The 288358-nt window shown below is 40.2% G+C and overlaps 6 protein-coding genes and 2 long non-coding RNA genes across 19 annotated transcripts in view; 3 read left to right on the top strand and 5 right to left on the bottom strand.

Annotated features, from left to right (window-relative positions):
- The window catches only part of ANXA5 (annexin A5), a 24489-nt gene extending 11469 nt beyond the window's left edge, over window positions 1-13020 (bottom strand). The window contains exons 1-5 of the mRNA XM_064450522.1: window positions 12865-13020; window positions 12730-12779; window positions 4323-4407; window positions 3138-3232; window positions 2207-2320 (exon numbers count right to left, since the gene is read on the bottom strand). Coding sequence (XP_064306592.1) covers window positions 2207-2320; window positions 3138-3232; window positions 4323-4407; window positions 12730-12738 — 303 coding nt within the window. The 5' untranslated portion in view covers window positions 12739-12779; window positions 12865-13020. The remainder of the gene's footprint in view (window positions 1-2206; window positions 2321-3137; window positions 3233-4322; window positions 4408-12729; window positions 12780-12864) is intronic.
- Window positions 13021-35527: 22507 nt separating this feature from the next.
- LOC135313179 (uncharacterized) lies at window positions 35528-42582 on the bottom strand. Its single transcript, XR_010372805.1, has 2 exons — window positions 42036-42582; window positions 35528-36320 (listed from the first exon to the last, which is right to left on the bottom strand). It is a non-coding gene; the product is annotated as an uncharacterized LOC135313179 (long non-coding RNA).
- EXOSC9 (exosome component 9) lies at window positions 42550-48138 on the top strand. Its single transcript, XM_064450520.1, has 12 exons — window positions 42550-42684; window positions 42886-42980; window positions 43625-43744; window positions 43857-43959; window positions 44421-44558; window positions 45022-45104; window positions 45424-45556; window positions 46012-46100; window positions 46280-46426; window positions 46759-46949; window positions 47272-47350; window positions 47886-48138. Exons 1-12 carry the CDS (start codon window positions 42619-42621, stop codon window positions 47965-47967), a joined length of 1326 nt encoding a protein of 441 aa, XP_064306590.1. The 5' UTR covers window positions 42550-42618; the 3' UTR covers window positions 47968-48138.
- A 459-nt stretch (window positions 48139-48597) lies between these two features.
- Window positions 48598-56837, bottom strand: CCNA2 (cyclin A2). The gene is made up of 8 exons (XM_064450521.1): window positions 56557-56837; window positions 56199-56448; window positions 55113-55228; window positions 54534-54757; window positions 53777-53981; window positions 52814-52927; window positions 52146-52279; window positions 48598-51682 (listed from the first exon to the last, which is right to left on the bottom strand). Exons 1-8 carry the CDS (start codon window positions 56683-56685, stop codon window positions 51631-51633), a joined length of 1224 nt encoding a protein of 407 aa, XP_064306591.1. The 5' UTR covers window positions 56686-56837; the 3' UTR covers window positions 48598-51630.
- Window positions 56838-57126: 289 nt separating this feature from the next.
- BBS7 (Bardet-Biedl syndrome 7) lies at window positions 57127-81402 on the bottom strand. The gene is made up of 19 exons (XM_064450519.1): window positions 81297-81402; window positions 80939-81004; window positions 80203-80265; window positions 79174-79349; window positions 78363-78549; window positions 77601-77673; window positions 76540-76656; window positions 74758-74888; window positions 73959-74043; window positions 72163-72265; window positions 71394-71586; window positions 69782-69856; window positions 68821-68886; window positions 66586-66725; window positions 65419-65583; window positions 64187-64296; window positions 63974-64077; window positions 62375-62498; window positions 57127-61358 (listed from the first exon to the last, which is right to left on the bottom strand). Exons 1-19 carry the CDS (start codon window positions 81330-81332, stop codon window positions 61222-61224), a joined length of 2151 nt encoding a protein of 716 aa, XP_064306589.1. The 5' UTR covers window positions 81333-81402; the 3' UTR covers window positions 57127-61221.
- Window positions 81403-81687: 285 nt separating this feature from the next.
- On the bottom strand, window positions 81688-127072 carry TRPC3 (transient receptor potential cation channel subfamily C member 3). Of its 3 annotated transcripts, XM_064450516.1 has the most exons (13): window positions 126448-127072; window positions 116228-116999; window positions 105179-105364; window positions 98012-98176; window positions 94975-95191; window positions 92984-93217; window positions 91355-91619; window positions 89120-89315; window positions 87043-87252; window positions 86388-86471; window positions 85262-85337; window positions 83096-83131; window positions 82530-82666 (listed from the first exon to the last, which is right to left on the bottom strand). In XM_064450516.1, the coding sequence occupies exons 1-12, from the start codon at window positions 126675-126677 to the stop codon at window positions 83121-83123; spliced, it is 2646 nt and encodes an 881-aa protein (XP_064306586.1). In that variant the 5' UTR covers window positions 126678-127072; the 3' UTR covers window positions 82530-82666; window positions 83096-83120. The 3 variants fall into 3 exon arrangements, with proteins under 3 accessions (XP_064306585.1, XP_064306587.1, XP_064306586.1); XM_064450515.1 differs by lacking the exon at window positions 83096-83131 and having other exon boundaries at window positions 81688-82666; XM_064450517.1 differs by lacking the exons at window positions 83096-83131; window positions 98012-98176 and having other exon boundaries at window positions 81688-82666.
- A 30012-nt stretch (window positions 127073-157084) lies between these two features.
- On the top strand, window positions 157085-162307 carry LOC135313299 (uncharacterized). The gene is made up of 3 exons (XR_010372917.1): window positions 157085-159072; window positions 160591-160675; window positions 160827-162307. It is a non-coding gene; the product is annotated as an uncharacterized LOC135313299 (long non-coding RNA).
- Window positions 162308-163964: 1657 nt separating this feature from the next.
- BLTP1 (bridge-like lipid transfer protein family member 1) lies at window positions 163965-287672 on the top strand. 10 transcript variants are annotated; one of them, XM_064450506.1, is made up of 87 exons: window positions 163965-164066; window positions 171937-172066; window positions 175649-175765; window positions 177609-177687; window positions 178357-178421; window positions 182663-182849; window positions 184045-184126; window positions 184783-184976; window positions 188996-189075; window positions 190236-190386; window positions 192213-192369; window positions 193172-193250; window positions 194045-194136; window positions 195000-195117; window positions 196233-196388; window positions 196743-196840; window positions 197875-198053; window positions 198206-198312; window positions 200887-201095; window positions 204087-204314; window positions 204892-205029; window positions 207049-207225; window positions 209614-209742; window positions 210587-210706; window positions 212819-213096; window positions 213853-214103; window positions 214553-214811; window positions 215232-216075; window positions 216913-216983; window positions 217436-217609; window positions 217961-218081; window positions 218961-219107; window positions 219488-219615; window positions 220043-220245; window positions 222275-222472; window positions 223152-223363; window positions 223697-223848; window positions 224752-224902; window positions 226044-226196; window positions 227406-227646; window positions 229538-229686; window positions 231594-231813; window positions 232725-232883; window positions 234623-234759; window positions 235299-235474; window positions 236097-236803; window positions 238131-238370; window positions 238813-238906; window positions 240395-240445; window positions 243992-244198; window positions 244351-244589; window positions 245176-245420; window positions 246825-246930; window positions 250432-250529; window positions 250818-251003; window positions 252004-252172; window positions 252689-252900; window positions 254985-255183; window positions 255771-255830; window positions 257071-257297; window positions 257807-258007; window positions 258211-258341; window positions 259804-259927; window positions 260905-261014; window positions 263333-263423; window positions 263976-264038; window positions 265679-265923; window positions 266569-266784; window positions 268119-268299; window positions 268983-269175; window positions 271366-271527; window positions 271646-271785; window positions 272619-272820; window positions 273227-273430; window positions 273546-273725; window positions 275015-275152; window positions 275515-275775; window positions 276928-277078; window positions 277728-277885; window positions 278424-278616; window positions 278851-279068; window positions 279704-279955; window positions 280517-280720; window positions 282158-282352; window positions 283220-283354; window positions 285961-286126; window positions 286977-287672. In XM_064450506.1, exons 2-87 carry the CDS (start codon window positions 171970-171972, stop codon window positions 287191-287193), a joined length of 15234 nt encoding a protein of 5077 aa, XP_064306576.1. In that variant the 5' UTR covers window positions 163965-164066; window positions 171937-171969; the 3' UTR covers window positions 287194-287672. The 10 variants fall into 10 exon arrangements, with proteins under 10 accessions (XP_064306576.1, XP_064306581.1, XP_064306580.1 ...); XM_064450511.1 differs by having other exon boundaries at window positions 234584-234759; window positions 265820-265923; XM_064450510.1 differs by having other exon boundaries at window positions 234584-234759; window positions 268983-269079.
- Window positions 287673-288358: the final 686 nt, after the last annotated feature.

The following is a 288358-nucleotide window of genomic DNA, read 5'->3' as shown; positions in this document are numbered from 1 at the left end:
CCCTTCCATGTTCAAGCACAACCAGATATGCCTCAGTTCTTCAGCTTTACAGCCAATGATATTGGGGTAAGTGAACGGAGTAACAGTTTCCTTCTTAGCTCTACCTCATATACTGTCTTTCACCAGCTAGTACACAGATAAGCGTAGAGCCACCCAGCAATGATCTTTACCCTTCCATGACCTGTGCTATGTTAAACCCACCCTCTCTTCCACTGCAAACACACACATTTTACTACAGAACCGCTAACCCAGATAGTTCAAGCTGCTGTACTCTAATTACAGCAGGCACAACAGGCACTCTTCACTTTTACAGAGATAAATTTTACAAAAGCCAAGCCAATATCTTGTTTCCACAAGTCTGAGTCTACTTTGCCTGTAAGAATAAGCCACTGCTCTTCATGCTTCCAAAGGAATCATTTCACAAAAGCAATGCTGACATATAATACTGTGAATTTTTTTGCTTCAGCGTGTTATTTACAGCCTTTCCTGCAAGGAAAATCTGAATACTAACTGCATACAGAGATACCTAACTGTATACACACACATCCAAAATACAAATCTGCCAGGTTACATGTAATGAGTTTCAAAATACAGACTGTTTCAAAATACAGACTGTTTCAAGACCGTGCCTACCAAACAAGTGATAGAGGCACAGTTATATTAGTTCTAATCTAAGTAACATCAGTGAAAATTGATAGGGTGATCTTCAACACAGACTTGATGCTCTTTGCCAAGTTGTTATCTTGCACTCAAGCCTCTGCTATCACATCTTCTTTACTGTTGTATCCACCTTAGCTGAACCGCAGCTCGTATCGACATCTTCTCCTGTGCAGACACGTTCTCTGAAATCCTGTGATCTTGTGTTTAATATCACTTTTTGTAAGTGACAAGAACAAAACCACTCTTGTTTCACTACCTCTATTTTCCCTCCTACACCCATCTGCTCTGTCATTCCCCTGTCAGTCTTTGACTCCCAAGTCAACAAGAGGAGCTTGGGAATACATTTTTTCCTTTCAGTCAACAAGGCCTTTATCAGCTTCTTTGCCAGATGCCATCTCCCCTTCCCCCACTGCATATAAAAGACATTACAGAAAATTTCCAGGATTAAAGTTTCTGTTTGCTGGGTCATGGGTTCATGAGCACTAGCTTGCAGACTAAAGCCTACATATTAACCAGACAGTCATCAGGGATCTTGGAAGTTTCCATGTAAGCGTCACCTAACCAAGCACTACCTGACACTAGTCAAGTTCAACGTCCTCTGCTTTAATCAACAGGTTCTGTGAACAATCCAGGGACATTTAACTCCTGAATTTGTACAGGCTAATATCAGCCAGGTGTGACAGAGGGGGGAAAAAAAAAAATAGGACCACATGGAAGAAAACACACTAAAGCATCTACACATACAGATTGTATATTGTTTCCCTGGCCTTCCCAAAAAGGCACTAAATGCCTTTTAATGCTAAAGGGAGATAGTAGACAAGTAACACTGACAGGGCTATCAACGTTTCCCTCTGTGTTACTGAAGGCAGCCTTTAGGACATGTTCAACAATACAGATAATACCCACTCATGATTTTGGTGGACACCAGTTTACACAAGTACGCTAGCCCATCAATTTTGAGGTCACACTGTAATCCATCAGGGGCAAAACACTCTCTAGGTTAAAAAACAGTCAAGAAGAATCATACAAATAACATCACACTTCAGTGAAATGCCTTGAACTAATTTGCAGCCTATGTGTACAGCTGTAAAACCTAGGCTGCTCACAGCAGAAAAATCTAGTGTCCATGGACTTCTGCACTGCACTTCAGCAACAAAAAGAATTTAAAAGCAACATGTGCATCTGCTTATTGCATTTCAATCAGAAGGAAAAAGTCTTATGCTATGTCGATTTTAATCTGCATGTACAGCAACATCGTTCTCTTAAGATTACACAGCTTCTTATTAAAATAATCTCACAGAAAACATTATATAGACTACATTTCTAAACTACCTTTAATGAGTTATTAGAATGAATAAGAAACCAGGCAAAACCATGGCATTAGCAATAAAAGCGGGTATTAGCATAACACTCCTAATTTAAAAATAGAAAAAAGCTCCTTCTATTAGCATTCCCCTTACGAACCGAGAGTTCATTCCTAAAAAACAACAAAAGAACAAAAAACATTTCATATAATGTATTACTTCCCTTCCCTCATTCCTCTTACCTTGATGGCATGCTTCAGTGCATGAGCATCAAAAATGTAAGTTGGTCTCATCAAAGATACCATTAACGTTTCAAATTTGCCAGTAAGTTCCGACTTCAGGTCATCTACAAGATCCTAATGCAGAACAAACAGTGCTGTAATGAACAAGGACTAACCATTTTAGATGATGGCTGCATGTGTGTCTGCAAGCTAGAAGACTCTGGAGACACATGAAAATGTGCAAGGGACAGGGGTGTGTCTGTTTTACTTGGTACCCAAACTGAAATAAGTGTAGCCAAATAAAGCAGAAGAGGATACATGGGCATTTGGAAAACCTGAAACATATTGCAATTTTTTTTTTCAATACAGAAATTCTTTAAACCCTAGTTGTTCCCTGCACTTGCTGTTTGAAACAAAGGTTACCCAGCCAGAATATTAAAGGATTGAACAATGCTGGAAGAAAGAAACAAGCTGACTTTGCCTGGAACTTACTTATGGCTTTATCTACCACTATATTTGTTTTTTTTTCTCTCCTATGATATTAGGCTGCTTTATTTCTGTCACATTTTGTAGCCATAGAAAATTCTTTTCCTGCTGTCACCTTGGGTCAAAATATTTGATAACTCCTTCCATACCAAGAATGAGGTCAGTACTAGAAGTATACTAACAGGGAACTATAGGAGCTTTTGCACAAAAACCCATCTAAGATATATTGGACCAAAACACAGAGGGGAAAAAAAAAAGGTAACTTCTTTCTGCTAACCTAAAAGGAACAGTCTAACCTAGCCAGCAATTAAGGATATGGTAGGGCAGGGGAGAGGCGGAGACAGAAGCAAAACTAGATTTTCTTTGCATGAAACTTTTACAGGGAGCATGATGAATGTGCCTGACAGTTTCAAATAATCATTGTAGGTCATATTCAGCTCATTTCTAGAGGTATTTTTCTTCTCACCCTGCCAAACAAGGTTTTAAAGGCAGATGCAATTTCTTGACGCTGAGCATTGTTTCTGCTGGTAAGGATCTTCAGAACAGTTTCTTCATCAGTCCCTGAAGTCAGAAAGAACAGAGAGTTACAAACATGCTCTAAAAAACAAACAGCAGTGGCACAAACTCAAAAGGCAATGAAAGATGCTTTGAAAACAACAGTCTACTGACAAACAGCACAAGCATTTAAATAACACGTGTCACCATACCCCAAGCCGAGCTGCCGTGTTTGGTATTCTGCTGTCGCAAAAATATGGCTGGAGGACCTACATGTTGTTTGTTCTCCACCAGCGCTCTGTTACAAATACTGCTCCCAGCACCCCAGGCATCAGCTACAACATTTAGTCGCACTCTATTCTGCCTTTGGGCTCACCAAGCGATTTACTTTAGAATAAACAATCTGCCGATTCCCAGCAAAACTCGGTCCAGTAACCCCAAACACCCCAGAGTACAGAAGTGCGGAGCTATTATCCATTTTATATACAATGGTTTGCAAGGTAGCCCTCAGCACAGCATCTTACTAGCCCTGCTGAATTTCTCAGAAGGCTGAGGTGTATCACACTTCCCTTCTTCCCTTCCTTCTGCTTCCTCCCGCAGGCAGCTTCAAAAAGAGCAGCAAATTAGGTTTTGCTCTCACAGGGAAGTTTGGGGGCAAAAAGCTATAGCGTGAGTTTACAGACAACTTGTTAGTCTGCATTCATGCTGTGTGCTTGTATTCTTTGCTCAGAGTAACTGTAATGTGCTTACGCAGTTCCAGATCGCGGGAGCTGTTGCACATTTTCCTAGCACAGAGCTTTTACTATAATGTCACAAATCTCCACAGTTGTTGCCTGTAAACCCACAGTCTAGCTTACTGTGCAGTAAAAAGCTCTGTGTGCAGACAAGCCTCGAGTATCAATTTTTAATGGAGAACGTGCAAACTGCCTTCTTTTTTCCCTTATACTAAACTAAAAAAAAAAACCACCAAACTATCCTTGAGAGCAGCACAGTCAAAACTAGGACACACCCAGACTCCTACAGTTCTGAGGTTGTCATTCCATGGCATGTAGACACATGCTCTATCCTCATCTGCTAATACAAAAAAAAGAGTTCAGAAAGGATGTTTCCAAAGGAGCGAGAGCCCTTTCCTTTTCATAAAATAAATTATTCTTACCCATTCCCTTCATGGCCTTACGAAGAGCTTCTGCGTCAGCTCTGGCATCAAAAGGAGAGAAGGCTGACACGGTGCCTCTTGTGTACTAGAGGGGAAACGGGGAAAAAAAAAATTAAAAAATCGATAAAATAGAAGATAGCACCTTTCACTTTCATACATGAGCTCAGACTAAATTTGAATCCACAGTCCGAGAGACTATAGTATTATTTTTGCAATTGTCTGACTAAATAGCAGTCTGTGGGTATTTAAACACAGCTCTCACTTAAAAGGTACCACCACAGCTTTACTCAGGAGTACACGAGCTAAGTTCAAGTATATTTACATAATGGTGGTTTGCAGGATCAGTATTTACAACACTGAAGCCTGAATGAAGGAAATTACTAAGAAATTATCATTTGTTAAAGTAATTTGGGAAATTAATTGCACAAATCATGTATGCTAGAGAAGTTACACGTAGATCCAAGACAAATTTGGAAAAAAGAATTTCCTCTCCTCAAGGAAAAACTACTGGAGCTCTCAACCAGTATCACACATTTTTTCCATCACATTGCAAATGAGATCTTCTGAACTCTGCTATGACTTTCAATTTTTCATTGTTTTTCTTTTGGCACAAGCAACTTTTTACTCAAGTGATTCAGCTACATTTCTCATAGTAGTTTACAGCTGAAAAGAAGTAACAGTTCAAACATGAGGATAAAAGATCAGCCCATCCAAACACAAAAATAATTCCACTAGGTTTCCATGGAACATGGCTCTTCAGGGACCTTGCAGAGAAGTCTTGCCTTTATTTAACCATAACAGTTCAAGAACCTATATGTGTATAGCTGATTAGTTAATTTATAAACCATAGAAGTTGAGCAATGGCCAAAAGGGGAAACAGCTGGGTTTGGGGAATAGGGAGATTTTTCTAGCAGCTGAAGAAGGGGAATTTCCTGTAAGCACCACTGTACAGAAGTAGCAATCAGTACAGGCAGGGCACTTGTCCATTCTTAAGAGCGAGCATGAAGGGAAGTGTCGAGACACCTACCGAGACTGGCACCAGATTGTTTCACAGGCAGCACAGCCATCTGGCCTCTGCGATGCAGCCTTTCCCTCAAGTAAGCAATTTCAGCCACACAGTGCTTTGGTTTCAAGTCAATGTACTCATCTAAGACAGGTCAGCCAGAAGAGTACAGAGAGGAAAGAGCTGGTGGCTAACCAGAAACTGCCCTGAAGCACCGCTACCTCTCAGGCCACTGTGTGCTATTGCCATCAGAGACTCCCTACCCCTCCCACTGCACAAGCAGTAATGAGTTGCATTTTCTTCCACTGCATTTCAGCAAATCAGAACACAAAGTATCATGGTGTTTAATAGTAACAACGAATTCTTTCTGGTAGATGCTTTCTGATATCCAGCATACTTCCAAGGCATGGCAATTCCCCTGAAGCATTCTGCTTTTCCCATTACAAGCAAGCTTTTAGGCAGTGCTTCAAGCTTAGGTACAGCAGTATGTACTTACTGTCCTTTAGCTAGCTAATTCTAAAGGCTGTCATGAAAAAAAATCTCAAGGATTTGGGACTCAATTTTATAAATCAAATTTGATTTGGTAAAACAGATAAACACTGAAAAACCTTTGTTTTTCTCCTCTTCCCTTATTACCACGCCAGCCAGCATGGGGTGATTTAAAATTGTATTTTCTGCTGGTTTCTTTCATATTGTCTTAACATAATTAATACTACAGAACTACCACAATTCTCCCTTGGACATGACCAATGGTCAACCGGTCTCAGAGGAAACAGTTATTTTTCTTTAAGTTAGAGTTTTCCTTTGCTTATCTCGTTATAAGCAAGTGGAATTCCCCTTCAAAATTCCTAAATCTTGTGACAACAGCCCAACATTCCTCTGTGGCTGTTTGAGACAACGTATGTGTGAGCACTACATGCTAGATGAAATCTGTCTCTGCACCATTCTTCTCATTTTGTTAACTAAGAATAATCCCTTCCATACTCTCCCTTCCAAAGCAGTGTGGAAAGCCTCAACATACACTAAGCTTGATGAACCGTTCCTGAAATTCTTCCGGTGCACCTGTAGTCTGAGTTTCCTTGACATCTGGGCACCATTTGCATTCCAGGCATTCCCTTCTGACACACAGTATTTACTGGATTTTAGTTAACTACCTGCCACAGTACTTGAGCTGCACCTCGCTTGCAAACCAGGAATATTGCTGCAGCTCTGCCATCCAGCATAATAAAAATCCACATCACTTGAGTACCACCACAACAGCAGCTGTAATGGCAGAATCTCCAGCTACATCTGCTGTCCTTCATTCTATATGCTGGTGCAAACAGAGCACAACCACAGCAGGGCCTGTTAGTATAAGACAGGCTTGGATACAGCTTTGTGGGCCTGAGTCCACCCTACAGTCTAACTGCCTTCAGAAACCACATGTGGGCAGATGCAATGCAGATGATAATTGGCCCATCATTGGGACGGTGTCAAGCCATCCCTAACTTTCACATCAGAAACCTACTCACCTAGCTTTTTAGGACACTGCAGAGTGGCCCAGCAATCACAGCATGGAACAAAATACTCAGGCGCACCATGTTTAACAGACACAAATCCACCTAAAACACCCTACGGTCCAGAATCAGAATGGCGGGGGTTGGAAGTGACCTCTGGAGATCATCTTGTCCAACCCCCTGCTTGAGCAGGCACACCCAGAGCAGGGGGCACAGGAACACGTCCAGGTGAGGTTTGAATATCTCCACAGCCTCTTTGGGCAGCCTGTGCCCCTGCTCTGGCACCCGCACAGGAACGGGGTTTTTTGTCATATTCAGGTGGAAATTCCCATGTTCCAACTTGTGCCTGTTGCCCCTTGGCCTGGAACTGGCCGCCACTGGAAAAAGTCTGACCCCACCCTCTTGACACCCGCTCTTCAGATATTTATAAGCATTGAGAAGATCCCCCCTCAGTCTTCTCCAGGCTGAACAATCCCAAGCCTCTCAGCCTTTGCTTATAAGAGAGAACCTCCAATCCCCTGATCATCTTTGTAGCTCCCTGCTGAACTCTCTCCAGGAGTTCCCTGTCTTTCTTGAACTGGGGAGCCCACAACTAGACGCAGTACTCTAGATGGGGCCTCATTTGGTGATGACTATATTAACAGGACTTGATCCAGCACAGACCCCTGGGGAACACCGCTAGTTATGAAGCCTCCAACCAGACCCTGCCCCATTGATCACGACCCTCTGAGCTCTGTTGTTCAGCCACTTCTCAATCCACCTTACTGTCCTCTCATCTAGCCCACGCTCCCTAAGCTTACGTATGGGATGTTATGGGAGACAGTGTCAAAAGCCTTGCTGAAGTCAAGATTGACAATATCCACTGCTCTCCCTTTGCCGACCCAGCCAGTCATGCCAGCATAGAAGGCTGTCAGGTTGGTCAAGCATGATCTCCCTTTGGTGAACCCACATTGACTATTTCTAATAACCTCCTTTTCTTCTACATGCCCAGAGATGATGTCCAGGATGAACTGTTCCATCACCTTTCTGGGTATGAAGGTGAGGCTGACTGGCCTGTAGTTTCCCAAGTCCTCCTCCTTGCCTATTTTGAAGACTGGAGTCACACTGGCTACCCTCCAGTCCTCAGGCACCTCTTCTGTCCTCCATGACCTTTCAAAGATGATGGAGAGTGGCTTAATGACAGCATCTGCCAGCTCCCTCAGAAGCACCCTTATCAGTTATTCAGGTCCCCATCTCTCAGTTGCAAATTCAATGGACAACGGCAGAAAGCCCTGCAGTGCTAACAAAGTTAGTCAACGGAGGGATGAGCTGTCTCCTCCTTCCCAAACATGGCACCTTTTGGCTGGAGAAAGAGAGGGCAAGCACCTTTCTAAACCACCATCACTGCCTACACAACTGAAGTCAGCTTTCAGTCACAGAGAATCTGATATAGGAGCTATGAACCAGACATTTCTAACAACATAACAGATCCATACAGAAGAGTTTCTGACACAAGCCAGGCACTCATTTACAGTTTCAACTACAACTCACCTACAGTTTCGACAAGAGGTAGAGTTTAAGCTTTATTGAAACAAACTGGTTCTTGCAGATGGATCATGGCATCACAACTGCTACACCATCCTGACTTAACATAAAAACAACTATGTAACATTTATTTACAAACTTCATAACTTTTTATAGAGGTAAACAAACTACCTTATTTTTAGTATGTCTAAGAATGTTCCTTACCATTTATGCACACAGATACACAACACTACAGCCTCATAGGTCCATTTTATTTTGGTTAGTAAGTTTCCCATCCAGTAGAACACAAAGCACATCAGTGGAAAGAAGAACACAAGTAGCCTTTGATATAAATGCTTCTGTAATCTGGAGTGATCCCCTACTAAATAGCAACACCCTATACTGGGCAGTACAATATACAGAGAAGAACAGCACACAAGACCTCAACACAAAGAATATCACAAGATTGTAACGCCCCAAACCTATCTACATTCAAAAGAAAACTTTCTACATTCTGCAAGACACTGACTGTTAAGTGATGTTTAGTGCAAGTGCAGTTTGTGATTATACACTAGAAATAAACAGCAGCTTCCGTTTTCTCCAGACACCTACCAATGATGCCACTGAAGCCCCTAGATACACAAAATCAGCATGAGGAGGAAAGGTGGAGGAAAAAAAAAAAAAAAAAGGAAAAAGACAAAGACATGATCTTGCTTTAGAATTTATGCCCCTCCAAACAAGGAAGTTCACATTCTCTGGGTTGTTTTATTTTTGTTTATTCTGCTCTAGCAAAAGTTTGAAGAAGAAGATACAATCACATCAGGCAAGGGGTTTCTAACCAGCACCTCAGAGCTAAACTTCTCCCAAGAGACAACTTTGCCTTAACAATTTTATGTCAGGTGGCCACATATCCTGGCAACAGCATTATCCGCAAGATCAACAATAGCCACTTAACGAGGCTCCTTTTAACTTTTCCCTTCCAAGCACACAAAATATTTCCCACCCACAACATCCCTTGTTTAGCCACTGTTAAATACAAAGCGTTCCTTATCGGCAAACAAAAGACCACACTTGAACTGATTCACGCTTCTTCCCGGCTACCCTTGCTCTGTACCCACTCACAGCAAGTTCTTACCAGTCAGATTTCCTATAGTTCAAGAGCTACCCCCTTTCACGATGCTGCTCTGTAGCAACAAAAGTAGGGTCTCATCAATTTGCCACTGGAAAGCCCAGTGCCTAGCACAGAAAAGGAGGTATGTGGCTTTTTTTAAAGCACCCAACTGTTTACAAGATGGCACAGGAAAACCATGGAGTGGTAAGAATGGAAATGGAGAATGTTCTTCCAGTGCAGGGGTTGACAAACAGAGAAGATATGCTATTTTCAAAAGACAGAAGAGAACCCAGAAAGTCACATGCTAGAATAAATGAAAGGCTGCCTTAGGATTTCTTACACAAGAATAAACGTCTTGCAGATAAAGCACAACACAGCATTCACCAGTAAATCAAAAACCTTTACGGCTATTGAAGACCACAAAGAAATCCCTTTTCAAATTGTGCTTTAAAACTAACACCATGTAAGAAATACATAATTATTTCATTACATCCTTACCAACATTTCAAGGTCAGTAGGATGTAAATTACATTGTGAGTAGGTGAACAGAGGCACAGAGCTGGTGCAAACGCAAAAGATGCGTCTACAAAACACCTAAGTTTCATAATGCTTCAGATTGTCCACTTAAATGGAAGGAGTAAGATCTGGTCAGCAGACTAGATTCACATCTGCCCCACTAAATTTAAACTCCTGACAAAAAACCAAATTACACAACTTCTGTGTTGAACTCTGAGTCAGTACACCATGGAGATACCAAAGATAGGCAGTAGAGAAAGGAAAAAAAAAAAAAAAAAAAAGCGAGAGAGGGGGCAGGAGAGAGGGAGCGAAGAGCAGCAAGCAACAGCAATGTAGGAACCAATACAGGAACACATGCAAAAACACTCGAAGAAGCTGTCATCGCAAGGAATCTCAATAAAGCCAAAGAGCTGCTTAGGACCTGATTCTGAAAAAGCATTTGTACTTTGGAATGTGAGAGAGAATCCCCTGAAGCACTACTGGTGTTGGTGATACTATTCCTGTGCTCCGAGTCACACAAGTGCATTGGCACAACAGGAACTCCAGATATAGCGCACAGCAGCCACACCTTCACTGGCAGCAACCAATCCTTTCCTGCCCTTTTACAAATGGGTACACAAAATACTCCAAACTTCATTCAGGGAAAAATTTGGGAGTAGCAGACCAAAACACAACTGTCCACAGCATGCAAGCAGAAAATATTCTTGCTGCTTTCTTGACAGCTTTCTGATTAGCAAACATGGGGTAGCATTTTCAAGGCTGTTCATTCATCGAGCAGGAAGAGATTGCACCATGTGCATCTATGCATTAACAAAGACCACTACACATACAGATGTGTGAGAAAAGGCAGCTCGTTAGGAGAGCAGTGTTCCTCCAAAGAAAGCAGATAAATACGGGCATGAAGAGACCGGTCTGCACAGCACATTACAGCGTGCTGTAGTTTTCCCACTAAATGAATGAACCTTTTTATCCTGGAGATGGAACACACAAAATCCCTCAGGTCTTTGGGGGAAAAAAAAAAAGTTATTTGCATAACTGAGCAAGAACAAATATTTCAGTGACCAAGACTCCAAAGATAACTTACCTTCTTCAAAGGTTTTATTATTCAGTGATGTAACTAGACTAAAACGGACTTCAGTACACTGTACTGTGCAGCCTTTGTAAACTCTGAAGCTATGAATAACTACTCTCAATTGACACTCGGCATTTCATGACTGATGGGCATTTTCAGTTCTTACCATCACTTCACAATGCAACAAAATTTAGAACAGACACCTGCCACAAGAGCAGAGCTTACCCTTCAGCTTTTTATTTTTATAAAACGAATTACAGACTACAAAACTTTAACACTCCCAGTCTTTTATAGCTGCATAACCGCACAGGCAAAGAATACCAGTGAAGTGGAAAGCAGCCCTCTGAAGGCTGAAATTGGAGGACAAGACCTACTGAGGACAAGACCTCATCATTCCAATGACTTCATCCTATGACCATCCACGATAGTAACCCAGCCCCAAGTGTCACCTCAGGCAGTAGAAAATTCTACTATATGAAGACAAGAGTAACTAGTTTGCACTAGTGAAGAATGAAATTTTTCTTTTACGTAGATCAAGTATTAAAGTGATGTCCCTGTGGAATAGACAAAAGAATTACAAATTTCCATGCTATTACTAAAAAGAAGTTACCCTCGAACCTATAAGCAATGCTACATGTACCGTAATAAAAGGCTGTCCAAGTAGATCCATCTGGTCAGATGCCCGGCACTGGCATGGGTGAGGGCCCCTGTTTTCCTAAGATGGATCCTACAAACCAAGTTTGATGCTAAAGAAATAAAAATCCCCTCTTTGTCCCTCAAAAAAAAAAAAACCCCACAGGACTTTAAGGATGTAGTAGAACAGTGTTGTAACTTTTTTTTTTTTTTAAGTGAAGTACCCTTTCTTTCTTTTAAAGCTAAACTCAGAAATAATATGAGTAAATGTTTACAGGAGTGATAAAACACCACTAATCATGCTATTCATTAAGTTGAAATAATGAAACTACTACTGCATCACCATACAATTACCCTGACCTTTGTGAAGGTACGCGTACACCTTGATGGCTTTCACTTTCAACAGCAGTACAAAACCCACAAATATGCCATTAAACTCTTATTTTCCTTTCCAGAGCATATGCATTTGATGCAACTATAGAAACAAACACTGGAATCGCCCTGTTTCCCAAGCCTTCATCCAGGCTCAAACGTAAGAGCAGCAACACAAGGGCTGCAAAGAAAAAAAAAAAAAACAACAACAAAAAACAAACCCACACCAGATGAAGGTCTGTGTGATAGCTGCAAGGCTTCCAAAAGAAATTAAGTTAGATTCGGGAAAGCTGGGGATAGGAGTACCGAGCCTGAGCCACCGCAGGGCAGAGCCACAGCAGTATTTTTTCTCCTTCCTCCTCCAGTGGAAGGAGCCTCCACCCAGGCGGAATATAAACACAGTACCGAAAACTTGGCCAAACTAGTGGAAAGTGGAGGAAAAAACGTTGTGCCTGACGTGTGCCTCACATGATGAGCTGCTTTCCCCGTCCACCCCCCCCCCCCCCCACCCCCGCCTCTCCCCAGGCTTGGGGATGGGCTGATTTAGGGGAGACGGAAAAGAAACGGGCGAGGAGTAAAAGTGAGGGTAAGACGACAGATAAGGCGAGAAAGAGAAGGTGACAGATGAGACGAGGATGCCCGGGGCCGGCCGCGGCGGATCGAGCCCGCCGAGGGGCCGCGGTGACCGCCGCCCGCCTCACCTTCGCCATCTCTGGGGTCCGCCGGGCCGGGGCCGAGTGCGAGTCCGAGTCTGCAAAGGGAGATGCGACAGGGAGTGAGGGGGGGAAGGAGTAACGGCCCGTCCCGCCGCCCTCGCCCCGGGGCAGCGCCCTCACCACAAGCCGGTCCGCCCGCCCGCCGAGCCGAGGTGCCGGGAGCGCCGAGTGAGGCAGGCGGGAGGGCGGCCCCGCCGCTTGCCTCAGCCGGGCCCCACCCGGGGCGGGCGGCGAGCCAGGGCCGCCTCTCCGGGGCCGGCGGGAGCCGCGCCCGGCGGTGCCCCGCTGCTCATGCGGGACACCCTGCGTTCCGGTGCCCTGCAATTCTGCAATACAGGCGGCTGGCGCGGAAGGAGCAGAGAGACAGCCTTTCCTCGGGCTCGACCCTGTTAGATAATCGCTTTCTCCTCCATCTCTGTTACGCCATGCTAGGGTGTAGTCAGTGCTTTGCTTAGTAATAAGAAACCTTTTAAAAGAAAAATGACATTTGCAGATAGCCTCCATCAGGTACTCAAGGCCCCTCCTGAGGAAATTTGTATAAAAAATAAACCCGAGGAGGATCCTATCCCATCACTAAAAGACAAGTCTGTACTGAATTTTAAAGCAGGCGTTTTATTAGCTGACCTAGGTTAACTTCCAAGCCAGCTAGTTTAGCAAAATAAACACAATGCTGGAACGGAACATAAAGGCTGTACTTTTAGACTATCAGTATGCTAAGCATTTTGGGTGATGATACTCTTCTCAACATCTTAAGAGCAGGACCATTTCACTGACCCAAGCACAGAAAAGATTCATCTGGTTTGGGAGAGCAATGAGGATACAGCCTGCGTGGCTCTTCAGTGAGCATTTCCACCTAAAGCTGAGGACTTGCTCCCTCACCCATACAAATGCAATCCAGCTGTGTGTCAGATGAAAGAAAGAAAAGAGACTGCAAAACAAATGGAATTTGGTGTCTTTGCCAAAATGAAATATGAGCATAATCTCACTATGTGAGCATTTTAACATGTAAAGGGGAATTCTGCCTTAAAGTGAGTTGTGTTTACCTCAGAAAACACCATCACAAATGCAGATCGTAATGTAAATTTAAATATTTTGTACATCATTTTTTGTTGTCCCAGAAATGCATGTACAGTTCAGCGAAAACACGAGATCCACCCAGCTGGCTTCCTTTGCAGGACCAAGGATCGAACAGTTTGATAAAATAGCCCAATTTACTTTTTCAAGTCTAATTTGAATCTAATCCACTGAAGTGGCATGCTCAAAGATGCACGAAGGGAATCATGAACTGCTCATAATACACATGTGGAAATGCACATATGGATTAGATGTAGAATAACAATACTTCAGAAAACATTATGGGTTATGAAATGGTTTAAAAACTCGTGGTTGACGTTCAAACAGGTTGCTTTTAGTTTAAGCACAACCTTGCTTACACACCCCCACCTCTTTCAGCAGAAGTTAAGGCTTTTTGTCCTTACACATTATATCCAGAGCAGATACAGGCTGTGCTACAATAATGTTTCAGGCTTTACCATCTAGAAAATGCACAGATGCACACACAAAGAAATGCAGTGGGATCTAAATCTGCCCCCTTTAGCACGCTCCAAAATCCTGTCAATCAGATTGAAGCACACAAACACAGCAGCAACTGTGCACCTAGTGACACAGGTGTGAGCACAGCCAAATGGAATGCAAACCTCATTAGTGACTCAGCTGTGCGATAAGGAAAAGTTTTGGGCTAACACGGCGGTTAAAAAAAAGGCTCTGTGTCATGTGAACTGTTAATAAGGTCTCTAGAAACTGATAAAGCTGTAGTCCTCACTTTTAAATATGTTACTAGCATCTCTCTACTATAGGAAATGGCGTACACAAAGATTGGTATATTTGAGACTAATATATCTATTAAACTTCACAAATAAAACAAACCTTTGAATAATTTTGAGAAAGGCGTATATTTGTCCAACAAATTATTTCGCAGTTAGCATCTGACCACCTGGAAGACAGCAGTCCCTCCTCTCCTCTCCTCTCCCTCTCCTCTCCTCGCAATACAAGTGGTGAATTTTTGGTTTCCTGTAATGCCACCTCCCCACCTATTCTCATACCTTCTGATTTAGGAGGATGGATTTTTCTGGATTACAAGATTTCTGTTTCCTGTGTCTTATTTAGTATCCTTACTAATTTATAGAAATTCTCAAATTTAAGGGAATTGTCAGATGCCTTTAATTCCATTTTTCTCTTTAAACTTGGTGTTGCAGGTTGTATTTAGAATCAAACTAACACATGCCTTTTGTTCTGCAGTAAGTGTCTCTGCGTACACTTGGCTTCTCATTTCTAGTAGAGAAAGTCTACCTTCTTTCATTTCAAGGTATTTAAAATGGTTTTCCATTCTTCTACCTTTGAGCAGCTTACACACAATAGCGTATTTATTCTAATCTACATGCCCAGTCTGACCCTCAGCCAAACATGAGGTAATGATCAGTCAAATCAAAGGCAACCTCTGGATTTCTAATCAGTGAAGGACAGGGAAAAGAATCTTGGATGTGAGAACACAGAATATTATCCTGCTCTGGAGGGGGTCTGAAATACATGATCCAAGATGAACTGCAATGGTAGGAAAAAGTGAAAACAGAGGCAAAGAGAACCATCTTGCCAACAGACGAAGTTACGAGCAAACTCTATTCTAGTCAATCTAAAATGTCATCAATATTTGTTTAAGCAAGCAAATATTTGCATAACTTCATGATGCAAGGAGGCCTGGGGGAGCAGGGGGAAATGTTAGAGCAAAACCTTATGAAAGATTTGCCAGTCCATTTGGCAAAAGCAGACGTTCAAAAAACAAATCTCCTGATCAACGCAGAATCTCAATCTTAGCATCGATTTGAACTCAAAGGGAAGAGGCAGAAATAGCTATACCAGCAGATCCAGAACAAACCTGAAGACGTGAACATAGCACTGGAGGGAAATGCATAGTGCGCTGACTGCCTTCAGTTGAAACAATTTAAGTTGGGCTAAAACAGTGACAGATGACGACTCATAAGCATCAGACGCAAGACCTTCATGGTCACCACAGGCAAGTATTTAACCTGACTGTGGCTTTCTAGATTTAGTCTCATTCTTTTAATCTTTTTGTTGTTTTTTTTTTTTTTAAAAAAATGAAGCCAAATTTTCACACAAGGAAGAGCAACGCATTAGGTGAAAGCAGTGTTTCCCCCTTCCAAGCCCCTCCCTGATCTTTGCACTTTCAAACACTAGTGGAATCGTACCAGGACGTAACAGTCTGTTTCCTAGTGCTTCCGCTGGCACTATGCACTTCCAGTCCTTCCTTAAACAGAGCTGCAAACACCTGGAACAATAAAAAGCAATAAAATATGATGAGAAATAGAGTGGCAGTGCCTTAATGACATATTTTGCTCTGGCACAGAGTGCAACTTTGCAAGCAGGGCCCTGTCGGTTCCCAGTCAGCTTCAAAGCACAGATCTTGTCCATACAGGGTGAAATTTGGGGGTTGGTCTCAAAGTCACACTGTCAAAGGGAAGCGAAATGCTGAAATACCACATTGAGGCCGAATGTGCCTTGATTAAGCAACCAAAGTGTTCTGCAGCCAGGAAGCCAAAGTAACCTCAGAAGCACACATTATATTAGCAACCTTGCATTTCCTTGGGAGGCAAAGATAGTGTATCCCCAAATGGATGCAATCCTCTTTGGGCAGTTTTTTGCTCTGGAGGTATGTTGGCTAGTGCTGCTGTGTCAGAGCTTGCCACTTCCTTCACCTAAGCTCTTAAAAAGGAATTTTTAAAGCTACACATTAATCCAGATCTGCACAATGACAAAAAAAATCAGATTATTAATCCACATCAGGGCTTGCTCGCTGTGCATTTCTGTTCCTCCCAACAAGGTGAGGACCTGAGAGACACGTGGCTAGCCTGAAACCCTATTTATGGGACTTCACGGCATCTTTTCGCAGAGGAGGTGTCGGGAGAGAAGAAAGGAAGCCTATCATGGGGACCATCTTCATTTGTCAAACACTCTTCTCCTTTCGGGAAAACGTGGGTTTTGTTGCTTCCCAAAGAAGTGCTCCAAAAGCCACCTTTTGTTCTTCAAAGCTATTGCTCTGTATATTGTTTCCCTTTTGAAGAAGAAAAAAAAACACAAACTCTCAGCATAACCTGTACCTCCTGGCCTAAGTTCAAGAGCCTGTAGGCAGGACTGCACATTAATGTAGGACAGAACCAGTATGCACACGCTACCCAAAGAAGCATGATCTCACTAAACCTTCTCACTTCTGTATGAAATTCAGATACACAAGTAGGTCTAGGCATATTTCTTCAAAATAAATAAGCACGCAAATTTTCCTTGAGCACTGACCGCAGTTTGAAGTTCAAAATTGCCATTACACCATGGTTTCACAATAGAGTCATCACAGTTGTAGAAGGGAGGCAAAGATTGCATATAAGAGTCATCAGATATGTGAAATAATTAACTTGATATGGGGTTTCTAAAAGGGGCTGGAAAATCTTTTCAAAGTCTGGTTGTACCACTAAAACGCATCTGCATGTTTTTCCAGAAGCAATGGAAAAGTCTTGGAGGATGAAAAGTTAGCACAAAAACAGTTAATTTCAAAAGCATGTCCTCCTGCAGCTGCTGTCAAGAGCAGGTTGCTAGATCATGGGAAGACCAGCAACATCAATTTTTTAAAAAAGTAAATAAATAGAAAGATAGATGGTTTGGTGTATCAAGACAGTCTTCCAGTGGGTGTCCTCATCTCCTGCCCAAAAGCACCATATATCATTTTGCTACCAATAGTATTTCTGAGCTATTACATGACACTACACAGCTGTTTTTAAGTGCATCACAGAAGAGAAAAAAAGAGCAAGGCCCATATGAAAGGAAAGTTTGCTTCTGCTATGTATCTGATGGCAGCTGAAAAGGGAAAGATCCTTCAATATATCTAACAGAGTTGGAGCACAGTAATCACATTAGCACCGTATTCACATGACACAGAAAGGTCAAGGACAGTTAGTGTCCAAGGTAAAATATTCTCGCTTAAAAAAAAAAATCCCATTGCAAAATATTTAGAAAGCCTCCTGTAGAGGCTGAAGTGCAATAGGCTTACCAAGGGAGATTTTCAGGCTTGGGAAATTTCATGGAGCAGACAGTTTCCTTATGAAATTATAACTGAAGATCAATCTTAAATGCTTTTACCCACTTTAATGTCTCTCTGGAATTGAAACAGTCAAAACTGCTTGATGAAGTTTTGAAGCAAAGCAGAAGCAAAGGTGAGGGAGGAAAAAAAGAGCAATTTCAAGTTCATGCTTTGATTAATACTGACTGAGAAGAAATGGTTCTGTCCCAGACTGGGTGCCAGTGAATGGCAATTTCTCAGTCCCTTGCTTCCCTCCGCTCTTACACAAGGGGAGCACACAGTTCAACTGTTAGCACAAATGTAGAGAGTTTTGTGCTGCACTCTAGCACCTTGGATGCAAGGTATGAGGTGAACACTAAGAGTAATGCTATTAAAATAAGGGAGAGGAGGGGAGGGTGAGACTAGTTTACAGGCAGGGTAAAAAGTTTATAAAATTCTTTCCATGTTGCATGTGACGGCATCAGGGGCTGCTGAAGGACAGGCTAAGAGTACAAAGCAGAAGTTTTTGGGTTTTGTTGGGTTTTTTGGGTTTTGTTGCTTTTTAAAAAGCACTTTGAGACTTGCTTTGGAGACTAAACATTGGCTTATATTCCATCAAAGACAACTTCCTGTAAGTGATTCATTACTTCTAATCCACAACCCATTACAGAGCAGTGCTCTGTCAGATTCTTGATTTCTCTCGGGACACCAGTACAATTTGAAAAGGTTAATAGGAGCTAAGAGCATTCATACTAGTTACAGCATCAGGCAGCTGAATTCATCTTACTGGAAAAATATTGTATTTTCTTTTAGTCAGAGGAGGTGCAGGTTTCTTTGAAATTGTCTTTAGAGAAAGAAACATCACAAGGATGTCATCAACACAATAATCTCAATTCAAGCAAAGATAAATCACTTGTGCCAGATTCCAGTACTTGTCTCAGGCCCTGGATGCTAATTTTGATTACTAGGACAGGTCCGCAGCACTGCGCTAAGGCAGGACTTGATCTCCAGGCTGCCTAAGTCTTCCTAAGAAAGAGAATTTCCATCCCGGATGACTAGTGGTATGGAATCCTCCTCTGGGGCAAAGGGAGAGAAAAGGAGCCAGGTGCTTAGGTTGTACGTCTGTATTTCCAGCTGTTCTGCACTACGGTTTACCTTGAGCAGATCACTAATGCTTTGTGCTCTACCACTTCCACACACCAATGGCGTATGAGGGGACAGCCCATCGGTAACAGCAGAACACTTGTTTTGTCCCCTATCCAGGAACTTGAAGCATTGTGTGAAGAATTTAAGAGCCATCACAAACCTTTGAGATAGCACTAAGTAACTATCAAAAGCAACCAGTGCAGGTTCAGAAAGATATTTCTCTTAACCAGGTAAGTAACTAGCTCTACTTAGGGCAGAGGAGCAAAGAGAAAAATAACTCAGTTGCATTAGCTTAATGGAAATTTGAAAGATCTGAGGATAGAAAATAAAAATCATCCATGAGTGGTTGTCTCCCTCTCTGTGGGGAAGAGAAATAAGTATCAATTTAGCTGAAATGAAGTGGCATAATGTCACTAAACAAGTTTGCATTTATTATTCCCAAATAGTTCTAACGGAGGTCCTGTAACAAGACCTCTTTCTCATCAAGGGACCTACCATTAGCACCCCCATGACAGCCTTGAGATACAGGTGCACTATTATCCTCATTTCAAATGGAGAATAAAGATAAGCTAAGGCTCGGTGATTTCCCCAAGGTCACAGCCGGTGACTGGTAATCCAACCCAGGTTTCGAGTCACAAGCTACCAACTTTGCACTGCTCTGTTCTTTCTCTCTTTCCTTTGCTGAAGGGCCTTGGTGTCACTGAAAACTGCCTTCTTGGTTTACGTATTCACCGATGAAGGAGAAAAGAATCCATAAATTATTCTAAAGGTGCCAGGATAAGAAGCACCTTCCTACCTCCACACTCTACAAAGCTGTTCTCACCTGAAATAGAATAAGCCTTGATTCCCATAAGTAAGAGCAGAATCAGGCCCACAAAACTTTAGTGTGATTATGAGGAAATAAGTCTGGAGGCAAAACCAAACAAAGCCACATCCACTTGTTTTCTCCTCAGCCTTTCATTAAGTTCCTAAAACATGTTGATCTCAATCTTCCAAGCCACTATTAATCAAACCCCCAAGTAACAGAGTGCTTCAGTTGCAGACTGCGTGAAGCCCACACCACTGGCTAGATAACCCAGCAGTTTTATCAGGAGGTACTAGTGCCTTACAGAGCTTTAACCTGGAAGTCTGGAACTTCACTTACTTCCATTCTTTCTTTCCATAACTTTTCATATATTCCCCTGACACTGGATGTTTAGTGCTCCTGTAAACAAGGAACATTTTTAGCCATGATACATTTTGACACCTGAACTAGGACAAATCTACTTAAACTGCCAGCACATATGTGAAATCTGTTTTAATTGCTCCTGATAAGTCACTGCCAATCCATACTGACACAGACACTCTAGATGAAAAATGCTTAATTTCTTTACTTAATTTTGAAACTCTAAAAGATGAGCAAGTCACTCAAAGGTTTATGCATGGACAAAGCCACGCAAACACAAGACTTCAGGTGTAGCCCTGTATAGGAGAAAATTCTATAAACCTTCCCTCACTTGCTCTCATACAAGGTTGAAGGGCCTGCCGCAGCCAAAATCCCAACCTTCCCCTCAAGAAAAAAAAAATCAGACACTTTTAAACAGCATTTCTTAGCATTCTCCTGTTCCCACCTTGCTCATTGCCAGGCACAAGGGCTTTTTGCCCTCCGTGGATCACTGGATCAACAGAAATAGGAGTAGGTTTCAAGTAGTAGGATATGCATTTTTTTCATAATTCTCTCTGGATCATGTTGTCAATCCCTTTCTCTATAACAACAAATGCTGGTATTTTAGGGGGCAGGCAGGCGTGTGTTTGTTTTAATGTAAGGTGAGATTTCCAGGTGATAATATGATGCAAGGAATCCAAGCTTTAGCAAAGCAAGGCAGCAAATATAATGGACTTCTGATAATTTGTATGTGTAGTCAACATTACCAGTAGTTTAAACTTCTCACCCTCATCATGTTTTTAAGAGCTGTCTGTATGACAGAATATTTCTATTCTTCCTAAACTAGCTGTGTGTGTGAAAATAAACTGTTAGTTTGGGAGGAATGCCTGTGGTAACATTCCTCTAAAAAGCCTCAGTGCCTCTGCATCTCCTCTTTTGGTAGAGCTTTGTTACCTTAATTTGCATTTTGAAGCATAGAACAATTAATACAGCACACCAACAACTTCCAGTAGCAGTAACCACAGCAGAGCTTTAGATAAACTAGAGACAGGTTAGGGGCCAGGAACACAAATTACATCCTGATGCAAACTGCAGTTCTGTTTACTGAAAGGAGTTCCATTCCCACCCCAGCAAGAACATATATTTACCTATTATTCAGGTGTTCCTAAGGGCAAACCTGGTTTTCTTGATCATACTGACAGCTTTTTGTAATGCTAATTCTTCCAGAGTAGGAGGATGAATTGGAAGTCAGGGGCTTTGAGACCTCAAGTGTCTTTTCCTAGGAATTATATTGTTAAAATAATATTTATTCTTCATAAAAGCACCTTGATGGAAATCTCTACACAACAACTAATAACAGGCACTGAATCCTAAACTACATATTAGCATTGGTTTTGCAGTGTGCATGTAGCTACCGCCACGTATCCTGATCCATTTCCAGACCAAAAACCAGACTGGGTTTTGGCATTCAGATGCAACAGGATGAGCACATTTGCAAGGGGAAGCACAGACTGCCTTATGTTAGATGCCCCTCTTGCCTCCTCCTTGTACATCTGGAGCTCTTCGTTTTGTTACATCTATTTCCAATCAGTGGTTTGAATGTCTTCTCATGGGTTGCCTGCAACACCGCTTGCTTGCCCATGTCGCAGGTAATCAAAACCCTACAAATAAAATTGCTATTACCTTTCAGGTCTGGAGGTCATTGCTCAAAAAAAGCAAACACCCAGATACAGCATGGAGCTAAGAAGGAACGAGATGTCATGACTGACCCAGCCAAATCATCTTCCCATAATGAGAAAAGAGGAGTATCCAGACCTCACTATCCCTTTGCATATTTGCCTGCACTCGCAGCAGCAGATCAGTGAAAATGAGGTTAAAGAGCACTTAAGTTTTGGCACACAGCTTTTCTAAATGTGCTAAATCCTGCTCCTGTATAACTGGTCCCCTCCCAGCTCTGGACTGGTGAGACCGAGGAAAAGGGGAGAAATTCCTGCCCTGATACCTCCAACACTCTTAAAACCCTCAGGCCTTGGAGTTCCACTGCCAGAGGCAGGATCCACAGCAGCAAGCCATGAGCTGTGGAAAAAGGTGGTGCATTCACACCTGTGCAATGGCACTAGGCAAATCAGCATGTTTAAACTTTGCACTCAAACTACCAAACATGAGCAGATGCATTTTATTCTTTTAATACCCAACTTATTTGCCTCCTGGTGTTATATTATTTGCTGAAGACAGCTGCAGACATAAATTACCTTTTTTCCTTCAGCCAAAATAAATAAGTATTTATGGCTAAATAGGACTTCCCTTTCTCTGTTGTGAGCATTCACCTGGCTGAAACACTGCAATAAGAGGCAATGCAGTGAGGCTGAGCTGAGCAAAGTGAGCAGCTGTGTGTCCCACAAATGGGTAGCAGCTGCTGCGCCTCTAACCACAGGAAGAAACCAGTAAACACACAAGCTTCATAGCAACACCAGCCTCCATCTGCACAGTCCCTAAGGGCAAGCAACACCCCTCCTGCCCCACATTGTGGCTCTGTGGGTCAGAGCTGCAGACAGCTTCAGCACTCACTATGAGGGGTTTTGGGACAAACTTCCAGGGTCTTACAGCAAGAGGATCAAGAAACACTCCTTTGGGATCTAGAGGCCAGAAGCCTGTATTGGTTGTGCCTGCCTAGTTCTGGAGCCCTAGCATATATAATCTGCATGAAGGCAGTGGTGACTGTCACTATCTGAATGTGCACTGGTAGTATTTAACGGTATAATTAATATACTGCTGCGCAGAGGCACAAGCCTTCTGCTGAGGCCTGCACCAGAGGTGCAACACATAGCGTGATTCATGCATAGCTCTGCCTCAAAATTATTTTTGAATCAAAGGAAACCACAAAAAAAGAACTGTATGCCAAACACCTCCCAATGTTAGTAGCTACAGAGCCAAGGACTTCATTAAGATGGATAACCCAGTGTAGCAGTGCTGCAATTCAAACCCAAGTTATCACAAGTTATTCTGCTGAACACAGTGACAAAGAAGGATGCCTGAATTCTGTCAGACCCACATTCCCACTCCCAACCGCTGTAGGAATTTTAGTTAATCCACGCACGTTAAAGCACTCCTAGCAGCAAATTTTTCAAAAATAGCTATGGTAATAGTCAAAGCAGAAGTGAAAACACGAATAATGTAAATGCTGACTTGCTGAAATCCCTACCCATATTTCAAACACAAAATAATACCAGTGATTTTGAAAGCAGCTTAAACTTTATAGAAAACGGGACATCTAGTGGTACTACATGGGAATTGCGGCATGGAGGAGAGAGGGTGTCTCCTCAAGCCCTCTTCCACGAAGACTGACAAAGTAGGCTAATAACAGTGATGGCACATCATAAGAGTCCTCCAAAATCCTAACACGTGGCAAAATTTTATTCCAGGAGTTCATGCAACAATTTCCCTTTCTAAGTAATTAAAAAAAAAATACCGCCAAGTGATCAGGCATTCCACTCAATGGGTTGTTCTTGTATCACACACATGCTCTTTGCTTCCCTTTCTCCCCCCAAAATAGTCAAAAGGTTTACATGATGCCATCCCGCTGCATCTGAGTTATGAATTCACACTTCAAAATACAATGTTTTTGCCATTTTTGTAATAAATTAAAGCTCTGGTGCTGGAGAAAAAGAAAGGCTTTGTTTACCTATTCTATCCCCTACACATCCTAATATTTGACCCCAGAATACTTTTGTTTATTCAGCATTCCCAGCAGCTGCAGGCAGATCCCCCGCTAACTCTGCTCTTTCAGTTTGAAACCATGAGCAGGTTTCTGTAAGTAAAATGCTCTATACTGATGGATAATCTCATGCCGAGTTTGTCTTTAACACAGGCAAAATAATTTCTGAGCTGGAAATGGGCCCAAAACAGATGCAGTAGGGTCAATGGAGGAAAAAAGAAAAGGTCCCAAGATTTTTTAATTTTTTGTAATCCAAACTTAAATGCAAAATCTTATTAAGGACTGATGACGTGTTACACATTGAAGAAATGGATTTCATGCCTGAGAAACTGCATATTAGCAAATCCCACAGTAGTGATAAACAAATAAGGAGGAAACAGTAAAGCCTATAGATCAGTGAGGTTACTTCAGTACAGACTGCAACCAAAACCATCACAGTTCATAAAAGCATTTCATTTCTTTCTCCGCACTAGCAATGAATAGAGTTTCAGTACTTCCTAACATTCCAATAACTTCCTTCAAAGGAAAGCTGAAGGGGGAAGGATTTTCACGACAGTGAACCGTCTGTAGAGTCCAGTCATATTTCAGTCAAGCAAACCTTTTTTTAATTTGATATTCGTAAAAGATGTCAAGCAAAATGGCTTTCAAATGGTAAATGAGAAATTCAGTCAAGCATTGGCTATGCTCAAAGGACTAGACGGGAGATACCAGATTTAAAAAATAGAAAAAGACTACTACTAATTTAATTTCTCTTTAAACTAACATCACAGTTCCAGGAATATGCATTTACTTTAGAAGTTGAAGTATTTCTACAGAAGGTCCCAGGTAATATTTCAGTTCACAGAGCTGCAAGCTGAGACAAGCAAACAGATTTGTTTGTTACATGTCTTCTCACATCAAACACACTGCTCTGTCACAAGCATTTGTTGATGCTTCAGGTCTCTTACTTCCTAAAACGTTGTCACCTTTGGGTTTTCCATGGAGCCTGCCATTACTTACAGTGCTGGCAGCAGAAAGGAGAGGTTGAAAATGAAATTTGTTTGGGGACTCAGCACTACCAGTAAAAGCCACCAACTCGCTACCAGAGGGGAACTTTTGTGGGTTCATTAAGCAGGTTTCCTCAATCCATCTTCTAGTAACCAGCCACCCACAAGGCAAGCAAGCTTGACTCGAGGTAAAGGGCTCCTTTCCCCCTAAGCAGTTTCACCTGCCTTTCACACAGCAAAAGAACAAGGGGGAAAAATGCTGGGTTTCTTCCTGAACTGAAGGCCAAATTGCAAGTTTTGATTACCTGGCATTATAACAGACTTTCTGGCAGTCTTTCAGGTTTCTGACCAGCATTTAAGTTGCAGATAACAGGGCACACAGGCATAGCTCTGAGCCCATTTGGATTTGGCTCCAGGGACCCAAAATTTTGGCTTCGGCCAGAAAGGGGCTCAAGGCAGGTGGGTCACCTCAGCCCATGCTCAGATTTTGGGAGGCATATGAGGGGATCACTAGTGATCCCCAACAGAGACTTGTGTTGTATCCCAGCCAGTAACTGTGACTGTCTGTGCATGCTCAGAGCCAGTTTATGACTCAGTTTCCCCATCTAAGAATTAGGGTAGCAGGGCTTTGCCAAACACAGCGCAAGGATAAGACGAGCGGTGTACACGCAGACCAGGTGTGGCACATTTCCCTCCCAGCATTTTTAGCCATCTACAGGGTGATTGAATTCAGCTGTGTTTGAATGAGTTACCTGAATACTGGGCTGGTATAAAGCAGAGATGATTCATCTTTTCCTCCATGCTTACTCTTTGCACAATAATGTATTGCAGACCTCTAATTCCTCTGCTAAACATCCATAATCTTCTGACAGCTGAAGAGTCTCCAGTGATTTCATATTTGAATCAGGACAACAGACACAGACAGGTCAGTTAAAGCAGATTTCAGTAAGTCAGAGTTACAAAATTTAAAGACTTCTATTTAAACCAAACTCTGCATTTTAACATGTAAGTGGCTTACATCACTTCACTACTGACAAATTACCATAAGTCACTCTTAATGAGATTGTCTCGTTAGGGGCTTATGAAAAGACCATGAAGATATACACTTTTTTCCCCTAACTTTAAAGTAAAAGAGGGCACCTCACCCTAAGGTGAGACACACCTCCCTCTGGCAGGAAGGTGCTAACCTATGTTTGCAGACAAAAAAACCCTCTGTGCAGGCACTGAAACCCCCATAGAAGTGCTAAGGAGTGTGTTAACAGGCCCCTCCATATCTCCACATGTGCTGGCTTAGGGCTCCCCTGGTAGACACAGGGGTGCCAAGGGCCTCCCCTCCCATTCCTGGCCCAAGGTGGCTGATTCCTCTTCAAGGGTCCAGAGGTGAAGGCAACAAGACTCCTGCACAGCCCCAGTGGCTTCCTCAAGCCCAGATTTGACAAAGCATGAGAGGTCTCATTTAACACTTTGTAAAATCTCACTATTTTCCTGAATATTATTTGGCTAAAGAAAACAAAAAAAAAAACCCACAAACACATTTCCCTTCCCTCCATCGACGTACTTCACCATACAGCACCTCTTCTCTTTCCTATACATCAGAAACCAAGTATAGCAAAATATATATACATGGCATCTGCTTTTCCTGGATCTCACCTGCCCTGGACCCCTCCATCTCCCTGCATCCTTACCTGCTTCTCTTGACAGACACCCACCAAGCGGCTCCAGAGGGCATTGCTACTGCCCAGGTCAGCAGGCAAGCCCTGGAACACACCTCCCCAGCTCACACCTCTCTCCAGAAAACCTACCCAGGTGCCTGTCCCACTCCTCTTAATCTCTCTGTTTCCACCCTCCCCTGCAAGTAAACAAGCCAGCTCCCCTTTCTACTGGTAACACCTGTAGTTCATGCTGCTCCCTTCCACCTCCTGACCACCCCTCACTCCCCACACGGCTCCCTCTGGCTGGCAGCATCCTGGAGGGCTCACAGAAGCAGCCCTGGCCTATCCCAAAGAGTCAGCAAGCCAGTGATACTGTCATAATATGAACGTCTAAGCTGAGTTTTGGGAGGCTTTTATCAATTTCAGCACGGGAATACCGAGTATTCATCACATGTCTGATGTTACATGGCATTCACGTCATGTAGAAAGGACCGGTTTGAGTATATCAATCACCCTAAAGAAAGATAAAACAAAAGAGGAAAGGTATACACCAGCAATCCTTTCTCGCCAAGCAGAATAACTAAACTTATCTTCAGCAATCAATCAAGGCTCCAGCAAAATCTGTTCTACTAAAGATAGACGATCTTTTGTGAAAGAACGGATACCTCTGAAAACTTCATTACCATTCGTTAAGACAAAGAGGTGCCTCATGATACTCTCCTTAATGCAGCATAAATTTTAATAAGGCATGCACAAACAACCAGCTACAGTGCGGCTCACAGACTCTGCTGAGCTTTAAGGAAACAATTCTCTACGGCTCCTTTTCATGTCCTGCCCTGGTATTGCGGAAAATCTCTCCTGCTAATCACACACGGGAGAAATAGCAGCATGCATGTACAGGCTCTGGGTCTGGTTTTAAGTTTCCACCTATCATGCTCTTTCTAGTAATCACTTGTCTCACATCAGCTGCTACAAAGTCGCTTAGACAATCCAAATTGTTTCTTTGAATCACCAACTGGGTGCCCAAAACACTATGAAAAGGATTAAGGTCATTGACCTAAGCTTCCTAGGTCAATACACAGACATTGCAGCCAAGCCATGGAATTCATTTTTAGCATTATATTTGTCTTTTTTTTTTAGTCTTGGTGTATTTTGTGTTTGATATAGCTGATATGCCTCCAAATTTTCTACAAATATTAGCACTATACTAATTGTAAAATTAGGACTTGTACTATATTATCAGGCACATTGATTATTAAATTCTGATATCTTGATGTGTTGATAAAGAAACAGCTCACAGTAACATTAATCTGTATGAAGGATACCCAGGCATATGAAGGCTCACTTCATTTGGAAGGAAAGCACAATAAAGTCCAAGTTCAAAATGAAAAACAGAGATGTAAGGGTGTGAGTAACAGAGAGGTCTCACCTTAGTGCTAGAGTTTCCCCTGGATTCAGCCTCCACCGCTGCCTTACACTAACACAGTTCGTGTTTAACAACCCAAAATAAGGTTCATTCCTTTCAGACACTGTGGGCTGGAGGACTGCCTGTACCTGGGAAGGTCATTAAGCAGCCTCTGGATGACCACCGAGGTAGCAGGAGAAAGTGGCCTCCCAACAATGGGAGGTACGGAACCATGTGGCACACACCTTCCACCCCAATCCAGCAGTTCGTGCCATTTCAGTATATACAGGGCTCCAGTCTGAACAGGGCAGACTTGTGCCCCAGCTCAGACACAGTCTGGGGTCACAAAAAGCAAAAGGTGAGAGAAAAAACCCTTGGATGAGACCTGTCCAAAGCACCAAGCAGGTGGTGGGAAACAGGCAATGAAAGGAGTCCTCATGTTTGCTGTTAGCATCTGTTAACAACCTTATCAGTTCATATTCTGCCTCCTGGCTGCACTATTGAAATCAAAGGCAGGCAACTGAGTACTTTTTACTCTACATCCATTTATCTTAAACAGAGCATCCCTCACTGGCAGGGGAACACACCAAGCTTGTGACCACCCCACCGCAGCAGTCTAGAGAGAGAGGTTGTGTTAGGAGGTATTTCACTAACTGCTTTAGAAAATATAAGCACAAGGAAAATAATATTTACAGGAAGGAATGAGAGATTTAGTGTTCAGCAGGAGATGCGTGCTAGCGCACACCAATTCCCAGGTGTTAAATAGGTGTGAGTATGCCTTGGTGATCACAGCAGACTCGCAGCTAATTCAGCATTTAAAGATATTGAAAACATTATATTGAATCTTCTTGGAGGAGCAGAAGTGCCATTTACTAACACAGAGATTAAGTAAAGCCTTGTCTACAAAGACTGGAATGAAAAGTAGTTTGTTTTTCTCTATCATCTGATACCTTCAGCAAGCACAGACTCAGACTTTTAACCCTGTTTGCCGAGTGCTGTTTCTGTCAAGACAGGTTCAGAAAAAGAGTAAAAAATTAATTTCTAGAAAACATCCATAAAGACAGAAATAATAAACTAAGCAGACTGAGGACATACATTTTATCCTTGATTACTAAAAAAAAAATCCAGAAAAAATGGAATATAATTTGAAGACCAATGTTATTGATGTGCTCTGGTCTGAAGAAGTTTGTTTTTCTGAAATCAAAAATAAAGTACATGGACTTTCAAAGAGAAGTCACCTGAAGCGTATGCTGCTGAATTTCACTAAAAGTCACACTGAAAATGTATAACATTTGGAGTTGTGAGGCTTTCCTTAAACAATTCCTCCAGTTATTGTCTAGGTCTCTCATAGAACTGAATCATACTTCCATTTTTTGTAACTACATCAAGTAACATATTCCCCGTTTTCTAACACTGTCAGTCATTACCCTGAGGGAAGCTAAACTATCAATCTAACAAAAAAAAATTGTCTTCTATAAGCCCAAATCAGATGGACTGTCATACTCTGTACTGAAAGCTTTGTGCATTCAGAGTCCTTTCCAGTTATCTGAAAAAAAAAGGATCATGTCTTTTCTGCTCACAGAGTAAGATGCAACCGCAAGACCTTGACTGACGACCTTCTTCCCTTTCAAACTTCTTCCTTACATCATGGGATCTAGAGAGCTTTCTGAAAATGGAAACAGATTTGTATCCACCCACCCGAGGCCAGGAGCTGGGACTCTCAAACCCAGTCTTCTGAGTGTGACACAAACCGCAGGAGCAGGTGGCTCATCTCAGACATACCAGTACGCCTGAATGGAAAACCTGTTTGTCTGAAGTCCCACCAAGGCACCTCAAAACAGGTCTTAAATGAGGGTTGGAGTTTTGATAGCCCTCCACAGAGGTGAATTTTCAAAGTAAATTTTGAAAGACGCGACAACATTTGAAGGAAAGCAAAAGAATAAAGAGTTTCTTGGGAATGCCAAGAAATTAACACTACTGAGCAAGTCTTGCACAGCTGTGACTGTGAGTAGAGCTATGCTACATGTCCCTGTGAAAATACTCATAACCAGATTAACCATCAGGAAAAGAAATAGGTCATTGTACTTGTTTTAGAGTATTTGCAAATGCCCAAAGTAGGACATTTCTGGCATAATTCTTCAGTCCTCACCGGAAATTATTTTGGTCCACTGAGCCTTTGTATCTGTTAATCTAGATGGGAAAAGAGGTGATTACATAGTCCACACCTCTTCATAAAAGCATAGCTTTATTCCTTTTTGTGCACCATATAGTTTTCAACATACAAACATTGCGCTCTGTGTGTTTTCCTTGGGAGAATATTTCTTGACTTAACACACCTTATCATTGAGTACTTTCTCCTGCTATTAGTTTTACCAGTCCCTATCTGTACTCTGTGTTGTTATGCCTAGTTATGGATTATGCTAAATAATTCATCTTCTTCCTCAGTGTTTACATCTTTCACGTATTTGCAGATGATCGTGTTCCCCTATAGCTGTCAGCTAACAAAAGCATACATATTTAACTACTTTATTCTTTCTTTCTAAATTCCCCAAAGGCTTTTCATTGCTCTTAGCTGAATTCCCTTGGGTTGTCAACAACAGTCTAGTAATGAGGTGTCCTGACAGCACCTGCACGTTAGGGCTGAATGGAAAGGACACCTCACCCCCTCGGAGGGCAGGATTCCTATGCCTATGCAGTTCAGCAACACACAAGATGCTTTTGTTGCTTTGCAAACTCAGGATTAATTTGCTACTAATGATCACACCTTGTATTTCTCTTGCCCTGCAGTTTATTTGTTTACATCTTCCCAAGATGATTCATCTGCCTAATCTTTTAGAGCATTCAGCTTACTTCTGACTCTTATCACTGATTAAAGAAAATGATGCACGTGAAGTTTGACACTGGGAATTTAGAAACTTCCCAGAAGAGCTCTGGACCGTGGGACAGGCACTCTTTGCACAAGGGGTGGCCTGTCCTCTTCTCTGAGCAAAAGGACAAGGGGAAGCATCCATCTCCATTTGCAAAAATAATCAGATACAACATCAGTGCAGAAAAGCTTGGACTCCGTTCATCTTTCTGCCCTGTGACCATACCACAAGAGGGGAAGGTGTTGCCTCCACAGCTGTGCCCTAAAAATCCCTATCAAGAAATGGAAATTTATTTGAATGGTGCTGATGTTTGATGCCCTTGGGTGTGTGATGTCAGACAACTCCCCTGGTTGTCCTTCCAAATTACACTGCGGGTGACAGCATTGAGGTATGGAGATTACTTTCAAAGAGCGCTTGTCTTACTCTCATTGTAAGTCTGGGGTGTTTATTCCTACACTGCAGGTATTTGTGAAATTAGGACATTTGAGATGCAGTACTGATACCACAACAAGACAAAATGAAGAACTGATAATCCTCCAACTTCTAAATGTTTAACTGAGTAAGTCCCCCAAACTTTTCTATTGCATTGCATTGGTGTAAAGTGCATATATCTCAGAGGAAAATCATCTATTAGTTCCCATTTTCCAAATAAAGGTAACTCAGCCTGTGCCCTGTTAGTCACACTTGTGAAGCCTCATTACAAAAATCAGATTACCTCTGTTTCATGCAATAGAGTAAGTATGAAGTGCTTCTGCAAACCAAGTTATTAAAAGCGCCCCAACCATTTGCATTACTTGAAATACTTCAATACCCTTGCACTCTCTACAGGCTCTTCCCCACATGCCAGTCACTCAGGTGTGAGCCGGAAAGGAGGGCTCAGACTCACTGCAGCAAGGGCTGGGGAGCCAGAATATTGTATGGACACTGTGGACTCTAACAGTGGCCTCATCCTCACAGAACACTGCCTTGCAACAGAGAAATGCACGGCAGGCGTGAATAAGGCAGACCACGTACGCGAGGCACTTGTTTGAATTAGCAGCATTCTGCCCTGTAAAATACACCCCACGGCAATACCTGCCTGCTCTTCCACAGCCAGACCACTCCCAATAGCTGCTATCTAATGTGACCTAAAAAAGAACCCCCAAACCCCATGCATTTAAATAAGAACACACCAGCTGTGTAGTACTTCTCAAGTATTTTCCTTTTGCTGAGTTTACCGCACAGCTGTTAACACCTACCTGTAACTCCTCGATGTGTGATAGAATCATTAAGGTTGGAAAAGACCTCTAAGATCATCGAGTCCTTCCTTTCAGGACAAATCTGTGTCCACCCTTTGCTGTGGTGCAGGAACTCACTTGAGAGTTTTACCTCATTGCCCTGCATAAGTGCAAAGTGGTTCACTTTGGTGTCTTACAATTGCCACCCGATTGCTCAGTAACCTCAAACCTAACGTAGTGCATTACCAAGCAGTCTCCCTTTGCCTCGCGGACCCAGCAGGTATGTATGTGCCATTCCATCTACCAAGTCATTCCCAAATCCCCCTCTCATAGAGTTTTATACTGATGAACATGGGCATGGTGAGAGGCTCTGTAAATAAATGACTGGATCAAAACTTGTGTCAGGGCGCAGGCCATACACAACCACAGAACTCACACTTGCTTGAGCTCCCTCTCTGAAAGCCACTATGATACAGAGAGCTAGCAAAAACAATGCTGTAAGAGGGCAACTAAAGGTCTGCCTCAAGCACAAGTTTCCTAAAGGCCCGGCGGCTATGTTCATTCCTTCGTGCCCCCCCCATGCCCAGCAGAGGGTGGGGGCAGCCAGCAGGAGGGTGCACCATGCCCCAGGGATCCCTGGCCAAACCAAATGGACACCAGCGGTCCCTGGGGACATCTGGGGTGGGGAGAGGTGGGATGTTGCCAGGTCTGTCCTTACCTACAGCGGGTGAAGCCTACTTAGCTTTTTAGTCATATGAGGGAAGAACTCCTGTGGAATAAAAGGAGGAAAAATGGGTTAGGTGTGGTTAAAGTAAAAAAAAAAAAAAAAAAAAAGTCATTTAAAATGGTGAGCGTCCTCTTCTGCATTGGAAAACACTAAATTTAAAAATACTCTAATCGGGTCAAATTCAGATCTCCGTATGCCGAAGTAAAGCCAACAGAACCTCTCCCGCAAAGAGGCCCCGCTCCGGCGGGGGCAGAGCGGGAGCGCGGACCGCGCCCGGCCGGAGCCTTCCCGGGGGACGCGGGGAAGGGGAGGCGGCCCCGGGGGCAGCCCCCCCGCCTCGTCCCTCCCTGCTTCTCGCCGCCCGGAGAAGCGTCGGACTCACCTGCGGGGCGGCCCGAGGCGAGGGCAACGGGCGGCTCACAGCTCCCGGGAGGCACCCCAGGGCTGCCGCGGCGGCGGGCGGCGGCGCGGGGGGGCGCCGGGGGCGCTGCCCGCCGAGCCCCGCAGCTGCCGGAGGAGCAGGCAGAGCAGCAGCAACAGCAGCAGCAGCAGCAGCAGGAAGAGCGCCAGGTAAAGGAGCAGGTTGAGCTCCCACTCCATGCCGCCCGCGGCACGGCTCGGCTCCCCGGCCAGCCGCCCGGTGCCGGTCGAGCCGCCGCTCCTCTCGCCGCCCGGAGCCTCCTCCCCTGCGGCAGGGCGGAGAGGGGCACCGGGGCCCCCGCGGAGTCGGTCCTTGCCTTCAACCCCCGCCTCTGCGGCACCTCCCCGCCCGGGCAGGGCAGCACCGGGCAGCAGGAGGGCACCGGTGCCCTCTGCACCCACCACCCCGCACCCACCTCGGCAGCTGTGACTTGTAGGACCTCGGGCGCGGGTCCCCTCTTAGAGAAATGATGCTCCGAGACCACCCCTCGCCACCCAGAGAAGCTCGCTGGGGTGACGCGCTTCCAAACTGAGCCTCCCGTTCAAACTGAAATGCCCACGTAGTGGTGGTACCTGCCAGCAGCATCCATCCTCCCCACCTGCCCAGCCTGCATTTCACACTCGTCCACCAGCACAGGCCAACCAGTTCTCAACTTAGTGGGTATCAGAAAATGTCCCTCTCCTTGAAGACAGCTGAGAACCGTTCCCTTGGCCAGGAGCGAAAACACTTGTCAGATATTGCCATGTGAATAGAAAAGTTACTTAAGATTTTTGGCCACTTGACTCAGATTTGTATTGCTAACCTCTGGCTGTCAGTCAGGTAATGCAGCCACTGCCCTTAGAGCCAAGGGACACACCAGGGACACACATCTGGCATGACCTAGCAGCTCCTGCACCTGCTTTCACAAACGCTCTGCTCAGTGCTTGAGCCTCCAGACTTAAAAAAGACAGGTTAGTGAGGAACACAATTGCAGGAGCAGCTCGCTGGCCCCTTCGAGACAGTGGCACCCGTTGGAACAAAAAAATCAGACTTGTTTCACACTCTTAAACTATTGTATCGGATCTCCCTCTACTCCTCCCACTCCTCAAAGACCACTAGTGCACCCAGGCTGCCGGAGAGCAGATGAGGTGAATGGGGTGGAGGGATGTGAGCTTGCTGTGATCCTTGCAGAAAACCCTACCTCACTTTTTGGCTACCACCTGTCTGCTTGCCGACAGGATTTATCTCAGCCCAAGTCACATCCCCAGTGCTTCCATGGATTTATAAGCATTGGAACTGAAATTTCACAGGGTGAACATAAGCACTGCGGCATATATTGCAAATTTTGTCAGGGCCATAGAAAGTGTATTAATTCCTGAATAAATACATCAAAAATTTGCATAAATTCTACTTCATAAAGCCTCCCAAATTCTTAATTTAAGTATAGCATTATGGCAAGTTTGAGCTAAGGAGCTAACTACGTATTGGGTCACCATTTTACACCGGATCTTCTATCCTTATTTGACCTCTAGAATAATACTTCATAATAATGCTCAATAAACAATTTGAAGCAAATTGGAAAATGATCATTCACCTTTTGCTGAAGCAGTGAAAGTTCATTCTGACATCTTCATCAATACTGCAGAAAACATTATCTGGCAGAGGCGGAAAGGCCACCACCCATCATTCTCCAGCGCTCACACATCTTGCCTTTGTGTTCTCCTCAGGCACAATAAGTACCACTTTCCCACTTCACTTGTGTTATTAGTGAGGAATTGAACTACTCAAAACACAGTTTTCTTATCAGTGTTTCTTCGCAAGGAATTAAGAATTAGGATGTTTGGGAAATATGGCAAGATTAACTCATTTGATACGCACAGAGTGTTGATCAGAAGCTCCATGAAAGACAATCTGCGCTTGTGCAAGAGGTACTGATGATACAATGGCTGTTGTACACGAGAGTGGCACTTCTAAACCACGCTTCTAACCCTCAGCAGTGACTGCGTTTTAAGATACAATTGTAAAATCAAGGTTGTATTTAAAACCAGTTGAATCAACAAATATATACATTGTTTAGAGGTTTTATGGCCAAAACAGAATTCTGAAATGTCTTAAAGCTGGAAGAGAAATATGTATGTAGTATGGAAGAGAAATAGTTCATCTTCTTTCACTATTGAAATGGTTTATAATCCTATAACTAAATAATGCAGGCTGTTTCTTATAGTCTGTAAAGGAAAGTATAACACACAACCTGAATAAGCAGGAATGCTAGCGTTCCTCCCCAATCCTTACTCCTCATATAAAGAAGCAGTAAGGCTCTACAGAACAACGGCAACAGAATTCCTTAGAAGAGGCATGTGCATATATTTTCTAAAATGTATCTCCCAATACAAAAGAAAAAGTCTCACTTCAAGATTTATTAGTCTCAGAAGAGGTCATCCATATATATATGTATGTATATAGAAAAACAAAAATGCTTCGAAAAGACTATGACTTTCAGCCTTTCAAGGCAGCAAGCAGGCAAGATTAATTTCTGGTGTGTAACATATACTTGGAAGCTGAATAAGCAGGAGAAATAATTGAAAAGACCTGTTCTGATTTAATGGTTTAACTTGATCACTTATTATTTATCCCGCTTATCCTTGGGCTGATACCACCTTTTCTGTAATTGCATCAAGACATGCTGTTCTAACATGGTTACCGCTGGCAATGCAGCATGTGCACAGTCAGATTTTCTCATCTCATGTTTGTAACCAAATGTACGTATTCATTCAGTTACCCCTGAGTCACAACGGCGCTTTGGAGAATCCAGGAACGGGGATGATACTGGTTTGTCAGAGCTGCAAACCTGGGCAGATTCAATTCTTAGGCAGCAGAAATCCAGGTCACATTATCTCAGCGCTTCATAGATACTTCTTCCACCAGTACACCAGCAGCAGCGTGATGAAGACTAGCAGAACTGTGGACTGCGAGATGGGTAGCACAACACTGAACCGAATTATTCAAAATAATCCAGGTTTCAAAAGAGAAAATTATCCCTCAATTTTATGAAATGGGCTATCATCTCTTACAGATCAGATGTGACCTATAAGCTTTTCAGTACTCTGGATTTCCTCTGCGTTGTAGGAGTCTCAATATATGGGATGAGATCACATGTATATAGTAGCAGTAAACATTTTCTGTCTTCTTTTCCAACTGAAAAAAAATGTTTCCAAATCAGTACTCACTTCAGTTTCACACTCCTGAGTTCTTGTATCAAGCCAGCATTTAACCTGCCTGATGAGTAATATTTAAGACCAGAATATGAAAGTGCTTTTTTCCCCCACAATTTTTATTTATTTTTGCCTACTCTATATGAAAGCAAACTACAGTTTCTACTTTAATATAAACATTTGTTACTTTTAAAGATAATTTGAAGATGCTTCTGAAAGGTTTGAAAATCTTAAACACCACTAAAATCTTAATCCAGACATTGGTTTCGTATATTCAGAGCCTTCAACTCTAGCTGTAGCAATTTTGACTTAACGTGACGCTTAACTCAGCAACTGTTTTTTCACCTGAATCAATAAAAATCATGAACACAGTTTGTCTGAAGACAGAGAAATTGCAGGACGTGGCGACGGCAGACCTCTTGGTATTTAGCTATTGTGCTGAGACTCAAAGCTGCAGATTAATTAATTGTACTCACACGGTGGCAGTACAGCACTTCGCCCATTTCAGTAGCTCTTTGGAAGATCACAGAGCGGAACAGGCTGCAGCAGCAAAAAAAGAAGGGGTTAATTTATTTTCTCCTAACTTTGTTGCTTGTCTAGAATCCAGCCTTGCGACTACTTCCCACTTTCCTGAAAGGATCACTGAGAGCTGGGAAGTGCTGAATGTAGCACTGTCTACAGGATCAGAACTTTTGGTGGGATTCTTTGGTGCAAAAAACTTCTATCATGAGAATAATAAAACCCAGGAGATTATGTGAAGGCTAAGTATGGGTGGCAACTGCAAGAATATTTTGGGGGTTACTCAGAAATCTAGCCTATGAAAGATGATCAAGCAAATACCAAGCAAGTAGATGAAGCAGAAGTTATTACCAACTTGCTTTAAGCCGGTGTTTGGATGATTCGCTGACAGTTCCGGGTTGCTTTTCTGGAATATAATTACTTTAGCATATATATTAGGAAACTACTTTCCTAAATTTTAGCCGTGCAACCTGTGACACCTTCCTTCCAATAAGGGACAAATGTGCTTCCGGCTGTGCTTCAGATGAAAAGCTTGTTTAAGCGCTTCTCTGGACGAGGGCCAGAATACCCTGCACCTCACTGCACCAAGCCAGTATGCAAGCTGTACTGTTCGTGCTTGATTTCTGCTGGCTGCATTGCTTGCAGTGATTACCTATCCTCCCACCCGCATGGAACTCTTATCTGTTTCAAAGCCTCAGAGGCTCTCATAAAAACAAATTAAAAATTATATTATTACATCTATGCAGAGCCTTTCTTTCCAAATAATCTTGTAAGCTGAAATACTGTATACATCACGTTGTGCATACAGTTGTAAATGCGTATAGTGGAGGCACCGGAGAGCAGGACTTGCAGCTAACTAGCAAAGGCACATTACAGTTAAGGCTACCATGAAAAGAGAAGATAAATTTTTTATTTACTTTTATTAGGCCATAAAACATGGTTGCTGGAAGCTTGCTGTCAAGATGCTGAGATTCTGATGCGGTTTGTTTTTTTCTTCAGTCCTCAAATATGATTTTCCCTCATAGCTCAGTTCGGTAAGATAATCCAATTCAAGCATTTCAGCCTACAGAGCATTCATCTCAAATGAAGAAACGCTTCTACGTGGGCACAATAGATCATTAGGCTCTTCTTTCCGACAATTCCTGCTTTAGCCTAAGTGCCTGTGATTTATTCACTCACTTTTTCACTCTGCAGTGTAAAACACTCATTCCTTTTCTTTCTGGTTTCAGACACCCAGAGTACTTCTATTACTTGATTACACTTGTAACACTGCCTTCCACTGTACAGAAATGCAGTAATTGCTCAACTTCTATCTCATTAACCTATTTTATTGACCTTATTTTCCATGTAGCCTGCTTCAGATTTCCAGCACTGTGATTTTATGCCTCCTTAATTTATGCATGAAATTCTTTACCCTTCCTAGCACATGTGCGCCCACAAAATCTGCAAAGTAGACTTTGTGCAAAGAAGATGCCATAAATCAAAGGACATAGCTGATTTCCAGCCCCACGCCCCTACTCGGTTCCCCTGGAACCGCATTCAGCTCCTCCTGAAGTTCACCATCAAGCTCTCTGTGTGCTAATCCTGAATAGGACCAGAGTCAGAAGAATCCACTACGACCCCCCAGCAATAAAGGTATAATTAGTACTTCTGGAAATGTTTCTGACAGAATATGTATTAGGGCAAGAAAACCTGATGCAAATGACTGACAACACTGTTGAATGTTCTGGTTTAGTGTAAAAAATGTGACTCCTTTGAAAATACTATTTCATCAAAGCTGTTATAAAACTTCTGCAACAAAGCTGTTGCTGTGATTTGCTAAGCAATAAGACTGCAACTCCTCACCAGCCCAAACACTCAGTAACTCACTTATGTCAAAAGGAGTGATCCCAAAGGGCATGCTGCCACCAGCCTGACAGATCAAGGCATGTGACTGTTCACCGGGAGAGCTGGGACAGGAATTTTTCTCACTCTAGCCCCAAGCACAAATCTCAGAATATGCCCAAACTGACATTTTTGAAATTGATGGAGAGTAACATAGTTTAGAAGGCTCCTACAAATGATATAAACCCTTCCAAGGTTGTTGATAGAAACTGAAAAGTTTCACAAAAAATTGTTTCATTTTGAAATGAAAACGACTGCCATGTTTCATAAAACTAGTTTTTGTTTGACTGCTCTATTGAGCAACCACTTAGAGTAAAAATTCCACTGTCTATATTCCTTGTGAGATTAGTACATTTTAACCTATATGAATGATTTGTTGAGTAATGCATCTATTTCCAGATTTCAATTCTCTTTCTCAAGGGGTAGGCAAGATAAACATTTTTTGGGGAGTATCAAAGTGATTTTAAGTGTTACCATTCTCTTGCAAAGCCTGCAAATGAAAACATAACAAAACCATGCTAGTGAATGAGAACCAAGTAAAATTGATTCATTTATCGTTACCAAGATAAGCAAAATGCTGACTAAATAACACAGTGAAAGCTAAGCTACTCAGTGAGGCCCTTTTCTGATCAATATCTGAACTGCTGAAGAGTGCAGAATGCCCCGTTTAAGTGTGAAATTCAACCCCATCACCTCTTCTATAGAAGCTATCAGAACCCAGCTAAGCTGAAAAATGCTTAAATTCAATTGCTGGCCCACAATGATGGAACCGAATACAAATACTCATGTTCCAGTTTTCTCGCTTGGAGCGCAAAACCCAGTGATTCCAAATGGAGCTGATAGTAAGCAAATAGGCTTTGAGCCTATGCTCCTTTAAACCATTGCAAATAAGAAGAAACTATCCTGAAATTCTTGCAAATCAAGGATATGGAAACAAAGCTCAGGTCTTGGGAGTTCATCTCTTCTTAAAAAAGTAGATGGTCTCACATTTTCAAATAATTGCTAATTTATTCATGATAGTGATTGCCAACATTACACTTATCCACTTATCCAGTGAGTTGTACTTTTAACCCCAAAAGAAAACCAGAGGAAAAGGCAGAAATAAATAGTAAGGCAAATTGGATTTAATGTGGGTTACTGCAACAGAGGTGGAGACAATTCATTGAGAGAAGTGCTTACATCAATGTCCCTCACATTGTAAAAAAACACGATCAACTTCTGAGAAAGACTGCCCTGGTTGCAAATTTAGCCTTACTGTGCCTGCTATTCAACAGACATTCGTTTTTTCAATGGAGAAAAAAAAAGATGGTATTGTTTTCAGTGTGCATTACGTCTTACCATAAGTTGATAAAACAGCACAGTACAGCACTATATCCCACCACCTTTCATATGAAACGTTCCACAAAGACACTTCCTCCTGCTTGGAAGCTGCCAGCTTTCCAAACCAAGTTAAGCTTCTGCAGTTCAAACAGGGATCTCTCTGTGCTGTGCACCATCACCACTAATAATCTGGCTGCCTGCCAGATCAGGTATCTAGTGAAACTGATGCACCCTCACCCATTTTGTGGGTTTATTGGATAGCCCTTTAATCTGAATTTAGAAACAAACAACAGCAAGGAAATCATCTAGTTCACTTCCATTCAGCCACTCGAGCTGTGCATGCCTGATAAAATACTTAGAACTGCTCCTACCACTAACGTCAATACCTTTGAATACACACAGGACTCTCATCCTGAGGAATGAGATATCTAATTTAAATAAAGCCCAACAACTTTGCAGCATTGCACAAACAGCTTAAGTTCCTCATGGGAGAATGTAACCATCCCGATATCTGCTGAAAAGGCAGACCGTGTTTACCAAGCAAATTCCATTCATTGAGATGTTAAATGATTTCAGATCTCTTTTAATAATATAAAATGACTGAATTTTTTTCACAATACTGCTTCCAGCAAATACTATGACATGGGTGAAAACGGGCTCCTAATAAGTATACAGACAACTACAAAACGACAGCACACAAGAGATGTAATAAGTACTCAGAGTGGTAATTTATGGCTTTAGCTTGCATTTCCTTTAACATGCAAACAATTGTAGTACTTCTTCAATGCAACTGAAGTGTCTGAAATTTGTAGTGAGTTTCTGTGAAAGCAACATGAAGACTTCAGCACAACAAACGAAATACATCTGTGTGATAGGAAAGGGTCTACAGTAACATACCAGGCAAAATGTTTAAATTAGACATTGAGAATGCAAAGCTTATGGTTACATCCCACTTCTTTCAGAAATCTGCCTTTTCTATTATACAACTTACATATTTGCAAAATATTTCCACAAGTGTTTCCCAAGCTTTATTTTACACATCATATCTGTCGGCTAACAATAAACTCAAAATATACTTGTTTTCTGTAATTTAGAAACACTGTTTAACAGTTTACCCAACTGCACATAACTTGGAAATTAGCTCTGTAATTAAAATTATCACTTAGAAAATAATTTCCTTTGTATCAAATCTTAAGTGGTTGCAAGTCACTAGTACCTAACCTTCACTTTTCAAGTAAAAAGCTGCACCAAGCAAAGCACAGCAGGACTTAGGGCTACTAATACAGAGCAAACTTGGTCCCAGTGGAAGCATTTTTTCTCAGTGACTGCAAAGCATCCAGAATTTAACCCCAAGCCTTCACTAATGATTATTATCACTGAATTGAAACAGTAAAAAAAGCAAAACCAGACAGAATTTCTACCTAAAGACTGCCAGTTAAACTCCAAGGAAAATATCCAATCAACCATGTAGCTGGGATGAGAGAGAACCTTACTGCAAATGGTATCATATTTGTGGTTAGAGAAAAAGTTGGAAGTGTTGCATCATTTTTGTCCCTGATTGTTGCTTCACATTTAGTGCCATTTGGAAGAGCTATTTGCTTATTTTTGTCCCTGCAGAAAGAGGATCTTTCTGAAATCTCATCAACATTCTTTTACACTTAATATTTGTGACAATATTAATTTAGCCTAACCTGAAAATATAAAACCAGCATGGAAAAATCAGACAGCACTTGTCTTAACTCGCACAAACTTGGAAGCTTCTGGAATGTGACCCTCTCTTCAGTTTGCACTAGAATTTCATGGTGTTAACAAGGTTTAAAAAGGCAGTATAACTACGATATTTCAACAATTTTGTGTGAGAAAGGTCAGAGCGTCTGGGATTTAACATTGGTGGGAAGATAGAGCAATCAATTTTCTCGTTTCAACTCAAACTAAGCATAAAAGCCACTTGTAAGGGCCTTGAGTTTTTACTTACAGGCAACACTTGAGAACAAGAGGAAAGGATGTCCTTCTGACAAATTTTGGAGCTTTTGCCGCATTACTGACTACAGCACTAACTGCCTTCCTCGCGTTACCAGCTTGGCTGTTTTCTAAGGACTGCAGGAACACGCACATCTTGAAGACCAGACACTACAACAGCGTTAATCACTCATAACGTCTGGGGACGCGGTTTTTTAAATCCGGGCGGTTTCCCCGACGACCGGCCCTTTGCCACAGGCCCCGCGGTCTCCGTCCCTTCGGCCGCTGAAGGCGAGATGGAGGCGGATTAATGCCACAGCCCCGTCCCGGGCCCCGCTCGGGGCGGCGGACCTCAGAGCGCGGCTAAAGCTGTGGTGAAGCCCATCGTTCAGGAACGGACCGACAGACAACGACCAACGGACACCCTGGCTGGGACGCCTTGAGAGAAACTCCCAGCGAGCGGGTCCGGCGGCGGGAGCTCCGCGCCTGCGCACTGGCACCCAACGGCCGCCGCGCGCTGATGACGCGCGCGCAGGGTGGGGCGGGGCGGGCGGCGGAGCCGTCGGGGTCCAGCGCGCGCCTTTACCTCAGGATCCGCCATGAAGGCGACGCCGCTCTCCAACTGCGAGCGGCGCTTCCTTCTCCGCGCCATCGAGGAGAAGAAGGTGCGGCGCCGGGTTCCCCTTCTTTCCTTCCTTCCTTCCTCCCTTCCTTCCCTGACCTCTTCCCCATCTCGGGGGGCTGGCTGTCCTCCTCTGCCGCCGCCCTCCGGTAGGCCATAGCCGCCCCCCTGCCCCTCCTCAGCCCGGGGATGGAGCATTAACCCGGGGTGTGCGTGTTTATGTGTGTTTTGTGTCTCTCTGCAGCGCCTGGACGGGCGGCAGTGCTATGACTACCGGAACATACGCATCTCCTTCGGAGCCGACTACGGCTGCTGCATCGTGGAGCTGGGGAAGACCAGGTGGGTGCCGCGGGGGGAGCGGGGACTCAGCAAGCTTTCCAGGCGCCGCTGTCCCTCGTCCTTTAAAGTAAACGGAGTGTATACCCTTGAATGTTGGGCGCCTGAGGGCCCGCTGAGATCACAGTAAACAGATTTTAAGGGCTGAAGCCTAAAATTCGTAGTATTTCTAGGATGGGACCGTAGAGAAGTGGGAAGGGAAGGAAGCTGGAAGGGGTGGGGTTTCCACGATGAGTCTAGATTACAAATAATTTATAAAACCCAAAAAGATCATAAGTTTTCATCCTTTTATTCATTGATCTCACATTACCCTTTACGTTCTTCCACAAATCAAATGGCCCCTTTTTGTATGTGGAAAAGCAGAATATATGCACTTACATAAACATTTAGTTATAGATTCCCATGCGTTGGGGTCTTATTTTTAATCCTAACAGACAGGAGAATGCCTTAACTTCTACATTTGATTCTTGCGATTGTTGACCAGAGTTTAAATACATATGACAGGCGTTGAATGACAAACTGTCATGAGTGAGAAATAGAAACCAAAAGCCTAAACGTGTCCTTCTTCAAAGTATGTATTTGGTTCCTAGTGATAGGATTTTTTCCCAGATAAATTCTAGGACTTAGTGGTTTCCTTACCTTTGCAGAGTTCTTGCACAAGTCTCGTGTGAACTTGTTCCCCCCAAGCTCAGTCGGCCTACAGAAGGTGTACTTTTCTTTAATCTTGAGCTGTCACCGATGGCTGCACCTGGCTTTGAGCCTGGCAGGTATGTAGCTTTCTTGGAAAGACTAACCAAGGATGACATAAGAGCCGCTGTTTTGAAAGATGTAGGTATATAGTGTAATCATATTCAATTTGGATTAATTTTGTTTTAACAGGCAACCTGAGTTACTGGTGCAACTGAACAGAATAATAGAACGATGCCTGAGAAATTCCAAATGTGTAGACACTGAATCTCTCTGTGTTGTTGCTGGTGAAAAGGTATGAAAGTCTAGTAGCTTCAAGTGGTTTTAAACTAAAGGGTACGTATGGTCTGTTTTTAAGGTCTTAAGGTTTTTAAGTCTGTGGTTTGCTTTGGAAACTAGCAGTTCTGAATTTAGGTTAAGGTAAGGATCCACACATCCGACTTTACAATTATCTTTACATATCTACGTAGGCTTTCTGAAGTAGTTGGGACCCTGCAAGCTTAAATACTTCTTTGTAGAACAAAGTTTAAATTGTACTTAAATGTTACGTGTTTTGTCATAATTAACCGGGTCTTAAATCTAGTGTGCTGGGTGTCTTGGAATATATTGAGATCTTAAGTCTTCTTAAGCAAAGACCTGAAGAATACATGCTGTTTCTTTTCATTATTCAAAAAACGAAATTGTTTTGAAAAATGATAACTTCCATCTTAGAATCATGTCACAAATGACCGAGCAGTTTTGTGTGCTTTTTCTCAGGTTTGGCAAATTCGTCTGGACCTGCACCTGTTAAATCACGACGGTAACATTATTGATGCCGCTAGCATAGCAGGAATTGTAGCGCTGTGTCATTTTCGCAGGCCAGATGTATCTGTGCAAGGAGAGGAAGTAACTGTGGTAAGTTGTACCAGATCATAATAAATGTTGTGGCATCGCAGGTAGCTGTTTCTGTCTAAAAGGGAGAATAAAATGTTTATGTAAGCAGATAAAGTCCAAGATACTTAAGTTTTAGGATAGATGTGTTGCTATTCAGAATGTGAAAGGATAGTAAGGAAACCTGCTGAATACAGACTTCTGTCGACCTCAGTTTATGGGAATATTAGTTGTAAAAGATAAGTATTTTACAGTATTTTGACAAAATCAAGCATCAGGCCGATAAATGTGCTGTATTCACCTACTTAGGTAGTAAATGGTAAAAATTGCTTGAGAAGAATAAAAATAATTCTTTTAGTATCTAGATGACTAAACACAGCCTTTTTTCCTTTGTTTTTTTCTTTCTTTAAATATCTTTGTACAGTATATAATTTTAAAACTGAATGTGTTTTGTAAATAATCGTCTTTTGGCCAATTCTTTTCAAAGTACACTCCTGAGGAACGTGATCCAGTCCCCTTGAGTATCCACCACATGCCTATTTGTGTCAGTTTTGCCTTCTTCCAGCAAGGGTAAGACTTTTTTTAAAGTCTTTTGACAGAAACAGCTTATTGTCAATGCTGCAGAATTGATTTTAAACACAGAAGAGCCCTAAAAATATTTATATCTACAAGCCGATTTCTTAAAACATTTTACGTGATGTGAGAGGCCGTGGGGAGATGTTTGTGTTCTGCACAGTGTAACTAACCGGCAGCTTTCCAGATGATGTACAAAAACTTCCTGGGGGGAGTATGTCCGTAATTACTACTATGTAATTAAAGGAATCTGTTTAATTGTTTTAAGGGTAGTAACTCGCTCCAAACTTTTACTCTTTTAAAAACTTGATTCTAGGACCTATTTATTGGTGGACCCAAGTGAACGCGAGGAACGTGTGATGGATGGCCTCCTTGTAATAGCCATGAATAAACACCATGAAATTTGTACCATCCAGTCCAGCGGAGGCATTATGCTCGTAAAGGATCAGGTAAATCTTCACCTTGACCGGTCTTTCTTCCTGTGCTATAATCTTGATATCAAAATATCCTTGACATTTGGAAGCTAAGAAATCGATTACCTGTCTGATTTCATTGGAAAAGATCACATATTATTGGTGCTAGTGGAAGAGCATGGTACTGCGTTTGGTCATGCTGAATGAGAGAGGTAGGAAAGGTGTCTTGTGTGGTCAGATGCGCATCTTTTGTTTTTTAACCTGTGGTTTGGCCGAGGGAGTCGGTAAATAAATTCAGCCTGTAAATTAATGCACCCTCATGAATAGCTAGAGGCTGTTGTGCAACCCTTCTGCATCAACTCAAAGCGTATCCAGTCCTTCATACAAAGATGTCTTGTTTTAAGTGTTTGGGACCTCTTTGATGTTCCTACAATTTTTAATTAAAGCCATCTTGCTTTCATGATCGTAACCTGTTGTTGTATGTATAACAGGTTCTGAGATGCAGTAAAATAACAGCTGTTAAGGTCGCAGAAATAACAGAACTAATTCAGAAAGCCTTGGAGAACGACCAGAAAGGCAGGTAAGTGTTTTGGGAAGGAAGGGAAATGGGTATTTGTAAGAGACATACTAAAAAGTAATGTCAACCTGAAGTCTGAACAGCAAATTGGTTTCGCTTGTATTTGTGTATTTGAACTTGAAAAGAGAAAGCATTTTTAAGTGTGAAGCATCCTGAAATCATGTCTGTCGCTGATTGACTAGGAAAGAAGGTGGGAAGTTCGGCTTTGCAGAATCTATACCGAACCAAAAGATCACCGCCTTCAAAATGGAAAGCGCTGCTGTTGATACTAACAATGTGGAAGAACAAGCAGAAGAAATTATCACTAAAGCTGAGCCTCCTTCAGAAGTGTATCTTTTCTGTTGTATTATTCAGGGGAAAACCAGGCTTCTCGTCCCCTCCATTAGCGCTACGAGAAGCCAAATGCACATCCACGATTCCTTGCAGCATAGCTAGCCTTGTAGTCTCCAGAGGAAACGTCAGCTTTGTATGGGTTTTAGGTCTAACGTCTATTAGGTAACTTAATTCCCAGCATGAAGTGCAAAACCCTCTCTCAACTCCCCTTTAAGGATGTTCTCCCCTGGGGAGGAAAGATAAAGCTTAAAAAACAACTGGTTTGGTTTTGCTCAGAGAATACAAAGAATTTACCAGCAAACACCAAGATTTTTCTTAACTACTTCAGTTTTGCCAAACCTATATTGCACACTGTGGGGACAGCCCAAATTGGGGAAGGGATAGAGAACTCCTGGGGAGACCTTGAAGAATCTGAGAGGGAAGAAGCAGCAGAAGAGGAAGGTGAAAGTGAGGCTACTGCTTTTGAATGTCAGAAAATGGAAACTGAAGATACAAGTACGACGAGGGAAACTAAGAAGGGTAAGTATTTATTTGTCTTGATATCAGATACGCTTTTTATATCACGTTGTTAACAGCCTAGAATTAAAATGTGAAAGAGGTCCTTAGCAGGAAAGGAGAGCCATCGCAGCCACTCTCCACTTGAGAGTTACACCCATTTGCTACTGTCACTTCACCTGGTCCCGTTTTCTTCAAAAGAAAACTTGATTTCGGTAGTATCAGTAGGGCTCCAAATCAAGCACGAGCCACTCTGAACATTTCTTTGAAAATGCTGTGGTTATTAATTCCAAAATTTGCTTGTACAAAACTGACTGCGGGTTTGCGGTCGGTCTGTTTGTTGTAGATGAACCTATTGTGGTGTCTGACAGCGAAGAGGAAGAAGTTGTCATTCTGGAACCACAGGAGCTACCAAAGAAAACAAGGTAACCACCACGTGAAATTAAGAGGGGGAAAGGAGTGTCTAAGGAGTGTCTTCAGGAAGTGCAGGATTCGGGCAAGGCCAAGAAAGGTCTCAACTGATCAAGGGTGCTATGTAGGTAGCTGAGAGCAAGGAAGTTTAAATCTATGCTAGTTTGCTCCTGTCCTAGGAGCTTACCATCCTGGCTGGCCTGCCGCTCTCTGAAACGGTTATAGGTGTTTGGTTCATCTTCGTCGTTCCAAAGGGAGCGACAGTGTGAAAGTGGATTTGAAGCAGCCTATTCTTAGAGGTGCTGCGGAGCTTCTGCATGCTACACTGCAGCTCATCTTAGGATTTTTCCCCAAGAAGTGAGATTTATTGCTGTATCCCTGCACTAGCTGTGCAAACCCTCGGCACTCTGTGTAGTATGCTCTCCAGAAATAAAGTTTGAGATTTGCACTGGGCGCAGTGGATGGTTGCCCTGCTACGGCTGATCGGCCTCTGTTCTTTTGAAATAACACTCAGTACGTGTCTCTGATGCAAATGTTGTTTGCTCACAGACCACAGACCAACTCGAAACAAGAAACTACAAGTAAGAAAGCATTTAACAAAAGGAGAAAAAAGAAGAGAGCTGCTCACTAAAGCCATCATCCCTCCTTCAGAAATGCTGTATAGTACAGGATTTGGTCTATCATAACTGAACTGCTGTAGATAACTCTTTCCTCCCACCCCAGATCTGGTCATGCTTTTATGTATATTTTATAAAACTATTGTACACAGCTTTAAATAAATAAAAAAAAAATTTGCATGTAAGTGAAATTCCCTAGTTAGCATCCAGCTGCAGCAGCAAACTCACTTCTTCGACTGAACTGACACGGGTGCTACAGCTTGAGGTGCAGCAGTAACATCCATAGCTGTCTCAGCCTCTGAGCTAAGCTGCACAGCTGTTACCGAAATGAGCTGGGTAGAGCCAGAGTTCAGGGGCTAAAAAGGAGTTTTTGATGCCAGGAGAAGCTTATTTTAATCAAGGCTGCTATTGCCACACTTTGGAAGTGTTTCATACCTTGGAATCTTCTTCACCGGGGGAAAGACCACCTGTGACCAAGACCACCTTGCCCATGTCCCTCTATATCTTACCTTGCGCTGAAATCACCTTGTATAAAAAAAATGAACAGAAATGTGTCTACTTAGCAAAACAGCATAGAACTTCTGCAAAACAGCATAGAACTTCTGCAAAACTGTCACAGAGAAGCAAGTCACACTTCAGGAAGGGAGTGTCTTAAAAAGTTTAATTAAATATTACATGCAACAGCCAGGAATGTTCTTGAACTATGGTCAAAGAATTACACTCCGAATTTATAATTGGGCAAAGCAAAGACAGGAGGAAGTTTCCGAAATACCTGACCTGTCTGCTTTGTTCAGAAGTAGAGCCAAAGGGGAAACAAGCACATATTTACAAGAGCAAAGTAGGACTATTTTACATGTGACTTTACTACTTCATGAAATCTGAACAGGAGAGAAGTTACTGTTGCAGATATTACATTCCCCACATCAGGCTTAGAACTTACTTAATGTTAAAAAAAAAAATTAAAATCGCTCCCAGCCATGCAAACTGTCCAGAAAGGGACAGACACAGAAACCCCTGTTCCTCCAGGAGCTAAACCAGCACCTTCTCTTAGTGTCAGTTCTTCCAACCCAAAGTCACGGTCGGGAGTACAAGAATGAGTGAAGATTCAGTTTCTTCTTAACTTCCACAGTACCACGAGACCTTAAACTTCTTCAGGAAAAAGAACAGTGTTCTTTGTGCTGCTGTTTCTCTTTCTCACATGTAATATCTCATACCTTACTTGCCTTAGAGGCTTTATTTTTAAATGACTAGCAGTTAAAACGGAATAGGCAAAACAGTAGTACAGTACAACCTGGGGGATTTTGTTCACAGCTTAGTTGCAAGGGCTGGAATCGTCCCATATTAACTTTGAAAAATGAGATGGGGAAAGATGGAGCTTGTTGCAGCGGCAGGATCTGTTGGCGAGGAAGGAGCAGAGTCACATGGGGCAGAGATACCGGCCCCCAACTGAAGCATTTTTTTTAGACTGTAGAGGAAGTCATAGTGGTATGTTGAAAGTAAAGCTCAGGGAACAAGGCAGCTTTTTTTCTCTGCTATGGGAACAGTAGCAGAACAGCATCCCTTGGAAACAGAGCAAATAGACACTTCATTAAGCAGTAAATTCACACTATAAGCCACTGTAGTCCTTTCACTTAAGTATTGCTGCTTGCTCTTTTCTGGGGAAAATAATTCATAGGCTTTAAGTTACTCCTCTTCCAATGTTCATAGTGCTCGGTGGTCTTGGAAAGTTTCCAGCACACATCACAAAAAACCCAGTTTCTCCAGAAGCTCTGTTGTCTTCAAAGAAGAACTGCCAGTCCGTGTTTTGAGTTGCCCTTCCGAGGTCACAAACCGATGTCCCAACAGCAGCAAACATGCTCCTGTATACAAACTCCCTGTCCCGCAAGGCTGGAGAGTTTCCAACGCTAAGCACCAGACATGATGCACCACACAGTTTTTTCCTCCAACTAGTTGTAGCTTTTCAGTGGCAACCTACTGAAATGAAGCTAAGTAAAGGCTATTGGGGAACATGGTAGACCAATGAAATACGGTTCTATGTTAAACATTAGAACACGTATAAAAGTCAAAGTGCATCCTAAAAAGCTCAGACTGGCCAAAAAAAAGGCAGCCTCTGCTGCATACTTTTGTCCTGATTCGTTTTGTAACTGAGTTGGTTCCAGGAGGGCTCAGACTGCAGAGCGGGGAGCAGAACAGTAAGCTTTTAGTTATTGAGTCGAGACACATGAGTTGTCTCACTCTGAGTTGTCTCACAGCTTGACAGAGCTGAATTTTAAATAGCCCACACCCCAACAGCTGCTCACCATCTGTGAGGAACTTACCCTACCACCTGCTGGGTGTCCAGATAACCACAGAGACAGCCTTGAATCAACTTGAAGTGGTGCAGGTTTCACAGGGCAGCCCTTGCCAAAAAGCTTTAGGAATGAATGCCAGTTTAAGATGGTAGTACTTAAGATGGTAGTAAAACCCTCAGTGGTTTTAAGGTATTTGCAAGACCACTAACATCTGATGTAAAAATTGTTTATTAGCCTACCTAGAAATGGCTTAAATGAACCCAATTCCATGCACTCACTGCTTTACATGCAAAAAGCAGCAAAGTACAGGGCAGCATCACTCCGTTTACACAGGTTGAAGGTAAATGTCCCCTTGATCTAATGCCAATTATGCGCTAGTTTGCTCGTGTAACAGTTCTAGAACTAAGGAAATGTAAGACCAGTTTTTGCCACATGCCGCCAAGGAGCCCTTTCCAAGCAAGAGGGGTGTACAGAATTCGTACACCCCACACACAGCCCATCTCCACACCAGAAGACATTCCCTTCTCTTCAGTGCGCAAAGCAATAGTCCACCCTCCTACAGCTTAATCCCTCCACCACCCCTAAAGAGGTACTAGGTAAACAGACAGATGACTAGAATTTTTTTAGTAGATATCGATGGGCTTTCAGGACTCAGTGGGACCTCCCTGGGTTTAAATTATTATCAGTTTTACACTTTGACTAGAAAATACCTGTAGCAAGACCGTTTTCTACATACTGGAGAAGTATGACCTGGTATACTAGTTTTGGTTGTGCAGTCCCTGCAGCAGAGCGTCCAACCTTTAACCTGATGGAGATGTGGCAATACGTTACATAGCACCCAAGGCTTCCAGCAACTGGCATGTCCTAAAGAGCCCTGCAAGAGTCAATTCCAGCAAGGTGATCTCCTCATAGCTATGGAGTTTCTTCCAGTATTAGAACCATCAAGCCACATTTTGGATCTATACTAACTTTCAGTTTAAACTAGACAGTATAAAAATGCTACAAATACTGCTGTGCAGTCCAAGTCATACTTACTTGGAAGGAGAAAAAGCCCTACTATAATAATGCGCTGCTAACATCAATAATCACCATTCTGTGATTCCGTGTTGTCTAGAATTAGATAAGCAGTCTCAGACTTCGGTTGGTCTGCCTGGTTAATTCCGTGCTCAAAGAGAACATTTTTATAAAACCCCTGCTAAATATTTTAACAAGATTGCATGTACAAAAGATTTACATTAAAACCACATAAAACTAACATCATAATTAAGCTCATCAGAACCTGTATTAATACACCGGGTGATCACATCTACAATTTTCAACCTTGTTTAAAACTGTACATCATTTTCTTGTAATATACATCCTTTTAAAAGATCAGTCTCTTGATTATTACAATAAGTTTAGTGTCTCTGGTGGGTCAATGAGCGATACTCCATGGTACCTAGAGAGGGGGGAAAGAAAAAAACAAAAGATGCAGGATGTCATCTTGCTCAGGTGTTCTCTGTTGTAAAGAGCAGCACGCATATGGCATTGAAGCATGTTTCTCACAAGGCAGAAGACATTTTGGGGCTTGGCAGCTGCCATGCTCACACAGATTTTTAGGAGCATTAGGTACCACCTCCTGCCTACCGGCTGTAGGAACATCAGGAAAATTCCTCTGGTTTCTACCCGACAGTCAGGTAGCAACAGCAGGCCTGGTGGTGAACGCAAAGTATTGCTCAGCAAAACATTGCACAAAAACCTGGGGTGCCTTGTCACTGTTTTGCTTCCAGGCTAGGTTTGGCTAGTTGAGCCTGACTGAACGCTCACGATGCACCCCACCCGCCCACCCCGGTAAGCAGTTACATGCTCGGGCACCTGGGGCATCACACAGTGGCTTATCATATGTGTCTGCAGATACTCACTTTGTACTCTTGTACTTTTCCCTTATGGACTGTTGCGTGTGCTGTGCTGCTCTGAGGTAGGTCTTGTGTAGGTCCATGAGGCAAGGCTTGATGTCTTCAAGTGTGTAGCCTGTTACTTTGCACAGGGATTCAGGCTGAGGGAAAAAGGAAAGGAAGAGGGACGTTTAAACGTTTCTGTTGGCTTATGGTGACAACCACTGGTGGAGTTTTTAGCTTCCTGTTGAAGCTCTGTTGTTCTAGGAAGTTGGCAGTGTGTCGTTTTCTCAAGCACAAAGTAGTTTAATACTCACTGCTCAGATTTTAGCAGTTCATGTAGATTTACAGTAATTCGGAAAACTATCGTATTCTAAACAAGTACTTCCTGCCTCCAGTGCCCAGGCTTTCTTATCACCCACTTCATTATCACAAAGACACTGCTTACAGCTTTGAGGAGGATCGCCAGAACAGAGTGCATCAGTAGTAGATGCCTCTTCCTTCCAAGAAAAGGCACCCCCCCGTCTCCCCATTTTTAAAATCCCATAGGGAGCAATCCCTAATTAACAGCCTGGGAGCATGGAGGGGCTGCAGTTCGTGCAGCCGAGGCACCAGCATTCAGAACCGCATACGAGTACTCTAAATACACGTAGGTTGCAAAGGTGCACGAAGGCTCAAATTTTTGTGCTACGTACCCAAGTTTGTCCAGTGATCGTATAGCCCGCTAGATGAAATGCTGCGGCAGCAATAACTGATGGCAAGTATTTCAAGTAAGGGTCAGCATCGATTAGACTCAGCTCCCCAAGGTACTGCAAGGGAAAGGAGGAAAAGGGAATCATCTGCTTCCAGAAGGAAGAGGAGGAGCATTTAAGTTGAACTAGAAACCTAATTTAAGCTTCCAATCCTGCCATCAGTTGGAAGAATAGCTTTTACCATCTTGCACTTACTTCCTGTTTGAGCATCTACTGTTAGCTATTGTCTAACAGCATCCCTGTATACACTTGGTTTTTCAACACCACATTTTATATTTAGAGATCTATAAGATCTAGAGGGAAGAGCGTAGTCGGGTCTGACCTTTGCACAATCAGACAAAGGCTGCTATTTAGGAGCTCTGGTACCTGCCACGCAGTTAAGATTTAATATAGCTCTGCCCGAAACATTATCTCTGTTCCACTTTAGAAATTAAGGTGTGGATTTAGAGCTCACTGCTTGTTGAGGGGAAAACTAAAAGAAAAGTTCTCTTTAGCCAAAGTGGGTGGGTAGGTGTGGCAGTTCTAGATAGGAGAGAGGGAAACATCTAGCAGCGAAACAAACCCCAAATTAAAGTTCACCAATCTCTGCTTGAGTAAGCGTGTGCGCATGCTTGAGCCAGGCCAAGCACCATCCTGCGACGGGAACGGGGTATCTCAAACAGTAAGTGTTCATTTCCAGTGGTGCGGCACCGCTTCTGGAGGAGCGTGCAGCATAACGCATGTGCTCTCCAGACTCGCCTGGAGAGACTGCGTGTCTAAAAACAGGAGGGGGCAGGGAAGCCTGGACTGAAGAATCCTTTAGCGTTTCTTGTCTTTCTACTAAGACTAGGAAATGGAGCTTGTAGAGCGCATTAATAGTAACAGAGTTCTCTAGTTGCATGGGCTGAGCTAGTAATTCTTACTTACCATCGACAGACTCTCCACTTTAGCATTTGTCTGCTCATGTAGGAAATACTGAGTGAGGAACTGGTTGATGGTTGGAGCTGCCAAGTCAAACGACAAAACCTTCAAAATTAAGTGCTCCATCCTTAGAACCTGCTTCTTGGTATAGGTGTCATCTGTGATGTAGACAAACTCTGCTACCTCAGGAGGGTAGATTTCTTCAAACTTTCTGCCAGGAGAAAGAGTTATGAGCAAATAATTGAGGGCTAGAAAACCAGATAACCAACAACATTTAATGAAAGGCAGCATGCAGATTTAAATTCTGACTTGTTAAGTAGCGGGGCACTGTTACCGAACGAGCTTGCTGCGCTTGGGTCAGCAGCTCTTGAACAAGCAGGGTTTGAAATTACTGAGCTACAGCCTGATGTTTTAGCACTAAGACGTGTGGGACTTGGAGTTACTGAAATTCCAGAAGAACCCACTAAACTAATAACCAGTACAAGCCAGACTTTCTTTCTGCGTGCCTTCTACATATTCCCTCAAACACTGTTCAGAAGCATTCTGCTGCTGCAGCTAGAGATAACATACTCTCGCATTAGGGCAATCTGCAAAGATAGCCTAGAACCTTGCTTGCAGAGTTTCATACAAACTCCCAATTTTTCTCCTAGCATGAAGCCCTCCCAAGTCAGTCTGGCTATAGGCAACAGAGATGCGATAGCCGCAAGATTTCCATCTGTATGAGACCAGCAGGTGGAATTTTAAATTGAGTGATTTCACTTACGATGCAAGCAGCATAGCTGCAGTACCCACAAGCTGAAGTTTTCCTCTCAAAACAGACATCGAAGAAAGGAACCTATCGATGTAGTTTACAGCTAAGTGCAGGGTTTCATTCTGTAATTTGTATTCTTCTCCAACTTCCACCAGCCAGTCCACAAGAATAGCCCGCATGTTGTTTGTGATATCAGGTTGCTTCTTCATGTAACCCATTTTAGGCTTGCATTTCACCTGTAGGTTTAGATGACAGATAAGATTGAGTTTGGACTGAGTGCTGGTGGGGAAGCAGCTATTTAAACTCCATTACTTCTAATCTGTTTTAACTGCAGTTAAACAACAGTACGTCTAGGATCAGAAAATTATACTTCCATAATCTTGCTTTCCAGCTTGTGTCCAGTGCACAGCACAGTCAACTTTATCACAAGAAGCTGGTCTTGTTTTCACAGCAGTGGACAACAGCATCCTATTATTTCTAACAAGGTGTACTTTAGTCACCGTAGTAGTAACAAATGTTTAGGTGCTTTTCTCAGCCCCAAATTTCTCCCCCATAAGCTGTATGCAAATGAGAACAGATACAGCAGCTCACCTCCATTTCCCTAAGGTACGTATGGATGTCGCTGATATAGTCTGGTACGTTATTAACGTTCGGTTTTTTCTCTTCTGTTTCTGAGGTTATTGAAATGTCCATAATACTTGGAGAATCTAAATAGAATATAACAGCCATGTTAGAACAGGCACCATCAGACGGCTCCCTCGCAGCACAGGGAGATACCCTACTCTGCGCTACGTCCATGGGATGGTGGCTCTCCAGGGTGGCTGGGTCTCTTGCCTCCTGGGCAGACAGAGAGGGCAGATTCCCGCTAGCCTGGGAGTTGAGGAGGCCCTAGGGAAGCCTAAATGTTACTGCAACAAGGAAGCTTCCCATTCCCCTTTCTCTTCTTCCCCCTAGGAATAAAGGGGTGGAAAACTCTTTTGCAGTTAGGTAGTGCTCAGTGCATCCTGTGTTACCTTGGTACATAAATGTGAATGCTGTAAGCTTTGCTATTGTAGCATACAACTGGGCTGGAGTACCAGGGCTTTTTGTAGACTGCAGAAGTGGGCCATGATGTAATCAACCCTCAGACATTCATACACATGTTAGAGAAGACGGATCTGGCAGCTCCTGTTTCTTTCATACTGGGAGGAGCTCAAAACACTTGCACCAGCACAGGGTATTACCCGGGAGAAATGTCCATCAACTCTCAGGATTTGCACGAGTAAAATCCCCTCCTAACTCTGTAGCGGTAGCAAAGGGTGAAGCTTTAAGAGCCCCTCTTGTCCGTAACCTGGTTCCTCTCATGAGGTACGAACAGTTAAGGTTAAACGCATGAAACTGCCTACAAAGAGCAGGGGACGGAAGCACAGAGGCTTAAGTAATAGGTAGCTGGGTAAAAAGCTGCTGTGCCGTGATGGCAGGCTCAAGGGAACCAAATCGGTTCCAGCAACTGAAAAGGTCTCTTCTGAGTCGATCATCCACGGTACATCCCAAACAGCTTCAGGACCCCCTAGGATCTCTGTGGGTGAGGAGCCCACGGGAGTGCACCAAGAGCCCGGGGCAGCACTGCCCGAGGCCCGGGGGCTGCCGGAGCACCGGCGAGGGGGACGTGTGCGTCCGTCTGTCTGTATCACCTACCGAAGCTCAGCTCGATGGCGTTGCCCAGGGGCGCCAGGGGCCGCCGCTCCCCGAGAGCGCAGACGGCCGCACGCAGCCCCAGCGCCGCCGCCGCCTCATCCTCCTTCTGGCTCGCCGGGCCGCCACCGCCCCGCCGCCGCTGCGGCTGCTCCCCGTCCGGCTCGTCCACATGGATGGTGAAGGCCTGCTGCCCGCCGACCGGCCGCCCCACCGCCGCCGCGCCATGTCCCTCAACGCCGCTCCGCGCCGCCTGCGGGGAGAGCGGCCGGTCAGCCCGGGTCCCGCCGCTGACAGCCGCCGCTGACAGCTCCCGCCGCCCCAAGATGGCGCCCGCCGCCCCCCGTGTCCCCTTACCTACCTGCGGCGGGCCGCCGGGCCGCTGCTGGGCGCCCCGCAGCAGCCCCAGAGCCACGCGGCTACCGGCGGCGGGCGGCGGCGCCTTGCCGCCCGGGGGGATGTTCTCCTGGTTCTCCTGCCCCGCCAACATCGTCGCGGCCGCGGAGCGGGGACGGCCGGGTGGAGGCCCGGGGCCGGCGGCGGCGGCGGGCGGGCGGGACGCGGGGCGGGCGGGACTGCTGCCGGCGGCCACCGAGTCTCGCGCCGCTCTCGGCGTTCAAGTAGCCCGCGACTATTGAATCGGCCAATAAGAGGGCGCGTCGCGTCACGCGGCCTACGGGCGGCGGCGCGGGCCAAAAGGGTGGGGGGAAGGCGCGAGGGGCGGCGCGGGAAACAGCTCTGAGGGCACAGCCCCGCCCGCCTCCCACCCGCCCTTCTTCTCAACGCACAAGTTACTCTTTTTTTTCAAACTTCACTTGTGAAAAACACCCCCCCACACACACACGCTGATTCGTCTCTTTTAATTTTAAATAAAAGCGTGTGAGTTTCAAATTCACCGGGAGTTTCAAAATAAAGAACGCAGACACCAGGAGAAGCACAGAGGAAGTTTAATGCCGTCCACTCTACAGAAGAGTTAATGCACCGCTTTAAAAGTAGGGGTATTCCCCACAGAGAGCTTACCACCACCTTACAACTAAAAGCCAACCTCTACCCGGCGAGAGAATTCCAGGCAAGGGGTAGGCAGGACAGTCCAGCATGCTCACTACTGAATACTGCCCAGCAGTACAAGATGCCAGGTTTAAAAGACAAAATCACTTATGTCAAATATTGTTTGAAGAGGCAAAAAAAAAAAAAGACTGGGTAGTATTCCAAGAGCCACTGCTGAAAGACAAGCAGAATGAACTATACAAACCAGAGCTGGTATTCATAAAAGAAGATCAAGCCCTGGTCGTTGACATCACAGTTAGATATCAGGTTAGAAGGTAAATCAACATTTTTGGCAGACGCGGCAACAGAAAATGTTAGGAAACAGTACCATCTAAAACATCAGGTGTGGGAACTGACCAAGGCCAATATCATTAAATTTATAGGACTTCTTCTAGGTGCACGTGGAAAATGGTATCAGTGCAATTACAAATGACTAAAACAACTTGGACTCTCTGGTTCCCAGCAAGAAAAGTTAGCTCATCAATTATCAAATCAAGCTTTATTCTCTTCAGTGGACACTGTACACCTGTTCACTAGCAAAACAAGAACCGTTGTAAAATCTTAATATTTTAAGTGTGTTATATGATGATTTGTAAATAAATTGACCCTTCCTTTCTACCCAAGACGAAAGCTGGACCCCATGGAGCTACTGAGGGCAACAAAAGCTTGTAATAACGAGGACAAGAGTAAGTAGGGACTAACTTGGGCTTGGTATCATGACATGTCACCATTTTTGCCAAAATTGACAGTTACCACCAGACTTTACCATGGTGGACAGGCCACCTATATTTAACCCAGAAGAGGAACACGTATATAATTGTATATGCTAGATAAATAGCCTTTGACACCATGAACCACTCCCACATCATTTCAGCCCCTAATAAAAAGGGCACAATCACATTATTACTCTGATTACAAACCTGTATTGTAACATCAGTACTGACGCTGACTGAAGAATGAACAGTCAGAGCTCATCAGGATTCGGATGGGTGTAAAACAGGCTGATCCAGCATCCCCACTATTATTTAACTTATCTGTGTCCCCCTTGCCATGAAAATTGGAGGAGAAAAGAAGCAGCTTCCAATGCTGTTTGAAGAATGTAATAGCTACAGCTTTTGCTGACGACCTGGTGCCATTAAGTAGGTCATGGGAAGGAATGCAGAAAAACACTGAAATATTGGATGTCTTCTGCGATCTAACTGACCTCAAGATGCAAGAGGAGCAGCACCACAGCTTTTGTATCCAGCTGATGAAAGATTTGTATACCATCAATGATCATCCCACATGGATGATTACCGGCACCCCCTCAATATGATTGACCCCAGTAGCTCTGAAAAGTACCTGGGCCTATGTATTGACCCATGGGCGGGATATCAAAACCAGAACTACTAGAGAAAGTGAAGGGATGGTTACAATGGATAGGGAAGGCTGCATTAAAGCCATTTCAGAAGGCTGACATCTTGAAAGGATATGCTATCCTTTGACTGATGTACCTGGCAGACCAAGCCGAGGTGAAAGCTACATACCTAGAAATCCTTGACTTGGCAGGGAATGGAAGATCTTCCAGCAAGTACCTGTGACGCCATCCTGTATTCCAGCACCCGGAATGGAGGTTTAGGCATTACCAGGCTCCTGGGCTTGATTCCCAGGGTACAGGTCCGAAGACTAAGAATTACACAGTCTTTCGATGAAGCAAAAAGAACATTTGTTCACCAAGAGGGTATCGAGAAAGAATTTGAAAAATTGTGGATTGCAGCAGGAGGAGATGGGAAAGATTTCATCTGTTTGGGACCCAAAACCGGTTATGGTGATATCAGAAAAGTTTGGGGTGAGGAACCACCCGCTCCAAAAGTCACCCTTCCAAGGCCCTGTAACTGGCAAAACAGGAATTTGAGAATTGGGACCAAGCTGGTTTCCCACGGCAGTGAATTTCCAGCTTTGGGAAGGATAAGATGAGTAAGAACTGGTTAGAGTTTTATAGGTGCATTCCCCACAGAAAGCTTATCGTGGCATTACAGCTAAGAGCTAACATCTACCTCACAAGAGAATTTTTAGCAATTTGCCATGATATCCTGAAGAAAATGGAATTTTCTGCTAAGTAATAACAATGAACCACGTGAGCCTGGCAAAACAGAATTTGGCAGCCAGAGAAGAGAGCTGAGAGATAGGGAAGCATTTGTTTTATGACTATATCCTTGAAGAACTCTGAGACTAATAAAGGGAACATCCTGCCTCGAAAGACACCGAAAGCTGGGTGATATATAGTCAAGGACGAAAATTAATTGGGATGTTGGTGAGAATTAAAACTAAGTGTCCTTTAGGTGAACTATCCTCATTATAATACTAAAAATTACACCTGTAGGCCAGAAACCCCCCTGCTCAAGCCCCTCACTCTCTGAGTATGCGTGGTAAATTTAAAGGGACCCATACCTTTAAGGTGAAGTGGGAAAGAAACTTATGCAATGAGTAGCTGACGGGCAAGAATATTCGCAGTTACTGACAAATTTAATACATAAATACCTTGTAGTTTCTCAGTGTGGTGTGCTAGCTTTGTGGAGTTACCACCTAGCACCCGTCTTTGCGCAAAAATGAAATTCATAAAATACCCCCACTCTATGTGTAGTTTGGTGTTTTGCACACTGGGTGACTGAACCTGCTTTTCAGGAAAACAGGCAGACGAGAGTCAAATCAAGTCCTGCCGGCATTGTCAGGTGGAGGACAAGTCCTGCATTACTGGATGCTGCCCAGAGGCGCAAGGGGCCAGGATGAAAATGCAAGATCACTTACGCGACTTGTTGCCACAGGAGGCCAAAAAGGACTGGGTACTATATTCCAAGAGCCGCTGCTGGAAGGTGAACAACATGAATTATATAAGCCAGACCTCATATTCGTTAAAGGCGACCAGACTCTGGTAGTCGACATCTCTGTTAGATATGAGAGTAAGTCAACGTATTTGGTGGATGCAGCAGCGGAAAAAGGTAAGAAATACTAACACCTAAAAGACCAAATTCAGGAACTGATGAACACTAATATTAAATTTATGGGGTTTCCTTTAGGAGTACGTGGAAAATGGTATCAAGGCCATTATGAATTCCTAAAAGAACGAGGACTCTCCAGATCCCACAGGAAAAGTTAGCTCATTGTTTATCGAACTGGGTGTAGTTTTCTTCAGTGGACATTGTGCATATGTACCTTAGTGAGGCACAAACTGTTGTAAGATCCTAACGATATAATGTATTGTAAATGTGTTATTTAATGACTTGTAAATAAATTGATTCTTCTTATCTATCTACCTAAGGGGAACTGGACTCCCCCAGAGGGTGACAAAAGCTTAGATAAGAGGGCGATAGTATGTAGGGAGAAGAGGGGCTCGGGATCATGACATGTCATCTATCCTGCCAAGGACAGTAATCACCAGTCTTTACCAAGGTGGACGGGCCTCCTATACTTAACCCAGAAAAGAAACAGGTATAATTTTATATATGTTCGATAAACAGCTGTCTTTAAAATTCAAGGAGAGCTCTCCCCTTTCTGTGTTTCACACCAGCTACGTCAAGTCTGGTGAGATTCTCATCCTGCTTTCTCAGAGTGGCCAGCAAATACCAGTTAAGCCTAGTTTAACAGGTGATATTGCTTCTGAATCTGTTTAAGTCTCTGAAAACCAGTTTCTTCATACATTCTTACAACTGGAGAACAAACTACTACATGTAGTCTTCAACAGTACTGAAAACATTTTTGCAAAAAAGGTATTTGGTATTTACATCTGATTCTGAGTTTTCTTCAGCTATGAAGAACACGGTGTACATAGAAACTCTGCGCGCATTTAACATACACAACAGTTTATAGGAACTGAAGTTGACTGCTGTATTCAGTACAATAAAAATATATGAATAAAACCTAAGAGCTGACAGTAGAACAAAAAAGTGTGGTTTTTTTTTAAAAAAGTAATTTTTATAAAAATTATTCTGCTTTTTCCTTGTCAGGCTGCAGCCTCAAAAAAAGCAATTAGTCCATCTTGATCACAGCCATCCAGAATTTCCAGAAGAAGAGGAACTTTAGTTTTCACATTGGTGCCTTTAAACTTAAATTTATCTATGAAGAGATCTGTGATCATACCTGCAAAGGTAAAATCCCAGGACTTATTATTTCCCTTGTTTTCATTATCATGCGTTTTCATTAACTGATTACACACCAACTATTCTAATTGATTCTGGGTTTAGAGACAAGACGCTCATTAAACCTCATGTTTTAAACAATGATTTACTTTTAAACAAACCCAAACCACTGTTAGAACAGCCCAGACTCCAGCTTCATTCCAAAGCGTGTATTTCTGCCTTAGAGTTACCCACATCTGGAACACTAGAAATAGGAACTATCACAGGATGGGCAACGAGGACGCTGCTGACGCTGTACACACAACAGCTTGTTAAAGCTGGTGTCTGGCAGAGAGTCTGAGCTGAAAGCTGTACGGGGAACACCAGAGGTGGTTAAAGAATTTCGTTCACTAAATCAGATCACCTCCTACGAGTCCCCCTTTCACCCCATGTGCATTTTTCTGATATTTTGCAAAATTTCCCCACTCAGAACTTAATGACTCATTTAGCTTGTACACATTCTTAAATTCCACCCTGAATTTGAATATGATCCTTACTCATGTTCATAAATACAAGGATCATCCGAATATAAGAAGCTGTCTATTAAACAAAAAGTAGAAAAGCCACTTGCAAATAATCCTGGTATTTTCATTCTCAGTGATACGCTTGTGATGCAGTGATGCCAAGTCGATTTTAGAAGTTCTCAGGTGAACAATTCTTGAGAACCTTTAGAGAGTTACTCAAAGTCTGCAGCAGCATACAAGCCACTTCCAGTACGTGCTAGGCTTTACTGCCTCACCTTTAACTTCAGACTTTCATGATCAAAAACATTATGTAAATACGCAACCTTGGCCGTACAACCAAGCAGACAATATATACTTAACGTACCTATTGTTGTCCTGAAGCCACCCAAACGTATCCACTTACCAAATTATTCCAATTCTACTAATACTGACTTTGTAACTATTTCAGTCACGTCCAGCATGCTCTCTGGACATTAAGTTGCATTTAATTAAAAAGTTGAATCGATCAACAAACCATAAAGTCTCTCGAGATGTGCAGGTTGTCTCTTGTACTCCTCAAGCAGCTGATCTGCCTCTTCCAAAATGCTGCGGTATTTTGGTAGCAGGAAGTCCACATTTCCTTCGTGAACTTGTAATTCCTCAAAGACATTTTAAATCATAAGAATTAGCAGCAGTTAAGTGTCATAAAAGCATAAAAGTAAGAAGAAATTAAGCTTGGGTCTGACGGGAGGAAGCACTTCGGAGACAAGACAATCCCCTTCTAAACTAGCAAGAGTTATTTTCAGAGTGCCTCATTTTCTCATCTCCTAATGAAATGCCAGATGTTACTTGTCACTTCATAGCCTAGATTCTCAAAGTATTGCAGCTTCCAGCTATGCGTACTGCCAGAACAGGATCATGCCACTGCCCAGCCCCTGCAGAACAAAGCCTGAGGAAGGCTCATTTTTAGAACAAGTACATTCCTAGAAAGTGTAGCATATGATGAAGTCTGAAGGTAAAAGTAAACTCTGACAGTATCACTCAATTTGTGACAGCAAAAAGTTTTAAAGACCTCTTCTAAAATGCCCCAGTCTACCATCAGACTAATTTAAGATGGTTGACAGTATAGGCATTTTTATCCCCCACAGAAAAACTCTTATTTTCTAGACGAAAGGTAATTATGCCATGCATTGTGACTCTGCTGGGGAACAGCTTTCATCAATCATCAGGTTATTTTACTGCACACGAATAAGCTATTAGCCAAAAAAATGAGCAACAAAAAAATTTGTCACAGAAGATTTGCTGTCTAAAGAAAGCCTAAAAAAAGCAGATGTGCAACATCATCATTATTGCACAAGCATAATGTGCATTCAGAATAAATTCTCTATTATTCTCCACCTCCCCAGTTTGCCAAATCAAGCCCAAGTACAATACTTTTAGTGACAATAAAAGATACACACTATTCTTGTTGGTAGCCAGTTTTTCTATTAATTAAAGAGTTCTGACAACAAGGATTTAATTCCCCCAAAGGACAAAAGAGAATTGGTTGTCCATTTTCATCTCCCCTCAAAAAACCAAAGCCAAAAGATGACGGCAAGTTTTTGACAGTAAAATCCTGGTTGTTGGAAAAAGTCCAAGAAATGAGACAGGCTGCCTAACCGGTACCTCCCAAAGACTAACGGCTGAGGAAGGTATTAAGCAAAAGATTAATAAGCAGATAGTTCAGAAATTATGACACGCTGGGGTGAAGTTCCAAAGCAAGGAAGCCGCATCTGGCCTGGACGATCATCCCCAGATCTAAAAAACTTTTAAAGGTTAGTGGAGGTTTGAGACGAAGAAGGAACTGGCAAATAACAGGAGGCAAAGGGAGAACACTAGGTGATAAAGCTGGCTGCCTTCTACTGTCCGATTTAAGCGCCCTCAACACCAGTCAGCAATCCTACATGTTATTCACTAGTTATATAGTACAAATGGGAATTTTACCTGAAGAAGTCTGTCTCCTAGCTTATTAAAATACACGTCCTGGGAATAGAAACGGAGCAGATGCCAGTATGACACACACCTGGCTTGAGCCCTACAGCTTGGTATCTGACAACATAATCCCCCGGGAAAATCCTTCCACAGGAGTACTTACTCTCAGAGCATCTATTAAGTGAACCTTCTTGGCCAACAGCTTCTGATACTCTAATTTAGGGTGGATAAGTTTTAACGTGTGCTTCACAGACTCTTCATTTACATCTAGTAGGGAGTAAAAAAAAAAAACCAAGAAGCAAATGAATAATACATATTCCGTTTGTAAGAATATAAAATGAAGTCAAGGGCAACAAAACAGAGAAGAAAGTCTTACCATAAGATATGTTGAGATTAATCTTCCTTTTAGTAGCCTCTTTGGAAAGCACATCTTTTAGGATGGAGATTGTAGAAATGTTGTCAGACTTAAAACATCCCTCACCTTTTCTACAAAGGAAGAAAAACTTTAACTGAATAAATTTACACACACATGCATGTATTAGATTTGTCCCTACGTTAAAATAGGCAGCCTGTAGATTAATGCCCAAATCAAAGCAAGCAACCTCTATAAAGGTCATAACGATCCTCCATCTGTCAGGCGGCTGTATACACCCCTATGCTCTTCCTTCCTTCCCAGTGTAATCTTGACAGAGAAGAGTTTGTTCCAGTAAGCGAGGCAAAGCAGTACACACAAATCTCAGGTATACACAGAGCTGTTATCTTTATTGTATGGCCCTAAGGTTATACAAGTAAGATTTCTGACTGTATTCATTCCTCCTAAGTTTTATCACTGCAATACCTTGAAGACAAACCTTGAAGCTTCAATACCAGAAGGGAGAAAAAACACTCTCCCCTTCCCCCCCAAAAAACACCACCCAACAACTTTCCACATTCTGAGCAGAAAATGCGTACAGTAGGCTGGGAGCAGGCTGGAACCTGCATAATTGTAACAATTAATTTTTCCGTATTCTACAGTTCTATTTTCAGGTGGACATACGTAATTTGCTGAAGGAAGATCTACCTATTTAATTTGAGAACAAAGTATTGATCTTAAACACAGAAATTATATTTGCCTAATACAAGCTGCAGAAAAAGAAAGTTTTCAGTTTAATGCTTATCGCATTTTTGTTTGCATGAGAATTAAATGCCTTTGAAGTTATTTCTGCTCCTTGATACAAAAAAAAAGAGGAAGTTAGAAAACAATAGGCATTACACAATAATTTCACTGTATTGGTTGGCTATGTTCTTTAAATTCTAAAGCCAAGCCATCATCTTAAAAATATATCAAGCCTTTCCTCCCTGCCAATTTTGTTTTTTGGACCAACTTCAAGAAAAGCCCTATTCAGGTTACAGAGTGCATCGATACTGGGTAGTGCTCACCCCCGGCAGTGCTTGACAATCCTGTTTAAGAAAGGCTCCTGGTCTTTCTAATGATAGTTTTGGTGGGGCTGAGGGTGAAGAGGGGAACAGCTGTAAGTGTGTGAAACAGTACTTGCAGACTGGTTCAAGAAAGAAAAAGACAAAAAAGCCCCAGCATAGTCACATTGTGCTTTAGTAATCGTATTTTACCTGTAAGTACTTTCCAGCTGAGTACCCAGGAAGGTGTTCTGAAAATAAAATGTGACGCTTTCTCCAGCGGGAGTCTTTTCAGGCACCTCAGGCAAGCAAAACACAACCCACGAGTGAATTTCAGCAAAACTGAAATGGCCTTTGAGCGTCAGTGTGTTCATGGGTCTATGAGATGAAGAAATTAAAACAAAAAAACCATAGTTAATAGTTATGAAGGAGGGGCCCTGCCAGTGCACTGGTTATTCATATGAAAAACAGTTTAGTTCCACATGGTGGTTTCCTTTTAATTGACAGCCTGTAAAAAGTCCGCTATCTGGCTAAGTAGTTACGTATTGCAGATTACAGCGACTTTCCTGTATTTCAAGACAAAAAGCTACACGCACATTCACGCTCTATCTCCTAGTAGGCAGGCCGGACCAGGGTAAGTAACTAGCTGGAAGTTTTTGACATATGCCGTTTCAAGTTGTTAAACCTGAAACTTATGACAAAAGTAAATAACTGACAACTCAGCAAATATGACCAGGAGCCTCAATAGTCTCCCATGCTGTAAAAACTGCGGACACAGCACTTATATCAAAAACGAGGCATAACGGAGCTCATTTGCACATAAAAGCATTTGGTATCATTCCTTCAATCTTTCAGTTTTGTTTTGAAGCAAGCAATACCTTGGTGGCAGTACAAGATGTTAACTGAGGGTGGGGAAAAAAAAATCAAGCAGAAATTGCATAAGTTACCAGGTGCCTAACAAAGGGATAAGGGGAAAAAACCAGCCTTGGCTCAGTTTTGGAGCCAAATTAGCTATGGAAAAGAATTACATTAAAAGGGTGGAGGGGAAAATAAGGCTGAAACTGAAAAGATTGCGGTTACTAACACGGGAGAGTTTCCTTTCTGCCACACCCTCAGCTCTACTAACAGACGGGGCTGCACTATAACCCAGGTCAGTAAAACGAAAAATGACCTGAAAACAAGGATAAAGAATGGCAAGGAGAGCAGGAACCCCTTAAATCCGCATTTTCTGTCAGAAACCCCATGAAATGGAACTACAGGCTCAAAACTGTAGGTTGGGGGTTAGAAATGACACACTTAAAGTTACAGAGTAAACACTGTTTCAGTTGCATTGTGTCAGTTTTTCAAGAGAAAAGGGGACTAACATTTCCTTGCAAATACCTGTCATGGTCAATAGAATGAGTTCTCTGATGAAGTGAAAGCGGTTTAATTTGATATTGATGAACTTGGCAGGTTTTTGGTTGAATTCTTGGAGTTACATATGCTTGAAGTGTCCCATACTGTCCTTCAATCGATCGAACCTGTAGAAATAGAAGCAGAACCCACAAAAAAAGAATGAAAGGGAAAAGATTAATTTAAGACAATTTGGAAAATCGGTGGATATTTGAAATATATTCAAGAAAGACCAGAGTACTTCAAGAATATTTAGAGTACTGTAATTACTTGATAGTGCCACTAAAAATAGAGCAAATCAAGAATATTTTAAAACTAGATGAAGTAGTGTCCAGTGAAGTGCTGCCATATTAGATGAATGAAACATTAAGAAAATAAAACCCGCTAACTTACTTTCTGATCAGTTAAAATAAAAAGTCTGTAACTTGCTTCTAATTCTTCAGTGGCCCCATTCTTTTTTCTTTTTTAACTAAGGAAAAAAATACATTCTGTAGCAGTTGGCAGCAAAGAATAGATCAAAGAATTTAAACAAGTAAACTGAATTTCAAAATATCTGTTAATCTCTTCATGACAATCAAAGTTCTTCCTGAGCGATTTTTGGAAACAGAAGAGGCCAGATTTAAGCCCAAGTCTCAGAACACCCTGAAGGCAAGTAGGTGCCCTCCACACCTCGGAGGACACAGCAACACATCCATCACCTCTCTGCTGAGACCGCAGACTGCCCTAAGAGCTCCGCCACTCACGCAGAACTGACGTGAAACAGGAGTGTCCCACCTACAGCTCCAACAGAGCTGTGAAAGTAGGTAGAAGAGCTACTGAAACAGCTTTATACAAACAGAAGAGCAGACTGGAGCTCAAGCATAGGTTTGCTTTATAACCTTGATTACGTCCCCTATTTTATAGGGTCTCAGAACTCAAAAAGCAGCATTTTGCAGGAAAACTTCAGTGTTTTTAATAAAAATAAGTTAGTAAAGAGTTCTCTTTGGAAATAAAATCACCAAGACTTAAAAATCATATTGTCTGCACATGCATAAACAAATCACAAAAAGAGAATGAACTCCACGTGGCAGGTGTAAATCACTGGAGATCCTCAGTGCGCTGCAGTGGGGTGACAGTAGCGGCTGTGCAGACTGAATCCATCACAGCAGGATCCAAATGCAAGAGTTTTGATTTCACACGGCACTATGACGACACATAACTGCAAGTTTATACGTGTTTTTAGTGAGAGAGTAAAAAGAGAATCCTCTTTTTGTGTATGAATGCACTTGATTGATTTTTCTTGTTTCTCTTCACCTTCTATTTTCAATACTAAAGGTGGCCAGGGTCACATCCCTAAAATAAGAGAACTGAGACACAGGGAGATGAAGCGACCTGCTCAGAACCAATAAGCACACTAACGGCATGTCTGAAGAAGGGGACCTGGGAAATAAAAAGTCTTAATTCTGCACTCTAGGTCCATTATCGCGACCTCATCAAAAAACAGATAACCACCCCCAACTTCCCCACATTTGATGCACCTTACGCAGGCTTAAATTTCTAATGATAAATTTTTGACTGGGAGTTTTATATAAACAAACGCCTATCGGATTAGGAGGCTGCAGTGTTAGGTGACTGCATAAAAAGAAAACCTAGAGCCTGTGTGCATGTTGAAGATTTTCCTAATAATGATTTCCTTCATTATTTCCCCTGGTGGTAGCCACAAAACATGTGAATTAGGTGGATCGTTAAAAATAAACCCCCAAACACCCCCATGCCTTAAGTATAAGAAGCATGGAGTGACCGGATTTGCTTCCTCTCCAAAATACAAATCCAGCCTGTATTCCCTGGTTACTTCCCAGCGTAACTTCCTTCAAACACTTCCGAGGACAAACAGCGCCAGACCTTTCTTTCCCACACCTCACTCCAAGTTCCACACACTGTCTCCACTATCAAGTATTTTCACAACCTGTGATTTCCCCACTGCTTTCACCTCAGGGACACTCAAGAAGGACCCCAGGCTCTCCTCTGAAGTAACACATTTTTAGAAGCCTTTAGAAACTCCACAGACAAATAAAAAGGAACACAAGCCCCAGATCAGAGGGTTCTCAGGAAACAACCAGCAGCAGAAACTGGACTGATCGTTCGCTCAGGCTAAGCAGTCAGTCCAGGTAGAGATCTCGCCATTCCAAAGCAGACATCTACATAGCATTAATGTATTATGAAAAATATTTTGGAACATTTTACCTTAAGTTCAAGTCTCGTAGTATTTGCTTGACATCGGTAAGTCGCCAGGAGAAAGTTGCTATTTGGCTGTAAACAGCAAAAAACCCAGAAAGATAATACAAAACAGGTCTGTGGTTCAGTTGTATGTTCTGAGCCTTAAGTCCAGCCCCCTTAAGCAAAAGAAAAATTTCTGCCGGTCTGTTTTAACTGTAGACATGTAAAGTTCTGGCTATTTATGTACAGCTATTTTACAGAAGTTAAATACAAAAAAGTAATCTTTGGTTCCCTTGAATATTCCAGTTAATTTTAATTATGGTAGAGTTTAAAAAAATTCTCTATATAAGGATAAATCATCTGAAGCTTCTTATAGTCTTTAACACCACCATAAAAAACACAGTTATCTACTACAGTGTCAGACTGCCTCACTCATCTACAATATTAGTCCAACATCCAAAAACTAAAGATTTGTAGGAAAACACCTACTGGTGTTGCATCGCCAGTAATTCTGTAAGTATTTCAGTTTATAATTATTTTATAAAAAATGCACTTAAACATATGACTCCCCACACGGCACAATTTTCATGTTCTAAAGTGATTTTGAAGAGACAAACTAAGTAAGAAATACAATGTTCTTCACCTAAAATTACTTTGAAGTAAATGTATGTGATACTGGCAACTCCAGAGAAGAGACCAATACGGCACGGGTCTTTCACAGTCCTGACCAGGCAGGAAGAGCAGCAAGAGAGCAGTTACTCCTGGATCCTTCAGCACATATTTAGCTTCGCCTTATGTCAGGACCTGCCACAAACTTCGAATTCTGCAGTATGTCTAACGAAGCTGAGGTCTCCAGCGTTACCAAATGAGTAGTTTAACTCAATATATTTAAAATTACAAGTATATAAATCCAAGTTCTGTTTTTAATATACAGGATTAAGAGCTTTCATTATGTGATCTCTATAAATACCTCTTCCGTTTCACTTACCTCAGAATCACAGCTGCTAAAACTAACAACAGCAGAATTTTTATCCACATCCAGCAAGTCTATTGGGACATCGCTCTGCAGAACATATGAGGAAGGAAAAATAAAGAGCTTAAGTTCCTGAGTAGCTTCTAATGGATTTATCCTCTAACTGTCATCAATTATTTTAATAAGGGAAAGGCAACGATTGTTTCATCCAAGAGGCAAAGGCCTAACAGACGCAGTTTACTACTTAATCCCGGAATAACATGATGAGCTTTCTCTAATTCTCCTACAGAGTCCTGAACTCCTGCGTGGCTAGCTCACAACTTCAGCATAAGATGTGTAACTATCGTTCAGACATGACAGTGTATTCACAGCTTTCAGACATGAAAGTATACTTCATACATATGCATGAAGTACAGTCACGATTGAAGCATTTCCCTATTTTAATAGGGGGATTACAATATTCATGCAGGAAACCACGGATCATATTACATAATTATTAATGACCCTTTTACTTACCATAACACTTCTGACACAGACCACTTCTCATCTACATGTGTTTTCACCGCAATTAAAATTAAATCTAACACTGTTTTAAAAACGAGGTTACAGGGTATTAGAACGATTAACTACTTGCTTTGGTACTGCTTTAGAACTTCACAGAAGCGTCAAGAGACATTGATAAATATGCCACATCCTAAAAAAAATATTTTAAAAACAGTTGTATTGTCTTCTCACAACAGAGGAACACCAGATACTGCTTTCTATTTCTTTAAAGAAAAAGCTATAAGTTTTAAATGCTACATTAGGTTCAGGGCTAGATTAAACAATTTCATTATTCCTCACTCAGCTATGGAAACAGCAGACACTACAGAGCTGCACGTTAGCTGTAGCTTAGCATTTCTCTAATAACATCCTAATTGAAATTGCTCTAAAAATAGAAATTTTTATTAAGAAGTGAGAAATGAAATCCTACAGTAGTTCTCTCCCATTTATTACAGCAAATTCACCTCACAAATTCCTCCTTACAACTTCTTCTCCCCATGCATATCCCAAAAGAAAGTAACTCAGTACCACGACTCTTTCTGACTACCAAAGGTAACATGAACTTCAGCTGGTGCAGGGGGAGGAGTAACTAATGAAGGCTGCTCCACTTGCCCGGGATGTTTATCAGCAGTTGCACACAAATCAGCTGCTGTTCCATGCTCCCAGCGTACAGGTGGCCCACACCACTTGGAAATTCATTTCCCATTACAGAGGGTACTTCAGTGGCGAGTGAGAATCTGCACCTCATTCAAGATTTACTGAGTTAATTTCTATTTAAATAAGGATGGACACAAAAAAGCACACACAAAAGTTATGTGGAAACCTAGTACAGCAGGCACCTTGGTCTGTTTTGGTAGTGTGATGTTGCTCTGTTCAATAAAGGTTTACGTTGTATTTGTTCCCTAACATTTACAACAGTTACTTCAACACTGCAAGGCTATATGCTTCAATTCCCTCTTGTAACGATTCAGACATTTAAAAACCCATATACTTAAGATATTATAACTCAGCTTTTTAAACTGGAAAGTCTCTGAATGCCTTACTTAGATATCAAGAAAGCCAACAAGAACAAAACTGCACTCACCTGTACCAGGACATTATCTATCGCTGTCTGCACCTCCAAGATGAGGCTGTAGCTAGCATCATCCTTATTTAATGTAAACTTGTCATTCACACTGAACGCAGGTACTGATGAAACAGCAGTACTGGACTGAGAGGACTGCTGGTATTTTTCACGTTCCTGAAGTACTTTAATCTGTAAGTGTTCCAATTCATTCCTAGAAGAGGGAAACCACATGTAATGTCTTAAAATAAAAAGAAAAACTATAAAAACTACCCTAGAAATTAAGTAGATTAAGCTTGCGAGGCAATCAGGTTTATCTTCTGTCCACAATTTTCCAACCAGAAGTGACTGGTGACTCCCCTTCCACACACATAACAAAAATAAAATATAAACTGTATCACATGAAAACGTAGCTTCTGCTGTACTTTGCCAAAAGAGATTTCGATGAGTCACAGGAGAAGACAACTTCTTCCCTTCAAGAGCACAGTGCATTTTGAATGATACGCTAGTGACTACTTTCCTCCCATCATTTAGAAGCTATAAGCAGCATGGAAGAAGGGAATCTTATCTTGCTGATGCTGAGGAAGAAGGCATTAAGACATCATCATGTGAAGGCAAGCTAGAAAGAGACTGCAAAATGAGGCTGCTATTAATTTCTACTTTAAAAAGGTTCGATTCTACTTCTACCTACATTAAGGTACAGAAAATCCAGTGAGATAGGAAGGAAAGACGACATTTCAGCTTTTACCATTTCAATTCTTCCATTTAAATGTCCTTCCAGTGCAATTACCTTAAGGATGAAATCTTGCTCTGCATTTCTTGACTTAATTTTAGTTCTTCACCTGATCCACCTTCTCTATGGACAGGTTCTGTAGTCAGTCCTGTCAGCCAGCCTAAACCAACATATGAAGTTTAGATTCCTTATAAGCTATAAAGAGAAGTCTACACTCAGCTTTTGTATGTGTGGAGAGATGTTTGTTCCAGAGACTGGGTAGAGAGAATTGAAACTTTAATTTAATCCTTTCTTTGGAGGATTAATCTAGACGCTGAGCATGATTTTTTTTTTAATGGGTTTCATTCTTAACATACAGATTGGAAAACATGACTTATTCTTTTTCATGAATCCCTCTGCAGCAGTTTTTATCCGAGTGCTTAATTTTTTTCCCACCTCTGTTTCTCTGACAAAACCTTGAATTATTTACAGTACTATAGTTGACAAAAAAAAAAAACCAAAAAAAAAGCTGTGCAATGTGTTTATAGCAAACTAGATGTTGCACAGTGTGCTCTGAGATCGAATGCTGACAGCTGAAGTGGAAAAAAAATAATCTTTTTGTTTACTTAATGACATTTCTTTCCAAAAGCAACTACTAACTGATTATACGCTGACACCTCGGGTATGGTATGCAGACTTGAATGTGTGCTTATCGCTCTAGTTAACTCATCTAATGCACGCAAACAGTAAGACAGCATTATTATAAAACGCACCACAAAAGCTGACATGTCCGCGATCTTTCACATTCTTTAGTTATCTCCTTCAAGTACCAAAAAAGCCCAATTATGGAGCATGAACTTTCAACAAGCCGCAGAAGTTCTGTTGCTGCCAGGCTTCAAATGTAACTTTTACTGCTCCCGGCCCTACTTTTGCTATCTGCCAACATCAGCTGAACTCGCGCTACTGCACATCCTACCACAGTTTGCCTTTGAAAACCCACAGGTGAACGTGGGCTTTTGCTTTTTTACTTTCTTTGATGATTCGCAGATCTTTACTACATTCCCACTAAAAGAAGCCCCAGGGGACTTTGGCCACAGTATTGCTGCAGCCTGTCATACCAAAACAATTCATGAGGTGAGGTAATAAGAGTTTTTTAACCATCCAAAGACTATTTAAAAGCGGCACTTGCACACCATCATTTCTCAATAACCGAGAACTGTATCTTGCCAAAATACATGACTTTGAACACAAGAGGTTTCTGCAGGCTAATTTTTTAGCACTGAGGATAACCGAAGACAGAGAATTAGCAGTATTTCAGCTCCCAGCAGTTAACACGCAGCGTGTTTATCATGGCCTTTGCAACAGTCAGGCCAATAGCTCCAATCCTACAGAAGGGCTGCTGAGACACCTCACACGGGGAAGCTTTATTTTCTACTAAAAGCAGAATCAACCCCATTTAAAGCCCTACGAAGCTGAAAAGGAAGAAAATTACTTAAAAGCTGGGGGGAAAAAAAAGATATGCATGTCTATCAATATTTTTAATACAAAAAAAATTTATAAATAATTCCTTCGGACATAACTTATTCATTATTTCATCAGAGTTAGGCAGCAGATTACACCAGAGAATAACAAGCCGCTGTTACACAGCGGAACACATTATGAATATCTTAAAATACAGAAAACATACTTTAAGCACAGGGAACATTTTTTTGAAGTATAAATACTAAACTAGAAGAGTTTTCAACAAAACATTATCCTGGTTCCAGTCAGAACAAACACTTTAAGAGACGTGAGCTGCACTAACAACACAGCCTGCTTCATTTTTATCACATTACCATAAGCAACATTTACTGGGTAAATGATATGAAGCTTACCTGAATATGTAGATGCTAAAATTTCATCATACCCTTCTTTTCCTACGCAGCCACCCTGGATTGATGCGATGCTCTCTGACAAAGCCTTCAAATATATACATTCAAGCAGAGGGAAATATCACTGCACTCATTTTAGAAGTTTGGGGTTTTAAGGGTTGTGCTCCTCCTTTTACCTGCATCACAAAATACCTACACAGACCTACAAAAGAGTAAGCTAGCCGATGACTAGCACAGCTAAATTGGGGTGTTTCAACAAACGCATTCCGATTCTACTCTGCATAACAAAGACATTAAAAAGCAGTTTAAAGCAAAACACTGATGGGCAAGAGTTTTTCCAGCAGGAATTAGCAATCTGACTGAAGGCTGAAATAACTGTGGATCAAATCTATTCTAAACAATTCAAAACCAAAGTAATTATGCTCAGTAAAGTCCTGACAGCTTAAATTTATTATTTTACATGTAAAACACAGGCTATACACAACATGGGGTTGTTTTCTCACGGAGAGAGAAGCACTGCATTAGGTTTCACCCAGGAGGGACTTCAGTAGTCAATAGAGCCAGAACTTTAACATGCCCTCTACAGTATTTTGATTTTTGCTCAAATCAGGACCTTCTGGTTGTTAACTATTAGGATACTGCTTCGAAGTTTGTGTTGTCAACATTACAGAGCTCATCAAATTAAAAACAAAACACACACTTTCATAGTAATGATCTTGAAAACACTTTAAGTTTTGAAATACAGACTTTTTTTTAAAATTAATTTTTCCAGCAGAGAACAGTATGATGAATGTGGGCTTACATGATCATATCGAAGGACAGGATCATCTGCACTCTCAAAGGTATAGATTTCTAGCATACCATCATCTCGTCCAATGAGTAATTCTTTAACTCCATCTCCCAGAATGTCAAAACTATCAATACATAAGATACCTAATGAAAATGAAAACAAAACCGTTTGCTTCATCTTTATCCGTATGACACAAGAATGCACAGGCCACGTTCAGTTACATCGATTCTTGGTCAGCTTTCAAGGTGTTATTAATGCTATTTCTGGATGAGTCCACTAGAGGACTGAAGTCTCCCACAGAATCCCAGACTGGCAGGGGTTGGAAGGGACCTCTGGAGATCACCCCGTCCAACCCCCTGCTTGAGCAGGCACACCCAGAGCAGGGGGCACAGGAACGCGTCCAGGCGGAGTGTGAATGTCTCCAGGGAAGGGACTCCACAGCCTCCCTGGGCAGCCTGTGCCCCTGCTCTAGCACCTGCACAGGGAAGATTTTTATCATGTTTAGGTGGAAATTCCCATGTTCCAGCTTGTGCCCATTGCCCTTTGTTCTGTTGTTGGGCACCATGGAAAACAGCCTGGTCCCATCCCCTTGACACCCACCTTCAGATATTTATAGGCATTGAGAAGCCCCCTCAGTCTTCTCTTCTCCAGGCTGAACAAACCCAGGTCTCTCAGCCTTTCCTCATAAGGGAGATGCTCCAGTTCCCTTAGTGAAAAGCACTGAACAGAAACCCCTTCCGATGTTCAAACAGCTTACTGTTAAGGGGTTTAACCCTCCCTCATCAACATTTCCCCAGGTGAACTATTTGTCTGTCCACACTACTGTAAGTTTGCCAGTTGAAGACGCAAGCATTCTTTGTTTCCTATAATTGACCTAAAGCTATTGGTAAACGGACTACTATGAATTCTGGCTGAGGTGACAGAAAGAGGGTTCGGACTTGTGCCAGACCTGGACTAGGTACTACTACTTGGCACGTTAGCGGGCAAACCCACTATTAGCACAGGTGGAAACAGCCTATGATGATTTATCATGTTTCTACAAGAATTAATACAAAAAACAAGTTGGAATTTAACTTTTATGACTCCTTCATATCTCATATGAAGGGTACAGGCATACTAGGAAGCATTTTAAGAAAATAATTCATCGATAGTTTTTGAGATAATTAAATTTTAAAAACATATATGTATTTTTTCTATTCCCAGTCTTCTCCTTTACAAATGAGTATGGGTTAATAGGTGCTGCACAAGCAGCACACCAAAGCTAAAACAGGGAAAGTGTCGTACTATGCTCTGATTAGTTAAGCCTCACTATGGAGCTTTAATGTATGCCTTATTCCACCTTCAGACAAAAACCCTCATAATGGCTTTTAAAAAAAGAAAAAAGAAAAAAAAGTCTTGCAAGGAAGATGCTAACCTTTCCTCTGAAGAGACTTCAAGACCACTGAACATCTGAAAAATCTGGCAGGTATAGCTGCACTTAGAAATAGTCACCAAAACGATAAAAACCTCAAGTAATCATATGCTGTTTTACAAACGCCACTTTAAAAATACTGTAAAAACAGAAGCATGCTAAGGTACTGGAAATAATACAAGCAGAAAACCCAAAGGCAAACTGATTAGAATTATTTATAAGAAACTCAGAAGAATGAAAGAGATCTTACTCCTATTACTATCACATACTGACATAATTACAATATCCTCCAAAGTATCTATGAATAAGATTTCCTGATTATTCTACTTGTTATAAAGCCTCAGATATGCTGGAAAGCTAGAGTGAGAGACTGAAACACATACCTCCTCTCTTTCTTTCATTTCCAATTTCCCACTTAGGTATAGACTTGGAACCAGTGATCTGGATAAGACCCAGTTGACCATCAGAAGTTCCATACACAATTTCTTCTCCAGAATCACCTAAACACGTAAATTGAATTTAGAATTGATTAAACCAGGTACGCCAGTTTAAAAAATTTGAAATGATTTTGTAGTCACACTCTACAGCCCAAGGGAAAAAGGAAATACTAACATTAGTGTTGTGTAACAGAACTGTCAAGCTTTAAAAACAAAACCAAAAACATGAAAACCACACCTGTTCTGGTAATTTCTTCATGGCTATCACTTGACTGTGTATCAGTGCCCCCCTGCACTGGAGTTATGCCTAAACACCATTCATAATCCAATACTTTACATTTCAGCAAAGAGAGGCTATTAAATTGCCTTTACAGACAAGAAACAGAGATGCAGAACAGCTTCCAATAGTGAATGTTGTGCCAAGAATTAAGCAAGTAAGAACTACTTTTCCAAACCAGCTCTGAATGTCGCTGTCACACAATCTAACTCAAACTAAATTAAGCATCAGATTAACATACTAAAGCGATTTCTGTTAGGTTAGAACAGATTAGCAAGAAGGATGATCAAACTATTTTAAGCCTGATCCTTCCACAGTCTTAGTTTATGTGAGCTCTACTCAATATCCTCAGCCATCCACGGACGGATGCATCTAGTGGTTCTAGTTATGGAAATCCATGGGTGAGAGAAACCCAAACCCAGAACGTTGACATGGCCCCCAAAGGTCCAGTTTGCATTTACATAATGAGACTACCTTCTATCTCACTGCTCCTGTAAGAGCCTTTCAATTAAACGTGACTATAATTTACAACTGTTCAAACCAGTCATACATGTGTGTATACATGTAGTTGTATGTAAGGAATGACTTCACATAGTCAGTTTTTCTGCCGCATTTTTAACATCACCTTAAAAATCAAGGCAAGATGTAATTAACGAACACAAGCAATAAAATCTTAAAAGTATAGTAAAATAAGATTATTTAGCTGTGTGTATATTCAAGATCTTGTTACCCCCATTCCCGTTGTTTAGAGCAAGAACAGTAGGTGGTCCAGGAACCTCTACTTCATACAGTAAATCAGATCCCTAAAGACAAAGAGAACTACCTTGAATGAGTTTTGTAACAAAACAAAACAACCAGCCAAACAAACCCACGCCAGCCAAACCCTCAAAAACCCCCAAAACACCAGCCACAAACCAAACCCCCACAAGGACAAGGAGAAAATTATTATGGATAATAGTGACAGATACACTTCACTTATACAAACTCCCAATACCTACAGGAGAACCATTTCTATGCCAAAACACAGTGAAGTTTTTATAAATAAAACACAGGACTCTTGAAATGTGTTATTATTAAAAACAATCCATGAATTTGTCTGGTGAATAGATTTGTTAAACCACGTAATATCATTCAGATTTGTCGCAACAGTAAATTGTGAGAGCAAGAATTTCCGAACTGATAAAGCCTTACACATCTAATTCCCTTACGTGAGCACTTTTATAGTTAGAAGAGACCAATTTGTTATCTACTTCCACCTATGAATTACAAAGCCTATCTACAGTGTTTTTATTAATCCTCATTTTGCAAGTTTATAATAATGGTTTTCCTTTAAAAAAAAAAGTACCAGCATTATAGACAGTAACACTGCCAAGTAAAATACAGTATGCTTATCCTCATAATGTTTAAGCCACGTTGATATGCCGAGTCCCTTAAGAATCGCTCCAATTCTATGGCATCAATACATAAAACATAACCAAGCAAGTTTTTTAACCTGTAAAACTCTGAGGACTCTGTCCTGACACGCAAGTACCGGCGTAATGCAATTCACTTTATCTACGGGAAGGCAGAGAACATCGTTGATTTTATCTCCTGACAGGTAGTAGTGCTGGTCCTTGCAGTCGCAGTAATGGTTATAGATATAGCTCGCACAAAGAAAGAGATCTGCTCCTGAAATATGCCTGAGAAAGAGAAAGCACCTCCTGTAGCACTTCCCCAGTGTAGTTGCAGTGACAGCCTTTTAGCCCTACTACACGCACACACTATCGCTGGCGGATTCAAGGCACTAGTGAGCCCCGCAAGCTGTGCCAGCTATTAAAAAAAATTTTCTTACGAATGCTAAAACCACAGGATTTCTATAGCTCTCAAATTTCCTATTTTGTTTTCACGTAAAATCCTAAGCATATGTTTATAGAAATTTCCTTAATATATTTTGAGAACATTCATCCTTCTCAAGCCGGTCTATATATGGCAGCATCTTACAACCCTATCCAAAAAGGAAAATAAGTTTGTTCCTGTTCTGCTCCAGGAAGAGCATACGGACATGATACACCATGGCAATAACCCCAGCTCTGCTCACCTGCATTCGCGCTGACGCGAGCGCCTCCAGGCCCCTCCCAAGCCCCCACACGCCTTCTGAACTTCACCACGGTTTTCTAAGTTCCTTCCTACACATCAGGGCACACACTAAAGGTGGACTGGCACTTAGTGTTACCTACAAGCACCCTGGATGGTAAAGAATTATTTCATAAGAATCATCAACAACCTGCTACGGCTATGGAAAAAATGCAAAATATCACACGTACATAGCTTTGATGCTTTCAGTGAGGTTAGTTTCAAACGAAAGAAACTGCTTCCCTCTTTTTGTGAAACCTCTAACTTCTGATCCTGTAGCCACAAAAATTTTCTCCTGCGGTGTATTAAGCGCTCCTCCCAACTCCAGTCTTGTAATTTTTTGGCCTGGCAACGTCTTGAACACCGTCTGTAAGTAGAAAAGCGATTTTCATAGTCACAATATCATATTTATGGTAATCTTTTAACATAAAGCATAGTAAGCGTGCTTTACAATTTCTGGCAAAACTAAGATGCCATGGATTACCTGCAGACAAAATTAATCGGTATGTTTCTCTTCAGAACTGCAAAGCAATCGAGCATTTTATAAGTCAATAAATATAAAAAGTTGTAAAATATAGTAAATTAATACTTTATTATTTCAGTGTTATTCATCCACAGGAAAACTGCAGTCCTGCTGGTAGCTGTAAGTTTTTTGGTTGTTTGTGGGTATTTTTTTTCAAAAAGAACATCACACATACACACTCCCTTCCTCTTACACATTGCATTCTTATTCCAGAAGATGACATAGATTTTGTATTGCTATGGGGTCCTTCTGAGCTGGCTATGAACTTCCTCAAGGGAGGGGGAAAACAAAAAGAGAAGTTTTTATTAAGCTGGGCATAAGCCCAGGCTCATAAAAAACAGTTTGTCAAAATCCCTTAAAGTGACTGACTTAGCGAACCGCTACAGGTTTTTGTCCAGTCACAGTAACTGAGTATATCTAGAGCTAAAGCCCAACCAAACTGCAATGCAAAAGGTGTTAAAACGAGGGGTTTTTTTTTGTGATATACACTGCTGTCTGACCCTACAACTGCGGAGGACCGCGTGCTTGTCCAGGCATGAAATCAGCACACCCTCATCATGGCTAGGTATCAGACCGCAGCCCTACCTAGACACCTTCCACAGGTAGCTTATTTCCCATGTCAATAGAAACAGACTTTCAAACTTCATTTGGAAGAACATTTTTAAAATAAAATTTTAAATGGAACACTTCCACTTACCACAGCTTCCCCTTTTTTTATGCCAAAACACGTAATGACTCCATCCTGATCTCCAACAACCACCTTCAAAAGTAGAACGCATCGTTATTTTGTATTACAGGGACAAATATTGTTTAAAATATGCTTTTCCTAGATTAATCACATTTTGCTGTATTTAAGTACTTCAAATTCTATGGTACTTAATTTACACAGCCATATGTAATAAAGTCAGATAAACCACTATAGGTAGGACAATAAAGCCTAAGAACTATAATTTAAGTGACAGCATCTACAGTCCTTTTCCTGCTGGGCTTTCTGCTTGTAGTTCCAAACACCAGCAACCATCAGGTGGAAGCTCCAGAAAGGCATATTTCGGAACAGTTGTATTTTCGTATTAATAAAAGAAAAAAAATGCGCTGTTGTGTCTATGGAGTTTTTCTAACTAGGCTTCCTTAGCTTGAACTTGTATTGAGGAAGATTTTAGAAAGGAATACTTATACTAAAGTGTCAGCAAAACAGAAATGGAGGAACATGCAAAAACTTCTGTGCGGTTTCAGCAAGTTTTATTCCTTATTGGTTCTGAAAGTTTTCCAGAAGCAAATTCGGACTTTTTTTCCCTGTTTTCCCCACAGTTTTCTAAAGCGTTCCAAGCATTTGGTTCCCAAGTTATTCCCTACGGCGGCCTAAGTAAAGAAACCCCGAGGATGCTGCGCGATGTCACGAGGGGAGGCTCCACGCCAGAGGAGGAGGCCGGTACCTTCTGCGTCGCCTTTCGCCCGGAGGCGGGAAGGAGCCTCATAGTCTTCTGGGCCGTCACTCCCACCTGTGGGCAGACACAGGCTTTAGCCGGGCAGGCCCGGGCGCCGCTGGCCCTGCGGCCGGGGCTGAGGGCCGGGGGTAGGCGCGGCGCTGCGGGGCCGCCCGGGGGCCTGCGGAGGGACGGCTCAGCCCCGCTTAAGCCCGGTTCTGGAGCCGCGCGCCCGCCGCCCCCGCCGGGAGGCGCTTCCCGAGGCGGCCCCGCCGCCGGCAGCAGCGGGACCGGGGCTCTCGTCGGCCCCGCTGGAAGGGTCCCCCGGGGCGAGGGCGCGGCGCCGCGGCCAACAGCCCGGGCCCACCTGGAGGTAGTCCACACGGGCCAGGCTCAGCTCCATAGCGCCGGCGGGCAGCGCCTGCCTCCCGCCCGCGGCCGCCGCTCCCGTTACCGCGGCAACCTCAGAGCCGCCTTCCCATTGGCTAGCCCTGACGTCGAAGGGGCGGGGCCGCGGCAAGACGCGCACCCCGATTGGGCAGTGCGCCGGATGGGGGCGGGCTCCGGGGCGCGGCGGCTGGGGGCCCCGGGGAGCGACCCGCGGCCTGGCCTGAGCCCGGCTTAAGCCCGGCCTGAGGGGGCCTGGTGCGGCGGCCCGTCCCAGGCAGTCGGAACGGGCTGGGGTCTCCGGACCTGGGTTCTACCACGTAACTCAGCCTTGGGTGGCAAACTACCGGGAGAACATGGAAGATCAGTAAAGTAGGAATATTTTATTTAACAATGAAGCATCGGAGGCAGTATTTAGAACAGTGTAACAAAATACCGGCCCTGCACCGAGCCGGAATTTTAAAAAAATCATTTCTACCGCATAAAGAGTAGCTTTGGGCTGAGTTCACAGCGCCTGTCACAGGTGGTGTTTAAAAAAAACCCTCTAGTCCTTCCTCTTGAAAGTAAATAATGCTGAATTAAGAAAGGTGGTCATGGGTACGTGTATATACATACATGTTAAACAGTGCTGCTACAGTTACATTCACACTTACCTGATTTTCATTAATTCTTTGTAATCATACCATGAGTTCTCGCCTTATACACACTACTAGCGTCACTACTAAAGAACAAAGATTTCAAGTAATCCCCCACGGTTCTCTAGTCAATTTATGGTATCATGAAAACTGCTATTTGTACCCAGTTGCTGCAAGGACCACAGTACTAGGCTGTATCTGTTATTTTCACTTTTTTTCTTGCAAATTTAGTGCAAAGAATTCTCAATATGTATTCATAAACCTGTTGAAATATCAGCAATTCATACCATTATACCTTTTTAACACATTAAATGCAAAAAAAACCAAACCAAACAACAAACCAAAGAACCAAAAACAAAACAGGATAGTTCTTGCTTTGAGACAATTAAAATGAAGAGCGCAATCTTTTTGTGGTGAGTTAATAAAATTTCCTAAGACTACATTCCAGAGAAGCTGTACATAAAGTTATTTAGTGCTAAAAATCTACAATACGTTTTTCAAGTATAAGATACTGAAATATTATTGCCAATAAATAGTTGTGCTGTAGTCAAAGCCGTGGTTCATTTGTTGAATCATTCACATCGCAACATATTCGGATTTAGTTTCTCACTGAGTTTATGTATTAAAATTGCTAACTCTTCTGTTGCTTGGGACTTATCCTCCAACAGTTCATAGCGAAGGCTGGAGATATCCTGTTTGATTTCCTTTAATTCACCTGTATGAATCATTAAAAGAAATACGTGTTAGCCAAGTTTAACATTCATTCAATACCATTAAGTCACATCAATGCGTATTTCAGATTATTATAATCTCAAAATGTTCGTGGGAGCAGGCACAGGGGTGGGGCAGGAGGCTTTACGTCGTCTTCATTCTCAATGAGACGGAAGCGTGTTTCCAACCCCTCAATAGTGCCAAAGCTATTTTAATAGTCCATCGAACTCTAATGTTGTGCTCCACCTCTACACAGAGCAAAGGTTCAAAAAGCGCTTTGCATAGGTTAATGAATTAATCACCGCAAAATCGCTGAACAGCTGGTAAATATTAGTATCCCTCTGAGAGAGAGAAAAGGAAAAGATATTTTTTTCTGAAGGGATGTGTCAAGATCACACAGGAAAAGTGTGGCAGAGCTGGCAATAAAACTCACAGCTTCTGAGTCTCTCTCCTCTTCCTTACCAATATCCTTTGAATTAGAAAAAGTCAACCAATTTAAAATTATGTTACAGTTTGACGCAAGTACAAAACACGCATTTAAAAGAAAACAATTGTCAAGGCCAGGCTCATTACAAGCAACAGCATGTTTTCCATCATAGGATATTCAGTTCAAAAGCAGCAGCTTTTTAAAGTATTCAAACACTATTCTTCCAGCAAGCGTACGGTATGCGAATTCTCACACAGTATCCACCACAGGAAATGATTTGTCACATATGAAATTAAAGACTACAAAAGAATACCTAAATTCCCTGGTGATGCAAAACAGGAGAAAAAAAATCCCTAGACTTATGTGTAATATAGCTGCAGTGCGTGAGAATGCAGACGTTTCCTCATTAGCATATAGCAGGCTTCAAAAATTGGATCTTCAAAGGCTGGATCCATACTTTGGGTACCAGCGAGATGGGCATGACGAAAGAGCAGTCGCTACCTTTGCTATGCAGCTGAAGACTGAGGTTCGGGGATTAGCTGACCTGCTCAAAGTAGACTTTCCTCTACAAAATTGGTGATAAAGCAAGAACCATGATTCTTCTGCACCCTCTTGCGCATCTAAACACATACATGCCAATGGCAAACAGCCACCAGGGAACTGGAAAGACCTGTAGGTCCCTGGCTCTGTTGGTGAGAGAACAGTCTCTTTGTCAATCACTAGGCAGATGATTTGTCCCATCACAGAGCAGGAACAGGAGGAAAGCAATGGCGATTAAGGAGGTGGGCACAAGGGGCACACTGAGAGGAAGATGCTTTTAGGAGCTTCTCTGCTTTTGTCACTCACGAGCTCAGCCCTGTACAGCCACATAGGGTGGGGAAGAGTCAGGATAACAGTCAATGCACTATGCTGCCTTTTGAAGGCACAGGGTGGGATTTAGTTTATATTTTATTTTCTGATCCCTGCTTCTCACTGCAGAGAGTGACAGGTGAGCAGAGAGTAACTAACAAGCAACATAAAAGCTATGCTGCCTTAGCTTAGAGGGCGGCCCATTCAGGCCCCTCACATCACGTATGCACACCTGATGCTTCCATGCCAGTAAAAGCCGTTCCCATCCCAAGTTGTTCATCGCTGCACACCAGCTGGAAAGCACAAGGCTGCCAGAGGAATGGCTGGGGTGAGCATTCCCAGTGCGTCAAAACCAACTAAACTAGCCCAGACCAGAACTACTCATGCTAAGCAGGTATGTTCTGCTGGCAGTCGCGCAGATTTCTTACTGGCCAAACCATGACGGTTATAACCTCCAGCCTGTGGGGAACACCACCATTGCTGGGGTGTTACCTTTCCAAGAGCAGAGCCAGCCTGGGAGGGACATCATTCTACTGCCCGATAATTGTTTAGCTAGAGTGCAGAGTAAATATGCCCCATGTTATACACATCCCTATCATTTTGTCTGGGGCCGTGCCCAGAGCTCACAAGTTTCTTTTTTGGAACTTCCTGGAAGTTTGGAGGAAGGAGAACAGCATTTGTCTTAGCCTCATCCCAATGGGGAGTCAGGGTGTGCACCCAGAGCATGCACCCCTCGCTGCTACCAGGGAAGTCCTGCACTGTCAACAACCAAGCTCAGATCCACCACTTCCTAAAAGATCTCCAGTCGCACGCTAAAATAGTGGCTACCGTTCTCATTTTTCTCACCATGCAGCTAACTCTAGGCAGCTTTGGTTAATGGCATGCAACTTCACAGATGAATATTCCACACAGCTTTATGAAGGAAGGTAATACAAGCAGTTGGTGGTATAAAGTGGGAGATTGTGCATTCAGCTGAATGAAACTGAAAGATGTCCTGCACCTCTAACTAGGACTCTGGAAGTGTGAATACAGTTAGTGGCTTCCTCACAAATTTCCTCTCTAACTGTGTGTCACATCTGTGCTCTTGTTTTCCATTTGTAAAATGGAGCCCATAATATTTCTCAGATCTATTTCTTTGGTCCTACTTGTCCACTTTTGTTGTCACAGGCCTATTTCCACTACTACCTACCTGAGTTCAGCGCATTTTAAGTAGAAATAAACCCTCCTTTTACCCGAGACCTCCATGCACCACCGTAACATCAGTTCCTAACACAGCATGACAAAAACTGTCTCTGAATATTGCAAATGCAGTCTCTTTCTTACCTTCATTTACTTCATCATTTTCTTTGTCCACTTGTGCTTTCAGAACATAACGTTTTATCAGTCTTTTCATTATTTGCTGCCAGATTAAAACAGTTATATAACCAGGTGAGCATATATAATTAAACACTATTCAATTTTCTTTCTTAACTGTCTCCCTCACATCTGAATAAGCGAAAGAATGAACAGCCCCAGATGAAGCAGTTGCCTCATATGGGCTTTTTTGGTGCCATGATGAGATTCATCATTACGATAAAGCACCTTTCTCACCCAATTACCTTTTATTTACAGAGTACCACAACCTGTTGTAGGGAACAGGACAACCAGAAAATCTGACTAAACACCTAATTTAGGCTTTAAGTGGCTTCATAACAGGTCCACTCTCTGTTAAATTCAGTTAACATGTGAAAGGATGTGTAATAGGAAGAGATAAATATTTACCTTTTACAAAGAAAGAAAGAAAAGTTGAGATTTTACAGTACGGCAGTGCAATGTCAGCTGTAAAGGATTCATTTAGAGTGTATCTGTATTTTTATACCGTAACTGCCAGGGTTCCCTGTATGTACTAATGTTCTTGTACTGTGTTAGCAAACCTAAGCTAATGCAGGTCATCTAACAGAATTTGCACATTTTCACTAGGGAAACAAGAGCTCCTACTTATTCTTTTATTTCTGAGCTGGGAAGAAGACAGGAAGGTAATATCTGACAAACTCCTCTTAGCAAAAAGGAGCATTCCCATCTGTAGGAATGTTGAATGTCACATCTCAGATCACGAGAAGAAAGGGAGGGAAAGTAATGCCAACCTAGTCAGCTCAATGCTTTCACATCCCTTCCCCAGAAATCAGGTTCAGATGTTTGCTTCTCACACTTTCCAAGCTGGGACATCAAAGGAAAATTTGAGTTTTGTACGGGCTAGTTTTTAAATCTTCGAATAATTTTAAGCTTTAAAGCTTCAAACAATGGGGCTTGAATAACCACTGTCTTTTTTCCCAGTAGCATCCTGGAGGTTGATTTCTACACAGAAGGTTTTCTTTATCTGGTGAAAGCAAAACCTACTTAAAACACAAAATTCTGCTAGTACCTCCACACAGTTCTATTACTCAAAACAGCGGCTACTGTATGTACTTACCTGATAGCGCGTCGGCTGATTGAGAATGCTGTTAAAACTGTGCGATTCAAAAACTCTGGAGTTTGACTGAGTGAAAAGGTTTAACTAGAAAGAAATAAGACAAAACTGAAATGTTTCATGGAATTCACAGGCATAATTCAGCTCAATTTTTTTTTTCTTGGAGACACCTTAGGGATGTCTCCCTAGTCACTGTTTTGGTGTTTTTTAAAACACTGGTAATTTCAGCCATCCTGTTCACAGCACAGCTTCAAAGCAAATGTGCTCACACAGCTGTGGAAATAATGAGTTATGACTTGGAGGCAGGGATGAGTGGCCAGAGCAAGGAGAGACTCTCTGAATTGGCTTTAACAAAGAGCTGTTGTGGATCTGCTCTCTTAAGCATACTTTTAACTATAAATACATGCTCAAAACCATTTCTGCTTCATTCAAAATGTTTTTCCAAAGCACCACTTTCAGGAATAGCAATCCATTTAGAAAAAACGATCATTGTTCAATTATTTGAGGATCACAAAGCCATCAGATCCCCAATAATTCAAGATTTTCATAGCAGTGGGCTAGAAACAGAAGGGGAAAAAAGTCACCATGGACAAGATGTGGAAGGTTTGTTAATACCAAATCAGGGCTCTAACTGCCATGAAAAGATTTCAGTACCTACCCTAGATTTGGAATTGCCCATTCCCATTTCAATGTCCTTCTGTAGCCGCCTCCTCCTGCACTTCGAAAAGTTAATGATCCTCATGATGAAATAGAAAAAAGATTTGGGGCTTGGTACAAGACTGAATGGTGGAGGTAACGTTTTTCCATCATCAAAATATGACAGCCAAAGTTTAGAACGCGCAAACTTCCACTCTACATCGCTGTCATCCTGTGTTAAGATATAAAATAAAGTATGTGCTTTGTTTTTATGAAATGCAAGACTTCTTCCAAATGACATTTACTTCAAATACCTACCCTCTCTGTTTTTACATCAAATGTTATTTGCTTGCTAGCAAGGCTCCCGGTTGTTGTGCAAAAATGCACCTGAATTTATATTTTTTTTTTTTTAGTTAAGTACCTAAGAAACTTTTTTTTTTTAGTTAAATATTTTTTAACTAAATTTCAGTTGTCTCTTAATGGCCACATCTCATTGACAATACTTAGTTAAAGCACATGAACCATTTAAACAAGCGATGGTTTTGCACTGAGTGAAAGCCAACATTTAAACTCCTTGCTATTTAAAGCAAAACTTTTTTTGTTTTTTGAAGTCTTGTTTTTCTCATTGAAGTGGTCCCACAAATCTGGTACTCGTGCAAGTGACCAAGTATTAGCTTCAGGGCAGACATGGCTTACGATGGTAGTACTCACAGCTTTTTACATAACCTTGAAAGGTAACTCTCATCTATAATGGAGTACAAAAAATACAAACTTTGTTGTCATGAAGAAATCATCTTAAAAACTGACAAACTGATTTTGTCCTAATACATGCTTACTGAAGTATTCCAAGGCTGGACTTGGTTTACTCCAAAAGTGAAAAGTTTATTATAACTATTCCTGCTGCATTCTGTGACATTTCCCAGAAGTCACTGAAGATACTGGAAATGACATATCCATTTGCACATTATATCCTGGGTAATCTCCTTTTTCCTGCTAGCGTGGGTGTGTGCCTGCGTCTATGTGAGTGTGGTACTCTTTGAACAGTATCAGAACTCGTGGTCTGGTAAACTAGCACTATAAATACAATTTTATTTGCATTTCAGCAACATCAGATTTATTTTTCAAACCCATGTTTTTAAACATGGTTAAATATTTAAATTTAAATATTTAAATCTTCTCTACTTTGAATTTTCTTAACTTCTTTATTGGAGTTGGATGCTAAATAATTCTCTTTTAAGATGAAGGTACTCTGTCATCATAACAAAATTCAAATAAAATATATCTCTTTCAATAACTTTATGTGAAATTCAAATATTCCTTCAACTGAGTCGTTTGGCAGATTAGGAGAAACATTGCCACTATGTTTTCAGGACCTAAGGCAAAGCTCAGTAAACCTAGAATCAAGTTTTAACATTGTACCTAATGTGGAAAGAAAGCACATATTACATACAGACATAGCATGTAAGCATTGTGGAGTGTGACTTGGTCACAACAATCCTGAAAATAAGCACCTGTATCATGCTCCACGTACAGAGGCATGTAAATTTAATAAAGTATAGCCACGTATTGCTGCTGAGCATAAGTGTCTAAATCCTGCACATTTAGCTAAAAAGTTTGAGGATTGGATCTAAAAAACCAGATTTCCATTAAATAACACATCAAAATACATTTAATCCATACCCTAATGATCCATCAAAGATTGAAGTGCTCTACATGCAATAATAAGCATCCCAAGGAAACTGGGAATGAACCAGCCATGTCTAAAATGTGACACCCAGTAGCTCGGTTTTCTACTTCACAGCAGTCTTCATTTGAATGTTATTTTAGGTTTTAAGATTTCTGCATGGATGACATCTCCCTAGAAGTGTATACGTGGTACAACATGAATTACTTGTCAGATCCTGTAAGGTTCTGCAGCTTGACTGGGCGTTTAGATAAAGTCAGTCCTAGGAACATGGTATTTTTGGTGATCTCCTTTACTGAGGTTCTCTCTTTGGTGTACTTTTGCACATCAAGATGCACTCATTGGAATAATTCCTACTAATTCTGCCCTTTTTCAAAATAACAGAACAACTTGAGAACACCTTGATTTTGCCCACCTCAATTTCTTGATATGAACTGTTGATCATAGCAATCAGCATGTTGAGCAGAACTACCACCATTGTTACATTGTATATGCCATAAAGAACATAACCAATGTTCTCTATGAACTTATGATCGTATTTGAGGACAACAGAGGTTACTTCAGACAAGCCAAATATTGACCAAAATAAGGTCTTGAAACTTTCTTCCACTCTGTAGAAAAAGAAAGAGGAAGACATTATTACTAACTACACAAATAAATATGTAAGTTGTCTTTACAGTACGTGATAAACAATGTCAAGTGATTTGTCTGTGAACCAGGTTTGTAGAGCACTGATTAAAACAACAGACATGCAAAAAAGTATTTTTCACAGTCTGTTCCATTTCTCCATTGTGCTCCACCAATCCATCACAGATAACAGAGTTGTAGTAACACGTGCAGAACAACAGTCCAGGAATTAGAAAGGTATTAAATTATATTTTGAGATGTCGCATATTCTCATCTCATTATTTTCCAGTCTAACTCTGCAGGGGGCAGCCCTTCCCTGTCCTAATAAAGCTATAAATGGGGCTGATGGGAAGGGAACCGCTGTGCTCCTTTCAAGAGCTTCTGATTAAACCTTCCATTAGGAAGGGGGCACTCAGAACTGGGTAGCAGCAGGTTCAGCAACAAAACTGACAAACCAGACAGATTCCACAGGATTTGTTCAAGACTTGTTGAGATCAGCAAGAGCCAGGCACTTCAACAGGAGGCAGGCGCCTCCACACCCTTAAGGCTCTGGGTCCAGGATCCGCTGCCTCTGTGCTCGTCTCCATCCCACAGTCAGGGAGATTCCTGAGGAACCGAGCTGCCAAAGGCTCTCGGGCAGCTCTTCAAGCCTTCAGGGCCTTTCAGAGTGGAACATCTTCAAGCTCCTCTCCTCATGCTGCCATTCCTCTTTCCACCCAGGAAACACTGCTACGGGTTGACTTGTCCTGCAGTCAGGACACAGCTCACTGCAAAGCTCTATCCTGCCGCACTGAGAGGAGCGCAAATGGATGCAAGCTAAGAGATTTTGGTGTTCAGTGAAGATTTTGATGTGCCTTCCATTGTACCCTACAGAATTTACTGGAAATTACTTCTTCCTCTGTGTTGCCAGGAAGTGAACCAAGAGACAGCTGTATTTTAATAACTAAAATATGTCGTTATATATATCCTGAATTACCTGTTTTAACACTGATAAATGATTTTAAAATGCAAATAATATATGTATGGATATATAGTCTAGTAAAATAACACTGCTGTTTAAGAAATTAATATTAATAAGCATTCAAATAGTATGCATATCAAACACTGTCACAAAAGTATCATTATATTTCATTATTTACCCAAAGTAAAGACAATGAGTAAGAATAAGTGCAGAAATCAGGCTCAAATTAGGCGATGGGATGGAATTAACTACATGAAAATATGGCAGTTTTTACAGAAGTCACATCTCCGGTAGAATGATGGAAGAAAAGGAAAAATTCTGAATTTCATCATCCTGTGGAATTGCTTCTGGTTTGGAATATCCTAAATATTTATCACTTCCAGCATCATCTTGTTTCAGGAAGTAAAAAAACCAAGCAAACAAAAAAACTTTAGAGATCGTAGCAAGCAATCTCATTATATGAAGGCAGACTTAGAAATACCGTTCTTCTGTACTCATGTGACTAATGGTAATAAGTAGCTCTCTATAGATTTTAAACCTGGACCCAAAAGAGTCCACTGCAGTTCATAGATTTGTTTCAGCACTGGTCTAGGAGAGAAACACAGCGTCTACAGAACAACCATCTCTGTTTCTTGAGAAATTAAAATTATTTGGAAGCCTATTATTGACATCTGGGCTAAATCTCTGTTTATCAATTAGGTCTTACAGAGCCCAGTTAAAGATTACAATCCTAGTGGATCCTATGGGAAAATATAATTCAGAAGACATCGGTACTATTTTCTTGCAACGGGTTGTCCACAAGTCTGTGTGATTAACATAATATACAGGTAAAATTATTTTAGACTGCAATGAAAGCTTCCATTATACAAGCAGAAAGGAATTGGTCTTTTGCATTCTGCTTTCTAAGGACCTCAGATACCCCATTTCCTGCTGACTTCAACTGCACTCAGTTTTATTTGAATGCTAGGAGAGAGCATACAATGTCTCACAGACTCTGTTACCCTAGTGAAAAACCTGAAAGTTTCATATCAGCTTTTTACTTAAACAGAACTTCATACTTACGTGGTAAAGGCTGGGTTTAGTTTAGCTCCAAGGTAGTAGGAATATAGTATGAACATTCCAATCATAAATGCAAGAAATACCATAATAAAAAGGACCATAAACTTGAAGATGTCCTTAACAGTCCTTCCAAGTGAAATCTGCAAGGGCCCAAAACTCTCATTTGCAGGCAGGATATATGCAATCCGAGAAAAGCTAAGAACAACAGCAATTGCATAAAGGCCTTCAGATATTATCTGAGGATCAGATGGGAGCCATTTATCTCTAGCTGGAAGATATGAAATACAGGGGTAAATATAAGGAGTTACTCATTTATCACAATGTCAAAAAATAAATATTGATAGAATTTTTCCGCTAACATGTCTGAATTTAGTTGAGACAAATACTGCAAGAGTCTAGTAATTGCTACTCTATTCCTATTTCCTTTAAGTCACAAATGATGAATATAAGTTACATTACCTTTTGCCTGAAGAAAAACTGTACTTGAAGAAACATGACATTTTCTTCTACAGTTTGCATTTTAACCTGAAGTATGTAACAACAAACAATTCCTTATTGCTTTTCTTAACACAACTCTATTATTAGCTATCTTAAGAAGCACTATGCTAAAGCCAAAAATTTATTCACATTTTGGTGCTTTATTGATGGGAAGTTAACAGTGTTGGTTGATGAACAATTTCATTCATTAATCACACCGAGCTTTTGCCATTGTTCCAAGTTCAGGATAAAACCTAGTTCCCTTTGAAATAATGAGGATTTTTGCCATTTACCTCAATGGAAATAGCATCGTGATTTTTACACACGGTATGCACAGTAACAGTTGAGTTACATACAAATTCATAAATTGCTTATTACGTGAATTAATGAACCATCTTAGCAAAATTACACTGAATTAAAATGTGTTTCATATCAAAATACTATGTGTTTCTAAATGTGCATTTACATACGTACAAATTCAGATTGATTATGTAGCAATTAATGTAAATAACAAAACCAAGTCTGCTATTATAATGTATTGAAGTTCATAAAGCATATGCTAATATACACAGCCAGCAGCAAATACAGCCTTTGCTGATGTTGCAAATAGAGATTCATCACACCTTTAATTACAATTTCTTCACTGCAGTAACTGCTTAGTACTTTCATTCTATTTGAGCTGATCTTTTCTAGGCTAGCATCCTCCTTTCAGCAGGAAATGCTGACAGATATTTATGAATATTCATGAACTATATCGAACTACTGCCCCAAACAAAAAAAAATGCACATCAAAATTTTATCTGTGGTGCACTAAGTCAAGAATAAAATATAGCTTGCAAATGTTTAAAATCAAGAGAGTCAAATTTAGCTCTAGAATATAAAGAGTTACAACAAAATTATGGACAGCTACATTGGAACTGATTTTGTCCTTATGCCTGTTGTTTGGTTTTAATATATTAACAAACTTATTTGTCAAATTAGCATCTTAACAGCTGTTGTTTAAATAGCATAGAAACAAAAATATTGAGGCAGGAGTGGTTAGACAATGCTATTAACACAAATATATGCAAATACTAATCTTAAGGCTTCGGAATGTTAGTGTATCCTATCAGTTTTCCTGTGTTCAGATCTGTATTGCAGAAAAGTTAAACTCACCGTAAGTAAAATACTCTATTTCTGGAGGAAGTGTGACCTCAGAGAGATCATTCTCCTCAATGTAGTTGTCCACATATTGTTGTGCTTTTGTGGCTTGCAGGAATGCCAGAAGCCTCGCTGTGAAAGCGGCAATGAAAATGGACAGCATCCCAAAATCCAAAACATTCCATAACTGCAAAATATATTCCCTGGGTCCTTCCAGCCACAGCTCTTTGCATTCTGACCACATCATACCTGCAACAAGAAATTAAAAAACATGGCAGTGTTGGCCAAACTCTTGGCATTTCTGCATTCTCCCATTTCTTGAAACCAGGTGGTACCAGCAGAGAAAAATTCACTTATTTGCAGCGTCACAGCATCATCATACCCCTTGAGTAAGGTTCTCTCGGTTTCGACAGGGTTGATCAAGGTATTAGTTGATACATGGGGACAAAGCTCAGACATCTCCACATAGGGTGGCACAGAGCCACAACTTTGCAGTGGAAGTATTACAGCCTAACAACGTAACAGTATGCTGTACTTCTAAAGAAGAAAAAGTGTTAAATGTTGAAAAACAACTCCTCTCATTTCCTTACCATGTACATTCATAAAACACTTCTGAATCAGACAGATTCATTTTTACAGAGGAGCACAACTACCCAACTACATGGATGACCAAATATAAAGGGCACAGTTATACTACTGGTTCTCCACTTTACAGAGTAAGATGCTTTTCAGCACAGAAAGTGGAATTTGGCTATGTGTAATTCAGTTTTCTTACTCAAACTTCTCCTTGGAAATTCATTTACATGGATTTAATCCAGATCACAGCCCCATGATCACTGTGAGATGTAGTTGTTGGGAATCAAGACTTTTTCTTACTTCAAAAAAGTTGAAGGCAAAAAGAACCCCAAACCCAAACAAAGAAGAAAACCACAACCCCACAGCTCTTTTTCTTGTTTCCCTGGTGGGGCAATTCAGAGAGGGTACTGCTGCCATCCCAAGCATGAGCTGGATTGGCTTGAAGCTGGCTGTCTCTTGAGTGCCCAAGAAATTTCTCACAGTGACTGAGTCCTAAAGACCACCAAAACCTAAGTCCTTGCCTTCAGTCAAACAAAGAGGCTGCTCCCTGCAAGTATATGCTTGGACTACAAAAGGCAGCATACAAGGTATCTGCATCTCCCTACCCTAACATAGTTTAAGAGAAAGCAGTGATTAAATCAGGAGATACAGGGGATTCAAGAGGCTGAGCAAGGCACCTTCATGCAGCAGCCACAGTAACACCTCCTTTCTCTTCCACAGCCTGTAAAAGCTGAGAACACTACATTATCAGGTGGCTGACTGACTTTTTGTTACATAAAGCACCTGACTTTGATGAAATGCTAGAAGATAGCACCTCCTGCCATACCTCTGTATGGCAGCTGACAGCTGATCAGCTGGGGGGGGGACAGGGGGTGGCAGGAAACAACCAACCAAAAAAAACCACAGACAAAAGAAAAAAACAACCACCCCCACCCCCCAAAAAAAAACCCCAACTAACCCCAAGTAATGAGAATTGACTCATTAGCCCCTTGACACTGGTAGAAACTGTGACTTCCCCAAATGCTACCAAAGCACCAATGCCACGTAAGCACTGAGGTGCTAGCACATTAACACCGAGCAGTAGGGACTCCTGACCTTCTGGCACGTACAGTACCATAAGCTTCCTAACACCATTAAAAAAAGTATAATCTCTGTAGTGTTCTCTTCAGCAAACCTGTTACAAATGCCAGAATTACCAAACAGTGCAGCAAATCAGCAAACAAAATTTTACCCTGTGCCACAAGAGGGGCAGCACAGAGATGCTCTGATGGTCTCACCAGTTCTAGTGCACTGTTATCTGCCCTAAGCGTTTATTCTAACCATGCAGCAACTGGAACAATAGTTTGGGATGCAGGCTTCTCTCCTTTGTTTTAGAATTTATATTGGCAGAAAAGCAGTTGACATAAAGATTGAAGGGGTAATATACCTACCAAGTACCCATACCATGATCAGCATTTCTGTCCAGGTGAACTGGGTAGTCTTCACCCTAAAGATCTGCTTAGGGTAATCAGTAACAGTGACATTCGGTAGCGTTGTTATACCTTCAAATCTGTCTGAAGCATTGAACACCAGCAGGCCTAGGAAAATAATGAAGGATGCTGCATGTGCCACAAATTTCATAAACGGGCTTCGAAGAATTCTTCCAAGCTGCAAAGGCAGAATGAAAGCAGTCACTCAGTTTCCTCAAAGAAACCAACTCTTTCATCAGGCATTTCAGAAGCATAAATGGGCATTCAGAGCTCAGGGCAGTCTGAAACCTCATTTTTAAAGGATACCCTTCCAAGTGCACTGAACTGTGATGCTTTACCATTTCAGACAAGAATCTCCCAAAATCAGCCTCCTGTTAGTGAGTGTTCATGTTATTCCATAAACTCTAGATGGCAATGTTTGAGGGGAAACACTACAAGGAATTACAAAATGTTACAATGGCTGTGACCAGAAAGGGTTTGATCTAACATCCACAGATACCAATGGGGGGACAGAAGCAAGCCCATGGAAATTAAATAAATGAAATCTCTAAGGAGCAAAATGCTTTCCCTATCAATAAATGCACACTATTAGCTTGTCTATGACTATAGCTCTAGAAAAAAAATTACAGACTCATCTTCTCCTCTCTGGCTACTGTATTCCACGCACAGGATATATGTTCAGAGCTATAAGTGCCAAATGAATAACCTGTGTCTACTAAAAATAACACCTGTTCCAACACAATGGACTAAAAGGACAAGATCAGAAATATTACTATTTTCAAATAAATTCAGCTGATTCCATTTGCATCTGCACCTGGTAGAAGGACAAAACAGCAACAGCAGAGGCAGTCTGTCTGCACCAGAAGACCACACTGGGAAGAACAGTGGGCCTGTTGCTGTTACTGTATGAAAAAGAAGAGTCTGTGATGCCATCAGTACTACCCTTATCCTGCAAGCTAGTATCAAAAGTGCCAAGCTATAAATAAGCCCACTCCTCTGAGGGCAATACCGCCAGTATCCTTTATTTTGGCAGTGAAGGGTTCACGTGGCCAGTGCTGCTGCAACTCCCCAACCCATACTCAAAAAAAGGCAGGTATCAGAGAGGCTGGACCACTGACAGCAATGTGTGCGTTGGCTCAAGCACACAGATGGCAACTGAGATTCCCTATGGACACTCTTTGGAGACCTCTTGGGAGAATGCACAGGTAGGTTTCCTTGTCCTTCCCAGCCTACTTCCCTTTGGGAGGAGCAGTACCTTTGGAATACGCCTTCTTTCTGTAGCCTGAGTGGGACAAGGCTTGTCCCATCTCCACACATGGTGTGACAAGGTAGATGCTAGGCTGGCTTCTTTGTCTTAGCTGCTGCATACCTCTTGAGGCCAAAGGTCTCCTGTCTCCTTTAGTACCACAGAACAATACACTGCTCCACACATAATGCCTGGCCTTTACTGATGTTAATATGCAGTTCTAATGTGACAAACCATCACTACACCACCAATATTAAGCAATATTCCAAAATCCCCTGCGAAGAGCTGCGATATCAGCAGTATCATATAAGACGACAAAAACAAGTTCAGCAGATGGGGAAGTGGAAGTAGCTTTCTTATTTCAAGGAATGGTCTTCCTGAAACTGGGGTCAGCTACTATGAACTCAGCAGACCAGCACACACCAAATAGCATTTACTACCTGTGCAAACAATCTCAGGTTCCCTTCCTGCTCCTGACCTTTAGAAAGCATTTTGAAATTACAATATCAAACAACTGACCTGAATGTACAGTACTTTTATTTGACATGAGCACTAGGTAAAATGTCAGGTGTTTCTGGTACTGGGAATTAAAGCTCAAGGACAAATGTCACTTTTCCATATTAGACACCAGCTAAAAATATATTAATATGTTTCTATGACAAGGAGCTGTGAGTGAGGAATATCTTTACTACAGATATTCATGGAAAGTGCCATTTCAGAGAATAAGTAAAGTAACAATTATACTATTTTCACAAAGATTAATCTTTAAAGTAAATAAATATTTAACGCAGAGAAGACTTCAGGCTCCCTTGAAATATGCAGGAGGTGAGCAAAATCTTACCCTTTTCGAGGTGAACTACCAGGGCAAAATATAAATGAATGAAACTCACATTTCTTTGCTGTACACTTGTTAAGGAAATAAAATGGAAAAACCACATCATCCAGCACAGAAGTAAATTTACTTGACATTTTTTAAAAAGTTAACGTAACAGAAATCTTTCTTCTGATTTATCAAAGATCTATCAATATACTTCATTTGCAGATGATCCACATGTTACAGGCTATAAAGATTTCAAAGAAACTGCTGTTATTTTCCTTGTGAGATCATCAGGAAAGCAGGAAGCACCCATATGTTTTCATATAATTTTAAAGAGGTAAGAGTTAACAGTAACGCTTCTTTACAAATATACCCTACCACATGGTTGGAATACTGTGTTTAATTTAATTTTGGCCCTGTGGTTCACCTGGTAAACAGACCTCCTAGGGCAGGAATTAACAAATATTTTACTTAAGATTAAGTTCTGCATCAGTGAAGTCAACAGATGTTCTCCTAATGGTTTATGTGTGAACAGCATCAGATCTTAAGATGCCAGAGAAGACCTAATACAGAGTCTGAGTGATGACTTTCAAAAAATCCATGTTTATTAATGCAAATAAAATTACATAGCCAAGATTGTGAGGTGAGCGTGATCTACAGAAATTTTAAAAATAAAAAAAAGCCCTCAGAGAAGGTTTTTTTCTTTCTTTAAACTTCACACAACTCATTTTCACGCTTCATCACTGTGCTCCCCTCTTCACAGTGCAAATAAAATAGCATCTTTTGGCTCAAGACTAGAGATGACTAAAAATATAATTAATTAGTTAAAATTTGGAAGCAGCTGAATTAGAGGTACAATATTGAATTCTGAATGCCAGAAACTGAAAAACAGCTCCCAGAATAGTACAAGATACGTAATTTATAAAATTCAGTACCCTGCTACATGGTGCAATCCAATAACCAATGGCTAGAAACGGAAGGCCCAGTGCCACAACCAGCACAACCAGACACTTGATAGCTATGGTCTGCTCCCGTAATCCTGAGAGATTTTCATACCAGATAGTCAGTAGCTGTTGCTGACAGTTTGGATGGGCCACAAACTGTAAAGAAAAAGAAAGAAAACCAAGACATATTATAATGTATAAGAAGAGTTTTTTAACTGCTACATTCATGATCACTTTAAGTATCTGGTGTTTTGACCATAAGAACCATGTTCTTTCTCCTTTCCTTTAAAATAAAGGTTAATAAATAAAGAAGAAACTGCTGAGCTGATTTAAAGCAGCACTTTGGGGACAAGGTTGCACATGTAGACAGCCATCGCTAATAGAAGCTTTTTATGCATTATTAGAACAGCTTCACATACCCGACAGGATCCTGTCAGTAGAACCTCAGTCCTAACTTCCAACAGTTTCTCAGCAAATCAAGCTGACCCAAGGCACCTGCAGAATTTCTGTGTAAACTGTAAATTCTGGTCTGACCAGAATCCACCGTTAGCCTCTTCCCCTCCTGCACATGCTCTTCACAGACCTCCTCAAACATCATCGCCATTTGATTTGGTTATTTGACAAAGGCTCCAAATACCTCCTTAACTATCTATGTTTTCAGTCTAAAACTTACTGAGGAAGGAAATAAATGAAGCAAAAGTATAGTACCTCACCAGAACACACAGAGATGAACACTGAAGGGGTTTCTTCTCTTACTACCATCAATGGTGCTAGCTATCACCTCTACTTAGATGTACTTGGGATTTGAAAAATAATCAGAAGCCACTTACTACAAATACATTCTTATGTTTGTGGAACATAAAATTTAGCATTCAGTAATACAAAGAAATTCTATTTTGTGACCCAGATGAAAAGATCATCTTATGGTTTTGATGATGCTCAAAGGACTAACAGATTGTATTTTGCTCTACAGTTTTGTATTTTCCTCTAAGTTCATGCCTTTGATGCTATCTCAGCTGAAAAATATGAAATCCTCAAATTCGCCAGTTTTCAAAAATAACTTTTTCAACTACTTTAAGATTTTAAAGGACCCTGAATGTACAGATTGTTATCGCTATACAGCCTTACTCTATTCTTTGTGTTTTAATGAGCTGTTAACAGCTTAACACCACACAGGAGGCTCAGATAAGATCTGAGGTGCATACTTTAATAAAACCGTAAGCATTTCAGTGATTTCTGAGCAAGATAATCTTATTTTTAATGAATTCTTTTATGAGATGTTCCTTTTATCTTTGCTGATTATTTATATTATTATTTATCAATCAAGTATTTGCTCTTTTTTTTTTTTCTATAGCAGAAGGACTAAAAGGTATCAAACATAATAGTGGAAACCACAAGAGTAGATGTGTACAGATACCTGGATAAATATAGTCTCTGATAAAATGATTAAAAGTTGACACATTCAGGCATTTAAAGAATGTCCTGATTGTCAGTAGTCTCAGCATACAGAGATACCACTGAATTTCAATTCATTGAACGTCCAGGCCATTTCTGGAATGTTCAACCCTACATCCAAATTTTGGTACATATTTTTCTTGTACCCAGACACGGAGACGTGAAAGACGACTCTCTTTTGACCGAACTGATGCCCGCTGAAGTCGATAGTAAAATGTCAACTGACCTTAACCAAGCAGAGCCAAGACATCATCAAGGACTTCTGTAGCCAACTGCTTTAAAATGGGGAAGCCAGACAAACATCAGGACAAAGAAATAGGGCATCAAGTGAATTTATTGGGATCTAGTCACAAAGAGACATTCAGACGAGTGGAAAAAAAGGCTTAGGATTAAGGCTCAACTTCTCCTCAGACACTTATTACAACACAAACTTGCTCTCCTGAGCCTTTTCTGTAAGTTTTATTTGTCCCTAGCTGCCACAAATTCTTCCCTAAGTGTCCCAAATTTGAAACGGAGCAGAGAGTTAAATGTTAAGATACTAACCTGGCACATATTAAGGACATAGTAACCACTACAAAAAAAAGAGCCAAAACCAACAGTCAACTTCCATCTTCCTCCTATGCAGTAAATGCATACAAACGTTATTTTCCTAGCTTCAGTAAGATTTCCGTATGGTCACAGGGAAAGGGAATCATTCCCTAATTAATTATGGAACAATAAAACAAGCTGCTGTCAACAACCGCACTTGTTTAGATATGCTTTAAGTTTTATTTTACTAAAATCACTTTTGATTGAGTTTGTTGAAGGGGGGAGCACGTATTGCTCTGTTTTTAAAGCACTTTTGTATTTCTTTAGGATGAAGCAATGTGGACAGAGGAGACTCTGCAGCCACTCTACCAGGATCATGTCATGTAACCAGGAGTGCTTAGTCCATGTTGGTTGCTGGTACTGAAGAAACATAAGGGATATGAGGGAAGAGGAATTCTGTAGCTCCCCATGTTCTTTGCCCATTGGTTTTACATTTCTTGTTAAGCCCATTTCTAAAGTGTTACCATACTCGTCATTATCCCTATTACTATTATACCACGTCCTGTGAGACCACAACATCACAAGAGCGGGTGGGACATCAGTTAAGCACAAGGGTAAACAGCCTAGTTATCACAGCAATTGGAAGAAATCTGGTAATATACTTGTCACATTGGCTGACAATAACTAGTAAATTGGAGTAAAGAACGCTAGGCAGTTTCACAAAAAGGAGTTGAAAATAATTCTGATAACTCATAATCCATTTTGGATTGAGTGAGATTTGATCCGAGTTGCTTATACTTTAAAAAAAATACTGTAAACTTGGCTATCCATTTCATTACCCTTTGTACTCTGTTGAGATCATAATGTACTATATACGCTGTTGTTTGCCAGCTCTTGCCTGCAAAACTCCATGTATATATTCCAAATCTCATTAAAAAGTGCACAGAGTAGTGCGATAGGGCTGACTTCTTTAAAAAAATCAATTTAAATAATTGGCAATGAAAACAGAGAACCTTAAAACTCTCAAGAGGAGGAATATTAAGCTGTTGCATAAACTTGAAAAAGGGAAGCAGTCTTCGTATTTTAATCTACTTTGCTCTAAAATGGAAGTCCTGAAGTATTTTGGTGTGTGATTCATTAACCAGTTAAATCACATATTAATGCAGTTTCAACCTGTAGTGGAATGGTCAACAGAAATAAAGAAGATGATTTTAAAATTCTTTTAAGAAATGAATGCCAACTTGAACTGTTGTCACCTTTGAACCTTAGGCACCATAAACACCGCCAGCCTGGCCCACTTGAAAAAAGAGAGACTCTTTCCTGTGTGCTTGTGCATTCTGACATATGCCCCTAGCCTCTTCTGCTCAGATAAATTTCATTCTCAATTCAGGACATCAAGGGAGAAATCCCACAGCAGATTAACCGTGGCCAAAGACAGGAAAGTAAATAATTACTTCAAATTACAAAGACATTTTTAAAAAGCAGGCTTAAAACTGCAGAGAAGAGGAGAGAGAACACCCTCGTTCCTCCCTGAGGAGATCACATCGCAGGGAGGACACCCTGAGAGAACACACCATTCCTCCCATTACCAGAGGGAATAGGAAGAAACAGCAAAGGAGCTTTAAGGGAGCTCACCTAAGGCTACGAATCAGCCCACAGGCCCTCTTGCATCTCATCCAGAGCTGCCTGCTATTTTATTCCTCCTGGTTTATCAACATCTTGATCTGACTCTAAGAGGAGATCTGCCTGTGCTATAATTTCCCCCAGAAAATGGAGGAGTTAATAAGATGCCAATAGTTATGGCAAGTTCTTTTCTGGCAGTAAGTCTAAGTGCTCGCAAGAAGATCCTAGCAACTTATTTAACTGTTGGCAACTGCACAATACGCACAACTTCCAAGCCCTCAGAGCAACTCCTGTTACTTCTCCCATCCGTAAAAAATCTGAAATTCATCCTTCTCTCCAGCTGTGCTGAAACATTTGAATTTATGATTTTGTTGTTTTTATTTTCAACAACTGCAGCCTCTTCTATGTTTCCCACCCCCCCATATATGTCTCCCCTCCAGCTTCATCTCCTCTGAGAACAGTAGATTCACATCATATTTTACCCACCAATCACATCATCTTACAACCTTGTCACTTCTGCATTTCTCTTCTCTCATCCTACTTTCCATGCAGTTTCTTACTTTTCATTACATAGTGTTCTTATTATCTTATTGATCTTATTAAGAGATATATATCTAAAATTTTAGGATCCAATCCAAACCCCAGTGAACAAAGATGCATAAGGACAGTGTCTGGTCACTAAAAAAAAAAAACAAACCCCAATTTTAATTTAGCTGCTTTTCTGGGCATAATTGATTGTAACACTTCAGATGCATTCTGTTTCATGACTGTGACCAAGTCATCACTATGTAAATATTTTTCTGTATGACTAAGAGTAATTATAATATTATTTATTCTTAACATCCTAATGACAGTTTAGACATAGCAGGAACAGATCCCAGCAAACTCTGATACACAAACACATAACATATAAAGAGCACTTTGAATCTTCTTTCTTATTTATCAATTTGAAATGTCAGTGTTTGAAAATTAAATCCTGTGATTTTATTCAAACTCTTACTGATTTAACTTGGAAATTCTACTCTGATTTTTTTTAATCTCAGCAAGAACTGCAGAACCTGGCCCAGAGTCAGCAACTTCTCTGAAATTTTGTTGGCAATCTAAAGACAGAATTAAGATACAACACTAAAAGCACTACTGCAGCAGCCATTCAGCATACAGCATACTTAGTCCTTCGCTATTGGGGCTGCAGTTTCAGAACCTCAGCTTCAAAATCACATCCTATTTACAAGATGGGCTACACTTTAATGCAGTACCCAGCGTACTAAGTGCAAGAGTTGCACTACTAATAGAAATAAAATCTTCATTTCCCTAGCAGTGAACTTCTGAGCACGTTTGCTCACTTGTCATATGCTCTTTCCTGTCTCTCCTCCCTCTGAAACAGCCACACGGCTCATTCACCATTTCATGGGCCTGCGGTTCTGTTTGGCTGTACTGCCTCTTGCAACAGTGAACCAACCCTGAAGGAGCTGACCCAGAAGCACAGCTAGAAATACTGAAAGCTACAAAACAGAAGCCACATCCTCGTCTTCCTCCTACAGTTACAGGGCTGAAAGCATCCCGTGTGTAATTCCCACACCTGAGTCTATTCTACAGTCAGAATATCACTATAACCTGCCACAGTTGTAATGGAGCCGGTCCCAGCATCAAAGGACCACTGTGGCAGAGACATTTTGTGGCTCAATCCTTGTCACGCCCTCTGTAATGGCCATTTACAGGGAACAGCACATGTATGAACATGGTAACAACTCTGCATCACCTGTTTACTTCCTTCCACCAATCCCATTAGTTTTTTAGGTTCTGAAGTGTATTTGTCATGAATTGAAGTACAAACCTGGAGTTTATCTACAAATAATTTCTCTCTTGCAAGAGGAGAGAACAAGTTTGCTATGTGGATTTGTCTTTTTTTGCACTATGTAGGTTATTGTTATTCTTAGCAGACCTTTGCTCAGCAATGAATTTCGTCAGTGACAATGACCTCTTAGAAGAAAACCACAGTCTTCAGCAAGAAAGCTGAGACAGAAGACTCAGCAAAGGTCTGGTAACTTTAATACGCACAAGAATTCATATGTTATTTAGATACAATAAGCATGCTTACGTACTTTGATTCTTTCCCTGTTCCATTCTTTTTAATTAATTCAATACTTGTATATATTTACTTTGAATTTTGGTGATTAATATGCCTTTACCTGCTGCAGACCAATTCTATACTGGAAACAATGATTTGCTGTGTGGGATCTGTGTTTACAATTTCTGTTAACCATCTTTTGGGGACATAATAAATACCAACATTTCCCAGTTGTTCTTGCAGGTTGCTTACAATTAATTTTGTAATATATCGCAGATTGGCTCAACAGGTGGCCACAGAATAGTGTTGTTTTTTCTGAAAGACACAAGACTCCTTGCAGAGATGATGAAACTATAATGGCTGTTAAGAATGGAAATGATGATAATCATGTAAATAAGTAGCTGTAAATAATACATAGGCATTGCTGTGTTTCTTGAGTGCTCTCACAGCAGGACTCAGTATTAACTCTTTTCTGTGCTAGGATAGTGGGATCTTGAAGAGAACAATATAGCTATATATTTACAACAGCTACGATAAATGGATATGCATTATGTCAAATCTGTGATACACAGCTCCATTTTTCAACACGTAACATTCATTCACAAAATAACTGTTCATTAAAGACTACTTTGAGAGAGGCATCAACTGAAAACACACTGATAAATACAGGTGCAAAAATGAAGAACTGAAATGAACTGATTAACTAGCCACAAAAATATTCCATACATTTTCAGGACTGAATTTATAAATATTTTTTACAGGAACACACACAATAAATCATGTAGAATTTCTCACCATGACCCACACAGTTGCAGATAAGCTGTTTGATTTACTGTCGCAATTTAAAATAAATGAAAAAATAATATACTTAATGACAGTTTAGATGTTCTCTTTTCCTTTTTCACAGTAGTAAAAGGAAGACTTCCCCCCCCCCCAAAAAAAAGAGACCTATGTGTTGACAGGAACACTAATAGAAAGCTGCAAGACTTACTTCCCAGAATTTACTTGCCCAATTAAGTTACTTAAGGTAGAAAGCAAAGGTAATAAAAAGAAATAATTAACAAACCAGTTCTTTTCTTTGGTTGAAACCAACACTTTCACCAATACAGCCTTCTCTTTGGATTAGATATCACACAGACTGGCAGGAAGACGCATCCTTACTTTTACTGACTGCAAATCTGGCTCCACTGAGATCTCTTCTTTTGGCTTAATCAGGAGAAAGATCTGACCAACTGTGGATAACCTTCCTAGCACAGCTAATTATTTCATTAAAATCTCCTGGCAATTCTCAGCTGTGGAAAGTATATTAAACTAAACTCCGTCACAGTAGTCCCCTTCTGCCAGCTTCTGCCTTGTGAGAATTGTCATTACAGACGCTATGTCTCAGCAATGCATCTGACCGCCAGTTCAGAACACCAGTAGAATGGTGAGATGACACTTCATTCCTATTACACTGTCCAAAAGCACTGGCTACGAGGAGTTACCTTTTTGACTTCATACTTAATGGCCAGCTTCACACGGCTCAGTGATGCTCTATGTCTCTGCGCTTCAACTGGCTCAGAATTCAAATCCCCATTCAGAATGGCCTCCACTTCTTCGGAGTCTCGGCAGAGATCAAGAACACCAACCACAAAATCCTTGCACTGCATAGACAGCTTGCGATAGTCATTCTGAAACAGAAGGGGTAAAGAAAAATGGCCCATGACAAACATGATTAAGAGTCAATGGCAAGGAACAAAGAACCTGTACAAGATGCTAAAGATTAATAGTGTGTGACTTCTATGCAGTATGTCAAGTTAGGAGTGTATCAGACATTACAGAGCTCTTGTATAGCGGAACCATTTCTTCTCTGACACAAGGTAGCCATTTGAACAGAAGATGATGACAGCTGTTTAACAGAGCATGGGAACATAACAGAATAGCATGATGAAAATAACCCAGATGGGCAGCAAGGGGAAGTCAAATGGACAAATAAGAATTGCACAAACAAGCCAGGACCAGAACTCTTGAAATACTAACTTCACCCTTGCAAAAACAATTGCAAACAATTAATGGGATAACAGGGTTGCCTCCCAGGCTATGAATACATTTCTGCTCTTTCTACACTGCTAAAATGGCTGCTTACTCTTTACTCTGATGTATACCGTATTCATTCCCCCCCTGTTTTTCTCCCCTCTGCTTCCCACTTATCCGTGGAACCACTTCACACCCAGCAACGTAACTGCATAGAATAACTGTGGCATGAACTTGGACACCAGTGCTGTGGGCAAAATACCCTAAATTTCCTGTATTGGCAACACAGTACCAGCTTCTTCAAAGGACAGTTCAAAGATAATAGGCTCCTGAGTCATTCTCTAAGAGACCACCTTTCCACTGACAACACAGCTGAACTGCAGATACACATCTCTGCAAACCTCAACTCTTTTAAGAGCTCTGTCCACCTTTCCCTTCCTCTCTCCTTCACTTCTCTGTCTATATCCATCACAAACCACTCCTCTTCCCAAAATCGCCAATTACTTTAATCTCCTTTGTTTGCTCTTGCTCCATCAGCTTTCCCTTCAGTTACTGCTGGAGTCAACAGCTCTGCCTGTGTCACCTTCTGAAAGTATATAAAGCAAACATTTGTCTTCTCAGTTATTAAAAGACAACTCCCCCCTCCTCCTATTCAGATTCTTTTCAGAACCTAATCTTTCAGTAAAGCATTTCTTCTCTTCCCCCTCACTGCTTCCATTTTGCACAGTACCATTGGCCATTTCCAGACCTGTAGCTTGTTGACTATAGCCATGAAGTCTTACTGGGTCATGCAGAAGAAAGAACTACTTGTTGCTGGTCCTTCCTCTTTCTATCTTTCCTTGGCCGCCTTCAACACTTTGGGATTGTGTCCTGAGCTACGCTCATGTGCTGTGATCCTTTCTGTGCAGCTATTAAACTACTGCATCTAGGGTGTTATCCAGTTTTGTCTGGCATGCTGCTTGCAAGTTTCATGCTCTTCATCCTTACCCTTTTTGCTACCTCCCTATAAGCAAGCTTATGTCTATCTTTGAGGTGCTACCTTTAAACTTCTCAGTTGTTCGTGTATGTCGACATCGCTAAGACTTCCATCTATCTTATCTCCTCTCTCTTCTGAGAAAATATTTGTGGCTACATTTCAAAATTTTAAGATAACTCTGTAAAGCATGCACATGTGAATCTTTGCTTGCACTTTTTATTTTTATGCTTGCCTTATACCACCTATAAGCTCTTATGTGGCATCTACTTCAGTAGAACCCTTGGTCTTCATTGATGTGTTCATGTCCTCTCACCTAGATTTCTAGGACTTCTTTATCTGAGCTGCAGCCTCCGATTTCCTCACACGAGACTATATTTGGAGGAGGAAACTTGACTGAACCTGCCAATTTTACCTTGTATCGAGTGTTTCAGTGCCCAACTGAAATAAGCAGAGCCTTCTTTTTCAATTACTCCACAGCTTTTCTTCATTTTTCCCCCTCCCCACTAGGCCACCAAAAGGCTAGTCTGAGTCCTCTGTCTCTCTACTTTTATATCCTTACTGTTCATTTTCAGACACTACCTTTTTAAAATCACTTTTGGGGGGGTTACAGATTTTTTTTCTTTGTGGTTCCTGCCTTCTCAAAAATGCTTCCTTACTGCTTCTGCCCTCCTAATTTTCTCATTTAATCTCAAATTTTTTTCCTGAAACCCTCACTATTTTCCCCTTGCCTAACTAACTTTTCCCTCCTTGTACTGCTAGTTTTGTTATATTTTTAACTTAGTGTCTATAAAATGGAGTAGAGAAACTAACATGCTCTCAGTAGTTTCAAATTATTTTGGGAAAAGAGGCTGCACAGGCTGATTGCAGGAATCAGCTATCAATCCCATAGGTCAGATTCCAATATGAATCAAAATGAAACATTACTGGAAGTAAACAAATGCTACTAGGAATGGTGTTATTATGGAAGACTAACACCCCAGATACCAACTTGGAAATGACCGGTCCTAATCGGAGACCTAAACAGGACCCAATTATTTCCTTTGGTCATAGAGGACAAATTAATTCAGTTGTCAGTGAACTAACAGGATGTAGGGCTATTTTAGATTTGTTTTTGTAACCAAGGAGAATAATACTGAAGAGCCAATTATAAAATAATACTGGGGTGCGTGATTAAATTCAGTGAAAGGATAAGCAAGGATACGTATGACAGATTTAGGACCTTAAAAAGGCAAAGCCTGGAAGAAAGCTAGTCAAGGGAATGAAACCTAAGCACAGAAGTCTGAATATAGAGAAGGGTTTTAAGTAAAAGATGTGAAAGTGATCAGACATCGGATCCTACAAAGATAAAAACCTTAAAAACCTTGCAGAGGAAGACTCCATAATGGTGGCTAGAATAGCAGTCTTAGAGACAAAGGGGAACAGTCTTTCTTGACAGTCTAGTCAAGAAAAAGTTTCATCGCAGAGCCCAAGAACTACAAGTATAAACTGCTAAAAGTCAGGCTTGCAAGGGATATTAGGCAAAGCACAAAGAGGTAAGATGATGTAAAAAGCAGATGGGGATTTTCTTCCATGAAGATAAAGTAGAGACTAAAGTAAACCCTAGTAAAGCCATAAACAATACCTTGCCCTCAATTTACTGAAGTCCTAGGTTCTTAACACTGTTTATATTTTTTTCACAACAGAAAAATTATGCATCTATACAAACTTGAACACTCTCCCTTAAATTTCCAATTTCAAGCTAGAGTTGCTTACATATTTCACTACAGCTAAAGAAAGGCATTTACCGAGATGGCTGAACAAAACCCACAATAATCATCAGATGCAACATAATGTTAACTCAACAGGAGTAAGACTGGTAATCAATTTTTCTTTAACACTAAAGTAGCTGTAAATCCGTTATTCACAGCATATAGGAGGGTACACTAACTTCTCTGACTTCAGTAGCATCCCTATACAGCTAAAAGAGAAACCTTCTTTCTCACCTGAATTTGCAGGAACTTGTAACTTTACATCAAAAAAAAAAAGAAGTCTGAGTATTTCTATCTATCCTATGCTCAAAGGTGACATCTCATTAAGGTTTAATAAAGTTTTGTTTAGATGCTTCTGTACTATTCAAGTGCTTTATGACATAACCCAAATTTTGACCTTGCATGAATGAACATGGGCTGCCTAGTTGCGGGGAGTGGCTTCATTTACAATGCCTTTTCTCATTCCTTTGCTAACTTTGAAGAAAGGAAAGGAGAAATAATGGACTTCTAACACTTAGGAAATAGCAATAGTTACTCTTGCTAAAGTTTTACTCCATTTTCTTTACCATTTGACTACTCTCTTTTTCCTTAAAATAACACAGAAATGTAATACTGAAAGTTACATTAGTAAGAAGCTACTCCTCAAACAACCTCCAATATAAAAGTCAGAAAAATCTAATTTTCTTTCCTTGTGTTTAAGCTATAAGCAAGTCTCACACACATGCAAGAACACATGTACAGCCTGGCATCAGGTTAATAAAAGGTAAACATTCAAGTAAGTTTCTACTATAGTCACACACACAGTTTAAAAGATCAATTAATGTAAGTTTTCTCAATTACTATAAACTAAGCAAGAATAATACCGGCAGTTACAATTGTGAACTATTGCCTACAAATGGCAAAGTGGTGTAAAACCACATTACTTTGGCAAAAGGGGGACAAATGGCAATTGCAGTAGTACCACAAGGACTGCTATTTCAATAGACTACAGATGGTTTCATTTTGCTCTTCTTTTGTGAGTGGAGATTCATCCCCACAAGTGTGTCAGAGCTCCTGACTGATCCTGGCAGAGGGTGCAAAGCTCCTGCTCTCACAGCTCACACTGTATTAACTGGCATCCCAAAAAATACATCCATCCACTCTGCGAATAGTCCTGCCGATTCCCAAAGGACAGACTGCTTTACATGGACTATTTGCCTACTACGCAAGTGTTACCCACACTTAACGCTTAACTCTGCTGCATGTTTCTTTGATAATAAAAGTGATGCTTATTGCCAGATAAGATTAAAGATACAACAGATTAAGTTTTATTCTGTCAAATTTAATGATTAAATACAGGCTGCATTACTTGCAAATGCTGTTACAAGAACTGAAAACCAGTTTGTGCATTGTTAATATCTCAGTCACGCTTTGAATCTTACGCTAGGAAAACTTGTCAGATTTCCCTCTCCAGGTCTTTATTTACTTACGTATTAGCAAATCTAATTTATCTCAGTCTATTTGATTGCTTTACAGAATTAAACAGACAAACATCACCCACATTGTAACCATGGGACACAATTCTCAAACAATCTTCTACCTCTAGGGTGTTACATGAAGCTACTCTTGAGGGGAACACCAGAGTAAGGCACCAATAGACCTGCTTATATAGTTAGGTTCTCTGCCTGTTTTTCATCATGATATAGGGACTCTGCTTCCTTGATCCACAAAGCGCTTCTTCAATTACTTCACAGCCTAACTCAGCTGGTTTTACTAGCTGTATCATCTTAAATGATATCTAAAAAAAAAAAATTAATGGTTACACAGATATCTTTGTAACATCAAAAATACCAGCCTATATTCTATATTTTACTTACACCATAGCTGACACTGGTACATAATGGACAACTGATGACTGGAATTGCAGAACTGCATCTCACGAGCAGTTTCAAAGGACTCTGGCACACATGAACGGTTGGATCTCAGCCTGCCCAACTCTGCATATTCTGTTCTCCCTCATAACATTAAAGACTACCTTGTGAGTTCATCTAGAATTTTGACAAAGAACATATCAATCTGTGTGCAAAGAATGAAGCATATGAACAAAAATCTTCAGCAAATTGATTTCACCCATAAAATTAACTGTTCCAAAGAAAATTTATACTGAGCAGTTACATGCAGTCAAACAAAAGGTATAGCTGTTTTCTGAGACACACATTCCTGTAAGCACCACCGACTGTGACTATGTACAACTGCCTAACTAGTTCATGCACATCATACGCAATCATAGATTTACATTGAGTATTACGTATTAAATGGCCTTTTTGAGAACACGTACATAGTCGGTTTGCATATATAACTACAGGAACTGTATATGCAAATCAAGCACATAAATGCATTAATGATTATGGATCTGGGCCCTGTCCTTTTAAAAGTTGGACCTAAACGTAGACCAAGCTTGAACACTTCTTTGTTAGTTCAGCTGAGATAACACTATGGAAATTTACTTGGAACAGTGACAGATTCTGCTTTTAGATGCACGTCCACATCTTCCGTTGGTTTCAGTAGGAGCTTTTAGCAAAACTGGCAACAGCCATTTATCCTATATAAAGTGGGACTATGACCTTTTTGATCCTTGCTATGATGCACCAAATTTTGACATGGTATCAGCTAGCACAATTTCCACTGGGAGAACTGAGCCCGCTCACACAGGACAGTATTTAGCTAGTATACAGAGACTATCAAATGGCTTTTTAGCTACCTTGTCCTGTTTCTTTTCTATGGTGACTCCAAAGGAAAGTTCCATCAGCTGTTCTGACTGCTAGAAATTCTCCCATCGCTGGGCAGTAACAGTTTTAAAGTTCTCAGGGAGGAGGATAAATACCAATTAATTTTAGTAACCCACAGCAGCCGCAGTGGCCAAGGTCTGCTAAAAATAGAGGAACAAGGAAACATAAAAATTGGGAATATTTGTATTGCAAAGTATTTTGTGGTGCTGCTGGGACTGGAAAATATGGTAAATTAACACTTTTTTACATTAAGTCAAGATACAGTTCCAAACAGAGCTTCCCTAGCCACTCTATCAGGTACAAAGCAGTACACCTGGCAGATCTCTAACTGCTTATAAAGACAGATGCCAGTGGAACGCCACTCTAACTTTTTCTAATTTTATAGGTTTTGTCCTTTTCAACAAAAGAAAGAAATAAAACCAGAGATTTGAGACACTTTGAAAACACTTTCTGAGCAGGCACATTGGTTCTAAAAGCCCTTACAAACATCATTGGCGAAGACCAGAATGAAACAGAATTCTGGTTTTGCATCTTAGATGCAGAACTTCATCAACAATGCTGCTTTCTTTCTAATTATCTCTACTACATATAAAGCACCCCTAAAAACCTGACAGGAGAGAATCTAATCAGCTGCTTTAAGAGACTGAAATCCAGCGTGATAGCAGTAGGTATGGAAGGGTAAAAGGGGTCTTTTTACAATGGTAGCAGTCTTCACTCAGAGAAAAGCAACTGAAATTTCTGATTTAATCTGAAATCCTGCTGTCAGTCCCTGGAATGGGGACTAGGATCACCAAGGTCAGAGACATACTGTAGTTCCTGCTCTGGCCACAGGGATTATATGCTGCTATAACGGCCACTAAAACAATGTCTTCCTGCTTTGGCAGCCAGGCACTGATAATCTCTGCTCTCCCCTTAGCTTGTTTCAAGACCTTAAGAGGAGTCACCAGCGTGTTCAGACAAGCCAGCCATGCTTTACCAGGATTAGAAAACCCAATAAAGAACCTAAAGGGAGGAAGACAGAAAAAAAAAAAAAAAAAAAAAAAAAAAGACCATTAGGCAAGCACTTAGAAAGGAGACAAGAAAACGGAAATCCAAAGAGGGAACTGAACAGAAGAAAATAGGGGAAGAAGACAAGTGGAAGCAAAGAGCAAAAAAGGGGTAAGAGTAACAAGAAGAAACTACAATAAGATAGATGGAGAGCAGTAAAAAGGAGCAACAGGAGCTTGGAACAAGGACTTCACAAGCGAGTAGGAAGTAAGGAAGCTTGAGGACAAAAGAAGTAGAGTGAAAGCATCTTTAGGGCGCCAGTTTCCCCATCTATTTTTACTCATTTTCAGTACTTATTTTTGGCTACATGTCTTGTATCTTCTGGGGAAATGAGGGTTCACTGGTTTGAGTCCTTTCTCCTTACTTCTGAAGTGAGAATAAAAAACTTTAAAAAATCATTGTAATAAGTTTTCTTTAATATTCACGGGAACTGACTGTCAAAAATGAATGTCCTAAGCCAGCTTCCCACATTTTTAAGACACTTGTGCAAACTCTGGTTTGCATATGAGCATCAGAACTTGTTAGTGTAAATCATAACTGATAGAGGCAGACTGGACTTTGCATACACAAAAGATGAAAGGTTCAATTTAGCAAGCATTTACTAGGAAGCTTTGCCCTCAGGCATTTTTAAACAGGTTCACCCTATATTATTTCTCTGTGGGAAAACCCACATGGAACAAGTATTTTCTCTATGAGTGCTCCACATCCAGGAAGTGCATTGCTGCAGGCATTCACAGGAAATGCTTCGGGCCTTAACGTATCATAGATATTAAGAATAAATAATGAATATCATCAAAAGTCCCTTTAAACAGACTTGTCCACTTTGTGTGGGAGATGAACTATTTTGTCCATTTTCCTTTACCCTGAAACAGCTCCGCTTTGTGTTGTACTACAGACTGAATTTGGCTGGAATGCTTAAGCATTTCCAGTGACGATCCTAAAGGAGAGTGCACCAGAAGGCTATCCATCATTCTGCCTCGTAGGGAGTGCGAACGTTGGACTAGAAGCCTCCTCCTCCTCCGGGACATGACAAAGCACACAGTTATTAGCAAAACACATTCAGATGACACACCTATAGAGAAGAAAGCACCGAACAGACAGCTACAAATTGGACTTACATCAGTTGTGGCAAGCTCTCACAATGGGCTTCTGCAAGACGCAGAAGCGCTGCATGCTTTCTCCTTGATCCACCTCTACAGCTCCCAGGGTGGCATCTCGTATTACAGCCACGCCAGGAGCAGTCCCATCATACCTGCCCACAGCCCCAGTGGAATACAGAGTCTTCTCACCAGCCCTGCAATTTAGGCCTTTCCCAAACTTGGTTTGATGGTGATGCTAAAAAATTCCCTGCCTCTCCTTTTTCTTCCTTCCTCCCTCCCTTTTCCACTACCCCTTCTCCCCAGGAAGGGCAACCAACCATCGATGCCAGAGGAAAACAAGCAACTCTCCTCCCAGGCTTGGTAGAAACAGAAAGAATGCCCTGTGACGCATCAGAATCAGAAGGAAAACAGATAGATGTGAGGTCAATGAGGAGAATAATGACTTCACTGGAATGTTTTGCTTTCAATGAGAAGCTGGAATTCCCATGCTAGCAAGGAGCCAGGAACAATTTCTACTGTAGGTGCCAAAACCTAATTACCTTATACACCTGGCAAGGTTAGCAGTCATGTAACCGTGATCCAAAAATAGCAAAATCTGAAAATTCACAGTGGAACCACAAATCCACTAGTGGATTTCTTGGGTTCTTAGGCATCCCAAAATATCAATGAGGCTAAACAACTGAGAAAAAGGGAAAAAAAAAACCAAACTGAAAACCAGAATATTTAATTCTGTGACATTTTAGTATTTTAAAAACGGAATTAATTTTTTTAAGTTCTGGTCTGAAATGAGAATTCCAGCCAAAAAACATTGCTTTTTCTCCCCCAAAGTTTTAAGCTATTTCTTTTCTGACAAAAATTGTATTCCAGGTATCAGTACCTATGATACTGGAGCTTCCCATTAATTTATATTTTTACTGAATTTTTTTCTATTCAGTTCTAATCATCGACATACTCCCCTTACAACAACATGACACAGCTTGCCTTACTCTAGCTTCTGGTGGCAGAGATTGTATTTTCGGTTCCTAGGGAGCTGCGTAACACTTAAATTGAGTCCCTAAGCCCACCAGTGTGTGTAACAACAAAATTTGTATCAGTATCACAAAGGAAAAGGTAGTGTTTCTGAGCTGCTGGCCCAGAAGAGAAGTTCTCTTTAACAAACTGCAGAAAGGAAAGGGGGGGGGGGGGGGGGGGGAGAAAAAGAGAAAAAACAGTTTTTATCCACAACCACTGAAGCGCTATTCAGAAAACCCATAAGTCTCCGTCTTCGGCACACAATTCTGGAGACCCTGTGGCTCTCAGGTTGTTGGCCCAGTTGAAAAGAAATCAGTGATAAACAGGACTGAGTTATACACATCACAGATTTTAACCTTCTATAATGGTCTCTAAATGAGAACATAACTGTACTTCATTGTGTGACGCACATGAGCCAACAGGCTCTGTCCATATGATAAAATTCTCTAATTCTTCAATTCTATGTTCACAAAGAGCTTTCCCAGTTCAGTACTTTTTCAACAGAGGACAAAGGAAAATCTAACATTTTTCCTATACTCCTGAATAAATACACTGAGGAAGTACTCAATCCATTTGCCAAATTACACAATACTCAGCACGGTATGAGGGGGTTCCTTCAGCAAAGGAAGGAGAGGAAAAGTTTAAGCTTTTACACTTTATAAGTATGTTGTAGAATACATGAATCCTCATCAGCACTGAAAACTAATTTTTAAATTGTATTTTTACTCACTGGGCTATATCTGGAGCTATTCTTTCTCAGGAGTCTGAAACTGTTTCTTCCTCTTCTGGTAAAGTTCACTTTATTAATTTCTGCCTATATTTCTGCAGGTTGTTATATATTTCTTCTGAGTACTCCACAGTGTTAGCGATGCTTACTGTTGTTTGAAAAGGTTAATGCACCTTTTGCCTCTCTCAGATCATTTACGAGATATTAAATAAACAAGTGATACCCAACCTGCAGAACCCCATTAAATTTTTGCTAAAACTAGACACAATGTTGTTGATATCACTACTCACTGAGAACACTCTGTCATTCCCCAAGCTGAGCTTTTCTTATTACACACAGTCTATGGGGCTTTGATTTTTTTGGTTCTAGTAGATCATAGATATTTGGATCTAATACTTCAGATCTATTGGGGTTTGGCTGGGGGCAGGGGGTAAGGGGGGAGGTATTAATGTACTTTTCAATGTATTCACAACTGTAAAATCATAAAAGAAAAGCACCGGAAAACAAACTAAGTCATTAATTCTCTGATGGAGAAGCTGAAATGTATAGAAAAGTCAGGGCTTTGACATACTAAACCAGAAACAGCTCAAAACCAGATAAGAGAACCTACATCTGTAATCAGTCTAGCAGCTGGTTTTGAGCAAGTGACATTTCTAAAAGGTCCATCAAAAAAACCCACTTCCTGTATTCCTAACAATCTGGAGTCATCATTCAAAACTAGTACAAATGAAAAAGAGGGAATAACATCAGTGCTGCAGTATGCTCAAGAGAAGTGTAATGTTTCTGCTTTCTGCACTTACACTGCCCAGTGTTTGTAACTAAAAACTATCTTTGTCTGCTGCAGCAACCAAAATTGTTTTCCACCTGCTGCAAGGTTATCAGAATACACACTCTCCCTTTTTCCAATTTTCTCTGTACACAGCAGGTGCAAAAGCAATTTCCTTTCATTAAAAATTCTTTCTTAAAGGCTTATGCATCGAAAACTCAAAATCAAGAACAAAAGAGACAATAAATATCATTAAAGCATTTGCAATTGAAAAAGTAAAGACACAGGAAATAATTTCAAGCATCTAAGGACATCATGAAGTAGCAGCAACTTTAAAACAATAACAGAAACAGAGAGAAACACCAAAACACCATTACCTTGAATTCTTTTTCAATGTTGGCCAGCTTGGCAAGTTCATTGCTGAGTTCTAGAGCTGTGAGTACTGGATCTTCACTGGAGAGGGACAGATAAGCCGGACTAGCCAGTCCTTTGTATGCATTTATTCTTGACCTAGAGTGACTGAAAGAATCATGCTTTTGCTTCTCTGTACAGTCATTACATTTGCAGAAATAATCATGAGGTCTTTCTATCCTTGCTCCTTTCATCAATAGCATGTGCACGACTTCGTATTTTTGGCAGTGGGCAGCTAAAATGATGGGAGTGATATCTGGAGAAAAGCGGGTACCGTCTTCGTCATAGGAATAAAAATCATCATCCTGGAGCTCCTGCTCACAAGGGCTCAGAGTCAGTCGCTTATTTACTGAAAACCCAGGATGATTCAAAATTGCTTCCACTATCCTAATGTAGCCCTTGCTGATTGCGAGCAGCAGGGCATCTCCAATCCGTGCCAAGTTCTCTTTTTTTAACAGAAGTTCTGTCACTTCCAAATGTTCATTCCCTACAGCAAGCTGCAAGGCATTTTGGCCCATGTAGTCAACACAGTTGACATTCAGTGTTTTTGACTCCTCCAGCATTTTGCGCACCACAGGGATGTTCCCATACTCTGCTGCATCCAGAAAGCGCTCTTCTTCAGCTGTAAGACTGGTGCCCCTGTTGTTGAACATGAATGCTGGGCCTCTAATGGCCTGTCGCCTTCCCTTTTCCCTCATCATAGTCATACGTCTCAGGGATGGACTTTCGTCAATGTACCTAATGAGAAAACAAAAAGGTAGCAGAATTTCACTACGTTATTTGTTTGAAGCTTCCACTTCTCCTGTGGCTACAGAAATAATGGCTTATTTTGTCCCTTGTCATTTGCCCATCTATTGACAAGAAGCATTCTTTATCATGTTCTTTCTGCCTACGTGCCTGCTTGTCTACCATCACAAGGCACTTACAAGTTCAATGCCACAGGCCACTTCTGTTCTGTTAGCCTGGTCAAGATTTCTTTTTTCCTTACTGTATGTAAGCCATCACTTCTCTTCAGAAATCCTTCCCAACTCACTTCAGTATATATAAAAAATGAAAACACATATCCTACACTACTTTCAGTGGTAATTAGCACTATCCACCATAGGCATTCAAGCCAATGGTTCAAGGAAGGCTGTATTTATGCGCACTGTATCGTAGTTCACATAAACAAGAGGTGGAAACAAGTTTTCTTCCTGATGTCTTGCCAAGCAATACACAGTGAAGCCTGATCTCATGCCTTCTAGTGCTACTACTAGAAACATTAACCAAATCTAGAAGATTCTACTCATGAGTCAATTCAGTCAAATTATAAATCTTTGAAAAACAACAGTCTGTACATGTTCTACAGACTTTCTGGATGCTCAAAACTAAACTGCTCACAGATTCCAGATGCCGGGCATGATCTAGTGCAGACTGGAATCAGCTCTCACTCCAGCTGGACTTCTGCAATGTTGTGGGTTATATTGGGCCTACTTCTATCATACAGCTGCCATTCCAGGAGCGGGAGGAAGAAGCTGTCGTGACTTAAGTATACATATATATGTTTTTTTAAATCTCTCATGCATTCTTGTAATACAGTCAAGAAAAATGGGAAAGTCAAAGAGCTATTGAATGAAAATGAAAATTAGAATGGCAGGCTGCACTGGAAATAGGAAACCTGGGTGTAGGAAAGTGAGATTGTTTAGGAAAGGGAACTGAGAACTGGGGAGGCTGTAAACTCCCCTCAAAAACTGGTTACAAAAGCAGAGAGAGAGGAAAAAAGAGAAGGGGAACAGGAGGAAAGAAAGGGGGAGCAAGCTAATTCAGAGAACACAGAAACTGGAATTATGAACCAGGAAAGATACTGGCTGACAGTAGTGGGGAGCAAACAGGAATGGGCTGAGAGAACAGACAGATCATATGCAGAGCTGGATCAAGCCAGGTAAGGAAAAAGAGAGGGGAGAGAAGGTTTAGAGAAGTTAGACTAGGAGTTGCAAAGAAAACAGACCTAGGACAAGAGACTGAGGAGCAGATGCTATGTAGCTGGAAAAAAAACAACAGGAAACAACTGCCTAAAACAACAGAATAGATGGGATCAGGCTAAAGTGGTCACAGCTGGGGGAAGAACAGAAGCATTTATGCCTACTAGAGCAGAGGCCAAAAGCCTGAAAAGGTACTTGGGATACCATAACCTTCCTTTGCTACTGTCTGCAAATAAATGTGAAACCCATCAGCAATCTCCCTTTCCTTTCTAGTCCAGCCCAATATTGAGAAAGACAGCCTCCAGCTGCTATCAGTTAATCCATTAGCTCAGGGGATAGAGATCACTTGAGCTGATTTGATGGGCACAGAGACACCAGTGCAGCTGGTAAACAATATATGAGTTAATGGAGGATCTCCTTTGAATACATGTAACACTGCATATGCTATATAGAGACAAACAGGCCTTATAAATTTTAAATTTTTTCCTTAAGTCCTACGTGCCTCTGCTCCTCACCCATAAAAAAAAGAACAGTTGGCTCCCTTTTTACAGGAGCATTGTTAAAATTAATTTATTCACTTTGGTGACAAATTCAGATACAAGAGTAAAAGGCCAGACAGAAAAACTGAAGAGGACATTAATCCCTTTCCCCTCAGTGCAAAAGCCAGGTAACGTGCACTAGGAGAGATGTGGGTCCACATAATGAATGCTGAGGGCAAACAAAATATTAAGCAGCCCTTTTTAAGCAAACCCAGTCAGTCTGCAGAAGGACAGAACCAAGGGAAAAATGGCACGCGCACCTTTGGCGCGCACAGGGAGTACTCATTTAAGTGAACCTAGTAGAACCTGTGTGGGCAGCCTCAAAAGCTGCATATCCTATTTGCTGCAGGATCGAATCCGCAAGCTGAGCAACATTCTCCTAAATGCAGTCTTTTTTATTTTGTGTGTGATCTCTCAACAATGAGCTTAGCTATATTACCACTGCACAAAATACGCCTGTCAACTTCACCAGATTTCCCTGTATGCAGCAATGTCCGCCCTGATGGTTTTCATTGGGCATAACTAATGCCATTTGAGTTATGTGTCTGGCCTTCCAGCTGTCTGCATCAGTTGTAATAAATTCTGCAAAACATGAAATCTTAATCACTTTATCACTGGTCCCAATACCATAAAAGCTAGCCCATGCTCTGAACGTTTTAGTTAACACAAATGGGCAGTTCCATTGCAGACCAAGTGAAGAGACTCTAATACTCATTATCAAGGGCAGGGCTCTCCTGGGATGAAGCATTTTAATTTTTTACATTTTCAACTGCAGTTGGTGTTTCTGGACTACCAGAAGTGACCTGGGTGGCACTGCAGTACAAGCAATGCTAACTGGCATTTCCTTTTCTACATATGTGCCAAATGTCAAACTGTGTTTTGAGCAAATTCAAAATGTGCCATACATCTTGAAATATGTGCCAAAACTGCTTTGCCAAACATGACAGGATCCTTCCCCTCCCCCTCCCCCCCTTCTGTACCACTTTAGGTCTAACATAGAATTGATTTGATGTCTTAAAGCTCAGGGATATTTCACATTTGGGAGTACTCAGATACAAAGGTTTGAGCCCAGGGTGCACACAGTGAACAGCCACAGTATGCTACTACCTTATTCCCCAACAAAAGCGTAAGTAAACCCAGAAATATTGTCTTTTCATAGTTACCTTTTAAACAAGATCTTATTATCTGCTATGCCGTTACATTTCTATTCTTCCTCCACATCTGAAAACATACAGCTACAGAAATGTAATTGTTGACAGTAACGTTATGAAGAAGTATGTGTATTACGAAAAGTAAAAAAGGCAGAGAACAAATTTATTCATGCTGGCTTCTTGATTTAAGAAGACTCTAAAGTGTCATCCTGAATCTCATTTATCTTTTATGAAATACATAACAATACATTTCTCCCTATATATTCAGTGTAATTTTTCAGCATATTTTGAAGTATGTCACTTATTTTCTGCTTTTTCTTTCTTTCAAAGCCCACTGTCTGACTGAGGTGACTCATCTGACTTTCATTAAAAGGGATAGATCCTTCCAAAGGTGTTGTATTAGAATATCTTCCCAATAAGGAAGATTTCCCTAGTGTGCTGGTTTGGGCTGGGGTAGAGCTGGTTTTCTTCACAGTAGCTAGCATGGAGCTATGTCTTGGATTTGTGCTGGAACCAGTCCTGACAACCATGGGATGTTTTGGTTACCGCTAAGTGGGGCTTACACAGACCCAAGGCCTTTTCTGTCCCTCATCCCACCCCACCAGTGATCAGGCTGGGGGAGCACAAGGAGCTGGGAGGGGACACAGCCAGGACAGATGACCCCAGGGGTGTCCCACACCATATGGCATCATGCTCAGCACACAGAGCTGGGGGAAGAAGGAGGAAGCGGGGGGGATGTTGGGAGTGATGGCGTTTGTCTTCCCAAGTGACTGTTACGTGTGATGGAGTCCTGCTTTCCTGGAGATGCCTGAGCCCCTGCCTGCCCATGGGAAGCAGTGAATGAACTCCTTGGTTTGCTTTGCTTGTATGAGTGGCTTCTGCTTCACCTGTTAAACTATCTTTACTTTCTCACTTTTACTCTTCTGATTCTCTCCCCCATCCCACCTGGGGAGCAGTGAGCTAGTGGCTGTGGGGGGCTTGGCTGCTGGCTGGGGTTAAACCACAACAGTCCTTAGCTATAAATCTTGTGACAGAAACGATATATTTGAAGTGACTGCAGTATTTTCTCAAAATAAAGATGAAAGTTCCTTGGTATTGTCATGACCAAAATATTGTCAAGTCCTCCCAAAAAAACTAAAGAGTGAAAAATCTTGTGCAGCACCACACAGCCAGAAGAATGCTAAGTTCATCCACACCTCCCTCCTCTCTTCTTACCCCCTATCATCCGGAAATTCAAAGACCTTGAAGCCAGCGCAGCTCTGGTCAGAGTACTGCATACAAGAAGCATCAGGTACAAGGTCTCCTATTCCATTTGCTGCTTTCCTGCTCTTACATCTAATATTTTAAGCTATCCCAAAGCATGAAGAAAGCGGTTAAAATTTTAGTTTTAACTATTAACCATTTTCAGCACATCTTACATCTAACATTTGCCAACTGAAGTAATCAAAACAACAAAATCTCAAGTCACATCTCTAAATATCATTAGACTGGCTTAAAAATCTGATTCAAATAGAACTAAGTGTGCACTAATTAGTTGTGTTCTATTTCCTAAAGCTTTTAAAGTTCATATTCTCAACTTTGTCTCCATAAGGAGCTGACAACTTACATTAAAGAGGGAAGGAGAGATGGAAATCACAATGCTCCTCTTCCCAACTGTCCCCAATAGTTGGAAGAACATAAAAAAATTGAAGATATGTAGACTGCATGGCAAAAAAGCCACAAGAGCACCAAGCAAGAAAAGCACCCAATTTTTAAATGTTATATCTTCAGCAAAGATACACCATGCCATTAAGTTCTAGTCCTAGTACACAGGTTGCATAATTACACTATGTGGTGTGCTGAAAGAAGGCGAGAGAACAGAATTCAGCCCCCTTTGACTGACATGAAGCAGCCACCAAGCCCCTCCATTTTTTTGCACAACGATTTTTCACATTCCACAGCAGAAAAATGGCCAAGTGGCCTATAATGCCTCAAGCCTCTGTTTGCTGCTCAGCACATATAAGAAGGATGGAATTGGAGAAGAGCAATCATGTTAACAAGTACAGCAGTTCCACCACACCTGGACACATTTCACTTGGCCCTAAGCATGCACCAGTTAGGCAGCTGTTTCGAGGAACTGAAGAGCTTCACTGGCAAGAAAGAACTTCCGAAACTTCCAGGGTTCAGAAACTACCAGCCTTCAGAATCATTATTCATCAGTACAAAATGCGGATGATCTTCAGTTACAAGTTTATTTCCTTAACTATGCTGCTACCATTAGCCACTTGCCAGCTTAAGTCTAGTTCATTGCTTCCTACTTAAGCAAACTCTCGGTAACTTCAGTCATAGCCGTAACTAACTCACTACCAGATGATTAACAATTAACGCCGATGTGACAGGACCCTAAGTCAGCCTGTTGTTGAATAATATGAAAGCAGGACACCTCCACTTCAGCTTTGCAGCCTAACTCTCACGTTAGCGAGGCCAGAGCTCCTAAAGGATGTTATGTACACTCCGAAAAACTAACTGCTTTGTCATAGACCAGGTAACATCATAAGACGCAGAAACCTAGCCTACATTATAACACAGTTATGTTGCCTTAAATATTTTAATCTAAAAATGTATGACCTTCATATATGCAATAAAGAAGTTGTTTGGGTTTTGGGTTTTTTTTTAATTTCCACTAAACAAGCAACAGTCACTTGTCTCTTGTGTTTTGTATGCATCACATTTACTATGACCTTACATCGCATTTACTATGACCTTACACTGCATCGTTTTGTTGCCTGGACAGTTACTCCTATGTACAAGGCTAGAAATTTGAGCAGTACAACAACTGCAAAGGAGTGGAGTAAGCATTATGATTCCTCTGCTTCTACCATGGATTATTTCAATTGCAGATATTTACTCTTTTAGCATACCCATTCCTTTTCACGTTGAAGCTTTCAGAATTGTAGCAGAAGGACAGAAATGTGGGACAAACAGTTGACCTGAGAATTCCTTGTGTTTTGCTGTTCCTTATCTCATCAACAGCAGTTCAAAAGATTTATAATCTTGTTTCTGAGACTATTTTTTAACACCGCAAACTGCACAACCTATTTTTTAAAAAAGGGAGAGAGAGAAATTAGAGAAACAGAAGTTTCATTCTAGGCCTTCCTAGATCTGCAGAGCCATTTTCTAACAGTTGTGCTGAAGAACAGGCTGTTATTCTCCCTGAACTATTAAACGCAATAAAAGATGGCATCAACAATTTACAAGCAGTTTACCCCACTGCTGAACTGCAGTACAACATTAGTGATCTTGATTCTATTCTAGCCCTGAAAAGGAAATGGGAGTCCAGTGATTACAGACAGATAAGTACATCACAGAAACACCGATGCACACGCACATTTAAAAGCACCACCACCGGAGCCAGCCCCATGGGAGATGCGGATTGTGCCTCTTGTTCTGCCAAAAGTAACCTCTCAGGTCCCGGTTTTAAAATTAAAGCATGATAATTGCCTTACACCCAAAAGTAAGTGCTCAGACATGCACATACATATGAGCAGTATTTTGGCTCATTACTCCTGAGATATCTTAAACTAAGTGATCTCAAATGTTTGATTTGTTACCATCACAGAAGAGACTGTTGTTCCACATGAGGTAGCAGCCCCTGGCTCTGTGCAGGGCCACAGGCAGCACTAGAGGGGCAATCCCCCCAGCCTCGCTGCCTCCCCCAAATGAAGGCTTTGCCATCCCTCCCAGCTCTGCTACAGCCACTTGCCAGAAGAGGCTGCCGGTACATTTGTTTCTTCACCAGTAAAAATAGTGTCACATTCGTGTATGTTTGCATGGAAGCTTGTTCCACACAATTTGGGAATGCCTGCACCAAAACTAAAATGTATTAAATGAGAGCTTCCTTTTCCCCTCTGTGAGCTACTGCCTGGGCTTTTCAGAAGAGGGAGGCTCATTCAGCTGAACAGCAGAACATAAATCAGGCCAGCTGCAAGATCTGACTCCGATCTATACTCTCCCACTGGTCTGAAAAGACATAATCCATCATCCAAAATGCCCTCATGTCAGCTCACTGAAGTTCTGGCTCCAAACTGGAAAGGATTAGTCAAAAAAGAAAAGGAACAAAGCACAAGAGACATCAGGAGGTGTACACACGCTTAGTTTGTTCCTTCCTCCCCCCACCCATAAACTATGCAGAGCTTTTTCCCACCACTACTCTTCACTAATTTCTCAACAGAAAATACTGATCATCTGAATTCCTGTGGAGGAAAAAAAATCACTATATTTTGATGACGGGGTACACACACGCACACACAGAAAAAGGCAACCATCTCACCAGGAAAGAGCCAAGCAGCAAGAAGCCCCTTTTCCACTCAGTCCTTTATTTGTGTTCTATCATTCTACTCGGGAAACTAAGCTATGATTTTCAGAGAGACTCAGGAAATCAGGCATCCAATGCCTACTATGTTTAATTTACAGGGTTTGTCCACATTTCTCCCACTGGGACCTGTGAAACAAGTATTACATCCAGCCCGCAGTCTTAGTGGGAATCTGAGGTTAATTACTTTTTCCAGTGATATTTGGCACAGGAGGGAGCCAGCTGTACATCGACAGGTACCTTGCACACGTTACAGCTTCCAGAGCGAAGACGTTTCAAATACCAACTAAGTGCATCTTCTTGTGTAAACCACTTCACATCGTCCTGCCTCTCTCCCTTTGCACTGTTTGTCAGTACTGAACATTCAGACAACAAATCCTTCCAGTTAAGGATTCTCATACTCACTTTGTGCATGCTAAAGCCTTATATTTGTCGATCTGTGTGCGTTATAAGCAAGCTGATACTCATTCATTTTATTAGCATACACTATGATTTTAGGCATTAGCACCAAACACAAAACGTTACTCCAGAAGAAAAATCCCACTGCTATGCCAACAATGACCACAGACACATAACAGGGGAAATAGCAGCTGTCGGTCTTCTGCCTTTATGCCCTGTCAGTTCAACACACTCCTATTACACTGATTAATGTCAGCCCTTTCGTCGGTCCACCCGGCAGCGGCTTGCAATCACTGCTGTCATAGACTCCCAGGACAGGATCACAAGAATTATATACCAGGAAGCAATTCCAACAGAGGGAGCACGCTCCAGGCTCAAATGCCTGTGACTGTTCAAACTGAACTCTAGTTTTAGTCCCTGCTGGCATAATACCCATTTCTTTAAGGAATATGCCAACAGTTCTAGGAGGACCCTAACCTAAAAGGGATCCAGAAGTTCAGAACTCATAGCTTACAATTCATCTAAGTTAGCTTCAATTGCCTAAAAATAAAGCGTCAAATCTAAACTAATCCTCTAGGCTCTTTTTATGGTGAATGGAGAAAGACAGGCACCTCATGAAAGAAGATAAATGACTATGCTGGCTTGCTCCCTCATCCCATCAACTACAGAGGGAGCCTAGGCAAACAACTTAAGCAGGACTAACTTTCAGGCAGCTAAAGTCATGTGAAAGACTCCTTCACTTGAAATCTGGATTGCTGGGTACAGGGTATTTGTGAAGAATTTCTGCACTGGGATAATTTATGGTTATCCCATTCTAAGCACTACTCTAATTATTTCTGTACTTCACAGTTGTCTCTAGGGTGATCTTAATTATGGCTTCTTCTATAAATGCTGAATATGTTATCTTAAAACTCAAAATAAATTGTCACCTGGTAATTAAAAATATTTAATTAAGTACTAAATATTGTCCTGAAAGTATAAAATACTCGAGTAATCCTCAGAGGTAAGTCTATTTAAACTGCTGCGTGTTATAAAAATAAGTGAATAATTCATGGACAACCTACATTTTGTAAGTCAGGGAAAAGAAAGTTAACAACCCTATTGGTAAAACTGGATTTATTTCTCTTGCAATAAGTCTAGTCATGGTCAGTATTTATATATATATAATTGCGTGTTAAAAAAAACAAACAACAAAACCAAACAACAAACCAGCAACTTAAATTTCCGAAGACAACATCAAACAGGATAAGATGCATCTCAGGAACCAAGGCTTTTCTCACAGGTGTCCTAGATTTCTGTGGGGAGGCTGGTTTTATCACAGTCTAGATTTTTAAAAAAATATAAAAGGGATGCATTAGGACTACTAGTACAAAAGGGTGCGATGGGTTCTTTAAACCTTCGCTGAGCCAGTAATGAGGTTTTTTCTCAGCAGCTATGCTAGTAGGGGGGAGAAAAGAAAGATATTAAACCCCTCATGCCCAGCACACCTGCCTGCCTTTTGCTACCTGCTGCTGCGGGGGCAAAGCCGGGGGGTCGGGGGGCAGGCAGCGGCCGGACTCGGTGTCCCCTCGGTGCACTTTCTCCCCACGGCAGGCACCGCCGGCCGGCCCCGTCTCCCCACCGCGGGCTGCACCGGCCGCTGCCGCTCGCTGCCAGGCCGGGCCCGGCTCGGCGGGACGGGGCGCCCCGGCGGCCGGTCCCCACGGTCCCTCCCCGAACCTCCGCGGCTCCTCCGGGGAAGTTGCCGGCCAGCAGCCTCCTAACCCAGCCCCAGTCCCGACTTACGTGGTGCTGGCAAAGGGGGGAGGCGGGTAGTAGCCGTAGGGCTCCCGAAGGGTTTTAATGGCTCTTTGGGGTGGCGGAGGGGGCTCCGGCCCCCCATTGACGCCTCTCCAGCCGCGACGCCGGCGCTGCTGCTCCTCTTCCTCTGCCCCCTCCTCCTCCTCCTCCTCTTGCTGCTGCGAGGGGAAGGTCACTCTCCCCTGCTCCTTGCTCTTCCTGCTCTTGCTCGACATGGTCAGGGTCCCCTCAGGCGGCGGCGGCGGCGGCTGCTCCCGCTCTCGGCCGGCCTCGTCCGGCAGCGTGTGTGGCGGGGAAGGAGGCAGGAGGAGGAAAGCCCTGCCCGGCGGGGCACAGAGCACCTGGGGAGGACAAACCCCTCACCATAAAACCACCGCCGCCCCTCCACCCTCTCCTCCTGCTGCCCCTCAGGAAGGCGGCGCGATGCGCGGGCCGGGAAGTGCCGGTGAGCGGGGAGGCGAACAAGAGACAGGGCTCCCGGCGGCAGCTCTGCTCCTCTCCTCTCCCTGTCATCATCCCTCGCTAGGACGGCATCGTTACTGAGGCGGAGGGGACGAGCCGCGGCGGAGAGGAGCAGCCGCCTACCGCAGCGAGCGCTCCGGAGAGGAGGGGACGCCTCTCTCCTCCACCTCCGCCCGCCCAGCGGCCGGCTGGGCCCGGGGGGGCGGCGACGGGGAGGCGCCCGTGCCACAGGGCCGGTACAAGTGTCCCTCAGCCGCCGCCGCTGAGGTAAATCCTTCTCCCGACGCGCCCGGTCTTCAGGTACCGGTACCGCCGCTGCCGTAGGGAGCCCTCAGGAGGTGCCCGCCGGTGCACCACGGCCCCGGTGAGGAGGGTGCCGAGCCCTTCCAACCGTGGCCGCCGCCGGGCGGGCTCCGAGGGAAGCCGGGGCTGGTGGCGCCCGAGAAGTAAGGGCGTGAGGCGGCGGGCTGCCACCAGCGAGGCACCTGGCGCTAAAATGGCCCGGGCACAGCAGCGGTGTGCAGCCCGCTCAAATCGGCGTAAAGCGCGGTCGCTATTCGGAGAAGTATTCCGCCCTACGCTGGAAACACTTAAAAGTTAAAATTTTCAGGTAAAAAGAGACTCTTTTGACTGGCTTACCACTGTCAAGCGAGTCAAGATTTCCAAAGTGTTCCAGACGTCTCTGACTGACACTTGTCTGGCTTAATTCTGTGTAGTGTCAAGCTAAAAAGCAGTGGGAGGATGTCAAGACACCCATTGCATGTGATCAGAGCTAATTATACTCTATAGATACCAGCCACAAAGATTCTTGCAGTACGGAGATGGATCGCGTCTTTTATTATTATGAGATTTTTTTTGTGCATTACACCATAGGGAAAATTATGACAAAGCTACGACCCCATTAAAATCGAGCCAGGGTATGTGTGGTTTTATACATAGAGCATGCAGAACAGTAGGTACACAGAGACTACATGAATAGCTTTATTGTATATATAAATCGACACCTTTGTCTACATACTGCTGAGATTCCATTTTTCTCTTGCTTTAAAATTTTCTGAAGCGTTAAGTGGCTATCGGTATAAATTTGCATGAATAATCAAGAACGCAGGTCCTACTGAAATTGAAATTAATCTAAGTTTTCCAATTACTTCAGAGAAGGTGGACTTTAAATCCAAGTATGACTGCTTAGATAGAATTGTCACTGCCAAGCATCATTAGGTAATCTCTTAGTATAAAACACTCATTACCTCACACTGTACACTGTTTTCAGCATCAGCCATGGTTTTGCCTTTGTTGTTTTCCCTATGTGCAAAATTGGTACTCGTGAAGCACAGGAAAAGCCAAACGGGTTTCACAGAGATGATTTACTCGGCTACAGCTTTGAAGAAAGAATTGGGTTTTGTTTCCCTTAGTTTAATTAGTTTGCTTTTTGAACTATTTAGTGAAGTGGGTGTTTTATGTCTTTCATAACTGCAAAACCCCATTGAGCTTCAGTGGAGTTATGTACATGGTAGAACAAACTTTGGTCTCTAAGAAACTAATATATTGTGTAGCTACTGTAACTCTGAAGTACTTGGGGTTATTAATTTAGGACCATCTAGGTGTTTAACCTAATTATACATACTGTATCAGTATTATAGATGTTAGAGCACAGCCATGCAACAATTGGGTTGCATCAAACTTTGTATACTTGCAGGGGCCCTTTGACTTAAAAAATGATACTGCCCATATTGTATTTCTTTTTTTAAAAAAAATCTTCTGTTATTACAGCAGGCTACAGGAATGGACTTTGAATTGCCTCTAGAATTTCCTTTGAGAACAAACCGTAAAAGTACAGCTGAAAGTAGATGAGAAATTTTCTTGCTTCCCAAATATATGCTCAGAGCAAGGCTTCCACAAATCAAGGTTTATTTTCTTTTCAGAAATAGATAAAAAGGCATTTTCCTATTGGTTCTTAGTTTCAAGAAAGTCATATTCTTGCTTTTTCTGTTGCACTTCCCATCACTAATTTGAATTATGTGTTCGGTGGGCTGTGTTTGTCATTATTTGAGTATTGTCTAAACAGAGATTGGTTTGCTCTTTCTGCAACGAAAGGAAATGACTACTATCTGTTCAGTTATCCAGGTTACTGATAATATTTGACTTGGAAGTCATGCTGGCAGAAGCCTTCATAATACACCCCTCCATTTTGAGGGGTAAAATGATAACTCTCCAAGTAATTACAACACTATATATTACAGTACGTATTTCATGTCATGGAACTTTCACCTAAACTGCCTCTGTAGTTTGCTTCTGAGAATGCCATGTGAGACAGTGGCAAAAAAAAGCCTTATTAAAGTCATGGTATAGTACTATAAGCGCTCTGTAGAAGGACACTTTTTATGCTATACAATACCCCTGCAACATGGACTTCTGACAAATCTGATTCCCCTCACTGCCTATGTTAGAGGGAAAAAGCCAGTCAAATTTTTCAAGGAAGTGACCATTCCTTCCTTGGTACTGAAGGAAAAGGATAACGTAAGAAAAATTGACCATAACCTTTTCTCTTTCTCATCATACTGTTATAAAGCCATTAAGCCAAAATACATGGTTCCTAATGCTCATTTAGGTTAAGTGCCTTTCTCCATTCTCCCCTTCCTGCTTTACTTGCTTTCTGGTCAATTTTGGCCAGCACTCACTTGCATTTGAACTCTACAGCACAATAATGGTGAAGAAATTTCCCCCTTTGTTTATTTGAAGGAGATCCTACCTGAAAAACAGCCAGGATGGCAACAAAAGAATCCATTATCAATCTCAAATGTACTTTGTATGGTTACAGTCTTAGAAATATTTTGCACTTCTAACTGAGATGTGTAGGGAAACAATCTCAGCCACAATAAAATTATGTCTAGAAAATTTACCGCAGTTTGAAGTAGCAGGCTGCTACCAGAACACGGTATCGGAACAGGGATATGAGAACTCTTGTCTGATCAAACTTCAGCCATCTCTGCCTTACTTGACAGTAAGAATTTAAAAATCATTGCTGTGTCTTGGTGGTACGGTTGAGATTTCGAAGTGCCATATTCAGACAAATAAAATGCATGCAACTACACTTTTGAAACACCAGAACAAGAGAGAAACCTAATAGTAGTGAAATTGCACCTTCCAAATCCTGGGCGTAGATGAGTGTTCTCGAAAAGGGATTTCTGTTCATGAGTCATTTACACATTTTTGAGAAGTCAATAATGCCAATGTTCCAAAATAATTTTTCTTCTCAAAAATATTTAATGTTATCAGAGTATGAGATAGATGTCAACATAGCCAAGCTGCAGAAAGCAAGGGAGAAAGGATGAGGAGATTTGAAATACCAGGCAGAGCAACCCAGGGAACCTTGTGCCGTCTGTTGTTTCAGCTAGTTAAAGACTTTACAGTCAAAGGCTGCCAATCTAGTACATTTTGTGAACACTGACTTGAAATTACAAGGGTTTTGAAGTGATGTCATTTTAATTTAGAAAACCGCTTCCTGGAAGTTGCTTAGACGGGGGGAAATAATGAAAGGCGTACTACTATAAGGATAGAGACTGAACAGACAAGCCTGAAAGATTTACAGCAAATAGTGAAATGGTGCAGGTACGATATAATATTACTGAAGGTGCTAGATTATTCTTCATGGTCTTTTTTTTTTCTTTCTTTTTTAGGACATGAATTTAATGTCATAAATATTTCATGTTATTTCATGTTCAGGATGGAATTGCAGCCAGAATACGATCCCTGATTCTTTTCACCAGACTCGCTTGATCAAGACAGGATGGAACTGGATTGGAACAGGGTTTTGTTTATATGGATCGACTACTCTCTGGTGGATTTTTTCTGTCCTCCTCCAAATTAGGAGGAATACATGATTTAGATTTTGAATTTTCAATTGGTAGTATTCTTCAGCTGGGAGTGATCAAAAAATAGCTTTTCTAAATTGAAATAAGGTGTCTAGAGAACCCACAGCAATAAGTTTCCGTAAAATATTGTCAAAAACATGAGTTCCATATTTCTCTTTCCCCTTTTTCTTCAACTTCTTTAAGTTAGACATATGAATGGAGTGAAGATCTGAAATATGCAAAGAGATAGCACAGCTGGCATTCTGTACACAAAAATATCAGGAAATACATTCAGATTCTTAGACAGAACTAGCAGAGCAGTAATACCTTCCAGATCTTTGAGGCACCTAACTGAGTGGATACGCAAATCAGTAAGACTGTGACAAGAGATGGGGGGAAAAAAGGTCATTTAATGAATATGCTCTGCCGTTTTCTCGTACCAGAATTTCTCCATGAGGTACGTTTCAAAATTGTTAATTTGAAAATAAATTTCACCTGCTTATTGAAAATGGGATTGTTGACACTAAGGCCTTCTTGTTGAAACAAAGTGATTTAGATTTAAGAATCTGCAAGATCCAAGACACTTCTAGTAACAATTTCCCTTGCAGAACAACCTTGTATGTCATATGATTATGCCAAATGATTATTTTCCTGCTTTATAAAAAAGTAAGAGTATCTTTTCTCAAGAGACAAAACTGTTTTTTATTTGCTTGAAGTGACGGGTGAAGAGAGGCAAAAAGACACTCACGGTAACGCTAGAAATAGAATCCAGGTCGTGCAGTACACTGAACCCTTCTCTAACGCGTGTGTGTACTACTTTCATGAAAATTGGGAAGTTGGTGGGAATAGCAACAGTGTAATGAAAGCAAAATTGGCCGCCTTTGCCTCATACTGGGAATTTGCCTACTTGCCAAGAACCCGGTGTTTTCAAGGACATTTAGCTCCTACATCAAGGACTTCTATGAAAGTCTAAACAGGTTAATCAGCATGAAGAAAAAAGACGGAGTGATGTGATGTCACTGATCTGTAAGCAGATCTCGGCCTCAGAACTAATATTATGGTTTAAGGCTTTTAAACGAGATGAAAAGATAAATTCCTGAGACTCAAGCCTGTAATCTCATGCACACTGTGCAGCCATTCAGGCCCATGCAACGTGAGTGGGTATAAAATACTGTCAAATTACCTACTGGAAACCAGGCCCTCAGAGCTGTGTGTTGCAGTTGTATTATGTGGTCTACTTTACGATATTAAAAGGCTACCGAAGTCTCCTGCCAATAAAACCATTAGATAGGTACCTGCTACATTTTCAAAGGCCTGCAAAATATCTGTCTAGAGAAAATGGACACTTTTTTTTTGCATTAAGTGGCAACTGTGTAGACATTTACATATTTGCATCTGTTATTTCCATTTTTCTAAGGCAAGCCAGGTATGTCTTTAAACAAATCCAATGTCTCTGCACACTTTTGAACAAATCCACAGGATCCTGAGCTTATGCCAATTTAGTTTTATTCCCCTCTTTTCACTCATACTAGTAGAAATTAGAAGTTAACAGAAGTGCTACTAGGAAGGGGTCTACGGAATCAATCCCTTATCTGTACATTGCCCTGGGGACCGTATGTAGCTTATCAACTTTAAAAGGTATACTTTCCTAAGATTTGCTTCACTTATCATTTATATATAAAGGCTGGATTTTCCTCCCTAAATTAGTTTCCCAGTCCCTGTGTCAGTCAATAGTCTTCAAAACGTAAACCTGAATCTTAGCCGACTGCCGAGTGCTGGCAACCATGTGATAAGTAAATTTATTGTCACAAGACAACATCTCTAACAACTCGGTTTTCTTTTTGACAGTGCTTCAAATTTGGGTGGATGAATGCAATGCACCCTACTGTCCCCTTGCTAATTGATAGAAAAATTTATCGCGTGGATGTATTCTGCATCTCAGCTAATTTGATTGAGAGTTGCAGTAGATGTATGGAGTGCAGAGTAGCTCTTATTTTAGCAAATTAGCAATGATTTTGGTCCTGTGCAAGTAATTAAGTCTGAATATATTTGGACACAGTTCAATCTTTCTCTAATTGGGGGAGCAGGACTCGAGTCACTGCAGGGATCAGAATAGGGGAAGCAGGACATTATGAAAATAATAGCAAGAGGCAAACAGGTCATGTGATGAATTAAAGCAGTCCACAATTATTTTTAAACCCAGAAATGAGTGGATTTTTCATATTGTTTTGTGAACTGATATTGTAATATATTTTAATTTGTGGACACATTCTCCCTTGTGACACTAGCCGGAAGAAATTTAAATGGCAGCTTACCATTATAAAAGACAAATCTGAGTGACAAGCATGGCTCCCTGAGGAGGGGAAGATGCTTCATCCTGGTTTCCACCACTCAAAGCTCCATTGTCCAGGATGTCTGGTGATTTTGACAGAAAGTTTACCTGATTCTGTCATAGTTCAGGGCCTAATTTTCTTAAATCGCATCAGAACCCTTGGATAAATACCATCTGGTACTAACGACTTGCCATACCTCAAAGCATTAAATTTCTCTTGTTGGAAGAGCAGCAAATACCAAAGCCCAGAGTGTTGACTGAAAATGTAATCTTTCCTTCCAGGGGCTGCTGTGGAATAGGCGATGACACTCAACCACAAGTGCTAAATATTTGAGGGACAGCGACTCAACGGGTCATCCAAAACCACTTATTTGCTGTCTTGGAGGAATGGGCAACTACAAGGGGAGCAGATTAAAAGAAGATCCTGCTGAGTACTGTAGCTCTGCTGTGAGTGGGAGTACATCGTCCTGCAGGGCTCCCAAGTCATTTGTGGCCGAGTGGAAAAGTGGTTCAGTATCTTGTATGGCAAAATCATCTACCAAATAATTCTTACCCTTGAAATGTTTTGCTGTTCAGTGTACAGTGAAGCACTGAGCACTTTGAATATCATCGTTCCCAAGTGACCAGGAGACAATATTGGCAACTAGTGGATTAGTCTTAAGCTTCTTGGTAGTAAACCTATTATGAAAAGGCCACATCTTATCTCTCAAATAAGATGCGCGCAGAGACATTCATTAGGAGTTAATCAGAATCGATATGAGACACCCAGTGAAGCTACATACTTGTCTGATTAAAGCAGCCACAAGATGCCCACAGCCTGCTTTTGCATAGCACACAACGCATTTAACTTGTACCAAGTTCAGGTGTCCTACAAGGTCAGGGATCCCATATACATATTCTGTGTTAGGAAATGAAAAAAACTCCTATATATACTTTCGTTACTTTTGTTTTTCTGCCCTGTATCTAAGAAAAGCCACTTTTCAGAAAAGGGAGTGAGGAAATGCCCAAGTTTCAAGCAATTGAGAGAAGCTCAATAACAGAAAGAAAGAAAAATACCAAACAGGATGTTTCTGTGAGAAGAGGCTACACTTACTGGTAATGATCTTCAAAGTGACCAACAGAGAAGATGGGAAAGTGTGGAAAAAGGGAGACATGACAGTAGTCATAAATTATTCCCTGAAGCCCACTTAAAATACAGTGAAGATGCAATATCTTTTGCCATGAAAATTAGAGTAATTCTACTGTTGTTGGTAACAGATAAATGTCCCATTCAATTAATACGTGTTTTGGGGAGGAAAATGGTTGTAAAGGTTAAGGATGAAGATGGTTAAGGAAGCTCAGTGCTGCTGTCTTTCAGCAGTCCCTGCAGTACCTCGGCGTGTGTGACCAGGTGCTGACACAGAGGGATGGAGGTCAGATTTCCGACTTCACTTTCTGACTTCAGGAAAGCAAAAACCTCTAAGGATATTGTCACTTTTTTTGGTGAGTTCAGGTCAATGGAAACATTGCGATCACTTTCAGTGGAGTCTGAATTCCATATTTGGCTTTGAATAAAAACAGTAACCCATGTTCATGAAAAGCTGGAAGAAATTTTCCCAGGGTTTCAGAACACAGCCAAATCCAGCTGAACTAGTACCTCAGACAAATTAAGGAGAAAAAGTAAATCTTGGGAGTCCCTGATAGGTTGCATTAATTTTTAAAACACCCATGTCCTGGTTTTTAGGAGTAAACAGCAACTACAGTTACTAGATTAAAACTGAGAAAATAAGACTGGAGATGCTAATTCAGCAGAAGAGCAGTAGAAGGCAAACTATTTTGCAATAACATGACAGACATAAGGAAACGTCTTTCATGCAGAAAGTATTTATATGCCCATAATAGAGGTATTTCCATTTCCCCCCATGTTTTTCATTACATTGCATTACCACAGCCAGTATGTGGAAACTGCATGCAACAATGAAGCCTTTGTCTAGAAATCCTCCCACCCCCGGTCCCTGCCAGGGTTCTAGATTCAACTAAACCATGATTTGATACCAGTAGAGAGGTCAAATAAAACTTCATCTTAATAGCAAGAAGTAAGCACTGAAAAATCGGAATACTGAGCATCAAAATTAGTCTATAAGGAAAAAGCAATACAAACAGTTTCCTATCAGATGAAACAGCTGTTGACAGAAATATGTGCCTAACAAGTCAGAGATTTTGGAAAAGTAGGAACATGCATATTGTGGACTTTGATGTGAGCATGGAATACATTTGAAGATCTCCAAAGATTATTCATGGGCTTGTTAAAAACATACATGTAAATATACATCCTGGGTGTGAAACAGTATGTTAAAAGCTATACAGGAGTATTTTTAAAAATTGTAAAGATAAATATGTGGCCAAAATTGGGTTCTGAAATTAATACAATTTCTTTTACATATGTAATTGTAAAAAAAAAAACCTAACCCGCGGTATTAGATAAAAAAAATTCAAGAGCCTCACACACTCCAACTTTCTATTTTTGAAATTATATCATAAGGCGTCAAAAGGGAGCCCTTTAACTTCTTAACAGTGGAGGCACTTTCACGTTCAAACGGGCTGTTAGCTTTGTCCATTTTTGAACAGACCATTTGCAGATTCAGATAGCGCCTGACATAATTCAGCATAATTTCAGCAAACCTTTTAGCAAGAGTGAATCTGTTATGTTACCCATTCTGTCTGACACTGAGAAATGGAAAGGATTGGTTGCACATGAGTATGTGACTATCTGACAGAAATGGTGTCTCGGTCACACATGATTGACAGAAATATATCTTGACTTCTCTGTTCTTTCTTCTTGACCCTTCGTAATGAAGAACCTGGTATCAGATAAAAGACACCCAAAATTACATACATTTGCATTATAAAAAGGGGAGGGTGAAAATTATTGTGAGTACGAGCAAAGTTCTGAAAAGGCCAACAATGATACACTGGCTTGTCCAAAACCAGCGAGAAGATACACAGGAGAAAATGAAAAAGATTTTTGGGAGGAGGCAACAGTTTGTTTCAGTCATCTTCAGCGATGACGTCACCACAGAAATGAGGTAGATATTGAGATGGAATGGAAGGAAGAAAGCATAAGTGTATCAGCATTTTCATCCTTTTCTCGCAGTGACACCCCCACAATTAATATGACACAGCTGATTAGATCATGAAAGGACTGCTAGACCCTTTCCTTAACAGTGTCTCCCAGTAGCCCTATTAGATTCCCCGTTGTCTGATTATGCTGAGCCAATTAAACAATCAGCATCCAGTTTTGTGGAAACCACAGACAAATTCCAGAGAAAAGGCACTATGATGTCCTTGACCTTTACAGGAACTGAAAGATCCATATGACAAACTAAAATGTTAAACCTGACTTTTCGTCCCATGAAGAAAAATAGGCGGGAAATTTTGTGTACCAAGGCACATAAAGCTTGCTGTTCCCATATAAGTTCCGTACTTATATTCCTTTGCTTTCCCATCTTTCCTCTTGTCCCCTACACTGCCATCCCCACACAATGGAGCAACAGCTATTAGTAGTTCTCACTGAGACATTTGGAGCCAGTTCAGGAGCAAAGCCTGGCAGAGAATACCTGTCACTGCCATGGATTCTGTCTGACTGAAACTGGGGGGAGGAGGTAGCAAGAGAAATGTTACCTGGGCATTTTGGATCCATCCTTGCTGCGTTTTGACATATTATTTTACTGGACTTGAGTCAAAATTGTAATTGTTCTCTTTGCCCTCTTTGCCCGTGTTTTGTATAATTTGTGTCCTCCACCTTTCTCTTCCCCTTGTATTATATTCTTATATTTGTTGTCTCCCATGGTCCCTTATTGCTGTCAGATTCCTCAGATATCCCCTCCCATGCAGTGCTGAAGAAGAGAAGCTCTACCCAAGCTAGCCCGGGTGAGAAAAGAAAAATCTGCATTTTACAACATCCATTTATCATCTTTTTTCACTTATCTTGAAAGTTTTTTCCTTCTGCTTCTGATATGGATATACAGTTACTATCTCACAGAATCCCCTTGCAGGGCCTTGGAGCACAACAGTACAGAATATACAATATAATCCTAGACTATAAATATATAAATAAAATGTACCGGTCACTATAGTGCTGGTTCTGACCTTACTTTCCAGTCCTCTCCCATTGCTCTGCCTTCTGATACCTGTGTGCTGCCCAGAATATAAGATACTCTTGATGTAGGAGGGTGGACCTAACCAACATGTCTGAGATAAATGGTTTAACAAGCCCTGATTCCCAAATTATAACCAAGGTGCAAGACAGCGAAAGGAAAAGAAAGGTGAAAACCTTGCAAAATATATCACAGGCCCTCAAAAGTAAATACAATCCTGAAGGGAAACAGCAGAGAACAAGAAAACAAAAATGTTATGCCCAGGAGGTGATAAATAAATAAATAGGCAAATTATATCAAAAGAAATAATTAAAATATCTTCCTGTGGTTTCCAGTATCTCACAACACAGCAGCTCCCTTAGCCAACAATTCATTAGCATGGTAGGCGTGCGTCAAAACTGCAAAGTATTGAGATGTGAATTAGAAACTTTTCTCACCTCAGAAATGAGAAGATATTCCCGTGCAGCAACAGAATATGATTCAAAAGAAGGAAGTTCAGTGGAGCACTATTGTAATGCTCTGATCAGTGCAGGCTGTTTCATTACACCAAGTAGCCGTTTAATAGAAATATCCTCTAACATTTATTTAAAATCATAACTGATTTGTTAATACTGACGCAAAATTGTGGGGATTTGTGAATACTGTTGATTTGCTTAGCTGCTGAATTGAAGTAGAGTAGAAATAAGAGACGTAATGAGAACGGATGTCAGGAGCATTGTACACAAAACCGATTGACAGTTCAAGAGAAACAGACCCAATCAGAGCATAAACATAGCCTTAAATATTATTAAAACGGTACATTGGGTCAGTCGTGCCACTTGATTACTTTAACATTTGCAACCATATGGGACAAGGACTTGACATGAAGAATGGAATGGCTTTTGCACAATGGACTATTCAAATTGAAAAATTGGCCAAGTGCATGACGGGCAATTTGCCTTCCTTTGAAGCATCTTGCATTTGCCAAGCAGAGTGGAGAATATTGGACTTGATGGATCGTTGGCTTAATGGAGCGTGGCAGATCCTATGTTCCTATTAAAACTGACTGCCGGAGGGCATTGTTCCAAACACAAATTTGGTATTAGGAGTAAACGTATATGTTCTTCTGAGCTCCCCTATATTAAAAAGTTACAAGTTGCCTGATTTCTGTTAAAATTTATAAATTTTATGTAGCCTGACTTTTTTTAGTGCTTCGCTCTGATTTACAGATGACCTCAGAATAACAATAAGACTGAGTGAGAAGAAGAGCTGTTCTGAAATCTAAAAGGGAATAGTGGTGTTGGTGAATTCTTTTCTATGTTGTGTTTCTAGCTCGCTTTGCTAAAACAAGATCATGGGAGAGGAGGCTGGCTTCTAAATTGCCATGTAAACAAGCAAGCAAGGTGTTAAGATTTGTGTCGCTGAGAAATGTTGTGGTCTTGTGGCACAAGAAGTACTTCTAGCTAAAATGAAGGGAATAGTCTCAGGAAACCAGAGATACAATTCAGTGATCACTGTCTTTATTATCCTTCAGCAAGTATAATGCCACAAACGTACTTAGCTCACAGCCATAAAACCTCTTCTCAGAATTAACCCAAAATTAAGAAATAAAAAACATTTAAACCTTTTTGCAGGCAAAGGTGGGGCTGGAATGGGTAAATATCGCAGAATTACATCATTCTCCACTGTCGTCTTTGTGGCAGGTCCACACCCTTACAGAAAGGGCAAGGCAGGACATCTAGTCTGGCTGCCTAGCTGCCAGTTAGCACTACAAAATCCTCTCCTTAAATTTACAGGGACCTGTCTTGAAAGTAGTTAGGTGTTTCACCTGCTTCTCTCTCCTCCTTCGTTAGAAAGCTATTGTAGAACCTTTCCTCTTTGTCCAAATGACTAATTTTCCAAGGCTGGTCCCCTGCTGAACACCATTGTTGTTGTCTAGTGACTGCGTGCGCTAACACAGAACCATACAGCTGATTTGTGCTGTCATTTCTTCAGGGCACAAGCTACAAAGCTGTCGTAGTAATAAATGCAAAGAGCCTTTAAAGTCCATCTACCTCCAAGTCATTTACATTGCAATTATTAAATTACTTCAGAGCTTGGGTGAACATCCTGCAGTGAGCAGTAACGGGAGTGAAGGAGACAGTCACGCTGCCTAACTTCTGGTATCTAATTTAAGTAACGAATTAAGAGCCTGTCTTCCTAGCTTCTTTATATATCAATGGAGAAAAGGAACAGTCATTCTAAATGCCCACGTTAGGGAATGTAACAAGAGCTTTCCAATTTAGCCACCTATATTTGGTCCCTAAAGTCACGTGGTGCATTGTAGTCAGGAAGGGGAAGCTCTAAAAGAAGTTGTAAATCCTTGCTCTGACAGATTGGCAACAAAATGGAGATGGGAGAATTCTAGAATTTTGTGAAACACAGAAGTGCTGAGGTCACTGTATTTTAACATGGGTTTTATGTGGTGTCATAACTGAACAAACAGAGGTCATTTATAGCTGCTAACAACTTATGATTGTGCCTTTGTCCTTTTCACTAACAAATCATATTTTAAAACCTTGAAATAGGGACAGAATTCAAGGCAGAACTGAAAGACCAAAGCAATTATTTGTGTCCAGAGCTCACTTTCCGAACGCTTGATTTCTCTTCTTAAATACATTGCCAATCATGTTTTAGTTTTTAGCAAGATAAAAAGAATTTACAACTCAAAAATGTTACTTTTGATACTTCCTTTTTCCTTGGTGCTTTTCTTTTTGTCCTTCTTTAAACAAAGCGTATAAATGCTTTTTTCATATCTATTCTATTCTATTCTATTCTATTCTATTCTATTCTATTCTATTCTATTCTATTCTATTCTATTCTATATATAAAAAAACTTAAGCAGAGTTTTAAAAGAACAATCCTGTTTGATAGCCTCTGAGCTGGTATCAAATGTCCTTGTTGGGAAAAAGAGCAATTCAACTTGGTAACTCTTGCTTTTTTGTCAAAGTCGGTTCATTTTTTAAAAAATTGAAACAAAACAGAAGAATTTACACACGTGGAGAGAAAGAGGTCAAAGGCTATCAGTGAATTAAAAACAGCTACTGCCAACGGTTCTTGAACTGTAGCCATTGGTAAGTCATGCACAGCAGAACAGAGGATTGCTTTTCCAGCTTTATCTAAGTTTTTCTGTGCTTTCACAGGCATGTTAGAGGCATATGAAGCACTTTAAGACACCAGCTGTACTGGAATCCGTTGCTGGAATTGGGTTTTTAGATGCCAAAAGGATTACTGTAAGATTTGTTCTGACTCCTATCAGACTTGGAGATTTCCTTGGAAGAAAGAAACAAGGAAAACATGAGGAAGAAGGTGAAAAAGAAACATAAATCCTAGAGATGATATATGAGATTATCATCTTCTGACAGAAAAGACAGGAAAATGCTGATGGCATCTGGTTCAACATTTGCATCTGAGCAGGGCATCTGTCAGCTTCAGATAAACAAAAGCTTAACAGCATTATGGCAGGTCCCGGGATGGAATGTACAGTGACAGATCCAGAAAGGTTTTGGCCATTTCTAGTTAGATATAATAATAAAAAATAAGCTTCCAATGACCATTTTGGAAATTTAATGAAAATTCTGGCTTCGTACTGTTTTATAAGCTCGCCAAAGGACTTGAATGCTCTTAAGTGGCAACTATTTCCATCAGACCACTCACATGCTTGTTTGTTTTTTGTGTTTTTTTTTTGTTCCAGTATGTGGCTGCTTTCTAATATACAATTATACAATATATCTGCAAACTAAAAACACTTACCCTCTTTTCTGGACATTTAAAAACCTCAGTCTAGACTACTAGTTACCATTCTGTTGCTGTTCAGAGCTGCAGAGATAATGTAGCTGGATGGCGTTTAGACAGGCAGAAGAAAATTGCCCTGATTCAGATTTCATCTGAACATCACAGCATGTGGAGCCACTCCAATGATTTTAGCTTCAAAATGCCATTTTTTTTAATTGAGAAAGTGCTTCTTTCCTCAGTGTTTACATAAGATAAACGAGAGTTTCTAGGGGTAACAAAACACAGCTTTGCTTAATTGTGAGACCGTCATTTATGATGGACAAGATTTAGTCCCACTTCAGATGCTAAAGAGCTATGTTTGAGTCTTGTCTGGAGAAATCTGGTGCAGGAAATCTGTCCTAAAGCTTATTAAAAATCTGCTTCTGCACAAAAGTTGTTCCTATGTACTTGCCCGTTGTAGGACATGCATACTGAAAAGGGATCACACCTGTGTTTGCTGATGACTGACTTCAAAGTAAAATGCTCTGTTAAATATGGAATTACTGAAGTGAATAGTGGCTTTCTCATGCTTTCATTTCAGGAACTAAATTCCTTACTGTTTTTTCCTTTCCTACTTTTTTTGTGTGTGTGAAAGATCATTTTAGATTCCATTTTTCGTCTTTTACCTAGCTTCTCACCAGGTCCCAAGTACAAAGCTGCTTCTCCTTTCTGTGCAAAGCTTGAAGGGTTTGGCTTCCTCCATCCTGGTAGTACCGCACTCAGCTGAAGAGAGCTTTACTTGTGAGGACTGACACGAACATGCGGAGTAGGCATTGCTCAGCAAGGCAAGCATCTGCAGACCCATGATCGTAGTACAGAAAAGAGACCTGAGTATATCTGAATTTTGTGCTTCTTAAAAGTGTTTTCATTTTAGGCCTTTCAACATCATGCAAGTATTTGCTTGGCAATGGTCATGCTGCCATACATACAGATGTTTAAAGCTTACAGAGTGCTTTATTTTTCTGAAGAGCTTAAAGAACATAAATAATTGCTATAGTGTACCCACTACTCAAAATGTTAAGCAAAATCTAACTTCGTAACAAACTTAGGGCCAGATCATCTGCTCCATGGCAAAAAAGGCTTGAAATTGCTTCACCAGCAGTCATATCTGGCAGCTGGAAAGAGAAGATTATCACTTCTCCTTACAGCACCCAGAGAAGACACTGAAAAGGCATAAGCTGTCATGAGTAACAACTTTCCTGTCATAGGACGTGTAAGATTTTGGGCAAGGTGGACAATGATGAGCAAAGTAATAGCTTTTCACATTGATGACATCTTGGGCACAAACTTAAGTCATTTCTGAGCAACCTGATGATGAAAGTGGAGATAACAAAGAAGATTGTGGGTAATAAGCCAAGACAGTTGCATGAAGAGGTTGCTTCTCAAATTGCCTGGCCTGATGCTTTCTGCTTTCTGAATGTGTTTCTTTTGAGCATGTAAGTAAACAGAGTGACAACCCTTGATGCTGCACATGCCTGCACATGCTTTCAGGTTGCAGGGATTTATGAAAAGCTTGGGCTCATCTGCGCAGTTCTGTGCAGGCTGGGAATATGAGATCTGAAAGGCTTTCCTTTTTATTAGTTTTATGAGCTTTTAAATAAAACATTGGCAAAAAGCAAAAGATATTAGTTGATATAAAATACACATACATCTTTATCTCTGCATGAGAAATTATTTTCATTCATTTTCAAGGATAAAAAATAACTTTGACATCCATTTAAAAGCGGAGGAGGCTGGGGGTGAGGAAAAAAACCCATCTTGTGTGAAAGCTGGTCTCAGAAAACCAAAATGTTAATTTCTCATTGATTCACAGTTCAGGAAAATATATTTGGGTCATTGCCCAGCTCCTTTTGCCCTGAATTTGGATTGGCCATCTTGCCACTGTATTAACAGCAACTGCTGTATTCCAGGGAATGCTTCTGGGAATACATTTTCATATTGTGGTTGCAATAACAGTAAGTACAACTGGTCTTGCAGACTGTGAAATACTGAATGTGTACAGTTCACTCCACTTAGTGCTGGCTGCTTTTTAAATGTATTTCTCTCCTGCCTTTTTAGACAGTGAGGTCAATAGGTTGGCCAAATGTGATGAGAGTTTCTTAGTCAGATTGTGGAAAACACGTATTAATATACATCCATTACTAGTGTACAAAATAACTTATAAATTATGCATTGAACTTTCTTACCTAGGAAACTATTCAAGACCAATTTAAGGTAATAATACAGTGTAGCGGGGGTTGATCATAGGACACCACATTTAAATGAAGATGTATTTTGCTACAATAGAGGTCTCAGAAACCATAGATATGTAGGACTAGGTATAATCCCAGCCATCAATTCCACTCTCTGACATCAAGCCTAGTAACTCTCACAGATATTTGTATAGCCTGTTCTTAGGCATGTCCAGCAATGCAGATTCCACATATCCTGTAAAAACTCTCTTGTAGTGCTAAAATGTAGTTAGACATTTATTCCTAATATTTAAGACAAATTTTTCACTTGCCATCAAGAAAGTAGATTAATTGCTGTCCAGACAATGTTTTACACTTTTGATATCACCCATCTTTCTCCACAACTTCACTTTCCCATGCAGAGAAAAAATCAGGTTTTTTCCAACTTTTCTTCAAAGGCCTCATTTTCTAAACCTCTTGCCACTTGCTCACCTCTCCGATTATCCTAATCCTTTTTGACACTGAGATCGGTACTCAAATAAGGAAGCATTACGTTCCAATTTAGGCCAAGTACAACAGAGCACCTCACTTACATGCTATATTTCTGTTGATACCCCCTAGAACAATTGCTGTTTTTCTTTTGGAAGGAGTGTTACATAAAAGCATTCCCTACGCCTACCATTTAGGCTGGTAATTAAAACATTAAATAAGCCCACATCCAGGTCTGACACAGTCAAGAACCAACTTTGAAACTATTATTAATATGAGCTTTCAACACTTACCTAATAACAACACCATTTTGTCCAGTGTTTCTTAGTTTTCCTGTGAGAATACCACTCGCATCCTGAATAAAAACATATCAACAATCTTAATTAAAGTGAAGTTACACCATACTTACAGGTTAACCCCTGCCCATTCAGCTGGATGTTCCATCTATAAAATAGAAGAGCTGGACTTGACCTGTATTGGTTGAGTCCATGTTGGCTGGTTTTATCCCCTAATTGTCCTCTGGATGAATACAAAGCGAGTACTCTATAATTTGTTCCATTATCAAAGTGCCATTGGCTGGTCTGTAATTCTTCCAGTCCTAATCTCCTGACCTACCTCTAACAAATATTAAGAGGTAATTGGGAGCAGCAGGAAGAGTGAGCCAGAAACTATGGGCTGATGACAAAACAAGCAGGGGGTGACCTTGCCAACTTGCGTGCAGTCCACCAGGCCTCCAGCAAGGCAGGGCAGGTCTGGTAATGCTCACCAGGGTCAGCCACAGTCCAGCAGATTGCCAGGCAAGCCCACAGTGATGGGGCAGGTCCAAGATCAAGTCAAGAAGTCAGTTCAGCAGGGCAAGGTCAAGATCAGCCAAGTACAAGGCTGGGCACAGGCATACCTGTGGCATGGCTCAGGCAAGGGCTGAAGATGAAGACCTTGACCATAAATGCACCTCCCAAGTGACGGAGGAAGCCCTGATGTGGCTTCCCTCAGCTCTCTCTCACCTAAGCCTGACCCAACATTATATGGCTATGGGTAGATGGCATTTCAGAGCTGGGCTTTCTCACCCGCCTGTGCTGACAGGCAGCCAGGTGCCTCAGAGCGGTGTGAGAGGTTGCAGAGTCTCTTGGTGTATTCAGGGCCCTGACGATGGCTGGCTTTTGCTAACTTATTTCCTTCCTCTTCCCCTAATTTTTTATGTTTTATTTTACAATGTGTAGACTGAAAACTGAGTTTTTCACTGAAACCATTCTGACCTAGTCTGGCCTAGTTTGAGTGCAGCCATGGCACCTTAACATTAGGCTTCTGAAGTCATAGGCTTCAAGTTTCCCTACAGGTAGCTTTCACTGGTACTGCCCACCCACTTGCCCATGTTTCCGTGGGCTGATATATACATAATTACATTCACACTGGATGAACTACTGTACTTCTGTTATCCAAGTCTAGTGATACAACTTTTAGACATTAAAAAAATATTAAGTCTCCTTATTCTCCTTTTTCCTAGTTCTCTCTTGCCTGCAACTTATCTTGTAGGGAAGGGGAGTTTCAGGCTGCTTCAGCATCTCTAGACAGATAATGTAAACAGAGAGGTTTTAAGTGTTCTTAAGAACAATGAAACAATTTTTGTAGCCATTAATAATAAGTAAATAATCATTGAATTGGTAAGAATAGATCTGGCCTATTCAAGCATGATTTTTAAGTGATCACAGTTCTAGCAGCTTGGTATTGCACTGCTTGGCTTTTGCATATGCATTTATCAACAGTTTTGGAGGTAACATCACTGTTTGAGAAAAAAAAAATATTGTCTGTTTTCATTGGCAGGCGTGCAATGTTTTTTCACTAAAGATGTAAGGACCATATTACCAGGCATGGGGTTGAATGTACAAACTAAGATTAACAGTGTAACTTTACCATCTGACAAAGCTTGCAAGCCCTTATATGCTAAGCAGCCAGCTGAAGGAGATGCAAAATCGTTGGCCAGATAGAATATGTGCACACCCTTTACAGAAACACATAAAAGAAACTTTTATTAAAACAACATTTCTTCAGGATCTGGCACGGAAGAGGAGACTGCCTGCTTTGATAGACAGATACACAGAAAGAGGGAGGCTTATGAGGGCTGTCACAGGCTCCAATCTGGCTGAAGGCATTAGTGACAAAACGTTGTTACCACCTAACGGGTGTTTAATCCTCCACGCAAAACTACCTATTAGTTAGCTTAGTTCTCTGTGGACAAACAACCACCTTACAAAGATCCCGACCCTACGCTACCTAGCAGTTCTGCTGGCAACTTCAGTGACGCAGCTGAGTGACTTGGTGCGTAATTTGTACTCCCAGTACTGCTTCCAGGCGGCTTGGAAACCTGCCGGCAGGTCACAGCTGTGTGGGGCTGGCTGCAGCACTGCTGCTTCTCCTCTACCTGCCTGTGAAGGGGTAGACTGAATTGATTTCCAGAACTATTAGTCAGGCTTGTCAGAATTAGTATATCCACTCCTCCCCGTTTCTGAGAAAAAGTGCTTGCTGGGGAATTGCAGCTTTGCCTCATTCATTCTTCCTGCTCTGCCACAAGTCTTAGTGATGGGCTGAAATAATGTTGGTCGTCCTGATAATAAGAAATGCTTATTTCCTTGCCGCTGTGAAGTAAAACAATAAGTTGCTTTAAGATAATATTTGCCTCTAACCACACTTAGACAATGCACTGAATTTCCACTGAGAGGCTAAACTAATGCTTTAAACTCAGCTCCATGGGTTATTTATAGATCCTCTGCTGGCTGGTGATAATGATCCTCCTCAGGCTTAAGTCACAGGAAGAATAATCCCCTGAATTCAAGACCTTTTATTAATCGTTCATGTATTTTCGCTTTGTGGGAGGAGAGCTACGTCCTACCTGCATGCTTGGATGCTATTAACAAAACACCTCGAAGAGCGTATTGTATTTTTCCAAAGGAGTTTTACCTCAGAGAACAGGGACCTGTAGTACTTTGGCTCCTGCAAACCTAATCCCAAGAAACTGCACAAGCAATGGGCTTTATCTCGAGAGTATACTTGCTCAGAACCACCACATGCCCACAAATGCAATGGTCAAGAGTAGTTGTCCCAAACCATACAGTCAAGCAGTCCTGTTGTTTGAGGTATTCAATACTGTAGAATACTAAAATAATTTTTTTCCTTTTTTATGTAATTAATTTAGACAGTAGCAAGCACTAATCACGTAATAGGAAGGCTTGCTCATTATTCAGAAAGAAACAGACACAGAACAAATGCTCCCTCTTCTCTAACCTGCCTTTGGGAAAAAATAAGCAGGCAAATTGGAGCAGAGAGTCTTCGCAAGGCAGGAACGATGAAGCCTTTGCTATACAGTGTCTTTTGCCAGCCTCGCTCAAGTCTCTCCCATGATGTCCTCGCTAAGGAAGCGGTGCAGGTGCAGGTACTTGGGAGCAGGAGTGCAAATGGCCGAGGGAGTGGTCGCTGCATCCCGCTGCCACACCAGCACCCATTTGGATGCTGTGGTTTCAGGCTTCACTCTGGGCTTCCACACCACTGGGGCAGTGAGACCGGGAGTCTCCAGAAGGCATCGGTTTCTGCGTAGTGCAGTGTCTGACCCCTTGTATTTCTTGCAGAATGCTGAAAAATGGTTAAGAAAGTAATTCTCTGTGTTATTCCCCTAAGGCACATACAAGTTTCTAGGAGGAAAAGAATGTTCTTTGTGCTGATTCATAGAAAAAGGATACATTCTTTTTCATAAAAGAAGTTTAGCAAGGTTTTGTTTCCATGTGAATTGCATACTGGAAAACAGATATTTTCCCAAGTTATAAAAATTGTCATAATTTCATATCCTTCATCAAATTTTACCCAGTTTTTTGCATATGTAAGCATCGGAAAACAAAAAGCACTCAATGAAAATTTTGAAGAAGATGGAAGCATTTGAAAAATGATTGGCATTACAGATTGCCTATCAGCAATTCCACTGTGAGAATGTAATGAGTCCCTCACTTTCCATGTTTCTAAACCCTGCTGAGAGTTACAGGTGAGAAGTAATATCATAATAAAGTCAGTAAAGATAAGTCTTACACTGCTCCACAAATTAAGAAGGGTCAAAACTTTGTTTGAGGATCAGGTCCTACGCTAAAGGTAGGAAACAAAGTACGTTTCATTTATTGACCGAAGGTTACACATACCAAAAGCAAGCAAATGTACTGAAAACCAGATCAGAAAATGGAGACTGAAAGACCCTGCAAGACACTCAGATTGCACAGTGCGCAGAGGAAGCTGAGAAAGGTAAATTGCCGGCTAGTTCTGCAAGGTGTTAATCCCACAAGAACAAAGAACACAGCAGGAAATACCGATAATGATAATGAAATTCTCAAGTTACTTAGCCTGCCTTGTGAGGGACTGTCTCCTCAGCAGAATGAGCCTCTGAGAGTACAGAAGGAACTTTGTCAAACGGTCTTGTGATCTTCTCCACTTGTGAACATCCCGAATTCTGTTCATTGGTGACAGAGTCTTGCTTGCACCACCAGTAGCTGCTAGAATGCAGCTCCATTCAGGAAAATATGTTTCAAATTAATTTCTAATACACCATGCCTGCCATACAAGAACAGATAAGAAGTTCTTGTGAGATTCCTTTAGAAAAACATCTTACTAGGAGACCTGACGAGAAATCTCTTTGGAAAAACTCTTTAGTATTGCGTTTAAAATTGGAACGTTGTGCTACCAGATAAAAAGACAAAGATAAAAGTACTGTTTGCCAGATTTGCTGATAGGAAGAGTGCCTACTGAAATGTCTTCATAGTCTCCCATAAAAGTTGAAAATACACATATTCCAAATTGTTGAAGGAACCACTCTCTGTTATTCTACTTCAATATTTCAAGCAACAGGAAGCCAGAAAGAATGAATTGCTCAAAGCCTGGCTACGTGCACAGTGTGGGCTAACTCTCAGAAAAGAAGTGCAGACTGCCAAGTTAGGAACTGCCAAATGAAGCTCTAAAGTTATCAGCCTCGCTTCAGTCCAGTCCCTCTGTACCTGTATGCTGTGATCCATTTTGTCTTCAGCCAGCCTTGCGCTGTTTTTTACCCCGAGAAGCAGTGAAGAGCCCAGCTTGTAAATTGGGGTGCTTTCTGTGCCCCCTGCCTTGGCTGCTGCAAGGTTTGAAGTGAGGGGGTTTGGGGCTGGCAGAGGTGTGCGCACCTGTGGTGGGCAGGCCTGGAGGCAGATGGAGGATGTTCGGGTGACAGCGCGTCACCCTTCCAGCTAGTAATGTAGCCTTAGCAACAGCCTGGGTGGAACCTTAAAACTCAGTGAAATTTAGCTCAGTTTCTGTATGGAAAGCGAAACCTATGACACAAAGAATAGTTCCTGGAGAAATTTAAACCCTTAGGCCACAGGATGGGGAGACGACTAGGACTTTCCAAAGAAGATGATGTCTTTTTTTTTTTTTTTTTAAATACCAAACAGCAATGTTTTCTCTGTGTTCCACTCTGAGAAACAGCAAAATGAAATCCTAACAGCAAAGAACCCCATTAACCTTACACGTGGGCTATGTTAGCAGTTCAAATTTAATAGCATTATAAACAGTTGGAAATGGAGTTTTCTGATAAGAACCATTGGATAGTCTTAATACAGGTACTGCTGTTAGTCTTCAAAGCAGCGTCCACCTGGGCAGGTGTGTACGCAAATGTGTATGTGTGCGCGTTTACCTAAAATAAACACGTTTTCTCTTGCTTTAATTCTGCTTCCTGCGGGATGGAAGATGGTGGGAATAATGTTAAAGAACAGAGAACAGGAAGAGTATTTAAAATAACTAATGGATATGTGGATGCTGTCGGATCAAATAGAAATGGATAACATGGATACTGTTTGAGTAGGCGATCCATTACAAGGACTTTGTATAGACTACACAGTATAGCAGTGTGTAGGTATATCTAGCAGTTGATCAGTTGCTTATCCTTAGAAACGAAAGTTACAAAATAAAAAACCCCTCATATTTGTAACCATGTTTTCTCTGTCGGTGTTAGTTTCCTAACTGCCACCGGCAAGTATGAAAAGGCACCACATAACCAGCCGCCTCATTTGGTTTCAAAGAACTAAGCTAGTAGCAATACAGTGAACACAAAACATATTATTTGGTGACAGTTTTGCAAAGCATCTGCAAAATAAGTAAATAAACAAAAACCCACAAATTTGGTTAAAATTCTTGAGCCTACAAAACAACACTTACCACAGAACTTCATTAAACAGAATTAATGACATAATCTCTCCATGTTTACTTCTTCAGAACAATTACCTGAGGCAGGAAATCTTTAGATAAAAACCTCTAATGATGCTAAGTCTCCTATCTAACCTCCTTCCCGAAAACATTACAGTTAATGATGACAAATTCTTTCCTTTTCTATCATAATAAAATTCAGTCTTTGTATGTGGTTCAATAAGAACAATATTGGCCTCCTTCTTTCTGATTTTAAATTTAAACTGGTAATTAACTTATGAGAAGTTTACCAAGGTGGAAAAATGTTTTTCTTCTTTTGTCGCTGGAGTTTTTATTTGTTCTGAACTTGCAATAACAGATCAATTTAAGAAAAAAGGCCAGCAAATTCACAGGTTCTGGGGTACAGCGAATGAGGGACTCTGCATGTGCTTTTCTCTTTTGTAGGCTGCAGAGAAAATAAGATAAATCTACAAGAGACAGTCAGAAAGAGATTAGAAAGGGAAAAAGTACAGCTACAGATGGAAGAAAAACTACTAAAGGTCCGTAGTAGGTAAAATTATAACTATAATAAGTAAGATATGCCACTCCTGAAGTGTTGATAAAAAGCTTCCCTGGAGCTAGCCATACACCCCAAAGCTAGAAGAAAGCACATCCCCGCAGCACCCCAGCTACCGCTGCCCGCTGTCGCAAGCTCAGCTCAGAGTCCCTGCAAACACCTGCGCCCACGCTGCCCGCCGTGCTTCGTGGGCTGCTGGTGCGTACGACCCTGTGAAAGGCAGATGCTATGAAGAGAATTTAGAAACCAGTAAAATGGAAGGGAATACAAATACTGCCAAATAAACAACAACCTTTCTGCGGTGCATTGCTGTCAAGTCTAGACTGCAGTATATAAGTACTCAGGTGGGAGATCTCATTTCCAGATAATAGTATCTAAGGGCCGCATGTTCTTTGGAAGCACAAAAGTGCCAGCTGATCTGCTTACCTACTGATACTGCGAAATATAATGTGAGTTTATAACAAATTTTCAGCTACTATGCAAAAATTAACTTTGGCCAATTCTACTTACATCTACTGAGAAGAGGGATACACAGTTTTGCAGAAGAATACACGGTGATACGAATTATGTGTTCAGGTAAGGATTGCAGTGTCATTCTTCAATTTAAACATTACGATTTTGCATCTGATTGTACAATAAGCACTATCGATAATGTTAGTGACGACGACCCCTCTGCTGCTGAGGGTATTTGCACAAACCTTTTGCCCTTTAAAGTACCCACCATTAGGAACATGTACGTAGAGCTCTGGAAAATGCTGGGACACTACGATGGTATCATGTACCCCTGAGCAGATGATACCGGGACTTAACCCCAACAGTAATTTAAGCGTTTCTGATATTAAAGCTGTGATCTGACAATCGTTGCTGGAAAGGTGGTGGCAGCTTAAGACACAGCTATCCACAGCTGCTTGTTACTTCTCTGCCAGAAATTACCCCGGCAGTTCAGCTAGTGGCACAAATCACCGGAGTGCTCCTCATCAACAGCATTGCAGAAGTCAGCCCATCTAATCCAAACTGCTGCCGTGGCCGTGTGAAGTAACTCGGCTGATTTTGCACTAGAGTGGGTGAGGAGAGCTCATGCAGCCTGTTCCCTGGCTGAATTGTGGGGATGTGACTGCCTGCAGACAGCTGCTGCCGACAAATAGGAGAGACCTTCTGCAAGGATTGTCTGATGGTTGCCTAACGCTGCTGCCGGTGCTACCTTTAGCAGACTGGAATCAATAACAGTTGCTGTAAAGATTCCTTATCAGTCTGGATAAAGCCAGAGACTCTACAGAAGCAGTGTCTTAAATGCGTGAAAAGCATAAAGCTGACGTTTGAGGCAATGTAGGTCTACTGATCCAGGGATTCATTATGAAAGCTCTTACTGAAACAGTCAATGAAATGATGCAAAATGTTTTGCACATGCAAAGGAAAAAGCAGCACGTTTAATTCAATGTTGTGTGCCTTCTTCTTTTACGGGAACTGGGCAACTGAAAGGCATTAACAAGGTCATCAGGAAGTTGTTAGCTGAACAGAAGGTTGTGGTGGTCATTTTGTTACTGAAATGGAGCCAGGAGGGCTGAGGAAGAACTTTCACAGCTTCAGGAATTGCTGATACTTTTTAACAGGTTGGAGGAGACCTGAGTCTATGTAAAAGAATAAATTATAATCTTCTGAAGTCCTTGCTGGAGTTTTCTACTTTCTGAATTTTAAATACACAGCACTGCAGCTCAGGCAAGAAAAACAAAACAGTACACGCAAGAATGGACCCTCCTGCCGGAGCCTAAAATGTAAACAAAGCACCCCCCCAAGCAAATGCCTCCCAAAGGCCCACAGCCACCCTTCTGAGTGTTCTGAGTTTTGCTGTTATCTACAGATGTTAGCAGCTTTTATTACCTCCTTATACTCAAAAGTAAACATGATGCTTCTTAAATTCACCTCCCAGATAACTGTCTTTCCCAGGCTACCTAGAAACACCCAAAGAACTAATTATTGCTGTAAAACACAGGAGCTCTATTTTAAAGTAATTTTCCACCCCCATGTGGTTTTCTACCCTGTGTGAAAGTGTGGACGCCTCCTGCTCTCCTCACATCATGGTGGCAGGGCTGGGCTGAGGCAGAGGTGGCCATCAGAGTTGACTGGGGAAGTAGGCAAGAGGCTGGATGCTGATCTGCTCATGGTGATTAGGTCTCAACTGTGAGATCAGGGGCTGCGGCACGTGTGTCTGTGCCCTCACCTAATCCCAGTTGTGTGCCAGGCACGGCCTTTGTGGGAAGGAAACCGGGGTATTTTGCTCAGAGGTGAGCCTAACACTCATGGTGAGATCCTCGGTTGTGACTGGTAGATGAGAGCTGAAAGTTTTCATCACATGCACCTGCTGGGCAGAGCAGATATCTCCTCTAAGTACCAGGCAGATCCAGACTGAGGCAAGTGTGCCTTGAGAGCAGGAGGACTGTTCATACCACTGCAAGGCCGTATCAAGGTCCCAGGCTGGGATTGTTTGTTCAGAAGACAGATCAACAGCACAGCTGGCAAACATCCAAGACGCAGCTTCCCAGCCCTTTCCAAGCTCCCTGCCCCCATCATCACTCTTCTCGTCTCCTCTCTCGGTTTGGCAGGAGATGCATCTGCTTAGCAGTCCCGGGAAGGTGAGCAGGGACTGCCAGGTCGCCCCGTCAGAAGCTCACTGCTCTGCCAGTGTGCCCTTCCTCCTCACCTCTGCTGTCCCTGCCTCTTTCCAGTATGTCAGCATCAACCTCCTCCATCCCCATGTTCTAGACTGAAATACTGAGTTGGCATCTACAATGCGGCAGGCCAAAAGAGAGTAGGTTTGCTTTTTTGTGGAAGTGCTAGTGCTAAAGTAAGCAGTTGCCCTTTTTGCTAAGTCTGCAAAAGCAAGGGCTGTTATGGTGAAAGTCAAAGGAATACTGTCAATTTAGCAGAAGCCCAGTTTCTACAGAATTTCAAGTCATACTTGTAAAATCTGTTAAGAGCAGAGCTGTTTATATTGCACAGTTAATACTGGAAACAGTTTCTAAAAGAAGTTTGATTTTTGGTTTCTCTCCTTACCTGTCCCTTGTCAATGTAAATTTAATAATAAAATGTAAACTCTGTAAACATGTTTCAAAGCAAAAGTCTAAAACCCTGCAGTGTTCCCTAAAACCTCATGTCACGTCTTGTCCTCTGGTAGCCTCCCTAAGGGAAGTTTGCTTTAAGAACTCACCAAAGAAACATACAGTAATTAGGAAATGTATCTGTAGACCTTTGAGCAGTTTTCTACCATTTTTTGACTCATGGCAAATCCAGTATTTGTTGGCACTTGTCTGAAAAGCCTAGGTTTGCCTTCTTGACTCACAAAATAGTAAAAGGTTGCATTTCTTTAGCTAACTATTGGGCGTCTTTGGGAAAATGTGTTGATGTTTGTCACATTGCTGTCACATTTGCCATAATGTGGTGTTGTCTGAAGCACAACGAAAATCTCACTGGAAAGAATAATATGATTTCCTCCTATGCATGGCCAGGTAGATGCATTCATGAGAACTCACAAATGTTTCTGAAGAAGACTTGAGAAAGAGGAACGCCTAAACACAGGTGAAAGAAAACAACTCACAGACACACCCCCACCCCCACCGTCTTTACAAACTATCTGTCTCAGCGCTGTGCTGGGTTCAGAAAAGGTTCCGCACGCTGCTTGGAAAAAAGCACAAACATTTCCTGAAAATGCACTTAGAGATTAAATACCACTTCCCAAAGTGTTACTTTTTCCTTGCTTCAAAGCAAGCTTTCTGGCCATCACGGGGAAGGGGGAAGGGTGTAAGTCTATAGACAAACCCATCTTTCCTGTGCATGTGTTGAGCCCAGGAAGTAGGCAAACCGCAGGCTGAAGGGGAAATTGTGCAGCTCCTTCTGCCAGAAGATAGGCAGCGCTTCCCTATCTCCTCTGAGCCGGCACCCAGGCGCTTCTCCTGCCCCGCCAGGCTCAGACACCAGGAAACGTGGGAATGTTAGAACTGCTGAAGAGACCCCAATTCAAGCAGATCAGCTGGGCTGACTTTTGCTCTCTCAAATCATTTCAGTGGGTTTTCAGCTGGAGTTTCTTTTATGTCCTTCCAGCACTAGGGAATGAGCTTGTGGTCGGAGAGGTTCCCCTTCGCCGCGAGCTGAAACCTGCTGTCATAGCTGGGGTAAAGCCATTTTCACCACTGCCATAAGGAAGCATCCTGCAATTGAGATAACAGCTTTGGAAACGGCACAAAGTTGGTGACCAGTTTTGTCTTTTTAACACTGACAGTTTAAATAACTTTCACCCTTAGTTCAAGGATTTTTGCTGGTGTTAACTGTTTGCAAGGGTGGTTTAGGACCTTCAGGTAGACGAAGAGGACACGGTGTGCAAACAGAAAATGTTGAGCTATCGTTTTCCAGCTACACATGGGAAAGAAAGAATGAAGCGAGCTGATTGTTTTAAGGCAAAAACCAACTCAGTCCTGCACACTGGCAAACAGCAGAATACAAGCGGGGAAGCTGCATAGTTTAACAAATGCAAATGTGATAAATGGCTTGTTTATAAATTACTTACTGCTTGTAAAGGTAATTTGTGAAGCATTTATTAGGTAAAATCATCAAAGTGGTATGTCTCCAAGGTTGTGATCAGTGTATTAGTAATGACACTCAGATTATTGCTAAGTGTTACCGCCAGCCAGTTTTCGTCATAATATTTTATTAGCAGTAACAATATATTTATTTGTACAGCTTTGTGTGCTACCCAGGCTAAGTGGGATCTGCGATGATTATACTGCGAATGTGTCAGCAATATTTCATCTGGGTCTCTGGGGAATATTAAGGGCGTGTGCCCTGCCTTCACAGATGTCATGGTCAAAACTTTCAGTAATTTCAGCGAGGACAGAACCAAGCCTTGCACATGCTGCTCTGCTCTTTCTCCCAATGTGATCCTGCTGCCTCAGTCTCCGAGGTGCGGGCTCGGGAGCTCTGCATGGGTCAGAGCTCCATGGCTGGTACTGACTCTTCATTGATTAATTCCCTGAATGCAGTATGTCTTGGAGAGGATCCTCTGCTATTTCTACTGCTGCTTGTTATTTTAGCAACATTTTTAAAGTCACCTCGCTCATCCTTAAATGGTATAAGCCTTGAAGGTACGATGCAGTATCTTTCCAAGACGACACTATAGCCTTTACAAGTGGAGGTATCCACAGTGAATTAAGATGCTGCCCTTACAGCTTTGTCAATGCTTCACCTATATTTTTCCCATTTATCCTGGAAGACTCTCAGAAGACCTGGAAAATGCCTACATAGCAGTCGCTTCTATGCTACTGCAGGCACTGTGCTAGCTGAATGTGGTTACCTCTGTGGTCTCGTAGTAATACTGCACAAGCAGCTATCCCCAAAAGATTGGAAACAGGTGCCATTATAGGTGTATGATGTGTCAGAGGATGTCCTAGGCAACTTCCAAAGCCCTTGGCCACAAAGGACATGAGTATTTCAAGCACCGAACATGGATAAGTTGCATTGCACAATAATTTGTTCCATAGCTGACTGTCCACTGACTCCTTTGTTAAATGGTTCTCCATAAACACAATTTTGAAAGCCTTTGGTCTGGTTTTCTGTCCTACAGTTACTGCCTTTACACAGATACTTTTTTCTTCTCCTTCCAATATATGTTTCATTTTTTCCTCTTTATCTCTTCTTTCACCTCTAAATCTTTTTCCTAAAAACCACGCTTAGGCTTGATTATTCCCTCAGTTAAACAATTACATCACCCCTTAAAATCCATGTTATATTTATGCATGAAGAATTCACTGTTGGATTCCCCCACGTTGGTTTTTTTTTTTTTTTAAATTAACAAATGAACAAATAATGAAAGGAATAAACTCCCACAAAGTCTCAGTATTATCCTACTACACAGCACTCATTGACAGAGCAAGTGAAAAGTAGCTTCAACAAAAATGCTAGAGGAGGTTAAAAGAAATGTAGGTGGGTATTTGTCATTACAAAAGGCTTCTTGTACAGAGCTAGTATTAAACATGGGGTGACATCCTGCATGTGTCTTTATACACCCAAACTTCAAGTCTGTGGGAATTTCCAAAGCGCAAAGAACACAGAATCTAAGCCAGAATTATTTGTAAACATGCGATAGATGAGATTTATACAACAGGCTACTGCAGATCTATGAATACAGCAAAGGAAATAATTACAAAGGAAATTAAAGTTAAAAATAGTCATGAACCACCAAAAAGACCGTGCTTTCACCTCTTTCTTTCGCAACAGAGCATTACACCCACTTGCTGTGTGCCAGTTCATTCTTCTAGATAACTAGTAGGGCCAGGAATGGGGTCTCCAGTTTAAAAAAGAAACTTTACTTGGTAAATACTTCCTATTGTGTGTTCAAAATAGGTTTTAGATTGCTTAGACAAAAAGCTTATACAATCAGCCTATTCATCTAGCACAAAAAGTCTTCTAATGGTGTGTTTCAGTACAATGCCCTTCTTTTGAGAGCAGGAATAACTAAAAATAAGAGAAATTTAAGGCCGAAAACTAAAGCTAACCTACCATCGGATGGCATTTATTACCAGCAGAACACCATAAAATGTAACGTGTTGTGTGTAATGAGCTGTAAGATGTGAACGCTGAAGGAATGGACATAACTGTCTGCAGTTCCCAAACAATTATTTATAGACCTACAGTCACTCAATAAAATTCAATATAAATCAGTAATGCAACTACACAGAAAGAAAATGGGGAGAAAGAGTCAAGATGTAGCTCTGCGGTGCTGGGCATTGCTGTTACCTGCGGTGCAGGTGGTGGCCCTGAGGCCACATCAGGGAGCGGGAAGGCTGCTGGGGTCTTCAGGGGCTTCCAACTACGCGCCCAAAACCAGGCACAACAGGTTCAGTGAACAGATCGTAGGAAAACACAACAGGCTAAAGGAAATCTCTGGGACCATAATAACAGCAATAACTTCCCTAATAGCAACAATTTCCTTAATAGTACGGAAGTTAGAATCCACAGCAAAAAAAAGGAAGCGGTAACACAATCAAGCTTCACATGTGCACATCTAGCGAGTGATGTGGGGGACAGGTGAGAAAGATGGGTTTTTCAAATAGTAAGTGAAGGATTTTGTGAAAAAACATGCGTAAGTGCAACATGAGGACACTCAAGTGTGTTTTAGTAATTGCCAAGATACAGTGATGGGATATCACAGGATCCCTACCTGTTTGCTTGTTTTGACATGTTATCTTCTGAAATTGAAAGCAACAATTTTTCATGGAAATAGGATTTTTAGTGCTATCTGAAAACCATTTTGATAGATGAATTTTAACAAGTTGTCAGTAAAAGCTTTTGGCTTCTACAAGTTAAACCCTGAGCTTGCTGAAACCAGCATTCATTTCACGTTGTTTGATGCCTGTCTTCTCACAGGATAATCTACATGCAAAAGACTTTCTTGCGAATTTGGCTAAACAGCGCCTGTGTGTGAAATGCAGGTTTTATTATCAGTGTTGGTTTACAATCACACTCATTAACCACATCAGAAGGAAAAGGTTTATAAAAATTTTTGTTTGAAGAAAGTGAAATAAAAACCAACATGTTTTGTTTGTAATTCTCCTATACCGTTCTGATCGACGATCAAAGTGAAAACTACTTTGTTTAGTTTAGAGGAATATGACAGCATGTCCTTTATGTAGGGTAAATGATATCTTCCTTTAGATTTTCTTTAGGGATTTAATGAAGAATAGCTTGACCCTTCTGCATTTTTCCTGTATTCACGTAAGATCTGGGTGCATGGATCAAGACACCAATAAACTATTCTCAGAGCAAGGAGGATTTCTTCCAGCTCAGGAGGAACCTGTTTGGGAATCAGTTTTTGGGTACATCATGAGATGGACAGCTTCCATGGAAAGACTGCCAGCCTTCAGTGCAGCTCCTTGGATAAAGAAGACTTTGGGAGCAAAAAAGACAGTGCAAGTACTGAAAGGTCAAGTATGGAATAAATTAATTCTGTAATTGATGACAAGTGACTTCCAGCTCTGGCAAATTATGTACTTATTACAAATTATTTATATTTGTTTGTTTTCTGAAGTAAGTGCTTGTGGTTTTATCCTCAGATGAAGAGAACCAAAGAATTTAAGATTTTGCCACTAAGCTAAAGAACGTGGGTGTTTCTGACCCACCGGCTGCTGCCTTATGTTATAGTGAGTTTTTGCAGTGTCGTAAATATTTTGCATAGGGAGTATTTATGTTTATTTATGTCTAAGCTCAGTGTTTGTTTTTAACGCAATCTAGAATGAGCTCTTATAGTAAACACTGATGTTATTTAGAGAAAGTGTAAACGAACCAGTACTTCCATTTAAATACTCACAGCTCCAGCAACTTCAAAGCACTCACTAAAGCACAGCCGAAGCCAGAATTTAATTTCATAATATACAGATCAGTATCGACACACTTTTTTTTCTATTTGTTCATGATTGTTTTCTCGGAGCTGGGAGAACGAGGGAAATATTTTAAGTTCTGAGCTGGTTACTGCGCTGCTCTTGGTCCGCATGAGCCGGAGCCCGGCCCAAGGCATGAGACACCCGTGCCTGCGCTCTGCAGCCTCCTGTGATACTGAACACAGCACCAGGTAAACAATTCCCCAACGATATTGTTAGAGAGCTGCCTGCAAGAGGGTTGCCTGACAAGGGCTTTTCAATCTGATAAAGGCTATGAAGGGGGTCTTTATGATTTCCTGATTAAATGAATTGCCTCATAAAGTAACTGATGCCTGTGATTCAGCTTCTAACTCCGCGATGGCGAACACACGGGCTGGTGCGGGGGCTGCTGCAGGAGTCTGGTTGTTTTGGGGGGTGCAGGTGGAGCGTGGTGATGGAAGATGGGGTGAGGACAGGAGTGGCAGAAGGAAGGGAAGGCTCAAGGCTCTGAGGTCGCATGGGGCTGTGTCCCTGCCTGCTCTCACGCTGCTTGGGGAGGGGTCCTGGATCACTGCGAAAGAACGTTGACAGGATTAGCAGGCGAGGAGAGAAACAAGATCCTTCCTTCTTTAAGTGATCGCATATGGCAGTTTAGTAAGAAGTTGCTGGCTTAATTGCAAGAAGGAAATAATTGTTGGTAAGGGAGGCTTTCTGCTGCATTACTGATGGAGAAGCGCCAGTGTGCCCAAGCCTGTTTCTTAGACGGGTCGTGCCCATGAATATCCAGTAACGTCAGCTGGAGCAGTGGCTGCTCCATTGCCCTGGCAAATGCCAGGAGTACTCAGCTGCCCCAACCAGGTAAATAGTATAAGTCCGAGAAATGACTATGAATGTTCCTGGTCACATTTTTGCTTTTGCAAAATAGTGTCATGCACCCAGCAGCTTCTGGTTCGGCATAAATAAATTCTGACAGCCTCCATATTAGCTGGACTTTGACCCTTGGTTGGTATCAACCAAAGATAAAAAGTATGAGTTAAAAGACTTGGGAGCTTTTAGAACAAAGTTTGGAGAAGCATCTGGCACTGCAAAACAGAGGAGGTATAAATAATTTAAAGATGATGCTTTTACTCAACTAATTCTCTTTCCTTACAAAGAAAGACTTGGAGTTTTAGGCATAAAAATAAACATTCTGAGGCAAATGGGAATGCCACCTGATGTAAAATAAGTTAAAGCATAGAGGATGGGGTTATAATTTCCTTAACCTGAAAGTTATATGACAAGACAACAGCGGTTGGACTCAATGATCTTAAGGGTCTTTTCCAACCTTAACGATTCTATGATTCTATGATTTATAAAGTCTCTTTTCAATTCCCATGTTGATAACTAAAGATGCAACACCAAACAGTGCAAAGAACTAAGCATGAAGAATTCTCTGCTTTTGAGACAATGAGAAAAACCTGGGCAAGCTTGAAAAATTATACTCCAGGGATGATGTTCAAGCCAGGGCCGCTTGCACTGTGTGTGTGCACATAACACCATCAGAAGCTGCCATCTTCCCCCCAAAACGCAAATGAGCCTCTGGTACGTTAGAGAGCAGACAGGAATGAAAGAGCCCCCTGACTTAGCTCCCCCCACCCTGAACTGTGCATCTAGATATGACAGTCATCATGTTACTCTACCTTTAAGGTATTGAATAATATTACAGTTGTATTTCATCTGTTAATCTCAAGACACCTCAAGAATGGCTTGATGTGTTGGGAGAGGCTTTCTTGGCCCTTCAGATCTAAATAATCAACTGGATTCCAGAAGCAAAAGGTGATTAATCAACTCCTTTCTCTCATTACCTGAGTGCTTTTGTTGAAGTTGGTAACATATCTAAAAGCTTTGATTATTTGTGTCCCCTTTTGAAAGTAATTTCTACAAATAAATTTCAAAATGTCAAATATATTTTATTGTCTGGCATCAGCGTACAGAAAGAAGAGCTGAAAGAAGCAATCCAGCATCATTACTTATTGGGAATAAAATACTCTCCTTTAAGAAGAGAGAGAAGGAGAAGAAAGCAGGAGGAAAATATCAGGAGCTAATTTGTGGACACTCCCCTAAAAGGTCATGGGAGGCAATGGAAGGAATGAAACTGGTGATGGAAATCAGCAACACAGACAAACATCCCCAAAAATGCAACCTTCAGAAAAGCAGCAGGCAATCAGGCAGGGGTGCTGTGAAAATCCACAAACCTCATGTCGGCACTAACCCGCGGCAACCACCAGCTTCGCTCCCCATCACGCCCATGCAACACCCCTGCCTCCAAGGAACTGCGTTCATGATCAGAAACTTCAACGTAACGCCAAGTGCCCACCTGAAAAAGAAAAGCCCGACACCCAGGGCTTTCCATGGCTTCAGGCTGTGATGCAGTGACCTGCTGCTGTCATCCCCGTGCGAGGTCCCATGCTTTGGTGAGAGCCTGAGAAGACCAAATTTATTTAGACTGAGCTAGATGATGCTGACAAAATAACTATCCGGTGTAAAAAATAGAGGGATCTGAAAACTGAACATATACAAATCTAAAAATGATCTAAAACTGTTGCCACTAATTGCTAAAATTACTCTTTGTTATCAGTTTTGGAAATAGTTCTTATAATTGCTGCGTTAGCAAAGAAAGGGACCAAAGACATTTAAAACTGCAATGCTGCTGCCTTTCATAAGGCGAAACGAAGCGTGCTTTTAGGCTGCATGTTACAAATATGCACATGTGCTAATTTTTGATATAAACACAGTGGCATGTTGGACTTAAGCTGGCCTTTATTTAAAAATACTCTGTGGAATAACTTCTGCTCTTGATTTTATCTGTTGCACAAGTAGACTCAAAGCATCTGCATTTCCTCCCCACCACTGGAATTGTGATAAGACCCAGAATTTCAACTACCCTGGCTTTTCTATTTCAATACGGGTAACTTTAAATTGAGGTATTACACTAAGAGCAGAAACCATTTCTCCCTCTGCCTTATTTTGGTTGTTCTGGGACACATTCTGCCCTGTAACTGATAGAGTTTAAAAATAAATCTAGTTTGGCCTTTCAAACGTAAAAATATTTTCTTGAGAAGAATGTGCGGGTTTCTTTTACAGTGAAGGTAAATATTAGTGCCCTTTATGAAACAAATAGGTTCAAATTCATAGAGGGGCAAATATTTTTCCTCGCGTTAACTCTATATTCCAATTTTCTAGCCAGGCCTGTATCAGCATTAAAGCTTTTCTTTCCACCTCTTACACCAGGCAAAGGCCCACCTTCCCCAACCTCTAGTGCCAGTTTTGAGCTAAAGTTTCTTCATATGACTTAGCTGCATGGTCCTCATTTAAGCCTTCAGGCACCATGCGGATAAAAACATTTGGAAGAGCCCCCTGAGACCCTGAGCATCCATCCCCTCGGTGTGGCAGGTCAGAGCATCGCTGGAGTGCATGGCTCTAGCAACAGCAGGGAATGAGGTGGGAAGGGGGGCTTCACTATGAAAACCAGAAGTATTTAAACAATATTTTTCTTACTATGCTTAGTATGATGAGAATGTAATAAAAAAACATGAAGGATAAACCTCATTAGATAACACTTGCTTTTATGGTTGTTCATCTGCTGGGTGGAGGATGCCTGAAGCTGTTCTAAGTACGGCACTGCCCAGCTGCGCTGCTCAGGAAGCCGGGGTGCAGCCAGGGCGAGGGTCCGCCTCTGGTTTGTGGCGCTGCAAGATCACGACATTGCTCGAGCAATAATCCTGCCGGTGCCTTTCTGTGCCAGGTTAAGAGCTCTCACCAGGTGCCCAGGGGCATCCGTGCCCTCGTGCAGCGAGTGGGATTAGCTTGCTGTTCGTTGATCTGGCTGAAAGCTAGCTCTGCAGGGAAAACTGTGCAGTCTGCTTGAGCCAATGAGGGGCAGGAGGCAAAAACACAGGGCTCGTAGAGAGGAGCCACAAGCCCTCTGCTCACCCAGGCTTGGTTTCACTTCGGCTTAAGTGAATCCACGCGACCCATAGATGGGTCTCGCTATTGGGCCAGTGGGAGCAGGATCCCAGCTCAGGGGATCTGTGTTGCCCCTCCAAAAGATTTATTTTGCAGGTACAGAGCAGTAAAACCGGCCTTCTGATCTCAGTGCCCAAGGCTGGGTACGCCTCACCCTGCTGCCGGCTGAGCCCAGGGAGATACAGCATTCTGGAAGAGCAAGCTCACCACCCATCTTGACAGCGTGCAAGTACCACACGGAAAGAGATACACACACATGCATGCACACTCAGTTGCCGTTTTGGTTTCCTCAACTATCCTACTAATGTCTGTAGGATGCACATCTGGGTGATTTTAAAGAAATCTATATATTTATCATGTTTTATTACATCTGACAGTCAAGTCACAGGCACGCATGTGCTCAAAAATGCCCGACGATTAACTTTTTATCCACCTGTCTTTTGGGGGTGAGGTTTGTCCGCCTGCTTTGGAGGGAACAATGGAGAGAAATAACGAACAGCCATAATGTCAAACTACCCAGCGCCTTGGTCAATGAAACACTCCAGTGCCTCCCAGTTAAGAGATGATCAAACTGCGAGGAAGCGGTACATGCTGCGGAGTGACGGGGACTTGATCCTTCAGCCGTACAGCCTGCGCTGGGTGATGTACAGCCTGCGCTGGGTGATGTACAGCCTGCGCTGGGTGATGTACAGCCTGCGCTGGGTGACAGGAGGCCAAGCAGGAGGCCAGGGGAGCGCCTCTGCCTACGGGACGCTGCAAAGGCGGTTGTGGTGACCGCGGACAATCCCTCTGTTACAGAATCCAGGAAAGAACCTAAACTTTACGGGCCGCACCTGTCGCCTGTGGATACCAGCGGGCGAACCCAGGACTCAGGGCCCGCCTCGCACATCTGGCAGCCGGGCCCCGCCAGCTGTGCCAGCTCCTGCGCATGCGCGGCACACCCCACGCCCTCCCCACACACACAAACAGCCGGCGCCGCCTCTTTGCGATTGGTGGCACGCCCCCCTTCCTCCCGCCCCCTCGGGCAGCTGGCGCCCTTACCATTGGCCCCGCGGGCCGGCGGCGCCTCGTGGTTGGCTCCGGCGGCGCTGTGGGCGGGGCGGCCCGGCCCGGCGTTCGCCGTGAGGTGCGGGAGGGCCCCGATCGCCGCCGCCGCCGCTTCTTCCGGGTCCGTTGTGAAGCTGCCGCGGAGGGCGATGGCGTAAGTGCGGGGGGTGCCGGGCGGGGAAGGGAAGGGACGGGACGGGGCGGGCCCAGCCCGGCCCGGCGCTCTGCCCAGCCCAGCCGTCCCTCGGCGCCGTGTGGGGCGGTGGGCGTGCTCCCCTTGCCGCCGGGCTGGGCCCGGTGCGGGGGCCGGTGCGGGGGAGCCGGCCGCGCCGCCCTCCCTCGGCCTGTCAGTCGGCCGCCTCCGTGAGGGGCGGCTCTGAGGGGCGCCGGCCGCCCCCGCCCCGGGAGGAGCCGGGAGCTGGCAGCGGGCCGGGGGCGGGGAGGGGTCCGGGGTCCGCCGGTGCTCCGGGGGAGGCCATCCTCACCCCGCCGTGAGGGCGATGTGTGGCCGGTACCGGCGCGCCCGTCTTCCCCCCTCCGCGTTCTGTGGAAGCGGGCCGAGAGGAAGCCCCTCCAGTTTTACGGGTTCCTGGGGGTCTTTGGTTTGTTTTTTTTTGTTTGGTTGATTGTTTTTTCCTCCCCCCCCCACTTTGCGTATGTCTTCTGTAGGTTAACGCCATGCAGGAAGGGTGTTAGGTCGGAGGACAGGAGTTCAGGCGCTTCCAGTCGCGCTTGGCCTGTGAGGAAAGTTTCTCTCTTCCTTTCCCTGGCCGTCGAAAGAGGATCTGCACCAGTGCCCGTGGGCCTGGCAGGGTGTAACGCGCGCACATGCACCCGTTTAACACAAAATGCACTTGCTTTTTGGTGTGCCTAAAGAAGCAGTGGTAACCTGCGTGCACGTCACGTCATCAGTAAAAAAATCTGATGTCATTTATCAGCATAACGTGCTTCAACATGGTAATGTGGTGGGGGTGGATTTGAAAGATGAGCGTATGGCTACGTCTGGGTTTGTCCCCTACCTCAAGTCACTTCTCCGCAATCTTCACTAAACTTTGTGAAAACTTGCAGAGTTGATAGCTTGCTGCAACAGATGTATCTATCTATATATAACTGTATCAGGTTTAGTATGAAAAAGATCATGATTTTCATGACTTCCCATGAAGAGGCCATGGGACTCCTATTGTGTAATTTCATTAGTTAATTCTACTTTTCAGGCTTTTTTTTTTTTTTTAATTGTAGCTGTGCAGGTTTTGTTCCAGTTCTTGCGTGCGAAATGTAATGACCAGATAAACAATCGGGCTAGAGACTTTGGCAACTGAAAATAAAAACTGGAGTGTAGGAGGAAGTAGTCCTTTTTGTAAAAGTATGTTAATAGATTATTCAAGCAATCGTTCTAAAAGCAGTATTTAAGGCCTGCTTAGGCAGTTGACTCTAAATGCATGTTCAGGGATGTTTGCTTAGGATTATGGTCAGAATTTGCACCGTTCGGCAGTGTGCATGCATGGGTAGCTTTTACTCATGGTGAATCGTCTCGGGTCGATTGGGTGGAGGTACGTGCGCTTCCGGGACCTCTCTGTGGAGAGCCCTTGCCCTCACGCGTGGCATGCTGAAGTAACTCACCCCTTTTGGGTATGCTGTTAGAAGACTTTGGGATGTGAAACGTGCATCACTTGCTCCTTGGTAATTGTCCTTTTGCAAACTTTATCCTGTGGGAAATAGGCGAGAGTTTACCACTCTTCCTTAGCAGCGTGCAGTTATCCTGTGTTTACAGCAGTGTTGAGATATACTACCTTCTCGTATTAGCTTCTTATCTTTTTATCTAACTTATAGCACTTGTTGCTGCTGCAAAACCTTTGGGTTGACTGCACTGGGACAGACACTAACGAAGACCTGTATGTGGTTCACTTAAGGATGATAGCATATGTAGCCATAAGACTGACTTTTAGTTTGATTTATGGCAGATTTCCCTCTTTCCCCAAAGGCCAGTGGTGTGTCAGAGAAGTTTAGAGGAAGTACTTCTGGAAAAAATCATATGTAAAGTGTAGAAGACTCAATTTCATAGAGTATTTCAGGTACAATGTTGTAGCTCAAATTAAAAAAAAAAAGGGGGGGGGCAGGGAGAAGTCATTGATTTGTTGTTGAGACCAGCCCCCAAAAGTAATTTTTTTTTTCTTCTAAAAAAAGTGTGCATAAGTGAAGTTCTTATTTATTTCTACTGTTATGGGCTGTTAGGTTCTGTTGTTGGTTTTTTCGGTTTTGACTTTTTTTTCTTCTGCAGCATCAAAGGCTGGCAATGTAAGCAGGAAAACAACCCTCTGCCCTGAAGAAGTCTGGGAGGAAGGCTAAACAACATATTTTTATTTTTTAAAATTTATAATTAAATGAAAAATCATCCAAAGCACAGTTAGGCATTCCTAGGCTAGCAGTCAAGTGATGCAAGGAGTACTTGATGTTGGTTGCCATAGCAGGAGTTTGTCTTTGATTTCTTCTGTATTAAATCTCATGTCCTGTACTACTGAAAATAAATAGAAACACATCACTTCTGCTGTTTTGGACACTGAATCAGTAGATGCTAAATTTTTCGTCTGGTTTTTCTCACTCCTTTCAGAAGGGTGTTAAATTTTTTCTTCTTTCTTTTTACATAGATGCTTCTCCAGTGGTTTCTATTGCTCTGTTAGGTAAAATAAATCATCAGGTAGGCTACTGTAAGAATGATTTTTATCTCATATCTTGCAGTTCCTTTGAATGTGCTTTAATTTTGATTTAATTAATTTTTAAGCAAACTTGTTATTTACTGATATAAGCCAATGTAGTGCAGATGATGTTTAACTAAGGCTGTTCACACAGTGGTTAACAAGGTGTGACTCTCTTCTGTCCTCTGTTTTTAGTTCAGCTCTTTCCGCTGGAGGTTGTAGCAAGAATTAATTAGTATTATTAAAGCAGTAGTTTAGTTTATTTATGGTTTACTGCTGTTGGTACTTCAAGCAGTAGCAGAGGGGGAAGAAAATAGGCCTGAATCTTAGTTATTTTCTTAAAAAAAAAAGAATTGCTAATCTTTAATTGGGTATGAGGTACAAAGCCAGTGCAATGTGTCAGGTAGCAGAATTGCGGTGTGAGTGCTGTCACTTAGCTTATTTTTTGTGTACATGTGTTGTTTGAAGAAAAGCTCTCCTTCTCTTCCTTCCGCTTACCCTTCCGTGTTGATTAAAGAACAGCAGAGCATCCGAAGCTGTGCTGGGAGGGGTTTGAAGTCTTTGGACTTAGCTGGAGTGTTTTGGGAAAGATGCCAAGGTTGGAAGCGTTTTGTTTTGTGCAGTGTGCCTAATGTGCATCTGGGTGCTGACAGTGTCACCGTACCTTCAGAGGAGAATTCATTTGAGTCGTGGTTATGTTTGTGACTCTTTTCTAATATCGCTTGATTATATAAAGCTCTGTTTTCGTACCAGCTGTTGCTGGAGACCCCTTGAAAAAAAGTGGAGTGTGCAGGATGCAAAGATGCCATTCCTTTCCTTTTCTCTAAGGAACTGCTGTGGGCATGCCTCCTTTACTGGAGATGTGAAGCATCCAGGCGTATCATATGCGTTCAGTTATTTAGACTACGGGGATTTACCTCCTGTTGTTTAATGTGTTGCTTTGGGTGTAATTGTGACTCCACTGTCTTGTAATTGCTGTAGAAGTTGGGAGTCGAGTATCTTCAGAATGGTAGTTAACATGTAATAACATCAATTAACATAGATTCATTAAACACTGGATTTCTGTGAAGATCTGAGGAATATATCTGACAAATTTACGCTCCCGGTGTAAATTACATTCCTGTGAATTCTAGGAATAGTAGGGGGATTGGCAGGGCCTCTTATTTCCCTATCTGCTTCTCAATATAATGAAATACCAGGTGTTTTCCCCACCTTTGGATACCAGTTTTATTCAGTTGTTTCTACAAGGTATACCAGAAAAAGTGTGTTAGAAAAGATGTAATAAACAGATGCTTCTTTCTCATTCTCATTTTCTTATGCAGCCCAAGACCCACATTACCCTAATGTTCTCAGGCACTGAATAAAATATGTTGCCTTCATCCTCCGCTATAGGTACAGACAGACCTTTACAGGTGAGTTGCTGCTGCCCAGGCTGCAGCTGCCTCTGCCAAGGAGCTGCACTCTGGTGACCGAGAGCCTGGTGGCTGGGCTTCTGTTTTGGGGCTTTTTTTTGTCAACTTGTTCATATATGCATGCCTTCTGTAAATTTTTAATGACTTTGTTCAAGCAGCAGTTTGTCCTTGCTCTTAAGTGTTAATGTGTCAGGCTGAGGTTAAAACTAGTGATAAGACTGAAATGTGTTTATAAAGATTTGAAGCAGCTGCTTTTGAGTGTTTGGCTTAGAGATAGAATATTTGTTGTGAAAATCAGATCGAGTTTGGAATACTGGAAGTGGGCTGGAAACAAAGGCCATTCCCCATGATTATAACATCATTTGCGTCTTCTTAGTGCTGAGAAAAATGGATTAATATGTGACACAAGTAATTAAAAATCACTTTTTAAAGTGTCTATCAAGTGTCTGTTTCTGCTATAAAGAAAGCCTGTCTGACCAGGAGGAGCAAATCTACAGCAATATCGAACCTGCACATCTTCAAGCCAGTCTGCTTTGAACATGTCAAGTGCTCTAAACATGCACAACCTGAAAAGCAGGCCCCAAGTATTTCAGTTGGGCCATCATAAATAAAGGATTTGACCTTTATCTCTTCTTGCTTCAGGTACCTCATTTGCAGAAAGAAGACTACATAACCCCTTAAAGGACTTTTGTGAAGATAAATATGAGTATTGGGATTCTGTCACTTCAGTGCCACAGAATCCTCCTCTTCTCCTGTCCTTCTCCTGGGAGAAAGCTAATAGATTTTGTATTACTGTGGTATGGGGTAAATGAGAGCCACAAGTGACATACTGAATAGTAAAGCTGTGCTTAAAAAAACATAAAAGGCAGGGGGAAAGGCAAGTAAACCAGAACACTTGTTACAGTTTTGGACTATGTTCCGGCACGTTAACTGAGCACATAATCACAAAACAGTAGAGACCTTGAGAAAATTCTACAAACAGTGTGGAGAGGTAAACATGAAGTTCTCTGTCTCTCTTCCTCTTTCGTGTGTTTTCTTTCCTGTATTAGCAGTAAGAGTCAGTTTCACACCTGCACTTAGTTCTCATCCTTCCAGGAGTTGTCTCACAATATTTGCAAAGTATACTGTTACTTTACAAGAATAGAGTAGCAGTATGAATGTAATTTGGAGGCTCATCAACCTATGGGTCAGTGTTCCTGGAAAGTGCCACACATAAAGTTTTGTCTGATTGCAAAGTAATTTTGCCCGTAGGAATAAATGTACCACAGGGTGGGTGAGTGCAGGCAGGTGAGAGGTATGCATGATTCAAACTTATGGGTACAGTATGTAGGGCGTGGTAGGTGAAGACAGATCGGTGCAGGACTCACCAGAAAGAAGTGTTAGTTACTTGAGGTAGCTAATATCTGTCCTGAAAAGACCACATCTTTTCCTCTAACCAGTCATGATGATCCAGATCTTACCTCTCCATCCTTCATGTTGTATAAATGCACAAGGACATTATAAAAAGTGTGTACAACTTAAGTCTCTGCATGCGTCTTCTTTCCTCTTGCGCTAATTCGCATGGCCAGAAATGCTTCATAATGTAAATGGACTAAGCACCTGGTTCCTCTGAGACCCATACTGGGAGCCCACATCTAGTGCAGGTGTTGCTGCTGCCTGTTTTGGAATGATTACACATTCATTGCCCTCATCCTCTTCCTTGGGTGACATGATAAAGGCCGAAGGGTGCCCTAACAAAAAAACCCAACAAAACCAAAAAAACCCAAAATCAGTAGGGCAGGGTGTTAAAAGATCAGTTCTGGAGCTCCAAAATGATGTATTGACACATGGTGACTGACAGGGGATTCCTGAGTTTATCTGCATGCAAATAACAAATGTATTCCAGAAAACTTCCAAAGATACCGAATTTGTGGTTATGGGTAGTGGTGACAAAAAGTGACGGTTGTGGTCTTTATTTAAATAAGTAAATATCAGGATCCCATGACTTGCAGTCTCTGAGTTGTCTTGGGATGGTCCTTTTCAGAGCATAACAATATTTGATGTCCTGCCTTGGTGTCACATAACATTGGATGATAATTTCTTAGGAAAAAGACACAGGTTGCTTTTTTGAGGGATTAAGTAGTGGTGGTGTTCACTAAGGTGATAGGCAGTCCTCACCAATTAACAGCGCTTCCATGGTGGTCTTGATCACAATAGAGTGACCCTGTTGTCTCTTGGTAAGGAATGGAAAAACCAAGTTCTTTCTTCCTTTGTGCTGAAAGTGTTGATTTTGGTTTCTCCAGTTACCCTGTCATTCATGGGTTAAAAGCTCTTAGAGGCTGCCCGCAGAGGCATCATCTGCTTCATAATGCAAGTTGACATGTGGAGTTTTTACTGAGGACTGTGGATGTCTTAAAGCAAATCATAGGGCCATTTTGTGATTTAATTTGCTTTTGCAGTGTCCCTTCTAAAACAAGGGCTTCTTTCTGTGAAGTGTGTGTATGTGATGCGTATTATTCCTCTTTGTGGGGGAGCTAAGTTAGTAGCTTCTTTATCATCACTGCTGGAAGCAATGCCTGGTGTTTTGGTGTTGTTTTTTTTTTTGTTGTTTGTTTCTGTTATATTGCTTTCATGTCCTTTCCTCCCCATTCTATTCTTTCTTACAGAAGAGGTAGCAAACAGATTGTTAGCACTTATTCTTGGGACTCTACTGTATTTTAGTTCAAAACATAGGCTCCTAGTTCGAGGTTCTGAATTTACCCCAATGTAGGGGAGAAAGAAGTGCATTAGAGGCAGGTTTTTTTTTTTCAACTTCTCCTACATTTTGTTTTCAAGTTATAATAGCGAGAGGAAGTATGGATATTACAGGAAAAAAAATTGATAAATGTTTAGTTTTGTTGCTAACATTACTAAATACTGACTATTCTTCTCAAAAACTAAGGTCTTCCCAATGTTACTTAGTTTTTATGTTCTAGAGCTCGTGATGGAGATTGTCAAAGACTTCATAAGGAAAGGAAATGAAGTCTATTTGCTTTTTCTGAGGGTTGAATACTGACAGGCTGCCAGGAGCTGCAAGGTGTTTAGGAAAAAAAAACCAGGCAGAATTAATGCTTATCTTCCTGTAAGAAGGCCTGTAAGATAAAGTCCAAGGGAGAAGACTTCAAATGAAACTAATGCAAGTAAAATACTGCTATGTAATTACAGATGTTACTGAGTTGAGCTACTCCCTGTTAATCACACTTAATTAATATAACCCAGTTGCAAGGTGATTTATGGGTGGTTTGAATAAGTGTGTAAGATCAGAAGGACTGGTTTTTTGCTCTCTGTAACAGAGACACTAGGTAGTCACTTTTTATATGATGATGCAAATCCATCCTAAAGCAAGAGAATTAATGGACACTGTGGATTAGGAGGTTGCGGGAATTTTTCATAGCTCCTGAAAGTGTCTGCTTCAGCCTTTCTGCCTGCAGGAGCAGGGGGATCAGTCTCATATTGTCTCCTATTCCCTTTTTGAATGTTAGGAGGCTTAATACAGACTTATTTTTACTTGTATGTTCAGTTACCTTTTGACTTACTGCTCTGGTACAACAGTTTTATAAATTTGCTACTATGTGCTCTATATAGGGCATTCAGGGTACTAAATTTGGAGGACGTGTTCTGGCATTCTGTTGATCTGTCATCTGTTTTAGGCACATTCCTGGAAATGGTTTCTCAGAGTGTCTCTGAGAGATGAGTAGAAGTGTTTCTGGAGCTCTGGAGTATAAGAAAGGGTAGCTGAGAATCATGAAAATGTTATTGATGAAATGAAACAAGTAAATTTATATTTATGTGAAACGGACTGTTACAGATTATTTAACAAAGTACATACCCAATTTTCTCCAAACTGTACTGTGCTTGCTACTCATTTTGGGGTTTTTGTTGATTTTTTTTTTCTCTTCAGTTCTATAGGTGCTGGTGCAAAAACAGTTTAGCAATGGATCAAAGAAAAAATGATAGTTTTGTCCCAAGTATCACTCAGTTGGAAGACTTCCTAACAGAACATGACTCCAACGTTGTTTGGCTGTTAGTAGGTAAGGTGAATTTGTTTTTTGTTTTAGTTAAATGTGCTTCTCTAAATGCTGGCATACCAATATTGAATTTCTTACCAAATTACATCAAATTATTGAAAACAGATTCTTATTTGTCATACAGCTGTTCAGTGAGGTATGGCAATGCTACCGAAGTAATTCAGGAAGCAAAAATACAGAACTGTTGCCAGTACTAATTGTGCTGCAACACTTGGCAGATAAGTCCAATGTGCAAAGGACGATCGATGCTCTACCACTGCGACTCTGCAAAACAAGAACTCAGTGAGAACTTCTCTCCGCAAAATAAGTTTTTCCTAACACCAGAGTAAGCTGGTGATTAATTGTAACACCTTAATGAAGGATCAACATTGTAGCACATGACAGGCAGATACAATAACTCCGTTACACCAATATGTGCATATCTGCCATTTAAGGTGGTATAGTTTGAATAGTGATATAAAGACTATTGTGTTTAATGACATAACTTCTAGACTAAATTGTGTGCTACAGTAAGCCTTTAAGCCAAACCATTGTATACTCAGTTATGGGCTGGTTTTGTAAATGTGCCTGGTTTAGGATTACTGCTTTTTTTTTACACTACTGCTATTGTTTATATTTGTGCGTAGGTACTTTTATTTTCTGAGTCTATAAACAGGTGGGTCAGGGACAGCAAATTAAAGATTAAGTTGTATTCAGGTCCAGATGCTAGTGCTAGAAGTGTGTGATGAATTCAGACTTTGCCGAAGGTAGATAATACCTGCTTTTCGGCCTTGATTCTTGGACCCGGAGTGAGGGGCAGCACAGGAAGAATAGCTTTATTTTTTGACTTCTGGGAAGTTAAAGCGTGTCTGTTGGCTACTGGCGTACTGAAATTATTTTTCAGTAGGCCAAACTGAATGGAAAGGACATAGGCAAATTAGCCAAGGGTGCTTTCTGAATATTGTTTATTTCACTATTTATATGTTGGCATGGAAAATTCATACTCAACATAAAATTCTAAGCGTAATCAAGATGCAAATAAGGGAAGTCACCATGCTGATAGTTGCTTATAGTAAAATGTGAAACAGATCTGAAAAATTTGTCTCTGGAAGCTTTGACTTGAGACTTAGAGATGCTCATGTCTTTTGCCAAAGAACAAACATGTCAAATTGCAGCCTGCAGAATTTTCTTTCTCTTCTTTTCCTTCTCTGCACTTGATTTTTAGAGTAAATTATTAGTAATTCTAGTTGGAAAGTATGTGGGATATCAGCAATTCCATGCAACAGCTATAATTTAAACCAAAAGCTTTGCTTAGCTTTCTTATTTGCTTGAATATATTAAACTTACAAATTTCTGCTTCAGAGGAGGGTGGGTAGAACTGCAAGAAATAATACAGTCCATCCCCTTTCTCTAAGGGCAGATTGACCTATACACAATTACGCAGTTTTGGGGGGCTGCGATCTCTTCCATGGTAAGAAACCACCTGGTGTTCTAGAAAGAGTGACACAAACAAGAGGAAAAGCTGGGTAACCTCCTGTTATTATGAGGTTTGGATAGAAACACATTAAAGTAATGTTTATTAAGTGACCCAGTTTCAACCAGCCATTCCTCCTTTGCTTTCATCTGCTGACTTCTGGCATCCTGTTATAAGACAACAAAAAAAGACGTCAACAGTTTCTTCTGAATCCTGAAACAGCTAACTTGATCCCAGTAAAAGAGGTGACAAATTCTAGAAATGAATATGCTCCTCAAAAAGCTGTTGCTCAATTCTAGAATAATTTCTAAAAATCACATACAGTAAAACTTTCCAAGTGTAATTTCCAAAATGTAGTTTCACTGAAGAGGCTTTTAAGATCAAGAATATAATAATGGGGTAAGTGGAGTTTATGGGATCTGTCACTTAATAGAAGAGACTAAATTTGGTGAGGGAAAAGCTACAATTTGTGACAGAGGTAAGTCTAGAGGTAAAGGCAGTGCATTAGGACTATAGTGCCTGGAAACTGCACTAGTTTGCTGATTTTTCTTAGTTTATGTCACCATAAGAGGGTAACTTCTTGGCTTCAGGTATCTAGAAGTTAAGTGTGTAGTTGAACTTTAATCTCAAATTAAGTTTTATTACTGGAATGAGACCCTTTGAGTATGAGTCATTCCACCCTTCTCCCTACATTGATAGAGGGCTAGCAGTGAGTGTCTTACTCATCTGAAAGTGAGGGCAGGTGAACGCTGTCCTTGGAGTGTGCTTTCACTGAATGCCAAGGGCAGTTTCTTTCATGGGGTGTAGCTTTAACCCTTGCTGCCTTGTCCCGTGTAATCACCCACGCAGATTGATTTGTTATACGTGTCAAGCTGCTTACCTGCCTGAGTGTATGAGCTACTTGAATTTTGGTCACACTGGATCCGTTTTCCAGTAAGGAAAAGGCAAAGTCATGCAAGTCTCTCTCTTCTCCCTTCTCCTCATCTTTTGACAAAGCACAGGTGGTGTTTCAAAGAGGTGGAGCAGCCAACTGCAAAAAAATTAAGGGGCAGTAAAAGGACAGGTTGTTTTTGTAATTTTTTGTGCATTTGGGTTTTTTTTATTTTCAAGTAATCATCTATATTCTCTGCAGAGTGAAGGCGCCATACCCATGTGCCTTTCTGCACTTCAGAGTACCCATAAAAGGCACGTTAAATTGAGTTTTTCAGTACGAAGTGTATACATAAATGAAGAACTTCTCTTACAAAGTTCAGTTAGTATACTGAGTAGATACACCTCAAATACAAAAAATTGCTTTCTTTCCTACTCTGCTTTGGATGAAACAGAATGGTAATTAAGTTAGGTTAAGTGAGTTAGAACTAGTTTGTTCCCTGGCAGTCTCATTCCTTTTGGGTTTGTCCTTCTGGAGGCTTTGAGAACACTTGTAGTTAGAAATAGGTTACTAGCTCTTAATCAACTGAAGTAAGAATTACTTTGGGGATTAGCAGACCTAATTTTTTTTTTTTAACATGTTTCTCATTGGAGTGCTGTTTCCTTTTTTTCCTGTCAAATTCCATGCTTGAACTGTTGGCAGATTTCTGCTAACCCAAGGACTGGTACCTTTCTCTCAGGATACAGCGACTTAGGGAACGGTTTCAGATGTGATAGTGTTCCTTCCTGTGCTGAGATACGTAAGACTAGAAATTTCAGTTCATGGTTTGGAGAAGGAATGTAGCATGACTTTTGTTGTGGTGGCTTTTTAGAGTGTTTTGAAATAAATAAGATGTGTGATCCCACATGGTTATGGTTTGATCTATGAAATTTAATTTCTTGGATGATAAGGGATGTAATGAAATACGCGTTACCTTTTGCAGGTCCTCAGGAGGACCTTTTGTCTTTTTATTGGGGAATGGAAGAGCAGTAAAGACTTCATACTTTTCTGAACTTCCCATTTCCCCTTCTTTTTTTTCCGTATCTCTTTACACCCTTCTCACACCATCTCTTTAAAAACACCCATTAAAATGTCCCATCATTTTCAAATTTTTTTGGAGAGTAGGAAGAACATTCTTGTGCTTTATAGTTTTAATAGGTAAGGCTTTTATCTAGGTCAGCATACTTCACAAATATGTTAATTCATTTTAATCTTTCAACAGCGACAATATTGTCTTGTGGATGGATTATCTACCTAACTTATTATAATTCCCGGAACATTGGACTCATTTTAACATTGGTTCTTAACAGATTGTATAAACATGGCTACATCCATATCGGTAAGTTGTTACTACTGTAACGCCGCTGTTTATCTACTGCTTTTTATGATGCCTCAATTTGCTAAAATCTCTAAGTAAAATCAAAGTGTTACTTTCTTACAGTAATTTGAAACTGATCAGCATGGGTTTAATGTAAGAAGAGAAAAAGTTCAATATCATCCTTTAGGGGAGGACTCTTGGTGTAGGTAGAAAAACACCCCCTTTTTCACTGAAGCCTCTCATTGTTTTATATTAAAGTTCACTTGACAGATTTTTTTAATTATAAATTGAGTTTACCTTTTTCTGCTTAGTCTGTGTACTTCATATACTTAAAATTTGTACATTTTCCATTACCCCTTTTTCAAAGCCTTGTAATTGCAATGGTTAGTGTCCTAAAAGGAGAAGATTGACTTCACTCCCCCATGGAACCTGCCTGAGCCGCTTCTGAATTTGCCTCATAATTTGCAGTTAAGGGGTGCAGCTTCCTGTTCCCCTGCACCTTTGAGGCAGGTTACATGGCATCTGAAGTGTGGGTAGCGACTGCTGGAGTGGGCTCAGAGGGGCACAGTGGAGTCTCAAGCCCAACTCCCTGTTTCGGCAGTGTCCTTGCTTTCTAAATAAGCTGTCAGAACAACTAATCATGTTAATCCATACTGGGACTGTGACATGTAGGATTTTTACTGCCTAGAACATTTGCATCAAAATCCATTAACTTTTTTTTCTAAATATTTTAAAACATTTTTGAATAAAACAGGTCAGTACAAATCACTTGGGCACTCACCCACATTACAAAAATATCTGATGCTGAGTCACAGAGGGCTGTATCCCACAACCTCACTCTGACTGCACTTCAAATTTTCTTTCACTTATTCTTCCATGCCTTCCTCTGACTGCTTCCCAGAATGATGATGACTTTAGTTCCAGACTTCTTCTGCAATTATTGATCATAAATGTAGTGAAAACTTCAAAAATCCCAACCTACCCACACCTGCCTGCCAAAGAGACCCCTGCAATAATTAGCTTAAGTCAAGAATTTAAGAACTGTAATCCAAACCATCTTCAAATCCAACTTTTTGAACAGCAATACAGATGAAATACGTATTGGCTGCTGCGCTTGATCTATGGGCTTTTATTAAAATTTCTCTGTGAAATTGCTATTAAGTAAAGACAGCTGGACATAGCTGGCCAAATATATGGTGTTCTTTGTAAACTTAATCAGTAAGAAGAACATAACATTAATTAAATCCCATGATTTACAGCTTGGCTGCAATCGATTAATGTGGATTTTTTTTTTAAATTTTCTTTTTTTTTTTAAACAAATCATGGTTTACTTAGCTTTTTTGTGGGTGAGGTAAACAGCCTTAGGAAAAATATGGGCTATTGCATTACCTGCTGGTCTTTTCATGCTTATTAATCCTTCCTGTTGTAAACAGAATTTGTAATAATTGAACTGAAAACTTAAAGCCATTTAAAATTTGAAAAATTGTTTTGTCAGGAATCTTTATTTCTCTAATTACAGTCTTGCATACAAAGGCTTGATACTTAAAAATGTTCAAAATAGCTTTTTTAACTCTTTTCACAGTCTTTCAAGGCACCTGAATGTTTCTGAGTGACTAGTGTGTCTCAGGGGGTTGGTTGTATTCTTGGGAGGTGCCAAACCCAGCAAGTTTGAGAGTTATGTACTTTTTGTCTTGTATGTTCTGAATCTCTGACTTCCCTTCTCCTCTGAAATCAGTGTGTTTTCAAGGGGAAAACTAAAGATACCCAGTAAACACATTTCAGATAATTGAATGCTATATTCTTCCTGTTCAGGAAGTACAGCATCTTTAGGCTAACGTCCAATAAACACTTCCTCTCACACTAGGTTCCTTTTCGTTCTCTGTGCTGTCTGGAAAAGTCATGGTTCGTGAAATCTATTTCATCACAGAAGACATGTCTATCAGGTACAGACTTCCAAGGGAGCGATTTCAAATACAATAAACGTATTGTCAAAATGATACATATCGAAATACCATCTTAAAAATGAGCAATAAATATATTTTTAACACTTAGAAATAACTGACTCTTCTGATGGTGGTATTTAGACATTCTTAAATACTTCTGTTGTTAGGTCATGGGCTGTTCGCGCGTTACCATTTGACAGCGAGCACTGGATAAGATTCTAGTTGTCCTTAATATTTGTAAAAGAAACCACTTTAGAGTTTGAAGGAGGACTCTCGTTCATTAATGTCTCACTCCTTCATGCTCCCTCTCTTAAGTCTGGAAGATTAATTTTGGCCAAGTAGTTTGCATTTATTTCCTGGAATTGAGAATTATTTGTTTTGTGAAACACATGCTAGTGAGTAGTTTGTAATTTTAATTTTTACTGTTAAATTTGGAAAGCCTTGAGAAGGCAATGGGTATAGGAATTTATACGAGTTTCAGCTAATGTAGTAATTGTATAATATTATACCGTATGCTTTATCCTTTAATGCTTTGTGCTTTAATATTGCTTGTACACTACTGCAGCTGCAGATCTCTGCACTGCATAAGGCAACATGTCATGCAGCTGGACATAGGATTTTGGATTACCACTCTTTTAACTTTCGTTTTATCTAATTTATTTCATTTAGAATTCAAGATGGATTTATCATATTTCGCTGGTGGAAGATGTACAACCCTAAGCAGAAACAGCATGGTAGGTTTCTCAAAAAGGTTTCAAAGTTTAAGTTTACAGGTAGCCTACAGAAGAATGCTTCCTTTGCACAAGTGGATGTGTGTAATTGATTTGTTAATATGTGCCCGAAGGGTACTGAATCATCAGAAGGTACCGGTTCTTTTAACTGTTTGATCTGTGTTAGTGGACTAGAAGAACACAATGAAATAAATGCAGGATTCATTATCAGGGACTGGAACCCCTCTTAAGGCAAAACGTTAACCTTAATAGTAGCCTTCACTAGCTGTAGTCTAAGCATAACTGACCCTGTATTGAAGTTTATAACTACGATAAATAAAAACTTCTTAGGTTCTGGAAGTGATTTTAGTTTTCAAGTTGATGTTGTGCTGTCAGTATTTTAGTAATGGTAGGGGATGTTCTTTAGATTTGATAACCCTGTGTCTTTATGACATCTGTGGTCATAGAAGTGGAGAAGTGTGAAAAATTAATTTATTTTTCTTCTTTATCTATGGCTGAAGAAGGACTATTAACACCAGATGCAAGTGACTAATTGTATCTGTGGAAAACACTCTAAGAAAACTTAAGTAGCCTTGTGATGTGTGCTTAGTCATTTATAGGGTTGGAATCTGGTTGAATGAGTCTCAGGTCCTGCCTCTTTTGACTTTGAAGCATCATGGCTCCATTGCAAATTCAAGGAGGTCCAGAAATGGCAACTGTCTACAGTTGAGGAGGGCACTAATTGCGGGAGTCGCTGAACTTTGGAGGGCTTTTTTTTTCCCATCTCCCCTTTTGAAGTGGCCTCTGATGGTGTGAAGCCTCTTAGGCTTGTCAGCAAGCTGGTACAGCAGTTGCTTTGTCAGTACCGACTCAACAGCGGTAGGAATACTGCATGTGTGTTATGCAGGGAAATATGAGACACCGTTCAATATAGTGATATGAATTAGGAACAGTTGCTCCCTTCTTTCTGTTGAGGCAGTACTAAGCCTCTAAGGTGATAGGACACAATTCAAGTTTTTTATACCATAAGAAGACTAATTCAGAAAGTGGTACCTAGTCTTAGAGTTAATTAGATTTTTCCAACCACAGGTTATTGTCCAACAGGTTTTCATAGAATTCTCTTTATCTGCTAGTTAAAAAGTATCTCTCTAGTGGCTCACAGAATGAAAAAATGACTTGAACCTAATACGATAAAGATAGTTGTGTCTGGCTTTTATGGTGGTATTTTCTCTTGGCAGTATTGCAAGGCTTTAACCTTTTCTGCTGGCATTTAAGACTGCATAATTAGTGGACAAATAATTCAAGTAACTAAGGAGGTCAGAGGTATATAAGGCCTGACAACAAAGCAAGGTGAATAAAATAATTCCTCGTTTTCCTAGAAAAACAAGCTTGCTCACTTTACATTTTGATTATTTATCAGAGATACTTTTATTTTTAACCTTAAAGGAAAAATAAAATCTTCAGTGATTCTTAGTCTGTTGTAGTGTATTCTTCCCAATACTTCTTAATCTGCTTGATTGCAACTGAAATATATTTCCTCTTAAAGATTTGTTTTGTTTAAGGATTACTCCCTTACAGCTGTCACACAGAAGGACTGAAAAACCTGTTGTAGGTAGACATTACTTATGCATACCTTTGTTTCAGATTCTTCATAAAACAAAAAAACCCAAAATAGGGCTGTGGTTTTCCTATAGAAAAACACACAGGCTGAATCAGGGCTATTAACAATTTAAAAGTCCTTCCAGATTCTTATAAAAACACAAGCCTAAATATTTTAATATTTTTACCTGGGGAAAATACATCTTAGGACAACTTAGATATAAGCGATAACAATTAGTTTCCCAGTGTTGTGGGTTTTTTTGTTTTTAAGTTCTGTAACCGAAATGTGGATGTTCGTAACAATAAAGTGAAATATGACAGGAATGGGGTTTTGTTTTTCATAGTGGTGATGAACTTGAAGCTCTGTAAGTGTAAAAATAATGTGACCTCAGTCTGTTTTTTTTTTTTTTCCTGAGTGTATTTTAGAGTATTTTTGTGCACAAAGGGGAGGCTAGTGGAGGATCCTGACATACTTTGAGGTCTTAATGAGGGACCCTTTCAGGTCATTTCAGATATCTTTGACATCACCTCTTTGGTAAACAGCTGTACTCGATAATACAGTTTGCAGTGGTAAGATTATTATATACAAAAAGCTGAACTTCAGCATTGGGACATATTAGATTTCCTCAAAGCTATCTTTGTCTGTTCAACTGCATATGAAGCTTGTACGGGTCTCTGTCTCCTGAGCAAAGGTAATGCAGACTCACATATTCCCCACTGAGCTTGAGAGAGGAGAACGACTAGAAATTCATTTGTATATTCAGAGGTTTTAGAACCAGAAAGGACTTCAGTGTTCATCCAACCCAGTCATACAAGTTGTAAAGTTTTCCATGGAAGGGAAATAAGTAACCTTTCAAAAAGATTGATTAATGATAAGTACTTGACGCGTTCAATATGTTACGCTAGAGTAAAATCATTTTTAATGCTAGGAATTACATACTCAATCTTGATACAGCTTCAGCTTCCAGGTTGTTACTTCTGTTGGTAAGAAAAATCCAGCGTTCTTCCACATGCCCATGGAATGTGTTCGTGCATTAGCCAGGAACATTTTTCCCTGGTAACTGCTTTCTAATCACATGGCTTCTCAGCCTTCTTCCTGAAGAGCTAAGAATGTGGCAGCGCCTGCCGGTCACTGCTGACATGCTGAGATTCACTGACTTTGCAAGTCTTATGAGGACACACAAAGAAATAAAATCTGAGCGAGGAGCATGACCTGAGGTTTGCCAGGGAAGAGTGCAGGTTATTAGGAGAAAGAGGCCAAACTCAGAGAAGGATTTCTTGTGCTCCGGTGTATGTACTTTGCAAAATGCTTTATGGTATACTTTTCCTGTTGAACTTCTGGTAGTCAGTATGTATTTATGATCAAAGGGTAGATTACAGTAATGGATGCTAGGAAGCTGACTTTTAAACCTTTGTGTCAGAAAAAGGAAACTGGCTCATTAACTTTTCTCTCTGTCTTCTATTCAAGAAAACTGTGATGTCAGTGCTTTCTGGAGACCTATTATACATTTACTTTTTTAAATAATGATATGAAAATTTCTGGTAATTTAGGTGTGAGAGGTAAAAGGTGGGTCGCTGTTGTTGGGGCAAAGTGTTATATAGATGTGTAACGTCAGGGGCCAGCAAAGAGGGTGCATTTGATAAAGCAGGTGTCTCTAAACTTTGGCTCTTGGGCAGCTGTATTTCTCCTCATGACCTTGACCCCAACAGCAGCGGTGTTTGCTCTGGCTTTTTAATTTCTAGTGTCTGTGGGAAATGTTGCCTTCGGTTTGTACCCCCAGAGTTACAGACTGGGGACTGCTGTAATAACTGTTGATGCTTCAGCTTCCTAAAGTCTGTTTGACTTAGACCGGATCAGGTTTTAGAGCAGCTCAGGTCTCCTGGGTGAATGTGTAACGGGCACTCTTTCAACTGGGTAATTAGGGGGAAATTGTGAGAGCTTTTTCCTCACGTTAACTACATAATTAGGTCACATTATCTAAGGCAAAAGTATGTTAAAGTATGTCACAAACAGCTCTGTATGCAATCAGCGGATGTTAAACTAGTTTTTAAGCATCAGAGAGTCGAGCTGACACTACCGTTAAATTTTAAATTTGCAAAAGCATTGACCGTTTGTGCAAAATGAGTATGTGCTTGTTAGTTCTGCATATTAATGTTTTCTGTCTCTCTGTAAGAAAGCTTTTTCCCAGTTCAGGCCTGCTGTACCACAGAGCTTGGCAGGAAAACCATTTGGTTTTTGAGGTTGAATTGGTCTCAAGTACTGATACCTGTGCTAAAAAACAGAGGTTTTTAGCTAAAAAACTGAGGCCTCTGTGCTCTGCATCAAGAGGGATTTTTGTTTGTTTTTATATATGCGGCTGAATAAACCTCATTTACCATCTTGTGCAGCTCCTGCCTGGATTTATTTTTGGATTCTGACCTAAGGGTGAAATGTCTTTCAGGTTTTATATTTTGTATGCAGCCCTCTTATTTGCCAAGTTTTACTGATTTGCTTGGAATGGTGAAACTATTTTGTGGGTTTTTCTTACCACTTTAAAATAAATACTTAAGCAGCTGTTCACTACCGTGTAGGTTGCTTTTGCAAAATGTGCATATTTGAAAAACTGTAAATATTGCGAGGGAATGTTGGAATTGAATTAGAGATATCTTTCCTACTATTTGTTTAGATCCTAAGGCAGAAACACGACTGTATATTATGGTGAATGACTTTGAATTTCATGTGTACAACCGTTCTGAGCTTTATGGACAACTTCAAGAACTATTTGGCTTGGATCCCACAATAATTCCAGCAAAGAAAGATGATGAAAAAGCACAAGTAAACGGGAGGCAGAGAACACATACCAATCTTGAAAGGTAAATTATTATTCGTTTTGCTATTTTGTTGGTGCTTTGTTCTGCAAAGTGCTGAACTAATTGGGTAATGTTTTGTTAGCGTATACTCTGGAGGCCAAATGGTTGAAGCACAGCTGAGAGAGAAATTGCACTGACAAGCCTGACAGTCTAAATCTTTTTCCTTTCCTCAGTCTTCCTACCGTAATAATTAAAAACCACAACCAAACAAACGAAATGCTTCTTGTTTAATGATCAGAGACAGGTTGGAAAATCTGTTTGAAGTACAGTGTGGAAAGGGAGCACGTGCTGAAGAGGATTTTTCTTGCAGAATAATAATGGTATTGCTCCGTAGAAGTAATAGCTGCTCAAGACATTGAATAGACAAAATGTGAGGATCTACATGGTGTTGGGAGGACTTTACTGGGTTTTGAGCTTTAAGCTCAGGCTGATTTCACAAGTTGTCTTTTTAGAGGTGTGCACGTACAGCTACACAAACCTTCTTTTATTTTATTCCTCTTTTGGGGTACCCCAGAAAACATGGTGCAGGTCTGTAAGGAGTTGTTCTGACTGCACTACACATAAATCATGTAGATGTTCAATAATAAGCCTCTCTTTAGGCAGAATCACACCAGACTGATTTATTGGCAGGAGCAGAGAAGATCTAATGAGACTTGAGTCCTTCCACTGCTGCTGGCCAGGCCAGTATGTGTTACTAAATGCAGTAACACATCTAAGTGGGCAGCTGCAGAATGCTGTGGCAGTCCTGAGTTTGGGTAAGGGCTGGGCCTCTGAGCCAGTCTCTTCATGTTTTCAGTCTTACGTCCTTATTGACAGGTGCAGGAAGGACTTCTGCCTTTGGGGAGGACCTGTCTTAGGAAATGAAAAATACCCCACCTAAACAGGATTATTTAGAACAGACCAAGTTCCCCCAAGGCAGATTTATTTAACTATTGCTCTGTGTTGAGTATGGCACGCTTGTTTTCTACCTGTGTCAGCTCAGTATACCAGCACCCAAGATGTAGCTGTGTATGCTTCCCGCTGTTCTTCCAGGCTCTGGAGGAGTCTGCAGTAGTCTGCTAGCGGGTCCCTTACAGAAGGCACCCCTGTGGGAAGGAGTGTTCCCCAAGATCTGTGCACCGAAGACCCCCAGAAGAAAAGGTTGGTTAGTTTTTCTGCAGAAAAGACAGAATAATAAACCCCATTTTTTTCCCTGTAGTGTTAAAGTAAAAACAGAATCTCAAGACCCTTCTTCTTCATGGAGATCACTTATTCCAGTCATTAAAGTCAATGTGAGCACGGTAAGTGAAAAGACCCTGATAATGAAAATATTTATTCTTAATTGCTTAATATATTTGTATTATGCGTAAAAATCTGGCTTGCCATTCATTTTTCTTATCTGTTCTTTTTGAGTTTTTGTTCTCCTTCATGCTTTAAAAAAAGTTTTAAAATGAAACCACCAGCACCCCCCTAACACAGTCACAAATCCTGCTGGTGCTGATGGAAACACAGTTCTGTTCTGTGTTGTGGGAAATACTTGTGTCTTAGACTTGTAATGATTTTGAGACTATCACCAAGTAATTAAGCTAGGTAATGGGTGTTGTACAATGTATGGTGTGTTGGGTTTGAGGGAAGGGTTTGGGGTTTCTTTTTTTTCTTCATTTTTCTTTTCTTCCCTGCATCTTTCAGTAGGGGTATTTGGACACATTCCTTAAAATTTGATCTTGCCTCCTAAAAAAACCCAGGAAAACTGTTATTGAGGTGCTAGGTGATACAATATTGAGAGTTTAATGTACAAGGTAGTACTTTTAGGTATGCACAGAATATGGCCAGGATTTTTGTCCGTGGTCTTTTATTTGCACATGGATGGTTAAACTGCATTATTATAGGTAAGTTAGTTGTACATATATTTAAAGAGTGGTGTATAATGAATGATTGGGTTTTCGTTTTGCTTTAGGGTCGCTTGGCATTTGGGAATCATTATCAGCCGCAAACACTTTGTATTAACTTTGATGATGCTTTTTTGACATACACCACAAAACCACCTTCGAGCCACCTCGATCAGTTTATGCACATCGTGAAAGGAAAATTGGAAAATGTTAGAGTCATGCTGGTTCCGAGTCCCAGATATGTTGGTCTTCAGAATGATGAGTAAGTTTTGGGTATTTGTGTTTCCATATTCTTTTATTATTTATTTTAAGAAAATGAAGAAAATAATATTAGTTGTGTTTGTGTGACTTTGTTTTTCTTTGTGTAGTCAGTTGGCATTTTTACCGCCCTGAAGGTTTTAGATGTTGGATCTTTGAAACTATGTTATTTATGGAGAAAAGTACTGGTTTTCTATATCACTGTAGGTTGTTTTTTTGGTTTTTGTGTGTGTGTTCTGCTCTGTGATTAGTCATACTATAGTTTGGGTTGGAAGGGACCTTTAAAGGCCATCTAGTCCAACCCCCCTGCAATGAGCTGTGACATCTTCAACTAGATCAGGTTGCTCAGCGCCCCGTCCAGCCTGACCTTGAAAGTTTTCAGGGGTTGAGCATCTTGCATTCAACTTTTATTTTACTTCACTCAGGTACCATAGCTGTATGCAAGCTTTGCCAGCACTAAATTTCTAGCAAAGGTACAAGGTGTTAACTTCTGTAGAGCTGATATCAATATGGATTGGTAAATATCTTTTAAAAATGGGCAAAAGCTGTGCAATACTTGCTATAGTAGAAATCATGTTACCTTTTGAAGACAGATTGCTGATCCTTTTACCGCTGTGTATTCCACATAAGTGCGGTTATGCAGCTGTAACAAACTTAATGGTAATAAGTCAAACCAAAGAAAGGGTGCTTGCATGAAGTGATTTGACACTAGGATTCTCATTTTATTACACTTTAACCAGCAAGACATTTATTTATGTGTGTATTATATTAATATCCCTGATTGATATGGTATGAACATCATAGCCAGAATTTTCTGCGTTATTTTACTTAATGCTTACGACGTTATATATTCAACAGATAATTTGGACAAAGCTGCTAAATTTTGAGCTAAATGTTGAGCATTATTTGCTCAACAAAAAAAATAAATAACATATACTATCCCTGGACAATTGAGTGTAAGAGTTCATGTAAAATGATAATGCCTATTGTATACCTCCTAAGCAACAGTATCCAGAGAATGAATTACAGTGTTTGGAATTAAACTGTACATCACTTGACTCTGCCTTAATTGGCTTTGTATCAGCCAAATATGGCCGTCTATGATATGCCTTTATATGTTTTCGAAGAACGTTCTGTGGATGCATACAGAATCTCACTCTTCCAACATGGCGACAAAGGAAAATTTTCCAACTAATATTGAAAACAAACAAGATTAAAACAAAATAGGATTAAGATACTCAAACTATTAGCTTTTGCTTCTGCTTCCGCTAAGTATTTTCTTTCTATGCTGTTACCATCCCCGCAGCCCCTGATGGCTGAAGGATGGCACGTGTGCAGAAAACGTGCCCTAATTTACTGGGTAGATTCAACAAATGACCCAGTTCACTGGAAAAGGGGAATGTTTGAATCTTTAGAGCCTGCCCTCTTATGCTTCTTTGGCTTAAAAATTAAGCTGGGTGTCTTAACTTTCAGAAATTCCTGCAGGCAATGCACATATGAAAAACAGCTAAGTGACTTAATGAAATTTTTAACAGACTGACTAATTGATACAAACGTCAAAAACCCACCTTGAAAACTGTCATATTATATTGCAAACAGACATCTCAACACCTCCATCACTTGGCCTGTGATGCTTTGATAATGTAAAACTATATAAGCTGCTTTAGTCATCTACTATATATTTTCATATCCTTCTTAAAAAGGGAATCAAAAAACTAGTAACAAGACATGACGGTACAGAAGAGAACTTTCCTCTTAGTGGGGAAAAAAACCCACACTGAACAAGCAAAATGTTTCTTACACAAGTGTAGTGAGTTCAGAGAGATCAGAAGAGCACAAAAGATAAATGTATAATGTAATATGCAGACACGGTAAAGAGGTACACTAAAAGAATTGGAGGAAAAGGACTGAGGAAGCCTTCTAGTTACCATGTGGGTTTGTTGTTTTTTTTTTTCTCTGCCTCCACTTCCACTTAGTATAAGATCTCATAGCTTTCCTTGAGAAAGTGGAGTATGGCATAGGTGATGAGTATGACATGGTAGTGGGTGTTTGACACTTGAAGAAGACTTAGCTCAAAAACTCTTTGTAATTCTCTTTAAGGTAGTATCTTTGATTAAAACAAAATTATTAATTATTCTAAGTTGGCATAAGGAAGCGCTGTAAGGAAGGCAGAACTAAACAGTTGTTAAATCTGCCCTATGCAATGGCAAATGATTGTGTCAGCCAAAGAAGTTACTGTCGGGCTCCTAAGTTTTGCTGCTGGTAATGTTCCGAGCTTCCTCTTTCTTGCATTACAAAGCAGAGTAGCTTCCTTTGAGCTCCCGCTGGTGTTAGGCTCAGCGTGAGAGGCTGAAGCTACGAACGCACAGTGCTGTGCCACAGAGTGCTTTCCAGTCTTACTGACCTGCGTGTGCCCATTGAGGGGTGTGGGCAGAATAAACTGAGCTCTTCCCGTGAACTACTATTTATATATCACTAAATGCTTTCCTTCCCACTTCATTCATGAACCACTAAACAATTTTTTCACATCTTGCTTTACTTGCATCTCACTGGGGAGGCCAATTCAGTTTTGGACAGAAAAAGGAAATAATTGGAAAAGTGGGAGTAAGTGGAAAGTGTTTAATCTTTCACTGCTGTCGTTACTCTTGAAGTAAAATTAATTTTAACCTTCCTGCTCTGTTGCTTTTGAAGAACTTCTGGAACGTGGCATCTGCATCTGCTGTTTTCCGTATTTTCCAAGCTTTGTGTTTGAGCTGTGATAAAATGGGCAATGTGTTTCTAACGGGTTGCACTCTTAGACTATGTACTTCTATCATGGGAATTTTCTATTTTTTTAAGAGGTGACGAGTTATAAAAGTGGCTGAGAAGTGGCAAAAAAGTCTTTTGTAGTAAAGATGGAATTTTCACATTATAATGTCATTACTACCATAAAATAATATTATGTAAAGTAACATGTAGTAACACTGTAAGAAAGGGATTGTGATATACCAGTATAATAGTCTTAAAATTGTTTTGTGTATTAGTTTTATTACTTAGATCCTTTTATATTGAGGGAAATGTTATTAAGGAAGAAAAGTCTTCTTTTTTTTTTTATTCTTTTAAAACTAATGGTCTAATTACTGAGGGTGTCTTGTCCCTTTGGTGTAGAGTGCTATTTTAGTAAGAAAACAATTAGCAGGTAAAAAAACGATATAGGACAAGGAGAAAGGAACTCTTAATGGTAAGAAACATTGAAAGTAGAACTTCGGTAGTTGGTTGTGATTTATAATACCTGAGAGTTGTCTTTGTGGAGAGGAACCTCGTATCTTCATGCTTGAGTTAACTAAACTTTTAAGTTACTTTAATAATAATAATAATAACATAATGATCAAGTGTTTTTTTGCAGATCAGGGTAGCAGTATGACAGGTACCTGTTTGATAGGGGACTTGAGACTAGCTAGACTTGAATATTCACAGTGTTTATTTTCAGAAGCTCATTTAGTCTGAGGTTGCAGATAGACGAGGAGTCGCAGCCATACAGGGAGGGGAAGAGAGGAACTGAAGTTATAACCTGCACTTCAAATCTAGCTTACAAGCAGCTGCATTTGGGCAGACTGTGGTGTGGCCCAGGCTCTTCCACTGTTCCGTCCACCCTCCTGGTAATGTGACAAGACTGATGCCTGGTAGATAAGGTAGCCTGTGGCTCTTGCAGGCAGCCTGCAGTCAGGCTGCTGGCAAGACCGGAATAGTTGCATGGAGCTGGTGTCTTGGGATCGCATCAAACTTGAGTCTTGCCCACCAAATCTTCCTGGTCAGGTACCAAATACACTCTTATCTCTGCTGTTGGCTTCCTTGATACAGATAGCAGTTTTCTTGATGATTCCATGGTTAAATATGTACTACTTAAAAGCTACAAGCGAGCCTGATCTATGTAATGTTTTCCATTCTGCTTAATATGTTGCATTTAAAATTATTTGTATTCATAAAGATTTATCTCAGTGCATTGCTTTTTAATCTTTATTTTTGCACTTTTTTCCATCACAGACCACCGAGGCTGATGGGTGAAGGTTTTGTTGTAATGCAGTCCAATGATGTTGATATCTATTACTATATGGATGAACCAGGTACCTTGTCTTCAATATGAAGATATAAAATTTTAAGGGATTTGAAGGCTATTCATTTACTGGACTTGCTAGACAATTTTTTGTTTTGATGCTGGAAATTCTCTATGCTGAAAGAGTTAGTGTAGTGTTTTGGAGCCAATAAAAGCATTCATACCTACGCTTATGGACGCTTATAAGTTCATAAGCTGGTTTTTTTTCTGCAAATGAAAAAAAATTCCCTGAAACAAATGGGGGAGAGTTAATGTGTTTCATATTTAGAATGGTGTGAAATTCTGAGCTGTGTTCTTTTTAATGGTGTCAGCTTCTAGACTGTTTCATGTAAGAGGCCTGGGGAATTCCACAGATGGAATAACTGTACCTGTAGAACTAACGTTTTTATCAGTGAGTAGTTTTATATAGATGTAGGTACTCTGTCAGCAGTGCCTTCTACAAGTGTATATGCAACATGGAAGCAATTAATCTTGTTATTTATTCTTGAAACAAGTTATGTTTTAAGCTGTAAACTTAAATTACGTAGGTTTCCAAAAGTACTTCAGGTGTGGGGACAATTTATAGTCAATACCTACTGGGGTTTTGGGAAGTTTGTGATGCATCGATTTCTGAATATTGGAGTGTCTGTCTGCTTCGCTTTAGATCCAGTACATTATATTACCACTTTACTTTGCTGGAGTTTTTTTGGTTTGCAAAAGGTTTTGCTCGGATTCCACTTAAAGTACTGCCTGAATCTTGAGCAAAAGTAACATGTTCAGTAATGATGTATACTGGTGTAGGATAGGTGGCAATTTTGGATCGTTGCTGAATGACTGCTTGAATTTTTACTCTTAACTCTGGGTCTTCCTTTTTATTTTCTACACACAATGCAAGGAATTATTTTAACGTTCTTATTTGTTTCAAAACTTGGTTTTTAATTAGGAGTTGGAACTGAATGTGGATGCATGAAAGCCTGTATTGGTAAAAAGCATATTTCAGAGACAAAACTGCCGTGTATGTCAGCATTTCCTGAAAATTTTTGGTCATGTTCTTGCCCTTCCCCTCAGAGACTGCATTGAATTGTGGCTTGATATTTACGTACTGTAGTGGTCTCAAATAAAACTGACACCAGGACACTTGAATTGATTTGAAGCAGCTTCCTTTAATCATCTGTTTATTATATTATATAGGTCTTGTGCCAGAGGAGACGGAGGAAAGTAATGACGGAGAAGCAAACAACGAAGACAGCAAATTACAGGATCTGCCACCCTGTTGGGGTTTGGACATCGTTTGTGGAAAAGGAACTGACTTCAACTACGGACCTTGGGCTGATAGGCAGAGGTATTACCATGATTTGTATCTTTAGTTTTAATCGTTAATATCTATTATTATTAAGAAAACATTCTAAAGTTTCCAGGGTGTGATTGCTCGGACTTGTAATTTGTATGAGGTAGGCTAGGCAGTCTAAAAGAAGAGTCCTGTCACAATGTAAGATCAGTAAATTCATTGTTGTTTATCTCGTTGGCCTCGCAAAGGTAGGATCAGTCAGTGAATTTTTATTAAGTTAATAAACTACATTCCTATTTTTTGTGAACGAAGTATTTTACTGTTTTTCAGGTGTTACATACCTAAGGGCTTAACCATTTAATTGGTTACCTTTAGACTTGTCAAGCTCCTGTTAGCTCATGGATGGGAATACACTGCATATCAATGAGAAAAATTTTATGGAAGTAGAAATCTGGCTATGAAAATGAGAGGGGAATCATTTATCCCTGCTTAGGAGGATCAACTGCTTAGTGAGGTCTCCAAAGTATTAATTATCCAGATATTTTAGTGACAAAGTGTTAGGCCAGAGTTCTACTACTATTGCTCGCTTAGCCCTCGATGTTTTGCGCATGAGTATTTCTGGTGGAGACAACAGGATTGTTTAGAGAGTAAAAGTGACATCAGTGCTTTCTCTCTTTTCCCCTATGAATTACCGATTCGTACTTCTCTTGGCCATCATTAATTCTCCTGGGAAACTGTTATGATTAACTGTCTCTTAGGAGTGTAAGGATGGCAGGCCAAAGAGTAGTCATTAGATATGACAGCGTCTTAGAGAATTTAAGAGAAAATGCCAATTTCCAGGACAGTGCTTTGCTAGGAGCATGAAGTCAGTGAATCATTAGTGATATTTTTAATACTACCAAGAAAACTCACTCTATGAGCTAGAATTATGACTGACTAGGCAGGAGGGAGTTTGGTTCATAGGTACATACCTGGGAACACTTTCGTGTTGTGCCGTGGATAGAAGAGAGAATTTTGCGAAGTGCCTGAATGTTTTAGAAGTACACATCTGTAGGGGTTCTGTGGACTTCTTACTCTCAATTCATATAAAGGCTTCTACAAATACCCACCTTTAGTACATCATGCAATAAAATGTTGGGTTTCCCTAGAATTCTAACAGTGTGTGTTGTGGGGGTTTGTTGCCAGGGTTTCTTGTCCTGTTTTTTTTTTTTAATTTATTTTTAACTTTTTTTAACTTTTAAGCTGCCCTAGTGGTCAGGTGCTGGGTGCAGGAAACTGCTACCCCCCTTAATGACTTCCACCCCTTGAGACCTATATAAGCTATGCTGTCTGTGCTTCATCTCTCTGGCTTTCCTTTCATGCCGTTGCATGTTCAAATATAGGACTGCAGAAGTGTAGGCTTCATTTTACTCCCGTTCTGAGGTCCTAAAGTTTTGTATTTTGTTTGTTTCTGGGTATTATATCAATTATTTATGCACAAACTGAAGCATAAACAGATTACTTCCTACTATATTTCTGTAGCAGATTTGTAAACCAAAAATTAGGAATAAGAAGAAAAATGTAGCTTGTTTGCCATCTGAATGACAATATTTTTGTTCTAAATCACTTATGGTCTGTCCATTTGCGGCTTTTATCTGAAAGCCACTTCTTGTCATTGAAACTTTTGGAGATTTCAGTAATGAGTTGGAAGACACCCATAACGAAGACTTGAAGCAAACATTCTTTCTTATCGCATCCAGTGGTTGTCTAAAGACTTGGCTAACTGGAAAATAATTAAGTGAACCAAATAGATGTGTAAATTATGTATGAACTTATACCTATTTCTTCTGTGAATAAAAACAACTCTTTTTTTTTTTTTTTCCCTTCTTCTTCCTTACTAGGGATTGCTTGTGGAAGTTTTTCTTCCCACCAGACTACCAAGTTATGAAAGTCTCAGAAATTGCTCAGCCTGGGAAACCAAGACAGATTCTCGCTTTTGAACTGCGGATGAATATTATTGCAGATGCCACCATTGATTTGCTTTTTACCAAAAATAGGGTAAATAATGAAAGCTTATGTAGAAGATACCTTGCCTACTGCGGTTACATTGTGCTTTTTGGTTTTGCATACTTTTACTTGTCGCAGGTGTTCATTACAGAACTATGGGGTAAAAGCTAGGTGATTTTTGTTTTACTTCTTCCGTAATTGTGAGCAAATCCCTCAAAGAGAAATATTGGCTGAGACGCCTTAATATTTGTTGGCTTATTTTAAGTTCCTTTTAAGCCTTAAAGCTACATCTTGAGCCATGCCAGTTCCTACAATCTTGGGAATTCATGATTTAGACATTTCCTGTGCAATCTTCCATTATGGTGAAGCTCACCATGATGAAAAGATAATTGCTTCTGATATTGGATGAATATCTAATATTACTAGAGAGATGATAGTGGGGGGAACAAAAGATGTGTATATGTAGGGGTTTGGATTTTTCTTTCCCATGTTGCTACTCTTAAAAATGGGATATAGCGTGACTTCATTGTACGCCTGCTTTGTGACTGAAAGGGTTTTGCTGCGCAGTGTTAGAAATAAATATTCATCTGCCCTCTCAGGCCTTGGATCAGAATATCTTACTCTCTTTCTCTAAGTGGACTTAAGTCAGCATTTTTTAAGCTTAAAATGGTGTTATTTGGTATCAATGCGCATAGATAGTATGTTAGTAATTTTTCTGAAGGCAAAAAAGACTTCAGTCATCGGGTGCCTTAATCCAGGTGTGGGTAATGATAGCCAGAGGCATAAAGTACACTGGTCAATGCGGTGAGCCTAGAAATAAAGTTTGGACTTTTTTTCTTTTCTTTCAATACAGGAAACTAATGCTGTACACGTAAATGTTGGTGCAGGATCATATTTGGAAATAAATATTCCCATGACAGTAGGTGAAAATGGTGAGTTAAGGCTAAGCTTAATTTGTGTTTCTAATGTTCTTTCCTGAACAGTTATCGTAATTCCTGTATGTGTGAATGTCTTGTAGTGTTTTTCCTTTGTGACTATAAGATGTATATTCTTACATAAAGGAACAAGAAGTATTTCCTTCTACATTTTGTTGCAAGATGTTAAAGCATGTATGTATTTAAACAGTTACCACATGTTTTGTTTGGGTTAAGAAACACAAATTCCTTTACTAGACAGTGTATCATTAACTGTGTGTGTACTGAAGCAGATTACAGATACATTGTCAATACAAAGCAGGAAGACTTCAGTAGGATTAGTGTAGTAGTTGAATCATGCTGAGAAATGCTTTCTGAAAACTAATTTAACAGCAGTTTATTTAAACAAAACAAACCCCCAAATCCAAGGTGAAGTGGAGATAAATGTAAAGTTATAGGTATGTTCCATGCATTACTCATCTTGTTGGCTGGTTTAAAGCCTTTTGCTGTATTGTTTGTTATCTTGATCCTTTCTGGCATATTTGAGTTGTGTTCTGCAACTTAAACCAAGATCTCCAGAACTGGAGCATTTCCAGGCCCAGCAAGAAGACTTGTCATCCCTTCAACATGAAGGCAGAACATGCTAAGCTTTTAATTGACAAGCAGTAGAGGATGGAATTATTGTAGTACTAATTTCTATCATGATATTTCTTGATTGTTAGTGGACTGCTGTAATGACTGGTGAAAATTATTTTTGAATATTTGTGTAACTCCTATGTCTGAATGATTGTTTTATATCTTCTGTTTGCTAGGCTATTCGCCTGCAATTAAAGGGCAGCTTCTACATGTTGATGCCACCAGCAGTATGCAGTACCGGACTCTCTTAGAAGCTGAAATGCTAGCTGTAAGTTTGTATTAGTAAGGACAAAACTTCAGTCTCTAGAGGATTTTTAATAAATAATGTATTTACTTGTTTGTGGAGCTGTTCTTTAGGTTCTTCAACAATACCTTAATATGTGAGGAACTTACATGTACACACATAACTATGCATGTGTGTAACTTTTAGTGACTTACATGATTTATATACCAAGCTATAAGTGTTTTGAAAGCAGTGGAGGGATTGGAGTACCATTTATAAATCTTGCCTCATTTGCTATGTAGCCATGTGTTCATATAGGCTTGACCTTAATAAATGATTACACTCGCTAGCTGTGCTACAGAATGTGTGTGCATAAGTACTTAAAAGCGCTTCAGAGGGCTTAAACTACTTGAGACAGATTTAATACTGCATTATTCTTTTGTTTGCCCACTATTTCACTTTAGCAATACTGTAATTTTGTAGATTACCTATTTCAGTGGTTTTTAAATCACCTTATTAGAGTGATATTTTAAATGTTTAAACCTGAGCATCATATCAGTGGTTGAAAAACATCATATTCTGAGGGATTTTATCTTCAGTGTATTGTGAAAATTGAGGCTTTTAATGAAGACTTTGGTTTATAAATTACTTGGTCCGTCTACTGCAACAGATGTATCAGGAGTTCGTATTGTACGTTTCCAAATAAATGAATACACTAACACTTGACCTTCAAACACAGAAAGAGAGGGATATTAAATTATTAAGGAACTGGAGAGGCCGTCTGTTCATCCCAGTAGGAAGACAGTTTTAATTATTCAGCAGAGTACATATGTGAAAACTGCTGAGCTACAGGGTCAAGCATTATCATCTTTTCAAGTAACTCTGATGCTTTAATGTCTTGTTCACAGTTTCATATTAATGCCAGCTATCCCCGGATATGGAACATGCCACAGACATGGCAATGCGAACTTGAGGTTTATAAAGCAACCTATCATTTTATCTTTGCTCAGAAAAGCTTCTTTACAGGTAACTTCTGTGCTAAATAAGCTACATGTCAAATTAAATATTCTTTCTTTAGAATGTCTTTTCAAATTTTGCAAAGGTATACAAGGCCAGGTATCTGATTTCACATATTTAGGACAACAGATTGTTTCTGATGACAAAATTCCTGATGTTTTCTGTTGCCTGTAAGTGTCTAAGTACATGATATTCTTTATATTTGAGTGGAGATACCAAATAATTTAATAGTCTAGCCGCTGAACTAAATTTGATCTGCAGTTATGTTAAGTGATCTTAAATTTGAGGTGAACTTATTTCTATCATGGTTATTGATTTGTTTAATATTTGTCACCTGGGATGTTGATTTCTCCGAGATCACTCTGTCGGGCTGCCTGGTTTTCAACTACTTAGGCTTTAGGTCATGTCCCTGTGGCTGACAGATGATGAGGGAAAGTAATTTGCTCCCTAGGATTTTGGCTGCGAGGAAGAATACACGTACACGAGGCAGCACAATGTGATACGGCATCACCAAACTGTTGCTGAACGTTCCAGCTGCAGTAATGGAAAGAACATTGCCCCATCAATGTGGCACTGCCTGGGCTAATTAGCCCTGCTGGGAGGAAGGATTAATTAGTGCGGGCATAGTGCCATGCTAATAAAGTTATCCTCCGAGTGAGGCCGGAGCCATTACCTGTGTAGTGCTGCAGTGTGCAGCATAGTCTACCAATCTATTCAGAGCAAACATGAACTTCTACAATAACAGTGTTACGCAGCATTAGAAATATTTCTAATGTACACGTTCAAAGTATCAGAGCGGAAAAGCAAAGGAAAGCCGTTGGTAGTGCAGTGCTCTTAGGTCAATGTGTAACTTTGCTACTGAACAAAATTAAACTAGAAAACTTAATTAAACAGACAGCTTTCCCACTTAAAAAGCAGATGAGAAATGGGAGATGGATTTACAGCAAGTATTTATGCAATATCTACCTGAGAAATGGATACTGTGCATTGTTCTCCTCCTCTTCCTTTTTCTGTAAAGGAGAAAACGGTTAAGAGTTACAATTTACGAAAAGCCAACAACTTAAAAGAAGAAATCTCCACTTTATTGCTACTAACTTGTCTTTTATTACTTTATGTGGGCTTAGATTTGATCCAAGACTGGTCCAGTGATAGTGCACCTGATATTTTTTCATTTGTTCCTTATATGTGGAACTTCAAAGTCATGTTTCATCAATTTGAAATGATTTGGGCAGCAAATCAGCACAACTGGATTGACTGTTCCACCAAACAACAAGAAAATGGTGAGGTCGCTTTCTTTTAATTTGAAAGAAGAGTACATACTACCAAAAATATGTACAGGATATAGGCTGTATATATATAGAAAGTACAAGAATGATGAAGTTTTTACTAGAAAAATGTGTATTCAGTGATAGCTACCCATTTTGCTACTGTTGATGTGTATAAACCATCCTGAAGTTCAAACTTACTTTGTACAAATGCCTGCATTTTTGGGGGAGAGTGTAGTTCTATATCAAGTTTTAGCATCTTTTTAGCAATCTTTTCATTATTTTTACCTATATGTTTGCTAATTTGTCTAAGTAAAAAAATAGGGAGTTATTTTGACAGATTTTTTTTGTTTGTTTTTCCTCTTCCAGTTTATCTAGCAGCTTGTGGAGAAACATTGAACATTGTTTTCTCTCTGCCTTTCACTGATTTTGTTCCAACCACATGTAATACTAGATTCTCACTGAGGGTAAGGTCTTCCCCCATCACCTCTTCTAAATGTGTGTTCTAATTGTGAGATCGTTTCCCTACGTTTTCTTCTTCAGTCAGGATTTTGGAATAAACTCTCTCCTGAAAGAAAATTTCTCTTTCACTTCTGGTTCATATAATTTTTCTTTAAGTAACCTGGAGGTAAATGGTTTCTGTTGCTTATATGAAGTGTCCAATCACAGGCTATTTAATTTATATCTACATATACTTATACACACAAAAAAATATTTTTAAAAAAATATACACATATGCTTCGTACATACCTATATACACACATTCAGTATGTATATTTACTGTGTATACTTTGACTGTGTGTGTCTGTGTATGTATTTTAGCACTTGAAAGTCTGTTCCCATTTATTTAGAAATGTGAAAATCTAATGTATGTTCAAAGATAAAAATCAAATATTGGAATGGGTACCCGCAAACCATTTTGTAAAACCATCTTCCAGATGTTTAAGAGTTTCCGTATAATAAGTAATGATGATGAAGTGTTTTTTAACAGATGCAGCTAATTCTTTGAAAGACTGTACTTCTTGTCTTCCCTAAAATAGGAGCAGTCTACTGTTGCTAAAAATAAAAAACTAGTTGATGGTGATGTTGGTAATTTTGTATAATTTGAAAGCAAAGAAAGCAATATTTTATCTAATTTTTTTTAAAAAAAGTATGGTTTAGTTGAGAGGTAGGGTAGCCTTGGGCCAGTCACTTAATTTTTGCAGTATGGCCTGAACAACAGGAATCACTGAAAGTCGTGGCCCTGTGTTACACAGATTTCTATGATGTGTTGTTATGTGCAAGTTACTGGACTTGAAACTGTTCAGAACTACAGAGCTCTTGGAATTGGACTAGAAATTGGTAGGAGCTGTGGTCAGCAATCACAGGTGAAAACTGAGACTTCTTGCCTTGCTTTGCCTGTAAAGTGAAGATGATGGTGCATATGAGCATGCGAATAGCATGAGCATTATGCATCAAGTGATTGCAAGTTAACTTCTCTGTTACTGATGTTTGATTTTAGGGAGAAGATGTTGATCTTCATCTGTATTTACCAGATTGTCATCCTAGTAAATATTCCCTTTTTATGTTGGTGAAAGATTGTCAGCCTAACAAAATAAGTCCTGAATCTTGTGTTTCTGCTGAATGTCAAAGTGGTCAGAAAACAGGCAAACCCAAATGGAGGAACATCACTCAAGAAGAGTGAGTTTTATTGTGATATATATTTATGTCTTTGTATTGGCTCTTCAGATCTACTTCTTTTGTTTGTGATGAAAGCAGCCTTATGTGTTAAAGGAAAATATTTAATGAAACTATTGTACTTCAAATAAAAGTATGATGTTTCTTTTTGAAAGGGCTGGATGGGTTGAATGCTGGACGGTCCCGAGCGTTGTGTTTACAATTGACTACTCATGGCACCCAATTTATCCTCAAAAGGCAGATGAGCAGTTAAAACAATCCTGTAAGTGTCACTACTTTTCTCTTGTTGGCATGTTTCATTTCAGGAACTGCTGTGACTTTGTTGGATCAAACCGCTTAAATTGGCAGAAATGAATTTTGAACGGAACTATGATTTTATGTCACATGGGAGAATGCTAATCTTTAGAATGCACCAGGTTTGATTTAAACACTGACAATGTTACATGATGAAAACTTTAGAAAGTGTCCCAGTTCTCTGTGTAAAAAGAGGATACTGTCTGTAGTTCATTTCTCCTTGTCCTTAACAAAGTGGATCTCTTAAATGGGTTGTTGCATAACATAATTTATCACTAGGTATGTTAAATATGAAGCACAATATTTTTGGCAGTTCCTTAACCTTTCTAAGCTTTCTTTGGATGTTGTGATGTTGTCTAACGATTTAAATGTTTAAATACACTATATGTGAGATGTAATAACATTGTCTTACCTTTATGGATATGAAACTGACATTTCATTGTAGCTGGCACTGTTGAAGTGAACCATGGCTGTCAGATATGAGTGGTCAGTGTAAGACTAATTTCTAAATAATAATTTTTAAAATTTAAATTTCTGAACAGTATTTCTAATTAAGAAATATTCTCTACGTATGTGCTTGCAAAAAAAGGTACAAAATACTTAAATACAGATATGAAAGTAAGTTATCTTAAATGCAGAGGAAGGTATGCAGGAAGTTAGGGGGTTACATAAAAGTCTTTCAGGTTGAGATGGTGGAAGCAGAACCGATGAAGGAGAGGTATTAGAAGAATAATGAGGGCTAATTTGAATGGGCCTCAGCAGGTGTTAAAAGATATGCTGGATAGGGTTTTTAGGTTTTGAGTTCCAACAATTCAAATCTAAAAGAACTCCTGTTTTAGAGGACGAAGCAGAAAAAGTAAGAATCATCTTGCAGATGTTCATTAAGTGCTCTTGTGAGACTCTGTCAGCTTGTGTAAAATTTGCATACTTCAAATTTGAAACATTTATTCGTAATTGTAGCAATTGAACCTGCATTTGAAAGTTTGTACATACTGTTGTGGCTTAACCTCAGCCAGCAACTCAGCCCCAGCCAGCCACTTGCTCAGTCCCACCTGGTGGAGTGGTAGAGAGAGTCAGAAGAGTAAAAGTGAGAAAACTTTTGGGTTGAGGTAAAGACAGTTTAATAGGTGAAGCAGAAGCTGCTCACGCAAGCAAAGCAAACCAAGGAGTTCATTCACTGCTTCCCACGGGCAGGCAGGGGCTCAGGCATCTCCAGGAAAGCAGTAACTTGGGAAGACAAACGCCATCACTCCCAACATCCCCCCCGCCCCCTTCCTCCTCCTTCCCCCAGCTCTGTGTGCTGAGCATGACGCCATATGGTGTGGGACACCCCTGGGGTCATCTGTCCTGGCTGTGTCCTCCCCCCAACCCCTTGTGCACTCCCAGCCCCTTGCTGGTGGGGTGGGGTGAGGGACAGAAAAGGCCTTGGCTCTGTGTAAGCCCTGCTCAGCGGTAACCAAAGCATCCCATGGTTGTCAGCACTGTTTCCAGCACAAATCCGAGACATAGTCCCATGCTTGCTACTGTGACTAAAACTAACTCTGCCCCAGCCAAAACCAGCATGCGTACCCAGGTAACTTAATCTGCAGCTTCCTTCAACGAATAGTCCAGCACAGTCCAGCTCACTTCTAATCTCTAACGCTGATAGAATGTGTTTGTTACAGTAGCAACATCTGTATTTTCTTCTGAGTCGATTGATAGAACTCTCTAAGGCTCTGAGAAACAAATACGTTGTATAACATGAGATGCAGCTTCAAAAAAGTGGTCATCTCACTGCAGCATTTAGCTAATTTATAACACATAATGTAATGCAAGCACCGAGCAAGCGTTGTAGACAATATTGGTAAGTAAAAGCCGTGAAGGTTTGCTGGCTACAGGTGTGTATTCACTGTAGTTCTGTATGTGCCGGTTCTTCCAGTTAAACTGGTACATGAAATCTTACTTTGTCTGGAGCATCAATGTTATATGGTTTTCCCATAGGGTCTTTACTTCCCAGCAGTCCCCAAAGCACTTCCAGTTACTCACTTCCTTCTTCTTGCCTTTCCTCACTTAAAAAAGACAAAGTGCTTTCTTCGCCCTAACTCCAAATAAAAAGGAGGGATGAGAGGAAATTTTGGCCTACAGTTACCAGTTCAGAACAGGTTTTTAATATAACTTTTGTAATTTTCCTATTTATTCCCTTTTGTTTATTCTGCAATAGCTGTGTGGTTGTGGGAAATCTGCTACACTGAAGTGAAAGCATGTCTTTGTTTAACTAGAAAAGCAAGATAAATAAATGGAATTTTTTTTCAGAACTTGAAGGATTATTTTTCTCGTGCATAATTAACCTTGACTGAAATATTCTATATTTTCCTGTCTTCCCATAGTTACTAGATATGAGAAAACAGTTCTGTAGCATAGACATATTAACATAATTTTACTAATCAAATTAGAAAGCTGCAAAAAGTTGTATATTTAATACACATTCATATTCACATAATTTTGTCCGTCAGAAGCCTAACTTGTAATCAAAACCTGTTTTGTTCTTTATTTTGTTCCAAAGTGTCAGAAATGGAAGAAACAATGTTATCTGTGCTAAGGCCATCGCAGAAAACGGCCGACAGTGTGATTTCATCTCCCACAGCATCAACACGCCTTCCCCTTGACCCCTCAGAGCTGCCCCCGGATAAGCTCCATGTAGAACTGGAACTCTCCCCAGATTCCCAGATAACCCTGTATGGACCCCTGCTCAAAGCCTTTCTGTCCATAAAGGTAGGCGTAGGAAGACAACTCATAAAATTTATGGATGGCCATGTGTAGGAAAGGGAAATAGCTTGTTTGAAATGGAAAATTAGAATTCTGCAGAACACGTGAATTTAGATGAAAACTTTTTGGAAATACTTGTTTGGAATGACTTTGGTGATACAGCGTACTGGGGAGACCTCGTCGTGGTCTACAGCTTCTTCACAAGGGGAGGAGGAGGGGCAGGCGCTGATCTTTTCTCTCTGGTCACCAACGACAGCACCCGAGGGAATGGCAGGAAGATGTGCCGGGAGGGTTAGGTTCGGTATTAGGAAAAGGTTCTTCCCCCAGAGGGTGGTGGAGCCCTGGAACAGGCTCCCCAGGGAGGCATCACGGCACCAAGCCTGGCGATATTCAAGAAGCACTTGGACAGCACCCTCGGAGACCTGGTGTGAATTTTGGGGTTGTCCTGTGCAGGGACAGGAGTTGGGACTTGATGACCCTTGTGGGTCCCTTCCCACTCAGGATGCTCTATGATTGCTGATCTTTAGGGTGGCTAGAAACAGATTAATTTCTTCCCACCTCCCTCACCCTGCCTTGTTGTGACAAAAGCAGAGATGATTGAACATCTCGCTTCTATTTGACTAACAGCAAAACGCTTGGGTTTTGGTGTTTGTTTTTTTTGGTGGGTTTTTTGTTTGTTTGGTTGTTTGTTTTAAAGATCTGTTTTAGCCTATGCAGATCTAGGCTAAGGTAGTGCTTCTGGAGGCTTTCATTTTGGGTCAGAGGATGAGGAATTTTCTGAGACAGGTGATCAGTATCAGGGCTCATACTGAAACAGTGATTTTTATGAATTTATATAGGGAATTGTGTGTAAGCAATGAATAGCAGAAAATATTAAGGTTTTGTACAGTATAGGACTTGCAAATACTCTCATTATTTTTTCATGTTGTCACTAAAGAAAATAGTATTAAAATTAGGCTAGTATTGCATCTTGAAGACTTCATCTGATACAGAGGAAACGCACCCATATTTGAATTGCTTATTGAGCTCCTCTTTTGGAGCCCATAAATTCATGAGATGGTTCTGTCTTTCCAAGCAAAGCAGCGCTTCTTCAGTGCTCTTGGTCTCTGGAGGTATATGTGAACAGTGCTATGTTAGATCAATTGATTCTGTGATGATTTATTTTTTTTTAGGTGCAGATTTCTCAGATAAAAATCTGACTTTTATCTTCTAAATCTCAAGAGAAAATTTAGATGACTAGCTTGGTTTTGAAAGTGCACACTCATTGTTCCTTTTAGTATTTTTGTGGCTGTGTTTACATCTTCTTGTCCAGCTGTGCTGGCACCATCTCCTAATAGATTTCTAGGGGTGGGGTTTATGCTTGTTTTCCTGTCTCGTGGTTGAATTTTTGTTTTCATTGATCTTTTTTAATACGTGCGGGAGAGATTCCTGGACATGCATTGTTCATGCAGTTTTGTTAAGCCTTCTATTCTTGGGAGGTAGCTTTTTTGGTGTAGTGCACTGTTTTTTTTAACTGAAGTGCTTACTGGCTGGGGATGAATAATTTATAGGTCCTTGCATCCCCAGCAGAAGGTACCAGGAGTAAGTTTCTGGAGTTCTTAGCACCCTCTGCTGGGTCTGCCTTATAAAATATATGTCAAGGTCTGTATCGTACCATCGACCTTTATTTTTTCTCTTTACTAAAAAGGAGAGCAGATTATGTTTGCTTGACTTTTGAGGGTTTTCTGGTTTGGCCACAGAACAGTGCTAAATTCCTATGTGCTAACCCCGAAAGTACTTCAGAGACTCAGTACAAGATAGTAAAATTGTGTGTCCACAGGAATTATTATTTCAAGGTTGATAACGAGCCTGCCTTTTCTGCAGGCCTTTTTCAAGGACGTGGTACCTTGCAGTTGCTTGCTTACTTTTTTCTTTGTTGTATACTTCCTCTTTGCATGCTTGTGCTGCAGACTTGTGCTTACGAAAGAACAAAGAAACTTTGGAAACCAAATGAGGCCAAGAAAAGGGAAGGAGGGGGAGCAAGAAACACCATAAGATTCAAATCTTGTTTAATCTTCAGTCTAGCACCCATTTGTCTGCATCTCAGAAATCGCCAGTGGAATTGGCAGGGGTGGGAACGTTTCTGTCAACATGAGAGGCCAAGGGACTGAATAACTTTCTGAGAACGAATGAGGGAGTAACGTTTGTGTCTGTGTTGTAACCTCTATGGTCAGAAAGGATTTTGCTCCACAGAACACTTAGTCCCCAATGCTTCCCACACACTGAATTAAACCAGAAAATGTAACCTGCATCAGAAAATTCTTCTTGAGACCCTGGCCTTTGTTTTTTTTTTTTTAAAGAGGGAGAGGAGGTGACAAATTATCAGAAATCTGGTTTTCATGCAATTAATAAATAAAACACAGGGAGTTTTTTTTTTTCCTTTTTTTGGTTGAATCAGTGATGGATTATCTGTTTCCCAGTAGAATTTGGTAAAGTTACTTTGGTCTTAGATAATTGTGGGGGATTGGCTTAGAAACAAAGTGGGTTCTACACCCAAGGGAAGAAATGTGTATGAACTAATATTTTAGAAGCACGTTTAAGACTTTGAAATATGCTGACAAGTTTCAGAAAGTTAGATGAGAGTGACTTCCTGCGGGATGCTTTGTGTTCTTACTTTCAAATTTATCTTTGTTATATCATTTTGTTATATCAAAGTTAGCACAGGATCTGTTTAACATGTCAGTAGTAGTACTTCAGAATAGATACTTGTATTGCATGCATCTAGAATATTGGTACTTTGAGAACGACCGAGAGCCCCTTCTTTTCCTGCAAAGCACGTGGTCATAATTTGCTCATTTAAGGTATCCATTTTTCATAAACTAGAAGTATATATGTTTCTTCAGCTCTAGGTTGTAGCTATACTGCTTATTTTAGGGAGAGCTAAGATTTTAATTTCATTACATTGCCTGTATGTTTTTAATTCGTTTTCCATACGGACGTAACAATTTTATTTCCTAGGAAAATTATTTTGGAGAAGATGACATGTACACTGATTTTGAAGAAGTTATTTCAAGCCCTGTTTTGTCACTGTCAACATCTTCAAGCTCTGGATGGACAGCCGTTGGAGTGGAAAATGACAAAAAAGAAAATGAAAGTTCCCTCAAGCCGGTTCACCCGCTTACTTTACGCCCATGGGATATCACCGTGCTTGTGAATTTGTACAAAGTACATGGGCGATTGCCAGTGGTAAGTACTTTAGAATCTTAAAATATTTTGCTTCGTGTAATTTTTCTTTTTCTAGTTTCATAATCTGGAGCTAAATTTGAACACCCTGCAACATGAAGTTAAAGCGGTGCTTACCAAAGTGTGTGCGTACTCTCTGTTAAAATTGTGGCTGTCTAAACCAATTTGAGAGATGATTTATTTCGCTTATCTGGGAGGCAAAACTGGGTAATTTTTATATGATTTTTATTCAACGGGCTTGATTTGTGTGATAATATTTTTGATTGACCATTATGATTTTGCTGCTAATTAGCAGAACTGTCTTCTAATGGTGCATTCTGCTCTGTGCAGCTGCATTGTGAGGGATCCCCGGGAACTCAAACAAGAATCGAGATAAAAAATTGGGTTCACCCAAATGGGTTTGAATTGCTGTTTATGTAATTGTCAAAAGGTTTTTGGAGTTGCACAGGCTTCTTTTTGAGTATCCACTTGGAGGAAAATTAGCACACTTCCTGCTCACACGTTTGCTTCTAATCTTACAATTGCAATCATGTTATGTGTTTTCAGTTTCTGAAACAGGTGTGTTTAATTTTTATTTCAGCATTGCAGTCCAGATGGTCCCGAGTGCCCTACAGCTTTCTTGGAAAGGTTGTGTTTTGAGATGAAGAAAGGATTTAGAGAAACAATGCTTCAACTTGTACTGTCTCCAGTGAATTTGTTTCTGAATGACAACTATCAGGTAGTAAGCTGTTTTTCACATGTCTGCGTGTGTGTATTTGTATTGTGGAAATTGCGGTGATCATCATAAAGAAGAAGCCCTCTGTGAGAGTGTAGAATCTAAACGTCTTGTTTTTTGGTTGCAACCCCGCAATTGTCTTTAGCAGCACTCTGAAGAAAGCGATGGCGTGAAGTCACAGGAATTGCAGATGCATAATCTATATGGGATTAATAGAGCCGTCTTTTGAGAGAGCTGCAGAAATTGGATGTACTGACAGCATGGTGGCAGGCAAAATTCTGTTTTCCTCATAGCTTTTGTCTGGAGCTAAGTATCTGGATTGTTGATGAATGAAGTTGTCAGAAGGTGCAGCTGAAGCTGATGACAATGACAGCTTGAACACAAAAACCTTGATGTAATAAAAAATTGTCCCCTATGAATTTCCAGTTATTTTATCCAAATCTGCTGGAAGAGTTTTGTATATTTGTTTTTTTATGGGTGTTTCTTTTGTTTATCCTATGAGGAATCCAAGCATTTGAATAGCTGCTTATTTAAGAAACAATCTATTTTGTGCATTGAATGAGACCCTTAAGTGTTGTTCGAACCTGTAACTTAATTATTGTATTGCAATTCATATATACAAGGAAGCTGAAATGAGGTTGCAGGAAAAACCTTTTTTTTAAATTATTTTTTTAAAAAATGATGTAGTTTCACAGCCCTGAGACTTATTGCATGACTTCTTTTCAGTATTCACACTGTTTAGACTTAGTAGTGCTGCGGTTACATGTTTTGCCTCAGGTTTTCTGTGTTCTTTTTAGTTGGATTTATTTTAATTCAGAAACATTAACTTGGACACATAAGACTTCTGCCTGGGAAATTCTGTTGATTGAAATGACTAACGTGCAGGGTGGCATGTTTGTAAAAATAATGTGAAGAAAGTTTTGATCAGTTACGTGTGTTACTATTACCTAGTGTTTGACTTTGTATTAATTCTTGCCGTTTAGTGTTGGAAATATAAATATTTTGGGTTTTTAAAAAAATTGACCCATTATTTGCCTTATGTATCTCAAAAGTGCTCTTTGATACTTCCCAGCTCAACCTTAAAGTGAGAAGTTAGTAGTACTAATGTATATAGGACAGGAGTTGTCCCTCTGCCTAGCTGGACAAGTATCATTGCATCATGTTTCCCATTTATATTGTTTTGAAATAGCTTCTGACTCGAGACATGGGTCACCAGTGATATCAAAAGAGTAGGGCATGTTTCTTCTTCTTTAAGCAACTCCAACAGGTTTGCTGACAGTGGAAAACAAACCAGGCAAGATAACAGGTTGAAAAAATGGAATGAAAGAGATGATTTGCTGTTGACTTACTGTCCATAATCCACAGCCTACCTCCATGCAGTCACAAGCTTCTCGTGTCTGCCTGTGCTGTTTTTATCTTTTCAGTTTCTTTTCTGGCTGGTGGAGTAATATTCTTTTGAAAAGTATTACATCAGAATTTTCATATCTGCAAACGAGTAGCTTTGCTTTAGGTGGCAAGAAATACTTTGGTGAAAAGTGCAACTTAGAGGGCAGCCTCAGATGTTTGTTGTTTGGTTTTTTTACATTTATTTTTAATTTTTTTTATAATACTTCAGCTCTCCAATAGTAGCAATCCTTTGCAAGTCATGTTTTTTAACCTCATCATTTCAATTGTTAAACATGCTCTTCCATTCTTTGTTTATATTTTATTGCACTAATATTTATCAGATGGTGTCTAGATGTCACCCGTGTGGAGTTTACTGGGGAAGATTGTTGGCGACAGTTGCTAGAAATTAAAACAAACTTAGGTTAGGGAAACTTCCCTCTCCCTCTGTAAGATTTGCATATATGTTGTTGGGTGGGTAATGCTGAGAGGTCTTGGGACTGTCTAGCTATACAAAGGTCAGCAGGATTTAAGAGGTGAAGACGAATGTGTACGAAGTGTTTCCGGCAACACGGTTTTTGCACTTTCTATTGATGTGTTCTTTGCAAATCTTAGCTTTAACTTCCTTGTCCTTAACAGCGACCTGCAGTGGATGAAGTCCTTCGAGAGGGTCACATCAGCCTGTCGGGTCTGCAGTTGCGCGCCCATGCAATGTTTTCAGCAGAAGGTCTGCCTCTTGGAAGTGATACTTTAGAATATGCGTGGCTGATAGATGTACAGGCTGGAAGCCTTACAGCCAAAGTTACGGCACCACAGGTACCATCTAGAAACTATTTGCTATGAAGTATTGCTTTTCTTCTTTCTTGTACCACTGGCATAGTACAGATTTTTGGGAGGCACATGATCTCAACTGAATTTGGATGCATCTGTGCCTTAGCTAACCTTAATTTTATAGTTTGAAAATTTAGCCATTTCTATAAATGGATAGGAGATGTCAAATGAGCTGAATCTGATACTCCTGTTAAATCTAGGTGTAGCAGGGTGGCTAGTGTTATATAAGAATTTGAAGGGATGATAGTAACAGAGCACGAACAAATCGGTAGTGAGTACTGTTGTCACTAGATGTAAACACTTGTATGTTACATATATGTGTGTTAGTGTACTTCAATACTGAAAGAAAAGCAGCCACAGTATTTACATGCGCTTTAAGTGGTTTAATTGCAGAGTAAATAATACCGCTCTGTAAACAGAGTGGTGTTTTGGGTTGCCTTCAGCCATAAACTAGGTAATGAAGAGGAGCAAGGAAAATCCATTCAGAAGGTTTAAGTGTGAGATGACTTAGTTGTCTGTGACTTCCTCTGAGGTTACTTTTCTTTTATGATGCTGACTTCTGGAGATGCAGGTTTGTTACCCCTGCTGGTTAACCCTCTGGGAAGGACAAATGAAGTATCCAGTCGCGATTACAGTTTGCAAGGCAGTTTGATACCCCTCAGGTATAAGGTTCTTGGAGATACACATGTGAAGAGATGCTGCCAGCCATAAGGAGATTGAGTTGAGCATCTGGCAGGAATTTAGCTTGCAGATAAAGTTCTGGCTTTCAATAGCTATGCACAAAGTCACATTTTAAAGTAGGAGACAAATGAGATAATTTGTGGGAGTGTGTAGTATGGGCAGGCCTCAGCAGGAGAGTAGCTGGTAGCTCAGGCGTTCTGCGCTCACCGCATAAATTCTGATGCTTGGTCCCACCGGAACATAGTTTGCTTTCATAACATTGGGTTTTCTTAGGTCAGCTTTAGCACTAACTCCCTTTAGTTTTGTCATTTATTGTGTTACTTTTTTTTTTTCCCAGATATAATAATGGCTCTGCATATACAATAGCAAGATCACTTTGATTTATTTCTGGTGTGGGCTGCCAGATCTTTAAAAAAGGTTGCTTTGTTAGTGTATTCTGAGAAGTGAGAAAAGAACAGAAATTCTGTTTAGTAGTGACTGGTTTATTTGTTGATTTTTTGGAAAATTTTTGAAGACATTTCTACATCCTTCCCCTAAAAATTGGCATTATTTTCTAGGATTAAACACGTATTTCATTACGAGACTTCTGCAGCAAATAAAATCAAAGTAAGGCATACGAGCAATTTCAGTAAATGGAAAGAATTGACTGCAGATACATTTTCATGCTACATATACAGACTTTTGTGTCAGTGTCTCCGAAAATGCTACCACTGATTTCGATAAGCTATACTATTTACTCCACTGCTCTATGTTTCAAAATTAAACGTAATTGATTCAAAGTACTCTAAGGTTAGAGAACATTTCTAAATGCTTGATGCAGCTTCAGGATTTTCTTCCCCTACAAAGCCATCCTCAGTTGTAGGCTTCATAAAGGATTTTTATTTTATTTTTTTGTTGTCAGCACTGCTGTGGAGCAGAATTTGTGTTTGCTCTATCAGGGTCATTGGCTTTTTTTCTCCCGTAGTGTGCTGTATTGCAAGAATTTTTGAAGGGACGACACTAAAGGGAGGAGGAGAGATTTTGTGCAGGACAGTCATAGCTGTATTAAATTCCAGTTAAATTACTGCTGATTTTAAGTGCCCTTTCCTTTGACTAGCCAAAGAAAACTCATTTCCCGCTCATAATAGAGACAGTCATGAATCATTTCCTTTATGAATGAGCTAACTATATAAAAGATATAAATCAACAATAGGCTAATTACTAGGTCCAGTGAGATTCAGCAGTGTTCTGTTTAGCCAGTTTCCTCCTATGCTTTCTAAATGTAACTTTGTTACTTATATACAAGGAAGTCTGACATTTAAATTATGAATGGTAATAGAGTGTTCTGAGGTATTTTTTGAGGTAAAATAGGAGGGGCTTTGTTTTTACAGTGAAGTCAGTTGATCATAATAACAAAAGCTGTTGCCTTATATTAAGAAATAATTTAGAAAATTATTTAACATCACGGTGTTATCCATGAAAAGCTACAGGGACTTGCATGTTGTGGCACACACAAAAATAAAAGTCGGTCTTGAGCAACAGGAAATAGACTATGTGTAAGCAAGATAATGCAGCCAGAACGTTATGGTAGGGTCCTTGGTTTGTTTTTACTCCTGCTCACTTCCCCACCTTTGTGATGTTCTTTCAGTACTCTGTCAAATACCAGAAGTTTGCGTACTTACTATTAGACAAGGTGGTGTTATTTGCTTACAGCTCGGGTCTCTTCTGGAATGGGGGCAGACCTTTGTATTTCATGTGGTGTGCCGGGAGTTTGAACTGGAGAGGCCAAAATCTGTAGTAATATGCCAGCATGGAATTGATCGTCGGTTTTGTGACTCTAAGGTAAACTTTCATCTGTCTTAATTGCTTACTGTATTTGCACAGGTTCTTTGGAACAGTCTAGAAGTCCAGCCTTAAATTTATCAAGACACATGGAGTATATAGTCAGATTGGATCTCCCTTTGATAAATTACAATTAAGTTTTAGAAAGAAAAGCAATTCTCTCTGGATCTTCCTGTGGGTATGCTCGATGCTTTTGTGCTCTGTGAAATATTTTGAGAAATGGTATCCACAGAAGTCATGCCTAGTTTCTTACCTCTACTGTGGCATTGAGAGATAAAGGTGCATACTCCAGTGTTCCTTAAGAGACAAAGGTCATACTTCCCCTCATGCTCCTGGCACATTTCCATGGTAGTTTTTCATTGCATATCCTCTGTTGAAGAAACAGTGACCTTTTTTTTTTAATTTTTTAAAACATGGGACTCTTACTTAACCATCATGTCACTGTGGATTCTGCTTTTGGTACTTGTCCCGTGGAATCGGTTTGCATGGTCACTTGAAGACTGAAGGAAGTTTGCCATATATTAAGTATGAATGAAACCCGAATTTCTTCTCTCGACATCCTCCTTTGTTTTGTTCCAGTTTTTGTGATGTTTGCTGGTAGAAGCCAGGAGAGCCAACTGAGTCCCCTGATGTTGCTGGACAGAAGAATTAAATGTTCACTAATGAAAATGAACCTCAGCGCAGAAACACCACATGTCATACTCATGTTGATAGTGTAGAATAGCTCACTTTTTATTGCTCTAGTTTTAAGTCTCTGTTAAACAGAACATAAATGAAAGGATAACCACAAACTAAACTAAACCAAACCTCCTAATATACATTTATATCTCTTTCTTTCCTTCAGATGAACTGTGTCCCAGGGCCATGCCCAACATCTGATGACTTAAAGTACACTATGACACGCTTAGCCATGGATGGAGCAGATCTGTATGTGGTAGAACATGGCTGTGCCACCAATATAAAGGTAGAAATATTTCTCTTAACAGCAATTAAAATACTTGTTTATCAATGGAGTTCTTTGCGTTTTGGGATAGAATGGCTTCCAGAATTTATTGCTTGCTTACATGTGATGGACTAAGCAGAATTTCTGAAACTTTGCGTGATAAAAGGTTGGCTTGGACCGGGCCAGGAGTAGATTGGTTTGGCTTCTGCTTAGTAATTCTGTTAATGATCTTGGAAAATGGTAAGGAGGAGCAGATGTCTGCCAAAATAAGAGTGGAATCTGCAGGATTGGTGTAAAACATTTAAGGAAACACTGGGCAATATAAATCTCGGTGTCTGTGCGTGAGAGCTAATAAGAACTTGTGCTGTAAGTTAGTAATGCAGCAACTGGAAATGATTGATATGGATTGAGTACAAGTCAGTGCTTGATAACTCATGGTCATCTTATGTGATACAGCTGTTTGAATTAAGATGTATCTTTGGCAGAGATGGGAGAAGTGTTAGTGCCACTGCCTGACTGAATCTAGAATACTGCATCGTGTATCCTCTGTTCAAAAAAGCATGTGCAGAGAGGAGCTGGTATTCTCTCCATTACCCTATCATACAAGAGAAAACTGGAATAGTTTATTCAGTGTAGCAAAATACAGGTTAAGAGACAATTGAGTTATGGTAACAACAGAAAAGGAGAAAAGTGCTATGCTGGTGTAAGTGACTAGCACTTGTGCTATCCATTAATAAATTTGGTTTTAAAAGGTAGACTTAACATGTAAGGTTTTTGGGACAGCTTCACATTACGAGCAAAAATCTAACTGAAGGAAAGTGGTAGCTGTTTTAGACATATTTTTTTAAATGACATGGTATCTAGTCATTTGAATGGCTTGCTACCTTGTGGCAGTAAAAAAAATTGCATTTGTCTTCAAATTCTTTTGAGTCCAAAATTAAAAAGCACCATCACAAATATTAACTGTGTTTGCAGGCATAAATATGAATGGCAGTATTTTCAAAGGCAGCTTAATAACCTGAACCACTTGAGAAAATTGTATCCCAAATGTGTTTCATTCGAATTAAAAAAAAAAAAAAGATTTCCAGTGCTCCTTTATAGTCTGACAGAAGAGAAGTAATAATTTAGTATAAACCCTGTGGACAGCTCTTCTGTGGCTGGTTTCTTTTTTAGCTTTCCTTCTTTTCCCTGTGAGAAGTTTGAAAACTGGATCTGAAATTTCAGGTACTTCGTGGTGACTTTTTGGAGAGGACTCAAGCTGTGCAGGAAATTTGATCCAATGTCTTCAGATTATTTGAAATTTGAAGACTAAGCATGTGTGGCAGGGCTATGTCATCTTTTATTAGGGTTCACCACTGTCGGGGAGGATTGATACTGTACGGGCAGGCGGGTTAGTTGTACAATGACCAGTTTCCCTGGCTAAGTGTGGGGGTAAAGCAAGAACTTCTGGTTCCTCTTTGGAGAGGGTTGGCTCCTGCCGGTATTGTGCTTTTCATAGAAGGGCAGCCTCCTGTTTGGTTCAACGAAACTACTAGAGTTATGCCAGTACCAGAAGTGGAGAGTGATCGTATCACGATTCATATGGGCCTCAGTTAAGGTTTAGGATCTGGAATTTCTAGAGTTTTACAGTGTTTAACATGGTTGTATCACTGAGGTATTTATTAATTGTAGAGTAAATACAGCTTTGTATTCAAAGTATATAATCGATATTTTAGTCTAAGGACACAGAATGACCCATATGTCAGATCATATATCAGATTTTGACATTTCAGATTTCTCGGTGTTTAGATGACAGTGAAGAATTTAATGATGATTTAATTTTTTTAAAGGTTCATTACATCACCTGTCCTTAGTTGAGCTTTCTTGTTTGATCCCTTTACAAAAGGAGACTCCTAAGTAGAGTTTTTCTTTTTGTTATTTAAAAACTGGCTGAAACTAATTTCTAAGCTTGTCTTCTGTTGTGTGTGTGTGCACATGCTTGCATAAGAACCTGGTTCTTGGTCTTTTTTTTGAGAGAATAGTTTACTGACATCTTTCTGCTGCGTAGCAGGTGGTGTGTAAACTGGTTTAAGCTACCCTTCCTGTGTTTTGCTCATGACTAATCAGAGTTCATGTTATAAATCATGTTTTCAGATGGGTGCCATACGTATTGCAAACTGCAACCTCCACAACCAGTCTGTTGGAGAAGGTGTAAGTGCAGCTATTCAAGACTTGCAACTGAGACAATATGTTGAGCAGGTGAACAATTGCAGAACTGGTCTTCAGCCAATACTAAGGAGGGCATATTGGCTGGAAGCTGGCTCTGTCAACTTGGGGCTCATCACTGCTGACATCGCTTTAGCTGCAGATCATCCTTCTAAGCATGAAGTACAGAGACATTTCTTAGAAGCGCACGATAACCGGACTAAGAGGTAAGACATACGATTGAAGGAGATTCATTTACATTTTTGGGGGGTGTGAGTTAATACATTCATCTAAAAATGGAACTTTGTTTTTTGCTTTTGTGGATTTTTTTTTCTTACATAGATTACAATTCCTTGTAGTTTCTTTAAAAGTATCCTGAATGCTTATGTATGAGGTTGGTGATTTGAATGTGCTTGGGCTGTACAAAAATTGTATGATTTTTGGCAAAACCTAAGTCTCCCCTCTGCTTTGCCTTATCCTCCAACATGAAGATCAGGGAGAGGAGGGAATCGAATTTGTCCTTTGTTCTCAGGCTGGACTGAAAACAGGCCTTAGAGTCCTGAGGAAGCTGATGAGCAGCTGTGAATAAGATGCCTAGTGTAACTGATTTGTGTGTCTCCCCAAAGGACAATTGCCTCTGGCATAAGCAACGTACACCAGCGTGGAGCGTGTTTGCAGTGCCTGCCTCTGTGCTGAGAGAAGGGGTTGCTTCTGTTAGCATGTATTGTGGCAGGTGAACATAATCTGTGCCTGAGCACTTCATATACATTTGTGATTTGCTCCTTTCTGGAGCTAATCCTTCATTTTATGTCTTACATCTGTGTTTCAGATACAAATCTTTCTTTCTCATTTCATGGTGGTGAAATAGGAGCTCACATATGAGATAGGGATATCTTTTAATCTTGTTGTCACTGAATTTAAATGCACTGAGGCTGATGTGGTCATGCTTTTGTTCTGTTTTCTGTTTTTCTGCCTTTGTATAGATTGTGGTTTTTGTGGCCTGATGATAATTTGAGGAATAAGAGAAGCAAGAACAAGTGTGGCTGTCTTGGTGGTTGTCGATTCTTCGGTGGCACGTTGACAGGACTAGATTTTTTCAAACTTGAGGAACTGACACCTTCAAGCAGCTCTGCTTTCTCAAGTACAAGTGCAGAATCTGATATGTTTTATGGGCAGTCTTTACTGCAGCCAGGAGAATGGATAATTACTAAGGAGATTCCTAAGATTTTAGATGGTGAGAATGCATTGTACTGTAATTTTACTCTATTTTGCCCAAAAGTAGAATCGCTTAACTGTACATTAGTATTTATAGTCTTTTCAATTCTGATTAATGAATAGTACTTGTTGGTTTTGTAGTAGCATGGGCCCTTCTGAGAGCAGACAGGAGCTTGACAGTAGTGAGCAAACTTTCATATGCTGAATTCGTATATTAACATGCAACTCCTTTCTGAGTAAAAAGAAGTTTTTTGACTTGTGTCTGTTCTACTTATATAGAAAGCTGTCTACTAAGACAATTTAATGTTTTGCTGCTATGACTTTATTAATTTTTGTTAGTACATGCTAGTATGTGTATGCATTTCAAAACTAGGGCTTTTATTTGTAATGATTTTTATTTCAGTGGGCAGGGAAGAAACCATTGTAGCTGTGTTATGAGATGTTAGATTTTTCTGTTTCTGATCCTAGGTAAAGCAAATGGTGTAAAACGAAAAGATTGGGATTGCAGATCTATGGGTGTGGAAATAGAAAGAAAAGCACAACATCTAAGCCTACAAGTGCCATTGCGCTCCCATAGCTCCTCATCGTCTTCCGAGGAAACGAGCAGTTCTAGTGCTGCGCTCCCCTTGCTTGCGGGTGAGAAGGACAGCCCATCGTCAGCTACTGAGGATCACTTGGGACAGAAGGAGTTCTTGTCTGGTGCAAAAAGGGAAGATGGTCATGGAAGGTTAGTACTCTCTATCCAGGTAGAAGTATAAGTCAACCCTTGAATACATTATGACAGTAAAAAACCCTGATATTTAGCAATTTATAAAGTGTTGGTTATTTCCTAATGGTACTCCTGAAATGCATTTCCATAGTTTCAGTGCAAATTTGGATCCCTAGTATGGGATGATTACCTGATCTGGGTAGAAAATCCAGCATGTAAGACAAGAGCACTTGCTGTTAATGTTCGGTTTTGCATCCTCTGTATGTAGACAACTGGATTAACAAGTGGCAGAATTTAGGATGTGATCAGCATCATGAAAATAATTGCTTTGCTAATAGCAAGTAAGGGAATCACTGAAGTGTTTGACAGGTCCTATAATGTGAAAAGAGAAGCATTAGTAATAAAATAAGCAAATGAACCTTTAATTTTTATTTCCAGTGTTGCAGCTGAGGGTGCAGAGGGCAGCCCTGCATCCCCTGGCAACCAGGAAAGGCCTGTTGGTCAGTCTCCCATGAGGTCTCCACTGAAACGGCAAGCGTCCATGTGCTCCACCCGGCTCGGGAGCACTAAGAGCCTAACGGCAGCCTTCTATGGAGACAAGCAGCCTGTTCCGGTTGGTGTGCAGTTCAGCAGTGATGTGTCTCGCAGTGATGAGAATGTCTTGGACTCCCCAAAGCAGAGGAGGAGCTTTGGTTCTTTTCCGTATACTCCATCTGCAGATTCAAACTCATTTCACCAGTATCGCTCAATGGATTCCAGTATGTCAATGGCTGACAGCGAAGCTTATTTTTCTGCAGCAGAAGAGTTTGAGCCAATAAGTAGCGACGAAGGTCCAGGAACCTATCCAGGGAGGAAGAAGAGAAAAAAGCAAGCTCAGAAAACTGAATATAGTAGAGGGTCTATTTATCACAGTGTGGAAGGGCCCTTAACAAGCACAGTCCATGGGGAAATTAGTCAAGATGTTAAAACGTTGCCAATTAAGACTCATCCTTCACAGGCTTCATTTGTTTCAGCTCTGGGAGGAGAAGATGAGCATGTTGAGAACATGTATGTCGCGGAATCTGAGAAGACTGTGGAAAGTGAGCAAATAACTTCCCAGCAGCCTGTAATGGCATGTTACCAAAACTATCTTACGCAGTTCCAGGTGATCAACTGGTCAGTAAAGCATCCAACTAACAAAAGAACTTCAAAATCCTCTTTACATCGCCCTTTAGACCTTGACACGCCAACGAGTGAAGAAAGTTCATCATCTTTTGAGCAACTTTCTGTCCCAACTTTTAAGGTATGGAGGATGGAGGAAGAAGGAGTAGAGAAAGGAGTAAGAATCCCAAAGGAGTTAAAATTGCTTAATACACCTGTAGTGTAAATAAAGCTATGAGAAACTTGAAGCTTCTTTGCTTTCAGTTAAAGAATATTTTGGATTTCTGACTTCAGATAATGGGCTGTGTGGCTGGGAGGCTGTGGAAAAGAAAAAATTAAGTTAGAATTCTGTGGATGTGTGTTCTGAATTGTCATTATTGCACTTAAAAATGCTGCCTGTTGAATGACAGGCAGCTGAAAGATATTTATGTGAGTTTTGTTTAAAATATAAATTTCACAGAACTTCAGTAGCAGTATATTTAATACTGATAAAGAATAATCTAGGCTGTAAATGCTTTACTTAAAGTTGAAACTCACAGATTTAGCAAATTATTTTTATAAATGGGCTTTTTTTTTTAACTCCTCATTATGTATGTGATGTGAGCATACGTGCTTAAGGAAGGCGGTGAAATGAAATACACAAAAAATAATGGAAATGACTCGATAGAAAATAGGCATCTAAGTTCTGGAGTTTAATTTCTTATCACTTTGCAGCAAAAACTTTGTGCAAGCCATTCGTAGATTCGTATTTGGAGTCTTTTAAAGTAATTAGTCTATTTAGCTACGTAAAAACTTTGTAATCTAACCTCTAAAGTCATTAAAAAAACAACTAGGAGGTTCTGCGTACTATATTGGAGAATCTGCATATGAGGGATTCCTGTAAGAAAAACTGTAAGGAGAATCCTTATTTGAAGATTCCTTGGGTATTTTTTTCATATGTAGAAGGAAGGTAATAAATTTCTTTGCACTTTTATCTTAGATTGTTAAACAGGGTCTCACAGCTAATTCATTACTGGACAGAGGCATGCAGCTTACAGGATCAACATCTAAGTAAGTTGAATACTGCATAATATAATTAGCATATTTTTTAAGAGTAGGATTTTGCTGATGTTAAATATTTTGGCTTTTGCTAGCCCTTCCAAAATTTGATTTGTAGCAGTACTTTTCAGTGCGGTTCTACTTTAGAACAGAGTATCCTATTATAAAATGTTTGGTGTTGGAAAGCATTAAATAATTTCACTCATATGTTTTCACGATTATGAACTGCAACTTAATTTAGAATAATTTGCAGGTGCTTATGGTGAGTGTCCATTGCATTGCCAAAAGCTGAACTTGAATCTAGGGAAGGGCCTTGCCCTGGGGTTGTATCTGTGCGCTTTCTAAGCTATGCAGTAGAAGAAACCTGCCATTATATGCGTTTTGTGACAAATTAACATGATACCAGGACACTTTTGTATTTCTTTTACAAACCTAGATTATTAATGTGTATTTGACTTGTTTAGTACACCTTATACTCCTTTGGAAAAGAAGTCTGCAGAAAATACAGATGATGAAACGATAACAGAAGAATGGACATTGGATCACCCTGTCTTCCAGACACGGACAACAGCAATAGTAGAAGTAAAAGGAACTGTAGATGTAGTTCTGACTCCTCTTGTAGCAGAAGCACTGGATAGGTAATTAATTCTACTTTTATTACTGCAATGTTAATTGATTATGCTAAAAATTGTCTAAAATTAAAGCTGTTTTGTTCAGCAAAGGTTTAGGTAAAAGGATTGAATAATGTGACTGATGGAACAGTAGTGGGCCCTTGTGCCCAGTGAACGTAATTCTGCATTTCCCATGAAGAAGCTAGAAGAATGTTATACTTCTATGCGTAAGAACGTTATGTTATGATCTGGGGAGTGCCCTTTATGTCTGTCAGTACTTAATTTTTCTCTCTATAGTGTTAATTAAATATTACTGGTGGTGTGTCATGTGAAACTAGAAGTTTAAATGGTCTGCTGTGGGCTTGTTGCCTCTCACAGGTATATAGAAGCGATGGTGCACTGTGCTAGCTCCCGACACCCAGCAGCAATCGTCGATGATCTGCATTGCAAAGTTCTTCGAGATGCTGTTCAGAACAGCAAAACAAGCTTCTCAGAAAATGTAAGAAAGGGAACAAGAAAAATGGACAAAGATTTGAGAGAGTATTGTTTTCTGTATTTTACATAGAAGAAGTTTTAATTGAATTCAGTGTTTTGAGATACAGGAGCTAAATGCTTTATTAATTTGGAATACATACTTATTTTTATCTTGTGCTTAATGTGTGTGTGTTTTTATAATCAAGTGTTGCATACTGTCTTTTAGTGACCAGAAATCTCTCTTATAGGATTGAAGTGAAGTTTTTCTCTTTTGGACAGTCTAGTCAGTAGCTACTGTAATTTGCATGAGATCATACATTCTGTTCTTAGAAATTACTATAGCAATATTTTTGTGTATTATATTCATATCAGCAATATATCATTTACTATTTTACAGTGATTAGGGAGATAGCCTCTGTGAAGTAGAGGAAAGTTCAAACTAAGCTGTGAAAGTGCATGTGCCTTCTTTTCAGTTCATCTGATAGCCTAAAAAAAATTAGCTTGAATAGAATTGTATGGTAGTTCCAGAGAATTAGAAGGGTTTTTTTTGTCCAAGTTAATGATCATATCTATATTGTATAATTTCTTAGACTACACAGGCTAGTGGACACTAATTATTTACTTCATAATAAGTTGTTCTATGTACGTTATATATGTAGAACTCAAACTTTCAGCTGAAATCTGGTCATTTGAAGTTTGTTGCAGAATGGCATTGCTACCCTGATGGGTCTAAACCTACTGTATCTGTAAGTGCTACAGCCCTTGTTCTAGAAATCAGGGTATTGTGCTTTAAATGAAGTCAGAATCTCTTGCTGCTTCAGTGCTAATAAACTATCCTGTTACTCTTTAGTTTAGCCGCTCTGAGTTTCAGCGAGAATAAATTATTTTTTTCCTCCCCTCCAAGTTATCTTCAAAGCAGGATATTAGAGGAACAAAAATAGACACTACCACTACAGGAACAACAAACCAGGGACCAGCACAGACCAATCTCTCACTCAAGCAAGATAATGTGACGATTAAAGGTCTTCAGGCCAATGTTACTGTACCAAAGGTAACAACTTTTTGTTTAGTACACATGCGCCTCACAAGTTAACCTTATCTTTCATCCCTATTAGTTCCCCAAAAGCTTAAGTGAAGCTATGTATTTGTGCTAGGTAACTAACATTTTGAACAGGATGACTGTTTTGGAGCCGCTCAATTTTATTATGGTAGCTGTGCCGGTTAAGTAACAGCCACTATAGGCATAACTGACTGCCATGTCTTTAAATTATGTTTTTACATAATCTAGGTGTTATGGTTTTATCTCCACCCCCCACCCCTCTCCTTACTGAGAAGTATAAGACAAGGTTGTATTAGAAATTAGTGATGTGTACTTAATGTAACATTTTTTTTCTAAATTTCTTTACTTTTTGGGGGGGATTTTACATGTAGGTGAACCTGTGTTTACTACAAGCATCTGTTGATGAATCCCCAGGGGTTTCTTCTGGCAAAACAGTGACTCATGTTTCATTAGTAGCTTTGTGTTTTGATAGAATTGCCACGCAAGTTCGTATGAATAGGTAAGAATAATACATATCACTATTTGTACCTCTTTCTTGTTAAGTTAGTCAGAAGACTTACAGTGATGCCAATTTTTTTGCAGTTCTGAAGAGTATTTGAAAAAGTCACGACTGAGTTTAGCAATTAAATGCATCTTCTGTGTTTTATAAATTTATTTCTAATATCTAATTAGAACTGCAGTTTCTTTAAGAAACGGAGGAATAATTTTGGCACATCAGTTTTAAGTCATTCTTGCTCTTATGTCATGCAGGATAATATTAAGTTTTTCAGAATTTTTCTACCAAAGCATATGTATTGTCTATCTTACAAAGAATTGTTTTTAACACTGCTATGTCAATGACACTTAAAATTTGAAACAGGAAATAATCAAATGAAATATGTCTATCTGAGGTATGCTCAATTGTTTTTTCTCCCTTATATTCAAAGGGGTATAGTTGAGGAGACTTCAAACAATGCAGAAACTGGGAGGAATTCTGTTACGTTTGAGCGTTACATCCAAACCAGTAAAATGCAGCCTCAGTCTTCTGGCTCACTCAGATCCAATGCAGGAGCAGAAAAAGGGAAAGAAATTGCTGCTAAATTGAACATCCATCGCGTTCATGGACAACTTAGAGGCCTTGATACAACAGGTAAACCTTTTAGGATTTTTTTAAATTGTGGAAATGTCAGTTTTCATAGAAGCAAATGGTTATGGTTGGCCTTGTAGTTTGGTTGTGTTTGTCTTTTTTTTTTTAATCAACACACATAAAAAGACACTTGAACCTGGAGATTTTGCAGATTCTCTAGAAGAATTTTAGGATAGTTCCTCAAATTATTTCCTGTTATTCTGCTGAAGTGCTAGACTTAAATGTGGGCTGAGTGAAAACTATCAAGATGAACTTCTAAGCAGTTTGTGTGGCAAGTGGCTTGCATTGTAAATATTGACAAGCACTGGTAAAATTTCAGGCCTGGGCTCCCTTCCTCCCACCTGATCTCTTTTCAGCTACTGTTTTTTGTCACCTGATGCGGGGAATTGAATTACGCTGATTTGGTTTCTTACTACTTTCTAACCATTTCAAGATAGCTATAATTGCCTGTTGTACTGGCAATTTCAGCATGACAAGCTGTAGATTTTTAACTATAGCAACTCTAAAAGTGAAAATAAGATCTGCCCAGTTATCTTCCTTCTTGTTTGTATGAAGGAAATTCCTTCAAGAGGCTATGAATTAGATTCAGCTGCTGTAACTCCTGGTCCTGGAAGAACTAATCTGGAGAAGATGACCAAAAGTAGAGGCAGTTTTTGTTAAAACTGATTCAATTTTGACGGAATCTATACCAGTTAGTGCCGTGTTTTACTCTGTCCCGTAATGAACAGGAATCTTTAGGACAAGAGCAAGTGCTCTGTGAAACAAGTCTGATTAAAAAACACACAATAAACAATAAAGATAGACCCACCCACCCCACCCCCAACCCACTGCTGTGCAAAGATGAGTGAGCAAAGGAAGCTGGAGGAAAACAAAAGCAGTAAGAGAACACTGAACTCCATTTTTACTTAGTTATGGGTATAATCTTAGCAGTAGTGTCCTATGTGAGGTATGTTGCAGACATTCAAGATGGCCAAGTGATTTTTGAATTCTAACCAAGCAAACTCATCATCTTCTATTTAAAACGTTTGAGAGATGTCTTTCTAGGGATCTTAGCATTTCATGTGTACTTCAAAAGCGATTGCACTTCTGAGCTGGGGGTGGAGAGTGAGGATTGGAAGGGATATAAATTGACTCTAGCTCATTTCCTCAGATATTTGACATTTAGCTCTGTGTGTCAGTTAATAGGCAATAGGCATAAAATTGTTTAACATGTTCGTTCAGAAATGTCGCCAGAAGAAAGGATTTATATATAAGCTACATCCTAACATCAAAGAAATCAAGGTGGCATAGTTACCCTCCTGGGTCTTAGACAGCGAAGATCATAATGAATTAAAAACTGCCTGAGTCTGTGTTTTCTTAGGAATCAGTGAGGCTTAGCGCTTTACATCCTCCCTACACAGACACAGACATGCTTCCAACCAAGAAGCAGTCTTTGAATTAAAATTAGAACTTTATTTTTAAATATCCTTCAAGTATGCTATAGTTAATACCAAATGCATTTCTACTAAGACGTATTCTCCAAAAGCACTGTCAGTAACGCTGCAATTTTTAGTTTAACGCTATTAAACCTTAGGTACTTACTAGGAATGGGCTTTTTTGTAAAATAATTTCTGGCCAATTGCCAGTTCTGGATAAAACTCTGAAGAGTTTGTTTGTACACATGTCTTTGGAACCATGACTCTACAAAAAGATGAAAAAGGCAGATGTGTTAGGATTGGGAATGCCTCCAAGCTTTAACTTTGTGTTTCTCAGTCCATATTTTTTCCAAACTTAAAAATTATGCTGCCCATATTAACATACCAGGAGGAAGGCTTTTAGACTTCATAAACTATCCTTCTTTTTTTTCTTGCTTGTACTTTAATTTTGTTTTTTTTTTTTCTTTATTTCTCCCCCCTGCCCCAATTTGAGGAATGTTAAAGGGGCAACACTCCCAGAAGACTGTAAACTTCAGAGAGCTATTTGAAGACGTAAGGTTTGGGTTTTTTTTTTTTTTCATTTTGTAACGAAGTGGTGAATATGTTTGTTTTTACAGATATTGGAACTTGTGCAATAACAGCTATTCCTTTTGGGAAATCAAAAGTTCTTTTTACTTTGGAAGAGTTGGATGAGTTTGCTTTTGTGGATGAAACAGATCAACAAGCTGTTCCAGATGTAACACGAATTGGTCCTAGTCAAGAGAAGTGGGGTTGGATAATGTTTGAGTGTGGAATTGAAAATTTGACTATAAAGGGTAAGGCTTATGTAGGCTTTATATTATTTTGCTTTATGAAACTGCTAAAAATTGTGTTGTTAGGTCTTCCAGTTTAGCAATTGTGTGATTAGAAATTGCGGAATATGGGTGATTTTAGATAGTACACGTCTATCGTAAATAAATGATATCACAGAGTAGATTATACAGTAAAGGAACTTTTAGTAATCAATACCATTTATAGCAGTGTATGAAATAATTCTATATAAACCAGTTTCGGCAGTTTATGAACTTAAAGTGAAGGTAGAAATTGATGCTTTCACTGATCACTTAAATGACCGTGCAATCGTACAGTTTTCGGCCAGAGTTTTTTTGCTTTTGGTGGGGGGTGGGGTGGGGTGGAAGCTAACTTGAAAAAGGGAAAAACCAGTGTATATATATTTTCTGTCATCCAAGTCATTCTTTTCAGGGAATAGTGTTTAAAAACAGTCTTCATGTAAGTACTTTTCATCTACTTGGAACAAACTATCAGAAGCTCTACACTAGCTGTTAAATTGTTGTATAAAAATTGTAGTGATAAATTGATGTGTAAAATGGTAATGCACCTTGTTTAACCAAAATCATATGTATTTCTCATCTTAATTGCTTGTCTTTTCAATGGGACATAACGTACAGAGCTTATGCAGAGCAAATATTTACAGTCTCGGTGGGTGTTTTATAGGAGGAAGGCAATCTGGAGCGGTATTGTATAATACATTTGGAGTCATGGGTAAATCAAGAGATACAGAGAGAGGTGGACTGCTTGCATCAAATAACTCTTCAGATTCTCCAACTGGTAGCGGTTATAATACTGATGTGTCTGACGATAACCTTCCTTGTGATAGAATAAGTCCCTCCTCAGATATTAATGGAAATTCAGTTTCAGATGAGCAGGTATGTACATACTATGTAGAAATGATTGGTCTCGGGTTGATTTTTTTCTTTTTTTAAAATGGTTAATGTTCATAATAAGAAATTGATGATTTAACAGATGTCGTGCCAGCTGAATTCATACTGTCTGCTTGCACACTAAACTTCCAGCTTTCTGCAGGAGCCTCTGGTATTGTCTTGGCAGAGTTGGTGGACAGCGTTAGTTTGTTTTTCTTTGCCTAAATGCATATGAAACTGTTCCTTATGAACAGTGTACATTATGGTATGTTACTGCCTTTCAGTGCAATCATTTTGGAAAACAATCTCACTTTTGACTGATGTGTTTCCTTTTTTAAGGATGAAGGGGTTGAATCTGATGATCTGAAAAAAGATATACCCTTGATGCCTCCTCCCCCTGACTCTTGCAGCATGAAGCTAACGATCAAAGAAATTTGGTTTAGTTTTGCAGCCCCTACCAATGTGCGCTCTCCAGCCCATATATTTTCAAGGTATAATTTTACCTGATTTAAGAGAAAGAAAATGACAGTTCTGCTTTGTTAAACTGCAGTTGTCGCGGGTAGATTCTGAATGTAAATTCAATAATTTTTGAAGCTTCTCTGGAAGTGAAAATGGATTTTACATATATCACGTTAACTCTTGCTTTGGGTTTTTATTGTCATTTATGTGGAAGCTTTGCTAGAAAATTTTTAGTTAGATAAAATTAAAAGAAGAAAAGAAAGGTAAAAACACCCCCAACAACCAACAGAAAACTTCCAGTGATACTGAAATGTGTGAAGGAGAAAGGCAGGGATGGGTATTTGTTTTGGGTAGGAGAGATGCTAGAGAAGAGAACCACTCAGTGCTGTTGCTATTCAACCTGATGCTTAACTCAAAATCTTGTTGCCATCGCAATATAAAGTTCCAAATAAATCTTTCTAAGATAGTTTTTTATATTGCATTTGTACAACAAGCCAAATATTCTTATCTGTCAGTAGTTTAAGCTCAGCATCTAGCTACAAGTTAGAAAATACTCTGTTGTTTTCCCAATATTCTTGCCTCAGCCCTTCAGCAAAAGTCCTTCATGACGTATCGTGTAACAGTTAATATGGGATTCAGTCAGTGATGAAAATTTCAAACTGGATTATTTCAGTAGGCGATACAAATGGGAAGAGGAGGGAGTAGCAGTAGCAGGAGCAGATGGAATCATGAGTGTGTGAGCGTGTAAAACTTAACCTGCCTTAGGTATTTTTTGCCAGTTTTGATTTTCTGGGCAATAAGTCTGTGTTTGTTACTTTGTGACCTTGTTCTGTCATATTGCACCTATTTGAATGTCATTCATAACAACATTAGAAAATCTTGCAAATTGCTGCTGCGGAACGTGAATACTTAATTCTTTTTGTTTTTCTCAATAGGCAGCTGAACCTCCTGAGTACTGCAACACCTGCAGTTGGTGCTTGGCTTGTTCCCATTGATCAAGTGAAATCATCATTAAATAAATTAGAAACTGAAGGAACCCTGCGAATCTGTGCTGTGATGGGTTGCATTATGACAGAAGCTTTAGAGGTAAATGACCTTTATAAAATCAATAGGCATGTCAGAACAGAGCAGTGTAATATGTAACATATATTTCTTTGGGATTCTGGGTATTTTCACCGACGAACTTAGAGCACCTCATATGAGCCTTTACTTCCAGAACTGGTCACAAGAACTCACTACCCGTGGTTTTTGTACAGAACCTAATTTCAGTGGAAAAAAAATTCAGCTGTTACTAGTGAGGAAGTCTTGTGCTTCTTACAGGAGTGCATCTCCAGGTAAAATAACTGGAGCTTCTGCCTTTGGAAAGGGAAGAGTAAGAAATATGGCTGTAGCATCTGATATATCTTATGAAATATCAAAGTGTGATGAATTATGAAATATTCAGGGTATCTTTTGGGAGAAAATGTGAATTTCTGTGCTCCTGCAGTGTATCTAATCATTGTGTTTACTGGGCCCGCTTGTTAGAGGAAGGGAGGACAAGCATCGTGAGGGTGAAACATTCTAGCAAATAATGCAAAATAAACAAATTTTTTGTTGAAAACTAGGATTGGTAGAGCTTTTGTGACAAATGGGGTGTTACTGTGATTTGCTACGGAGCTTTCATGTGTGCGGCAGTTTTCTGCTGTTTGTTAACCTAGCACCATCTAGTGGGAAGATTTTGGGGTGATACCCATTGTTGAGATCCTGTCTTACACTGTAAGATTGACAAGCTTAGTGTCAAGCTAGTTTTCTGCCATACTCAAAAATCATTCTTTGCATCAGTCTCTTATTGCTACCTGCCTTCCTATATCTTTTCTTACCCTTTTTCTAGCATTATCCAAATTAGGAAAGTGCCTGGTTTTTTCATTAACTAGGAATAAACAGGGGTTTTTTAAATCTGGGCTAGCTGTGAATATATATTTGTTAGTCCAGAGGTAGCTTTACGAAGTCTGCTATTTGAATCCAGCCTTCTGATTTCTTACATCATATAAATAAATAAGCATCAAGTATGATTTTTCACGTACCAGTAATTAAAATAAGGTTGGTATCCATGTGGCAAATGTTTGTTGCAGAAGTTCCAGATGGGGTTAGAAGTTTGTGATATCCCAGATGAAATCTTGCAGTTCATGCATGTATTCTGTTTGCAAGTATGAACACATATGTGAAAAGTTGTTACATCTTTATCTAGAATAAAAGCGTGCATTTTCCTCTGAGAAGCAAATACAACAGGCTTACCAAAGTGGCTCGTTTCTTGCAAGAAAACCCTTCTTGTTTACTGTGTAATATATTGCACCATTACCTTCATCAAGCGAATTACTCCATTATTGAGGATGCCACCATGGTGAGTTACCCTGTAAAAACTGAAATAACTCCATGTGTTAATTTCAATTGTACCAATTCTAATGTCTTAAATTAGGTAACAGTTATGGGAAAGTTGACAAACGCGTAAATCTTTAAATTGATAAACAGATACTGCTTCTCTCATTTCATTTTCTTTCAGATCTGCTGTTTTTGTTGTGTATATGTAAAATTTTTATTGAGCTGTTTTATTAGTAAATACATGAGAACTCAGAAACCAAATAGGCACGTCTTTAAAATTGTTAATGGCCTTTTTTCTTAAAGATAACAACAAAGTAGTAAAAATTGGCATCTGTAGTTTTAAAATCAAATAAATCTCAATTATTAAGGCAAGTGTGTGGACTGATTAGCTTATTCCAGATTTTCTCCTCCAGAACTAGTTTTCATGTCTTCTAGAAATACTTGGATAATGCAGACAGCTTAAGAAAAGAGAAACCTTAAGGCTGAAGAATCTAATCTTTTTCTTGGTGGCTTTAGAATGTAAATGTCTGGATTATAGTGGTAAATAATGGTTTGAACAAACAAATTAGGCATAAGGAGGAGTGTTTGTTCCTGATTTTGTGTCATTTTCATAATCTAATTCCATGGCTGTCAGATTTAAACATCACATTTTTCAACATATTCAGCTGAGAGCCCAGTGATCAGAAATAGCACAATTTGTGACAGAAATAGCACTGTTTGATTTGTGGTCAAAATAAGCAGCTTTTTTTTTTCTTGATCACAATTCAATGATGTAATCAAAACAATCCCTGGGGTTTTTTTTGCCTCAAATTAATGTTTGTAAAACACTGCCTACCAACAATGGAAGAAACCTCACCTTTAATTTCAGTTCTGTTTCTACAGTCAGGCTAGTGCTGTTGTGATATTTAGTCCATAGTTGAGAGCCTTATAATTACTTAAGTATTTTTAGTTTCATGTTTAATAAAGCTGTTGCCTGTTGGTTTTCTTTGGCCCCATGGGCTACATCCTCAGGTCGTGTGAATCAATGTATTGACTGAGTTCAGTGAAGCTGTAATTCTTATCTGTTAGCCCTATGGCTATTTATATCTGAATGGATGCTGCGTGGTGCCAGCATGTTTCTGTCATAAGTCTCTTGAGTATGAAGATTTAAGGGAGGTGTGACTGGTTTTTCCCCATTTACTTTAAAATGCTGTGATAAGCATTTTTAATTTTTGTTTTTCTTTTTTTCAAGAGCGATGGTCTTCCTGCCTTAGTAACCTTAAAGAAAGGTCTAGTTGCCCTAGCAAGGCAGTGGATGAAGTTCATTGTGGTGACCCCAGCTTTTAAAGGAGTCAGCTTACACAGACCAGCTCAGCCAGTGAAATTGCAGGCAAATGCCTGCCACGAGCATGAGGATGGACTCGGATTAGACAACGGAGGGGGTCTTCAGAGTGACACAAGTGCTGATGGAGCAGAGTTTGAATTTGATGCAGGTATTTTGGTGTTCTTCTGTCTCCATAGATGATCATAGGGACAAGTAGCTCCTCTCAGATCATTTGTATCTTCTTTAGTTTTAATGCTTGAATACATTATATTCTTTTTTAGAATTGTTGCGGTTTAACCCTAGCCAGCAGCTAAGCAGCACACAGCCACTCGTTCGCTCCCCGCAGCCGGTGGGATGGGGGAGAGAATTGGAAGAGTAAAAGAGACAAAACTTGTGGGTTAAGATAAGAACAGTTCAATAATTGAAATAAAATAAAGTAAAATAGTAGCCGTAGTAATAATAATAATATACAAGGCAAGTGATGCATGATACAATTGCTCACCACCCACCAACCGATGCTCAGCCTGTCCCCGCCTTCCCTCTTCTGCCCCCAGCTTTATATACTGAGCATGGTGTCCTATGGTACGGGATATCCCTTTGGCCAGTTGGCGTCAGCTGTCCTGGCCGTGTTGCCTCGCCTCCCAGCTTCTCCTGCACCTGGCCGAGCATGGGAGGCTGGAAAAATCCTTGGCTAGTGTAAGCACTGCTTAGCAACAACTAAAACATCAGCATGTTATCAACGTTATTCTCATACTAAATATAGTGCTGTGCTTTCACAGCACTATACCAGCTACTAGGAGGAAAAAGAATTTTATCCCAGCTGAAATCAGGACAATCATCAAGTTGCTTTTTTAGAATCATCTTCATTTTGAAGCAGCTGCTGACAATTGTAATTATAGTATTACCATAATCCTTACTTGTTTGGGGAAAAACAAAGCAGGAGACTTCTCTTTCTTCACATGCTTTGTCTTGTTATTTATTGCACAAAATACATCAACTTAATTATTTGCTAGCTTGCAATTAGGATTTTGTTGTGCAGCTTCTGACTTTAGTTAAAAACTGTAACGTGCAATTCTGTACATTCTTCCAGGTATCGCTTCAAACCCACCTTCTTATTTGTCCTTTGTAAAGATGTATTTTCATAAAAAATATTTTTTCTCATTTTTACTACTTCATATATGGTAGATTTCTGTTGCCAGCTTACACATTGCCAATTTAACATAAGCTACTGATTTAGCTTTGTATTTGATATAGAGCTGACTTAAGAACCACTGAAAAGAAGGGCATAAATAAATACATGTTGTTGGAGCACTCTGTTTTGCTGTCTTGAGTTGACTTAGGTTTTTTGTGTTTGTAGCATCTCTATACAATGTTACTGCTTTCAGAAAGACAGCATTTGTTTTTCTTTTCTCAAGTAAGAATTATGTAACATTGAGGTAAAAAAATTAATAAAAAATCAGGAGGAGAATCTGCTTTTGATGAAAAGCCAGGCAGCTTAAAGACAGCAAAAACAAAGATGTTTGTGCATAAAACTTGTATGTAATGTACAGTATGATGGAAATTTTTGCCCCCTTCTCTGAAATACCTACTTTGGTAGAGCAGAAACAGACTATTAGAACCAGTGAAGTACTTAAATTTTTTTTCACCTGTCCATAGTCTTCTGTTTTTCACCAAGAATTTTGACAATGACAATATGGCCGTCTTGTGTAGATTTACTTATAGATGGAACTCACACAAATATAAAAATGATCAGCCATACCAGAGTGAGCAAAAATCAGTGATATTTGGCACCTTCCTTTTGATCTGTAGCACAGAGCAACATTTTTTGTCCTTCTAATATCATACAAGATTTGTACTAAGATTTTGTATTAAACAAAATCCAGTACGTCTGAGGTTTTCTTATTTGTCTTAAAATTCCCTTGAATTCCCATGACAGCTGTGTGTAGGTGTGTGTCAGAATTTGGAAGTCCATGACTGCTTGTAAATAAAGGTACCTAATAATAGCTAACCTTGTTTCCCCATATCTATACAAATGAGAAAAATTCTTTGCTTGGTTCCAGCTACCGTCAGTGAGCATACAATGCTCCTAGAAGGAACAGCTCATCGCCCTCCACCTGCTGGTGGCTCTTCTGGGCCTGTAACTGGTGCTGAGATCATGAGGAAATTATCCAAGACTCACACTCACAGTGATTCTGTTCTGAAGATAAAGGTAAGTTTTTAACACTCTGCACGAGTAGAAACTGGTTTGTAGCTGACCTGTTTTGAAGCAGTTCTGTAGATTGCAGATGAATAAATGCTTGTCTAAAACATAAATATAACTACCCAGAACTGTAACACGTGGAAGGTATGCTCCTCACCTTATAAAAGTGATGCTTGATCAGTTGGTCTGTATTCTACACCTGTTTGGTTTTTTTTTCTTGCCAATTAACTTCAGAGCCACATTTAAAAACGATATGTATGTGCATCATTTAAGGGTGTACATTAACTTTTCTGGCTTTTAATGTATTTATGGAAGCAGAAATGAGGATTTAACTGTCATCATACAAAATATAAGATTGGCAAAGCTCTTCAATAACTTGTATTAAAATTAGTGGGGTTTTTTTATTTCACAAGTTGTACAGAAAACTGCAAGATTTTATTTTTATTGCTACTTCCCGAGCAGAGTCTGTGAATGTTTGTGGGGTTTTGGGAGTTGTTTTGGTTTTGTGTGTTTGTTTTAGGTTTTTGGTGGTTTTTTTTTGGTGTTGGGGGGTTGGTTTTGGTTTGGGTTTTTTTTGTCATTTGTTGTCTTCTCTATGTATGTTAGGCAACTTGGTTGCTTGTAGTGATTACTTTTCAGCTGTGGTTTTTCACAGAATGACTGAAGTTGAAAGGGACCTCTGTAGGTCATCTTGTCCAACTCCCTTGCTCAAGCAGGGCCACCTAGAGCCAGTTGCCCAGGGTTTTGTCTAGATGGCTTTTGAACATCTCCAAGGATGGAGACCCATAAATTGTGACAAAACTCAGTCACCTACACAGTAAAAAAGTGTTTCCTGATGTTCAGAGGGAATGTGCTGTGTTTCAGTTTGTGCCCATTGTCTTTGTTCCTGTCACTGGGCACCAGTGAGAAGGGCCTGGCTCCATCATGTTTGCATCCTCCCTTCAGGTATTTACATATATTAAGATGATCCCTGCTAAGCCTGCTCTTCCCGAGGCTGAACAGTCCCAGCTCCCTCAGTCTTTTCTCATACGAGAGATGCTAGGGTCCCTTAATCATCTTAGCGGCCCTTTGTTGGACTCCAGTATTTCTCTCTTGTACTGGGGAGCTCATAACTGGACACAATACTCCAGGTGTGGCCACACCAGTGCTGAGTGGTGGGGTAGGATCACCTCCCTCGAACTGTTGGGAACTTGCTCTCTAATGCAGCCCAGGCCGGACAGCCCGGCACAGGCACACTGCTGCCTCACGTTCAACTTGATGCCCACCAGGTCGCCCAAGTCCTTTTCTGCAAAACTGTTTTCCAGCTGGTTGGAGCCCAGCATATACTGGCACGTTTGGCCCCTGTAGCAGATAATTGCCCGCTACTATCACTTACTGCTCCCTCCTGGTGGTCTTGCATGGTTTAGGGATAGGTGGCCCAGATGTTTTGCTTGAAGGCACATTTGGCTCTTCAGTTTTGAAGGTAGAGAACCTGTTTCATAGTTTTAAGCCTTTAGGTGGACCAGGAACCTTCCTCTTGGTGCTAGAAGTCCCCAGCTTCCATTCTTCATCTTCCCCAGAGGCTACATTTACCATCATTCTGGGGATGGAAGGGACTTGGTCTTTAGAAAAAGACCAAATGCAAACAAGGCTCCTATTCAGTAGTATGTACTGTTCCTTCTGCAGACTTGCTGTAGGTGAATTCTACATATCTGCAGTTCTGTTTGTTACTTGTTTGGGTTTTTCAACTGTTTTTACGCATAAAATTTTTTTAATACTTAAGAATTTAATAGCACCTTTATGCACAATACCTGCATGGCATATGACCTGCCCCAAGTGAAGTGCTACTTGTCCAAAAGTTTGCAGGATGAGAACTTTGTGGTTATTGTGTTCTGATCTTATATTCAGACCAGTTTCTTTGTTTTTTTTTCCACAAGGGTATACATCCATATCATTCCTTAAGTTACACTAGTGGAGATACAGCTACAGATTCACCAGTGCACGTTGGCCGTTCTGGAATGGCAGTCAAAGAAAGTCCAAGAAAAGAGAGCCTGCTCAGCTATCTTACTGGGAGTTTTCCTAGCCTGCATAATCTTTTGGAAGGGACTCCTCAAAGGAGTACAACAGCAGTTAAAAGTAGTTCTTTAACAAGAACAGGTATGACGTAGCGTAAGTAAGCTAAAGGGAGGAGAAGGGAGGATTGATTTTATTTTAATGATTTAGAAAAAGTACTATGTTTTCACTATGAGTTACCATTTGTGTTTAAGATCCCAATTCCTCCCCCACCCCGCCCCAAATCATAGTTTTTAATAGCAGTTCCTAGACATCGCTGCACCGTACCATTTCCTAGAAGCAAATAGCGAGTACATCAGGTTTGGAAAAGAAATCACAGCTAACAAAATAAATGAAATATTTTCCTTTTACTTAGGCTTGCTACTTTTTGAGTGTAATACATAGTTACTTAACTGAGTCTTTTTGAATGAGCAAGGAAATGAAGTGATCATCCTGTATTTGTCATTTTTTCTTGACCTTGTAAGTAGCTCAAAAAGTGGTCTAAAACTAAAGCTCCAGTAGCTTAGTTTGTGTATAATAATTTGCAGATATGTACTGATGGTCTTTTGAAAAACTGTGTTTTGTAGAAGTCTGAAATACATACATTGAAATGTTTATGCTCTCTATTATTGTTCAGAGTGCATTGTTATAATTTTTATAAAGAAAAACAGAGAAGTTTGATACTGTTTTCTCTAAAACCTCTCTCCTTTGCTGTCAGGGAATGAAATATTATTCCGAAAAAAAGGTATTTTGGTTTCTTAATGATTCCTTTCCTCTAATTAATGGTAGAGATGAACAAATGCCAAGACGCTTGCAGTGCAACATCCATTAGTGTTGTAGTATAACTTCTGTGGTAGCACCTGTAGTGCTGTTTGACACGTAGTTTACTGGAATAAACCTTGAGCATTAGGCTTATTTTAATAGTAAATATGTACTGTCAGTAAAACTGTGTTGTCTTCCTGTTTTTTGCTGACTTCGCTACAATAAATGCTAAAGCTTCTGATTTATCTGTATAGGAAATACTGTGGCCACAGACATGTTATCTGAACATCCTTTGCTGTCTGAACCATCTTCTGTGAGTTTCTATAACTGGATGTCCAATGCTGTGGGCAACAGAGGGAGTGTTGTACAAGAAAGTCCGGCCACCAAATCTGGACACAACAGTCTTCCAACAGGTATTGCTAATTACAGCTGAATTGAAGAGATTATTCTGGGTTGGCTGTTCCTGTGTTTACCCCATTCTTTCTGAAAGTAATTGAGCAAGGGACTTATATTAAACAGATGTAAATATTATTTGTGGGACTTACAGCAAACTGGAAATTGAACAAATGTGATTTAAGGAAAACTGTTGTTTTTACTTCCCTCACGCTGCCTCCAAAATTTTAGCTCTTTCTTACTGTAAATGTAGCTTCCAAAACTGTGTGTAGCAACAAAAATGCTAAGCCGTAAAACCATCCTTAGTTGCAGAGTTCCGTTGGATTTTGTTAGTTTCTTTTAATCTCTTTTGCATATGCTGTTTCTGTAAGAAGGATTTTGTACATTGGAATCCTTGCTCTTTCTAGGTTCAGTTTTGAGATAAAACATAAGCATCTCTTTTGAGAGTAAGGTGGTTCTTCAGGGATGGGAAGTGGTCAGCTGGTGTAAGGGAATGGAGAAAAGAAAATATGCATTACTGAAAGTCTTAAGTGTATTAAAGAAACAGATACGTAACAACTTAGTGCAGCTTATCTATTAATTCTTGTAAGCCTGTCATTCATAATCCTCAAATGTGTGTATCTTAATTTTCATCTTCACTAAGAATAAATTTCAATGTTTCTTCTATTAACAGTCTTTCAACTGTAATGTATTAATCTTAGGCAATAATAAGTTGTTTTAATTTGGTTTTAATACTGAACAAATAGTCTGATGCTACAAAACATCTTTGTGCTGTACATACTGCTTAACTGGTGTGGCTCCTCTGTAAACTGGAACATGTTTCTTTGCAGAAAGACTCATAGGGTAGAAGTATAGCTTGCAATTCTTATTTTTTTTTTTTTTTCCCCCCAGAAAAAGCTGCATTTTTTTTCCTACTGAAACTATAACAGTTTTTTTCATGAGCTCATGTTCCTGAAGTTAAGACTTAGTGATGTAACTTGGCCACAGATCTATCCAAACCATTTTTCTGTGGAGGTGTGTAGTCAGAAGGCTCTCTGATCAGTGCTGTAAGCTTGAGTTTTGGAGAATCAGGATTAATTTACATTGGCGCAGCCACTCTGTCTCATGGAGATTGGGTCCAGTCCAGGCTCAGGATGCAGGCAATTCAGCATCACTCTGCCCTTGGGCTGCAAGTCTGATTGTGAGTAGAGCAACTGCAGGGAAGTTGTTGTCCATAGCTATTTTTATGAATAGCATATTTGGCTAGAGACTAATCTATAGAGATCTTATTAGTGGATCTTGCACTGGGACTAACAAAACCCAGAAGCCTGTAGCACACTGAAAGAGAAAAGCAAATGCCTGCAACTGGGCATAATCTTTGCTTTATGTTGATGGTATAGCTACTCAGCCTATAACTATTTCAGTTTAAACAGGAGTTAAGTACCCTATAGAACACAATACAGACAAAAGGCCTTGAGAAGGAGAACAAAAATATGGAAATATTTTTGTGCTTCCCAAACATGAGTTGGATTATCTCTATATTTATTACCTGTTTCAGCAATATCAGACTGTTTCTTTATCCTGAATGCCACTTTTGTGAGGTTATAGACCTGACTAGGACTCTGACTTTCTATGTGTATGGCATGTGTTTCTATATAATTAACCTTGCTGAATAAATTGCTGAGTTGGTGGTGTTAAAATTTGCTGTGGTGTTAGTGTTCCATCAGTATTTATTTTTCAGGTGTGGCACCCAATCTTCCTACGATACCCTCTGCCTCAGACTTCAACACAGTGTTGTCTAGTGACCAGAACACCCTGGATGGCACACACTCACAGCACAGCACCAGTCAGGATGACATCGCAGGTGTAGAAGAGGGTAACCAGGGGTTTCCTGCTGTCCAGCTAGCAGATGCGCAGGTAGGGGTGGTTTGCTGACGTACTGTGGAGTTCTGTAGGGAAAAACTAGTTATTATTTTAAGAAAAAACAAAGATCCCACAACAATGAAAATGTTATCCTGGTTTTGTACACGTTTCTTAGATGTTGCTGTGCAGACATGAAAGGCTGGAGAAACCTTTGAGGTGTCCCTTAACAAATGTTATGAATGGTGACTAATAGAGCATTGTTTTATAATTTCAAAGAGCATACTGGAGCACTTATAAGATTAATCTAGTTCTCCAGAGTACTTTTTACTGAGGGGAGCATGCATAAATCTTGCTCCCATAGCGAAGTATTCAAAGCTAGCTTGCTGTGTAGTCAGTCATTTTACCTAGAAAATCCATAAAGCTTCTCCTTTTTATCCCCCTTCTTCCTGTTTTACAGCACTGTCAATAAAACTTAAAAATGTTCCATATTATGTACCTCACATTGTAAATATTGTAGCTCAGCAAATGATGGAGCAAGAATATTAGGAATAATCTAGGCAACAAGGAGTAAATCAGTGGGTTTTGTTTTGTAGGTTGTTTTCAAACCTCTTCTAAGTTACACGGGAATTCAGGCTCAGGATGCAATGCCACTCTGCTACAGGATGTACTTCGGAGAGTACCTTTCATTCTCAGGAACTTTGGACTGCCTAAGAGCAGATATTGTTGATTCAGATACAGCAAAGGAAAGGAAAAGCAAGCGAGCTCGAAGGTATGTTGCGAGATATTTGAAAAAAAAAAAAAAAATTCCTGAAGAACAGAAATTAGGTTTTTCATGTGGAGACACAGAATTCCAAAGCACTTCCATAGAATAGGGTCTAATGAACTCTAATAGAATAGTCCTTTATTCTTTTAAACTTACCTGTTTTGTCTTCCTGTTAGAATATCATCTTTTTAATCTTCCTGTGGAATGGTTTGGTAATTTTAAGTATTTGAATCTCAGCTACTTTTGAAAATTGGAGATTGAGGAAGGGAGAGCTGGTGGGAATAACAGTGGGGGAAATTGGAGAGGCTCTTAAATGCTGTTTTGTAATTAATCCTGTGAATGAGGTTGGAACTTTTGGTGTACATGCTGATTCTTCCCCCTGCTGACTTGGGGCAAAGCTTTAGGTTATGATGGAAACTAAGTTTACAGAACTGAATGATTACTGTTAGTAGCATGCAGTATAAACTTTTATACTTTCATTTTCTATATTTAGAACTATGGTAAGAAGGTGATATCCTAAGGGAAATAAAAGGTTGGATTCAGTAAATTAGTTGTACTACAGTGTAAAAAGGTATCTGACTCCCATAAAAAGAAACAAAGTAGTGACTTGTACCTTTTCTTTCCTTAGGCAAGGAGCTGTCAATCTTCCTCCTCTTGAATTCAAACCAGCTTTGATGTTAGAGACTTTCAGTATTAGTGCTGTTGTAATGGAGAAATCCATGTGCACACCTCATAACTCCACCAATGCCCTTTCTTTTCATGACTTGAATAAACGCTATTATAATACTTTTCACTGCAATTTTACAATTTCTTGCCAGTCCATAAGCCAGCACGTAGATATGGCACTGGTTCGTCTCATTCATCAGTTCAGTACAATGATTGATGATATCAAAGCCACGCAGACGGACATCAAACTTAGCAGATACACAGCTGGATCAGCCTCTCCGACACCTACTTTTAAAACCCGCAAACACAGAGACTTCCGTTCTTCTGATTTCAGCCGAAGCTCTCGAGGAAGCCTTAACGGAGGTAACAGAGTGAACAACACCAAGAACAAACGAACAAACAATGAGAACAATAAGAAGGAGTCTCGGAACAAGAATTCCTTAGGGAGGTCAGAAAGAAGAACTTCTAAAGTGTCCAGGAAAGGTTCAAAAGATGTAGTTGACCACATGACTATTCATATGGATGACTCTGACTCTATTACCGTGTCGGAACAGAGCGAACCTTCTGCTGAGTGCTGGCAAAACATGTATAAACTATTGAACTTCTATTCACTCATTTCTGATCCAACCGGGATTTTAGAAAAGTCTTCTGAAACTTTTGGGCCAACAGGTAAACTCGTTCATGAATCCAAGTGATCGAGAATGTGTGCTTTTGCTCCAGTGTAGTCATCTGAAACTTGATCATAAGGTGGTTTTTGAAAGTTGCCCACCCCATCTAACTTGGATCGGAGTGGGAAGTGGTGAGGACTGAGGGGGGAGCTTGTAATTAGTTCACCAAGATAGTGTACGAAAGAAGAAAGTTCTTTTCCTGGCTTTATAGCATGCTTTGATTCTTTCAATCCTGGACTTGGTCAAATTCTTGTGCAGCTCTCTTAATCTGCATTTGCAGTGGCTGTGGGACTGTGTTAAGGTAACTTTCCTGGTTGATTGTGTACAGAGTGGATCCACTTTGTTCCTCCCTAGGTGCTGTTTTGTTTTCAAGTGGCTAGTGGAAATGTTGTATGTTATCATTCTGTGAAAATATGTAAGCAAATACATAAGTGATTCTGAGGAAGAGCATTTCTGCCCTGGGAATGACTGAGTAAAAAAAATAATCTAGCTTTGAAGCTAGCTTTGAGGGAAGAAAAGGGAAAAATACTAATTTTGGTAAAGTTCAGCAAAGGTTACAGGTGTTTGGGCCATGATTTCACCTAAAGCTTTGAGATCTGGTGTGACCACTGTTCTCTATTTCTATTTTAGCACAGCAGAGTAAATTTGAGTGCTGACATAGCATCATTCTTTTTGTTGGTGAACTTAGGTTGCTGTAAATATGCAGGGGATGGTGTAGTTACTAGTTAGGCAAATTTTCTTTGGATTTGTTTTAACTGAAGAATTAAAATATGATAAAGTGTCAAATGAGAGCTTCTGTTAAACAGAGGGCAGTATCTTTTATGCGCAGAATATCATATCTGCAGCATAGCTGTGATATCTGCACAAAATGTAAATTTTCTAACATTGTTTTTATGCTCTGGGTATTGAAAAGGAAAACTTGCTTATCCAAAACTAAATTATGGGAACCTTTGGCTGTGAAATGATAAAAAAAGAAAGAGGACAATTGGAAACGGTCAGAGCGTGTTTATTGTAGAACAAAAAAATCACATAAATATGAATATTTATATAATGGACATAAGAATATATGAATAATAATGAAATCACACCACTCGTTATTGTCCCCATTGTGTCTTGGATTTGGTTCAGCTGCAATGTTATTAGGGTGGAATAAGCGGGGCATAGATAATTTGCCAAAAGAGTTTGCTTGATGTGCAAGATGCTCAATCCTTGGTTTCATGTACAAATATAAGTCAGATATAAGTCAAATATATAATAATATATAAGTCAAATATATGCCAAGGATTTATTGTAAAAAGTCCTTAAATAACTCCTTTGTGCTTTTGTAGGCGTTCGAAGCCCAACCGAACCTGCTTGTAGAGTGGTGTTTGAGAATGAACAGGATAACGGCAGAGACACACAGAGGAAGCGCAGCCTGGTGACTTCGGAGCCGCAGCATGTGACTCTCATAGTCTTTGGAATAGGCATGGTGAACCGAACCCACCTGGAGGCAGACATTGGCGGTCTAACGATGGAATCTGAACTGAAGAGAATCCACGGCAGTTTCACCCTGAAAGAAAAAATGAAAGGTGGGCTAAGCTAAGAAGTACTCTGTAATTAAACATGTAAAGCTGCCACTGAGTTTATGTGTGTGCACACACCTGTACCAATGCGTATGTGTGTGCATGTGTAATAAGCTTTGCGTGTAAGTAGATGTACATTATGTCTGTGTGTGGACACTATAATAACATTCAACAAGTTCTTTTAAAAACTGTTACTGGGATGCTGAAGCATTTTAGAAGGATGCAAGATTTTTTCAGAAAATGCCACGAAGGAGATTCTTTTAGAAGATACTCCTTTCATTTTCAAAAGCTTTCTTCTTGTCCGAATTTAAATTTTATATTACTTAATGTGCCTACTAAAACTGTAATTTTTCAATTGTTTTTGTGCTACTCTATTTTTGAAAGCAGTAGGCATACCTGGAAGTATTTTACTGAATGAAATGCTGTTAAGTATCTTTTTTTCTTCAAGATGTACTACATCAAAAGATGACTGAGACATGTGCCACTGCTCACATAGGAGGTGTCAATATCGTGCTTCTGGAGGGAATTACCCCAAATATCCAGTAAGTATGAAGCCTGACAATTTAAAAATCATTCAAGTGCATAGAAGTGGTATCAGTTTTGTGACAGTAAAGGTATGTAGCTTAATATGGACATGATATGCTGTAGGTAGAATCTGTGAAGTCATAGAGTTTGGTGGCAATCATGGAGCTGTTGTGGAATTGGGCTTGAACTTGCCTTGTAAAGCGAACTCCATGTGCGTGTTGACAGGAGGCTTTTCTATGAAAGGCATATCTAACTAAGCTGAGAAAGAATACGGTGAACGTAGTAGTAGGTTTTAGTCTAGGGCACCCAATCGCACAAGTCTTATAGTTATGTGAGGATGAATGCTCCTGTTCTTTTCCATTTCTAGTAAGAGATACTAGTAAGCTCAGAACTGATTGTAGGATCGCAGTGTAAACCGGTAAATGACCTGACTGAAAAATTGTAGGCGACAGGTCTTCTTGTAAAAACAAAGAAATTAAATTTAATGTAATCAGAGCTTTCAGTACTAATTTTATCCCATGTGGTATACGTATAGAAACTTTATCACATTGTGTGTATTGTTTCTCTTATGCTTCTAATTGTTTTTTGAAGCTTATAGGTTCCACTAAACCATACAGGATTGTTATGGTGTATTTAACCTACCGATGCTGATGATTCCCATTTAAGACCTATATTGTTTCTTTAATACATATCTTTTTGAACTCCCTTGATGCATGATTCTTTGTGTTATTTTTACAGTTCTAATATCCATTCTCCACCCTTTATATAATTGACACAACTTGGCAGGGACAGGGGAAGAATCACTTTTTGTGTATAAACATCTTGAGTGACTTGCTCAGCATCCACATTTTTTTTTTTTGTCATGTTCGCAACCTCAAAAAGGGCATGCATAATTTTCCTTTGTTTCTAGCTGAACTTCTTTTTTTGCGAAACAGTTGACCTACAGCTCTTCATAACGTAGATCACCCTCACGCAGTCTGAGTGTTAGCTGGGTAACCCTCACTATGTGATCTGGTTTTAGAATATTAATGTTGTAGAAAAGAGCTGAAATAATGTCACTTGAGTCTCTCTCTCTCCTATTAATTCCTGTTTAGTTTGGAAGACTCTATATAGAACTTAAAACATATAGAATTTTATTCATGTCCCCAGCTAAATTGCTTCTGGTAAGTGAGTTTCAGAGGGATAAATAAAAGTTCTAATCTGACAGGCCATGTAAGGCTTCTGAAGGCGACTGAAGTTCTTCACATCTGTTTCACATCATAATTTTACTGAGCCTCCATATAGGAAGGGTACAAAAGGAAAGGGGGGAAATAACAATAAATCTTGAACAGCAATAACAGCAAACAACAAACCCTAACAAAACCAAAACCTTCAATTTGGTAAATTTGAAAGTAAGTGTCATATTGTGGGTTACAAGTAAATAACTGACTAATTTTGCATGAATGTTTATTCTTTATTTGCTTTGTTTTTGTTTTTCTTGCTTTCTCTTCAATCTTCATCTGTAGACTGGAGGATTTTCCTACATCTCCTACAAGCACAGCCAAACAAGAGTTTCTGTATGTCATATTATTACGTTTAATAGTCTTGCAATTAACTCTGTGTTGTGTAGCTAATGGCTGCATTCCTACTGTGTGTGATTGTGTAGGCAGATGTTGCTTGAACACATTTTAGTTTAACATCTAATATTACCTAGACAAGCTTTTAATGTAGCCTGCTAAATATCTGTCAAAAAAAGCCCTTGTAAATGTTAACAGTCTAGCGTTAGGGGCAGATATTACACTCTACGGTCACTACTGTAATTCTAGAATGGTTTCACTGGCTGTTAAGTTCTTTAGCTTAGTTCTTTAGATCTGCTTCTATGCTTATTTCAATGACGTGAAATAATGTTGATAAAAGGAACAGAGAGGTTAGATTTGCTTTGAACCTGGTAAGGAACTGCTGTGCTTGGAGTGATAATACCTGTTGTGATTTCAGCATGAATAGGACCATTCCTTTTGTCTGTCTTTACCTCTGTGCTGGGTTGAATTGCTAGGCATGCTGACCAGGTTATGCTAACACAAAATGTTTTCCTTAAAAGCATGCTTGTGCATCTACTGCTTCTGAAGGTGACCCCCTTCATGTCCCCCAGAACTCTATGTGTGAATGTAGCTTCCCTTTTCTCTCACAAAAGATGCAATGTTTGCTTTCTAGTAGCCTTCTTACTTCCTGATGCTAAAATCCAGAGGTTCTCCCTGGATTAGTGGTCAAGGTGGGAAATGGTACACTGGCAACCTAGAAGCCCTCTTACACAGTGACCCTGCAGTGCTCTGAGAAGAAAAGTTATGTAGGCAAAAATTGTGAGGATCTTGTATTCCCCACCCCCCAAACCAGTATTCTGAGCATAGGTTTCTTTTGCCGCTTTAGACCACTAGTGTGTATCTTTTGGTAGGACTTGGTACAACTGCTGTTACAGCATTTATGTATATTCTGTGTTGTGATAATACAGGATTAACTTTAAATGCCCTTAGAGATGGTGGCTCTGGAAGGAGAGGTGATGGACTGTAAAACTGCAAGCGATGTAAAGAAAACATTCAGGTTTTTGTTCCTTTTTGCGTGGTAGGGATGTTAAACCAGCAACGATACTTTTTTTTTGCATAGTACACCAGTGAACAGTTGAATTAATTGCCATATGATGTAGTCAACAAAAATAATATAAATAATTAAAAGGATTGGACAAATCCATGTAGGGTAGGTCTGGTGGTGAGTCACAAACACAATGCAGCCTCTGGCTCAGAAAGTAAAGCCCCGATGGCTGGAATTAAGGGAAAGATCACTTTATTTACGCTCCAAGTGTCTCCTACTGCCCAAATTTTCATCTGACTCAGGGTGGTAGTTCCTGTGTGTGTTAACAGGCCTCCTGCTGACCTTTTTCCCCCCCATTTTTTTAATATTCCCAAAAATCTTTTAGGCTGAGTGGTGGCCTTGTAGCCAGTTCTGTAGTGGGACAAAGACTTTGTTCCCAAGTTTGTCTGGAGAGTGATTATTTATGGAATTGATGCCAGAACAGAACTACTTCTGAGTGCATTGCAGGTATATAACTTAAATATCAATTAATGATTTTAATAATATTCAACCAGATCTGTTACAGGCATATCACCTTAGGTAAGCAAACTGCAGGTACATAATGTGCAGTGCTGATTCCAAATAAATGTATGACAACACAGTCGTTCTGTGTTTCATTCTGTCATGGAAGTAGGCTTGTTGTAGACCAGACAAGTGACAGTGAAATTCATTCGTTGCATGAAATACGGTTAATCTTGCTGAAATCTGATTCTCCTGCAACAGCTATATTAATGAAGTGCTTAAAATGGTATGGATTCATATCTTCAGAACTGATTGTAAATTCAGTACAGACTTTAACTCCAACTATATTTATTTTTAACTTCGACACAAAGATAGTTTAAGACTAGACTGTCTGTCTGGTACAGGTCAGGAAGAGATCTTGCAACTTCCCTGAAGTTGAAAGTTGTTCTTGTGATGCTTGAATAGCTAATGTAGTAGTGTTTTGTGTTACACATGGGGGAAAAAATGTGATCTTGATTGGGTTCACAGTAGTTCAGCCAGAATGGTAGCAGGAAGAGAGTAGAAAATAAGCAAACATCAACAGAAATAATTATGGGGGTTTTTCTCTTTTAAAGAAGTGGATTAAAATAAGTCTGCCCTTTTCTTAAGTAATGCTTATTTCGTGTAATGTTTTCCTGAAAATACTTGTGAATTAAGATTTGTTTTCTCTTTCATATTTGTGTAAATTCTTAAAATATTTTGAAATCGGTTCTACTTGACAGTCTACCCTAAAATATTAATCCACAACCACTTTAGGTCACTTGTATCTCTTGCGTAGCTGTGAAAATCTGAAAATGTTTCTAGAGCTTCAGTAAATTAATCTGCTGTTGATACCTGTGGTTGCATCAGTGTGCTGCGTATTTCTTCATTATAAGCATAAGGATGATGCGTTGTGGTTTTTTTGTTTGCGGCTTTCTTTTTGTATTTCCACTCCTGGCATGCTTTGGGCTCGCTGATATTTTAATATCAGAATAAGGAGCCCTGTGTTGGGGCTTCACAGAAGAAACTTTACTTAGAGAGTAGAATTCAAAGAATGTTGTAGCTTTCACTATGAAACCAAACTGTCTACAGAATGCTTTAAATCATGATACAAAATATATTTTAGTTATGCTCCTTAAAATTTAGTATTTGAGAAAGTTTCACTGAATGTTGTGATTTTATAGAGTCTGTTTTTCACACATTTTAGCTGATGTACTGCATTGTCACAACTGTATGTCTTTCTCTTTGAGGCTGTTAATATTCTGTGCTGGCTACATAATATACTTCCATTGGGTAACCCTCCAGGAACTGACCTTGGATGAGAAACTTTATTGTGTTACCCCATGTATCTTTTTTAATAGGAGCTTAGTGAATTCTGATATGCCAAAATTTCATTCCGACACCAAAAACTGTCAGCTTTGTGCAGTTGCATTTTTATCTTGGGTAACCATTGTGAACCATATCCTCCTTAATATTAAAATAAAGTTTAGACTTCATATTTTGGAGTAGTATGTGTCAATTAAATGGCAGTTATTAGTTCACAAACCTATTTATCACCTACTGTGTATTTATTCCTAAATGACTATTCACTCCATTGACCTTTTTGGATGCTAAAATCAGATTTTACTAAGTCGTCTTATGAAAAGGATGGTTCAAGATTATTCCTGAAAAGGAGTTGAAATGGAAGCCTCTTATTTGTTTCTGTGTGTGAAAATTTGTCTGTGTACGTGCAGCCTAGTGTGTGTAAACTCAAATGATCTCACATTATGCAAGAATAACAGTTTAATGGGTATTTTTGCAATGCATGACTTGTAGTTCTCTTAAATGTAGTGTAGTTGTTTGTGGCATGTAGTGCATCTGTGTGTGTAAAGTGGAAGAAAAAGGAATGTGTATGTAGTTTATAAACAAAATCACTTCTATGAGTACTTCAAAATTCAGCCAACACTTAAACCCCCATTTTAACAGAAAAGTGTAACTGTTTTGAAAGACATGCAAATAAATCCTATTTCCTTTTCTGTTAGAACTGTCGTGAAATGCAGTATTGCCAAATCCCAGGCCCTGTATAGTGCCCAGAGAGGGCTGAAAACAAACAACGCTGCTGTGGTCAAAGTTGGAGCCATCAGCATCAACATTCCTCAGCACCCTGCCACGCTGCACAGCATGATGGTGCGCAGTTCCCACCAGCTCTCCAAGCAGATTTCGGATCTCATCAGGCAACCGTCAACTGCGTAAGTGCTGCTTGCGTGGCACTTCTGAATGCCCCTGGTTGCCATCCATTTACGGCCTTGTGCTACTTTGAACATCTCTGGGAGGGTCAGGCTAGTCATGTATCATGTTAGAATAACAAAAAGTATTTTCTGATCTCTGTCTTGGTAAATAGGCCCCAGCCTACCAAAGAAGATGTTGCGACTCCTTTGCCCTCTGAAAAGACTCCAACAAGTATTAATCAAACACCTGTTGAAACAAATGAATTTCCACAGCTGCCAGAAGGCTTAGAAAAGAAGCCTATAGTCCTTAAATTCAGTGCCATGATAGATGGTATAGCTATTGGAGCAGCACTCTTGCCCTCTCTAAAAGCAGAATATAAGATGGGAAGAATGAGGAGTCACGGAATGACAGGTAACAAACTGTTCTCTGAAACGTTAAAAACATTATGGCTTTTAGCTTGGCCTTGCTAGAAGCATCCAACAGCACTCGATATTTCCGTTGAATTATAGCTAGAGCTTTCAATCTGTTGCTGTTGGCTTATATTTTTGAATGTGGACTTTAATCAGATGGGGCAGAGGATTTACACATACAGAGTTGCCAGAGGCAGAATACAAGAGCAGATGAAGGCATGTATACATTCGTATATAGCTTCCTCCCAGGAAGCTTCCCTCTGAATGCTAAAATCCATTTATGATCCTTTATTAACTAAATTCTGATTTGTAAAGCTACCTGAGAATACTCTTGTAGGGCCTCAGTACAGGTGAGGTGGTTTGTATGGCTCCCTTTTCCATCTAATTACAGTGAAGTCTTCATTTCCTTCAAAAATTAAGGAAACCCAGAAACATGTGGGTCAATATTTATAACTCTAGAGCTCTGTGCACTTCAACATTTTAAAGATTTTTTTTTTGTTAATTCCAAAAGTGTTCTTAAATTTAAGGGTAAGTAGAAGATTCTTTTGCCAGTTCATACCTTTCCTTTTCCTGTCTTCCTTTTACAGGTGCCCAAACTAGATTTAATTTTGAGCTTCCAAGTCACAGATTGCGCTTCACTTCAAAAGTCTCTGCCACTGATATGTCAACCATTCCTCCCTCGGCAAGTCTTAACCTTCCTCCCGTCACTATGTCAGGCAAATATATCATGGAAGAACACGATACTTACTCAGACCAAATTTGGAGCATAGATGAACTACCTGCTAAGCAAGGCTATTACCTGCAGGGTAACTACTTACGTTGTGTGGCTGAGGTAGGTGTTGAAGGCTGTAGTCATCTTCTATAACTTGTTATTTCCATTCTGTTACATTTCTGTATGTGCAGCTTCATATTATTTTCATAATCTGCCTACTCCAGAAATCTCAGGTTGATCCAAATACAGCATTTGTAATTGTGTGACACTGAAACAGAACTTGCTCAGTCCTTAGTTGATGAGCAGCCAACATACCAAGCAGACAAGAGCACTATATCAGAGGATTTTGAATATGTTGTTTTGTGCAAATAAATAAGGAAGATATGTTTAGAAACTTTTTTTTGGAATGACAATATTTTTCATCAGTGAAGTAGACAAAAGTATATTATACTGATGATTCAAATAAAATGTGATTTAAAACTGAAAGGTTATGCTAACATATCAGATAATGTCCTGTATTTTGCAAAAAGAAATACTGAAAAATTTAAAAACTGTATAATTGTTTAACTCTCTTATTTTGTCATGATTAGGCAGGTCTATAGATGGGAGAAGCTGTGTATAACCTTAGTAAATGATAAAAAAATTTCTGTTCAACACAGTCTTCTCCTCACAAGTTCTACTTCTGTACCGATTTCCACAGTTACTTTTCACGGAGAGAGAAGTGATGCTGCTTAAAACAAACCTTTCTGGTGGGGAAAAGTGTGGCTTTTCTACTAACTGTATTTCTTTAGTCAGAAAAATAGTCTAGCATGTTGTGATTGAGACTTCTGATGTTTGCATCTTTATGGGAGAAGTTTAATTAGGTGCTGCTCTATGTTCAACCCATTTGACTTATTTCCTGGCTGAAGGAAAGGCCTTAGGGTCTTCGAATTTGTTCAGCATGTAAAACAAAAGGAAGGGGCTACTAAGTACTAGCAAAGGCAAAAGCCAAGTCCCAAGTCATTTTAGAAAATATTTGTATTTTATTTCAGAAATCTCAATGGCAAATTTAAACAATCTCAGGCAGGCTCCAGTTCCTTAGGAATAATCTTTAAGATTAGATTGGACGCATAAGTTTACCATTGAAGATATCAGTAAACTTGTTCTTCTACAGTTAGTAGGATAATGCATTTTTAAGAGGTTGAGAGCTCATTTCTATTTTGTTCTGGTAATGATTTACTATCTGTAGGTCAGCAGCGTTTTGCATACTTCCATGACCGAATCAAGTCCTGCATTGTACTGTCTAAGCTAAACTTCAGCAGGAGAACAAACTTTTTCATATAATAGTGGAAGTCCTTCAGTTTTCTGATAGGCATTCACAGCAGAAAAATTACAAACCAAAACCATTTATTGTTCCTTTTTTATGCCAATACTGATATAATTGGACTTGAAAATATATGCCTGAAAAGTAAAAATGCATTATTTTGAAAATGTAGGCATGGGATCTGTTTTGAAGTTTTGTTCTCAAATTTTGTATTTCTGCAGGTTGGTTCCTTCGAACATAATCTCACAACTGATCTTTTAAATCATTTAGTATTTGTGCAGAAGGTGTTCATGAAGGAAGTAAATGAAGTCATACAGAAGGTTTCAGGTAAGCGGAACACTTAAAACCAACTTAAAGTAAGATCCTTAAACCTGTTTGATGGCAACACGATATAGTTCTCTGGATCAGCTATTTATTTCACAGACACCATCGTTTCACATCTAGCACTCCAAGCAGCAAGAAGCAAGCAGCAGAGCTGGAGATTGAAGTAGTAACAGAGGCTTTGGGTATTTTTGTAGCTCTGTCAGAAACAAGAGGTTTTATTGGGAAGCAGGATAGTTTGTCATTCTGGACACTAGCCTCTGTGTCTGTCTGTGACGGTTCCTTGCTGGGTTACTTTCTGTATGCACTTTGTTCACCTGTAAAATCCAGATTATTTTATGAAATAACATTAGCATATTCTTTTAAAGGAAAACAGCTGTGTCCAGGGAAAACAGTGTCAATGTCAGTATTACTTAGCCTCTCCTGATTCCTGGCTCTTTGATTTTTTACAGCTAACGCGTTTCAGAACTGTATGAAAAAGGCATTTGGCTATTCATTAGATTGCTTTGTGTATCATGCTGTATACTGCAGAAATGATTGGTTTGTTTCTGCTGTTCAGGCTGGCTTCTGTTCTCAGAAAATGTTCAGAAGAAAAATAGCGTCATCATTAAAAACCCAGTTAGAGAACAGTTGCAAAATCCCTCAGTGCTGTCTCTTTTGCAGTATGCAGTGGAAGTTGCAGACTGAGTTGTGCATTCATCTCTTTGAGTACACAGCCAAAGTAACAAAATACTTATTTTCTTACATAAAAAAACTCTGTCTGACTGAATCACAGTTTGTGCAGCATCTAAAAACAGATCCGCTCACTTTCTAGTTATTACTGTTAGAGACTTGGTCCATGTTCAAGAACTGAAAGCAAACTAAAAAGCTGATAACTTGTGCCATGAAGTGATATTTCACTCAGCAAAAAAGTTCTATCACCCTATGCACTGGAAAAAATAGTATAAAATGATACTATTTTTTCTGATATGTGACTACTCTGAGGGGAAATATAAGGACTGGAAGCTTTGTTTGACACATCGGTTATTGTTTGGTAGTTTTGAAAAAAAGGAATATAATTTACTGTGGATATTACATGATGGATGAGGAGATGAGCAGAAGAATAAGAACAGAACTGTAGAAGTGTTTTCTTGTTCTTTACGTCAGAATAAGAATTGGCAGATGGGAATAACCAGTAAAAGAATTAGAAAAAGGAAAAGCAATAATTAATAAGAAGTATTGTCTGTCTATTAAGAAATAATAAGGAAAAAAGTCAAAAAGAAAGTAAAATAACTGGGGGAAATAAAGGGAATAGGAATTTTATTAGTTATGTTTTTAGAGGAAGAAGGATGTATGCTTGAGAGAGAATGTTACAGGATGACAGATGTGAATAAATATTCAAAAGCAGATGAAATTTCAAGTAGTTTGATTGTAACACTTCTTGAGTTATCCTAAAAAGTCATTATAGAAATATAGCTAATTTTTAGTGGAAAGATTCATTAATAGTTGGAAACATCATGAGGGAAGATAAACTAAAAAGTGGTAACTAAGTGAAAGGAGTGGCTGTGTGTCCACCTACGTGTTCCTTTCATATACGCCTGTGTGTGTACGTATCTATTTTCATGCATACAAACTCCCGTGAAAGAAATGTGCAGGTTCAGGTGACACGCCCTCAAGGAAGTTCGAAGATGCAGTGGAGAAAATGGCAAATGTCAGAATCCCTGAAGGATAAGAAGAAACAAATTTTAAACACTCTCATGTTCATTTCAGACAGAATATTTTAGCATTGGGTAGTAAGAGAACACTTAAGGGAAGACTAAAACTTCAACAGCTGTCATAATTCTATTAGAACAATTTTTATAGAGGAGTATAAAGTGGTAAAATGGGAAACCTAGATCATATTTCTTTTACAATGTTTCTCAGTCTCTAGAGTTTGATTTCTCCTCTGTTTTTATATGAGGAATTTATTGCCATTGCTGGTTCCTTGCTTTTCCACACTATAAATTTATATTGCAAGTAGCAGCCTGATGGTTTTTTGAAATGCGACTGCTACCTTCCATATTGTGGTAATTCATCAGGAATGTGGTCAGGTGCTGGCAATCCATGGGTCTGGGTGCTGAATGCAGAACAAGGCACGGAAAATAGCTTTTGTCCTCCTGGCTTGCAGCAAAGCAATTTCCATGGCTTGAAAATCCTAATTAGTGTAATAGTCTAAAGTGGTTTTTCTAATTATGGTTTCTGTTGCACTAAAATATTGATTGTGTATTATCCTATATAAAGCCTGGATAAGTACCAATTACTTAAGGTGAAGTTGCACAGATTAAAAGCTAGTTAATGAGCAGAGCAGTTCATAATGCCATCTGCAAGTTGAGGGCAGTGTTGATTTTAAAGACAGCTGGTGTCCACTTTCAAACTCGTATGACTTTTTGCGCTGGTTTATGTAAAGATTGAAATCCAACTTCTAATATAGCTTCAAGAAAATTATGCTCCCTTAAGTGAGAGGGTAGATGGAGAAATTTTATTTAAAGGTAATATCTCTTTTCTTTCTTTCTTTTTTTTATTGGCAAATGCTTTACGAACTTCATGAAGAAATGTCATTGCAAAAATAGACTCTAATATGCATGTGGAGAAGATATGAAAGATGAGATAGTTCCCTTGCTCAGAACCCTTAGGTTACCATTGTAGTTTTACATGATCCTAATTAAGAATATATGGGGGAGGGGGGTGACGACAAAAAGAGGAGGAGGTTTTCAAGACTATTTGGAGAAGAAAAACATCCAGACAGAAAATGGAGTGATAAAAATTTACTGTTGTTAGTTGTTTGGTGATGTGTTTTTCTTTTTAATCCATGATTTAACTGCCTATTCTTGCCACCAAATAACTGCAATTGGAAAAACTGGCGTATATGGAGAGAATTAATGGCTTAGCCTTTTCCAGCGGCAAGCCCTTCCTATAAACTAAGATGGAATATAGATCAAATCTCAAGCAGAATTTAAACCTGGATTGCTCCTTCAGGTTAGGGCCTATGGGGAAATGTAACTTAGGATGAAATGTGCCAGGATGAGGAAGTAAAAAAATAAAATAACCGCAGAATACTCTCTCCTCCTGTCACAGAAAAATACTGATATAATTTCAATTCTTCTTTTCATGCAATTTGCACATTATTCGGTCAAGTGTTTAACTCTTATTGTCAGATAGTTAGGAGATACACTGGTGCAGGAGACAAAGGAATATATTTTTGAAAACCAGGTGTTGCTCCTTACAGGCTTTGAGCCTTTCTGTGGAAAGTTTCCCAGGATGGGGAAACATGACTGTCTGCCTCGATTCTTAGTAGAGAGCTATTGACTATACGTAATGTGCGGAAGCTGCACCCATGTTTTCCACCTTCAACCTATATTTGTTTTTATGAGTCTTCAACTAGTCACTCATTAAAATGAGGCTTAATTCACTCTCACCTTTTTTTATATGTATTTGTTTTGAAATGTTTTCTCTGTTAAAACTCTGAATGTGTATATTTAATGTGTACAGGAGGGGAGCAACCAATACCTCTTTGGAATGAACATGATGGCACAACTGATGGAGAAAAACCAAAAATTCTTCTTTACTCATTGAGCCTACAGTTTAAGGTAATCTTATGATGACAAAACAGTGGTCCTAGATGCTATTAATGGCTTTCAGGTTTTTACCGCAAAGCTTATTGAATCAGGAATACTCTGCATGAAGAAAAAGACCTTGAGTTTGGTTCCTGTAATACTTAAAACAGCTTAGTGGCATCGCATGGTGAGAAACGATTATGTCCTCTTTATTTTTGCTGCACAGTGAAAAAGGCTTGTTGTTTTGTTTGTAGGGGTTTTTCCCCTTCTCTATATATCTGAACCAGATCCTAATAATTTTGTACCTTCCTTACCCATTAGGGAATTCAAGTGACAGCTACAACTCCCTCAATGCGAGCTGTGAGATTTGAAACTGGATTGATAGAACTTGAACTCTCAAACAGACTGCAAACCAAAGCAATGCCTGGAAGTAGCAGCTACCTCAAACTGTTTGGGAAATGTCAGGTGGATTTAAATCTGGCACTAGGACAGATTGTTAAACATCAGGTTAGTCCTCAGCATCTTTGCATGTGGCGTTCTCAATAGCGTGTGATTAAAAAGTACATAACCAAGCCAAGAGGCTGTCTTACACTGGTGGGTTTTTTTTCTGATCTGGTTGTGGAGTGGGTGTAAAGTGTAGTGGGGCTGGGGAGGGTGTTGGGATTTTGTTCGAAGTTTGGCTTTTGGTTTGTTTGGGTTTTCTTTTGGTTGGCTGTTTTTTTTGAGCTTTTTTTTTTTTTTTTTTAAATAAAAGCTTAAGCATTCTGCAACACACCGTTGTGGAGATTTACTTCCTGAATATGCTCTCGTATTTTGTTAAATAGTCATTCAAAATAAATTTTCTCGCTTGAGTCAAGAAGGGACTGAAGATGGCTTTTCAGAAGAATTAGCAGTCTTCATTATGAGGGCCAGTCAGTGTACATGCATAAAAGGTGGAAGGAGTCAAGTATGGGTAGCCCTTTGCAATAGCAATGGCCTTGCTACTGAAACAAATCCAAATGTTTTGTTGACATCACTATTATTTTTAGGGTACCTGAATGAAATAAGATCAGACAAAATAAAAACTTGGCTAGACCTACATTTTGACCTAGTTTGTCATGCTTAGTTTGACAGTTCTATCTCTTCTATTCTTAAACCCACTGTTACCTGGAATCACTTATTCTATGATATGAAAATATTTTGTGATGCCTAGAAACAAACAAATACAAATCTTAAACTTCTACACATACTGTCACAATAGAGGATCTGGATATATAAATAGTTGTTTTAGTTAACATTTTGCAGTAAATAAGGAAATTAACTCTGCGATCAGAATTTAATGTAAGGAAATTGAAGGAAATTGAAGATCCTCAAAATAACTTTGGCTAGAAGAGGAAAAAGGGGAGACATGTTCACTTGTTGTAATTTTACATTTTGTCAAATGCAGTAATGTGATTATTTTTCTTCCATCCCTGATCTCCCCCATGCTGCAAACTCCTCTCCGTTCCCATTTTTTGAACATTTGAAGGTTTATGAAGAAGCTGGCTCTGACTTTCATCAAGTTGCCTATTTCAAGACAAGAATTGGATTAAGAAACGCTCTCCGAGAAGAAATCAGTGGCTCATCAGACAGAGAAGCTGTGCTCATTACTTTGAACAGACCAATTGTTTTTGCTCAGCCTGTGGCCTTTGACAGAGGTATTGAAGAGGCAATTACTACAAATTTGTCTTCATACTGAGAAAGCTTTTTTTTTTTTCAGAGAGGCCCAATTATTCAATATGTAGTTTATTTCATGTTAAATCAAAATGTCAGGTAGCTGAGAAATTTAGGAGATCTACTGCATGCCAACAGGTTAATAATTCCTAACATCAAAAATTCCATTTGCAGAGGTGATTAGTTTTCAGTTGGTTTGGAGGAAGTTGCTTTTGTAAGTCTTCACAAATGCATAATGCTGAGAATAGCATTGCTTTCTGTATTTTAATGTGTTAACTTTGACACTAAATGATCAGCTTTGTCCATCTTGCCCTTTATAGCGTGAGCCTCTTCGTCTCATCCTGAATATGTGTACAACAATGGGGGGACACACACACACATCCACTGTCTTAATGTAATGGAGAAACCAAAACATGAAAAAAAAAATTACCTTTAGTGACTGTGCACTTTTTTTTGGTATGTGTTGATTTCATTTAAGCATTTCTGGTTTCTTCATAAAGCTGTGCTGTTCTGGCTGAACTACAAGGCTGCGTATGACAACTGGAATGAACAGAGAATGGCTTTACATAAAGATATCCATATGGCCACAAAAGAAGTAGTGGATATGCTGCCTGGAATCCAACAAACCTCTGCGCAGGCTTTTGGGACTCTCTTTCTCCAGCTGACTGTCAATGACTTAGGGATTTGCCTGCCCATCACAAACACGCCTCAGGTAAACAAAACGTCTGAAGGAACGTGACTATTAGTAGTTTTTTGAAATATCCATTTGTATGTGGTACGTGGCTTTTATGCCCATGAATGTAATTTTTCATCACACCAACGCAGAAGTCATAGGACGCTAATTGCGCTAGTGACACTGCTTGTGATAGAAATGGTGTTCTCATTTATAGGAGAACTAGGTTATGCGTGTTTCAGTTGGTGTGCGTGTTTTGGGGAAACAACGGATTCTTGTTTACCCCATATATGAGCTTAGCACTTTGGCAAGTCCTTGGAAATCTTTTAGATGGAACGTATTTTCTTGAAACCTTCCATCACAAATTCCAATTAATCCTTTATTTTTCATATTATTATAGATAGAAAAACTCTGAAAACTGTTGGCTTTAACATGATGTTCTGACTTGTTTGTTCGTTCAATTAAAACAGGAATGAGTATGAATAACTATTTGAGATATGAGGATATATGTTTTCCAAACAGTTACTTTTCTTTAGGAACTCAGACTGGGTTAAAGAAAGATTTAAAATGCAGTCATTGACAAAAAGTATGCCATTGTAGTACAGAGTAAGCCTCCTATGTTACACAGGATGATGTATTCTTTAATGTGCAGTTAACGAGGTTCTGTATTAAAGTAATGCCTACGCAGTGCATTTTGTGGTGTGTCAATGCTACTTGTTCTGAAAGGGAACGTGCGCTGTGTTATGTTTCTGGAATACCTTTGACTCTTAATGATGCATGGCTCAGTAGTGGATTCTCAGGGTAAGGCTTTGTGGCCATGCAGCTCCTCCTTCATTGGCTGTGTGGTTTGCTGAGTTTCTTGACAACCGATGCAGCGTGATCCAACACATTCCCAAATTTGACATTTAGCTCTGTGTATTGATTCTTTCTTCAGACAGATAGGAAAGTACCTAAATCAGTGGACCTAGCTTTCTTGAAAATGTCTGTGATGATTCTCACTTAAGAAACAGTTCTGTGCAGACCTGTATTCCCTCTGTTCTTCCCTTCTTAGAAATGACTGCAGTTATGCCTGTCCCTTCATATATAAGGTGAAGGTGTGCTCTGTACCTCTGAAGTATAAAATTGAAAATATTACATTGCCAGCTGACAGCAGTTTAAAAAATACATGAAGCAGTGGAGCATTATTAGGATAGATAATGTTAGATGGCTTTGAGAGAAAACCTTGGATTCAGAGACTGTTCCTATGTTGAACTGGGAGTATTCTTAATGGAGAATAATTCCAGAACAGGAATGAATAATTTTAACAATGTAGAAGGAAATAGTCATAATATGTAGAAATGTAAAGGAGTAACGAGTCCAGTAATCTAGAATGCATAATGACATAACATTTTGATTGTGAATTTTCTATCTGGCAGCTGTGGACAACACAGTTGGCATTGTCTGCTCTTACGTGTTACAAATTATAGTAGATTTAGAAAAATACGTTCTGGTTTATGAAGTCTTAAACTGTATATAGAATAGAATGTTTCCAATACTTTTATGCTGGATCAAAAGAAGTCTAGCTTTGGAAAAGGGAATATGTGGGCTTTTTTTGCAGGTAAACAAAATTATAGACCTTCATATACAAAGGGCTGGAAAAGAATCAGTCAATCTGTGTATTTAAGACTCTGGATAATTGTAGATACCAAAAAAAGCACAAAAAAAAGGTCACATGAAAATTAAAGCTACTTTTTGTCGTTCAATCAAGTAATGTGCAAGCCTTCTTGGAGAAAAGAACTGATCCTGGGCTTGTGTACTGCGGTCACAGGGCTGTATGGTTTGTAGCCCTTGATGGCCTAGTCCTTGATCAAACATGGATTTTCTTTCCTTTTCCAGATAAGCTTGACTCCTGATGCCCTCATATATTTACAGTGTAGGTGTTGCATTTAGAAAACAACAGTGCAAGACACTGTACGGACAGATGTGGTGCTTTGGAAACTTTCTACAGAGAAGGAGAAATACCAGGAGATATCAGAAGGGGATTTGTTTTCTGATAGGGAAAGACAAAGAGCATTTAATGCATGTACAATATCACTTTGACATGGCAATGATCAGTAAATTCTCTCTGTGATTTTGTTTTCCAGTCTAACCACACAGCAGATCTTGACACTGGCTCTGCTTTAGTCCTGACTATTGAAAGCACGTTGATCACTGCCTGCTCCTCAGAGTCTTTAGTTAGCAAAGGTCACTTTAAAAACTTCTGTATCCGCTTTGCTGATGGCTTTGAGACAAGTTGGGATGATTGGAAACCTGAAATAAGAGGAGATCTAGTCATGAATGCATGTAAGTGGGTGTGATTTCATACTTGACATATTTCAGATATAAATCCACTTCTACCCTTTCCCATGACTTTTAAACCTGCTAAACTTCCCCCAGAAAGATAAAGAAAAATCTTTGGCCTTTTGAAAGCAAAGTGATATGGCTCTAAAAGGTTGTATTCCTTTGTTGTTTTCCTTTATTAACAACTTTGTTGCTATATGTCTCATTGTAAGCATTTAAGTTCTGTCTGTGAGATGTTGGAAGAGTTGGATGCATTGCTTTTATATAATTTCATAAGATCGCAGTAAGTTTTTGACGGTTGAATATAGACTATTTTAGTTTATATATCTATATATCTATCTTCTATTTTGGTGAAGATTTAGAATTTATATGGAAATTTAAGTTGATATAAACTTGGATGTTACCAAGTAGATTCACTGCATGAAATAAGAAAATTCATTCAATGAGAATTAAAGCTAAACTTCCTACCCAACACCACTCATGCTTTAATTGGGGAGGGCAAAAGACTGAGGTGAAATTCAGAAGGGCTGGCCTAAAGCTGCTTTGACTGTCTGCCTAATCAGTGTATGTGCCTCATATGCTTTGTATAGGTGTTGTGCCAGATGGTACGTATGAAGTGTGTTCTAGGACAACAGGACAGGCTGCAGCAGGTAATACACTTTAATAAATCAAGTCCTATATAAATAAAAGATTAATAAAATATTAAAATCCTTTAATTGTGTTGTAATTTAATTGGTGGTTTGGGTTTTTGTTTTGTTTAGTATCTTGTTTTCCTGGTAAAACTCCACAACGTTTTTATCTGCTCCCATCTTTTCAGGCTATTCCAGGTTTTGAGTCACATCAGCAGCACTGGTTTTAGATTTTCACCTGCAGGAAAACACGCGGTGTATATGTGTGTGTTCCTTGGTTGAAGAATAGTGCTTTATAACAGCAATGTTGTCCTACTGCTTCCTGTCCTAGAGACTTCTAAATCTTCCAGTCCTTCTAATGCTGAGACTGCATTCTGAGCTCCCATTCCTCCCTCACCTCTTCCAGAGATGACTTCTCTTCTTTCCGAACTCCTCCTTCTCCCAGTCTTTCCTACTGGGTTTTTTGGACATTATCCAGAGGCTTAAAAAATACCTGGCAATCTTTGTCTTGGTCATAATACCTGCTGCTTGCTTCTTCTTACCTCTTTGCCCAAATGTCACATCTATGGTGTCTCCTGTCCCTGTAGTTTTGCTCGCTGTCCCCTGCTTGCTTTTTTTTGTGCTGAGGACACATAAAATCGAAACACATGCTGTAACTATTAAAAATTTACTTCTTATTGAATTGTGAATGGCGAAAAACAGGAATAATCCATTTAGAAGAAGGAAAACCAGTATCTCGTGTAGTTCTGCTTAAAACAAGTTCTTTATTTTGATGCTGAAAAGCAACACTCATTAGAAAGATCCTGGGAAGACAGGGTATTCAGCAGGCACATCACATACATATTAAAACATCTTCCAGCATTGTTATTGATCACTTGAAAGTGTAAATAGATCAGCATTTTTACGTGCAGATAGCCAGCCTTTATGTTTCTTGCTGTTAGAAATCCTGTTCTGGAACAGTGTACTTGGCTGCAACTGTAAGAGCGAAAGTTTGAGATGCGCTTTTCTGGTCGTCAGCTTGGCTGAAGGGAATGTATTTTCATTAGGTTTGTCTGTGTACATCACTTGTTAAAGAGATATTAACTTTGTAGCCGTGAAGTACTTCCAGCAAGCATTTCAGTTGTAGAATATGTTTTCACCAGAGAGGGCAGAAAAGACAGTTCTTTGATAAACACTGTCTTGGCTAACTAATGCATAACTCAGTTCAAGAGATTGTTTTAAAAGATGAAAAAGTGGTTAAACTTTTTCCTCTTAAATATAGAAAGTAGCAGTGCTGGAACCTGGACACTGAATGTATTATGGAAGATGTGTGGTATTGATGTCCACATGGATCCAAACATTGGGAAAAGATTGAATGCTTTAGGCAACACCCTCACAACGTTGACAGGAGAAGAAGATATCGATGACATTGCTGACCTCAACTCTGTAAACATAGCTGACCTTTCAGATGAGGACGAAGTTGACACTATGTCTCCCACTATACATGCAGTAAGTGAATCAACCAAAATAAGTGCTACTAATTAGAAAAGGCCTGACAAAGTCTTCAGTCAAATGGAAAGATCTTAGTCTTGAGTCCAGTATGCTACTCCTTATAGCTCATATAACTCTTGTTGGAAATCAAAAAGTTTGTGTGTTAGTTTTGTAACTCCTTATTTCAAAGGCAAGAAGTCACAGATCATATTTCCACTGGTGTTATGTGGAAATATCAATCTGGATTGGAAAATACGGAGACACAATACCGAACTTCAGGTACCTATATTGGAAGTGTCATGGCTGTAGATAGTTTTTCTTAACAGGAGAGTAAGTTACTAACACGAGCAAATTAGAAAGAATTCTTTTTCAGTGCTTCTACCCAATGTGTTGCTGACCTTGCTTTTTGACTTCACATAAAAATGTTTTAACAGATTATGTTACAGTAACGTTCTTTAATGGCTATCTTAAATAGCCAACAGTGAAAACGTTATCCCAGAACACTAACGTGCCTGTTTGTTGTTTAGAAATCAGGTGGAGGTTCATTATGTGGAGATGCACGCAAGCTAACATTTGGGCAGCGGATTGTAAATCACCTGCTGGGTTTGAGCCCCCCAAACCATCGATACTCTGTTCCTGTAGAATATCTATTGGGGTCAGCGAAGTGTGATTCTCTTCAGTCTAGCAGATCACATATGAAAGCAGGCAGATCCTGCTCATGGGGACATGTATGTAGTAGTTACAGTGTCTCTAACTGAATGATGGGGTTTGGATCACTGCAGAAAATCCAATCAGCTGCCTTTTGAGAAGAAACTGATTCTTTTGCATGCACTAGTCCAAATTTTAAGGTGTGAAATTCTTTTTGCCTATTGTTAAATCGCCCTAATGTCCAATTTGGAGAGGACATTAATTAGATGTTTATTTTACATAGGAGATTGTTGATCACCGACGGCAGGGAGCTTCTGGTATCCAGACTGGAGAACAGCGAGGAAGAAAATTTGTGAAACGTTTAGTCGATATTAGAGAACTCAATGAGCAAGCTAAAGTTATTGATGACTTAAAGTAAGTTGGGTTTTGCTTTAACTCGCACAAAGTTTGGGAATAACAACCTGCAGGTGACTTTTTTCTTTTCTGCTCTCATCACATATCTTGTGGCATTGTGATGGTCACATGGGAAGTTGTTGTCTTTATTTAAAAATAAAAATTGTCCTATTGGATTCCATAAGAAAAAACTATATATGCAAGTACTCTCTCAAATTTCTCAATCTCTCCCCCTGCCGATCAGTCTGTATTCTTTCTGGTTCTGCGTTACAATGGCTGATTATAATCAGTTTCTTATCGATTCAAAATCATAGTTCCATCTTGATTTATTATCATGGTGATTAACAAAATATATTACTTTAACAGCAATAAGCTTAGTCTAATTCACTGAAAGAAGAAAAATATTTATATCAACTATTTTTGCATCCTGTAGGTGATATTTTAAAATGACATCTCCTATGCTGTACCTGAGAAAACCCTGAAGGAAGAATTATTTCAAATTTCGTAGATTTCATCTAAACTTCTTCTGTGAATTTTATTAATAATTTTTCAGAATCACGGCTTGTTGGGATTGCCTGGGCTGTTTTCCCCTTCCCTAAGAGAGAATTACTATAAATGGATCTGTCTGGGATGGGAATACAGAGCTTGGTAATTATGTGTCAAATAAGGGAGAGGAGACACGTTCTACTGCTTGTACTTGGAATAAAATTGCTGTCACCAATCAGAGGGCAATTGTATCTGAACTTTGGATTTTAGGTTATATGTTTCTTCTAATAAGAGTTCAGGAATCAAAATTATGTTTTGTGCCTGCCTTTTCTCATTTTATGAATGCTTCAGTACACTCCGATTATTTCAAAGTCGCAGTTGCTTTACAGAGTTTTTAAAATGATTTAGTGGAGTGGGGTTTTTTTTCTGCTGAAGGTAATCTGCTACAGAAGGCTGTCATTGGTGTGACAGGGCTTTGGGCTGTTAGAGCTGAAGGATTTTTCTTCATCCTGCTGGGGATTCTCAGATTTGTCCATGTGATTGTTTTTAATTAAACAGCTGTCGTGTGATTGAAAGTGTATAGGAGGTCCTTGTTCTAGTTGTTACAACTAGAGCTTTTTGAAATAAGAGAGTTGCTGCACAGCTTTTCTTACTCTCCACCTTAGCATCATGGTAGGTAGCACTGTTGTTTGGAGGTCTCCTTGCATGCTACTTCGATCTACATCCTCTTATCTTCTCTGCTAAGGCACTTGGAGACAGAAACCTTAAAATCAGTGTCCTGTTAAGGACCAAATATTATGCCTGTCAACAGTTGTATTATGTCACAAGAATAAATCTTCTGCAGCTATATTGGGCACTGGTCATAACTAACTACTGAAAAAAATGAGAAAATGGGATAATTCCCAGGGAAAGCAGAATATCATTGTAACACAGATTTTGAAATGGTGAAAATAGTTTCACCTAGTTTTAAGATAGCTCAATTATGATTTATCCTCAGAAAATTAGGTGCAAGTGAAGGAACTATAAATCAAGAAATTCAGCGCTATCAGCAACTGGAGTCGGTGGCTGTGAATGATATCCGCCGAGATGTTCGTAAAAAGCTACGTAGATCCAGTATGAGGGTAAGCAGTACTAAGTTACCTTAAAGAATGATAGCACTTGCATTGCATATTCCTCTTCTGCATGTTGATTAAAGCAAGGAAAATGTTAACAATGGAAAAGGAAGGTTAAGAATATCAAATAGTTCAGCAACCCCTTTATCTTTAGGTAAAGGGTTTTTTCCTTTGTAATAATGGAGATAGGAAAATTGAAATTTCACAGAAACTATAATATAAATGGGTTTATTTTCATGCTCACAAGAAATAGTCAGACAATGTATATTTGAAGATGTTATTTACTCCTTCTCTTAGCAGATTTTAAAATGATTGCTTACTGGACTGACAAATGCAGGGGCAAGCATGTTAACTGCCTGGACAAATGACAGATCCCTGCTGTATGCCAGTTGGCACACGTGCTTTCTATAACTGTGTTTAAATATTAATATAGGCAGAGTAAAAATAAAAACAAACTACTAAGGATAGATGCTAGAAGAAACTGGACAAAAAACCAAGTTGGTAATCCACAAATGTGTGTGGCTCTTGTCCCAGACCCGATAACAGGCCTGTCCAAACATTATTTTCCGTGTGTCCTAGTGCATGAGCTCCAAGTATGATGCTTCATTAATAAGAAAAGATCTTTCAAAGAGTAATCTTGCTTGCAGCTCTTTCTCAGGTGTTCTCATTTCAGCTCATGTTCTTCCATTACTGTAGCGGTAGCTAGAAAGGATGTGTAAGTGGTCAGATTATTAACTTTGGGCATACTTTTCTCCTGGCAACAGGACATTATCAATTCCATCAAGTGTGAAAAGTGAACATGTATCCAGAGGCAAGATGGAGATGCTGGGAAATGCTAATAATAAGATGCATTTTAACTATTATGGAACAAAAAAAACCCCCCAATTTTTCACTTTACTGGCACATCTGTGTAAAATAATATTTTAGCTTGCCAGAGTTTTTCTCTGGGTTCTTGTTGTTGCATTTAAATACTATTTTTGTTTTAGGCTGCCTCCTTGAAAGACAAATGGGGTCTCAGCTACAAACCCAGCTATAGCCGATCTAAGAGTATTTCAGCATCAGGAAGACCACCTCTGAAGAGAATGGACAGAACAAGGTAAGATTCTGGGAACTGGAGAACTGTGACAGCAACAGCAGTGAATGTAACAGAGGAAACACTGGACTTTGGCCCTAAGAGTCCTTTTACTGGGGGCAGCAGCTATGTGTGGCGGAACTAGGTAGGAAGAGGTAATTTTGGAAGACAGGCATGTTCTCAAAAGCAAATTTTCACCTTTTTTCGAAACTTCTTTTTTGACAGACATGGTAATATGTCAAATGAGGAGAAGTTTCCACTCCTACAACAACTTAGGGTTTTTTACAGAATCCTGCTTTCAAGACATACTAAAGAAACATATATAAGGAAAAATGGCATAGTGTAATCATTTTGATTTCTATGCTTTATCTGCAATCATTTGCCTTAAAAGAAGAAGAAAGGGAGATTCCTTTTGTTTTTTGTGAATGATAATTTTCTTTTAACCTCTTCACCTGTACAACATGTATTGGTTTGGTTTCATCATTCAATGGCTGCTGAGCAAACTGTAGTTGTATAATGATGCCTGCTAGTAAAGTGTTTGCTTTGGTTTTAGAATACATGTGTTTGAGTCTTGCTCCTGTAGATCCAGCTGAAGCATTCAAAGTTTGGAATTAAAAATGTGCTCCATTTTTATGTATTAAGTATAAAAGATTTGAAAATTAAAAAGGTGGAGAGGGGTGTTAGAATTTTTTGGACTTTTTTCTATAAGAATAGAAATTCTTATAGAAATTTGCTTTAAATTTGAATACTTTTGTAGAAGTGAATAGAAATTAATAAATCATCCAGATGTGAAAATATGAGACAGCAGATATTCCAGCATAAAACCAGCTTTATAAGTACTCTAAAGTGCATTTTTCAAGGTGCCCTTGAAAAGGTATCTTTCTTCTGAATTAATTAACATTCTTGATAATTAAAGCAAAGCAAGTGTTGAAGGCGTGAAGGTTCTAGTGCAGGGTGTGTCAGATGAAAACCACTTTCATTTTACCTTTTCACAAGGTTATCTGAAGAGAATCAGAAATTGTGTGGAAAAGATAATGGGGCTTTTCTGTTGCTCTGTAAGAGACAGAGAATTCTGAAAAACTTAATGACTACTTTGGTTGTGAATGAAAAGTAGTATGCATATACTACAAGGCAAAAAAATTCATTTTAGTTGCAGCAGAGAATACATAATCTGCTAACTTGCTTTTTATGTCCCGTGTGGTAGATCACAAGTATCTTATTTTTCTACAATTTCTGCATGTTGGCTCAGGATTGGAAAAAAAAAAAAAACACATAAAGAAATAAGCAGAGGTTGGCTAGCAATAGACTACTGGCCAAGTAATGTGTAGCTTCCTTCTCTTTCCTTCTCCTCCTTTTTCTTCCTCATGTACCCCAAGTGATCTGCAGAGGGATCTGGACAGGCTGGATCGATGGGCCGAGGCCAGTTGTATGAGGTTTAACAAGGCCAAGTGCTGGGTCCTGCACTTGGGGCACAACAACCCCATGCAACGCTGCAGCCTTGGGGCAGAGGGGCTGGAGAGCTGCCTGGCAGGAAATGACCTGGGGGTGCTGGCTGACAGCTGGCTAAGCATGAGCCAGCAGTGCCCAGGTGGCCAAGAAGGCCACCAGCCCCCGGGCTTGTGTCAGCACTGGTGTGGCCAGCAGGAGCAGGGCAGGAATGGTGCCCCTGTGCTCAGCACTGGTGAGGCCGCACCTCGAACCCTGGGTTCAGTTTTGGGCCCCTCAGTACAAGACGGACATTGAGGTGCTGGAGCGTGTCCAGAGACGGGCAGCGGAAGTGGGGAAGGGTCTGGAGAACAAGGCTTACAAGGAGCGGCTGAGGGAGCCTGGAGAAAAGGAGGCTGAGGGGACACCTCATTACTCTCTACAACTGCCTGAAAGGAGGTTGTAGCGAGGTGGGGGTTGGTCTCTTCTCCCATGTAACAAGCGATAGAACAAGAGGAAACGGCCTCAAGTTGCGCCGGGGAGATTTACATTGGATATTTGGAAAAATTTCTTCACCAAAAGGGTTGTCAAGCATTGGAACAGGCTGCCCGGGCAAGTGGTTGAGCCACCCTCCCAGGAGGTGTTTAAAAGCCATGTAGATGTGGTGCATAGAGACATGGTTTGGTGGTGGACTGGACAGTGCCAGGTTAACAGTGGACTTGATGATCTTAACGGTCTTTTCCAAACTAAACAATTCTAAGTGCTTCAGTTATTACTTTATACTTTCTTCCATAACAAAATCGTAAGTACTGACTGTTCTTTTTTATGGCCTTATATTTGTGTGGTTAAATGTTTGCATGAATGTAAAATCCTGCAGTAAAACTCAACAAGCTGTTGTGTTTTGGTTTTGCTTATAGCTCTCGACTAGGGGACAGCGAAGACCTCCCAGATATCCGTGTAGATGCTGCATCTCCTGGGCCAAGAGTAACTTTCAACATACAGGATTCTGTAAGAATTACTTTATATGCTATATAATTATATTTCCTGTGCCATTTGGTCACAAGTTCATGAGGCAGGTATACCTAGGTAGGCCTGAATTGCTTGTATGTTTTGTGTGTCTTATTTCCGTTAGTGTGTGCCTCATATTATGGATATTTTTGGAAGACAGATTTGTTTTTATAGAAGACACATGTGTTTTGGTTTCTTAACACAGAAATTAATTCAATCATTAGATTAGAAAGAGTTAAAAATGGGTTTGGGTTTATTTTTAGGCTGACACAGTAGTGATAGAATTGTTTTGGAATTTTATCAGAAGTGTGCAAAAAATCATCTAGTGTTTTCTGTGTTTGAATATATTTAGAGTTTTGGAAATGGGTATTAGTCAGTTTGCAGTAACCCTACAGGCATATCCTTCTGTGTGTTTGAAACAGATTTTTGAATCTTTGGGTTTGTTTATTGCTATGTTTTCTCATTTTTAGAATGTTTTTATTATTTTGGTTTTGTACAGCTGAGAGTATTGTAATTGTTTTAATTTATGTATCTCTTTCACTTCTAATTAAGTTGAATAAAACAGCTTTGGGGATTGCACAACAATCCAGCTGTCCAGGGGAAGGGTATTTTCAGGTATTTCTGAGAAGAAACAAGTATTCTTTGCCAGAGAACTAATTTATCTCACAGGGAGCTGCTTTTCGATGTTTCATCTCTTTTGCACTCAGCTAAACAGAATGTATACCAAATTTGAAAATATTTACATTTAAATAAGTAAAGTAAGCAGAAGATTGTGATTGATGGCTGGTGAATTTTCTGGAGTGTTTCTACATCCTTGTGTAGCCCTAAGACTTGATAGATTTGTAAAATGAATTACTGGAATTTTATCTGTATATTTATATAGACTGATCAAGGCTGATGTAAAGTGATATAAGCCTAGCCTTGAAATGTGTGTTAGAAGAGGATTTTAGTGTGTGTGCCTTTGTCCATTATATTGTGTTCCAACATTGCAGGCATCAACACCCGTAGAAGATAATTGGTAGGTGAGAGGATGTCTCCTCACACTTTTATTTCTGTTGTAATTCCTATATTGAATGCAGAGTAAGGCATTTTCAAATAATAATGAGTAGAGAATGTGCCAAAACTTAATACCCAGAGAACAAATGGTGGAGAGTTTTAACTGCTTTAAAAACATGTTTAGGGAAAACAGTGAAGATTTTTTTTCTTAAAAAAAAAACCAAAGCAAAACCAAACACCAAACCAAAACAACAGAAGCAAACAAAACCACCCCCAAAAAAACCCAACTCAAGAGATAGTAACATACTTTTTCTTCCTTCCAACTCACCTCACGCTCCCAGGAAATAAATTCCTATTTCTGAGAGAGAGGTGGAAATGAAACAGAAGTGTGCTTTGCACATATAAATATGTTCATTAAAAGCTTGCCAACCTTTTTTTTTGTTGTTATATATAAGCCCAGTTAGCTTCAGTTTTGTTGGCATAGCAAAATGCTATTAAACACTTAAGACGTATCAAATGTTGAATATTAAAAATAAAAAAACCCATAATGACATTAGAATGCCAGTTCTTCAGCAGAACTCTAATTTAAAGTTGCAGACTATGATGTGTAGCTCTGTAGTAACACTACATAGGTAGTGCTGGTGTTAAACGAACACTTACAGATAGTTTTCACAGTCATTTTAAGAAGTTAATGTTCAAAAATTGGTTGTGTGGTGCTTATGGCATGCTTTATGTGAGAAACAGGAGGCCCCTTTTGGAAATTTGGCCTGAAGTTCATTTTGTGTTAAAGCACGTGTGCCCAAGAGCGCAGCCCAGAACTGCAAACCAGTGCCATACATTCTGTGTTAGCATTCTGCATGCGCGCCTTCACTAACGCTCCTGGGTGTCTCCCCCCTCCGCAAGGTTCATGATGATTTTTGCTGTCTTTTGATCTTTTCTTTCAAAATGTTTTTAAATTTCTAAGAAATGTTTCCATTCCTTCTGATCAAGTGAATTGGTCAGAGCATGATACGTATCTAGCTAACAGACTGAGCTCAATCACTAGGCAATGGCAAATGTCTCCCACCAAGCTTTCATTTCTTCCTTTTTCTGTAATCAGTCTTGCAAATTCTACACCTGCTGTCTCTGTCTTAAGAGGAACTTGGGAATGAGAGATTATCATAGCATTCTTGCTTTTTTCTTTCCAGAGCTATCTAATGCATTCTCGGTGGAAACAGTATCTGTGGAAATTTAATATCTTCTTGTCTTTCTATAATCAGTTTCCAGAGGAGACAGAAATGGACCTTTTGTCTGTAACTATTGATGGTCCCTCCCATTACTCATCTACTAGTGAAGGCTCATGCTCAGTATTTGGTTCACCCAAAACTCCAGTAGTCTTCTCACCCGGCATTCCCTTCCAGCCTGAAGAAGGACGCCGGGATGACAGCTTATCATCAAGCAGTGAGGACTCTGAGAAGGAGGATGACCATGAAAGAGAGAGGGCGTATCTTTATAGGAAACCACCGTAAGTAATGGTCCTAAGGAAGAACACAGAAATTAAGAAAATGCACTTGAAATATTTACTTTAAAGCTACAAAAACTGTTTCTGATGGAGGATTGAATTTTGCCTGAAGTGTGTATGTGGAACGCAGAGGAGGTTGTGTTCAGCAGAGGGGACTGTGATGGAAAGAGGAATTCTGATCTGAAAAGGAGGCAACTGCTAGACATTTCAGGGCTTGGAAGAGAATAAAAAAATTTGGAAAGTCAGTTTTTTTTGAGGCACGGGGCAGGTTTTAGTGGGACCAAATGACAGGTTTGTCAAATACAACATAACTTTTGGTTTTATCGGGGGATTATATCTCCACAAAGTGCATGTAATAATGTAAAGATTTGCAAATATGGAAATTATTGTATATATTTTTTCTTTCCTTTTCTTGGTTGAGAATTTAAGAAAGGCGTAGTTCTTTATAGCACCCTAAGCTAAGAAAGGATACTTAGTAATGTGTTAATGGAAGATGGATCACCATATTGCTGTGTATCAGATAAGGCCCCTTCCAGAAAAGTTCTTAAAAGATTATATACTAAGTGTGGACGTAGTCTAAGAATGCCTCCTACCATTTGTTCAGTTAAATGTCATGCTAATACCTAATCCACAATTGTGCCTGTGCAGGAGTACCTCTCGCAAGAAAGCAACAGGTTTCGCTGCTGTCCACCAGCTGTTCACTGAGCGCTGGCCAACAACGCCTACCAACAGAAGTATGACTGGCACTACCACAGAGAGAAATATTGACTTTGAACTTGACATCAGGGTGGAGATTGATTGTGGAAAATGTGTCCTGCACCCTACAATGCTTCAGCAAGAACATGATGAAATTAGTTTACGAAGGTAAGAAACATGTTACTTACTCTGTTCTTCATAAAAGAACTATAAGTACTTTATTCTGCTCTAGCTGTTAAGTCCATCTGATATTTCTGACTTATGTTATGACCATATGCACAATAATTAATGACTCTTAAGCAGTGACCTGTTTGAAAAGCATAGAAGATGAATGCATTAGTTTGTTGCCATCACTTTATTTGTAGTAATTATCAGTACTTCACAGCATCACCATAAGTTTCAGATGTTGCAGCCGAGTATGACATGGGGAGTTGCGTTTCTGTAGCAAGAATCAGCATATGCTTCTTGTCTGTTTTTGGTTTTTAAATCGTGTTTTATCTTTCATAAACAAAACGTTAGGCTTTCAAAGCACTTGAATTTTTTTTTTTAAGCCTTCAAAGAAGTAACTTTACATCTTAGTGAATTCACATAATGGTTTAACTAATAGTGGGGCTACTGTTGTGTTTTCTTATGATCTCTAAGGGCTCCCATTACTTTCTGAGTGTAAAAGCACGCTGATTTATGTGTCTTTCTTAATAAAATGCATTTATTTTAATTATCTGAAGAAACAGAAGTGCTTTACTTCTGATCTTAATGAGGTTTGACCTTATAATTGGTTTTTAAATTCTGCTTTTTTCATGTGTATGTGCTTGGGGATCTAATGGCAGTTTTACATTACTTTTTAAAATTTGGTATGTTGTTAGTGATATGGTGAATTTTAAGAAACGTACTTGTCAACAAAGATAATTCTTAATAAGGTTAGTATAAGGAAGTGATATTTAAACATTTTTCCTCTTATTTTAAGAAGTAGGAACAAATGAGAAATACTTTTTCTTACTAAGAAGTGTATGTAGGAGATCTGTAATTAGAAAGCAATTTGGTTTCTGTCTTTCCAAGACACTTTTTTCCTAAGAATTGATAAAGAAGGAAAAAGAATCTCTTAAGAATTTGTATGAAGACAGGCTTTACAGCAGAGAAGGAAAATTGATAAGTGTTTCCTGCATATCAAAGAGTTTTCACAGATCACGTTGGGTAGTGTAGATGAACTTGACTGTAAGAGTACAGAGCATTGGAAGGTGTTTCTCTAATGACATAACAATAATTTTTTAGATTTTACTGCCTGAGGTAATCACATGATGAAAATGGTGAAACTCAGTGTAGGCAGACAGAATGGGAGTAGAGGTCATAGAAAGTAAAGAGTGAAGCAGAAGTTGAAATGCTTCCTTATGTAGTTGATTCTACAAATGTTTTAGACATCTCTAGGTTTTTTAATACTAGAAAATACACTGTTGCTAATATGAGTATTAAGCTTGCTTTAATAACATGCAGTACATTTATTTTAGGAGCTATGATCGGAGCTCCAGAAGTTTGGATCAAGAGTCTCCTTCAAAAAAGAAAAAGTTTCAAACTAATTATGCATCTACTACTCACTTACTTGCTGGCAAGAAAGTGCCATCGTCTCTACAGACAAAATCTAGTGATGTGGAAACAACAGTGTTTTATATTCCTGGGGTGGATGTAAAGGTAAGAGAAGTGTATAACTCAGCAGGGAAGCGCTCGCTCTTTCTCTCTGCTCAAATATGATTTCAAAGCATATATATTGTTACGGTATGTACAAGTTCATATATACAGAGTACCTCAGGAAAATCTTTTTTCAGTTACGTAGACACTGCTATATTAGGAGTCATGATTTCTGTAACTAAACATTCTCTACAGCTTTTTCTGTGTTCTGTATTTTCATTGATAGTGTATATAGGGGGTGTGAACTCTTGGAGTATTTTATTAATTTTACTTTTTATGCAACTTTCTGTATGCCAGTGTTTTGTAGCAGAGTAGTTCCACCATGCACTAAGACAGAAAGCAAACTATGAGGACAGGAACAAATAGTTGGTGGCACAGGATGTGTACGACGTAACAGAGCGGAGGAGCAAGCTTTAGCTGTTGCTCCTAAATAGTTTGTTTCCTCTGTTTCTCTGTGTTTCCTTGATGTTTTTTTATAGTTTATTAATTTATTTTTCTACAAAGATTTCAGATCTTTATGTGCACGGCTGTTTCTGTAGAACTTGAATTGGAGTGTAATGTATCTTACAATGATATTTCTGTAAATAATGAAAAAAAATTCTTTTGAAGGGAAGGAGTGACACCACACTGCTGTATAGAATTTGAGCTACTTGTATGAATTAAATTGATCTTTCCTTGCTTTCCAGTTGCACTACAACTCAAAGACTTTAAAGACTGAATCGCCAAATACTTCTCGAGGATCCTCTTTGCCAAGAACCCTTTCCAAAGAGTCCAAGCTGTATGGTATGAAAGATACTGCCACATCTCCTCCTTTATCTAGCACTATCCACAGCAAGACTAACACCTTACTTCCTCCCCAACCCCCACCCATCCCATCAGGTACTTATAGACAATAACCTTCTAGAACTATCATGGATATATATCTTCCCTTCATGTAATCTACTAGCTTTAGATCTGTCTGATCATTACCTGAAGCACTGTATTTATCAAGTCTTAACTTTGGCTGCAGAAACCTGACCCCAGAGGCATGAATTCATAAAGCTGAATTTTTAGAAATCTCTTGCCAAACCAGGTTCGGCAATATTTCTGTCATGGTCACCATATCCTGGTGATGGGCTGTCACTGCCTTCTGCCTGTTTTCATTTCACAAATTAATGCTTATTACTGGACAACAAAGTTTAAGTATCTGTATGAATAGCGAACCCTGACTGCTTTGTTCTCCGTAATCCAAGAAAAAAAAAAAATCAGATGAATCCTTGTTTTCATACATTACACTGTTCAAAGAATACTTTCACCTTTTAACTGCCTTCTGCCGCACAAGTAATGCGTAAATTATTGCTTTCTGGAACGAGGTTGTTTCTTGTACTACTGAAGCAGCTATTAAGATGTATTTGTATTAACTAAAACACTGGACTAGTGTCCTCAACTGTTGCAGTCCCTTAAATAACCGTGATTTGGAGAAACACGAGTTCTAATACTTACAGTTTTGTTTTATCTCCAATGATTCCTGTTTTCAAGCAGGAGTCCATTGTAACTTCATGTCAGATCTAGAGGTACGTAGATTGCACCTCCAACTTCTGAGACGTTCACTCTTCTCTCCATTGGCATCTGAATATCACTTTACAAACAAAGCCAAAATTTGTTCAAAATTTGATGAGCAGGCAAAATTAATAACGGAAAAAAAGTTGTGTGTGGGTTTTTGAGGGTTGATGTGGTTTGTTTGTTTGTTTGTTTTTAATAAAACCAGCAGAGATGCTGGGAGAGAACAGTGAAATGAGGACACCTTCCTCTATTTGTGCTGTTGAACCATTAGTTCTTACTCCTTTAAGTGTCCATCCTCTTTATGATTACCGAATGTCATGTAATCTCGGTTTATACTACTTATCTTCAATTTTGTTCTGTATTTTCCTACCCTCTTTCCAATCCTTGCCTTTTAATTTTTACCATGTCATGTCCAGTTACTGAGTCTTGTTGTTTTAATGTTTGTAAACTCTACATTTGGCGTGGCGGCTTATGGAAATTGTATTTGTATGATGCTAGCTCTTCCCAAAACAAAGGATTGCAATTACTGTATTTCTTTATGCACTGTAGTTTTATATATATTTATTAGTTCTGAATAATTTTGAAACACATCTATTGTTATTTATATTACTTTTTTATATTACTTTTCTTCTGGAATGGAAATGACTTTGTCTTATTGTCATGGGTCTCCAGTAAGAGCCAGATAGGACAATCTAGGCAGAGGCACTAGACAGAGTAGTTTGTATAGAGTGAAAATGCAGTGCTTTTTTTTTTTTTTTAAATTAGCAAATAAAAGGATTTTTAAGCTCTGTTTTAGTCATGCAGTTAATGTTTATCTTTTTATTGGAGAATTTAAAATCAGTATCTTCTTTTATCTCTCTTCATTCTAATAGTCCTATTTCATAAAGACAGTAACTGAGCTGGTACTAATAGCTTCTGTGCATGTTTATATTTTGGTGAGCCTGGATCCAAATGCTAGCCTCTTCTGCAGATTTAGAAGACAACAATCTTTTCATTAGTTTATACTCTGACTAGCTCCAAGCTTTTAAAAATGCTGGTTTAGGATCTTTAATTGTTCTTTGCATAAATGTAGTATGATTTGCTGTTTACATTTGTAATATTTTGATGTATATTCTCAGTTTAAACTGACATTCTTCCCAGGCTCATGTATTTATTCTTCCTAATTCCACTTTAATTTCCAGTCATCTGTGGTTACTTTGCATTGTGTATTTGGAGAAGAATTGTGTGTGTCTGATTTCAGTGCTATTTTTTAGAAAGTGAAGTGGTGACATTGACATAAGTGTGCTTGGTCAAGAACACGCGCAGTCAAACATGATAGACTAATAGTTGGTTTTGCGCAGCTTTCTTAGTGAAAACTTATGGTGTAGTTTTTTCTAACTGATCTGATTTATTCCTTTTCAGATGATGATACAGAGAATTAGAGGAAACACTATTTCCTCTAAGCACGATAATTATGAATTATCTTCTGTTTATCAGTTACTGGTGAGTGGTATTACATTAGACAAATTTATCTTTTAAATGTTGCAGCCAAAGGGAAAGGAAGTGGTGGAGTGAAAACTGCTAAACTATATGCGTGGGTTGCACTCCAGTCATTGCCGGAGGAAATGGTGATTAGCCCATGCTTACTGGACTTCCTAGAGAAAGCTCTTGAAACCATTCCAATTACACCCATTGAAAGGAATTACACAGGTATCTTGTGTATTTGTATTCTAGTACTCTATGCTTTTTCTTTTTTGTCTTCTGGTGGCATTGAGCTGCTCTTCCCTTGAAATTCCACTTTCTAATAAGTTTTTGTACTTGTTTAAAGCTGTTAGTTCACAGGATGAAGACATGGGACAATTTGATATACAGGATACTTTAGAAGAGTCCACAACATCATTAGTATCATCCTCAACATCAGCATACTCATCCTTCCCTGTAGATGTAGTGGTTTATGTACGAGTTCAGGTAAGATTTTAATTCAACGTTCAGTATAGAAAGTAACTCCAGTCACAGTCCTTGACAAAATCCATGCTTCAAAGTTTGCTTTTTAAAAAAGAAAACATATTTTCAAGTGCCCTTTCTGAGATATTCATGTCTAGTGTGATGATAAAATATAATTTCTTTCAGGAGAAGTTCTGATATATTTCAGTCCCATGGAGACCAACAGAAATGAGCTATTTTGTGACTTCTCAAAATTTCTGAGCATTTTAATCATCACTTCATCCTTGTCTCTTTTGGAGTATTTTTGAAAATATAATTCGTAACTAGTGTTTATACCCATTGTTTATAGGTACTATTACAAAAGCAAAATAATTAAAGCTTTTCTCACTTTATATGGCAAGTGTAGGAATGTACAGTTATCTGCAGAGCATGTTCATACTGCTTAATCTTTGAGGTATCTGGACTTCTTATATGTGCAGGAGAGAAAAGTGTCTTCAGCGTCAGCTCAAGAGTCAAGTGATTCTCCATAGTTCTCGCATGAGATGAGTGAAGCCATGAATTGGCTTGGGGAAGAAGAGGGGAGGGGGACATACATGGCTTCTGCTGCATCCAGGATTCCTGTTTTTCCTAAAAACTGGTTCCAAATAGTATCCCTGGTGTTGGAGGGATTCCCTGAAATGAATGCATCTATATGTACTTGTGTACAGTTACCTTACTAATTCTAAAACCAGCCCCAAAAGGTTGTAATTTGCTTAGATTTAAAAAACAAATACATAGCACTTTATAAGTCAAACTGGGGATGCTTTAAGTATTTCATATTTGTTCACCGAATGCTGTATTTTCTTTCTGTGTTTCAGCCCTCTCAAATCAAGTTCAGTTGCTTGCCAGTATCGAGAGTTGAATGTATGCTGAAGTTGCCTTCTCTGGATCTTGTTTTCTCTTCAAACCGAGGAGAACTGGAAACATTAGGCACAACGTACCCATCAGAAAATGTGTCAGTTGGTGGCAATACTTCACAGAGTGGCTCAAAGAATTCAGTTAGTAAATCTGGAGCGCCAGGTAATATGTATAGGAATGATTATACTATGTGCAGCAGTAGCATAAATAAATATAACGTTTTGCTGTCTAAAATTAGAGCAGAAGGTAAGCTTTTACACACCTTAAGGCTACAGACATTTCTGTATTAGTGAGTTCAGTGGACTTTTTTCATGTTATATCAGTTTCCTGTAAAAGCTTGCACAGATACAGTATATTGGAGTTTTTCTTGCATTGGTTAAGCAAGTTCAGTTATCTCTTATAAAAGGCTAGGATCAATACATATAATATTTAAGCTACATTGCTGCTACAAGGGCATAATTTGATGTGCGTTTGGTCTGCTTAATTTTGCTGTTCATAGTCAGGATTATCGTGTTTAAAAATGCTTTTGTACTAAAACTAACTTTCACGAAAAAAAATTCGAATTCAGGCTCGTCACCTGGACTAGGCAGCCCTCTCGGCAGAACGCGGCACAGCAGCAGTCAGTCCGACTTGACTACCTCTAGCAGCAGCTCTTCAGGCCTGAGCTTTACTGCCTGCATGTCCGACTTTTCACTTTATGTGTTCCATCCATATGGAGCTGGAAAACAAAAATCTGCCGTTACTGTTCTAACCCCTGGATCAGGAGCCTTAGGTACAGAACAAGAGTTTGTTTGCTTTAATGAATGTTGTTCAAGTTCCACATCGCTTTCTGAACTGAAGATTTGAAAAGGTGACAGAAGATTAAACTTTTTCCTTTCTGTTTCTAGGTAATGTGGATGAGGAACCAACTTCGGTCACTGGCCGGAAGGATTCTTTGAGCATTAACCTTGAGTTTGTGAAAGTCAGCTTGTCACGAATAAGGCGTTCAGGAGGTTCCTCCTTTTTTGAGAGTCAGTCTGCGAGCAAAGCTACCAGCAAGATAGATACTACACTGATAAACATATCTGGTAAATGCTTGTTTCATTTTAATGCCATCTATTCAGCTAATTAAAGAACTGCTGCTCCAGCGATACACTTCACTCAGCAGCTTTTGTAGATGTTATATGAGAGCCATCTGCTTATAGTGTGTAGTAAGATTTTTGCCTTTTGAGTGAGGTAGGGATTGATATGCTATATTTGAATGGTACTTGGAGTACCTATTTGCAGGTGCACCTTTTCAGCCTCCCGATTCCTTTAATGTAACTAAATGGGCATGCTCAACCACATCTCTGACATCAGTCTGCATGACTTTATGTGACCTTGAATATTTTACATTGTACCGGCTGTGGCTAGGATGGTGTTAACTTTCTTCATAGCAGCCCATATGGTGCTGTGCTTTGAATTTGTGGCTGAAACAGTATTGATAACACACCAGTGTTTTGGCTATGGCTGAGAAGTGCTTGCACAGCCTCAAGGCCTTCTCTCTTTCCCACTAGGCCCAGGAGGGGACACAGCTAGGACAGCTGACCCAAACTGATCAAAGGGATATTCCATAGCGTATGATGTTGCACTCAGTAATAAAAGCTTAGGGAAAGGAGGAAGAAGGGGGTATATTAGTGGTTATGGTATTTGTCTTCCCAAGCAGCTGTTAGGTGTGCTGAGGCCCTGCTTTCCAGCGAATAGCTAAACATCTACCTCGCAATGGGAAGCAGTGAATAATTTTTTTTTTCACTTGCATGCACAGCTTATGCTTTCCCCATTAAACTGTTGCTACCTCCATCTGCAAGTCTCCTTGCCTGCCTTCTGTTTTTCTAGCTCTCCCACAGGAGATTGGAATGAGTGAGCAGCATGGTGGGCATTTGGTTGTTGGCCAGGGCCAACCCACAACACAGATAAAGCCTAAAGTGTTTGTGTTTAGTCAGCTTTGAAGTAAAAGTGGGGTTTGAAGATTTGTTATTTATGTATTTATTTTCCCCCACTGCACATGGGATCCTGACTTACCGGGTAAACAGCAGAATGGTTGTGATTAATCTCCCATGAAAGCCCTCAGATGAGGAGTCTGAGGCATGTACAACACAAGTAGGCCCAACATCAGTTATAGCCCATCTTGCCTTCACGAAATGTGTTTGTATCTAATATTGGATTTGGAGAAATGGCAACACCTCAGGAAAACTATTCTTTCATTACAGCAGAGACTATACTGCTAGGTAAAGAAGTATTTGACTGACTATATTGAACACCTATTAATTAGATTTGGTTTCCAAAACCTGTTACTACTGAGAGTTTACGGTTGGGTGTATATGCTTTTTCTTTTCAGCTGTCTGTGATATAGGTTCTGCTTCTTTTAAATACGATATGCGCCGACTCAGTGAGATTCTAGCCTTTCCAAGGGCTTGGTACAGGAGAAGCATTGCTAGACGGCTTTTCCTAGGTGATCAAACAATAAATCTGCCAGGTAAGATACTGCTTCTTACCATGAAAAACCTTTTTGTACAAGGGGTTATAGTAGGAATTTTATAAACACTTATTACCTGTGTATTATTACATATGTGACTAGATATAAATGTATTATTATTTAGTCCATAGACAGTCTCTCTAATACGTTTAACAGTAAATCCTGGAAAGAAGAAATGGGAAATACCTGAAGTAGATCGTTAAATTATTTGAAGAGCTTATATTTGTGGAGACAGTAGAAAACATTTAGTTATGATAAAATATATTTTGACACTCTCCAAGTATTTCTTAGTATATGGGAGGACATTGTTAAACAAAAAAGACATAGTTTTTCTTCCTTTCACGTGCTGCTTTTTTTTCCAGTAGCATCGGGTCCTGGAACACCAGATTCAATTGAAGGGGTAAGCCAGCATCTTTCTCCCGAATCATCACGGAAAGCATACTGTAGGACGTGGGAGCAGCCCTGCCAGTCTGCTTCGTTTACACACATGGCACAGTCACCTAATGTTTTTAGTGAACATAATGCAAGCAGCAGTATGTCACCTGGGACAACATCTCATAGCTTGAAGTCTCCAGCTGTTACAAGATCCAGGAGCGTGTCGGACTCTTCAGTGCCTCAGAGAGGTTAGCAGAGAATGATTTCTTTAGCTTTTCAAAGTATTTCCATCAGTTGTATTAAAAATGTATGTCGTTGCTTTGTAGAAGGCAACCATAAAATATTGTTTTCCGCTCTGCCTGGGAGTGGAGAGTCAATGGCTTAGAGGAAATAAAATATCTGAAATGGATGAAGGAAAATGTTGTTTGTTAGAGTACTTTCTATAAAACTGCAGTTTCTTTTACTAGAGCAGGAGTTGTTTAACTGGGGTTAGACGAGTTCTCCAGCTTAATTTGATTGCATTGTCATCTTGCTGCTCTATTCTCATACAAGCAATTACCATGCTGTTAGCAGAGGGTCAGTATCACAGTTCATAGGTGAGGTCAGTTATTTCTTTCATCTGAGGCTTCGGACTCATACTGAGAGGTCTAGATAAGGTTAGTTGCTACGTAAGAAATAAGTTAACATTTAATTTCTTTTACTACAAATGATGTATTGTATTTTACAGCAATGTAGCACTGGCTGTGTGGAATACTTACAGCATTAGATAGGAGATTTAGAAGTATGGTGCTTACTTTACTCTAGGAAAAATACCTGTGAGAAAAGAAAGGACAGGTATTTTTGTATATTTAGTAAGCAAGCAAGATGTTATATATATAAACAGTTTTTAGGAGAATACACAGTTGGAGAAGGATTTATAGCTGGTAGAGTGGCTTGTTCATAGGAAATGCAATTTTTTTCCCAGGATTATAAGAGTATTGCCAGGATTTTTGTGAGAAGAGCAAGGAAAACCCTAATACGTGAAATTCTGTCTTGGCACATGTGCAAATAACGGCTACCTGAATATTCAAATACTAATAATTCATTTTCTGAGCACACTGATATTTTTAAACAGTTAAAGAATTTGAAATATGCTCTTGCATGACTGACTGCAAATAAAAATCTTAAAGATATTAGTAAAAATAAATGTGTAAAATAAATGTGTAAAATGAGTTGATTTCTCTGACAACTAAAGCACCACATACTGCAAATCCTCTAGTTCTCACGTAATCCTCACTCATAGTTTTGTGGTGCTCCTTGAATACGGTGTTATTTTGTCCTTTTGTAATATGTACAATGTATATATTCTGTCAGTTCTTCCTAGCATGGGGAATAATTTTTTTGCCTACTTCTTTGTTTAGATACTCTCTCAAAAACATCAACTCCATTTAACAAGTCAAATAAAGCTGGAAGCCAGCAAGGAACACCATGGGAAACACTGGTTGTATTTGCTATGAACCTAAAACAATTAAATGTTCAAATGAATATGAGCAACGTAATGGGCAATACTACGTAAGTATAAAACAAAATCAAGCATGTTTTAACAGGCAGTGTTGTTTTGGGGACAAAACCCCAGTTTCCCCACAGACTGTTAACAGCCTGTTGTCTGCTTGCTTTAAAATCCTAACTTTTTCAGTTTTGAACTGTGAAGCCTCTCATGAATGCTGGCAGATGCTTAATCACAGAATCACAGGTTGGAAGGGACCTCAGGGATCATCTAGTCCAACCTTTCTAGGAAGAGCAGAGTCTAAACAAGATGGCCCAGCACCCTGTCCAGACGACTCTTGAAGGTGTCCAACGTGGCTGAGTCAACCACTTCCCTGGGGAGATTATTCCAATGGTTGACTGTCCCCAGTGTGAAAAATTTCCCTCTGGTGTCCAATCGGAATCTCCCCAAGAGCAACTTGTGTCCCTTCCCCCTTGTCCTCTCCATGTGACTCCATGTAAAAAGGGAGTCTCCATCTTCTTTGTAGGTACCCCTTAAGTACTGGTACATGGTGATGAGATCCCCTCTGAGCCTCCTTTTCTCAAGGCTGAACAAACCCAGTTCTCCCAGCCTACGTATGCCTAAACTATGTTATTTACCGCTTTTCAGTAAATAATTTTCAGTTTCTCTTTTGACAGCCTGGAAAATTGTTGTCTACTTTCACCTCTGTTTTAGGTGGACCACCAGTGGTTTGAAAAGCCAGGGTCGTCTGTCTGTGGGTAGTAGCAGAGATCGAGAAATTAGCATGTCTGTTGGCTTGGGAAGATCACAGTTGGACTCCAGAGGGGGAGTTGTTGGAGGTACCATAGATGTTAATACCCTGGAGATGGTAGGTAAGTTTGAAAGCTGCCTGGCATTAGTATATGCTCCAGGCAATAAATGTGAAAAACTAAAGAATATACACAGTATCTCGCTTTGTGAGCCTGCTAGTATATAAAAAACTTTGGATTCTTACTTGTGCATTCTGACTGTGAAACACCCTTTGAATTGAAGGTGTAGCCTCCTGATTGGGGCCGATTCAATCTCAGGGTTGCTCTAAAATTACACTGTCTAGTTGTGCAACCCTCCAGCCCCCTTCAGCTGTCTGGACAGACGGCAACTGAAAGATTTGATAGCATTTCAGCTCCTGCTAGAATTTCACAAGTGCTTACGGTCTGGGAAATGCAAAACTGGCTTTGGAAAGAGGCTGGGTGTTGTGGCGCTGCACCAGCACCACACCTGCACCACCACGACCTCCCCGTGCATCTGGATAAAAATGGTGCTTTCTCAGTCCCTCTGTATCATGTGGCTGGTATAAGGATGATACCGCTGGAAAAACTGATTTTCTTATCTTTAATGCTGTATTTTTGCATTGCTTTTGTCCTATTGCAGCTCATATTTCTGAACATCCAAACCAACAGCCCAGTCATAAAATTCAAATTACCATGGGTTCTACCGAAGCACGGGTTGACTATATGGGGTCCAGTATCCTAATGGGAATCTTCAGTAATGCTGATCTTAAACTACAGGATGAATGGAAAATTAATCTGTATAATGCTTTGGACTCGAGCATCTCCGATAAAAGGTAATACTGCTTCCTGTGTTTAAAAGGTATCATGTTTGATAAGGTCAAATTCTGCCTTTGATAAGGTCAAATTCTGCCTATGCGTCTTCTGTCCAGTATTGCTAACCAAAAATATAAGTGTCTGCTAGAAAGCAAAGGGTTCATTTTGGATTTGGCATTTTTTATTATTATTATTGTTGTTGTTGTCAGTGGGAAACAGATTAACTGCTAATTCTTGTTATTTTTAATATCTAGCGAGATATTTGTCCATGGGGATTTGAAATGGGATATCTTCCAAGTGATGATTTCAAGATCGACTACACCAGACCTAATAAAAATAGGAATGAAACTCCAGGAGTTCTTTACTCAGCAGTTTGATACAAGCAAGCGAGCTTTGTCCACCTGGGGACCTGTTCCTTATCTCCCTCCCAAGACAATGACCAACAGCTTAGAGAGGAGCTCACATGAGCAATGTAAGTGGTACAAGAACCAGTATACTTCCCAAACAGGATGTTTTAATAGCAAAAATTCATCTGAGCAACTTTATACATGCAAGTATATCTATTTGACTTGAAATAGTTTCTTCGATACATTTTTCCTGTAGATTTGGGCTGGCAGTAACCTTTCAATGAAGAATGCAAAGATCTCAAGTAACCTGCTAGACCTGGGGTACAATTATGAACTACCTTAAGTAATTTTGGGGTTTTAGTTAAAAATACGTATTTTTTGTTTAAAAAATAAAAAATTAAAAAAATCTTTTTTGCGGTTTTCAAACTATTTCAATAGAGCTGAAATAGTTTTCAAAGTCTGTTTTGAAGTCTATTTCATAAAAAAACCATTTCTACTTTGACTAGCAATGGAAGTGTGATGTTATTCTTACTTTCTGTTAATCAAGAGCTGAAACCATAATTTGTCTGAACACGGTCATTGATTTCCAGGTATGCTTGTTCGGGTACTCTTGAGCTAGAACCACCTTGGGTCGCAAAGATGAAACCGATTAAAAAATATCACTCATAATTCCATGTTTGATTAAAAATAGAAATGTGGCAGCAATCTTTTCTGTACCCTCTTTCCTAAATTTTGTTGCTATTGCATGTTTACTTTGTAGTGTTGGATGCAGCCCATCATCGTCATTGGCCGGGAGTTTTGAAAGTGGTATCTGGGTGCCACATATCCTTATTTCAGATGCCATTGCCAGAAGATGGAATGCAATTTGGAGGATCCATGAGCCTGCATGGAAACCATATGACGCTGGCTTGTTTTCACGGACCCAATTTCCGCTCAAAATCGTGGGCCTTATTTCACCTTGAAGAACCCAATATTGCATTTTGGACAGAAGCCCAGAAAGTCTGGGAAGATGGTAATTTAAAACATCTCCTCACTACTTTAAATTCCTTTAAATGAGTTTTAAGGACGTGTTTATACGTAAGAAGAAATCAAAGAAAAACTTACTTCCTTTAAGTCCGAATCAAGATTATTTCTCAAAAATATACCACTTAGCTAAATTAATAATCTGTTCCCTTTCCATCTTTACCACAATTTGCTCTACCTGTGGAGTAATGCAAAGTATATTTTCAAACATAATAGATCCGTCTCTGATAATATGCCTACAGAGTGGATTGTCTGCCTAGTTAATTGCATGTCTGTTCTTTTTGTTTCTGTGTGATGAATTTGGATGGTCTTACTGGTTATATTTGTCTTCATATTGAGAAGTTTTTACTGTCTGTAGCTACTGAGGATTTAATTTTTCTCTTGTTTCCAAGCTTTGTACCAGTTTTTAATGCCACTGGCATACTAATTATTCATGTTAAACACCTGTGCGAGGAGAGGAGAGTGAGAGGGAGACATCCGACTACCCTTACTAAGCTGCTTTTTCCTTTTTTTTCTCTCTCACCCCATGCCACCCACACCTTTGATGCAGGTACTAGTGAACACTCCACGTACATTGTGCAAACCCTGGACTTTCATTTGGGCCATAACACTATGGTCACCAAACCGTGTGGAGCCCTCGAGAGCCCTATGGCAACAATCACAAAGATAACGAGGCGCCGCCATGAAAACCCCCCACATGGAGTTGCCAGCGTGAAAGAGTGGTTCAATTACGTTACAGCCACAAGGAATGAAGGTTAGATTCATGTTCATTAAGTTTTGGGGTTGGTCTGCTTGCCAGGCAGCGTGGGTTGTGCTGCTAAATTTCAGGTGGGCTATAGGGAGAAGGGAGTTTAAAACAATGGAAGTTGCGTCTTCTCGAGAACCTTATGGTGAACTCCTGGAAAGAAGCTGGAAGTGTTACTGAGCTGAGTCCTTTTTCAAACTGTGCAGTAAAGCCATAATGCTCTCTTAGTGTACAGGACGCGTATGTATCTGGCATTGCACTAGTTCTAGTCTTTTCCTCTTTCACTATATGCAGATTTTTTTTTTGTTTCACGTCTAGTCAGGATCTTGTAACGTGAGGATCTGTTTCACTGTATGTGAAGCATTTATGGATTACGTTGAAGTAGGAATATATTTTAGGCTTCTGTCACCACTTAGGACTAACATGTGACAACTACTCATCTGCCTAAAGCTCTTCAATCTTCAGCTACTTCTAGGCCTTAAAACATTTTGAACCATATCTTTAAATCATTGTTAACTGGAAAATAAAACTCTGAAGATAATATTAAAAGACATCTTAAAGTACAACTGTTGCTATTTCATTCACAAACCATAGAATCCTTAGATGGTATCAATAGAGTTTCTGTGAAAGGGCATATAGCAGAATACAGCATACAGTGAGAAGTGAGCAGATGACAGTTTTTGGAAAAAAATACTTTAAAATTATTGATACACTACTCTAATATTCCTTTTGAAAGACACAACAGGATGTAGTGGTTGAAGCTCACAAATAGAAGTGCTATCTGTTAGATGTTTTTATGTAGCCCTGCTTTGCTACATCCGGAGCATTTAAGTATATAAACAACAACAACATTTGGTTGTTTGACCTTTTGTAGCCATGCTTTTGAGAGCAGGATAAATGTTATAATCTTCTCAACAATCATACACCAGGAGTTTTACAATGAAATAGTAACCTTTGTTAACTTTTTTGTCTTGCCACAATTTTAACAACTGAAAACTAATTCAAATGATGTTGCACGTGTACTATGGGAAGAGTCTTGTAACAAAGTTGGATTCCTGGTCACTGATGACTTCTGACAGCAATGCTGCCTTGGTGAATTTAGGTATTAATTGTATTAATCACAAACATCTAATTTGAGTAGTACCATGTTTTCAAACACAAAGGGCACACTTTGAACCCATACAGTCTGTATCTCGCTTAACTTAAAGCTCATTACTAGAACAGAGTTGTGATAGGGTGGTCAGATGAATAAAACTTGGACTTCAAGCTTCCAAAAAACTAACAAAGGTTCTTTAGGAGTGCTTAGATGTTATGGTACTGACACTTATTTCCTCCTCCCTTCTTATTATGAGGTGTATTTTGTGAAAATTTGTCACTTTCTGTGCTGATGAGAACCTTTATTTAATAAAGACTACTGAATTCAGGAATTTCCCATTGTCCATGTAGAGTTAAACCTGCTTCGAAATGTTGATGCTAACAACCCGGAGAGCAGCACAACAGTGAAAAGCTCAAGCTTGCTAAGTGGTTTCAGAGGTGGCTCCAGCTACAACCATGAAACTGAAACCATCTTTGCATTGCCAAGGATGCAGCTGGATTTTAAATCTATTCATGTTCAAGAGCCCCAAGAGCCTTCATTACAAGGTGCAGTAAACATAATTGTTTTTTTCTTGGTCCAAATAAATGAAGAGTTAAATACAAAACTGTTGTGTTGTGCTGAGAGAATTTGGTCTGAGAATTACTGCAGATCTGCAAGAAATGACACCATTTTATAATAAAATGTAGAGGGAATTTTGCTGGGAGAGTTAAGATTTAGTCTAGAGACTAAATTAATACGAACATTTCAGCTAGGTTGACTGGTTTTAGGGGGTTGGTTTTCTTATTTTTATTAAAATGTTAAAGAGGGAGGCCATTCCGAAAAAAAAGGGAATACGAGATAGGAACCGGAATTTTATGACTTTGTTTTCAAGATGTTATCTTCAGACTGCAGTTGGAATTGGTGGGAAATAAGACTTCTGAAGGTACAAGACATTAATGTAGATGCTTATCTTGGCTGAGCTGTGGTTTTACTCCATATCTGATCCTGGATAATACTGGTAGATAAGTCAACCTTTGGGGTTTTCGTTGGGTTTTTTTAATAGACAAACCAGCAAAATCTTCTATCAGCTTTTCCTACTGTCTAAAATCATGCACTGATAGCGTAGCACAAGCTAGTGATACTGCTCTAGGTTGACTTTCCATGTTGAGGATTATCAAGGTGGCCACATGGGAGTATTTCTTTATTTTAAACATCTTTTATAAAATGCCAGAAGTTACTCCGATAAGAAAACTGTTCAAAAAATGCTGAGGCTGCTAAAGAGAGATGTTAATTGTGGTCCTTCCTGTCTTTTGAGTCTCTGGTTCAGTAACAGCAATGTCATTTTCCAATAATTTGTATTCAAATTCTGTGTACTTCTGTGTATACTCTATGTGTCTATAAGTGTGTTAATACTATTTTTTATCTGACTGTAGATACAAGTGTTAAACCAAAGGTGGAATGCAGTGTAGTAACTGAATTTACAGACCACATTTGTGTAACTATGGATGCTGAATTGATTATGTTTCTGCATGACTTGGTATCTGCATATCTAAAAGAAAAAGAAAAAGGTAAGTTGGTATTTATGAGGTAATGCTCATCTGGCAATCCGCAGTTGTCAGACTGTTTGATAGTAAATACTTTCATACTTTTTAATAGGGTTGACTTGTTAACAATGGATTTAATGTAAGAAAAGTTAAGCCTAACTCTGCTTCCATTGAGATCAACGGAAGTAGTATTAAATGTTCTTGAAATCTGGACTTCATACCATGAGATGATAGTTACCTCTTTCAGTCACTGATAACTAAAACTTAACTATACAATAACAAAGGTTTTTCTGTTAGACTGAAAGCCAAGAGGTATTGGGCACTTCTCAAAAAGTGCAACATTGTTCAGGAAATACTTGAGCTGATTTTAAGTCAGCTCCTGCAGGACTGGAAGCAGAGTAGTTGCATACAAACTTACAAACCTCGTAGTTTCAGTGCGCTGACGTGCCACCACTGTGCAGGGAGCTGTACTAGTAACTCTGTGTGGCACTTTGCTACACTGTGTAGGTACACCAGGTTGTTCAGGAACAATTTGGTCACCTCCAATGCAGCATCTATGTGCAGCATGCTGCAGAGAACAGACATACTCCTGGACTTTTGTTCCTTACCCACTACTGGTAAGCTTGTGCTAGTCACTCTAAGTCATAATCTCACTCCTATTTTGGCACCTGCTGTTTAGTTTAACTTTCTCTAAGATGGTATATACAGATGAAACTGTTGTAGGAAGCTATTTTACTTTTATTGCAGCCCATTCATCAATGGAGTTTCTTTCAAGACATGCATTTTTCTGACTTCAGAATGCTTTATGCTTCCACGTGAATACATTCAGTTGAAACATTCAAATTTGGCACATGCATGCTTAAGCTATTTATGGTCTTTGCTAAGAAGGGTAACTGAAGACAAGTGAGTTTGATGTATATGTAAAGTGCACCAAACACAGTGTGATCTCTGTTGTTGAAGACTTCAGGTGAATAAAGGGCCCAGTACCAAATTGACTGCCTGTGCTCTCTGGTTACATGCGTGTTGAAGGGAAGGTCATCATCTAGTGGCTTTAATGCTTTACAAGTAATTATTGCCATGAGTATCTAAAACCTACTACCTTAATTAAGACTTGGAAAAGATTGTAACGGCACTGTAGGCGTTGATCATAGGTAAAATGATTTTAGATGTTACATTTACTGTAAGCAGAATAGGATAGAGTATTTCAGTTGGAAGGGGCCTACGACGATCCTCTAGGCCAACTGCCTGACCGCTTCAGGGCTAACCGAAAGTTAAAGGGTGTTGCCCAAATGCCCTGTGAATGCTGCCAGGCTGGGGATACCGACTCCCTCTCCAGGAAGCCTGTTCCAGTGTTCGACCACCCTCTTGGCAAAGAAATGCTTCCAAATGGCCCGTCTAAACCTCCCCTGGCACATCTTTGAACCACTCCCACGTGTCCTGTCACTGGATCCCAGGGAGATCAGCACCTCCCTCTTCACTTTCCCTCCTCAGGAAGCTGTGGAGAACAAGTATTACGTAATTATATAGTAGATGAGACGTCATCACTAAATTTAAAAGCTGCTTATTTCAAGTTTTACAACTTCTGATCTGAAATTTTCTGAATTTTGCCACAGCAATACTACTCCAGACTCTCATTTGTGTATTTTTTGTCTTTAAAGGCTGCCACAAGAGTAATGTGCCTGTAAATGATGAGTTACCACCACAGTAGAAGTCACATATTTTGTTTTTTTCTGGTGTGTGTGAAATTCAGTGTGGGCCGTAGTAGTTTGCGTTTATTACTGAACTGTATAGAAAATGCAACATCTATTCATGTGAAATAACATGGTATGTTGTGTAACACATGATGTAGAACACATTAAAATCAGTATTTTGAAAGTTTATTTTGATAACTACCCATATCAAAATGTGTTTACATGTAATTGTGTACAACAGAGCTAGGAGTGCTTCCTAAAAGCACTTTATAGTAAAATGTCCAACAGGTGCAGAAACTAACAAAAGGGGAAGATAACTATTTTTGGTGGAACTTTGTCAAAGAATTTGTTTTTAAGCTATCTTAAAATAAATCAAAATGTAATCCAAATTCACAGAATTGTTTTTATTTCATAAAATACATTGTCTGGAGGAGAAGGAGCTGCTCTTCCTTTTCTGTATCCAAGGAGACCTAAACTCCAGTAAGAGCTGGGTTCAGATCCCGTTAATGCCTTTGGACAAAGATTTAACTGTTTCCCCCACCATCCTCCTCCTCAGAGACTACTCTGTCAATCTAAAACAATATTCAAAACTAGGAGCATATCTGAATTTTGTTTATGGAATGTAATATGATTTGTCAAAGCCATGATGAATTTGAAAGAAACCCCCCTGTAATTGGATGCTGTGGGCTGGCAGAGGGATGGAAGAGTCCCACGTTCCAGTGTTATCCAGTGTCTACTACAGTTTTCATAGCGTCTTTTTTTACTAGCACTTTGTTCAAACCAAAACTGCCAGAAATTCTGTAAAACTGAAACACGAGGTGGTTCTCCCTCTCTTGAGATTTATGCTTTTGTTTTATTTAAATGATGTACAAAGACAATTCAAGTGAGATGCTCATGACTGACTGGTATGTGGGGTTTTTTCCTCTCTCCATTTTGTAGCAATTTTTCCTCCTCGTGTTTTGGCTGCTCGTCCAGGGCAGAAAAACTCTGTTGGTGTTCTTGAGGACAGCTCCACTGACAAAGAGGCAGAGGAGAGCATTTCTTACACTACAGTTGATTGGAGAGAATTTATGTGCAATACTTGGCATTTGGAACCCACGCTCAGGTAACAAGCAAGCTTATCTGCAATCTCTTTATCTATGCATTTTACCTGTGGCTGCTATCCTGCGAATGACAAGCGTTTCCAACTTGATGCTGTTTAGCTCCTAAGAGGATCAATCATGTGGATGCTGTTAAGGATTTGTCTTTGGCTGTTGGTGCTGCTATCAAGCATACCTGCTACGGGACATGACAAAAGCTGGTTAACACAATTATCTATTACATCAGTTAACTTCTAGATTAGAATTTATGCAGATTAAAGATTTTGTTGGAGGCTCTTCAAAATTAGGATACAGTAAAATCAAACTCATTAAGGACCACAGATTACTGTGTTTCACTCTGTCCTACAGTAGCCCATTCACTTTCTGCTATATAGTTTCTCATCTTGCAGGTTTCCATTTTTAGCATTCCAGTTATAGTTCTTCTTTAAGCAGTCACCTTAAAATAAAAAAGCACTATATACTAGTTGCTATATGGCAGTTTTAACTTAGGTGCTCAAACAGTGTCAGCAGGGGTGCTAAGTGTTCATTCACATATCAAAATAAGACATCAACCCAAGCCAAACAAACCTTGACAGTTTGCATTTTGTGTTAGCAGTCATAATAAATCATTTTAAACACAATCTGGAGGCAGCCTAGACTGGTTTTTTGCCTCCTTGAGCATGCTTTTCCCTTGAGAAGGATGTTCCATTGGTCATCCTCAGCTTACCTGTATAAATTCAGTTTGAAACAATGCCTGTTGGACTGAAGTTGGTCAGAAGTAACAATATTAAAAACAGATGTTTGTTTATACAAATGCCAATTGCTATGTTTATATACATGTGAGATTAAGTCCCCCCCTATTCATTGTTTTTTTAGATTAATATCCTGGACAGGGAGGAAAATTGATCCCGTTGGTGTTGACTACATCCTCCAAAAGCTGGGCTTTCACCATGCAAGGACTACTATTCCTAAGTGGCTGCAGCGTGGTGTCATGGATCCTTTGGACAAAGTTTTGTCGGTCCTTATAAAGAAACTTGGTACTGCACTACAGGATGAAAAGGAAAAGAAAGGAAAAGACAAAGAAGAATACTAAAAGTATAATGTGACAACTGTAATTCCGTTTGATTTTATCAAAGTGTTTTATTATATTTTAAGAATTTAAATATGGTTTAAAGAGAAACCTAACAGCTTTTTGCTACTCTATTTAAAACTTACATTGTGAGTAACTGTTTACTGTGGTACATGATACCATTCTGTATTTGAAGTTATTGCATGATAATGACCAATGTATATTCTGTGAAGGAATAGCTGGAACACTGTAAATTTGCTCCTCAGTGTCCACTGTTTTCTTATGTGCAATATGATTCCTGCATCTTTAAAATACTTGCAGATTAACTGTGAATTTTCATAAACTTTATTTGCCATAACACAAACCCCTCGATGTGATCGGTAATTGATTTGTCAATGTAGACTTGTGTAAATTATATATATATATAACTTATGAAACTGTGATTGCCTTAGTGCTAAAAATCATTAAGTTTATTACACTTGTAATAAAATTTAACTACTGTACAGGGCTTTTGTTGTTGTTGTTCAACTTCCTTGATTTAAAAAAAAGGCGTTTTAAGCGTAACTTTGCAGAGACGATCGTAGGTGAGCTGACGGGGCGGGGGGCCGTGCGCCAGCGGGGCCGCCTCACACCCCCGCGGCGGCAGGGTCGGCCTTTCCCCTCGGGGAGCTGGAAAGAGGCGACGCCACCTCCCGACGCCGGCAGCAGCGAGGAAACGGTGAGCGGCGGCCCCCACCGCCCCGGCCGCAGGGAAGGGGGGGCGGCGGCCCCGCGGGCGGTGCTTCCCCCGGCCCCGCTCGCTCCTGACAGAAATGGGTCAGGGCGCGGCTCCGCTCGGCGCATCCAAGCGCCCGCCGCCTCTCGCGGTTTCGGGTGCCGCCCTGCCCGCCGGGACGCTCCGGTCGGCGGCTGGGGAAGCCGACGAGACACCGCGGGGGCAGGTCGGTCGGCGCCCGTTGCTGCGCCGGGCCCAGGCCGGCTCCCTCGCTGCCTCCATCCCTCCCTCCCTCCTCTCTTTCAGTCAGGGAGGTCGCTTCGCGCCTCGGCCGCGCCGCACGTGGCGGCCAGCAGCCGTCTGCCCCCTCCCTCGATAAAATGGCGGGGCTGCGCGGTGGCCTCTTCGTCTCTAAACTGCTGGCGGCGGGAGGGCTGCAGCGGGGGCCGGCGTTGCCAGGCGGCGGGCCCTCTC

Source organism: Phalacrocorax carbo, chromosome 4, assembly GCF_963921805.1.
Source record: "Phalacrocorax carbo chromosome 4, bPhaCar2.1, whole genome shotgun sequence".
Classification (NCBI taxonomy): domain Eukaryota; kingdom Metazoa; phylum Chordata; class Aves; order Suliformes; family Phalacrocoracidae; genus Phalacrocorax; species Phalacrocorax carbo.
Note: the sequence above shows the minus strand (reverse complement) of the source record. Positions and strands in the feature narration are given on the sequence as shown.

Excerpts from the sequence above, each read along its gene's own strand:
- TRPC3 (XM_064450515.1), bottom strand. The coding sequence starts at position 126,677 with ATGTCGAGCAAGAGCAGGAAGAGCAAGGAGCAGGGGAGAGTGACCTTC. Across the intron at positions 117,000-126,447 it reads CCCCCCTTTGCCAGCACCAC|GTACATTGACGAAAGTCCAT; the intron begins GTAAGTCGGGAC and ends TTTTCTCATTAG. Across the intron at positions 105,365-116,227 it reads ACATTGAAAAAGAATTCAAG|AATGACTATCGCAAGCTGTC; the intron begins GTAATGGTGTTT and ends CTTCTGTTTCAG.
- BBS7 (XM_064450519.1), bottom strand. The coding sequence starts at position 81,332 with ATGGAGCTGAGCCTGGCCCGTGTGGACTACCTCCAG. Across the intron at positions 79,350-80,202 it reads TAAAAAAAGGGGAAGCTGTG|ACGGTGTTCAAGACGTTGCC; the intron begins GTAAGTGGAAGT and ends TTCTACTTACAG. Across the intron at positions 65,584-66,585 it reads CATTCTATTGACCATGACAG|ACCCATGAACACACTGACGC; the intron begins GTATTTGCAAGG and ends TTCATCTCATAG.
- BLTP1 (XM_064450504.1), top strand. The coding sequence starts at position 171,970 with ATGGATCAAAGAAAAAATGATAGTTTTGTCCCAAGTATCACTCAGTTG. Across the intron at positions 189,076-190,235 it reads TTACTATATGGATGAACCAG|GTCTTGTGCCAGAGGAGACG; the intron begins GTACCTTGTCTT and ends TATATTATATAG. Across the intron at positions 198,054-198,205 it reads AGGAACATCACTCAAGAAGA|GGCTGGATGGGTTGAATGCT; the intron begins GTGAGTTTTATT and ends TCTTTTTGAAAG.
- CCNA2 (XM_064450521.1), bottom strand. The coding sequence starts at position 56,685 with ATGTTGGCGGGGCAGGAGAACCAGGAGAACATCCCCCCGGGCGGCAAG. Across the intron at positions 52,928-53,776 it reads AAGTGGAGAGTCTGTCGATG|TACCTTGGGGAGCTGAGTCT; the intron begins GTAAGTAAGAAT and ends TTTCCCTTGCAG. Across the intron at positions 51,683-52,145 it reads GAAAAGTACAAGAGTACAAA|GTACCATGGAGTATCGCTCA; the intron begins GTGAGTATCTGC and ends CCCCCTCTCTAG.
- EXOSC9 (XM_064450520.1), top strand. The coding sequence starts at position 42,619 with ATGAAGGCGACGCCGCTCTCCAACTGCGAGCGGCGCTTCCTTCTCCGC. Across the intron at positions 44,559-45,021 it reads AAGGAGAGGAAGTAACTGTG|TACACTCCTGAGGAACGTGA; the intron begins GTAAGTTGTACC and ends TTCTTTTCAAAG. Across the intron at positions 46,950-47,271 it reads GACGAGGGAAACTAAGAAGG|ATGAACCTATTGTGGTGTCT; the intron begins GTAAGTATTTAT and ends TGTTTGTTGTAG.